The sequence below is a fragment of the Mugil cephalus genome, chromosome 9 (assembly GCF_022458985.1).
Source record: "Mugil cephalus isolate CIBA_MC_2020 chromosome 9, CIBA_Mcephalus_1.1, whole genome shotgun sequence".
Classification (NCBI taxonomy): Eukaryota; Metazoa; Chordata; class Actinopteri; order Mugiliformes; family Mugilidae; genus Mugil; species Mugil cephalus.
In genome coordinates, this window is record NC_061778.1 from 416739 (window position 1) to 658449 (window position 241711).

At 44.0% G+C, this 241711-nt stretch overlaps 15 protein-coding genes and 1 long non-coding RNA gene across 24 annotated transcripts; 4 read left to right on the forward strand and 12 right to left on the reverse strand.

Moving 5' to 3' along the window:
• Positions 1 to 122: 122 nt before the first annotated feature.
• Positions 123 to 17249, reverse strand: wdr62 (WD repeat domain 62). Its single transcript, XM_047594669.1, has 35 exons — positions 17017 to 17249; positions 16091 to 16182; positions 15963 to 16025; positions 15732 to 15789; positions 15437 to 15604; positions 15050 to 15187; positions 14196 to 14378; positions 13896 to 14056; positions 13566 to 13755; positions 13300 to 13431; positions 13059 to 13222; positions 12863 to 12954; positions 12639 to 12764; positions 11802 to 11872; positions 11573 to 11694; positions 11405 to 11480; positions 11219 to 11330; positions 10993 to 11056; positions 10485 to 10592; positions 10381 to 10383; positions 10144 to 10213; positions 9776 to 10057; positions 9488 to 9561; positions 9264 to 9412; positions 7833 to 7946; positions 7644 to 7755; positions 7458 to 7536; positions 7115 to 7177; positions 6580 to 6595; positions 5463 to 5591; positions 4804 to 5077; positions 3320 to 3465; positions 3153 to 3236; positions 2833 to 2942; positions 123 to 484 (listed from the first exon to the last, which is right to left on the reverse strand). Exons 1-35 carry the CDS (start codon positions 17119 to 17121, stop codon positions 275 to 277), a joined length of 4140 nt encoding a protein of 1379 aa, XP_047450625.1. The 5' UTR covers positions 17122 to 17249; the 3' UTR covers positions 123 to 274.
• A 571-nt stretch (positions 17250 to 17820) lies between these two features.
• rffl (ring finger and FYVE-like domain containing E3 ubiquitin protein ligase) lies at positions 17821 to 24443 on the reverse strand. 5 transcript variants are annotated; one of them, XM_047593626.1, is made up of 8 exons: positions 24396 to 24443; positions 23272 to 23441; positions 20469 to 20666; positions 20156 to 20395; positions 19851 to 20055; positions 19705 to 19728; positions 19372 to 19593; positions 17821 to 19283 (listed from the first exon to the last, which is right to left on the reverse strand). In XM_047593626.1, the coding sequence occupies exons 2-7, from the start codon at positions 23437 to 23439 to the stop codon at positions 19409 to 19411; spliced, it is 1020 nt and encodes a 339-aa protein (XP_047449582.1). In that variant the 5' UTR covers positions 23440 to 23441; positions 24396 to 24443; the 3' UTR covers positions 17821 to 19283; positions 19372 to 19408. The 5 variants fall into 5 exon arrangements, with proteins under 5 accessions (XP_047449582.1, XP_047449581.1, XP_047449583.1 ...); XM_047593625.1 differs by having other exon boundaries at positions 23272 to 23483; positions 24396 to 24420; XM_047593627.1 differs by lacking the exon at positions 24396 to 24443 and adding an exon at positions 24207 to 24376.
• A 1626-nt stretch (positions 24444 to 26069) lies between these two features.
• Positions 26070 to 34085, reverse strand: eif4h (eukaryotic translation initiation factor 4h). 3 transcript variants are annotated; one of them, XM_047593630.1, is made up of 8 exons: positions 33937 to 34085; positions 30874 to 31061; positions 30691 to 30755; positions 30095 to 30194; positions 29285 to 29368; positions 28826 to 28987; positions 28573 to 28688; positions 26070 to 26662 (listed from the first exon to the last, which is right to left on the reverse strand). In XM_047593630.1, the coding sequence occupies exons 1-8, from the start codon at positions 33999 to 34001 to the stop codon at positions 26657 to 26659; spliced, it is 786 nt and encodes a 261-aa protein (XP_047449586.1). In that variant the 5' UTR covers positions 34002 to 34085; the 3' UTR covers positions 26070 to 26656. The 3 variants fall into 3 exon arrangements, with proteins under 3 accessions (XP_047449586.1, XP_047449588.1, XP_047449585.1); XM_047593632.1 differs by lacking the exon at positions 29285 to 29368; XM_047593629.1 differs by lacking the exon at positions 26070 to 26662 and having other exon boundaries at positions 28549 to 28688.
• A 921-nt stretch (positions 34086 to 35006) lies between these two features.
• ano7 (anoctamin 7) lies at positions 35007 to 48382 on the reverse strand. The gene is made up of 24 exons (XM_047593623.1): positions 48351 to 48382; positions 47562 to 47659; positions 46538 to 46595; positions 46061 to 46182; positions 45867 to 45974; positions 45647 to 45783; positions 45509 to 45566; positions 43031 to 43141; positions 42773 to 42938; positions 42336 to 42426; positions 42157 to 42253; positions 41633 to 41776; positions 41374 to 41511; positions 41205 to 41300; positions 40989 to 41091; positions 39496 to 39607; positions 39229 to 39283; positions 38995 to 39092; positions 38674 to 38867; positions 38047 to 38252; positions 37822 to 37967; positions 37219 to 37309; positions 36629 to 36748; positions 35007 to 36547 (listed from the first exon to the last, which is right to left on the reverse strand). The coding sequence occupies exons 2-24, from the start codon at positions 47649 to 47651 to the stop codon at positions 36395 to 36397; spliced, it is 2694 nt and encodes an 897-aa protein (XP_047449579.1). The 5' UTR covers positions 47652 to 47659; positions 48351 to 48382; the 3' UTR covers positions 35007 to 36394.
• A 695-nt stretch (positions 48383 to 49077) lies between these two features.
• Positions 49078 to 68355, reverse strand: ece2b (endothelin converting enzyme 2b). The gene is made up of 19 exons (XM_047594340.1): positions 68110 to 68355; positions 62406 to 62498; positions 60859 to 60994; positions 60534 to 60749; positions 60324 to 60448; positions 59644 to 59790; positions 59022 to 59087; positions 58011 to 58199; positions 56469 to 56611; positions 54260 to 54374; positions 53782 to 53892; positions 53560 to 53658; positions 53400 to 53477; positions 53217 to 53320; positions 51463 to 51573; positions 50826 to 50893; positions 50500 to 50690; positions 50332 to 50427; positions 49078 to 49656 (listed from the first exon to the last, which is right to left on the reverse strand). Exons 1-19 carry the CDS (start codon positions 68140 to 68142, stop codon positions 49480 to 49482), a joined length of 2298 nt encoding a protein of 765 aa, XP_047450296.1. The 5' UTR covers positions 68143 to 68355; the 3' UTR covers positions 49078 to 49479.
• Positions 68356 to 85835: 17480 nt separating this feature from the next.
• Positions 85836 to 87533, reverse strand: sst1.1 (somatostatin 1, tandem duplicate 1). Its single transcript, XM_047594480.1, has 2 exons — positions 87353 to 87533; positions 85836 to 86294 (listed from the first exon to the last, which is right to left on the reverse strand). The coding sequence occupies exons 1-2, from the start codon at positions 87515 to 87517 to the stop codon at positions 86058 to 86060; spliced, it is 402 nt and encodes a 133-aa protein (XP_047450436.1). The 5' UTR covers positions 87518 to 87533; the 3' UTR covers positions 85836 to 86057.
• A 3044-nt stretch (positions 87534 to 90577) lies between these two features.
• Positions 90578 to 92754, reverse strand: sst1.2 (somatostatin 1, tandem duplicate 2). Its single transcript, XM_047594488.1, has 4 exons — positions 92603 to 92754; positions 92349 to 92521; positions 90999 to 91201; positions 90578 to 90704 (listed from the first exon to the last, which is right to left on the reverse strand). Exons 2-3 carry the CDS (start codon positions 92517 to 92519, stop codon positions 91001 to 91003), a joined length of 372 nt encoding a protein of 123 aa, XP_047450444.1. The 5' UTR covers positions 92520 to 92521; positions 92603 to 92754; the 3' UTR covers positions 90578 to 90704; positions 90999 to 91000.
• A 3815-nt stretch (positions 92755 to 96569) lies between these two features.
• col4a3 (collagen, type IV, alpha 3) lies at positions 96570 to 125130 on the reverse strand. Its single transcript, XM_047593210.1, has 52 exons — positions 124813 to 125130; positions 122685 to 122741; positions 122099 to 122188; positions 121973 to 122017; positions 121596 to 121640; positions 121434 to 121496; positions 121303 to 121356; positions 121195 to 121221; positions 121037 to 121111; positions 120545 to 120607; positions 120429 to 120464; positions 120305 to 120352; positions 119712 to 119786; positions 119543 to 119587; positions 119399 to 119461; positions 118843 to 118887; positions 118696 to 118749; positions 118562 to 118603; positions 117631 to 117712; positions 117473 to 117508; positions 116981 to 117145; positions 116686 to 116778; positions 115841 to 115936; positions 115695 to 115765; positions 115160 to 115348; positions 114556 to 114724; positions 113492 to 113584; positions 113258 to 113362; positions 113080 to 113174; positions 112474 to 112624; positions 111687 to 111800; positions 111445 to 111612; positions 111095 to 111184; positions 110886 to 111020; positions 110249 to 110347; positions 110059 to 110148; positions 108582 to 108721; positions 108032 to 108158; positions 107789 to 107869; positions 107607 to 107708; positions 107353 to 107400; positions 107077 to 107262; positions 106407 to 106537; positions 106263 to 106335; positions 104901 to 104972; positions 104684 to 104809; positions 102313 to 102411; positions 100551 to 100763; positions 99457 to 99634; positions 99254 to 99368; positions 98190 to 98362; positions 96570 to 97254 (listed from the first exon to the last, which is right to left on the reverse strand). The coding sequence occupies exons 1-52, from the start codon at positions 124894 to 124896 to the stop codon at positions 97173 to 97175; spliced, it is 4998 nt and encodes a 1665-aa protein (XP_047449166.1). The 5' UTR covers positions 124897 to 125130; the 3' UTR covers positions 96570 to 97172.
• Positions 125131 to 126391: 1261 nt separating this feature from the next.
• col4a4 (collagen, type IV, alpha 4) lies at positions 126392 to 152902 on the forward strand. Of its 2 annotated transcripts, XM_047595239.1 has the most exons (47): positions 126392 to 126475; positions 128046 to 128190; positions 130111 to 130153; positions 134716 to 134787; positions 136002 to 136136; positions 136319 to 136363; positions 136454 to 136570; positions 137554 to 137622; positions 137735 to 137770; positions 137848 to 137910; positions 138053 to 138088; positions 138847 to 138888; positions 139002 to 139082; positions 139516 to 139560; positions 139795 to 139857; positions 139963 to 140007; positions 140275 to 140328; positions 140404 to 140464; positions 140541 to 140645; positions 140914 to 141069; positions 141153 to 141242; positions 141394 to 141554; positions 141647 to 141719; positions 141943 to 142049; positions 142122 to 142305; positions 142712 to 142780; positions 142894 to 143001; positions 143087 to 143155; positions 144197 to 144346; positions 144520 to 144681; positions 144751 to 144918; positions 144991 to 145134; positions 145217 to 145324; positions 145760 to 145938; positions 146635 to 146698; positions 146782 to 146856; positions 146963 to 147070; positions 147176 to 147283; positions 147541 to 147612; positions 148065 to 148193; positions 148270 to 148377; positions 148468 to 148623; positions 148780 to 149028; positions 149112 to 149228; positions 149329 to 149517; positions 149999 to 150282; positions 150829 to 152902. In XM_047595239.1, the coding sequence occupies exons 2-47, from the start codon at positions 128144 to 128146 to the stop codon at positions 151081 to 151083; spliced, it is 5001 nt and encodes a 1666-aa protein (XP_047451195.1). In that variant the 5' UTR covers positions 126392 to 126475; positions 128046 to 128143; the 3' UTR covers positions 151084 to 152902. The 2 variants fall into 2 exon arrangements, with proteins under 2 accessions (XP_047451195.1, XP_047451193.1); XM_047595237.1 differs by lacking the exon at positions 126392 to 126475 and having other exon boundaries at positions 127328 to 128190.
• On the reverse strand, positions 143314 to 145920 carry LOC125014172. Its single transcript, XR_007113442.1, has 2 exons — positions 145785 to 145920; positions 143314 to 144022 (listed from the first exon to the last, which is right to left on the reverse strand). It is a non-coding gene; the product is annotated as an uncharacterized LOC125014172 (long non-coding RNA).
• Positions 152903 to 155777: 2875 nt separating the features above from the next.
• LOC125013812 (tumor necrosis factor alpha-induced protein 2-like) lies at positions 155778 to 185332 on the reverse strand. Of its 2 annotated transcripts, none has more exons than XM_047594712.1 (15): positions 185186 to 185332; positions 172792 to 173286; positions 172049 to 172287; positions 161961 to 162241; positions 161322 to 161588; positions 160954 to 161072; positions 160689 to 160803; positions 160468 to 160578; positions 160003 to 160103; positions 159206 to 159322; positions 158805 to 158940; positions 158367 to 158489; positions 158118 to 158273; positions 157921 to 158042; positions 155778 to 157192 (listed from the first exon to the last, which is right to left on the reverse strand). In XM_047594712.1, exons 2-15 carry the CDS (start codon positions 173247 to 173249, stop codon positions 156904 to 156906), a joined length of 2634 nt encoding a protein of 877 aa, XP_047450668.1. In that variant the 5' UTR covers positions 173250 to 173286; positions 185186 to 185332; the 3' UTR covers positions 155778 to 156903. The 2 variants fall into 2 exon arrangements, with proteins under 2 accessions (XP_047450668.1, XP_047450667.1); XM_047594711.1 differs by lacking the exon at positions 185186 to 185332 and adding an exon at positions 181929 to 182132.
• A 1315-nt stretch (positions 185333 to 186647) lies between these two features.
• Positions 186648 to 192509, reverse strand: cldn15lb (claudin 15-like b). The gene is made up of 7 exons (XM_047594440.1): positions 192300 to 192509; positions 191947 to 192211; positions 189989 to 190243; positions 188556 to 188720; positions 188400 to 188481; positions 186918 to 187040; positions 186648 to 186812 (listed from the first exon to the last, which is right to left on the reverse strand). The coding sequence occupies exons 3-7, from the start codon at positions 190203 to 190205 to the stop codon at positions 186719 to 186721; spliced, it is 681 nt and encodes a 226-aa protein (XP_047450396.1). The 5' UTR covers positions 190206 to 190243; positions 191947 to 192211; positions 192300 to 192509; the 3' UTR covers positions 186648 to 186718.
• A 332-nt stretch (positions 192510 to 192841) lies between these two features.
• Positions 192842 to 198680, reverse strand: LOC125012982 (presenilins-associated rhomboid-like protein, mitochondrial). The gene is made up of 10 exons (XM_047593226.1): positions 198538 to 198680; positions 197739 to 197955; positions 197532 to 197672; positions 197201 to 197249; positions 196748 to 196843; positions 194650 to 194799; positions 194467 to 194537; positions 194264 to 194365; positions 193251 to 193348; positions 192842 to 193173 (listed from the first exon to the last, which is right to left on the reverse strand). Exons 1-10 carry the CDS (start codon positions 198612 to 198614, stop codon positions 193050 to 193052), a joined length of 1125 nt encoding a protein of 374 aa, XP_047449182.1. The 5' UTR covers positions 198615 to 198680; the 3' UTR covers positions 192842 to 193049.
• A 6568-nt stretch (positions 198681 to 205248) lies between these two features.
• LOC125013788 lies at positions 205249 to 212077 on the forward strand. The gene is made up of 11 exons (XM_047594683.1): positions 205249 to 205292; positions 205560 to 205768; positions 207020 to 207206; positions 207282 to 207450; positions 208855 to 208948; positions 209250 to 209303; positions 209419 to 209454; positions 209578 to 209705; positions 210243 to 210378; positions 210880 to 210950; positions 211508 to 212077. Exons 2-11 carry the CDS (start codon positions 205567 to 205569, stop codon positions 211709 to 211711), a joined length of 1281 nt encoding a protein of 426 aa, XP_047450639.1. The 5' UTR covers positions 205249 to 205292; positions 205560 to 205566; the 3' UTR covers positions 211712 to 212077.
• A 267-nt stretch (positions 212078 to 212344) lies between these two features.
• Positions 212345 to 227571, forward strand: LOC125013060. Its single transcript, XM_047593351.1, has 12 exons — positions 212345 to 213402; positions 213646 to 213795; positions 222224 to 222422; positions 223068 to 223254; positions 223328 to 223496; positions 224536 to 224629; positions 224705 to 224773; positions 224897 to 224932; positions 225140 to 225267; positions 225718 to 225853; positions 226352 to 226422; positions 226932 to 227571. The coding sequence occupies exons 3-12, from the start codon at positions 222227 to 222229 to the stop codon at positions 227142 to 227144; spliced, it is 1299 nt and encodes a 432-aa protein (XP_047449307.1). The 5' UTR covers positions 212345 to 213402; positions 213646 to 213795; positions 222224 to 222226; the 3' UTR covers positions 227145 to 227571.
• Positions 227572 to 231476: 3905 nt separating this feature from the next.
• Positions 231477 to 236768, forward strand: LOC125013062. The gene is made up of 10 exons (XM_047593352.1): positions 231477 to 231779; positions 232417 to 232600; positions 232674 to 232842; positions 233801 to 233894; positions 233970 to 234038; positions 234162 to 234197; positions 234405 to 234532; positions 234910 to 235045; positions 235545 to 235615; positions 236128 to 236768. The coding sequence occupies exons 1-10, from the start codon at positions 231584 to 231586 to the stop codon at positions 236338 to 236340; spliced, it is 1296 nt and encodes a 431-aa protein (XP_047449308.1). The 5' UTR covers positions 231477 to 231583; the 3' UTR covers positions 236341 to 236768.
• Positions 236769 to 241711: the final 4943 nt, after the last annotated feature.

The window sequence follows — 241711 nt, forward strand, 5'->3', positions numbered from 1 at the left end:
GTTTATATTCAGTTTTATTTCTCAGTTATACGTTTATATCTATATATTTTTTTTACTACTGGCTGCAGGTGCAACAACATCTCATCTCATCTCATCAGAAATAAAAACCTTAAAGGCAAACGTTTAAATTCAACATTTATTAAGAAACATAAACTACAGTTTACGTGATTTAAAACTCAAATAAAAACACTTTTCTGTCGTTAAAACCAAACGTAAGGTGCGTGAATATTTAATACTGGTAATGGTCCTGTCTCAGACCCGGTTCAGACCCGGTTCAGACCCGGTTCAGCTTGTTCTGGGTCATCTGGACCAGCAGCTCTGAGTATTTCTCCAGCAGAGACCTGGTCGTGTCGTCCTCCAGCTGAACACAGGGGGCGCCGCTGCTCCGCCCGGTCGGACCCGGCAGCACCGCCCCGAGCTCCGAGCGAACGGCGTCAAACGCCTCCAGCAGCACGGACGACATCGGCGTCTCTGGATCCCCGAGCTACGACACAAGAACCGGTTTTAATCCAGGACCCTGAGTTTAACCCTCAGACCTAATGTTGGAATAAATCCATCGTTAACGTTAAGGGACTAAAGCGTCTCCTAAAAATAACACGTTAAGATTCATTTCTACTTTTATTTTTACATAAATCTTTTAATCCTCTTCAGTCTTGATCATAAATATTAACAGTCCGCTTCATATCTGACTTTTAGTCCTTTAGATGCTCAATCTGACACAATTATCATAGTGAGAAGAAGCAGAGTTTCAAATATTACTGATCTATTAAGAAGGACTTTGATGAAATACGTCTGAACTTCCTCCCACTCCTTCTCAGTCATTTTCACTTTGTTTTTATTTTGTTTTTCAGGGTCATTGTGTTTGATTCATTAGTTGGAGATAAACTTCAGGCTAGTTAAGTTCATTAACTCAGGTTGTGACATGTAAACGTGAAGCTCAGTCGATTCTTCTTTACTCGTTTCATTAATAGAAGAAAACAAGAACAAGCCCAGATTTCTTTCAGCTGTAGCCAGGCTGACAAAGAGTCACAGCTCTGTTGAGCATCTATTCCTTCAGACCTCAGCAGTAATGATTTCATGAGCTTCTTCTCCGATAAAATTGTTGCATTAGAGATAAAATTCATAGCACCCTTCCATCTGTCAAAGATGTAAGTACAGTGGCATTAGAAACCTCTGTAGGACTGAGTCAATATTTGGATTCTTTGTCTCTAATTGATCTTCCTGAGCTCACTTCAGTTATTACAGCATCTAAACCATCAACTTGTCTTCTAGACCCCATCCCGACTAAGCTGCTCCAGGAGGTTTATCCATTAATTAATACTTCCATATTAAATCAGATAAACTTATCTTTATTAACAGGATATGTTAAAACTGCTGTAATTAAACCATTACTTAAAAAACCCACTCTTGACCCAGATGTTTTAGCCAACTATAGGCTAATTTCCAACCTTCCTTTTATCTCTAAAGTTTTGGAAAGCGTTGTTGTCAATCAGTTGGTTGATCATTTAAACAGGAATGGTTTGTTTGAAGAGTTTCAGTCAGGTTTTAGAGCTCATCATAGCACAGAAACAGCTCTGGTTAAAGTTACCAATGATCTCCTCATGGCTTCAGACGATGGACTTGTCTCTATACTTGTCCTGCTAGATCTCAGTGCTGTATTTGACACTATTGATCACAATATTCTACTACAGAGACTTTAAAGTGTGATCAAGATTACAGGAACTTCACTAGACTGGTTTGAATCATATCTGTCAGACAGATTCCAGTTTGTCCATGTAAACAACAACTCTTCTATATATACCAAAGTGAGCTATGGAGTTCCTCAGGGTTCTGTGCTAGGACCAATATTATTCACATTATACATGCTTCCCTTAGGCAATATTATTAGAAAGCACGGCATAAACTTCCACTGCTATGCAGATGATACCCAGCTATATTTATCCATGAAACCAGATGAAACTAATCAGCTGGTTAAACTCCAAGCGCCTTAAAGACATAAAGGCCTGGATGACCTGTAATTTTCTACTTTTAAACTCAGACAAACATCTCTTATTATTTATTTTCTTTACTAACCACTGTGTCTCCCTCTCTCCCTCCATCTTCTTGTGAGGGTCTCTGGTCTGGAGGCTGAATATCTGACCTGTGCAGTTCTAAGCTACATCTGCTGCCAATTTGTGTTGTTATTGACGCTATATAAATAAAACTGAATTGAACTGAAATTACTTATGTCACTACATTTGTCTGTTTTATATGAACGTCAGCTTCATTTTACTTTTGCTCTTAGAGCCACAAAACAACGAATAAATAAATAAAGAAACGTGTGCTGGGTTTAGGTCGTAGCTCCGTCCTTCAGACTTGATATTACTGTGCATTATTTCCTCATTTACGGCCGGATTCACTTTAAACCCCAGCGCTGTGGAGGAGCCGTCCTGGTATTTCCTGGACTTTCTTTCTTATGGAAGAGGATCAGAGCCCCCATGAGAAAAACCCTGAGAGGAGGTGGAAGGTTTCACTGTTGAAAAATATAATGGTGAGGATAAAGTGGTCCTTTAGAGACAACAACAACAGGATCATGTGACTGTTCCTACTAAAAGCTGTGCAGGCAGGAACTAGAATTTATTCTCCACATCACATTTCAACCATTTTCTCAAAGTATGTGAGTGAACACAATCACCTCCTCTTGCTGCTCTGATCCTTTTCATTCCTGTCATAAACTCCTCCATCAGCTCTTCCTCTACTGGGTGGAACATGCAGCCTATTGATTAGTTTGAGCTCTGCTGCCACCTAGTGACTGACCCCCCCCCGGTCTAATGAATCGAGTGGATGTAGAACCTGTTGGTAAAGCTGCACGGCTCGTCTCGCCGTCTGTTTCAGTTCGTCAGCGATCAGCTGACACGTCTGTAGACACAACGACTCCTCATCTTCACCTTCATCAGCATCACCTGAAACAAACAAACATCCTCAGAGCTGAGCCCCAGGTAACAGACATGGTGCCATGTCTCCATCTAGTGGTCGAATGGTGCTACTACACACAATAAACAGGGCGCAGCCATCTAGTAGTGGCTGTTAGCTTAGCACTGATATGTAGCATGTAGCAGGTCACTGTTAGCTTAGCATTGCTAAGAGAACATTCTCAGTGGGCAGGAAGTCACCTGTCTGAGGGGGGTGGAGTCTCTCTGCCAGGGGGGAGGAGGTGGATGTGGGCGGGGCAGAGAGAGATGAAACCACGTCTGACACTAAAAACAGGAAAGAAAGAAAACCCTTCAGCATTCGTATGAAAATAAAAACCAAAAATCTGTTTCTGGTTTTTAACGCCCACCTGGATCGGTCCGGTCGGTCGAGGGGGCGGGACTCTGGGTTAGTGTTTGGTTCTGATTGGTCAATGTCTCCTCAATGCTACTCACGCTCCACTTGCTCTCCCCGCCCTGTGACATCAACAGAGTGGGCGTGGCCAACACCTGTGGACTGGGAGGAGACACGAAAGGATCAGAATCAGAAGAGTCTGAGGACGTGGTATGATGCAAGTCTCAGCTATGTAGCACAGTTTGAGGGACTGAGACAAAATATGATCCAAGGCTTTTCAAACATAGACCGATCAGGGTTTTGACTCTTACTCAGTCAAAAGATCCAGTATCAGGCTACAGGCCCACGGTTAAAACAGGGAGGGAGTGGAATCTGAGGCTGCCCTCAGGCATCATGGGATATCATGGGTTATGTGCAGTAAGGAGGTGGAAGCCTGGGACTGTGGAGCAAGGCATCAGTAACAGAAGAGGAAGATGGAAGTGGAGGAAATTCATAGGCCAGAGGAAGCAATGAGATGCACTGAGGCAGTGTCACAGGCTAAAGCAAAGACAGTGGGTGAAGTGGGAGAGTGTAGAGAAAAGGAAGCTGAAGTGGAGAGAGATGTGGAGCGTGGAGGCTGGTAGGATTAGATTTATGACAGGGGCAGTTTATGATGTGCTGCCATGAACCTAAACTAGTGGTTAGAGGAGGATGCTGCCTGAACACTTTGTTCCTGTGCATGTACACTCAGCCACATTATTTCAGGTCGTAGGGTTTCTCTCTCCCAAGGTAGATACACCTGGTGCCACAACCAGGTGCTGAAATGTTTAGCAGCTGCAACTGAGGAAAAACGGATTGAAGCAAATTCCTCATCTGCTAGAAAGAAGAATATTATGTTTGTTCATGAGGGAGATAAGGCCAGACCAGCGAGGCGCAGGCATAATGCAGGGCAGCTAAGTGTGGGCGGAGCCTGGGAGCTGAGGACCGACCTAGATGGCGCCCTGAGGGTTACACAGCAGATAGTCATGACCCTTAAAAGACCAGACGTGCTGTTGTGGTCTGAGAAAGAAAGGAAAGTGTATTTCGTGGAGTTAACTGTCCCGTGGGAAGACAGAGTTAAAGAGACGAATGAGAGATAGATATGAGGAGTTGGCATCGGAAGCGGAGCAGCGAAGCTGGACCACTGGTCTGCTGGTTGGTTTCCAGTTGGACTGAGCTTCTAAAGGAGTTTTGTCTTAGATCATGGAACAAGGGATCGTAGCATCTCGTCCTGTGTATTAATGAATAAGAGAATCACAGAATCATAGAGCTGTTCTAGTGGAAGAGTCCAGAGTTTATGACCTGGGTTAAAATGACGATGATTCCTCCTGTGAACTGATGACAGGTTGAATAATAAAGGGACATTTTCTGAATCATCTGAGCCTAAATGATGAGAGGGGAGTTTATTATTATCTGTAAACACACTGTTTGGTGCTGAGTGATTTGGTTTTTATTATGTGTGTTTTGGTTAAGTTAATTTACCTGGTCAGGTCCTGCTGGGAGTCTGGTGGAGGCTGGGGGTCTGAGAAGGTGGTGGTAGAGGAGGAGGAGGTGGTAGAGGAGGTGGTGGAGGAGGAGGAGGAGGTGGAGGAGGAGGAGCAGGAGCAGGTGGTAGAGGAGGTGGAGGTGGAGGAGGTGAAGGTGGTGGAGGAGGTGGAGGAGGTGGTGTCCTGGCTCAGCTTGGCCCTGGAACTGGCTGTGGTTCCCCGGTAACTGAGCTGAGACGCCCCCTGGTGGACGCTGCTGGTTGAGACGTCTGATTGAGACGAAGGAGAAGAATTAATTCTGTTCCTCAGAAACATAAAACTAAGAGAAACAGTTTGATCAGAGTCAGTCTGGTGACGTCTGCCTTTCATCAGGATCCAGAGGAAAAATAAATCAGAAAGTCCAGTTCCACCTGGGACCTGGTCCTGTGGTCCAGACCCCCCCCCCCCCCCCAGACCAGATCTGAACGTCTTGGAGGGGGGGGGGGGGTCTGAATGAAACCTGGATGTCACCAGACTCTGGTTCTGAGAAGAGCCTTAGAACTTCTGACGCCCCCGTTAGACAGAAACACCTCAGTGACCCAGAACCCGGTGAAGACATGATCCTGGTGCTGGTTTTATTTTCACCCCCCGGGTGTCCACAACAAACCGACACACCTCCCAGCCTCTTTCTGCACTGGACCACCAGCATCGTGTGTCGTCGGCGGCGCGGTGTTCGCCGCTGGGGCTGATGGGAAGTCAGGGGGGAGGAGCATCTTCTACGCTGGACTGACTGAGGGCACCTCGCTGTGGTCGCACACAAACATACACACTCCTGCTGTCGCTCATTCAGACAAAATAAAGTAGTTAAACGTTTGGGAGTCGTGGAGTTCCTCAGGGAAGTGTCCTGGAGCCTCTGATAAATAAGTACATGATTATATCACAGTTCGTACCAGAAAGACAGACCTCCGCTTTGTTTGTTGATGTGTGATCATGTGCCTTTGTTGTGTAGTTCAGGAGCCACTTACAGACTGAGACCAGACGCCTGAATCAGGAAGTAGCTCAACTTAACCAGGGTTCCTCCAACTTATCCAGCTAAACTTATCCAGAACAATGAGGATCTGGATCAGTGGCATCATGACGCTGGTTATCAACTCACTAACTAAACCCAGGTTTGTGTTGTTGTGGGTTCCAAGGCAGCAGAACCATCACAACCATGAGGCTGATCCACAAAGACTGATTCTCCTCAGATATGAAGGAGATAAATTCATCATTTCTGAGGAGAATCAGTCTTTGCTCCTTAAATCTCACTCAAAAAGTCAAATTACACATCAATGGCTCAGTTAGTTTAGATTTAATGAAGCCATGAAGCTGCAGAGATGAATCAGATGTGACCCCTCTGGAGTAAAAAGATAAAACATCCTTCTATCATGTTACCTGGGCGACAATAAAGCTGTGACATCACATCAACACATGAGGTTGTTGTCCTGAATGAAATGATCCTGATTCTGAGCTGAGTTTGAGCTAAAACATCCTCTTCTTTGTGTGATTATCTCCTGAAGATGCGTTCACGCCGTAACGCTCTTCTAGTGATTTGGGCTCCGATCTCAATCAGGTCTCAATGAAAGGACACGCGATTCTTTCCTGAACAGCTGATTGGCCGGTGGGCGGAGCCTCTTATGGGATTCAGATAGATCCTGGGTCAGAACCAGAGATCCCTGGTTTATCCAAAGAAACATTTAAGCTTTTTAGAGCAGACATTTCACCTTCTGAGCTGGTGGGAAGTTACAGAAACGAGTCAAACAGGAAACCTTCAGAGTTTCTATCTAAACCTCAAACTTCCTCCAGTCTCTTAGAACTGAAGAAGAGACTCAGATGAAACATCTTCTCTAACGGTTTTGGATAAACCAGGACCTGGATCCAGTCCCTGGTCCATCAGCAGCTGTTCAGGACGTTTATTATTTCAATGATCTGATGGTAAATATCTGGTGTTTAGAGACATAATGGAACAAGCTGTAAATCCTGGTCAATCTCACCTCACCTGTCCACCTCAATTAAAACCCGTCTCCAGGTCTAATCTCAGTCTGTGTGTAAATCAGCAGCAGCGCCACCATGTGGTCAGTAGAATATCGTATGAGCTGCTGTCTCTGATGGATCTCTACCTACCACTGGACCAGAACCAGGACCACATGGAGACATGATCCAGATTCAGGAACCAGATTAAAGAAGTTTCCTCTCAAGTAAAAACAAACAAACGTCCGAGTCTTGATCTTCTCAGTCTATTTCTAAAAGTTATAAAACAACAGAAGAAGAACTGATGACTCACCAACGCTGCTGCTTTCTCTCCGAGTTGAAACTTCTGAGGAGGCGTCGCTGCTCGACTCTGAGTTCACCTGAAGACGGACGTTTACTTTTTAATCTCTCAACATATAACTCTTCACCTTCAAAACATTAAAGACTCATGATTTCAGGTGTGTTTCATGTAATACAGGTGTGTTTCATGTAGTACAGGTGTGTTTCATGTAGTACAGGTGTGTTTCATGTAGTTCAGGTGTGTTTCAGGTGTGTTTCATGTAGTTCAGGTGTGTTTCATGTAATACAGGTGTGTTTCATGCAGTACAGGTGTGTTTCAGGTGTGTTTCATGTAGTTCAGGTGTGTTTCAGGTGTGTTACCGATGTGTTGCTGATGTGGCTTTCCTCAGAGATCCTGGTTGGTATGGAGACAGGAGGCGGAGCTCGGTTCGTCCAGGGCCTATAAACGCAGCAGTTACAAACTCTTATGTCATGACAGACGTCCACAGCCCACAGGTCAGAGGTCAGCGGTCACTCAGAGCCCCAGAGGATTGTGGGTAATCTGACCTGATTCTGTCCTGGAAGCGGGACAGGAAGCGTGTGGAGATGCTGAGTCGGGGGTTCAGGAAGTGTTTCTCCTCCGGAGGCTGCAGCGTCCTCAGGTCGGTGTCGAACTTCTCTGTGAGGTCAAAGGTCAGACACAGAGTCAGGAGACGTCTCGTTCACACGTCAACAAAGACCAACAGCTGCTCCTACCGTCGTTCAGGCTGGAGGCCAGAGTGTCAAAGTGGTTCTTCAGAGAGTTTCTGTCCTCGTCGTCCTCCAGAACCAAACTCCCCACAGAGCTGCCCTGACTCAGAGAGTCTGTGTCTGAGAGGAAACAGAGACGCCAGGTTAGTGCTTCATTCAGAAATAAAGCTGGTATCAGATCTATTTACATTATTCATGTTAGTTTAGTGTCACTGAGACGTGTCTAACATGTGGCTCAGGTGAGTTCCAGGTGTTTTTGGTGTAAACCAGGTGTGTTCCAGGTGAGTTTAGTGTGTTCCAGGTAAATGGTAAATGCTCTTGCTTTTATATAGAGCTCTTCTCCCTACTCAAAGGTACTCAAAGCGTTTTTACAGTCAGAGATACATCCACCCAGGTGAGTTTTAGGTGAGTTTAGTGTGTTCCAGGTGAATTTTAGGTGAGTTTAGTGTGTTCCAGGTGAGTTTAGTGTGTTCCAGGTGAGTTTTAGGCGAGTTTAGAGTGTTCCAGGTGAGTTTTGGGTGAGTTTAGTGTGTTCCAGGTGAATTTTAGGTGAGTTTAGTGTGTTCCAGGTGAGTTTTAGGTGAGTTTAGAGTGTTCCAGGTGAGTTTAGTGTGTTCCAGGTGAGTTTAGTGTGTTCCAGGTGAGTTTTAGGTGAGTTTAGAGTGTTCCAGGTGAGTTTTGGGTGAGTTTAGTGTGTTCCAGGTGAGTTTAGTGTGTTCCAGGTGAATTTTAGGTGAGTTTAGTGTATTCTAGGTGAGTTTAGAGTGTTCCAGGTGAGTTTTAGGTGAGTTTAGAGTGTTCCAGGTGAGTTTAGTGTGTTCCAGGTGAGTTTTAGGTGAGTTTAGAGTGTTCCAGGTGAGTTTTGGGTGAGTTTAGTGTGTTCCAGGTGAGTTTAGTGTGTTCCAGGTGAATTTTAGGTGAGTTTAGTGTATTCCAGGTGAGTTTAGAGTGTTCCAGGTGAGTTTTAGGTGAGTTTAGAGTGTTCCAGGTGAGTTTAGTGTGTTCCAGGTGAGTTTTAGGTGAGTTTAGAGTGTTCCAGGTGAGTTTTGGGTGAGTTTAGTGTGTTCCAGGTGAGTTTAGTGTGTTCCAGGTGAATTTTAGGTGAGTTTAGTGTATTCCAGGTGAGTTTAGAGTGTTCCAGGTGAGTTTTAGGTGAGTTTAGAGTGTTCCAGGTGAGTTTTAGGTGAGTTTGGTGTGTTCCAGGAGAGTTTAGTGTGTTCCAGGTGAGTTTTAGGTGAGTTTGGTGTGTTCCAGGTGAGTTTGGTGTGTTCCAGGTGAGTTTTAGGTGAGTTTGGTGTGTTCCAGGTGAGTTTGGTGTGTTCCAGGTGAGTTTAGTGTGTTCCAGGAGAGTTTTAGGTGAGTTTGGTGTGTTCCAGGTGAGTTTAGTGTGTTCCAGGTGAGTTTCTGCAGACGTGTTTTAAAAGCTTAGACTCTGACCGGCGTCGTGCGGCTGCTCCAGACTTCCTGCCGAACCCTCCGAGCAGGCGGAGTCTGGACTCAGCTGAGAGCGCCACACCACAGGCCCCGCCCCCTGACCTTTGACCTCCACCTGGGTGCGATCGGTCAGACCTTCCACGTCAAACTCCCTGCACACAGACAGAGCCGGTTAGAAACAAACCGAGAGCGTTCCTCCATGAACGCAGAGCCCAGGTGACCCTCACCTGTCTGTGGAGGTGGAGGTGTTGTTGGGGTAGAGGATGTAGCTGCTGCGGTCCTCCGCCTCCGTCTGGGGTACCTGGAGGAAGACAAGATGGCGGAGAGTCTCCATGAACAGTCACGACGGTGATGGAGGCAACACAAAATGAATAAATCTTTTTATTGATAATTAAGTTCTTCAGAGCTAATAACTATTATTTAATTTAAACTTCTAATGTAAGTAGATATAAAACGGGCATTTGTAACATTAAAGGCTAACGGCTAATGGCTAACAGCAGCTCAGATGAACTCACCTTCTCCTCTTCCTCCTCCTCCTCATCTCCCAGGAGACTCTCCAGACTCTGAGGGTGGAAGCCCTCCTCTTCCTCCTCCTCTTCCTCCTCCTCCTCTTCATCCTCTTCATCCTCCTCCTCCCTCTGCTCCTGCTCCTCCTCCTCCTCCTGACTCTTGGTGGGACTGGGGGAGAAGCTGGAGCAGATGGTCAGAGGGTTCAGTTGCTCCGCCCACCGGCTGCGTACCTGCCGTGGCTCTGTGTCTGATTGGACGGCCTGACTGGAGGCTCCGCCCTGACCATGCTGGACACAGGAAACAACGGGAGTCAGTGATTGGTCGATGAGCTGAGACGTGATGTGATTGGTCGATGAAGAGTTGAGACACTCACCAACTTCCTGAACCACAGAGGAAGTTTCCCGTTGGTCTGAAGCAGCCGAGCGTCTGAATCCTCGCCACACTACTTAAACCTCCTCCTCCTCACCTATCCTCCTCTGCTTCCCCTCGCTCTCCTCTCAACCTCCTCCTCCTCACCTGGGGCTTCTGGAGGAGGAAACCGTATGTAGCTCCTCCTCGACAACCCCATGAAGATTAGGGGGTTGGAGTGAGGGAACGTGATGAAGGATACCTGCTGAGAAGAGAAAGAGAACACGATGATGATAAAAGATGATGATGAAGATGATGATGAAGATGATGATGATGAAGATGATGAAGATGAAGATGATGTCTCACCTGATGTTGACCTGTCTGTTGTTCAGAGTCTGAGGAGTCGGTCTGAGGCCACGCCTCCTCCTCATGACGCCGGTCATCTGAGAGTCCAGCTTCCACACAAACACACAGCTACACAACCAGACACACAACAACAAAAACGACCAGAACACAAACAACACACACACAACAAAACAACACAACCCAACAAACAACACAACACCAAACAACACAACAGACACACACACAACAACAACCAACACACAACAACAACAACACACAACAACAACAACACAACCAGACACACAACAACAACAACACAACCAGACACACAACAACAACAACACGACCAGACACACAACAACAACAACACGACCAGACACACAACAACAACAACACAACCAGACACACAACAACAACACAACATGTAGATTAGTGATGTCTCCTAAAGTTGCCCAGTGTTTCATAAAGTTGCTCTGTGCCATGGAGTTGCTGTTGCCGTTGCCGTTGCCGTTGCCGTTGCCGTGCGTACCTGTCTCCGGACACGGTGATGAGGTGTCTGCAGTCCTGGCTGAACCTCATGCAGGTGACGATCTCTGAGGAAACAGTTTAAGGTAAAACAAGCTGAGCTCAGAGGGAGGAACCAGGAGGAACCAGGAGGAACCAGGAGGAACCAAGAGGAACCAGGAGGAACCAGGAGGAACCAAGAGGAACCAGGAGGAACCAAGAGGAACCAGGAGGACGCTGGATCCACTCACCTGAGTGTCCGAACAGGGTGGAGACACACTCCCCGGACTCGTAGTCAAAGATGGTGATGTTCTTATCAGAGCAGCTGGTGGCGAAGAACGACCCGGACGGATCCATCTGGACCTGGAACCAGAACCAGAACCAGGATCAGGTGAGTCTGGGGGTTTATTGCACTGATGTGGAGAGAAGTCACCAACCTTCAGCAAAGCTCCTTCATCACTGGACGAACCCTTCAGACACTTCCTCAGTTTCCCCGTCTCCACATTATAGACCCTGAAAACAAGCAGCGCTACACATTCAGCCTCTTCCTCCTTTACCGCCTCCTTCTCCTCCTCCTCCCTGCTCCTCCTCCTCCTCCTTCTCACCGGACGTTTCTGTCCTGGCAGGCGATGGCCACGTGGGTCCTGGTTGAGTCCAGGTCCATGTCGTACAGCGTCGTCTTCTCCACCACATGGTGACTCCTGGAGAACCACAAACCCTCGGACGCCTGAACCACGACAACAACGACAACAACAACAACATTCACATTAAACCAGAGACAAAAACTAAACAGATGAAGAAGAGAAACAAAATGGCCGCCCTGTGGCTCCTGACCTGCTCAGCGCTCTGGAAGTAGATGCTCTTGTCAGCTCCACAGCTCACCATCCGCACCCCGGGACTCTCACCTGGAACACAGGTAACACCACCAGGTAATAACACCACCAGGTAATAATAACACCAGGTAATAATAACACCAGGTAATAATAACACCAGGTAATAATAACACCACCACCACCAGGTAATAACACCAGGTAATAACACCACCAGGTAATAACACAACCGGGTTCTGGTTATTTAAAGAGAACCTCCATGGAATAAATGAGCACTGTACTTTTGTAATTTAAACGCTAGCAGGAGGAGAGAGCTAGCAGGAGGAGAGAGCTAGCAGGAGGAGAGAGCTTGCAGGAGGAGAGAGCTAGCAGGAGGAGAGAACTAGCAAGAGGAGAGAGCTAGCAGGAGGAGAGAGCTAGCAGGAGGAGAGAGCTAGCAGGAGGAGAGAGCTAGCAAGAGGAGAGAGCTAGCAGGAGGAGAGAGCTAGCAGGAGGAGAGAGCTAGCAGGAGGAGAGAGCTAGCAGGAGGAGAGAGCTAGCAGGATGAGAGAGCTAGCAGGAGGAGAGAGTTAGCCAGAGGAGAGAGCTAGCAGGAGGAAAGGGTTAGCCAGAGCAGAGAGCTAGCAAGAGGAGAGAGCTAGCAGGAGGAGAGAGCTAGCAGGAGGAGAGAGCTAGCAAGAGGAGAGAGCTAGCAGGAGCAGAGAGCTAGCCAGAGCAGAGAGCTAGCAGGAGGAGAGAGCTAGCAGGAGGAGAGAGCTAGCCGGAGCAGAGAGCTAGCAGGAGGAGGAGCTAGCCGGCTACACACTAACGTCCCTATTGGTTCCAGAGTCAGAGGACGAACCTGTGAACTTGACGGCGGTGATGGAGGCCGAGTGGTCGTTGAGGGTTTGCTCCAGGCTGTAGTTGTTCTCCAGGTTAAAGACGTGGATCAGTCGATCTCTGCTGGCCGACGCCAACAGCCTCACACCTGAAACAACACCCACAGTTCAACAGGTGTCACCTGACAAAGACACCGACCAGAGACTCACCTGGGTCAAAAACCACTGACCGAGTCAAGGGTCTCACCTGTGGATGTGGGGGAGAACTCCAAACACAACACCTCCAGGTCATGAGCCTCGATCTTCACCAGCTCATCCAGAAACATCAGCCCGAAGATCCTAAACACAGACACGGGTCACCTGACGGTCACCTGACAGGTCACCTGACGGGTCACCTGACCTCCCCACACACCTGCCAGTGTCTCAGTGGGTCCCTGTCTCACCTGACATTTCCACAGCGGTCTCCGGCCGCCAGGTGTTGTCCATCCGGACTGATGCCCAGGACCCTGATCCCCGCCTTCCCATCAGCCCCTGCTGCCTCCCCCTTCTCCCCCTCCGCCTGCAGGTGCTGCGTGTCCTCCCCCACGTACAGAATCCTCAGCAGGTCCTAGAAACCACAAACGAGACTTCATGACACCAGCTAACGTCAGAGAAAGAGGACGTGCTGCCCTCTGTGATGCATACGTTACTGTAGAGGTTCTTGTGTCCTGTGGGGGGGTCGGTGTTCCACAGTCTGATGGTGTTATCAGACGAACAGGTGAGGAAGGAGGACGGGGGGAGACAAGCCTGGGACGAGCCCGTCAGCTCTGGATACACCTGGAAAACAAACGGGTCCAAAGGTTTAACCATGAAGACGTGGTCCTGTGGCTCCGAGCTGAGCCTGGAGGAGGAGGGGGCGGAGCCTGTCAGGTACATGACATCATCATCATCATCATCATCATCACACTGACCTCCACACTCCACACACAGCTGCTGTGGTACAGAGCTGAGAACAGTTTCCCCACGTTCCTCACGTCCCGGACGTCCCACACATAAACACTGTGGTCGTTGTAAACACAGGTCAGGTGGCGGGCGGCGGGGTTAAAGGTCAGAGCCAGGGTGTCCGGATACTGAGCTGCTGGACTGGAGGGAAGAGGACAGCTGGACACACAAAGACAGTCTGAGATATTCATACAGAGTACCTGAGGTATTTACTCAGAGTATCTAAAGTATTCAGAGTGTCTGTGGTATTTACTCAGATACTCTGAGGTATTTATTCAGAGTACCTGAGGTACTTGTACCTGTGCTGGACGCTCTGCGTGAGGTCGACTCCCAGCCGGTGCGGTCGGTGCAGGGTGGTGATGTACTGCAGGTTGGACGGGTTGAAAACTCTGACGACTCCGTCTGCACAACCACAGAAGATGAAGTCCTCACTAACGGCCAGACAGCTGGCTGAGGACGTCTGGTAACCATGGCAACGGCCACGGCGACGACAAAAACAACAACAAAGTCAGCATCTCTGTTTACATCTCGTGTGTATCTTTGTGTTTATGTCCTGTTGTCGTATCTTTTGTTTTGTGTCGAATCGTGTCATCGCTGACCTTCAGGTTCACCCAGGCCTCCAGTTGTCGGCTGCTGTTGAATGAACACAACAAACCGGAGCTGGTGATGCAGTAGGTGGTGGGCGCCATGAGGCCCCGCCCACACGCTACACCACTGAACACACTGGTCTTATGGTCGCCTAGCAACCCCGACCGGCCAATCAGGGGCACCGTGCTGTTCACCTGTCAACGAGGGGAAGATGGAGAGTGTCAAGCACACGGCCCACGAACCGAAAGGAGGAGCTAATATTAGCTGGGAGGCTAGGAGGCTAGTTATAGCTACTGTTAGCTGGGAGGCTAATTATAGCTACTGTTAGCTGGGAGGCTAGGAGGCTAGTTATAGCTACTGTTAGCTGGGAGGCTAGTTATAGCTACTGTTAGCTGGGAGGCTAATTATAGCTACTGTTAGCTGGGAGGCTAGTTATAGCTACTGTTAGCTGGGAGGCTAGTTATAGCTACTGTTAGCTGGGAGGCTAGTTATAGCTAATATTAGCTGGGAGGCTAGTTATAGCTAATATTAGCTGGGAGGCTAGTTATAGCTACTGTTAGCTGGGAGGCTAGTTATAGCTAATATTAGCTGGGAGGCTAGTTATAGCTAATATTAGCTGGGAGGCTAGTTATAGTTACTGTTAGCTGGGAGGCTAGGAGGCTAGTTATAGCTACTGTTAGCTGGGAGGAAGGAGGGATGGATGGAAGGAAGGAAGGAAGGAAGGGACGGATGGATGGATGGAAGGACGGATGGAAGGAATGGAAGAAGGAAGGAAGGAAGGAAGGAAGGAAGGAAGGATGGAAGGAAGGAAGGAAGGAAGGAAGGAAGGTGCTGTAGGATCAGAGATGTCAGCCCTGGGTTTTACCCGCCGCTCTTTGGATGCGTCCAGGTACCAGAACTTGACGTGTCTGTTTCCTGCGGTGACGAAGTAACTGTTGTCCTGAGAGAAGGAGACGGCGAAGACTCTGCTGGACACTTTGTTGGAGGCGATGATTGAACCTTTCTGCTCCAGGACACAAACACAGGACGTGGTTTCAGGTCGGATGTTTGTAAAACCTGGTTATTAGGGCTGAACCTCTGATATAACACATTATCTATACTTCACTACACGTCTGGCTGATGATAAACTGGATTTAGCTGATCTGGGCCTGAACATGTGGAAAAAATAATCTGTGACCCATCAATAATCAAAATAATAATGTATGTGTCAGCCTTAAGTGTTGTTGAGGTAAATAAAGTGAACCGTCCTCACCCTCCAGTCCCACACGCTGACGGTCATGTCGTGCTGGTATCCCACGGAGACGATGTAGCAGCTGTTGGTGGAGAACGCCACGCAGGAAACGCCATATTTATGAGACTGGACCTCGGCCACCTGACCTCCACCCACCTCCCACACCCGGACGCAGGGCATGTGGCCGCTCTGAAACACAGCACAGGTGAGCACAGGTGAGCACAGGTGAGCACAGATGAGGACAGGTGAGGACAGGTGAGCACAGGTAAGGGGGTTCAGGGTCCAGCTCAGGTCCAGGGCCTGTGTTCAGTCTCACCTCTCCAGTGACCAGGTGTTTTCCATCATGAGAAAAGGCCAGAGCGGTGAAGGGTTTCCTGAAACACAACATTAGGTCTCAGTCTGTGTGTAAATCAGCAGCAGCGCCACCATGTGGCGACTTGGAGACATGATCCAGATTTAGGAACAAGCTGAACATTCCCTACGTTAAGTTAGCCGCTCATCAGTGCACTAACTGTTATAATCGGTGTTTGTTTTCCTGAAACGGTACCTGGACGTGTTGATGATGTGACTCTGTTTGTTCTTCTTTGGGTGAAGCAGCACGACGACACACCTGAAACACAGTATTATTATTATCATCACTATCATTACATGTTGCTCTGTTCTACGAGCTCTTACCCGGCAGGATACGCGATGAGCCCAGAGTTGGGGTCAGAGGTCAAACCGCTGCTGCTGACCGTGCTGATGCCCAGAACTTTCTCCAGACTCACCTGAAAACACACACACACACACACCAAACTCCATTTAAAAAAGTCACGATTTAACAGCTACTCGCTCTAGAAACAGGTTAATTAATTATTAGTGATTAATAACTGATCGGGGACACATAACAAAAAGTCATCATATCAGTATATTAATAAGTAAAATAATGGAACATGCTAGATAGATTAAAACCTTTAAGTGAAATCTGCTTGAATTTCTTCATCAGATAATATTTAAGCAAGTAAATTATTATTAGAATTCCATGAATCCATCCCAGAATAACAGTTAAATTCCTCCTGCATCGTGTTATTTTGTCTTTGGGAGGGTTTGACTAAATCATACTGTGACCACTTTCAAAGACCATCCTGTGCATCTGACAGTACTAACTTGCTTTAAAACAAATAAAAACAACTTGTAAAGAAAGAATTTTACGAATTAAATAACAATACTTTAATGAATTGATTGTTTTGATTAGTGTCAAACTGAATAAATTGTATTTTATACCAATAAAAATGAACATAACGTTTAATATGCATTCATTACTTTTATATTATGTATGTATTTACTCCTGAATCTGGGTCTTATTTGATTTAATTAAAGTGTTTTGGTTTTTTGTTTGTTTGTGGCCTGTTTGTTGTCTGATCATTAGCATTAGCTTGAGTTCGCTCAAACACTAAAACTTCGCTAAAACTTATTAAAAACTTAAAAAGTATTCAGACTAAACGTTAATAATTGGTTTCCTGTGATGCCGCTTCTGTTTCGGATTGTTTAAGGAAAACTTTAACTCTTCGGTCAAACTTTCAGTGACGCTAACAGCTAGCCCCGTTAGCTCCGGGCCGTACCCGGCCGCTGGGACTCTTCTTCGGTCGGCTCTGTCGGCTCTTTCTGCCCGCTGGCTGCTTCCTCTTCGCCGGGTTCACCGAGCCGCAGTCTGCTCCCTCTGCCATGACACCCGGCTTGACTTTATTGAACTTGTGCCGGCCTGTCTCTGGAAACGTTCTGCTGCTGCTGATGGAGGAGCTAGCTTCATGCTAACTATGGCTAAAGGAAACCTGACACTTAACTCTGCGGCGGGATTCCGGTTCAAACGAAGCCCCGCCCACTACTCGAACAACCAACCAATCATCGATGTGAGCCCAGCTCCATGAGTCCAAAACAGCGAATGAACAGCCAGGGAGAGAAATGCCCCGCCCCTAAAGTCCCAATCCACCAACCAACGTTGAATCAATATTAAAAACACTATTTACATAATTTATTGCTTTAAAAACATAGGTAATTTATATGAATACACAAATTAATTAACAAACATATTCAACTAATACATATCAATAAAATATTAAATATATTATTTTTTTTTTCCCCAATAAAACTAATTTTAACTTAAACAATGTCAACAAAGAATAATTCTGGCAAGGCAACTGTTGGCCGCCATTATGTCACATCCCTCAAATAAGGAGCTAAAACGTAAATTATCCAAAAAATGACACTTGAATCTCACCACCTAAACTACCTAAAATGAGTTTTAATCAGGTCCAAGTCCTGCCCACTAACATGGAGGTTAGTGAAAGTGTTTCAGCCTTTAACACGTCGCCATCTTGTATTTGTCTCAAATAACCATAAAATCAGAATAAAGACCAGGACACAACTGAAAGAAGTTCCATTTTATTACAAAATTATTCACACATTATTTATTTTCAACAGATTTTCTAAGAACAGAGAAACTGTTTCTCGTTTTCATCGAGACTGAAGATCATTTCACCTTTTTAATCCTACAAAAAAGACAGAGCGAGACATTTAAAAACCTTTTTAATTTTACTGAGTCAAAAAGTTTCAAGGCCACTGGATTATAAGGAGGAAACGTTAGCTTATAGCTAACAATGCTAACAGCTAGCTTTGGTGATATGAAACTCTCACAGTGCTGCGTTGACATGACTTTATCCACCGATAATGTGAATATACAGTACTATGGTTCAACATATGATCTCAAAGTCAGAAAGAAAGACTTAAAAGTACCAAACAAGATAAAATGTTCACGTCTAAAATCAAACTTAATGATCCCACGAGAAGAAAAAAAACTAATAATAATAATATTAATATTGCTCTTCTTAAAAAAAAAAAGATCAACCAAAGAACTTAAAATTAAAATGTTTCAGCTTTACCAGATTAGTGCAACAACAACACGCAAACTTAAACGAGAGAGTTTAACGAGACACAGTCTGCTGGTACAGGTGAACACATCCTGTTAATAAAGTGCGGAGTCCCTCAGGGAAGCATTCTGGGGCCTCGGCTGTTTCCACTAAACCTGGTTAAACAGATTTAAAGGAACAGCCCAACATTTAATCCTGTCGTTTCCGGACAGAGACGATAAAATCAGAATGGGGTGAGGACATCGACCAAAGCTGTTGAGATCATCATTTAGGATTTATTTTGTCTGGAGGCTACATTCCTGGGTTCATGGTTAAGTTAAGACACAAGTCGACTTGAATGTCTGTATTTACCTGGAGAAGACGGTCCGGTCCTCACTTTTTATAAGTCTGCAGCAGTTTAAGGTCACAGCTAGCGAATGAGTTCTGATCAGAGCCACGACCGAATGAGGTTCTGATTCTACCAAAGTTCCCCATCAGAACTCGAGTGAAATCCAGACTCTAACTCTGATAAGAATTCAGGGGCGCTACGTCAGGCTAGCTCAGACTCTGCCTGTGCTGCCCCCCACTGGTCAACTCAGGAACTTTTGGAGGAGCTTTCCCACAGAGACCAAAATCTACATGATTCTACTTCTAACCGGCAGAAAACCCCGGCTCGCTGTGAATGTTCTGTTGAGTTATTCTCTCCAGGTGAGCTCAGGTGTTTGATTCTGCTGCTCTGATGCCCTGAGGTTGTCCCTGTGCAGCGTTGCATTGTGGGAGAGAGAGTTCTTCTACACGTCCTGATGTATTTAGCAGCCTGTAAACAAACCTCCGCCTGCAGCATGTTTTAGTCTTTGGTCAACTGATCCCAAGGCAGTTCCTGCTCTTCTGAGGATGAACATTCAGCGTTTCTAAAGTCAGGTAAGGTCACTTCTCACTAGAAAAATAGAGTTAATTAAATAGTTCCCTTCAATGATCAGCTCCTGCAGAGACGGAGGAGAAGAAGAAGAAGAAGATAAACAGGAAGCTGGCACTGAGAGTGGGATCGGGGCGGATCAGGTCTGGTTTTACCTGTGTCCAGGTGAGGACGCCGTCTTCTGGTCCCGGTTCAGGACCGGAAGACGTGGACGGCTCGGACGACGTACTGCCGACAGATCGGACACTCGCTCATCCTCTTCCCACACTTGGTGCAGGTGATCATGTGACCACACTCCAGGAGGACGCAGTCGATGGGCGAGTCCATGCAGATCTTACAGAGGTTCTCCTCTACACCTGTAGGGCCACGGCCGGACTCTAGGGGGCGACAAACATTCACAGAAGAGAAGAGGAAGCTCATACATGAACAGAACTTATAACACAACCCTTGAATCCTTGAATCCCTAAAAACACAAACAGGAAGCTCACCTGAGGCATTGACGGCGTTGGCCGCTGGAAAACAGGAAACAAGGTTTGAGTTCAGTCTCTACAGCAGTGTCCAGTTATGTTATAGATTTATCACTTCAACCCCCAGGAGGAGGAGGAGGAGGAGGAGGAGGAGGTGGAGGACTCACCCAGGAGGTTCTGCTGGTCCTGGTACAGCCTCCTCACCCGCTCCATCAGCTCCCACTTCTCACAGCAGCCTTTGTAGTCCACAAAGTTCCTGGCCAGGATCTCCTTCAGCTGGCGGACGCTGAGATCCTCCACGTCATCCAGGCTCCTCAGGTCGGATAAGGAGGCGCGGCGGCCTGGGAGGGGGGGGCCCTCAGGGTCCCAGCCCTGAACCATGGAGGAGGAAGAGGAGGACAAGGTCAGATTCAGACCTGACAACAGGAGGAGGAGGAGGAGGAGGAGGAGGAGTGACTAAAGCTGGTGTCACCTGGTCTTCGTCTTGAATGTCGTCTGTCTCCATGGCGACCGTCTCCGTCTCTGTGTCCGAGGCTTCTGGCTGCTCGGTGACCGGGGTCGGGGCAGGTGTGGGGGTCTCGTGAACGGGGGTGAGGTCGGGGAGGTCAGGGGTGACAGTGATGGGAGGGGGGTCTGGGGTGGGGGGGTGGTCTGGGACGGGGGGCTGGTCTGGGGAGGACTGCTGACTGAGGACCAGCTCCACCAGCTCCTCCTACAACAGGAAGCACGGGTCAGAACTCCTCCCACTTAACGATAGCCCCGCCCAGCTCATAGCAGCATCTCACCTTCTCTCTGCACAGGTGGGTGGAGACCTCGTGCAGGTGCAGGTAGTCCCTGAGCTCCTTCACCTTAAGCTTCATAAGCTCCGCCCTCTCCAGCAGGTTGCCGTAGAAGCGCTGACAGGTGTGACACAGGCGGGGGCGGAGCTCCAGCTGGTCAGAGCAACCGCTGCAGAAGTTCTTCTTGCAGTCCACACACACATGCTGGGGACAGGTGAGACAGAGACAGGTGAGCTGCTCTCACTCACTGGAGATGGTCCACAGCCAGGACACTTCCTGTCACATGGTTTGCGACAGGAAGTGTCCACAGCCAGGACACTTCCTGGAGACGGTTCCATAGGTCTCCCTCATTTTTTTGTTGCACTGAATTATTTTTCCACATGCATGTGTTGAAATGCTGTTACAGTGTATGGGAACGAAAAGCTAACGCTAACAACGGCTAAAAACAACATCCTGGTAAAAGCAGAACAGAGACAAACACCACGGTGGTAAACTGGGATTAATGGTGGATATTTTTCTACAATCTCTTCAATATTTCTGTAAATTTCTGCTTCGTGTGGTCTCGTAGATTCATCACTGGTTCAAGTTATCTGCATCTTTTAATTTCACTGTACTCTCAGAAAATGTAAACACAGAAAACACCACGTTACATTCAGACCAGACAAGAGCTCTGGTGGAGGCGGCCATCTTGTTTTCTGACCCGATAACTCGGATGTGACATCGTTCCGAGCTCCGAGTTAAATGAACGCAGCATTAACTGAGGACTCAACCGTAAAAGTTTCAGTCTCCATTGTTGAAAATGAAGAAGAAGAAACAAAAAAGAGCCCGACTGGTAAAAAGATGCAGCGCCCCCTAGTGTTTGGGTGGAGACAGACTGAGCAGGTCGGTTACTGCGTCTAGAACCTGCAGGACGATAAAAGAACGTTCAGAGATTTTACAAAGATGAGTTCTGAGCGTGGACGTCAAACGTGTCAGAGAGTCTGTGTTTGAGAACAGCTTCTATTCAACACGGAGCTGGAGACACTTTTTAAGATGATGAACAGATACCTAACAAAGTGGCCGGTGAGTTGGACCTTCTGATGGGTAAAGAACTGTGCATTAATATTTTATTTCACTAGAGGCTACGTATCTTTTATTATTATTCATCTTCCCTTCCCACACAGTGAACACATGGGTGAACTGAAAAGAACAGAACATAAAAATATCAGAAATATATAAGAAAGCTACAACAAACAAGGCAGCGTCCATGTAAAGAAGAGGAGACGCTTCTAAATATAAATGTACGTACATGTTCACTCATCTCCTGTGACAGGGAGATGCAGACAGTGCAAAAATAAAAAAATAAAGAAATAAACCAAACACTGACCCTTGAGCTGAACTGGTGACGCTGTCAAATAAAACCAGGCTGTAACTCGTGCGCAATGACAATTAAAGTTCTGCTTCTTCTTTTATTGTGTCTTTGTTTTTCTTGTGGTTGGTAACACTGCTTCTTTTAATGAAACTAAGCTGCTGTGGCCGAGTAATTTCCCCTGAGGATGATTAAAGTCTGTCTAAGTCTGAGACTAAGTCTAAGCAGGAAGTTCCCTGAGCCACAGACGAATGTCCAGTCAGATCAAAACCGAAACCGAAGGATTTTAACTCTACGGGGAAACTCCTCAGTTTAAACTTTTCTTTATGAGACAAACAGTTTTACGGAGGTTGAAGGTCTATAGACTGAAACTGGAGCCACATCCACAGACTGAACCCTAGAATCTGATCTATGAGACTGAAGAGAAATAAATAGTAGATCTACTTTAAAACCAGTGTTGCTCTTCATCCATGTGGTATTAACCAGGTAAAATGATTCCTGCTCCAGGAGAACATCTCTCCTCCTCTTCTTTCCACCATGTTCTCCTCTCTAAGCCTCTTAAAGTTCTCCTCCCTGCTCTCAGCACATCTCACTGCAGAACCTTCTTCAGGAACCTTTCACCTTTACCTCCATCCAGGAACAACCTGGAGGGAAACTCTTCGTCCACTAGGACCAAGTCTTTGTTCTAAGACTCAGTACGTTTACATGCACGTGAAAATAAACTCTAAGTGGAGAACTTATATGGAACAAATATCAGAGTTCTCCTTATGTGACTAAGACACAGATCATGTGATTGGAAACTGATTTTCTCCGTCATGTTTGCGCCTCAATCAGACTTTAACTAGACGACATGTGTGTCCATGACAACAACATCCAAGAAAACCGACAGAAGAAGAAGGTAAACAGAGCCGGTAGAAGAACCACATGAGGGACAGCGCCACCTACCTGCACCAGAAGCAGCTCCACATTAGGTACAAGATTAAAAAGGGTTGTTGTTTAAATGTCGATCTGACACATGAACGACTCTAGTAGTTTATTATAAGACGTAATAGTTCAACCAGAAAGGAGCCGTATTAACCTGCTGCCAAGACGCATATCGCCCCCTAGTGTGGAGGAGGACGACATGTTCCTGTCAGTTTCTCCATTTTCTCCATTGCATGTAAAATGGGACCACATTCAGAAAGTTGAGTTTAGAGAATAGCTCCATTAAGCCGTGTATGTAAACGCACTGAATCCTCAGGATACAGGACCAGGAAGCGAGTTGTTCTGGAGTCTCAAACAAAGCTGAAGTTGGGGAAACTTTTCTGTTTTTATTTGTGAAAGTTTCAGAAAGTTCAGCCGAGCCGATAAAGATGACGACTGAGATACAGGACGAAGAGAAAAGAGAAAAGAGAAACAAGTCTTTCAGACCCGAGGGTTGCGTCTGATTGGTTGGAGGCGCAGGTATTTCTCTATCCTTACCTTCCTGGCAGGTGTGTCGAAGGAGCCTCCACAGGCCTTACAGGTGTGCTCAGGTGGAGGCGAAGGCTGACTGCTGAAGCCCGAGTTGGTGTAGGACTGATGGCGTCCATCCGGCGGCTCAACCTCAGCCGAGTCCATGCACAGCCAGTTACAGCAGGACGCGAACATGTCTGGAAAAACAGCATCAAGAACACCAACCATCCATCACAAGCCTGCAGACCAAAGCCCATGGAAAAAACCTGAAATTATACCAGCTGCACAATAATCATGACCTAAAACTGAAAAATACATTATTTACTTATTAATAACGTGGTTTGAAATAATTCTGCTTCATAAACTGTGAACTGTGAAAAAGTCCTGATATTTTCCAAATAGCTGGTATAAGTTATTCAGCTATACCAAAAGAATATGACTTCAGTCAAAGTGTTTTCTACTAGTACAGCAGTATAACAGTATTTCACACTAGACACAGTCTCTGACATTACAGTAAACAAACACCCGTAACATTACTTTCGTTTGTTCATACCAAACCCCATAGTAACAACTGACATTTGAGTTCCTTCGTAGCTGTCAGACACAGACGAAGTACATTTCACAGTAAAATAAACTTTAACACATTAGTAATCTGTGCTGATAAATTCGGTGTTATCTTTATGGAGCAGGACTATTATTTCATAAGTCATCAGGTAAATAAAAGTGTCGAGAAAGCAGAAGAGCAGGTTAGCCCGCAGAACTCAGCCTAGGCTTTAAGTTTACATGTCATCAAAACACAGTCTATTTAATCAAAACCACCAACCGAATGGATAAACTTCTATAGATAATAAGTAAAAAATCATAAAAGGGGTTAAATGCCGTCGGGTGTTCGCCGATGAGACGTGGAACTTTAAATCCGACAATATGTGAACGGAGTCCGGCGTAGGAACACAGGCACGTACCCCGGTAACGCTAGAAGCTAGGCTAAGTTTCGCCTAGTTAGTGAAGTTTAAAGAGATTAAAGGATGAAACACGCACAAAGCAGCAGGACACACAGTCACCGACAACACACAAACCGGATCAGACTGAGCGGGTAAACAGTTTCACGAACTAACAAGGAGCAAATTTAGCGACGCAACGAGTCGAGTTACCTGTTGTTGGCGGCTAGCAGGAGGCTAGCAATGCTAGTGGGCGGATCGATCCAAGAATCGATAGCATGGATACCACATTGCTAACGGTATCTGACCGATACTTAGCTGATGGAATTGATACTCCAGTTTCAGTTTTTCTTATTTGTGTTCAGCTCCTTTATTACACAACTTTAGACCCAGACACTGCATTTATTATTATTATTATTATTATTATTATTATTATTATGTTATTTTATATATTGTTGTATTTTTGACCTTCCTACATTTTTGATATTGTTATATTTATATAGTTGCATGACTGTTCTTGTTATATTTTTGGTATTATCATAAATATTAAGTATTTTTATTTGTCTACAAACTTCCTCGTGTGTTTTGTGATCGTAATCAAGAAAACTTATTAAAACAAAATCATTCAAACATCATGATTTAAAAACAAAATATTTTCATTTAAATTTGAATATTGATGATGCATTTACTTAATAAATGATACATCGCTCTACATGAAAGTAACTTCTTTATAGGTGAAAAGTATCTTTATCGGCAATACTGGCCCTGTATTCACTTGGTATCGGATCGATACCAACTTTTGCAGTATCGCCCTAGCTTGGCAGGAGGAGGAGGAGCAGGAGGAGGAGGAGGAGCAGGAGGAGGAGCAGGAGGAGGAGGAGGAGGAGAACCAGGAAGGAGATATGAGATTATCATGAAATAAACCGGATAAACACCATAAACACTGAAATTAATTTTATTTTTATATTTCCTAATATATTCATGAATTATTATTACATAATTTATAGTCACCTCAACCATCAATTTAAACTAGTTGTTTTTTAAACTTTTAATTAGCTGCTCAACACGTATTTTTGTATCATATTTAGTTTCATATAGTTTTCTTTTGACTAACTTGTGCTATTTTTTGTATCTTTTTATATTTTGCTCTTATCTCACGTGGACCAGAGACTTTTATTTTTGACACTTTGAAATCAGTTCATTTACAAAGGGTTTATTATATAATGTGTAGTTCACATTTTTTTTATTCCTGCTCTTATTTCATGTATCGCCCTTCGGGGATAAATGAAGCTTTTTTCAGATTCTGATTCCAGTCAGTTTAAGTAGAACAGACAATCATCTGCATAAAATCACAAATGGATTAAAGAGTTCAGTCTGAATATGTCTAATATCTGATATGCTATTAGCACTAGGCCTAGCTGTTGTTAGCCGGTTAGCATGGCCTCGAAAACAATTATTTAAAGCATATTTTAGTGTTTTAGTTTGTCCCTCCCACTAACATGGAGGGGGTGGGGCTTATGACCTGGGCTACAGCCTTCAGCCACCAGGGGGAGCTCTACTTGCTTTGGCTTCACTTTAGGTTTTCATATACAGTCTATGGGAACATACAGTAAAACACAGAGAGAGAGAGAGAGAAATAAAACATTAGTTTCAGATAAACCAAGTTTCTCTCTGTCCTACAGGCCTCAAAGGCCTCGTCCTGTAGGATGATGCTGCCGCCGCCGTGCTTCACTGTTCAGAGGCTCTGGTTTAAATTTTCAAACTCAAAACTGAATTTCAGATTTAAATTCGATGAGTTCCAGGTTTCCCTGAAGACGCTTGTGCCCGACCGTCTGAACTGGAGGCGAATTTAGAGTTAAATGATCATAAACTCAGAGAAAAACAAGAGGCGGAACAGATGGAGCTTTATTTTCTTCAGTTCTGGAGGAAGAAGAAAAAACCCCAAAGATGAATCCGAGCCCCTCCCTCCAATCAAACACATGGTTGGAGTACGATGAGAATACTTTTATTGCCATAAACAGTGTAGGAAAAAACAACAACAACAAAAAAAAAAAAAAGAGAAAAAAGTTAAAACTGCTGATTTATTCTAGAGTTCGTTAAGAAAAACGTCCAGGGCTGAGAGCAGCGACCGTGCGGGTGAGGTTGGTTCACCTGATCCACACGAGGCTGAAAACATTCACCTGGACCGGCCCCGCGTCACTTCTCAGATTTCTGTCTGCAGGAAAACTTAAAAGATTCAAAGAAAGCACACGTTACAGTTTCAGCTACAAACCAAAGGTCCAACTTTTATTGTACAGCGATGATTTGGACTTTGCAGGAGGGGGTGAGGGGTGGGGGGGTCATTTTACAACATTTTCTTGGCGTCAGATCCACAAAGAAAAAACCAAAACGGCACGAAAACCTTCAAATTTCTTCCTGTTGGCGCCGAGTGATTTTAGCGCCACCGTCTGGTCATGGTGAGGGGTTTAAATGAGTCAGTGCTGCAATCAAAGACAGGTGGAAGGAGAACAAACGGGAAGAGGTCCCACACAGAAAGAAAAGTGGGAGCAAAAAGCAAAGAAGGGGGGAAAAAAGAAAAGAACAGTTTTTAATCGTCATCTTTTCTGCTCCCTCCATCTGTTTTAATCCTCCTCCATCACAACGACACACAACACGTCCACCGAACATCCACAGAGAAGCATCAGCGCCACCTGCTGCACCGTGTGTTAAACGTCCTGTTCTCACAGGACCAGTTCTACCTTAGCCCCCCCCCCCCCGTGTCTATAGTTGTGTCTCTGCTGCAGAGTCACAGGACAATGTCCACTTTCTACTGGATCATAAACTCTATATTAGAGTCTGTTGGTTCCTCCCTAACATCTGTCCACACCGTGATTCTGTAGAGACAAGACGCAGATAAAAGACCCCCCCCCCCCCCCCCCCCCCCCCCCCCCCCCCCCAAAGCACAGATGTGCTGATTCCCACTGGATTAGTTTTATCTCAGAACCTCTGTGTTACCAGAAATCAAGTTCAGCTCATTGAAAAACAATAAAAACTACAGACATGGACGATTCCTACGGGACTAAGATCACAGACGACCTCCGACCTGGTTCAGATCATCGGAGACAAACATTAAACTGGTCCTGTGAGTTCAGGGACTGTGGGATAAATCAACCTCTGCATTTTTACGTTTTTATTTCTATTCATCAATTTAACGTAATAATTTTTTTCTCCCCCACACAGGAACCTGAATGTTTGAGGAAAATGATCCTTTCATGAACCGTGGGAGAAACAAACATTCATTCATTCATTGAACACATTTTCTTTCCCTCAAAACCTTGTTAATATTTTTACAACTAAAAACTGATCGAAACCGAGAAAAAAGAAAGAAGAATCGGATGAATAAATAAATAGTACGGTTTATTTTAAGTTTCCATCCGTTCGTCCTGTTTAAATTTAAATAGATAAATAAACAGGAAGCGAAGAACATCTAATGACGTGACGTCGGTAACCGTGGTAACGATTACAGACGACGAATAAAACGAGACAAAAGCTGAAAATAAAAAAAGGTAAAGTAGGCCACACCCCTTTACCACAGTCTCCTCCTTTTTTGTTCATTTTTTAAAAAATGGAAAAAAAACTAAAACACTATTTTCCCACCATGTGTTGCAGGTACCCCTGAGTGGGCGGAGCCTGTAGAGGACAGCGTTTAAACCCCGCCCACTCAGGTACACAGTCTGAAAATGAAAACAAACTGTGCTGACATGTCACCACGGCAACAAGGAACTCTGACCAATCATGGTGAGGGGGAGGACGGGGGGCGGGGCCTCAGCTAGGACGACAACAGTAAACAAAAACTAAAAAGACGACGGATTTGTTTGTTTAACCTCCTTTGACCCGGAGGAGGAAAAGGGGCGGGGCTACAGGACGAAGCAGGGGGCGGGGCTAGGACATGCATTTAGGAGCTGCGCGCTGTGTTTACAGGTTTATTTATTGATCGTGTTTCCTCTTTATTCGCACTAAGAATAAATACTGAACGCAAACAAGAAGAAGAGGAAGGAGGGGGCGTCGCCGTCGCTTGCTAGCTAGCTAGCTAACTAGCTCACTACCTGATAGCAATGCTAATTAGCTCACTACCGGGTAGGAACGCTAACTAGCTCTACCGAGTGGCAATGCTAACCAGCTCACTACCAGGTAGCAATGCTAACTAGCTCCCTACCGCCTTTCACTAACTGTTTTAATCACCGCCAGCGTTTCCTTTGTCTCGTTTTGTTTTTCCTCGTTAAAGTTCTCTCACCCCTCCCTCCCTCCCTCCCTCCCTCCCTCCCACCCTTAACTCCTCCTCCCTCCCTCCCTCCCTCCCTCCCTGGCCCCTCCCCCTTTCAGTCTCTTATGGTTTTTCTCTGGAGATCACCTCCTCTCGCGGCTTGGCGCCACCAAAGATGGCGGAGTTGGGGTTGGCGACCTGGTTGAGCGGCTCGGAGACGGTTCGAGGCTTCAGCTGCAGACGAGGACGTTGCGCTCGCTCCTCTGGAAACGACACAGAACAGAACAGACCAATCAGAGAGCAGCGCCACAAATAACTAATGCTAATTAGCATAACTGCTATAATCCAGCATATAAATGAAAGTAACTAAATGAATGAATGAATGAATGAAGCCAGGAACCTTCAGATGGTTCCCTGAAGTCTGTCGCGCCTCCTCGGGGGGGTCCCTCTCTGAAGCGACCCATTCCTCCTCCTGCGCCGCCGGCTCCTCCCCTTCTGTCACCGGGGCGACCACCGCCGCCGCCTCGACTCCGCCCCCCCATGTAGTCGTCATCTCTGAACCCTAAAGAGAGAGAGGGGGAGGAGACGGGTGAGTCAGGACGCCCCCTCAGGTAAAGTGGGACCTGGAGGGTGAAAATGAGGTGAATGGCATGATGGGAAAACGGGGGGGGGGGGGGAGTCCAGGCAGCTTCAGGCTAAAGAGGTCAAAGGTCACTTTGAAACCAGAAGAAGAAGAAGAAGAAGGTCCAGCGCCTCCTAGAGGAGACACTTCAGCTACTTTAATATTTAAATTAGAATCAATCTGCTTTAAATCCTGCCGTCTGATTGGCCGGCCCAGCTCTGCTCTGATTGGCCGCACCTCCTCCTCCTCCTGGTTGCTCGTAGTCGTCCCGGGAGTCGCGGCCTCCTCCTCCTCTTGGGCCTCCTCGAGAACCTCCTCGTCCTGCAGGGAACAACGGGGGAGTTTAACATGAGAGGAGGAGAGGGGGGAGGAGGGAAGGGAGAGAAAGAGGGAGGGGGAGGAGAAGAGGGGGAGAAAGGTAGGAAAGCAAGAGAGAGGAGGCGGAGGGGAGGGAGGAGGAGGTGAAAGAGAAGAACAAGAAAGGAAAGAAAGAGGAGGGGCAGCGCTAGAAGCAATAAGAAGGAGAGAGGAGGCGAGAGGGGGAGAAAGAGGGGGAGATAGGGAGGAGGTGAAAGAGACAGGAAGAGGAGGAAGAGGAGGCACCTCCTCCTGGAAGAAGCAGCACTGAAGAGGCGGGGCTTGTTAGTCGTCCGTTAGCCAATCGGAGCGAAGCTGTTAGAGGAAGAAGCTGTCACATGACTGTCTAGACCAATCACAGAGAACACAGAGGGAGGGGGCGGGGTTAGGGGATGAAAGGATGAAGGATGAAAGATGGAGAGTCCTCCTCCTCCTCCTCCCGATGGGAGACATGAATCCAGGTTTAGTCTGAACTTCAGCAGAGACCAGGAACTTTAATATGTTTAGTAAATATTAGAGGAGGAACTTTAGTTTTAATAGATGTTAGAGGAGGAACTTTAGTTTTAATAGATGTTAGAGGAGGAACTTTAGTTTTAATAGATGTTAGTGTAAAGGGGGCGAGTCCAGCCCAGAGTCTCTGAGGGAACCGTTCCATCTTCTCTGCTGAAGTTCCTGGTTCCTGGTTCCTACCTCTGCCGCCGTCGTCTTTCCTGAAACCGAAGCCGCCGCCTCCTCGCTCCTGCTTCCGTCCCTCTGCGATGTCCACCCTCAGTGACCTCTCACCTAGCAACTGCAGGGGTCAGAGGTCAGGTCAGACCACTCCCTCCTTCACACCTGACCGCGCACCGGCCACTTTATTAGGTACACCTGTATCCTAGCCCAGTAAAGCCTCACCAGCCAATCACAAGGCAGCAGAACGGTGCTTCTTCTTCTACTCTATCAATTCAGGACTGGACACAAACATGGAGGAAAGACTTTGTTTCTCGTTTTTTCTTCTTTCGGTAAAGAAATAGAGAAAAAATGAGTTTTTTTCCATCATGCGCTCTGAGAAAAAATCGAAATGTAATGATTTTCTTGAAGTGCATGATGAAAAAAATCGACGTCCTCTCATTTGTTTTTTATGTGGCTCTCACACTCATCTGTATCTCCTCCTCCTCCATTAAATGTTTTCAGACCAGTGTCCAGACGTTCAGTCCGTTCAGCCTCCCTGAGCTTTAACAGGCCGGAGTCACAGCTGTACCTAATAAAGAGGCCGCGCACTGTGTTCTGTGTTGAGATATACTCACAGCGCCGTCGTACGTCAAAGCTTCTTTTAGAGATTCCAAATCTTCAAATTCAACATAACAAAAACCTGGAAGAAAAACAGAGAAGATGTGAGGACATGGAGCCAGGAAGCTAATGCTACTATTAGCTAGGAGGCTAGTTTTTACTAACATGGAATCATGGTGGAATCTTTTCACGTCTCTGACCTTTGAACTTATCTGTCTCTTTGTCTCTGACCAGCCGGACGCTGCGGATGTTGAGCTCTTTGAAGATGATGTCGATGTCGCCCTGCACCGTATTGAACGGCAGGTTTCCAACGTACGCCGTGAACGGGGGCTCTGAAGGCAGCTCCTTCTGCTTCCTGGGGCCTCCGGGGCCCCCACCGCCACGGGGCCTGCAGAGAGGATCATGGGACAGTGAGTCTTTTCTTAAAGGACAGATATCTGATACTGATGCTGGACATCAGGCCGATACCAGGCTCATATCGGCCTGCATCGTCCTTCCAGACGACGGCAGCAGTGTGATGCTAAGGCGCTAACAAGGTAGCAAAGAGTGGGAGTGATGTCGGCCATGTTCCTCGCTGGAGTCTGACGAAGACGTCGTTGCTGAACGCGACTCGTCACGTTTCCTGCGCTGTCACAGAACCAGAGACGTCTCATACGAACGACCTCATCTCACAACCAGAACGGGAACTTTCACCAGATCATAGAGGGAAAGAAACAAACCCCTGGTTCCCTCAGACTGACTCCACACAACAACAACAAGTAATAAAAGTACATATGACTCATACTGATATCAGACCGATATCGGCTGAAATATCAGCATCGTATGGAAAGTGAGAAAGTTGCATCAGGACACAAACTGAGGAACGTATGGACCAAATATTCCACTAGTTTATTATCACCAGGCAGCTCACGCTCATTATTAATGTTCACTTTATCTGTATCTTAATTATCACCTGTTCATTTCCTCTGTGTAAATGTTCTGGTTCCTGCCCATCTGCATGATATGCTGATAGCAGTTCAGTCAGTCGTTGTGTAGATGTTGTGGTCTCACCTGAACATATGTTTCTACCTGTAAATATGTTCCCGTCCCTCTTATGTCCCTCTGTCTGAGCTCCAGCTCTAACTGCTGAATGAAACTCACTATAAACGTGATGAACTCGACGTCCTCGGAGCCGTCGCTCACGAGGCAAAACAAGGCTCCTAATAATTCCTTCATTTCATCTTCATAACATTTAATTCTTTTTTTATCTCCAGCTGTAAAATCATTCCAGAAACCTGGTCCCCTCATGGCAGCTCCATTAAAAACTAACTGGATAACTGGTTCAGCCCGTTCCATGTGAGGAGCAGAGCCGGGCCTGGACTGGTCCTGGACTGGTCCTGGACTGGTCCTGGACTGGTCCTGGTTCTGGTCGAGACATGTGGCTGTTTTCACATCTCTACAGTTTATTAGACTCTCACTGGTCAGTTTCATCTTAGACTGAATGTAGAGAAGATGTTAACCTGATTTTTGTCGTCAGAATGGAAAACGTTTTGTGGATCCATTTATCGTCCATCTCTACACTAAAGCTGAATCTAATCTGATCCGACTGGGTCAGACGTGTGTTCTGGGATCATTTTATAAACCATGACCAATGAGTTCCACATATTCAGATTCTTTAAGATCATTAATGTTCAGTAGCACGATGAGAATATTACATGATCAAGGACCTGGACACATAAAAAACTATGATGTCTGGAACAAAATAGCTGCACATGAACGCACCACGGAGACTAGAGCAAGGCTTCGAAGGGCTAGCATTAGCTGGGAGGAGCTATTGTTAGCTATGTGGCTAGGTAGCGCTAGCGTTAGCTATTATATGTAGGTTCATTACTAATCAACGTGATGGACAGAATAAACTCACAGCTCCAGTTCAACAAACTTAAAGATGAAGAACTGATCCTTTAAAGTCTATATGTGTGTGCTAACTGTTAGCTTAGCTTGATACACGCCTTCTTATTTATTTACAGCTACATCCACTGATAACAGAGAGTTTCTTCTCAGCATTTATTTATTAAGATTTATTGTTTCAGATGATGGATCATTTAAAGTGGTCGTTGGATGAGAGTCAAAAACTAAATTAAATTTCAGACCCTGAAGGTAAATAAATCAAAAACTAAGCAGCGCCACCATGTGGTCAGTATAATACTGTATCAGCTGCTGTCTCTGATGGATCTCTACCTACCACCAGAACCAGAACCAGGACCAGAACCAGGACCACATGGCTGGAGACCTGGAGACATGATGGGGAGGAAGGAAGGAAGGAAGGAAGGAAGGAAGGAAGGAAGGAAGGAGCTGATGTTTCTACACATAAATAATTATTTGTTCTGTTTATCAGTGAAAGGATTTTGATTCTAAACCCTTAAAACTAATCTTTGTTTACATCCCATCCTCAGACAAACCTCGTGTTCTCACTGAGACGCTCCTGATAAATATTAGAGCTTCTGTTTTGAGAGAAAAACAGTAAAACTTTAAGGTGTTTAAATATTCAGATAAATAACCTCTGAGTCCCTGGGTATTAATTAAAAAATAAGCCCAGACTCATTGAACAGAACCATCACCCGGCCTCCTGCTGAGCCCTTTGACCGTAGACTCATCGAGTCAGAGTCCGAGCAGCTTCACTCATCCTCCGCATTCCATTCATCTCTAACCACCCGGACCAGAACCAGCGGTGGAGCCGGGGGAGCATACGCACGCCGCGGTGATCCGGACCGGGCAGGACCGGGCGGGACCGGGCAGGACGGACCGACCTCCAGCCTCATGTTCGCTCCCTGCGTGGACGAATCTGCAGCTGCGGACACATGATGCAGCCATGCGGGCAGCCTGCAGCTGCAGCCCCGCTACCCCTCCACCCTCCACCCGCTGCGACATCCCCATCCCGCCTCCCACCGGGACCGGGTCATTATTATTTAAAGCAGATAAATAATCATCCCTGTCCAGCTGAGCGATCCGCGACACATGTTTCTTTCACAGTCTGTGCGCAGCTAGCATAGCGCTAACAGCTAGCCTGCTAGCTCCGCGACAACGGTGTTTCCCAACCCCTCTCCACCGCCTCCCTCTCACCCCAGCGCGGCCCGTTCACCAAGCGAGGGGCGTGTCTAGCTCCGGGGCCTGGTCATCCAGCTCCCCGGTCTCGGACCGGAGAGCAGCGGGGAACACAGCGACGACCCGGCGGGGGTTTCTGTGTGGAGAACACCGCGGAGCTGCCGTGAGGAGCGGAGACTCACCCTCTACCGCCGCCGAAGCTGCCGTAGGCCCGGTCCCGCTCATCGTAGGTGTCGTAGTCCGCCATTACTGCTGCTGTGTGTCGGAGGAGGAGGTCCTACACGTCACTGAGGGGGCAGGATGAGCTGCCCGCACAGCGCCTGACCGGAAACACGCTGACAAAAGGTTCATTTGAACATTTAAAAAATAAATATAACGTTTTACCCTTTATAGGGTACTTATTGAAATTCAAACTTGCAACCACAGCGACCCCATATACAGGCTTAACATTTAAAAATAAATATAAGTTTAAAGCAAATGTCCAGTCAAAAGTTTGGACACGACAACCTCAGATGTTTCTCTTTGTCTTAGTGCAAAGAGAAGTGTTTTGATTCCACTGCACTGTTATAAAACATGTAATGAACAACTGGACAGTTCCTAAGAAAAAGAAGTGGAACTTAGTGTAGTGTTATATCCACAACTCTCACTAAATCTGTTTAAAACCTCTGAATAGCAGTTATTTTTATTTATTATTAAATGTATTATTAAATTTTTTTTTATCTTTTTCAAGAAAAAGCTCAACACAAGGGATCAGTACAAGAAAATCAAAAGCAAAACAAATGAAACAAACATTTACATTTTGCAGTTGCCTTGAAAAAGAGAGAGATTAGCACATTATGACGGATGAGGCAGAAGGATACAGGATGCATAGCTGTAGGCTCCAATATGGAGCAGCAGCTACTTTTATTTGAATAATTGCCATTAATGTCTTAAATGTAATTTTTGCTTTCCTCATCCCACGGGCCAGAACCTCTACTGGGCCACTTCTGGCTCATGGCCCACATGTCTGACACCGGTGATTTAGATTCCTCAAAAGAGCCATTCTTTGCTCTGGTTGAGCTTCATGGGGGATACACCTGAAGTGGTTTTACACACTTCATGAATTTGTCATTTTACCTGCGGAGCTGTGACATTTTTTTTGTCTGGACAGAGTATAAGATCAGACCTCAGTCTACAGTCATGTGCTAAGTGAGTTTCTAAAGTCTGTCCAGGATGAGCTGTTACTGGACTAAAACATCACGTAGAAAGGAAGTAAAAACAAAAGTGTTTATTTATTTAAGATATACATTTATCTTTTTACAGAAAACACTGACGTTAATTCATCTCAAGAGACATTTTCTTTGCAGAGCCCTGGAGGACCCGTGCAGTCATCATCACCTCCAGGCCTCCAGTTAAGTATCTAACCCATGATGTGAAGATCTTTTGGTTTGTAGAACGTCATCTCAACCATTTTAAGTTCTTTTAGCCTACAAGATGTCTGCAGCTCCTTCACGTCTTCTGTATCTGTACACATCTAGGAGAGGGGACGGTCTCTTGTGAACACCTTGTTGAAATCTAGTTGGTCTTGAGGACTTCTTGTGAAGTCTTGTGGTTCTTATTTCTAGCAAAGAACTCTCAGACGTTGTAGAGGTGTGCAGACGTGTCCAAAGTCCAAAGTCCCAAGTCCAGACCCCTCTTTTTGTCCAAGATATGTTGTATTGGGCCAGAGCACAAATGGAGCATGCAGTTCCTTTTCTCAACTCATGGTGGCAGCATCTTTAGATGTCTGTCAACTACCATTAAAGCTCAAAGAAGAAGAGGAAGAAGAAGAAAAAGAAGAAGAGGAGGATGATGACGATGATGAAATTAAAATCTTAATATTAACTATTTTTAGTATAATTTGAAGCTAAGTTTAGGATATTTAGTTGTAAATAAACAGAACTGGAACCAACTCATGAGTTTTTACTAGAATTATTTCAGTTATGAATCTACGAGACCACACGAGGCAGAAATCTATAAAAATATTCAAAGGTTTTAATAGCAGATAAAATCCACCATTAGTCCCAGTTTGTCTCTGTTCTGGTTTTACCAGGATGTTGTTTTATATATATAACACATGAAACACTTAAATTACACTAGAACAGCATTTTAACACATGTATGTGGAAAAATAACTTAATGCAACAACAACTAATCAGAAGAGCTAATAAACAGAATATTAAAGGATCTTGGGGCGGCCATCTTGGAAACTACTCAGACGTAGTGAGGATTCTACGACTTTCTGAGCAGGAAATCCGACTTCGGGATGTTATAGTTGACAGTTCTAACTGGGAACTTGTAAATTCATACTTCCAAGTACAAATGGAACAAACCATTACAGGCCAGGATGTGTGATGCTGGTACTCTTGATGGGAGGAACCATCACGACAAACAGCTTTGAAAGTGGATGCAGCCGACACTTAAATGTCCGAATAAAATCTGCTTTGACCCTTCAACTGTCACGGCTACGTCAAGTAGAAAAAAGAAAGTTAGCATCAAAGGTCTGCTGCTTCCAGATAAGATGGTGAACCAACTGTTGGCAAACATCAAGGCCTTTGGGACGAAGCTGCAGCTTTTCTAGAGACATTCGTCACCAACAGAGCCCTGAATCAAAGGAATCCTCTTAGTAAGTGTCTGGTGGGACGGTGTCCTCTGGGATCTCCTTCAGGTTTGGTGGAGGAGAGTCACTCTGTGGTGGTGGGATCTTGGTTCCTCGCCTTCGGACGTCACCGGACACGACATCACTGTCAACAGGAATCATGGTTTTCCCCAAAGACTAGAAACACAGAACACAACAGTAGAACCACAACTCTCTAAACCAAAAAGAGACGAATGTGAACCTGTAGCTTTGTTCTACCTGGTTCTCAGCCAGAGCCTCTTTAGCCATGTAGTGCTCCCTCTTCATCTTCATCTGCACCTCCTCTGGGATGTCAGGAACCATCATGTCTATCAGACGGCCGATGAAGAAGACGACGTGCTGTGGAAGACAGATGGACGGATGGATGGAGGAATGGATGGATGGAGGGATGGACGCCTTCTTTAGGTCATTAAACCTTCCAGTGATGGACAGGTCGACTCTTTATTTAGTATCTCATTTGTAGCTTAATATTTTAGCCCAACACAGCAAATACAAAGTTCTTATGAGAAGCCCAATAATTCTCTCATTTTGTTCAGTTATTCAATTATAAAAGCAAATTAATAAAACACTGTAAGAAATCCACACAAGCAAAATCCAAACACAGTGAACAAACAGTAGAAATGTTCTCATGCGATTTATTCTCTCCATCAGTATCTGCCCTGTTCACCTCTTTAATATTTCCAGCTTCTTCTCTATCTCCGCAATTTTCTAATCTGACTCTATGGTTCACTACCAAGGATTGACTCTTAGACCCGGACACATCATTAAAACCTCAATTCAAATGAACCTGAAGCACGAGAGACACCAACCTCAAAGATGATGATGAAACTGAGTCGTATAGCCAGGAGGTGAAAGTACTCTGGCAGTAATTCGCCATTTTCATTGCGGAAACCTCGATACCTGCAACAACACAATCAATCAAACACCGGAAATCAAAGGAAAATCAAACCAAGAATACGCTGTTGTGGCCCAGGATGCCACATATCTGTTTAAGGTGCAGTAAACTCGGACATGAGCTCGGACCTAAGGTCAGTGCTGTTCATTTTTCCTCACATTCATTCCTCTGTGTCAATGAGAAATGTCACATAGGCTATGGTAGGGTGGGGTTAGGGTTAGGGTTAGGGTTAGGGTATGGTATGGTATGGTATGGTATGGTATGGTATGGTATGGTATGGTATGGTATGGTATGGTATGGTAGGGTATGGTATGGTATGGTGGGGTGTGGTGTGGTGTGGTGTGGTATGGTAGGGTGTGGTTAGGTTAGGGTATGGTATGGTATGGTATGGTGGGGTGGGGTATGGTATGGTATGGTAGGGTGGGGTTAGGTTAGGCTAGGAGAGTATTGTGGTGAAATGACTGAATATCAGCCTTCAGTATCATCCAGCATCACAAACTAACGATGCTGAAGTCACCTGCAGGAGGTGTTGTTGTGTTGCGGGCTGTAGCTGAGTGGGGACGTTGCCAGGGTGAAGTTGGTGTAGCCGCTCAGAGTGCTGTCTCTGGTGTAGCGGTAGTAGAGACGAGGCACGAAGGATGAGGTGAACGCTATGAGGAAGGCCTGGAACCACAGGGGACAGAGAGAGACCAGATCATAGAACATTCAACCAGGAGGCTTCATCAGATACGGAGACTCTTACGTTGCTGAGGACGGCCATGTGAGTGATGAACTGCAGGATGGAAAACCAGATGCCGATGTCCTGAGCTCGCTCCACTACAGGGCGGCGGTACTCGGTCACAAACTTCTGGGCATCCAGTCGGATCTCCACCCAGTTGTTGATGAGAGCAAAGAGAGGAGCGAGAGGACACGCTGCCACGAAGATGGTGATGAAGCCGAACTGGAGCACTGAGGACGGGAGGAAGCACCGTTACCCCGGAACTAGACCCATCTAGATGTATCACAGTCACCTGTTTCCTCCCTGAAACCCACTAGGCTAGTGGAGGCTAGAGTAGAGAAGGCTAAGCTAGGCTAAGCTAGCATAGTGGTGGCTAGAGTAGAGAAGGCTAAGCTAGGCTAGGCTAGTGTAGTGGAGGCTAGAGTAGAGAAGGCTAAGCTAGGCTAGGCTAGTGGAGGCTAGAGTAGAGAAGGCTAAGCTAGGCTAGGCATAGGGGAGGTTAGAGTAGAGAAGGCTAAGCTAGGCTAAGCTAGCATAGTGGAGGCTAGAGTAGAGAAGGCTAAGCTAGGCTAAGCTAAGCCTCCAGTTTAAGTCAAACCTGACATTGTTCTGTTGGGAACTGGTCCGGTAAAGATCTGGATCAGGACTCACCCATCTCCAGGTATTCACTGAAGAGTCCCTCACAGACCAGTAGCTGGTAGTCGGCCTCCCAGGGAAAAACCTCCTCCTGCCCCCCCGCTTTCCTTTGGACCTCTTCTCCTCCCTCCTCCTCCTCCTCCTCCTCCTCCTTCTTCTTCTTTACCTGAGGACTCAGTTTCCTCTTCTGCCACCACGTCTTCACCTTCCTGCCAAATAAAGAGACTCGTTTTAGCTCAGTGTATTAACCCTCTGATAAAAATCGTCTCATTAACCCACATTTAATAACTTGAACCAAGACCAACTGTCTGGGGTTGTGTTTGTGTTGTATCTTACGGGGAGATGAACTCCTGGATGTTGTTGATCAGCTGTTTTCCCACCATGATGACCAGCAGCTCCTGAGCCAGTTCAATGAGACACCCGCCAGCCCCACACTGACCCCCCACCCCCGGATTCATCACAGAGACAAACACACAAAGACATCAGTTCCCATGTTTACACATATATATATTTATATATATACAGTACACAACTTTAACATGAGAGCATCTTCATCTTCATCAGACTCACATCTTCATTACGGACTCCGAACAGAGTGTTGTATTTTCCAGGGTAACCAATAAACCTTAGCAACAAGCAAATTGTTGACATGAGAATAGAAGTAGAATAGCATAGCATAGCATAGCATAGCATAGAATAGCGTAGTGTAGAGTATAAGCACACGCATAGCACAACATAGCATATAATAGCATTGTATAGCGTAGAATCTAATTAAAATAGAACAGAACAGCATCGCATACCAGAGCCTAGCGTCGAAGGAAAGATAAAACAACCGACCTTCCTTTGAAGAAAGCGATGTAAATCGGAGACGAGTAGAAGTTGACAAACTGGAAGATGAAGACCTTGAGGATGAACATGTCCTCGTACTGAGTCTGAGTTCGATGCATCTCTGACAGAAACAAACAAAGTGAACACACTGCTCTGATATGCTAAGCTAACTAATGCTAACACCAAAGAAAGAATGCACTAATGAACACAACAATATTTTTCATTCTCCTTCTGGTTTTCTCTTTCTACTTCCTGTTAAAAACTGTTTCACCTGGTTCCTGGTTAAAACCATCAGAACCAGGAGGAACAAGTTAGAAAACCACAAACATGTTGAACCAACCATTTCTAGAACTTAGAATGTAAATCTAACCTGGACATTTCTAAAGCTGATCAACACATTTACTTATTTAAAACTATTTCCATTAAAACTATTTAGGACCATGTCCACAACTATCAGGTGTCCAACCAGTAATAATGTCTGAATGTCTCTAAACTGTCTCCTGTCTCCATAGACTGAATATAGCCTCACTGTTGCTTAGCAACCACTGACACATCATGTCCTGATTGGTTGATGGATGCATGTTTCCACCAATAGGAAAGAGGCTGTCATGTTGTTTCTTTCTATCATGTGTAGCTGGCTAGCTCTCCTATTGCTAGCTCTCTCCTCCTGCTAGCTCTCTCCTCCTGCTAGCTCTCTCCTCATGCTAGCTCTCTCCTGTTGCTAGCTCTCTCCTCCTGCTAGCTCTCTCCTCCTGCTAGCTCTCTCCTCAATGCTAGCTCTCTCCTGTTGCTAGCTCTCTCCTCCTGCTAGCTCTCTCCTCCTGCTAGCTCTCTCCTCCTGCTAGCTCTCTCCTGTTGCTAGCTCTCTCCTCCAGCTAGCTCTCTCCTCCTGCTAGCTCTCTCCTCCGGCTAGCTCTCTCCTCCTGCTAGCTCTCTCCTCATGCTAGCTCTCTCCTCCAGCTAGCTCTCTCCTCCTGCTAGCTCTCTCCTCCGGCTAGCTCTCTCCTCCTGCTAGCTCTCTCCTCCGGCTAGCTCTCTCCTCTGGCTAGCTCTCTCCTCCTGCTAGCTCTCTCCTCTGGCTAGCTCTCTCCTCCTGCTAGCTCTCTCCTCTGGCTAGCTCTCTCCTCTTGCTAGCTGTCTCCTCCTGCTAGCTCTCTCCTCTTGCTAGCTCTCTCCTCTGGCTAGCTCTCTCCTCCTGCTAGCTTTCTCCTTTGGCTAGCTCTCTCCTCCGGCTAGCTCTCTCCTCTTGCTAGCGTTTTCCTCCGTGAACCAAACATGACGACAATATTCAGGAGAAAGACTCAGTTATTTAGAACCGGTCTAGTTCTACTTGATCTAGAAACACTAGTTAAAAACTGATCTATAGGCTGAAGTTTCTACTAAAGTAGAAACAGAGACTCAGTGAGAAGAGTGTAGACTTTGTCGGGTTAATATCAGATCAGTCTTTAAAAACACCAAATCTGAATCATGACATATTGTCAGTGGGGGTGACGCTGACTCACCCCAGCGGGTGAGGATGTGGGCCAGTGCAATGTAAACTCTGGACAACATGAGAATGACCACCAGGTTCAACACTGATCCTGAGAGACTGGCGATCCTCCCGGCCTGGACACAGAGAAGACACTTTTTAAACAGAGATATGTGGCGTTCCTCAGGGAACTGTCCTGGAGCCATGCTACGTTCTACCAGAGGGAACAGGAAGGTCGCGTGGGACTCACATATAACAATTCGATGTTGGTAGACTTGTAGATGACGATGCTGAGGATTGTTCGATACAAAATGATGGCGATGAGAAACATCAGCACCACTGTTACCTGCACAGGAAGGACAACGTCAGCTCATTGATCAGGTGAAGAGAGGTCAGAGGTCAGAGGTCAGGTGACTCACCATGACGACGATGATCGTGCAGCCAGTCAGGGTCCGGTTGAACCGCTTTTTTTCAGGGAAGTAAGGTTCTTCAGCTCCGGTCACTGGGTTCCTCACCGTCATCGGAGCCATGGCGGTGAATTCTGGACGAGGTCGTTCCTGGAGGACGACAGTCAGAAAACGACTCACGATATTCAGTCAGAAACCGTTACCATGGCAACTACTGGCCAGTGTGTCGCTAGGTGTTTGGGGTTAATCTGGGAGTCTGGGGGGGTCCCACCTCTATTTCCTGGAACTCGGAGCAGTCCCAGCGGTGAGACAGAGCAGAACATGTCCTCTTCCAGTACTCCAGGAAGGTGACGGCCCACAGAGACATGAAGACACTGAGAAACACTGTCCCTCCGTTGTCAAACAGGAGACCAGCCTGAAGACAGATTAAATCACCTGGAGCTTTTACTATGGACTCAGAGAAGAGGAGGACAGGAGGACGGGAGGACAGGTAGAGAGGAGGACGGGAGGACAGGTAGAGAGGAGGAGGGGAGGACAGGTGGAGAGGAGGATGGGAGGACAGGTAGAGAGGAGGACGGGAGGACAGGAGGATGGGAGGACAGGTAGAGAGGAGGACGGGAGGACAGGTAGAGAGGAGGACGGGAGGACAGGTAGAGGGGAGGACGAGAGGACAGGTAGAGAGGAGGACAGGTAGAGAGGAGGACAGGTAGAGAGGAGGACGGGAGGACAGGTAGAGAGGAGGACGGGAGGACAGGTAGAGAGGACGGGTAGAGAGGAGGACGGGAGGACAGGTACCTTGTAGGTGACACAGATGCTGGAGTAGTTCCAGAGTTTGCACATGTTGCAGATGGGACACATGATGAATCTGTCTCCACTTTGACAAACTTCTTTCCTACAAACAAAGAAACAGTTAAAGTCAGATTTAAATCTGAGACTCGTCAGCGAATCAGCGACGTGACAACGTTTCTACTGACGCTGGAACATCAGTCGCCACAAGCCAAAAACCGACCAGGAAGATGACGGTCCCAACGAGAGACGCGGGGACCAGCCAGCCGGTGTAGAAACCTAGGGACACAGTTACCACGGAAACCAGAGTTAGACACAGTCACCGTAGAAACTACATTCAAAGGTGTTGCCACAGGAACAATAGTTAGAAATGGTAACGACAGAAACTGAAAACTCTCTATGAACAGAGACTGTTGCCATAGAACATACTGTCAGACAATGTAACCATAGAAACTGCAGCTGGAAACTGTTACCATAGGAACCATTTTGAGTAAAGACAACCACAGAAGCTACAATGAAACGATGGCTACAGATACCGTCACCATAGTAACTACAGTCATAAACGATAACCATAGTAACTATAGTCAGAAACTGTAGCAGATGTTGCTGCCGTTGCCATAGTTACCGAGCCAGGCAAAGTAAAGCGCTATCTTCTCTCCAAAATACTCCCTGATGTGGTCCAGGGGCTGGTAGCGTCTCCAGCAGGACCAGCGGGCCCAGTATGAATACAGGATCTGCCTCAGACCCAGACACTGGGGGGGCACCGGGGGGTTGGGCCGCTGGAAGTCTCCCTGTACACCAGCAACACAGAGTCAAGACTGGACCTCAGTCTGGAGTTCAGGGCTCAGGGTTTAGAGTTCAGGGTTCTGGGTTCTGGACTCACCTCGTGGAGGGGGTAGGCAGCAGTGAAGACCTGTTCACTGATGAGTCGGTCGATTCCCACCTCCCCTTTCTTCACTGATCCGTACTGAGTCCTGGCCAGAATCTCATAGAGCTGCAGGAACAGATCCAGACTTTAACCCTCCATGGACCAGGAACCAGGAACCAGGAACCATATGTGGTAACGTGGTTCCTGGTTCCTCTCAGTGAGGTTTATTGTCATGTGGTTTTCATTGAGCCAATCAGAGAAGATCCAGGAAACATCCTCAGGTCTAATCAGGGTCTAATGTGGTCTACAAGGTCCCCCCTCTGAACTGGTTTATCAGGAACCATGAAGAAGAACAAGTGTCCTAATGTTTCTAATGTGATGATGTTGATGATGTTCTAATGTGACAAATACATGTTTACATTAGATTAAGGACCAGGAACCAGATATGAGACCAGGAACCAGATGTGAGACCAGGAACCAGATATGAGACCAGGAACCAGATATGAGACCAGGAACCAGGAACCAGATATGAGACCAGAACCAGATATGAGACCAGGAACCAGATATGAGACCAGGAACCAGACATGAGACCAGGAACCAGATATGAGACATTCATTCATCTGGATTTAACTCAGGAAAGAAAATAAAGGAATATGAAAAATGTTACAATGTTTTTTTTTAAAGTCTTCTTGTGTCCTATGATAACACTCTAGGGTTAAAGTATTTCATTGAAAACCCTATGAAGGGTTAAATATGGGTTTGTCTGTGTGTGTCTGTGTGTGTGTGTTTAATGTGTGTGTGTTTGATGATGTGTGTTTGTGTGTGTGAGTGTTTGCTAATTGTGTTTGCTGATGAGGCGTCGCCGCCTGCAGCATCCGTCTGATGAATGAAACATCCTGGACATCAGAGGACTTGGTTCAGACCCGTCAGCTCAGAGTCAAACTCTGTCTTCAGGATGAGTTTACACACAAAATAAAGCTCCTCCCCTCTAGTCTGTGGGCGGAGCTCCTCCCCTCTAGTCTGTGGGCAGAGCTCCTCCCCTCTAGCCTGTGGAGCTCCTCCCCTCTAGTCTGTGGGCGGAGCTCCTCCAGCTTTGACTCCACTGATTCAATAAGAAGCTCGTCCAATGTCTCCAGATTTATTTCATCCCAAACATTCTCTATGGGGTTCAGGTCTGGTCTCCAGAGTCTTTGTGCTGCTCCCTGTCAGACTGGAGCCTTTTTTCCCGGTTGTCCTCCCTGATCAGTGGTTTTCTGTTCAGTCCCAGTCCCTTGAGTTCCCTTCACATTGTCCATGGTGTGAAATGCTCTTCCTTCCACTATTAAACACAGCCCTGAGTTCTACTGCTGCTTTTCTTCCAAACGTTTCTCCATCAATCAGGATTTATTTCTTCCTGGTAGATCATGGTCATTTGAGTTTGGGGGCCACATGCAGCACAATTTAATCTAACCCACAGTTTGCGCATCGTCGTTAACCTGCCCAGGAATCTAACCAGAGCCGTGATTGGTCCTCGTTAGTGTATAAATGTAACCAGAGCTGTGATTGGTCCTCGTTAGTGTTTAATGACAAGCTGAACCATTGGGAAATGCCGCTGTGATTGGTCCTCGTTAGTGTTTAAAGCCTATGGCCTTTAATGAACCAGAGCGTGATGTCCTTATTAATGACAGCTTGTGCCTCGTTTTGCCTTCCAGATGACGCTGTGATGGTCCTCGTTAGTGTTTAATGTAAATGTGTGTCTCGTAGTGTTTAAATGGAACCAGGGCTGTGATTGGTCCTCGTTAGTGTTTAATGTAACCAGGGCTGTGATTGGTCCTCGTTAGTGTTTAATGTAACCACAGCTGTGATTGGTCCTCTTGGTAACTTGGTATCTAACTGATAGTTGTGGGTCAGGTTAACTGAGGAGGTTTGGAGACACAGACATTTGGACGACTCGTCTTTGGTGGAATTTAGGCGAGAAACAAATGAACCCAGCTGGTAAGAAGACACAGCGTCGCCTAGTGGTACCAGTAGAAATGACTCACACTGTTGTAGCTGCGTATGGAGGATACTGCATCTGGGTCCAATAGAAGAATGATTCTCAACTAGTGGGTTTTCTAAGAAAAAAAGACACTCACCATTTCACACCATAGTTTTCACTGTTTTGACTATTTTGTTTTCTCATGTTGGAAATAAAGCCTTCCTTCCTTCCTTCCTTCCTTCCTTCCTTCCTTCCTTCCTTCCTTCATTCATTCATTTATTCATTCATCCATCATTAACCTAATAGCATAATAACCAAAGCCATATTTAAACATTTTTGGGAAACAAGAAAAAAAAAATTTAATTTTAGCAGCTACTACTACTACTACTGCTACTACTGCTACTACTGCTGCTACTGCTGCTACTACTACTACTACTACTGCTACTAACAATAATAATAATAATAATAACAATAATAATAATAATAGGGAGCTAAGTGAGGCTCCAGGATTCAGTCCTGGAGATGTCTGGACTCACCACCTGGTGTCTCTGGGACGTCTTGAAGAATGTGTCTTTGTCCTCGCTGCCCAGGAACCTGGAGACAGAGACAGAAAGATGGACTCAGACTGGAGGACAGACCATGAGGACATAAACTAAGACCGAGACGGTCTGGACCTCTGCAGCTTGTTGGTCCTGAACTGGCAGGTGTAGTAGTCTGGAGGGGGGTTGGGGACATCCTGGGACAGAGGGTTGGGGATGGACAGCTTGGACAGGACCTTCTCGGACCAGTTGACGATGGGAGCGTTGACCACCTGGAGACGGAGGACGGAGACGTGTTGGAGGAGAGTGTTGGTCAGAGTCCAGAGGACAAGGAAGACAGAAGACGGCGACGTACCTGCAGAGGAACACGGAGACTGATCTCCTCGGCGTAGTAACACAGGACGCTCCAGGGGGCGCTGAGGAGGACAAAGGACGTCCTCGTCTTTGACTGGAGGACAGATTTCTGGGGACAAGACGAGGAGGAGGAAGATGTTGAGGAGGAGGAAGAGGAGGAGGAGAAAGAGGAGAAGGAGGTGCTGTTTTGTTCACCTGCTCCTGCAGTAGTCCAGATTGTCTCAGTCTCTTCAGAAACTCCTCCCTCTTGTGGGCGGGGCCAACACCTGTGCTCTCTTCCTTTGAGTCCAGAGGCTCCTCCCACACCAGCACAAAATCTGTCCAATTGGAGCACAGCGTTCCTTCCTTTTTATAAAATCCTCTGCGCCCAAACAGTTCTTACGCTACGCTAAGCTAAGTTGAGATAAACTAAACTAAGCTAAGCTACACTATGCTAAGCTTAGCTTTTAAACTCCAATTTAATCCAGTAGTTTTTAAGAATGCACTTTGTATGTTTATCATAATAATGTGATTTTTCAAAGCACAGTTTTCCAAGTATTTATAGACTATTTTAGATTTTTAATCTTTCTAAAACTTCATAATTTCATCTAAAACAAAGTGCTTTAAATCATTTTATATCATCTTAGAACATTGGGTCTTTTGTTGTTTTATTATTTATTTAGTTTTACTCACCGATTCGAGTCGATCCATCACTGAAGACGTTTCTGTTTGGAGGCAGAACTGGTGCATTCTGGGAAATTTAAATACAATTTAATTTACATCAGTTTATTATCTGGCCTCCTTCCTTCCCCTCTTTTCATCTGGTTCCTAAATCTGGATCATGTCTCCATGTGGTCCTGGTTCTGGTCCAGTGGTAGGTAGAGATCCATCAGAGTCAGCAGCTGATACATTATTCTACTGACCACATGGTGGCGCTGCTGCTGATTTACACACAGACTGAGACCAGGTCTGGAGACAGAGTTTAATGTGTGTCTCTTTCATTTCTTGGTTTGTTTTTAGTTCTTGTTGGTTTAGTTTCATTCTCTGTTTGTTCTCTGTTTGTCCCCTGTTTGTTGAATGTTTCCTTATCAGGTTTCATCCGAAGCTTCCTGAAGTTTCTCGTCTCCATTGTTGTTAATGAAGACGATGAAAGACACAACGCTAAGACCAGGGCAAACATCATGTGTCCATCACTCAGTCAGAGACAAACTGAGAGGAGACACTCGGTCTGAGACCATTTTATTTTAGAGACTCTTTTCCTTCATGTATTTCAGTAGTTTTTAAATTTAAAATATTAAAACATTTATTTATTTATCTTTTTATATCCACTTCATAGGTTAGAAAACAAACATCTAATGAAGGATTTCATTCATTTTAACAATTTATTAATTAATATTAAGAAATGTTCAAACTGATTTTATTACTCAGTTGGAACCTTAAGAAAAAAAAAGCGAACATTTAAATAATCTTTGAGAATTTCTTGTTTTTTATTTTTCAGAGGAAACTTCGAGCTACAGGTAAAACATTGATGAAAAATCTATTTGTTGACATTTTTGTTGAGTTTTGAGGTTCTGACAGAGAACGAAAAGATTTAAAGTTAAAGGAAAGAACAGAGGCTCCGTGACGTCGCCCTGAGGAACTCCTCCGTTAACTTCACATCAGGGGCTTCTCAGTCGAAATCTCATTCAATCAACGTGTTATTGAAATCTGCCGTTACCGTGGTGATGCTGCCATAGTTGCTATCCGGTTCGGTTTCCATGGAGATGAGTGTGGCTCCGTCCTCCCTCTGCTCCGACCTCTTCCTCATCCTGCAAACTAAAACCAAGTCTCAGCTGGTTTAAACTTTACGTGACAAAAAAACAAACAGAAAGAACAGCTGTAATAAGAGGCCACTTCATAAGTTACACCTGCGTTTTCATTTAACTCCTGGATCCTCCATAATCATCATCCAGCTCAATTATTATCTTTATTTAGATCAGAAAGGCTTCACTAGTGTAACTAATGAAGTGGACAGACGGGATGTCAAAGATTATTCATTGAAACCCTTTCAAAGAAATGAGATATTTTTTTTCTGCCTGGGTTCATCTTTTATTCCAAACTAACTCAATAGAAAAGTCAAAAAGCTTGTTTAATGTGAAATAAAAATAAAAAATAAAATGCTGCGTGCATGTTTAATGGGTCAGGTTTTTATTAATAACCGTAGCCCTGATAGACTGTTTCAGTCATTAGGTCAGAATGCACTGACTGCAGAACCTAATGAAGTGGACAGGGAGTCAGTAGCTGAGAATGATTAATAATTTAGACAGAAACATTTAGTCTTTTTCTTACGGTTCACATTTTAAACTATTTATATAACCTTAAAGTAGAACTATGAAGCCAAAACAACAACTTAAATACTGAACCCGTCTCTAAATAATTAAACTGTTCCTTAAAGTTCATCACAGCTCAAATAATCCTTAAAACTCGAACCTTGAGTTATCGATGAATCAGAAGCGTCTCTCCTCACCTGAGCTGGAGTCTCTGGAGGTTCAGGTGAAGCTGAAGAGTCTGAAGCTTCTTGTTGGTTTCCAGCTTCAAGACTGAAACCCTGACAAGCCCCGCCCCTCCCCCGGTTTAAGCCCCGCCCACATGGCTCTAATAAAAACAAGCACTCCCTTCCTGTTGGCTCGAGCTCACTCTCCTTCACTGAAACTCAACAGGAACTACACTAAAAGACTAAATACGAGAATGAGAACAAGTTATGTTATAACTCAAATGAGACTGAATGTCCTGATAAATCCTGACAACTGTTGACAGTTCAATGGTTTATTAATTATTGACACTTGGGATGAGGTGTTCAAGTTCCAATAGGAACATGAGGCATTCAGGGACCTGTCTGAGGATGAGGCGTTCAGGGACCTCACTGAGAATGAGGCGTTCAGGCACCTCTCTGAGTATGAAGATGTTTCTACTTTTTAAGGCAACTTCCCAGGTTCAGTTAATCAGAGTCCAATTAATAAGGCAACTTAATATTTTTTTAAACTATTAATTATTAATTAACACGACTTCTTGGTCACATGTGAACTGGATGAAAAGGAGGCCTTTCAGCTTTGAGGTGCTAATTGACAGGTTTCTGGTGAAACTGAACCCGTTAATTGAACCTTGAATGAATTAAATGTTAAATGAGTTGACTTTGGATCAATTAAAGTTTATAATTAATTATCATCAACTAGAAGGAACCAGGTTAACGAGTGTTCACTGATGATCAATTAAATCTGTTTTAATGAATGAAACCTTTCAGCCAATCAGACGACAGCAACACACAAACACACACATGATGTCACGGTTCATCACAGTGATGTCAGCAGAGAGGGGGCGGAGTCAAAGAGCTCTTTCATACAACAGACACAAACCAAAGCCCATTAACAATTAATTAATTAATAATAATTATAATAGTAAATCAATGCTGTCATATGTGGCTTCTTCTTCATCGTCTTCATCGTCATCTTCATCAGTCCTTCATGTCTGGTGAAGTCCACTCAGTCTGTTTCTGCTCAGACACGAAGTGAGTCGTCTAATTAACAGATTAATTGGCGTTTACTCCTGCAGCCTCTAATTAAGACACTAACGATCCACCTAATTAACCTCCAGTCCGTCTACCAGACCTCGCAGCGCCTCCCAGTGTTCATGGGCGTCCCTGTCGGACACTTAAAGTGGCGGCTGAAGTCGGGGGAGTTGGCGAGGGTCCCGATGACTCTGTACCTGGGGGGGCTGTGAGGGTCGGTGACCAGGCCCTCATGAGCGCTCTCTGGTGTCCGGACAGAGCACCACACCTGACAGACAGAAGAGACAGGAAATAAAAGTTTAAACCAGCTAACGTTAGCCTCAAGCGCCTAGGAAGAAGCTAATGTTAGATAATGTTAGCCTAAAGCACCAATAAACCAGCTAATGCTAGCCTAAAGCGCCTATGAAGAAGATAACGTTAGCCTAAAGCTCCTATAAGGTCTAAAGTGCCTATAAACCAGCTAATGTTAGCCTAAAGCACCTGTAAACTAGCTTGCGCTGGTCTAAAGTGCCTATAAAGAAGCTAATGTTAGTCTAAGGCAATAAGCCAGCTAACATTAGCCTAAGGCACCTGTAAACCAGCTAACGTTAACCTAAAGTGCCCATAAACCAGCTAACGTTAGCCTAAAGCACCTGTAAACCAGCTTAAGTTGGCCCAAAGTGCGTATAAAGAAGCTAATGTTAGTCTAAGGCTATAAACCAGCTAACGTTAGTCCATCTGTAAACCAGCTAACGTTAGCCTAAATACCTGTAAACCAGCTAACATTAACCTAAAGCTCCGATTAACCAGCTAACGTTAGCCTAAAGGACCCACAAACAGCTAATGTTATTCTAAATTCTATTCTAAACCATCATGGTGGATCTGGTGGTAGGAACCAAAATGGTGGATGGTGTTTCCTCCCATTGGTCCAGATTGCAGAAGAAGAAGAGGACAGCAACGTCACCTGTGCAAATCCCACGAAGAAGAGCTGGTCGTTGGTCAGGTTGACGGCAGGAAGTCTCTTCTCGTCTCCGTTTCTCTGGATCCAGGAGCGATACGCCTGAAGAAGAAATCAGTCAGTACGTGGATGATGATGAGATGTGACGTTCTGATTCAACCGATGGTTACTGACGTGGTACGCCGCCTTCAGGCCGCCGTTATCTGCGATGTTTTCTCCGAGTGTTTGTTTCCCATTGACGTGTTCTCCGTTGACGGTGTAGTGGCTGTACTGGTCCACCATGCACTCGGTCCTCTGACGAAACGCCTCCACCGACGAGTTCTGCCACCACGGCCTCAGGTTTCCTTCTTTATCGTATTCACGACCTGAAGCGTTAACGAGAAGTCCAACAGAGAACGGAGCGTTCAGTCAGCAGGTCACACAACAACAACAACAACAACTTCAAACCTGTGTCTTTATATAAAACCAGAGAACATGTGACAGGAAGTAAACGGACTCACCCTGATCGTCGAAGGCATGCGTGAGCTCATGACCCATCACCACCCCGATCCCCCCGAAGTTCAACGCCCTGAAAAGTCAAAAGACACAAAGTTACACAAAACCAACAACAACAGACTTGACAAATGTAGATTTAGATGAACTACTAGAGGTCTAAAGTCCTCCCAGCATCTTCCATTAGCAGTGGAGGCTAATCTTTTACAATAAGAGCCTGTATTCCGAAAGCTCCTCAGAGCAGGGTTCTTCCTAGTGGACGAATTTTAAGAAACTTTAATTAGAATCCCTCAAAGTTCAGAGTAGATCCCGAATGACTTAAAGAGAATGAATTTAACGCTACAGACTGGATGGAGCAGGAATCTAATCCCTGAGCCATTTTACCTGGTTAAGACCACATGGATGAAGAGCAACAATGATTTTAAAGTAGACCTAAATGAAATCAATGAAACCACAGCTCCTCACTAACATCACAGCTCCTGTCCTGGAATCGCTCAGCTAGGAGCATCACCAGAGGACCTGGACCTGGAGGAGGACCTGGAGGACCTGGTGGAGGAGCTTTAGGAATACAGGCCCTGGTTCTTAGATCGAGGAGTAATGAATCCTAACTCTCAGACAGACAGGTAGATATGGAGGTGAACAGACTTGGGGTGGTCGTGGGCGTAGAAAGGAGCTTGTAGGATCCCGGCAGGGAAGACGATGCCGTTCTTAGTGGGCATGTAGTAGGCATTAACTGTAGGAGGAGTCATACTCCACCTGGAGGAGCAGAGGAAACAAGGAGAGGAGGAGGATGAGGAGGAGGATGAGGAGGAGGAGGAGGAGGAGTTAATCTGTTGTTTGAACACATCATCTAAACATCCAGGAGTCGTATTCACAAAACGTCTTGCTGTTGATCAAAGAGACTTTTGGTTCCAGGATCTAAAGGTTCCTTTGAATCATGGTTTTGATCAAGACAACAGGAAGTAGAGCCTCATTGGCTGGTTGGAGGGGACGAAGCATCGATACATGAATGTGAGACGGTTCCAATCAGCTGAGATGAAAAGTGACTCGTGATGCCCCTTTTAAACAGCAGTGGGCGCCATCTAGTTTAGAGTTCACTTGTTCACTGTCAGGTCTTCAGACTGGACCAGATCAGCTGAACTTCCTTAAAAAACATGGACATCCCAAACTAGGAACACCTTTTGGTTTATTTGTATTCATTTATTTGCATTTTTTTATTTATTTCTTGTCGTAAAGATATAATATAATTTCACTTTTAATTAGAGGACATATGCGTGTAGATAAAAAGTGATTCTCTTTCATTTCTTAAAAAACTAATTTGTAGTTTTTACAAATGTAAACATACAAGTTTTTTAAATATGCATTCATTACATAGTGTTTTTAAGTTACATCATACCTCAGAAATGTGTTTTTTGTCTGAGAAATAATTAAAGGAATCTTTCAGTCCTCAAAGTCGACAAAGATAATCCAACCAAACACATGAAACTAAAATGTTAGATTAAAATGTTGTTGAGTCCTTGTGTCCAGTGTGTGAGTCTGTGAGTCCGTCAGACTAAATGTTCCTGGTAACAGCTGATCAGGGTCTAATCTGATCCCATTCAGAACAGAATCAGCTGAGTTGTGAGATGTTGGTGGTTTCCTCTCATCTTTTTTTAAGTTTAAATATGTCTAATAATGAGATTTTTTTTTACCAGTTGCATATAGAATTTATAGACACGCACTTACACAGAACTTTTAACATTTATTGCCCCTCAGACCCCGACTGGTAGATATATGCTGCTTTCACATCGGCTAAAGTGCCTTCAGAGATCAGTCTTTATGGGAGAAGATCAAAACTTGTTTTTGAGCTGAAGCATCTACACTGATCCAGTCTGTCAGGAAGTAGAGTCGTAATGTAACAGGCAGATATGAGTCAGAGAGAAAAACCCGGGTCGACCCGGTTCAACCAGTGACGGCTGCAGCTTTTCCTCCACATCTCTCTGCTGGTGTGGGCTTGGTTTGTGTATAAACTGAACACGGCCTCTGATTGGCTTATCGTGAAAGTCACTGCACCTTAGCCAATCACCATCACCTATGCGGTTGTTTGGCTCCTCCCTCCTCTGTTCTCGGCTCCCTTGGCTGAGAAGTAACGCGCCCTTTAAAATAACACGCCGTTTATTTTAAAGCCGTTACTCCCATCACTGGTGAGGAGACGGTGCCGGAGTCTTCGTTTCTGTTAATCGTCATATTCTCAGTTTAAATGTTTAAATGGAGGTTTTAACTTTAACTCACTCTGACTACTTTCACGACTTGTGTGTCGTTTTTATGCAGGACACTAATGGTCGGTGGTGTTTAACTGTTAGCAGTTTATTTTTTTGTGAATACGAGTCCTGAACAAACTCTGTGTTTTATTTGGTTACTGGTCTTTGTTGGGGGTCTTCCTCAGCTGGTCGGCCATCACTCGCGCTGAGAAGTTATAGAAATTCAACATGTTCTGGAAGAAGCTGTCCTCAGACACCTCATACTGAAACACATGAAACACACCAGTGTTTTAACAGCAGGGGGCAGCAGAGAACCACAGGAACTCTTAGACCAACACTCACCCCGTCATAAACGTCGTCCAGCTCTTTGGGATCCAGGATGAATTCTGGGAAGCCGATCATGTCGTAGATTGCGTCTGCCTGAGGAGGGACAGACAGGAAGAGACTTTAACAGTTTCTTGTCCTGGATCAAGAGCGTCCACCTGGACACATGTCCGTCTACCTTGTCTATGGCAGCCTGTCTCGTCTGGTCGTCCATCCAGCTGAGTCGGTCCAGAGATTCTTTAAACGCCGTGCGGATTTCGTTGATCATTTCCTCGGCCTGTGACAGAGACAGAGAGACGGGACCGGATCAGAACCAGGACCAGAGACCAGAGACCAGAGGCCAGAGACCAGAGGCCAGAGACCAGAGGCCAGACAATGGGTTCTGAAGGTAGAGACTCACAATCTCTTTACTGTGTTTGTCGAATGTTGCCTTGACGAAGAGCGACCCTAGAGCGAAGCCCAACGTGTCGTCAGTGTTTCCGATACAGGTCTGCCAGCGGGGGGTACAGGACTGCACCAAGACAAAACCAGTCAGAACCAGTCAGATCCAGTCAGAACCAGTTGGAGAGAGCTGGTTAGCAGTTAGTTAGGGATTAACAGAGAGGAGTTACAACCGGTTATGACCAGTTAGAAAAGTAATCTAATTCTGGTCAGTAACACTAGGAAAAGAAAGAATCCAGTTAGAACCAGCACGAACCAGTTGGAACCAGTTAGAACCAGTTCGAACTAATCAGAACTAGATAGAGACAGTTAGAAACAGTTAGAACCGGTTAGAACCCCAGTTAGAACCAGCTGGAACCAGTTGGAACTAATTAGAACTAGATAAAAACAGTTAGAACTGGAACCAGTTGGAACCAGCGGTCTTTGGACAGAAGTACCTTTTTGGTCCCGTAGAGACTCTCCAGCAGTTTGTCCTGAGCGTTCTCGAAGCGCTGGTCCAGACTGGCGACACTCTTCTGAACCAGAGTCCACATCATGTAGTTGTTGAGCAGACTGGAGGCACAAAGAGACACAGAGTCAACCTCACCCCCCCACAACAACATTTAGAGCTAAACATGAGTTTGTCTTAATCACTGTAAACTGTTTCAAGTTATTTCCTGTTAATATATTTCTAAATCTAAACATCTTCCTTTAACAACGGCGGCCATTTTGCTTGACTACGTCACTGTCTGTCACCGCATGAAGCCCCGCCCACATGATCAGAATTGGCATGGCAGATCTGTGCTGGAGCATAATGTCAATGTTAATGGTGAGATGCTAATGGTAAGATGCTAATGGTGATGCTAATTCCGGGGCTAATCTTTGCTGGAGCCAGACTCTTGAACAACTTGTCGTTTTCTACATTTCCCCATCTCTGATGGATCTTTGAGTCTTTGTGTCGAATTTATTTTCTTTCTCTTGTTGTTTCTGCATCAGCGCTTCTTTTCTTTTTTTTTTAGCTTCAGACCACCAAACTCCAGACTTCATGATGTGTTATAACTCATCCAACATCTGGACTTTCTGCTACAAAAACAATCAGCATGAGGCTGAGGCCTGGGTTAGTGTTAGAGGGTTAGAGGGTTAGAGAGTTAGAGGGTTAGAGAGTTAGAGGGTCGGAGGGTTGGAAGGTTGGAGGGTTAGAGGGTTAGAGGGTTAGAGGTTAGAGGGTTAGAGGGTTAGAGGGTTAGAGGGTTTGAGGGTTAGAGGGTTAGAGGTTAGAGGGTTAGAGGGTTAGAGGGTTAGAGGGTTTGAGGGTTAGAGGGTTAGAGGGTTAGAGGGTTAGAGGGTCGGAGGGTCGGAGGGTTAGAGGGTTAGAGGGTTAGAGGGTTTGAGGGTTAGAGGGTTAGAGGTTAGAGGGTCGGAGGGTTAGAGGGTTAGAGGGTTAGAGGGTTAGAGGGTTAGAGGGTTAGAGGGTTAGAGGGTTAGAGGTTAGAGGGTTAGAGGGTTAGAGGGTTAGGGGGTTAGAGGGTTAGAGGGTTGGAAAAGGGAATGTGTGATAACCTACCGATAACAAATTTGCCATTTTGCGATAAACGTGATAAACACAAATTGTTGACGTACTCGACGTCCTCTGAGTCATAGCTCACCTGTAATAATTTCATAATGTACTAATCTAATGAGCAGAGTAGAATAACGGTCCAGAGGAAGGAGGAGGAGAAGTGAGATCTAAACAAGGCTCCTCATCAGTAACATCTATTCCATCATGTATACGACAAGAGCCAGTAAACGAGAGAGGAGGAAGCAGACACATCCTCCAGTAAATTAAAAACTAAAACAAAAAAATAAAGCTAAGCTGAACACTGCCGACGTATTCAGTCTGTTCAGTATGAGAAGCACAACTTCAACCTGTAGCTAACCCGTTATTGTAGGACACAAGAAGACTGTTTTACTTTTAATGTTCCTGAGTTAAATCCAGATGAATGAATGCCTCATATCTGGTTCCTGATCTCATATCTGGCTCCTGGTCCTTAAACTAATGTAAACATGTATTTGTCACATTAGAACATCATCGACATCATCACATTAGAAACATTAGGACACTAGTTCTTCTTCATGGTTCCTGATAAACCAGGTCAGAGGGGGACCTTGTAGACCACATTAGACCCTGATTAGACCTGACAATGTTTCCTTAATCTTCTCTGATTGGCTCAATGAAAACCACATGACAATAAACCTCACAGAAAGGAACCAGAACACTAAGTTACCACATATGGTTCCTGGTTCCTACAGAGTGTTAAACAGCTTTAATAACTGCACTAACTGGTCAGTATCATCTTAGAGCTCTCAAGAAACAGAACAGGGGTTTAGGGTCAGGGGGGTTGGAGGCGGGGTTTAGGATTAGGGGGGTTGGAGGCGGGGTTTAGGGTTAGGGGGTTGGAGGCGGCGTTAAGGGTTGGGGGGTTGGAGACGGGGTTTAGGGTTAGGGGGGTTGGAGGCGGGGTTTAGGGTTAGGGGGTCAGAGGCGGGGTTTAGGGTTAGGGGGATTGGAGGCGGGTTTAGGGTTAGGGGGTTGGAGGCGGGGTTTAGGGTTGGGGGGTTGGAGGCGGGGTTTAGGGTTAGGGGGGTCAGAGGCGGGGTGTAGGGTTAGGGGGGTTGGAGGCGGCTAACCTGCGGTCGGTCTTGTTGATGAGCTCGGACACCTGCTGCAGGTATTCTCTGCCGTAGAGGACGACGGGCTCGGTGTCGTTGAGCTCCAGAGGAGACAGAGAGGAGGACAGGTAGTCCAACCAGTCCACCGCTGGAGCCAGCAGCTGCAACGGAAACAGACGTCAACATACCAACGTCAGCTCTATGAAAACCTCCAGAGACACAGATTCTCAGGAATGCACTCGTTTTATTAAACTATACACAGACGTCTTGTCTCCATTAAACAGATCTTAACTTCCTGACCCCACCGCTGCCAGGAAGTCATTAATCCTCAGCGTGGGAGCAGACTGCACCACCCGAGGGGGAGATGCTGAGATAAAAACCAATCCCTGCTGTCGGCTTCAGAACTTCTTTAAGGCTGTTTTCCTCCAGCAGAGGGCGACAAACCTTCACATTTGTTCTACGAGCCGAGAGACATTTGGACTGATCTTCATTAATGTGAAATTAAAAATCTGATGATTTTATTTCAGACTGAATCTCAGTTCAGCCACATTAGGCCTCAGGCTGCATTAAACCAAGACATTTTTCACAACACAACACAACAGATTATCCCACTGGATCAGGAAACATTGAACAAAACAGAGACGGCTCAAACTCGTCGTCTACATCAGTGGTTCTTTTTGGTCCAGGACCTCCTGCATATTTCTGATCTACACTGAGAACGATGGTGGGAACACTTTAACAGACAGACTGTGTGAGGAATGTACGTTATCTGTCTATCGGGCTGAAGGCTACAGCTTCTGGAGGCGACTTTGGGAATCAGAAGAGGACCTAAATAAGGAGGCAAATCCCAGAGGATGGCCTCATAAAGGAAACTGTTCCAGTGTTCTACGGTGGTGCGGAGAAGGCCGACCAGAACTCTCACATGAGCTGCAGAGATGAGCACGGAAACCAGAAACCGTTATAAATCTAATGCTGCACGATCCACTGAAGCCACCATCTCCAGAGAGGAAAGATTCTGGTTCTAGTTTTAGTTCTGTTTCTTCAGGTTCTATCCAAAAAGTTTTTAAAAAAGCAACAGGACTCTTTGAGTTTCACCCGAGTAGCTTCTTCAGTTCTGCGGGACTGGTTCCAGTTCTGGTTCTAGTCCTGGTTCTAGTTCTGGTTCTAGTTCTGGTTCTAATCCTGATCCTGGTTCCAGGGTCAGCTGACCAGGGCAACCATAAATATAAACAAAGACAACATGGAGAGCGAGCACAGAACCGTTAAGCCTCATCTTCATCATTTATATAATAACCTGTTATCTAACCTCTCTCCCTCTCTAGATACAGGCACATAGCAACCGCTCTGGCAACAGTCGCCATGGCGACCCTGAGAGAGAGAGAGAGAGAGAGAGGGAAAGAGAGAGGGGAAGGAAGGAAGGAAGGAAAGAAGGAAGGAAGGAAGGAAGGCAGGCTTCTGGTTCTAGTTCTGGTTCTAATGCCTGTCTGTTGCTGTGTCGTCCAGCTGATGTTCGTTCCATCAGGAACTTCTGATTGTCTGGTTCTGGTTCCTGGTTCTCACCTGAAGATCAGCGATGGTGACCTTGTGGTACATCTTCTCCTCGTCTCGGCGCTGGTCCTGGGGGACGGTGAAGTTGGCGAGTGCCGTCTCAAACTCCAGAATCTGCTGCATCTGCTGCTGGGTTGAGCTCCTCTCGCCCCCCAGGAGCATTCCCAGCTCCACCATGTAGTCCAGGTACGCCACCAGCACCTAGAGGGGCACATGAAACGTATGTGTCAAGGGTTCTCAGCTATCCTTCCAGTCTGTAATAAAGTTCTTAAGCCAGTTTCAGTAGTTTCTAGATGTTTCCTCTGCTTGATGCAGCCAATGATTTGACCCTTCTCCCGCAGACTAACATCTCCTCCACCAGATTAACATCTCCTCCACCAGATTAAATCCCACCAACTACATCTCCTCCCAACATCTCTAGACACTAACATCTCCTCCTCCACACATCTCCACAACTAACATCTCCTCCACCAGACTAACATCTCCTCCACCAGACTAACATCTTCTAGACCAGACTAACATCTCCTCCACCAGACTAACATCTTCTAGACCAGACTAACATCTCCTCCTCCAGACTAACATCTCCTCCACCAGACTAACATCTCCTCCACTAACATCTTCTGTGTCTTTACACGTGGTTGGTGAAGAAATGAGAAGCTCCTCGTTGCATCAGTTGGTCTTAAAGAACTTGTTGAACTAATGATCCACCAGGAGGCTCCCTTAGCAGCAGCTAAGCTAAGCTAAGCTAAGCTAGCTGGAACTGCACGTTAAGGTGAGATAGAAAAGTCCAGATTACATCTTTCTTCCTCTATCTGTCCTTCTCCACCTCTAAGTAAATCACCAGCCCCATGACATCACAGTACCACAAGATGGCACCGCCCATGCTAATAAACACATGACATCACCAAGTAGCTCCTCCTCCTCTCATAACATATGTCAATAGTTTATATATTGTTGATAAGAGCAGAGCTCCACCTCCACCTCCACCTCCACCAACACACCTTCAGCTTTGTGGGTTCTCACCTTCTCATTGGCTGTCTTGTTGAGGTAATAGTCCCTGGACGGCAGGAAGAGCCCTGATTGGTCCACCTGCACGGATCAACAGGTTAAACCTCAGCTCATCTAGGCTTTTTGTTGTGGTTCTAGATCTGATTCAGTTTCTGGTCCAATTTCAGCTTCTAGTCCAGTTTCAGGTTCTAATTCAGGTTCTACTTCTATGTTTCTAGTTGTAATTCTGGTTCTAGTTCTGGTTTCTGGTTCTACTTCAGTGTTTCTTGTTCTGGTTCTAGTTCAGGTTCTACTTCTGTGTTTCTTGTATTGGTTCTGATTCTGGTTTCTGGTTCTACTTCAGTGTTTCTTGTTCTGGTTCTAGTTCTAGTTGAGGTTCTATTTCTGTGTTTCTTGTCGTGGTTAAAGTTCAGGTTCTACTTTTGTTTGTAGTTGTAGTTCTGGTTTCTGGTTCTACTTTTGTGTTTCTAGTCACAGTTCTGGTTCTGGTTTCTGGTTCTATTTCTGGGTTTCTTGTCATGGTTAAAGTTCAGGTTCTACTTTTGTGTTTCTAGTCACGGTTCTGGTTCTAGTTCAGGTTCTCCTTCTGTGTTTCTTGTTGTGGTTCTGGCTGTGGTTCCTGGGTGATCCGGTTTACCTGGATGACGTTGCTATTGGAGTTTTTGGAGTCGGTGCTGACTCCGACACTGAAGAACGGCTGAGCTCTGTACGGACCTGACACCACCTTCAGGACCTCCATGAAGTTGTCTTTGTCCCAGGGGCCCGTCATGTTCCACCCGCCGATCTGAGACCACGAAAACACCAAAAAAACACTTCCTGTCATAAATGATCATGTGACCAGCCTCAGAGATTTGGCACAAAATGGCCGACGATGACTCAGACAGTTTCCTGCTCTCCCTCAGAAATTAATTTTAACTACCTGTCTCCAGAAACTGTTCTAGCTCTGGTTCTACTTCTAGTTTAGTTATTGGCTCCAGTTCAGGTTCTAGTTCTAGTTCAATTTCAGGTTCTAGCCCTGGTTCCAGTTCAGGTTCTAGTTCTAGTTTCTAGTTCTAACTTTAGTTTAGTTATTGGTTCCAGTTCAAGTTCTAGTTCAGGTTCTAGTTCAATTTCTGGTTCTAGTTCTAGTTTAGTTATTTGTTCCAGTTCAGGTTCTAGTTCTAGTTCAATTTTAGGCTGTAATTCTGGTTCTAGCTCTGGTGCAGTTACTGGTTCTAGTTCCGGTTTAGCTATTCTTTCTAGTTCAGGTGCTAGTTCTGGTTCTGGTTCAGTTTCAGGCTCTAGTTCTGGCGTTGCCGTGGTGACAGGGTGGGTTACCTTGGCGATGAGGTCGATGAGAGGCTGAGCCCCGAGCTCCTCGATCCTCTGAGTGTTGAGACAGGACAGGTAGTAGGACTGAGTCTTCCTCTCCGCTTCACTGCTGCCGTTGAACGTCCCGTTTTCTGAGGGGACAAAGGACACGGCTTCAGGTTCAGGTTCTAGTTCAGGTTCTGGTTCTGGTTCCGGTTCTGGTGCTCCCCGTCCTACCTAACAGGTGTTTGAGCAGGGCCTGGTTCTGCTCCCAGATGCTGTTGAAGGTGGACCAGCGGGACCGTCCGTCCGGCAGCGGGTTCTTCCTCATCCAGCCTCCACAGGAGAACTGGTAGAAGTCGTAGCAGGGGTCTGCGGTGCGGTCCATGGCCTCCACCATCTGACTGGCCACCGTGATGCACGCCTCCGACAGGCACAGGCCACGCCCACTGTCTGCAAGGCATCATGGGAGGGAGCAGAGCCCAGAGAGAAGAGAAGGAAGGACGGGTGGATTCAGTTTCAGGTTCTAGTTCAGGTTCTGGTTCTGGTTCTGGTTCCTTACCTGAGCTGAGTCCCAGGCCCAGTAGCAGCAGACAGGCCATCAGAGCGAGGAGAGCAGCCAGGAGGAGAACCGACAGGAGAACCTCCAGCTGGGTTCTCCTCCCCAGGAGGTCCACCCCTCCCTTCCTGAAGCCCACCTGAGAGAGATGGAGTTACCACAGTTAAATACAGGAAGAAGGGCTACTGTTAGCCAGGATGCTAGGAAGGGCTACTGTTAGCTAGGATGCTAGGAAGGGCTACTGTTAGCCAGGATGCTAGGAAGGGCTACTGTTAGCTAGGATGCTAGGAAGGGCTACTGTTAGCCAGGATGCTAGGAAGGGCTACTGTTAGCTAGGTTGCTAGGAAGGGATACTGTTAGCCAGGATGCTAGGAAGGGCTACTGTTAGCTAGGTTGCTAGGAAGGGATACTGTTAGCCAGGATGCTAGGAAGGGCTACTGTTAGCTAGGTTGCTAGGAAGGGTTATTGTTAGCTAGGATGCTAGGAAGAGCTACTGTTAGCCAGGATGCTAGGAAGGGCTAATGTTAGCCAGGATGCTAGGAAGGGCTAATGTTAGCCAGGATGCTAGGAAGGGCTACTGTTAGCTAGGTTGCTAGGAAGGGATACTGTTAGCCAGGATGCTAGGAAGGGCTACTGTTAGCTAGGTTGCTAGGAAGGGATACTGTTAGCCAGGATGCTAGGAAGGGCTACTGTTAGCTAGGTTGCTAGGAAGGGATACTGTTAGCTAGGATGCTAGGAAGGGCTACTGTTAGCCAGGATGCTAGGAAGGGCTAATGTTAGCCAGGATGCTAGGAAGGGCTACTGTTAGCTAGGTTGCTAGGAAGGGATACTGTTAGCCAGGATGCTAGGAAGGGCTACTGTTAGCTAGGTTGCTAGGAAGGGATACTGTTAGCCAGGATGCTAGGAAGGGCTACTGTTAGCTAGGATGCTAGGAAGGGCTACTGTTAGCCAGGATGCTAGGAAGGGCTACTGTTAGCTAGGTTGCTAGGAAGGGATACTGTTAGCCAGGATGCTAGGAAGGGCTACTGTTAGCTAGGTTGCTAGGAAGGGATACTGTTAGCCAGGATGCTAGGAAGGGCTACTGTTAGCTAGGATGCTAGGAAGGGCTACTGTTAGCCAGGATGCTAGGAAGGGCTACTGTTAGCCAGGATGCTAGGAAGGGCTAATGTAAGCCAGGATGCTAGGAAGGGCTACTGTTAGCTAGGTTGCTAGGAAGGGATACTGTTAGCCAGGATGCTAGGAAGGGCTACTGTTAGCTAGGATGCTAGGAAGGGCTACTGTTAGCCAGGATGCTAGGAAGGGATACTGTTAGCTAGGATGCTAGGAAGGGCTACTGTTAGCTAGGATGCTAGGAAGGGCTACTGTTAGCCAGGATGCTAGGAAGGGATACTGTTAGCTAGGATGCTAGGAAGGGCTACTGTTAGCCAGGATGCTAGGATGCTACTATCAGCTGTTTGTATTTCTATCTGTAATTCAGTCTTTATTGTGAATTACTTTCTTTATTTCAGGCTCCAGTCACCACATTTAAAAACATTCCTGCCTCCACTGACCTCCACTCTGTCAGGAGACGAGGAGGCCTCAGCAGGAGCATCCGACACCTCCTCCTCCTCCTCCTCCAACGTAGCTCGCTTATAGCTGGACATCTGCAGGAGGAGACAGAGGAAGACAAACGACCATGAGAGAAAAGACTTTCACTGGGAGGAGGAGGAGGAGGAGGAGGAGAGGGAGGACAGGAGGAGAGCAGGAGGAGGAGGAGGAGGATGATGGTAGGGGGGTAGGGGGCTGGGGGTCTCAGCCTGAGGAGGCGTAGAGCTGTTCAGATCAGATAAACCTCCTCTTCCTGTGTTTACTCCTGGAGGAGTCATCTTGAGTCTGCAGCATAAACAGAGCAGAGCTCCACCCACTCCAGAGGAGGAGGACAACGCACACATCCAGCACCTCCTCCTCCTAACGCTGCGCTGGGTTACCATGGAAACCACTGCACCACACAGCACAGACATTGATGCTATTAGCATGTTAGCTCTGATAGAGGAGGAGTGGGAGAGGGCGGAGGAGGAGAATGAGCAGGAGGTGTCCTCATACTTCAGACTAGTTGATCTGGAACAAACTCCTCCTCCTCCTCCTCCTCCTCCTCCTCCCTCTTTAATTGATGACGCACACTGAGGGGGAGAGGGGGGGCTGGTTGCTAGGAGACAGGAGTGTGTGTGTTATATCATGTGTGTGTGTAATTAGATAATGTGTTTGAATCATCTCCATTCAGCTCTAATGGACCCATTATATAACCTGTCTCTGTCCCTCTGTCCCTCTGTCCCTCTGTCCCTCTGTCTCTGTCTCTGTCTGTTTGACTCCTGGCGGGGGTGTGCTGGTCTCCTACTGTCCCTGTAAACGTGATGCTAAAGCTCGATAACATCTAGTAGCATGGACCAGAGCCTGGGATGTCCACTGGAGACTAGAGAGAGTCCTCTACAAAGACCTGGACAGCAGAGACATGGACATGGACTATACGTGTTAGGCTAACATTAGCTCTTTAGCATAGCTCTTTGATATTAGCTGTGCTGATATCTAAACAGGGGCCAAAGCTAAGAACCTGGATGTGGTTACAGACCTGAAGCGTTTTTAAAACCAGCAGGTAGCATCACAAACAAAAGAGAGAATGACAGAGGCTGAAACACAGCAGCTGTCTCCTCTGGACTGTGGCGCAGACAGGACCAGCATCACCACCTGTGTCATAGATTTATCTTTTATTTATTACTTATACAAAAGGTTTTATCAGTAGATTTTTTAGATTAATTATTTATTTTTATTCCCTGGTGTTTAACCCGAGTCTGCCCTGGTCTGGTGCTGTTAGTGTTTTTATTGTTTTTAACTGTTTTGTGTCTTATGCTCTTATTTTACCCGCGTACAAACTTCATTTTCGCTGTAGCTGAATTTTCTGAAGTGGTATTTAAATAAAACTGAGGTGAATATTCCTGCTGAGCCATGGCACTGAAGTTTCATTTTGATGGAAATCTAAGTGATAAATAAAGTCTCACGTCTAAGTCGGGTTAGGGTTAACGTTAGCGTGATGACATTAACGTGATGACGTTAGCGTGATGACGTTAGCGTCATGATGCGGCTCTATTTGGCTCTTGGTCTGTGGAAAAGCAAACCAGTTCTTTGGAGGCATCAGGAACCAGTTAAGCACCGATCCAGGAACTCAAACTGTTTTGGAACCAGTTTGGAACCAGGTTGGAACAAGTTAAGCAACGATCTAGCACCAAGTTCTTTTTGGGGTAGTTGGTGCTTGCTTGGAACCAGTTTAGAACCAGTTTAGAACCAGTTTAGAACCTGTTTAGAACCAGTGCTTAGGTGGTGTAAATACACAGAACCGGTGCTAAGTCAGGCTCTGGCTCTGAACCAGCCTTGGTTGAAAAAAAAAGGGAGACGAACGAGAAGAAGCAAAACGAGTCTTCGTCCTTTAACTGCTTCACGACCTCAGCATCTACAGGTCATCACCATGGCAATCTCCTCCTCCTCCTCCATCCCCAAGGATGTGAACACATCACCAGTCAACGACTCCACCGTGAACTCTGCTTCTCTGTGAGAGTTTCTAAACTATGGAATAAAGAACCGTCTGACATAAGAAACCAGACCTCTGACAATACGTTTAGTCTCCGGCTAAAGAACCTGAAGAACCACACATGTGAACTACTCCTCTGTTTCTGTTCTCATCTGATGTTCTGATTTACTTTGATTTTCTCAGATATGATAATGGTTCTTAAAACATCTTACAAACTAGCCAGCTGGCTAACATTGGTACATAACTATTAAGATGATTCATGTACAATGTCATTGTTTTAAATAAATGAAATGAAGAAGATAGAGAGAAAGAAGAAAAATAAAGAGAAGAAGAAGAGGAGGAGGAAGATGGAGAGGGTGATGAAGGTCAGAGGGCTGACCCCGACTCTCTGTCTCTCTGGGGTCTCGGTTTGTTTTGTTGCTCAGATGGAAACTGGGCGTCTTAAGACAGGAAGTCACAGAGCTGCAGACAGGAAACGGTGGAGGCTGCCCGGCCCTCGCGCTCTCACGCTGCCAGCTGAACCGAAAGAGTTAAAGGAGCCCCCAGTCATTCTGGCTCTCTCTCATTTCAGTCCACTCTGAATCTGGTCCAGTTTAAAACGACACATTCAAAGATTTAAAGACTTTATTGTCATGTGCTCAGTGTAGAAACATGTTTCCCAGGACAATACATTCTTCTTTTTTGCCATCAACCCAGATGCCTAAAAATATAAAAAGACTTAGAAATTGAATATAAAAGTATTCGATTAATACAAAATATAGCTCAAATATCAATGTGCTACTAGGAATGAATGCCGTCAACTAGAGGTGAAAAGGTGAACAGTGATTTGATCTGAGTCCATGACTCTAGAATCCTGTCAGATACCAAACGATACGATGTGATATGATACGATACGATACGATACGATACAATACGATACAATACGATACAATACGATACGAAACGATACGAAACGATGTGATACGATGTGATACGATACGATGTGATACGATACGATGTGATACGATACGATGTGATACGATACAATGTGATACGATACGATACGATGTGATACGATACAATGTGATACGATATGATACAATACGATGTGATATGATACAATGTGATACGATACAATGTGATACCATACGATAAAATGTGATACGATACGTGATACGATACGATACGATGTGATACGATATGATACGATGTGATACGATACGATGTCATACGATATGATACAATGTGATACGATACGATACGATACAATGTGATACGATACGGTACGATGTGATACGATACGATGTCATACGATACGATACAATGTGATACGATAGGATGTGATACGATACGATATGATACGATACGATACGATATGATACGATACAATGTGATACGATACGATACGATGTGATATGATACGATACGATGTGATACGATACGATACAATGTGATACGATACGATACGATGTGATATGATACGATACGATACGATACGATACGATGTGATATGATACGATACGATACGATACGATACGATGTGATACGATACGATACGATACGATACGATGTGATGTGATACGATTCGATAGGATGTGATACGATACGATACAATGTCATACGAAACGATACAATGTGATATGATACGATACGATGTGAAACTATACGATGTGATACGATATGATAGAACACGATACGATACGATACGATGTGATACGAAACGATGTGATAAAATACGATACGATAGGATACAAAACAGCAAAATATAACAAATTTAACTCCATGATTCACTTTAATCACATAAATGTGTGTTTTATTAATCTTTTTTTGCGATTTTGAGTCTGAATGTAAACTCTCGAGGGCTTTTCTGTCCCTGACCTCGTCTTCTCAGGAGTGGGAGCTGATAATCTGTGAACTGGCCAAACCAGACGGTCCTCTGGAAGCTGGAACAGGTGACGCCTCATTTTAACCGTCTGTGACTTCCTCATATCTTTGTTGGACGTTTCCTGGAAACTGATTTCCTTCAAGGAGCGGCTCCATTTGAACTCCAACAAAGAGGAGTCACTCATCTGTTCATTAGCAGAGACTCTGGCCGCGGTCAATCATCATCTACAGTGTGTGTCATTAACCACTAAGTACTGCAACAAGGGATCAGGACTGGACAGAGCAAAGATTATTTTCTCTGTTCTGATTTCTAGCTTTGTCAAAGCAACAGAAACCAAAACCTTGAAATTAGTGTAAAAGACGCACCAGCAGCTAATTAGTGACATTAGTGGGAAATGATCTGATTTGATAGAAAACAAAACAATACAAAACGATTTAATTTAATTTGATATGAAACAGCAAGAAAAAATACAATGTGTTACAAAATAGTAAATGACACATTAGGAAATGATCAGATACAAAATAAATAAATAAACTATGTAATGTGACACACAAATAGAACTTCCTGGTACTTTTTAAACATATGATGATGATAAAGAATCTTAAGACAGAGACGGTGATGTTAAATGAAAAACTGAATAAATGGAACGAGCAGCTCAGCTCCCTCATCAAAGAATAAATAAACGTCTACATGAACTTAAATGTGATTTAAGACAAAGAAAAATGAATATAATGGTAAAATGTTCAGGTAACTGAATTTTATCTCAGAGCAAAAAGCTGCATTTATTATTTTCAGGTTCAGATGCTGAATTTTAGAAGATAAACTGTCTCAAAGAGAGATGGCTCTGTATGAGAACCTCCATGTTCACCTGATCTAAGGTAAATATCAGTTTATACGCTGATGATTCTCTAATTTATCAGAGTTGCACCTGAACACACTAGTTTTCTACGTTTCTGTCCATCACCAAATTATCTTTACTGGAGAAGAATCCGTTCCCAACATGAAGATAAACTTTACTATAATAAATCATTTCCCATGACTGACTTTCTTAAAAAAAGGGGGAGCTCACACTGAAAAAAACGCTTTTGGATAAAATGGTGTTTCTGTAAAGAGCAGTCAGATCTGGACCCGTCTTCCTCTCTCCGTGAGGGAGTGTCCCACATTAAACCCATTACACTGAAACCAAACCAGTCCTGTAACGACTGACTTTTGATTTCTTAGTGACGCCCTGTCTGTGATGGGGTCTTATTGGATCTACTGTTCTATGTCTCATCATGTGTTTGTGTTACCTGTTGCTTGAATCTGGTATATTTAGGGCTATTGCTGCCTGGATGCATGTTCATTAATGAACACACATAAATAAATACATGTTCTGGACTGAGGGCCTTGTTTTGGTTACAGTCTCAGATTTTTAGTAGAAAAAAAAAACAAACTACAGATAAACACTTGTTGATGAATCCAGTTTAACGCTCTAGACCGTCTCTAGTTTGAAGAACCAGAACCAGAACCAGAACCTTCATGTGCAAATAATCAGAAGTTAATTAAACACAGAACAAGAAGAAGATGGTTTTTATTATGTCTGGTAACAGGAAGTCTCTTCTTCTTCTTCTCTGGTGTTATTGATCTGCAACCTGTTTGATCGGTGACGTCAGCACAGAGGTGAACCCTGACGTCACGCACAGCTGCCAATCATAGCAGTGATTGGCAGGTGGTACTGCGACAGTGTGCACGCGCGTGCACGTGGGCGTGTGCGTGAATGTTGCGTTAGCGCGCGCGTGTGTGTGTGTGTGTGTGTGTGTGTGTGTGTGTGTGTGTGTGTGTGTGTACTCACGGTGTTCCGGAGGTCCTGCAGGGCTACGCTCATCCTGGAGGCTCCGTCCCCGAAAACACAGCGCTACCGACGGCCACTCCGCCGGCCCATCCTCCCGGGGTGTCCGTCCGACTGTGTCCCTCTGTCCTTGTCTCTGTCCCTGTCTCTGTGTCTGTCCTCCTCCTTTTGTCCGTGCAGTAGCAGCAGGAGGACGTTTCTCTGCTCCCTCTCTCTCCCTCTCTCTCTGTGTCTCTCGCTCTCTCCTCAGACCCCGCCCATCCAACCAGCCTCTTCCTCTCATAAACAAACACACCCCGAGACACAGAGAGACTGACGTCATCCAGACGTCACCTCCTCCACCCATCCATCCATCACCCCCGGTCTATCTATCTATCTATCTATCTATCTATCTATCTATCTATCTATCTATCTATCTATCTAACGACTCCTCTTCTCTTTGTCATAAATAAAGACTTTTTAATGTGTCTCTTTCTACATCCAGGACCAATCAGATTCAGTCTGAGACGAGATGAACCAGATCAACCTGAAGAACCAGGAACCAGGAACCAAGAACCAGGAATTTAAATGACAGCGGGACCCTGTTCACAATCAGAATCAGAATCAAGATCAGGATCAGGATCAGGATCAGGATCAGAATCAGAATCAGAATCAGAATCAAGATTAGGATCAGGATCAGAATCAAGATCAGGATCAGAATCTGAATCAGGATCAGGATCAGGATCAGGATTTATCATCACTCCACAGAAGCACAGTGAAATTAAAAGCTCAGCCTTTAAAGAGCAGATTAAAGTAGTAAAGTGTTGAAGTGGAGCTGAGGAGCAGAGCTCAGAGGTGCAGCCTGTTCAAGTCCCTTATAAGGAACAACAGATAGAACAACACAAAGACAACACAAAACACAACAACACTAAACGTAAACATGACTGACTATGAGGAATATTTATGTTACTGAGTAATAAATATATAAAAATAAAATAAATAAATAAAAATAAGATGTATGGACGAAAAAATGATGATGATGATGATGATGATGATGGTGATGGTGATGAAGATGAAGATGATGATGATGATGATGATGATGATGAAGATGATGATGAAGATGAAGATGAAGCCTGAAGATTCTCCGTTAAATTAAATCTTTCAGAAAAATACACACAGATTTTCTTTCTTCTAGTAAATAAAATAAATAAAAAGAAAAAATCTCGAATGAAACCTCCTGGCTTTAAAATGTTGGGGAACATCTCCCTCTAGTGGACAGAAAACCACAGTACACAGAAAACTTCATTATCTTCCATCTGTGTCTTGTTTTATTCCTTCTTCCTCTCAGTGAAGGAGGAGATGGAGAATAAACCATATCCACATCGTTCCTGCCTCAGTGTTCATTAGTTTATGATCATACAGTCAGTGGTCAGGGCTAGCTCACAGTTAGCATCCACGGCTACTTACAGCCACAGCTTTCAAACGTGATGAAGTAGATTAAAGAAGGGTTTTAATTTAAAACAGAAATAATGTAAACACTGACATAGAAAGTAGGGACGTTATTATTTCCATTCCAAAGATTCATCTGTTCTAAGGCAAATGTAATTAATTGACTGGGGGTGAAAGGTGATGCTCTTCTCCTTTCTTCTGTTGTGGCTTAATTAAGGTAAGACTGATGATTTATCAACACATTTATCTTTTATTTGTGCAGAATGTAGTTTTTCAGAAACTTGTTTGGAGGGAATAAACACACTTAGCCAGAATCCTCAGAGTCTTAAAAAGTCTAAAATCCAATAATTTGAATAAGGCCTTAAAATGTCTAAAATTCTCTTAAAATCCCATAAAATGTCTTAAATAGGACTTTGAAAGGTCTTGTAATGCATTGACGTTACTTTCACTTAAAACAAATGTATAAACTTCAGTCTGGCTTTTAAATGTTTTGGATACTTGAGGACGTTACAACGTAAGTACAAAACGGAACTAAAGTACCTGTGCACAACCAGCTAGCTAGTAGCTAGCATGCTGTGGGCGCGCCGTGGTGTGTTAGCATGTAGCATAGCAGCGGAGAAACGTTGACTTAACCCCACAGTATCACTTGAATTTTCTTTGGCCAAGTTGTGCTAATACAACACTTGGGAAAGAGTAAGCTACTAAGGGGCTAACAGGCTAACGGCTCAGTAAGTTACTAACGAGCTAACAGGCTAACGGCTCAGACTGTAAGCTGAATATTATCCTTAACTTTATAAGCTGTTGCCGCACAGTATCAGTAGTTATACATACTTTATAAGATGGGTAAATGCAAATTCAATAGTTTGTGGCTCCGGAATGAAGAATTTAACGCATGGTTGAAGCTGGTGGATGGAAATATCTATGAATCACTCTGCACCTTGTGCAAAGAAAGTTTGGACCATTGGACATCAAGGTGCTGGAATCCCACAGCAAATCAGAAATAAACATAGAGCGGTCATAAAATGCCAGCAAACGCTGCAGTGTGAAAGAACTGTCAATAAATTCATATATTTTGCAAGTAATTCTGGACCTTTAGGCCAGAATGGAAGCGAAATGAGTCTTAAACTGTATTTGTTATGATCCTAGAGTCTTAAATTTGTGTAGTTGATACCTGCAGAGACTCTGTCAGCACAGCTTCGCTAGCAAGCTACACATGCTCCAGTGCATTTAGCGCCTACTACATTATCTGTTCTTATTGCTAACAAACATACATTGCTATGGTTGTATTATGTGCCTTAAAATGGAGAATATAACATTGTCTGTCAGAACTAAGACACATAAGTAAGTGGATGAGGTGTGTATGAGAGATGGAGAGAGGTTGTATTTAGTGCTCAGTGAATTAGTTGGATGCTTTTCCCTCAAATCAGATGTTGTGGTTTAATCTGTAGGAGACAACTTAACTGTGCAGTGGGTTTGGTGACACTACACTGCATCACGTTGAAGGAACCCAATACTTTTCTTCATCAAGGTGTGAAATGGATCAAAAGGTTTAGATAATGTTTTAACCATGATTGGTTCTTTACATGTATAACATTCTAAAAACATGGTTAAAAATGTAAACGGTTTCTACGGCAGCAGATGAAATAGTGCATTTAGCTTAATTCATACTATTTTTATAAGTTTACTTTCTCTCACCAAGTTTTCTGCAACTTTTACCCACATGCTTGTTTCATTAAGTTAAATGAACGTGGTTTGTGGTATGAGACTTAAGTGACAGAGCTGTTCACCCCAGTGCACATGTCCGTTTCTGGTTAGTGCGCATAAACTGTTAGTGCCAAACACATTCAAACGCAAGAGGTCAAAGCCAAGCACCTGCCCCCAGTTCTCTCCAACGTTGATTTTGGTAAGTGTAAAGCTTTTGTTTGTAATCTTGTCAATGTAATTTAATGTTTGGAATGAGAGTTGTTTGAAGAAAGCCGACATCTCTGACTCTGCAGCTTTCTGTTAGCATGTTAGCTTGTGTCTGAGGACATATCTGTGGAGCTAAAACCCAGCCTCAACTCACTCCAGGACCATATGGGGCAGACAGGCCGGGGGCTTACATGAGTCTCATACAAGCCTCCCTCTTGGGTCCCATCTACAGCCCAGACAGACTGAGGTCACACAGGTGCAGCCTAAATGGGTCCCAGGTACGTAGCCTAGTTGGGCCCCATTTAAAGCCCGGTCTGATCCCTCTTCGTGCCCATATGGGCAAACACAGGTGGGGTCACCATGGAAACTACGGACGAATGCACTTGGGACCCTTATCAGCAGGACTGAACCCCCCAAAGTTAACCCCCATGGGCCCCACATGGGTGGAGATGCTGGCTGGGTAAGTATTCTTTAATGGAGGTTTGTCTTCTTCTCCAACACAAATCATTTGAAAACTGTTTGTTAGAAATAAGTATTTGTACACAACACGTTCTTTGTGACTTTCTGAAAACTCAACTACGTTAATCATGACGACCTTTTCTCATTATTATTTCTGTCAGTGGTGAAATTAAGTTCAATAGAAGCCGTTGCTTTAAATTGTGTGAATGTGAAATATATTTAGCCTTTAATAGAAATAACATTTGATGAAGGCAACAGCTGAAAGGAAACTCAGTCTGTTCGTTATTGACTGAAACATTTTTGATTGTGTTTTTTTTGTGGTCTCATGACTTGTGCTTGTGTTGTCATTCATGAAAACCTGCTGTTATATCAAATACAATGAACTGTGCTTTTGTTGATGTTGGTTTTCTTTAAATTAAAAAGAATTTACTATAAATGTCAATTCATCAAATTTGATGCATAAAATAAATCTAGATTTGTGTGACTATTATTTCACGTGTCCGTCTCCACAGGGTTCAGCCACGTCTCAACCGTGGACACAGGTTCCATCACATTGAGGCTGTTGATGTTGAAGCTTTTATTGAAGACACAGAATCTGATAAATGAGCCGTGTGACTGAAAGGCTGCAGTATTTATACGCTGTTGTAGAAAACACGATGAGAGATCATGTGACCGATGAACAACAACAACAACAACCTGCTGGAAGACGAGCAGAGACGCTGCAGTTACATGAGCAATGACTTCACGAACGTCTTCCTCCCTCAGGAACAAAGTTCAGGTCTCCTTCCACCACCATGAAGCCCTGTACACACACACACACACACACACACACACACACACACACACACACACACACACAGGCAAACACAGCAGTGTAACATAAAACTACATGCACCATGGACGCACTAATAGACACTGATAGAGGAACGTAAACAGACTCACATCGTGATATTTCACGTTTCCATTTACAATGTCCAGTCCTTCAGGAAGAGGTATCGGCATCCCTTCATCAAACCAGCCTACACACACACACACACACACACACACACACACACACACACACACACACACACACACACACACACACACACACACACACACACACACACACACACACACACACACACACACACAACACAGATTATGACCCAGTTTAATCTCTAACACATCCATCGTACCAGCTCCCTGTTTGTTGGTGCTCACCGTTTAACTGCTTTTTAATGTCTCTTTTAATTTTCCAGTTCAGGATCCCCTTCTACACACAACACAACACACACTGTTACTGTCATCTGCATCACTACTGAGAAATGACTTGGATTCATTATTGAACTGTTTCCCTACCACAGGCTTTGGTTTGTCGTGGGTTTCACACCTGTAGAGATTTAACTGGATGTTAATACAAGTGGTTGTGTTGTATAGTGACACATAATGTTCTGTAGAGCAGAGGGATGTGTGTTTGTTTTACTTGGCCTTATCAGAGTCGAGAACCAGGTGGTTTTCTTGGATATTGACCTTCAGACCAATGTGACAAGTCTGGAAAGAGAGTTAAATCAGAAGCAGAACAGTGACTGTTAACGCTGTTTTCTGAGTGACGTGTGATTACCGCGGATAGAGTCTTAGGTGGTTTTTCAGATTCTGCTGTAAACGACACAGTAGCAGAGAATCCTTCCTTGGTGGTGATGATGATGATCGGAGCCTCAGTCAGCTTCACCTGGAATGGAAGCTTCAGTAGGTACAGAAACACAGAGTCAGTAGTGGACTAAACATGATCAGAATCTAGAAACACGTGAACCTGCTTATGACTCAAACTAAGCAAATTACTGCATCAGTGTAACAGTACATGGATGCAACCAAACAGACTCATGGTCCAACATCAGCTTTAGATGTTAGTCTCCTCTTAACTTAATGTGTCTGTTTGATTGTCTCTGTCGTCTGATGTCGACTGTGCTGAAACAAACCAAAACACCCGAAGCTTGTTTGAAACTTACCTGTGGCAAACTAAGAACAGCTAGAACAGCCTTGCTTAACATATTAAGAATGGGATTGCCATATGCCTGTGTAGAAGAACAGAGGAGGTGATAAGAGGAGCAAAACTGTACATTTATTTATTCATATTTGACAAAAACACAAAAGTTGAATAACATCTCCACCCTAGACTCTCTGGAGACCCTTTTCCTTAATGTTGGTAGACAGATAACGTGCTTCACGTTATCTGTCACCAATAGTAGCTCCCTGCGTTTATAACCTGCTTCATAGGTTGATTTGGTTCAGTTAAGTTCCTCCTCCAAAGTAATCGCTAAAATTAGCACAAAGCAGAAATTACTAACCACAACAGAGTTCACGTTACAAAATCCATCAACAATGGAAAATATTCTTGACCCTGGTCTTGACCTGACCTGGACTAGACCTGGACCAGACCTGGACCAGACCTGGACTAGACCTGGACCAGACCTGGACCCAGAGTTTCTAGAAACACCACAGAGCTCACATGTTCTCCAAAGGTTCTAGTGAAACAGAACCAGGTCCAGTCTCCATCTGGACATTAGGATCAAACCAAAGAACCCAAAGTTCCTCCACGTTGGGTTTTTACCTCTTAAAGTGAATCTGGCTCCAAAATGCAACGTACACACAATTCAACCTTTGGACATTTTATTTCTCCTGGACGTCACCAGGGTTCAGTATTTTTATTGACTCTATAATGTGACAATACCTGTGTGTGTAACTACTGAACTTGATGCACTGAGGGAACTCTTCATTCAGGCAGTGCTTTTCTTTTCTTGTTGTTGTTCTCACCTCAATTTCATAAACCGCTTTTCCAGAATGGAAGAGTGCGATGGCAGCACTGTTGAAGAAAAACTCAGAGATGCCCACAGACACAGCCCGGTCAGTTCCTGTGAAAGATGGATCAGCACCAGCTCTAATAGAAGTGGCAGCAACAGTCTTATCTGGTACAAAAATCATGGCCTGAAACACACAAATACAAGTAATGCATCACAATGCGGTTCAGTTTCACTGTCTGAATTCAGCTTCCGTCCACTGGCTTCCAGATGGATCACACATGATCTGACCCATCTCTAAACTCTGCCTTCATTTTGCTTCATCTCTAAACTAGGGTTGGACACTGTCCAAGTTTTGATACCTTCATACCGTCTCCACATTTTACTGCGGTATACGCCATTACCATGGCTAATTAAAAATGACCAAGCATGCGTTTACACAGACCACCTGCAGTGGGCGGAGCCAGACACAGAAAGAACAAAGAGAGTCTGGTGGATTTTCAAAATAAAATACCCCGTGCAAACTGCCGGTCGTAAAAACAGACGAAAGCAAAACGTATTAACTACGTAGCATATTTACGCATGTAGAAGCAGGTTAAGAAGAACATACGCCGGGAAAATGGCCAAATCTGAGCCAGTAAACAAGGTCTGGCTAAACGCTCGCTTCTGAAACGCTCCTGGTCCAAGTTGTGTGCAGGACCAAATACACAACACTCGCGCCCGAAAGCATCACCAAACTGGTGGCTTGTGCCTACGTCCAGAAACTGAATACCAGACACTAATGATGAAACAATAAAAACATAATGTGCACAATAACAACTATTAACAACTTTTCTTCGCAACAGCTTAAGAAGTGCAAATACAACAGTCACACTATTAAATTAACCTGACCATCCAGAACAGATCTGCACAGAATGCGCCGCACACACACCAACAGTGACATGGAATCACTGTTAGGCATTAAATTAATTATATCTTATATTTAATCCTTATCTCCTATATAAGTGCGCTGAATTTTTTTTTTTTTAATGACTGTGATGACGGTATTGAAACTGATACTGTTGCTGTTGAAAGACACCGGCGGTACCTTATCACTGTATTACTGCCCAACCCTACTCTAAACATATGGTCAGGTGGTTTTAGAGTTCACCATAGAACAGGAACATTCACACTCTGCAGAGCAGAGTCTGGCTTTTCTAGCTCAGGGTCATGTTCAGTGTGAGTGTCAGGTGATTGTAGGTGTTAGTTTCTCACTTTGAAAGGAACGACAATGCTGCGTGATGTCACTTCAGGGTCCCCGCTCAGAGAGTAGTCCACGTGCATGTTGAGGTTCTGGTCTTTGATGTGGTCATCCAAACTTAATACCATATGCTCCAGCTTTGTGTTGATACGAGGGAGGACAAATGTACTAACAATTTTACAGAGCTGCAGACAAAAGGACAATGAGACAGTTAGTCCTGTTCTAGAGGAACAGACCACAGACACTGATGTTTTCTTCTTTTTAGTTTGACATCATCTATCCTGATTAATAATATTAATGATGACGTTTTAGTGAAGTCAATGGTTTTTCTTAATGCTCCTCCTTTAACAGTGGTGTGAATATCACTTTACATCCTGACAATTATTTTAGTCTAATTTAACTTTAAAGTAAGGTAAAGTAAATTCATATATGACTCGATAAACGTTCAGCAGTGAGCTGAGCTGTAGGGTCCAGTCTTGGTTATATACGAGTTAGTCTGTCATCATTACGGTTGATTATCTGCTTTTTGTTCCCTACTCTCTAAAACTAGGCCTTTTGTTGCCCTTTGATTCTGTGTGATTTCATGCAGATGAGTTGCACATTAACACACGCGTTCTTGTTGCTGTATTTAAAGGTTTGATTTTTCTATAACAGGAGGCACAAACATCCAAAATGAAAATTAAAGTGGAACAAACCATGAATTTCAAAGCTGTTGCTAACTTGGCCACGATTGTCCTGAAAAACAAGAGAAGAATGTCACCGTGTCATGTTCCAGCTCATGGTTCAGGCAGTTTAGAAACCAGTCAGTGGTTTTACTTTTTAAGGAGAAAACCCTCCATGAAGGAAACATCCAGCATCAGCAGCAGCGAAACCAACACAGAGAAGGAATCACATCAAACAACTCATGTGGTGCTCGTCCTTACCCCTTCACTCCTGTGCCTGTTACTTTGGAGTCTTTCATTTGGATTTCACATCCTTTCATCTCGATATTGAGGCGTCCTTGTTGGTTTCGGATCATCTTCACTATAATGTTCATCTTCACTTGTTTCACAGTGAAGTCCAGTTCTGAGCTGCAACACATCAAATTACTGAGAGTATCTGAAAATGAAACGATGAGTGTTTTCTGTTCTGTGTTATTGATCTATTTAACTGTTTAAACGCTGTGAATAGTGATCAGTTGATTTATCTTGTGGATCATTAAAGTTTGTCTAAGTCTAAACTTCTTGGGGATAGAAGTTAAAACTGAATTGTAAATTGATGGCAGATTAAATCTCATTCCACCTCCTCTGTTTAGAGAATTTTTCTCCACTTTAGCCAGATTTCCATACGTAGCCTAGCTCCACCCCCGGCACCGCCCCCTTTCAGTCGCCATTTCCATTGTTAGAAGGTGGGAAACTGTTCTGGGGACTTTTTATTCCCTCCACTCTGGTCGGTCCGATGTAGGTGAATTGGTCTGATTCACCTACTGATTGGTCAGAAAACGATGCATGTACAAGCAGGATGTTTTGACTAGAGAGATGAGTGTTAATAACGAGCAGGAAGCTGCTCACTTTCAACTTCCTGCTCTCGTGTCGGTACATTTTTTATTGGTGACTGGAAAAGTAACGCTGCTGTGGACCAACCCGGAGGTGAAGGCTTTTATGTCCCGGTTGGGAGAAGAGTAGACAGCCGGAGCTGGACTCGGCTGAGATGGTCAAACTTGGCTTTATCAGGACGGTAAAACGAAGGAGAAGCTGAAAAATTGAAGGCTGAAAAAACTGCACCTGAAAGAGTGGCTGCATGTCACCGGTCTCCGTGAAGAATAACCTTTTCAGGCTACTCTTAGCGCGTTAACAGATGCTTTTTGTCTGACTTGTTGTTTTTTCTGGGCCTTGAACCAATCAAATGGTTTATGGTCATTTTTGCCTTTTTGTGCTGTTTTTCTCTGGACACGTAGTTTTTCTGGCTGTGCCGTTGGCCGTTGGTTTTGGGGTTCGGTGGAGCGGTGGTGTGTTCCTGCTATTAGCTGCTAGCCCTGTCCATTTCCCCTGAGCTGCCCTGCAGGTGGAGGAGGAGGTGGTTTGGGTCGGTGGTGCCGTCTGTCCTCATGGGGACATGAGGTCTTTGGCAGCAGGACGGATGGACTGTGTGGACCACACTGACCCATTCTCTACAGGCCAACGTGCTCCGTTTGAATTTACATCCCTCCCTTACAAGTACAGCTACAAGGAGACGCCTGTTTCTGCCAACTTGTATATATATTAGCCTAATGCTAATTTTGTGGGGTGGTGTAGAGGTAATCCGTCTATGGAAATCCGGCTTCATTTACTCGTCTCTGGGAAGGCTTCACAGCTACGTTATTACAGAAACTACTCAAGCTTCTGATGCTTTTACCCACAGTTTCTATTTAAACCTCAACTTCCTCCAGTCTCTTAGAACTGAACAAGAGCCTCAGATGATCATTCAAATGTCTCCAAGAAACTCCACAAGTCCAGATGACTTTTTAACGCCTTAGACTGCAGCTGTTCATTGTACGAGTAACAGGACGACCTGAACGGGGGCAGTATCCTCACTTTCTGTTCTCGTCTCCTCATCATAACTCATATTTCTTCTCTCCATTTGGCTGCAAACGCTGCATCTGATTCATTTCAACCACCGACACAAACTGATGTAAAAGGAAAACTTTGTGAAGTGGATGGAATTAATACAGGCTGGTTTATTCAGTACAGGGACTGAAAGAACGGCTCCAAACTACAAGCAGTGGACGATCAACGTTAACCGTATGAACTACCAGCAGGAACGTCCTCATCCCAGACATGGGTTTGAACTGTTTTTTAGTTTCAGATTCAGTTTCTTGTTGGTAGTAGTTACTTTCACCTGCCACAGCTGTAACAACAGAGTGTGAAAGTGGATCTGCAGCTCCACGTTCACACATCTCATTAAATCTGATAAACAGTGTGGCTAAGTTTTATACGTGCCTTGAAGGTGGGGATATTTTTGCTTTCGCAGCAAAGTTCAGGTCATTGATTTCAAACTTGATGCCAGTTTTCTCCACGAAACTCAAAGCCACTTGATTTGGATTCACTTCTAGACTAGTTAACTTGATCCTGAGAGGAGGGAGAGACACACATATGAATATAAATATACATATTAGACAGTGAAATAATAACTGATGAATACATGTCACATTCTCATTGATGGTTTTAGAGCTCTGTCCTTAAGCCAGAGGTTCTTAAATTTATTGCTGTGCATGTTGTTCAGGTTAAATCAGTCGATAACCGTCCAGACGTCTGTTTCTCAGCAGAGACCTGGAAGCTTCCAGGCAGAACTAAATAACTTAGAACGTTGATGTGAGGTGTGAACAGGTCTAAGTGGTCCAGTTCTTTACAGCCGCCAGTAAAATGAGATCAGACCTCCACCTAAATAAACCAGAGTCTAAACCAGAGAATGAGACGCTCTTAGAACCTACTGTACCAACTCTAACGTATGTGGATGCATGTTGCCATCAATAAAAGATAGAATCAATCCCCTCAGTAAAACACAACTCTAACATCAGACAAAGCAACAAGAAGAATTACTTTACCATTCAAATGTGAGTACGTAAGCTATTGTTATGTCTCTGAATTCTCTGTTCACCAACAGATTCAAAGCTTCCAGCCCCAGATCCTTCACTGCAAAAACACAAGACAGATATGGTTAAATTTAAATTGTATAACTCATGCTGCTGGTTTCATGTTTCTGTTGTATAATAGGCCATGGTCATTTATTATTAACAGCTGGTGATTATTCTACTACCGTATACTGTACTACTGTATTTTAACATCATATATTTCCACTTAGAACAGCATACAAAGAAAAGTTGGCAGATGAAGTCAGATGTATAAACCAGATAAACTCAGGTAAAGAACTTTCTATGTTTAGATGAAACTCATGTACAGAGAATTATTGTCATATCTGACTGAACAACCAGAACATTGGTTCCTCTCGTCTCTGTTCTTTTCTGTCAAGTGTCTTTGTCACTTTCATCCAGTAAACTATATTCATTCCTACTCAGACAAAATCCGTCCCCGGTCCTCTGGTTTTAAATCCACTCTAAAGTTGAATCCTCCTCATGTTTTCAATATTAAATATTTATCCTGCTCTTACCAGATCTTTTCTTACTGGAATAATCATCCAAAATTTGACTTCATGTTTTTCAGTGGATTGATGAGAAATGAACTGAAGGTGCGTTACTGTCAGACCTTAGCACAGCTTCGACATCATAGATCATGAGTTGACATTTACTTTGAATGATTGAATGTAATTCCATCTTAATTATGTTAATATATTTATGTTTAATGACTTCATGTAATTCTTCAGAGAATTTCCTATAATCATGTTAATATATTTATGTTTTTTTGTTTGTTTTTTGGTGAGAATGCTGTAATGTTGTAATTGTCAGTGTTTGATCTAATGTGGACTCCAGGAAGATTAATCATCATTTATATGAAGACTGATGAACAGTGTGCAGCTCTTACAAACATCCTTCCCTTTGTCTGTGACTTGTATTTTGATTCCGGGGCGATCGGCGTCAGCTGTGCTGGAGGAAAACAGGGCGAGCAGGAAGACGAAGGTGAACACACAGGAAGTCATCCTAAGAACAAAACCTGAAACACACGAAGAAGAATGAAAAGACAGACAACAGGCTCATAGACACATTTAACCTTCACTCCAGAACATTTCTGCAGAAGACGCATGCATTGATCAGACAAGGCTCTACTGGGAATGTTACTGGTCTGAGCATCTAGTGAAACTATGGGTGAAATCCGTCTCCAGTCACACCTGTCCTGCCTTAAAGTAGCTGACATTAACATGAGATCAGCAGTGCAGCCTCCCTGGTCTGGTAAATTAATGAGTTAGAGATCAGTAAAATAATAAGTGAGCTTTGGAAGAATGAGTGACCCAGACCTGATGAGGAGACCTGGAGATGAGGAGCGTCTGGTCCGTCTGCAGCTCAGAAGTCAGTCTGAAGTCTGAAGGAGCTCAACAATCATCCGTTTTATAGCGGGTGTCTGGTCTGACCCTCCTCTAGTCAAATTGAGAGATCAGTCCTGAGACAGAGTCCTGTCCTTCCTTCTCATTTGTTTCTTTGTTATATGAATTTAAATGGACTGAAAGCGCTCATGTAACTAACGGCTCCATCTGAGTTTGTGGTTACAACTGTAAGATAATTGATCTCTTTGTCCCATGCAGAGCTCCAGCATTCTCCTTCTGCCCTCCCCGTCCAGGTCACTAGTTTCACCAGGGAATATTGCTGCGTCGAGGTGGTAACTTAAAGTCAGTGCTGCAGTTAAACTGGTTCATTTGTGGAGATGGACCTAGTTCTGATTCAAGCCTCTACAGTGACAGGGCCTATGATGACAACACGTCTGAACCCACAGCAAAGTAAACTCTGTCTGGAGATGGAGAGTTAAACCTTCAGGACTGTTCCAACTTTACATCATCTCAACAGAAGTATTCTAGTTCTCTGCTTGCAGCCAGTGGGGATCCAAGGTTCAGGAGGGTTGTTCATGCACCGTAGGGCCTTCACAGGTTTTAGGGGTCTGTGGTCACTACCTGTGCACCACCCTTCCTCATTTCAGCCAAACAGTGACGTGGCCTAACCTGGTCCTGACAGTGCAGCCTCCAGTCCTTTTCTGATGAAGTCGATGCGACGCGGCTCTGAGGCAATCAGCCTGTGGCGTTGCCTGGGAGTCATGGAAGCCCAGGTTTCCTTCATGCTTTGTTGTTGGGTCTGGTGCTCCTCATTTTCCTCTTGAGAACACCCCATAGATTCTCACTGGGGTTTAGGTCCGGCGAGTTGGCCGGCCAGTCAAGCTTTGTGATGGCATGGGCATCAAACCAGGTTTTGGTGCTTCTGGTGGTATGGGCCAGGGCTGGGTTCTGCTGGAAGATGAAATCTCCATACAGATCCTCAGCAGAAGGAATCATGAAGTCCTCTAAAACATTCTGGTAGACTGTTGCAGTGACCTTGGATTTAAGAAAGCAGAGTTTACCAACACCTGCACCGGGCGTTGCTCCAATTCATGACTGACTGGATAATTCACACTGGACCTCAAGCTGTTTGGGTTCTGTTCCTCGACCGTCTTCCTCCAAACCCTTGGACCTTGATTCCGTATGAAAGGCACGCTTTACTTGGACCTTGGACCACTGGCCAACAGTCCAGTCCTTCTTCTCCTTGGCCCAGTTGAGACGCTTCCTACGTTGGCTCAGGTTAAGAAGTGTCTTGATCCGAGGAACCCGACAGTTGTAGCCCGTCTCCTGGATGCGTCTGAATGTGGTGGTTTTTGAAGCTGTGAGTCCTGCCTCATTCCACTCTTTCTTTCTTGCTGGTGCATCTTCTCCTGCCACATTGTGCCCTTCCACTAAGCTTTCCATTGATATGCTTGGACACAGCACTCTGTGAACAGCCAGCCTCCTTAGCTATGAACCTTTGTGGCTTACCCATCCTATGGAGGGTATCATTGATGGTCTTCTGGCCAGTTGTCATGTCTGCAATCTTCCCCATATTGAACCGAACTAAGACAATTGAACCAAACTGAAGCAATTTAATGACACCTGTGGAAAGCTGTGCAGGTGCTTTGAGTTTAGTAGAAGATTAGTGTGTGACGCTCAGTGTAAAACATTCATGCCCTGCAGAACTTGGGCTGATTTCTTCACAGTATTCAAATTTTTTGATTTCCTGTTTCTGTGGGTTTTATGAGCTGGAAACAAAAATTATGTAAAAATAAACAAATAAATACTTGAAATCGTCTAATTTGTGGGCCCTGAATCTATAATCAATGAAAGTTTAACTTTTTGAATGGTATTATGGAAATGAAACAACTTTTCCATGATATTCTAATTTTTTTGGAAAGGGTCTGTAGTTATTTACTGCACGGCCGGTGGTTTGAATGTTGTGGCTGATCTGTAGTAAGAGTAAAAGTGAAGGTGAACAATTAAACCAATTTAATAGAATAGAATATATAGTTTTATTGCAGCAGTGGTAAAGTCTTTTAGAACAGACGATAGACATAATAGCAGCATCAGTGTAGTTTCAAGTCTTTTGCGTATTGCACATCGTATATTATGTGGTTTATTTAGGGGAGAGCTCAGGGTGGTGATGGCCCTCGGAAATAAACTGCTTTTCAGTCTGTCTGTGCTCTGATATATCTGTGGCGCCTCCTAGAGGGCAACAGCTCCAACAGCCAGAACCGGGGTGTGAACTGTCCAGAATGATGTTGTGAGCTCTGCTGAGGCGCCTTGTTGTGTAGATGTCCATCAGAGAGGGGAGAGGAGTTAATCTCAACCTGTCCAGGAGGGGGCTCAGCTCGCAGCCCGGTGTCCGGGCGGAGGAACCGGGGGGACCAGGTCTCAGTCTGGGGTCTGATGGATGGAAAGGAAAATGTGACGGATGTCCATCTGATTCTGTGGAGTTTAAACGATTTAACATTTAAATAAAAAATAAATAAAAAAAAGAGAAAGAGTCTCAGATGAAATGTCCCGGGTTTGAAATGTTGGAGAAACACCTCCCCCTGGTGGACAGAAAACCACACTACACAGAAAACTTCAGTTTCCCCTTTTCCATTGATTCATTGATCTTCCATGTTTTTTGTTTTATCCTTTCCTCCTCTCTTTTCAGTCCTCCCTCCATCTTTCTCTCCATCCTTCCCGTCTTCTTGCTCCTTTCATCTCCTCGTGAGCAGGAGTGACGTCGGCTGAAGACGCTGTGAAGGAGCGAAGGAGCGATGAGAGGAGGAGGGGAAGTCACCTTGTCATTCATCGGAAGAAAAGCAGCAGCTGCAGCTCTGAAAGAAATGAAAGAATCTTTTTACTGAGACGAGAAGACGGTGAATCATCCTGAAACTTTCTGAGGAAACATTTCCTCCTGAGGATGAAGAGACTGGTCTGAAGCTTTGGATTCTTTTCAACACATTTATAACAAATCTGACTCAACTTCAACAAAGTCATAAACATCTGTTAATAAAATACGGAGAAAATATCTGAAGCCCTGAACTGATGCAGAAAACTGATTCCTTTACATGAGTCCTGAAAGTAGACGAAGAGAAACACCAGACACAAATATGAGACTAAAAAGATCCAATATGACACATGAGAGAGTTCAGAACCTCATCCCTCCATGACACATGGGGGCGCTAATGTCCTGGTTTGGGCCTGTTCTGCTGCATCTGCTCATCATTGATGGACCAATGAACTGTGAATTCTACCAGTGAACTCTGAAAGAAAATGTCAGGACATGAGTCCATGAGCTGAATGTGGAGAGAAACCTCCTCCTCCTCCTCCTCCTCTTCTTCCTCCTCCTCTGTCTCCTCCTTCTTCCTCCTCCTCCTCCTCCTCCTCCTCCTCCTCCTCCTCCTCTGCAGGTGTCTCTGTGTTGACGTCTCCTCGTGTCTTTTAATGAACAGGAAGCAGCAGCTGCAGGCGAACAAAGAGCCGTAGCTGCCAATCATCCCCGTGGGCCAATCAGAGGGCGGCGTGTGAAGGGCTTCATCAATAAAAGCTAACGAGCTTTAATTAGCGCTGAAAGCTTCTCTGGAACGAGGCTGACGCTGACGTTTAGTGGGAGAACGTCTCCTCATTCACCAGACAAAGACCAACATCAGGAGGTCACAGGTCAACCTGAGGACAAAGATCATCACCACGGCAACGCTATCAACAGCCTGCAGGTCTAGAGCCCGGTGCATGATGGGAGGGGGGGATAACTCTCAGCTCTACGTTTCTCCCCCCTCTCCTCCTGGTCCTGGTCCTGGTCCTGGTCCTGGTGCCTCCGGGATCAGGAATCACTTCCTCCTTCTCCTCGTTGCCATGGAGACACCTCTAATTATTGTTTATGAACCCTCATTAACTCTAATAAGTCACAATGACATCATCATCATCACCATCATCATAACAAAGTTCCTAATTTTAATTAAAAATTTTATTTCGACATTTCTGTCTTCACCTTTATCATTTCCTTTACCTCACTTCTCTTTTCTCCTTCTCACCTTCTATCACTCCCTCATTTCACTCCTTATTTGCTGTCCCCTTCACTCCTCCTTTCCTCACCTTTGCATGGGGGGGGGCAGTGCTGATTTGATCACGTTTGATTTTCCCTCCTTTCTTCGAGTGCTGTGAACTGATGATTGAATCCTTATGATAAATAAACACATTTGAGCACGAGATTCTACGAGTCCTGTTTGCAGCATCTTCACCCATGAAACGTTTAATCCTGAGCCTCCTTCATCATCATCATCATCATCATCATCATCATCATCATCATCATCATCATCATCATCATCATCACCATCATCATCATCATCATCATCATCATCATCATCATCATCACCTTCATCTTCATCATCATCATCATCATCATCATCATCATCATCACCATCATCATCTTCATCATCATCATCACCTTCATCATCATCACCTTCATCATCATCATCATCATCACCTTCATCTTCATCATCACCTTCATCATCATCATCATCATCATCACCATCATCATCTTCATCATCATCATCACCTTCATCATCATCACCTTCATCATCATCATCATCATCACCTTCATCTTCATCATCACCTTCATCATCATCACCTTCATCATCATCATCACCATCATCATCATCATCATCATCATCATCTTCATCATCATCATCTTCATCATCATCATCATCATCATCATCACCATCATCTTCATCATCATCATCATCATCATCATCACCATCATCATCATCATCATCATCATCATCATCGTCACCTTCATCATCATCACCTTCATCATCATCATCATCATCACCTTCATCTTCATCATCACCTTCATCATCATCACCTTCATCATCATCATCATCATCATCACCTTCATCTTCATCATCACCTTCATCATCATCACCTTCATCATCATCAGACTCGGGGTCTTTGTCTCAAACTGATTTTATTCAACAATTAAAAATAGTTTCATCAAGTTTACATTCAGAAAGAATCAGAAAATCTAAACGTTTCATCTGGTGTCTGTACAGGAGGAGGAGGAGGAGGAGGAGGAGGAGCAGGAGGAGGAGGAGGAGGAGGAGGAGCAGGAGGAGGAGGAGGAGCAGGAGCAGGAGGAAGAGGAGGAGGAGGAGCAGGAGCAGGAGATCTTAGCAGGAGGTGAAGGTCTTCCAGAAGAAGTTCTTGCAGCCAGCTTTTCTCTCTCGGGGGGCGAGCAGTGGACCGGTCCAGGTCCCGGTCCCGGTCCCGGTGGCTCGCTCCAGGTCGATGTGGACGTCTTCAGGTTCTCCTTCAGCCAGAGGGAAGTTCTCCTCCTCCAGGGCCTCGTTCTCCATCTGCAGGAGGTCAGAGAGGAGCAGCTCTGCCAGAGAGGAGCGAGACATGTCCTGGAAGAGAGAAATAAAAAGATCTGAATGACACAGACACTCAGACTGGACCAGGACCAGGACCAGGACCCGTATCAGGACCAGAGTCAGGACCAGGACCAGGACCAGGACCCGGATCAGGACCTGGACCTGGACCTGGACCTGGACCAGGATCAGGACCAGGACCCGGACCAGGACCAGGACCAGGACCAGGATCAGGACCGATCAAATGATCACAGACAAAAACCAGGACTGAAAAATGAGACGAGATTTGATTGAACTGAATGAACGAGTGAGTTTGTGACGTTTCTTTCTGATCTATTTCTCTTTGAATTTAATTTGATTTATTTGTTTATTGTTTGTCTTTAAACCAGGAGTCTATGACATCATAGACAGAAACATAATGAATATTAATTAATTAACTAATTGACGTTTGAATAAATCTGATCCTGGTTCAGGTCTCGTCTTCATTTCATTATCTTTAATCATATTCAGTTTCAGATTTAGATCCTGGTTCTGGTTCTGGTTCTGGTCTAGTCGATGTTTAATGATTAAAGTTTAAAGGTCATGAATCAGCCTCAGGTTTAAATTAAATCATTTGTTCTTCATATTTATTGTCCTTTTTTTAAATTTTTAAATAAATTCTCTTTATCTCGAAATAAATGTTTAAAATATTTAACTATTAAATTTAAGCATTTATTTTAATTCTCTTCAGATTAACAAAAGAAAAAAAACTACAATATAATATATGACATATAGCTAATATATCATACTGGTCTAAGTCATATTTGAATGTATTTGAATATGATATAATATATTATAATATAATATAATATAATATAATATAATATAATATAATATAATATAATCGCTCAGACAATTCAAACATCTTTTACTAAATGATTTTAGTGAATGAATGTCGGGTTCATTCATTCACTTATAACAAAATTATTAGTTTAGTTTTAGTTTAAAGTAAAAACCATCTTCATTAAAGCTTCATTCATTCATTCATTAATGAACTAATCAGAGATTCATCCGTTCACTTTGTGTGAAATGAGATGAAGAATAAAGAGTTGAACCTGTTTGGAGCTGAGCTGCGGGGTCCGGTGGAGGAGCAGGCGGAGTTTGGAGTCTCTCTGAGCGGCGGAGGAGCAGCTGAAGGAGGCGCTGAGAGAGAGGAGGAGCAGGAGGAGGCAGCGGAGGCGTGAGGAGGAGGAGGAGGAGGAGGAGCACATCTTCATCATGACTGCGGTTCGGAGCGGATTCTGACTCCGTCCCGACTCTGCGCCTCTTATAAGGCTCCTCACGGGGGGGTGGGGGGGATGGGGGGGGGGGGGTGACTGATGATGATGATGATGATGATGATGATCGTGTCTCCGCCGCCTCTCGCGTTAGTTTAATGATCCGTTTTCCTTCCCGCTGCTCGTTGACAAAGTTTCTCAGGGGGAGGCCCGCGGACCCGCAGCGGGACGGTGGGGGTATGTGGTGGGGGGGGGGGGGGGGGGGGGGGGTTCTCTCTCCTCCTCCTCCTCCTCCTCCTCCTCCTCCTCCCCCCTGTATAAATGACACTGTGTATAATGTGTAGTAATGAACCTCCTCCAGTTTTATTTTATTTTGTGATGGAGCCTCCTCATAAAGAGGAGCCCCGGGGCCTCCTCCTAATATCTGCTCCACACATGAATTATTGATTCATCTGATCAGAGGAGGACGAGAGGAGGTAGAGTCAGACTGATATCAAGAAGAGGAGGAGGAGATGAGGAGGTGGGAGCTCTGTGATTGGCTGTGGTGTTAACACACAGGTCAGGGAGCTGCTGTGTCTCACAACAACAACAACAACAACAACAACAACAACATGAATGAACCAGTCCACTGGTCTCATGTGTGATGGTTAGAAACAGAAAGTAAAATAATTATAAAATAACTAATTAATTGATTGATTAATAAGTTAATTAAAGATCATTATTTTAACTTCTTTTTATTTCTCAGAGTGTTTGGGAGAATATTAAAATCAGTAAATATGACGTCATAATGACAGGAAGAGGATGTTGAGACTATCAAAATAAAAGCTCAAAGATGGCCGCCATGTCTGACATGTTTGGGCTTCGGGTCCAGAGGAGGAGCAGCGGCGGCCATCTTTACCAAAATGATCTAAAAATAATCTTTGATCTCATTTAACGTTTGTCTAACTGGGACCAACAGGCCGAACCAATCAGCTGTCAGAGACCGGGGGTCCCGTTACCGTGGCGACAGAGTTAGACAGAGTTAGACAGGCCTGAAACACAGGCTGTCATCAGCTGTTAGCAACCAGACAGCTGAGGAGGAGCAGGAAGTAAACATGTAAATATATGAGAAACACTTCTTTAATGGGTTCAAAGGTCACAGGGGGGGGGGCGGGGGGGATCACCACGGCAACTCCCCAGTGAGGAGCCAACCAATAAAACGTGTCGCTGGGGGCAGACCAATCAGACCAATCAGACGCTCGGCTGGAGGTGAATGTGTCCGTCGGTCCGGACTAATCAATGAGCACAGACCCAGCAGGAAGGAGACGCACAGAGGCATTCTGGGAAATACGCACTGCTCCTCCTCTTCACCATCATCATCATCCTCCTCCTGCTCCTCCTCATCCTCCACCAGGGATTTAAAGCTCTGACCTTCTCTTACTCCTCCTCCTCCTTCTCCTCCCTCCTCCTCCTGATAGAAACTTTAAACCGCAGCAGTGGGAACATGAATTTAGTGTCAAATAAATAACAATAAAAATAATAATAAAAACAACAACAATAATAATAATGAGAGCTACAGCTGAGCCATCATCAGCTGACACGAATTCATCGCCGTGGAAACCGTGGAGACTGGAAGCAGGCGTCCAGGTGACAGACGGAGATAAGACTGTGTCTCTGCTCCGTCCTGATAACACTCGCTTTTGTTTTTAGTTTTCAATTATTCTCAGTTTATTGTTGCAGTCGTTTTACATTCGCTCCAACTTTTATTTATTAAAACTCTCCATCATTTAGTTTCCAGTCTGACTCAGATTCTCTGTCTCACCCTCGTGTCTTTCTGTCCGTCCTCGTGTCCAGTGAAGAGACATTAAAGACAAACACCTGCTGCTGCATCACTTGACTTTTCTCTTTTTCTCTGTTGTGCAGAAAACAAGCGTCTCGTTCAGAGACAGTTATCAGAGAAACACAAAGAAGCAGCTGTTCGTCCTCTTCAGGCTTCATCACGACCACGATCAGGAGCTGCTCCTGGTTCCCCCGCGAAAATATTACAAAAGAAATGAAACAGCCAGAAACAGAATCTATGAAATAAACCTCAAATTGATTAATCTGATTTAATCTGATTTATATGTGAACGCAAAGATGAATCCAGTAAATTGGAGCTGAAGGTTCATTAATATGAAACTGACTCATGTTCTGTTTAATAATTAAAGCAGCAGATGATGTGGATCAGTATCAGACTCCAGACTAAACACGAGGTCTTCAGGTTACAGCCCAGAGTCTGATCCAGATCCAGATCAAGATCCAGATCAAGATCAAGATCCCGATCCCGATCCCGATCCCGATCCGGATCCTGATCCAGATCCCGATCCAGATCCTGATCCAGATCCCGATCCAGATCCTGATCCAGATCCGGATCCAGATCCTGATCCTGATCCTGATCAAGATCCTGATCCTGATCCTGATCCTGATCCAGATCCAGATCCAGATCCAGATCCAGATGTCTGATAACACATTATTAAACAGATGGAACTGTTTTTACATCTTTATATAAAATAATGTCACATATCACATATCACATATAATGTCATTTAATAAAATAACCGACTCATCTGAACGCTGGATTAAAGTGAATTAAAACTTTGTGGTGGAACATGATAATCAGGGAGCGGGTGTACCTAATAAAGTGGACATTTTATTTATGTTTTAACTGTACTCATCTATTTCTTGTCATTATAAACATGTGAACACATCATCTGTTGCAGAAACGTTAAAGTCTGCACCGACCAATCCCTGGGCTCGGATTGGAGGCAGGGGGCGGGGCTTGTCTCTGTTTATTCAGTGTGTTTGAGGAGTGAAGCTCTTAGATTCATTAAACATCCTCTCGTTAATGTGCTCGCCCAATATTTGCTCTCTCTCTCTCTGCTCTCCATTAAAGGTTAATTAGACTCGACCCCCCCACCCCCCACCCACCCTCTTTAAACACACTCCCATGATGCACCCTGTTCTCATCAGCAAAGAACGTGTTCACCAGGTTTAACTTGAACTATATGATGAATGGATGTGGAAAGAAGAGGCAGAACTACACACTTGACTGATTTCTCTCTTTAATGATTAATTAGATGAATTACTCAGGTACACCGCAGCCAGCCAGCTGCTCATTGGTCCGCCTGGTCCGCTTGAAGGCCAGGTGGTCAGGGATTGGTCCGAGCCTCCACTGGAAACAACAACAACAACAAATAAGGAGAGACATGAAATTCTGAAAACATCTGGAAACACAAAACCAAAACCAAGAAGGACCAGTGGAGACACATAAAGTATCATCACACTTTTCTTTCCAGCTTCAAACAGCTCATTATCCAAGACAAGCATATGTTAGTCGGGGATTCTGAACAGTGAAACACCATCAATAGAGATTAAAAATGAATGAGATTTAATCTGATTAAATCAAATTTAAACCACATCAACCCCGTCTGTGACTGGACGTGGCTTAAAGCAGGTGGTGGTGTACCTCTAACAGGAAGTTAAGCCTTTCCAGTAGAAGTTCTTGCAGCCGGCCTTGCGCTCGCGGGGGGGCAGGTTGGTGTCGACGGACCGCTCCAGGTTCATCCGTCCTCCTGTTCCCACGGAAACCACCTCAGCGTCCCGCTGGGCCTCGGCGTCTGGCAGAGACATCTGAGCGAGCAGATCTTCCACCGCGCGTTTACTCCACTCCTGAGAAATAGCAGAAGCTTAAATGAGCTGGACTCAAACATCCGTTAGTTACGCTGCTGTGGGTCCAGACTGCTGGAGGACGATGTCCTGAGGACATGTCCTCCACTCTATCATCTCATTTCTTCTCTATTACAAGTCATGTAGTTCTGTGCTACTACTGTATAGCATGTTAGCTGCATGTTAGCTGCATGCCAACCCTCTTGTTGTGAGTGTGAGCTCTATAAACTACTTCTGCAGGAGGCCCAGTCTCCGTGGCCTCCTGCATTTCTCCAATCCGACCTGCCGAGGTTCCTCTGAGACCCTGGATCTGATACTGGTCCATCAGCTGAACAGGATGTGAAGCGACGACGATGACGAGCTAAAACTAAGGTCTGATCATAAAACTATGAGGAAACATTAACAACGTTACATCTGACATTTGGAATGTGGGTCCCTGTCCTGTGATTGGATAAGGAGCGTTTCCCCCATCACCAGCACGAGTCAACACCCATCCCCTAGATTTGGTTCGGTTTATGGTTTTTACAGTTATTTTTCTGAATGAATAAATCTGCCCTTTTTTTGTACGAACTACTACCTATTATTCTCTAGAAAAGAGTAGTTCATGGATTAGCATTTAGCATTCAACTAAAACCATCCATCAAACCAAATCTATTGTTTAAGATGTCAGATGTAGATATTTTGCTTCAAAATGTGTTCACCCTTAATGATTTTAACAGTTTTTTTTGTTTTGTTTTAGACAATAAACTTCATTAAAATGGGCTTAAGTGAGAATATTCTTAGTTATTTGATTAAATCAAACATGGTTGTAAACTAGAGCCAAATTCAAAATGAGAATGTAAATGCTTCATATCTCACTTATATCTCCATGTAAATAATATGTGGAAGACATAGGGTTTACATGTAAAAATATACCTCGGAGTACCTCAGGGTTCGATCCTGGGTCCTCTATAGCTACACGTTGTGGGTTCTTGATATTTTCAAATATCTCACACACCAGAGTTTCTCCATTAAAGTAAAGTTTTGGTTTGAGAGTTAGATGTTCTTCAAACAAGTGGAGACAGAAATCTAAACCAAATCATCCCTGAAACATGCAGCTGTCTAGAGGTTTAGTTCTGATACAGAGTAGTGGCATCGAGGCCATTTTGACCTGTGACAGAAGCCCGGCGCTACGAGCTCGTTGAAGCAGCCGGTGGTGACGCAGCTCCAGATCCAGGTCCTGGTCCTGGTCCTGGTCTCTGTCGGGCTGAGAGGAGACTCCCGAAACGTACAGAACGAAAGCCATGAGAACCAAAATGGCGGGACAACGTATGCACTGCATGCCTGGAAAGATACGAGGAGGAGAAACATGAGGAATCCAAGAGAAGAAGAGAATATGAGAGAAGAAGAAGAAGAGGTTCCTACTGGGAGCTGGTTTGAGATCTTCTGTTGATCCTGGTTCTGGTCCTGGTCCTGGTCCTGGGGCGTCTCTGGTCCTGGTCCCGAGGATGCTGTGCTTTTTGAAGCCTGCTGCTCCTCCCACCGCGGGTCACATGACGCTGTGGCGTTTGATTGACAGCTGGCGGGCTGCGAGGTGATGAAGGAACTCCAATATCCGAGTTAAACAAAAGTCCATTAGCGCTTATTGACTTTAAATGGAAGTCGCAACAATAAAACAATAAAAAGATAAAACAACAATAGAACGAAGCTGCAGCAGGAACACGACGACGGGAGAATGTCGGGTGGAGAGGAATTAACGGAGCGTTCAGAGGATTAGAAGAATTCATTAGCCCTGGCTGATATCTCCATTAAACAAAGAGGCAGCAGCAGAGAGTCGCCCACTCAACGTTTAGTCAGAACAAACACGACGGACCACGAAACCACTAATGAGCATCCACAGCACAGACACAAGAACCCCACTGGGTTCAGGACCAGCTCACAAGAAACCCAGTCCAAACTCACATAGTTCAGGGCCACAGCCAAGTAAAGGTCCAGGTGCACAATGGTCCACGTCCAGGTCAAGCTCAAGGTCCAGAACCACATCTGTCTCCAGACGCCTTCAACGTCCTTCACACCCCAAGAGACAAGGACCAGAACCAGGTTCAGAACCAGGTCCAGAACCAGGTCCAGAACCACATCTGTCCCCAAAACCTTTCAACATCCTTCACATCCCAAGAGACAAGGACCAGAACCAGGTCCAGGTCCAGGTCCAGAATCCAGACCATGAAACCCGAGCAGGAAGTAGTCTCTATGGGGTCCAGGTTTCTCTGGTTCAGGTCGTGGATCATTGTTCTTTTCTCTTTTACTTAAAGAACCAAATGTAAATTTACTGGTTTAGACCTTTTAGTTTTAAACCAGTCAATATAAATAACCAATATAATCTATTCATATTTATTTCAGGGTTCAGGGTCTAAAACCAAATGTGAAACACCAGGAAGTAGACCGAACCAAGACTTGGACTGAGCTGTGATTGGTTGAGTTCATTCGTTTAGTTTCTTCTCTTGGTTTAAACTCAATAATGTGGATTTTTTTTGATCTGATGATTTGATCGGAGTCTCTGAGCTGTGGAAACATTTCCATCACCTCCGTCTCCGTCTTCGCCTTCGCCGTCTTCTCTGGATGCTAATAAACAGCACATTAGCAGCAGCCAGTTGCCGTGGCAACACATTAACGGCGAGCAGCCATCGCTAAGGAGCCGTTGGCATGAACGCACACACAGAAAACAGCGGCATGATGGGAAAACGGCGCTGACCTCACGTCCAGTTTTTTCTTTCCACGCTGACTCACAAACGTGGAAATTACTGGAAAACAGAGTTTAATCTGGAGACGGGAGCTCACGCCATGATCTGATCTGATCATACCGCACACAGTTTGACATCAGCAGAGACACAAGACACGAAAACAACCACAGGGACACAACAGAGACACTAAACTAATAAAACCCTGGTCACTACATGGAAATCACGGCTGTCAAACATGCGGCCCTGACATGAGTTCACCAGGATTAAGACTGAAAACTTTTAAAGAAAATGAACGTTGTTGGTGTGTGAATTGTAACCAAATATGAAGCAGAATAAACGGGGAACAGTGAGTGTGTGTACGAAATTAAATGGACAAATGGTGTGACACAAAGTTCTGTCTCTAATTTATCCACTGGTTTAGTCACAGAGGTGGACAGAACACTGAGACCAGGACTAGACAGACCAGAACTAGACCCAGGACCAGACCCAGGACTGGACCCAGAACTAGACCCAGGACCAGACCCAGGACTGGACCCAGGACTAGACCCAGGACTAGATCCAGGACTAGACAGACCAGGACTGGACCCAGGACTAGACCCAGGACTAGACCTAGGACTAGGCAGACCAGGACTAGACCCAGGACCAGACCCAGGACCAGACCCAGGACTGGACCCAGGACTAGACCCAGGACTAGACCCAGGACTAGATCCAGGACTAGATCCAGGACTAGACAGACCAGGACTAGACCCAGGACTAGACCCAGGACCAGACCCAGGACCAGACCCAGGACTGGACCCAGGACTAGACCCAGGACTAGACCCAGGACTAGATCCAGGACTAGATCCAGGACTAGACAGACCAGGACTGGACCCAGGACTAGACCCAGGACTAGGCAGACCAGGACTAGGCCCAGGACTAGACCCAGGACTAGACAGACCAGGACTGGACCCAGGACTAGACCCAGGACTAGACAGACCAGGACTGGACCCAGGACTAGACCCAGGACTAGGCCCAGGACTAGACCCAGGACTAGACAGACCAGGACTGGACCCAGGACTAGACCCAGGACTAGGCAGACCAGGACTAGACCCAGGACTAGACAGACCAGGACTAGGCCCAGGACTAGACCCAGGACTAGACGCAGGACTAGACCCAGGACTAGACCCAGGACTAGAAAGACCAGGACTAAACAGACCAGGACTAGACAGACCAGGACTAGACTCAGGACTAGACATCAGACAGACATGAGTACAGTTTACACTGATTTATATTTATGATATTATATTAAATGTAGACATTCTCTAATCTTGTTGTTCATCTTTCCACTAAAACTGATGTTAAAGTCTGTAGTTGTTGTTATTTATTGGTTATTATAACACCCCCCCCCCCCCCCCCCCCCCCAGCAACATAAACGGATCTGAAATCACTTCACACCACAGACACGACTTCTATGAAACAACTCATTTTATTGAAGTCAACAAGTCTGAACAAGAGGAAACAGAACCAGGTTTGACCCAGTACAGCAGGTCTAGTTCATAAAGTCATGGAGCAGGACTCAGTCTCCCAGAGTGCACTGCTGCAAGAGTCATCCAGCCTGAGAGGACGTTGTTGCTGAGCAGAACAGCTGACTTATTTTGCGTTTTATTTATTCACTTCAAGTTTTATTGTAAGTGTTTACGGGAGCTGCATCTTATTCCTCTCGACTCGGCTCCGCCACCCACTGGCAGAATGAGGTGCTGCAGCTAAGTAGCAGCTAGAACAGGAGTACTGCAGTAGCTATATTTTCATTAGTGTCAGTAGGAGCAATAGTGGTACTTAGTAGTATTATTAATAAAAACAGATTTAGTTTTACTCAGAAATGTGTGTCAGACATAAAACATAACAACAGGAGTAGCATTAGCATTCACTATGGTTCTATTAGCACAAGTTATATTCAAATGAGAATTAGTAGGAGGAGCAGTAACAGAACACTTCCACTATTTATCGTTTAAATGGAAAAAACTTTGTGTATGATTCATGATACACAACGTTAGCAGTTGTTACAGAGAGAACTGCTGCTCTGAGCTAATGGGCTAATTAGCCTCAGCTAACAAAGACAACACACACATATAGAATTGAAATTGTTTTTATGATCTTTTTTTTTTTTTTCAAATCTGTCTCTATGATTTGCTATAAGCTACACATGAAATGGTGACTTGGCTAAGCGAATCTGAGCCCGGTTTTTGTCTCCATCTAGTGGACATTTAGTGGTACTACAGATAATGAACTGAGCCAGTGTTGTATTGGCACAGAAACCTTTACAACGACATCTAACATGCCTTGATGGCTGTTAGCTTAGCATTGCTACGTAGCATGTAGCCATGGTGGCTGGTAGCTTAGCATTGCTGTGTAGCATGTAGCCTTGGTGGCTGGTACTTTAGCATTGCTATGTAGCATGTAGCCTTGGTGGCTGGGGTCCTGGGGAGTTCCATGTGTAAATCTCCATCTTCTTCTGGATCGTATAATGAGCTCAATGGTAGAATGTGATGACGTCCAGGAGAAATAAAACATACAAAGGTTGAATTGTGTGAACGTTGCCTCCTGTAGTGAATCAGTAGCATTTTGGAGCCAGATTCACTTTAAGAGGTAAAAACCCAACGTGGAGGAACCCTTTGGGTTCTTTGGTTTGATCCTAATGTCCAGATGGAGAGTGGACCTGGTTCTGTTTCACTAGAACCTTTGGAGAACATGTGAGCTCTGTGGTGTTTCTAGAACCTCTGGGTCCAGGTCTGGTCCAGGTCTGGCCCAGGGGTAGATGGATGAGTTCAGGATGATGTCATTAGTATCAGGGTGGTTTCTCTGATCTAGGAGATATTTCAGTTCATCACTAATTAATCAGACACTATGTTACTGACCTATACACAGAGACCAGGGTCAGGATCATGGTCCAGATGGTTATGGAGTCCTAGTTTAGACTCTGAATCTGGATCCAAATGGGCAGTCCTCCAACCAATCAGAGACTGGTCTGGGAAATTAAAGAACACACACAACTACACACTTTCTACAAAGTATTCATCCCTATGGCGACAGCCGGGGCTCATGGGAACTATAGTATTTAAAAACAGATCAGAGTGGTTGTTGTGTTTCCAGCATCAGTGTTTGTAGTGACACTGTTTACCTGCAGTATGAGTCAGCAGTAGTGTTAGCAGTAGTATTTACATCAGTAGTATTTACAGCAGTAGTATCAGTAGTATCAGTAGTATCAGCGTCGATGTTCACAGCTGCTTCATGCAGACTCGACAGCGACTGATCAGATAGTCTGGAAGGGGTCCTGTGTCAGTTTTAGGTTCTGGTTTCCTGAAGGACGACACACACATAAAAACAGATCAGCAACAGAAAAGACACACGGTGAATATCAAAGAGAAAAGAATTCAACATGGAGCTGTCTGGGAGTGAGTGGCAATCCACATATAAAACCCAAATTAACATCATTCCAGCCTTTTTGCAAAAAATCACATGTCTAGGACAAACTGAATGCTGTTCAACAACAATACTGTTGGAGACAATGTGGCCAACTGAATAGCAACCACTCTCGCATATTTTGGTCATGTACGAAAATATGGACATGAGGTTGACCATGAGGTTGATTATAAGGTTGACCATGAGGTTGACCATGGTTGACCATGAGGTTGACCGTGAGGTCGACCGTGAGGCCGACTGTGAGGTTGATTATAAGGTTGACCAGGAGGTTGACCATGAGGTTGATTATGAGGTTGACCATGTGGTTGACCATGAGGTTGACCACGAGGTAGACTATGAGGTTGACTATGAGGTTGATTGTAAGGTTGACCATGGTTGACCATGAGGTTGACCAGGAGGTTGACCATGAGGTTGATTATGAGGTTGACCATGAGGTTGACCATGAGGTTGATTATAAGGTTGACCATGAGGTTGACCACGAGGTTGATTATAAGGTTGACCATGAGGTTGACCACGAGGTAGACTATGAGGTAGACTATGAGGTTGACTATGAGGTTGACTATGAGGTTGATTATAAGGTTGACCATGGTTGACCATGAGGTTGACCATGAGGTTGACCATGAGGTTGACCATGTGGTTGACCATGTGGTTGACCATGTGGTTGACTATGAGGTCGACTATGAGGTTGATTATAAGGTCGACCATGAGGATGACCATGATTGACCGTGAGGTTGACCATGGTTGACCATGAGGATGACCATGTTGCGTACCTGACCCTTGAACTTGAACGTGTTTTTAAACGTGTGTCATACCTAAACATGTCGTTGGGGTTGAGAGCCGCCAGCCAGTAGCTGAAGGAGTCGCTGTAGAAGTCACAGGTTCCTTTTCCATGACACTCGATGAATGGGACCTTCCTGAACTTTTCCAGACAGGATCCAGGTGAAGCCAGCGGCTGCCCCGACCCCTCCGCCCCCACTCCCGTTTCCTGGACACCAACAGAAAGACAGCATGACTTCAACTGTGTAGACAGTGTCTACACAGACATAAAACATCCTGCTTTCTGATTGGCTGTTTTTCGTCATGTGAGACCTGAGATATGAAATAACTGTTCCCATCCCAGACAATCCAGACATGGTTTTATTTAGATTTCAGGTCAGATCTTACGACCTTCTGATTTTGCGTTTGTTGCCAAAACTGTTTGTGTTCTTGTTCAGACAAAGATGAACTGAAAAACTAATCTCTGTGTCTGAATTAGTACATAACTATCATCCAGGTCATGATAGTTATTTAATTGTGTTGGGACGACAAAAGACAATAACTAGCAAGTTAAACATTACACACAAATCTCTACAAATTCTCTTTTTTCTCTTAACTTATAGTAATGAACTGACTTTGAGTTCAAAGATAATTTTGTTATTTTTAACATGTTCAAAATTATTATTATTATTATTATTATTATTATTATTATTATTATTAACTAATGTGAAAAAACATTCATTCGTATTTACAGATGATATTTTAAACTTTTAAAAAATGTATTATATTATAATATAATAAATTTATATATAATTATTTATTGTAACACATATAATAAATAATTACTTAGAAATAATCATAATACAATTAAAAGAACTGTCACTGCGGTGGGAATAATATTACATTACAGGAAACAACCGTATAGAGCTGCTGCATCAAACCTAATTTTACTCAAAGCATGAAGTAATTATAGGTTCATTCCAAAATTAAACATTCAACATAAATAATATTCTTAACCTTTTCAGAAATGAGCAGAAAACAAACGGGTACGTATACAAAGCTAATGACCACACTGGTTGTGTTCCTGTGGTTAAAGGCCTTTCAAAGTTTTTTCGCTCACCATGACGAAGGAGTATCCCTTCCAGAGAGAGTCCCAACCCGACGGACAGTCTGGAGCGACGTTGGTCTGACTGTGGACGGCCATGACGTTGGCTCTGGCTTCACAGACTGAACATCTGCAACCGACATAAACACCGTGATGCGTGATGACTGGAACACAGCCTGAGGCACATTTATTTTGGTGTTATGGTCGTATTATGATACCGGCTGATGTGACTCTCCACAAAACTGTCGCTGATTGGCTCTTGGAGGTTTGACACCGTTTCGTTGACGGACAGCCAATAGGAGTAGTCGTTGCGGGAGGCGTAGCGACAGGTTTCATGAGTGTTGCAGAACATGAAGGGCATGGTGCTGAAGCGAGGTAGACAACTACCTAATGTACCTGGAGACAGAGACAAAGACAGATCATCCATCAAATGGACCAGACCTGGACCAGACCTGGACCAGACCTGGACCCAGAGTTGCTAGAAACACCACAGAGCTCACATGTTCTCCAAAGGTTCTAGTGAAACAGAACCAGGTCCACTCTCCATCTGGACATTAGGATCAAACCAAACAGCCACCAAGGTTACATGCTACATAGCAATGCTAAGCTAACAGCCACCAAGGCTACATGCTACATAGCAATGCTAAGCTAACAGTAACCAAGGCTACATGCTACATAGCAGTGCTTAGTTAACAGCCACCAAGGCTACATGCTACATAGCAATGCTAAGCTAACAGCCACCAAGGCTACATGCTACATAGCAATGCTGAGCTATAAGCCACCAAGGCTACATGCTACACAGCAATGCTAAGCTAACAGCCACCAAGGCTACATGCTACATAGCAATGCTAAGCTAACAGCCACCAAGTTTATATGCTACACATCAATGTTAAGCTAACTTTTGCTACAAGATGTGATGCGTTCTGTAGTACCACCCTTAATCATTAGATGAAGACGAAGGACCATATATAACCATATGTAAAACTAAGGCACAGGTTTCAGACTCTATGAGTCCAGGCTCCATGTGGTTCATAGCTGATGTAGAATCACGAGGACAAACTCTAAAGGACCCAGAAGATAATAAAAACTAGATCAGGTAAATTTATTATCAGTTGTTTTTGGATTCGATGAAATGTTGAGACAGAAGAAAAAATTCTGACATGATGACTGAGAAATGTAAAGTTTGTCTGTGTTAGCTGAGGCTAGATGTTTAGCTCCAGCTACTCTAGTTTCTAATGACACCCAGCATGGCCATGTGGAGCAGAGAGGATTGTGGGTAATGTAAAGAAGCGTATTGAATGAGCTCAGTTACCCAGGTCCTGCCCGTGAGCTCGGTTGTTTCCGTTGATGAACAGCAGCGAGTATCCGTCGTACAAGGAGGAGGATCCTGGGGGGCACTGGGGCACGGAGAGTTCCTGGCTGTGTTTGGTGAACAAGAAGCCGTTCCTCCAGGGCATGGGGGAACTCTCACCTTCTGGACCTGGTCTACCTTTAAATCCCTTGGCACCACGTAGACCAGCAGCACCTGAAAACACAGCGTCGGTTCTGGATGAGGTTTTAATTATCAGCGTTGATTTATAACATTAATTAAAACCTTAACCTGCAGGAGAACAACTCATAAGAGCACAGGGGTCAAACATAGGGCCTGTGGGCTAAATGCGACCTGCCAGAGGATCAAATCTGGGCCGCAGGACGTTTGTTTTATGGTTTATTTTGAGCATATAGCCTCCACAGCCCAGTTCAACATTCAGAAAGGTATAATATAATAATAATAACAACAGCAACGTACAGGAACATTTCTTCCTCTAAGATGATACAGATCTTAGAACGTTACAGGTGGAAGTGTTACCTGATTAAATCCCACCCACTTCACTGATATTTCACAGAACACAGTAAACACGACTTCATCTATATTATGACCTGTATAATACACATTATAACTATTATACCACGGTCCGGGTGAATCCTCGATTCTGATTGGCTGCGGGGTGACCATTAAAAAGTGATAATGGACACGCCCATAAAGACGTCCCGGTCAAATTAACTGATGGCAGTTCAAATGCTTTGGTAACCGTGGCAACGAAAACACAGAACATACATTATTTCACAGTTTATTTATCACAATGGCAACACAGTTGACAAAAAAATGAGTGATTTTATAGTTAACTTTAACCTATTTGGTGAATTTGATGTTGAAGACTTGGATGCAGCAGAAGAGAAAGAGCAAAGAGAACATGAAAAGAAGAAAGAGATGCAACACAAGGAGGTGACAGCGTAGGAACTGGACAGTTTAGAGGATGATGAGGACGAGATTAACACAAAGAAAACCACGAAATGGCCAGTTAAACACTTAGAGACTTTCTGGCTCAGAAGAACATGGACATCAGCTTTGAGAGCTACACTGCCGCTACACTCAGTGACATTTTCAGACTGTTTTATGGCAAATATGGCAAATAGTCGTTCAGCCGCTTCTTGTGAAAAAAGTGTGATTTAATCGGTGAAAAACAACATTAACGTATTAACAATTGACCTAATATTTATTTATTTCGTAAGTGACCGTGGTATGTGCAGGTTAATGCCCTTCCAGGCGCCGATTATCTGAAATTAAAGGACGACGCAGAAGCAACCAGGACTAGATAGAACCAGGACTAGACAGAACCAGGACTAGACAGAACCAGGACTAGACAGAACCAGGACTAGATAGGACTAGGACTAGATAGGACCAGGACTAGACAGACTGGGACTAGATAGAACCAGGACTAGACAGACTGGGACTAGATAGAACCAGGACTAGAACCAGGACTAGATAGAACCAGGTCTAGACAGCAGACATGAGCCCAGATCGCACTGATTTATACTAAGACAGTTTTTTTAAGTTTATTCCTAATTTACTTGTTTTTCTTTAGAAACAACTGAAGTTGTTATTTACAGGTTATTATTCTGTTTTGTTACTGGTTCCAGTCCCTTCAGATCAACTTGGGCTGAATGTGGCCCCCAAATTGAGTCTGACCCTCCTGAATCCTGGATGAAACCAAACAGAATAAAGATTTAAATCCATCCATCCATCCTGTTACCTTTAGGTCCGGGTTCTCCTCGGTTTCCATCCTCTCCTTTCAGTCCTAAACCCCCACGTGCTCCTTTCCGCCCGGGGGCCCCGGTGACGCCTTTTCTACCTGCAGCCAAAGAAACCAGGAAAAACCAGGAAAAACCAGGACTGTCAGAAGACCAGGCTCAATCATGTCAATGGTTTCTGACAGATCAGGGTCGATGGGGCTTAAAGGAGCAGGTCTCCATGGTGTTAAATCACATGTGGGGCCAGTTCCCCTTCATGGTTTGTAAACAGTGTGACTTTTTTAGGTGGGCGGGGTTTAACTGGAGGCAAAACGTCTCAAACCTAGAGCCTGTAAACGGCAGTTAGCATATTTCAGTGATTGACTATTTTGTCAAGAATGAACGAGGAAAACGTATATTTTAGAGAATCTACTAACGCACTCACTCCCTGAGAGCGAGAGCGTTATTTCAAAAAGTTGACTCTGACTGATGGGAATATGTTCACCGACCTCTACACTCAGTCACAAATGATTCTAACCCATAACGTCCTCATTACATATTAATCTGACCTGATGTGAAGTGTGTGTGTCGTTGTCTTACTCCGGTCCTTTCTTTTAATCACCAAAGCCAAACCAAAGTTGTCTACGCTTGTCAGTGGCTGGTGTGTGATAACACTTCAAGTTAGTGTTTTTGCTTTTAGCTTCAAAAATACAGCAAGACCATCTTCCCTCTGTTCTGCCTCCAGCTAACATCCTGACGTCACAGTGACGCGGCCATGAAGGGTCTATAGACTTTCACTGGGTCCTTCAGGATAAACTCATAACATTAACGAAGCAGGTCCACTTCCTGGACCAGTGTTCACCGTGGAGACTGCTCCAGAAATCACCTCAGGAACAACATGAAGACTGAGATCAACTTCAGACGACACAATAAAACAAAAGGTACATTTGTATGGCATTGAATGAGAACAGATTTAACTAAGAAACAAATCTACAAATAACAAAAAAGAAGAGTAACAGCCTGTTATTATCATTATATTGTTATTATTAGCCTGGTATTAAATATAAATATAATGCAAACAAAATCAAGTTTTCGATCTAAGCTCCAAAAAATGGAAAACCTAAAACAGGAGGTAGCAGCAGCCGTAACCTGTTGGATCTAGACATCAGCTCCAAGCTTCTCCTGATCTGATAAAAACACCAGGAACAAAGAGACCGACCAGAGAGGATGGAGAGGATTCTAAGGAGGTGTCCTGATGACGACCACTGCTTATTATGTATGATCTGTTTAATGCTCACTTCATCTTCTTTCACCTTGTTTATCATCTGCCCATTTCCTCTAGTGCAGAGGTCTTCAAGTCATTTTTCAGTAATTTTTCTATATATTTTCTTAAAATATATACTTTTTTAAATTTACCCACAAATTTTAATTTCTTTACATAAACATTTACATGAATCCAACATATTTTAGTAAAGGAATAAATGAGGCAGAAGATGTTATCTTTCAGTCACCACTTCACTCATTCTCTAAGGCCCCTGTACACAGCAGGCTCCGCCTCTATCGCTGCTGAGCCAATCACAAGGCCACAGACTCTGTCAGGTTCACCGCAATTGGTGGAGAAATCCCAGATGCACGCTGCAGTATTAGCAGAAGACAGCTAACAGTGCATGGTACATACATAGATATGTATATATATATACACACATATATGTGGTATTTATAGGTACGTTTATGTTTATGGCAGCTGAAAATGTTTCAAATAAAAAAGGTGGATCATTAAAGTCTCTAAGTCTAATTTCAATAGCTTAATATTGAATGTAAAAACGATAATAATGATGATAGTAATAATGTAAATTTATAAATAGGCCACTAGGCCAAGTTTAACATAGAAGACATAATAGGTCTGAAAAACGTTGTGCTTTTGTTGCTCACTCAGCTGTTCCACACTTCTCATATACCACACTATTTATTCACCATGCACTTCCTGCACCTCTGGTTCCATGATGATGCAATTAGTTGATCTGGACCTGAACATGTGAAATGACAAGGAAGCTGAATCTAATCTAATCTAATCTGAAGGGTGAAGTTTGGAGGTGGACCAGGGCAGGAACCAGGAAGTTGTCCAGAACCAGAACCACAAACACAATCAAAAATGCGAGACCTCTATTCACCCTGGTCCTGGACTTCTCTGATCTGAATTCCAAACTAAATGATTGTTGGTATCTGCAAATATACGTCTAAATACCCATGAGCCTCTGGGGCCCTGGACTCGTCCTTGTTTTTCTAATAAAGACTTGACGTCTCTCCTGAAAACACAAACTTGTATCTGTTTGCACATAATTGTTATTAATAGTTTAGACTGAACCAGGTACTTAGACTTCCGTCCAGACTCACCTTCGGCTCCAGGTCTCCCAGGCCACCCATGGGGTCCTCGTTCTCCTTTGAGCCCCGGGTTTCCTTCCCTACCTTGTTCTCCCATCTCCACCACCACTCCTTGCGTTGCATCATTGCCCCTCTTTCCTGCAGACGGAAAGAATCAGTACCACCATACTCTACGTCTGCCAGCCTTGAGTACTGGGACATAATCAGATGTCAGGTACAGGTGTGTCACCTTTAATCCCCATCGGCCCCTTTGGTCCTGGGGGTCCAGGGCCACCTGGTGGTCCGACCTCTCCCGCCATACCTGGAGCACAAGAAGAGCTTTAATTTCTGGGATGAGTCTTTACTCCGGGCTGAGCTACAGCTGCACATAGCTCTCTGTTCATTCAGAGATAAACTCCTGGGACCCAGCACATTTACACTCACAAACCAAAACTATCGTCCACAGGTTCCTCCTGATGAATCTAATCATTCTGACATAGATTATGTATTAAGGTTGCTAAGGTTGGGCATTGAGGTTTCCTGAATCAGTTTGATTCCAGGATGACTGACAGTTGCCGTGACAACTGCACTGTGAAAGCTACTGAATGAGTCGTTGTGCTGTAATTAACCAACCTAAGATTATCATTAGCTAATTACAAAGAGTGAATCCATGATGGCGCTGGATTTAAACGTTGTCAGTAACTGGTGGAGGTGGAGCAGAGAGCACAGGTTTCAGACATATGGTCCAGTCTGGCCCATGGCCGAGGTCAATAAGAGTAATTCTTCAAGAAAATTGGTACCAATGTGAAAAGTTTTCAGTCAGGGTCGCTCCGATCTCGTCACAGTCAAAGACATAACGTGACACTGAGACCCAGAACTAAACAGCTGATGGCAGCAATGTGCATTCAGGTTGTTGATAAAATGTTTGTTAAAGGGTAGGTCATTAAACATTTTCATAATGTACTTCTCTGAACTAAAACAAAGAGAAAAATCTGACCTTGTCGTTATTTATGGGTTATTATGATATAATGTTACTGAGATTAAACTGGGCTGAAAGTGGTCTTGAGGAAGGACGAACAGACCACAAGTTGGTGCCGCCCGTATCCCAGGAGTTCTAGTCTCACTTTGACCAATGGGAGGACGTGGAGACGCATCGGCCATTTTGTTTTCTACAGTCCATGATCTGGACAAAGATTTACTGACCAGAGTAATCAGGATATGGAAGAGATTTACAAATACATTGTGAAGGCTGCACAAAGGACTGTTGGAATCAGCCTCCACAACAACGACATTTACACCTTCAGAGGCAGGAAGAGGGCAACCTGCATCAGGAAGGACCCACCCTCGCCACCGACCCAGCACTCACACTCTTTGTCCCCCTCCCCTCAGGCAAGAGGCTGTGGAGTATAAAGAGCAGGACCACCAGACTGAGGAACAGCTTCATCCCAGAAGCTGTGTGATTGCACAACTCAGTTGTTCTGCACATTCATTCCATCTCATGCTTTTAAATGAAGATGGATCTGAATACATTCTGGCATACGGACGCCGTGCTGTGTTTCTGTGTGTTTGTTGGTGCTGTTCAGTTTCCTGCTTATGTGGTTGCACTTCTTACCAACACGGCCACTTTCACCAGTACGTCCCCTCAGTCCTTTGTGCCCCGGTGGTCCTGGCTGTTGGTCTTTACCCTGTCAACAAAAACTAATTTAGCAGCTCACCCACAGAGTCTAGATAATGTTGTGTAGTCGGATGGACTGACCGGCTCGCCAGCTGGGCCCGGGTCACCAGGCATCCCAGGTGGTCCTGGTTGACCTGGTCCCCCTTTACATCCCTTCTCCCCTTTATTACCAGGACCTGGAGGACCAGGAGGACCCTTACAGCCAGGTGGACCTACAGAAGAAGAGACAGAGTTAATTATTGTCAGCTCCTTTGCTGTAGTAACGTTTCAACAAGGTTTAACAGGAGTTCACATCACATTAAACAAAATAAATCAGGAATAGTTCACAAGTAGCATCAGCACTGCCATTAGCATTACTATTAGCTTCACCATCACCCTCAGCACCCACTCGTGAGAGTCTTTGTTGAGTCTCAGACTCTGACCACAAACCAATCAGACTTAACTCTGGACTCGTCCACAACCTCAGTGGAGAGAGTTTCAGTTCTAGGAAGAATTCAGCTTTTATTAGTTCTGATCTTCTGGTCGTCTTAGTGACTCTCAGTTGTCACGTCAACATATTCCAGACAAATCTATGTTTTTAGGTGGTTGATGAGCCATTGCAGCTCTACCTGAATGTACGTAGGTCAAAAAATGACGTTTCCTTTTTCACATGACGTCACTTTGCCGAACTGATATGAATCCGAGTTTAAAAAGAATTTGACCCCAGGAGAATTTCTGCAGCGGAAACGAGAAAGACTAAACTTCTCATCACCTTTGGGTCCAGGAGGTCCCGGAAATCCTTTTTCTCCTTTATCTCCTGGGATGCAGAATCCCTTCATGCCAGTATAACCAGGAGGACCAGGAGGTCCAGGAAAACCGGGAAACCCTCGATCTCCTTCAGGACCCAAAGGCCCAGGGGGTCCACAGGAACCAGGAGGACCCTTTTCTCCAGGACATCCTGAGGACATAAAAGAAAGAAATTGTTTTTATTTACCTGCTTTATTTACTTCAGTTCTGACGGAACTCTTAACTCAGAACCTGAACTCACCGGGTGGACCTTTCTCTCCGTCTGGGCCTTGAGGTCCAGTTCCAGGACCTGGGAAAAGAAATGCAAATTAAAATGGTTAATAAATCTAGTCACACCCTGACCACTTACATCAGTGGATCACACAAAGTGTAAATGTAGACAATTCTGAAGGAATTTCCCTGTATTTTGTCTTCTTCTGTGTTTAATCTGACTCAGACTTGATCTGAATTAAGTCAAAACTAATATTCTCCAGAAGGTTCAGTCCAGTCTCTTACATCCCATGGCTCCTTTCTCTCCAGGAGGTCCAGGTATCCCATCCTGTCCCTGGTTTCCTCTGCCACCAGGTAGACCAGGGTCTCCAGGAGCCCCCTTGTTGCCTAAATATATAGGATATTGTCAATCCCAAAGGGCAGAGCTGTTGGTTCAGTTAGTGATGCTGTAGAACTAGCTTACATACCTGGGAAACCGGGGTTTCCTGTGGGGCCTTTAGTTCCTGGTGGACCATCACAACCTTTTACTCCAGGAGGTCCAGGGGGACCTAAGAACCACAAGGCACGTTGTCATTTAGCTTGAGGAAGAAGAATAAACTACATCAAGTTCATATTTTGAATTAGTTTTCAAAAGTAACAAGCGCCAGGTCACCTTCATGTTTATGTTCATGGTTTATTATAAATAAATGACAAATAATAAAGAATGAGACCTCTACATCCAGGGGGTCCAGAGGGTCCTCTGGGGCCACAGGGCCCATAGGGTCCTGGAGGACCAAAATCTCCACGGTTTCCAGGGGGTCCCTTCGCACCGGGTGATCCTGGACATCCTGGATTCCCCTGAGAGGAGGACGGAGCAAACACATATGTAAATATTGTAACTCTGCAAAATCAAGCACAAAGAAAAAGAATAATTGCTTCACCAGAAGGCTTTAGTTGCCGCTTCTCGGGCATAATAAATAGAATCAAAGTCGTATCTAATGTAAATATAATTTAATTATTTGTTCTGAATACAGAAGGTAAATAATTGTGAGAAAGCAAAACATGAAACAGAACGTCATCTGCGTACAAGGATAACATATCTGTGGGACAAAGAAAATGGTAAACAAAAGTAGTGGGACAATAGCAATAATTTAATGCTTATTGACTTAGAACACACTAAGCCCTGATGTACAGTGGCACTTAAAGGTATTTGCAGGATGCCACTGGAATACAAAATACATAAGAACTGCCACATGTTATCAAAACAATGATATGTGATACCTTCTGTCCAGGACATCCTTTAGGTCCTGGTCCAGGTGGACTTGGTTCTCCTTTGCAACCTTTCGGTCCGTCGTTTCCTTTTGTTCCATCTTCACCAGGTGGGCCACATTGGCCTTTGTGACCTTTCTCGCCTTTACAACCTGGAATGAAAACAGCAGAGAGTCAGAGCTCATGTTGGTGGAATAGAGAAGATTTAGATTTATTCAGATTAAATGAGTTAAAACTCATCTAAAAAGACGAATAAACCACTTTCTACAGAACCATCAGGTCCGTGTTTCTGACCCTGGTGTCTACGGACCCTGGTCTCTACGGACAGGTCAGTAACATTGTGTCTGATTAATTGGTGATCAGTGAAATACAATGTCTTGTAGATTAGAAAGTAGAAATCACCCTGATAGTAATGACATCATCCTGAACTCATCCATCAGCCCCTGGACCAGACCTGGACTAGACCTGGACCCAGAGTTGCTAGAAACACCACAGAGCTCACATGTTCTCCAAAGGTTCTAGTGAAACAGAACCAGGTCCACTCTCCATCTGGACATTAGGATCAAACCAAAGAACCCAAAGTTCCTCCACGTTGGGTTTTTACCTCTTAAAGTGAATCTGGCTCCAAAATGCTACTGATTCACTACAGGAGGCAACGTTCACACAATTCAACCTTTGGACATTTTATTTCTCCTGGACGTCATCACATTCTACCATTGAGCTCATTATACGATCCAGAAGAAGATGGAGATTTACACATGGAACTCCCCAGGACCCCAGCCACCAAGGCTACATGCTACATAGCAATGCTAAGCTACCAGTCACCAAGACTACATGCTATATAGCAATGCTACCAGCCACCAAGGCTACATGCTACATAGCAATGCTAAGCTAACAGCCACCAAGGCTACATGCTACATAGCAATGCTAAGCTACCAGCCACCAAGGCTACATGCTACATAGCAATGCTAAGCTAAAGCACAAGCTAATGCTACATAGCAATGCTAAGCTAACAGCCACCAAGGCTACTCGCTACATAGCAATGCTAAGCTAACAGCCACCAGGGCTACATACTACGTAGCAATGCTAAGCTACCAGCCACCAAGGCTACATGCTAAACATCAAGCCAACTTTCAGCACAAGATGGCCACATTGTGGTAGTATTACCATTAGACCATTAGATGAGTGATGAGGACCACAGAAGATAATAAAAATCAGTTACACTTGAAGTCAGTTGTTTTTGGATTTGATGAAATATCGAGACAGAAGAAGAAATTCTGACATGATGACTGAGGAATTTGTAGTTTGTGTGTTTTCTCTGTTAGCCTGAGGCTAGCTAGTTAGATCTGGCTATGTGACGCTCTTTTATTTTTTTAAATGAGTAACAGTCCTGTTTACAGCCTAGTGCCAGTTACAGACTATTCTGCTGAACTCTGTTTGTTTGGTGGAAGGAGTGAAAGTGTGTCTTGTGTTGGAGACGAAGTCTTACCTGGCATCCCCATATCTCCCTGGTTGCCTGGGAGTCCAGTGGGTCCAGGAAGACCTTTCTCTCCATCTCTTCCTGGGTCTCCAGGAAGTCCTTACAAACAATCGTTGTAAATAGTCACACATCAAACAAACTTGCTCTGAGTTTACAACTACTAACAAAGAAAAAACTGACAAAAAAAAAAAGTCTTCACCTTCGGGGCCAACAGTTCCGGGTCCACCGTTGATGCCATCCGGTCCCTGTGGTCCTGGGGGACCTGGCTCTCCTTCAGGGCCAGGACGACCTGGAAACCCTGAGATTGTTTTTTCACAAATTAAATTAAATATTTCAGGTCAACCAGTCAGCATTCATATTCATTTATGCTAACTTAATTATTTCTAAGACACATGGACGTTCAGTCAGGGGAGACAGAAAAAGAATAATCATTAAACAAATTATGATATTTGCCTTTTGGTCTGTGCTGTTCATGTAATTTCTGTTTGATTCCAGTCATTTACTTTTTTTTTTATAACAAAAAATGCTGAATTTGTGTTTTCTCTTTTCAAATAGAGGTAAATGAGCTGAGCATCTGTCTGTTACCAATAAAATATTTGTCCTGACTTTCTGTAGTCTAGTGATTGTGTGCAACATATTTAGTAAATTAAAAACAGTTCGATGTCCATTTTTTAAAATGTTTTTCTCTGATTCAACGCAACGATTGTACATCTAAGTAGCGAATAATAGAAGACCTTTAGCTGAACAGTGTTGTTGTTTGTTGTGTGTCTGAAGCGCTATAGATTTAAATATGTTCCCTGAGGAGCACCAAGCATGTCTGAGTTAGAACAGAATACCAGGATCTCCGGGGCTTCCAGGATCTCCAGGAACTGCAACATCTGTCTGGAATCCTTTTGGTCCAGTTTCTCCTCTGTCCCCTGGTGGCCCCGCAGGCCCCTGCGAACCACTGACCCCATCTACACCAACATGACCTGAGAGACAGTTACAGACAACGGTCAGACGCACAAAGAGACTTTTACTGGCTCTAAGAAACGACTGATGAAACCTCTTGGTCCTGGTTGTCCGGATTCCCCTGGTCTCCCATCAAACCCTGGACTCCCAGTTGGTCCTGGAGGACCCATGTCCCCTCGGTTCCCTAAAAGAAACACATATGTTGATGCTGCTGCACTTATGAGGATGCTGAAGAAGATGCACTAGAGGAAACAGTTCCAGTGATCAGGAGTATGATCGTAGGTAGGATTCTGCAGGTGGTTTAATAAGAGGTCTTTGGTTTTCTGAAGTCTAGTCTAGTTTTAGTCTCCATCAAATATTATCTTTAAACTTTTTATTGACAAATGAAACCCTAAAGCAGATCATAGATTCACGAGAATGGAGATAGACCAGATACTTCCTCACCTGGGATTCCTGGTTCCCCATTCTTTCCTGTTTTGCCTTTCTCTCCCATAACTCCTTCTGGACCTGGATCTCCTGGAAACCCTGGAGACCCATACGGTCCCTGAGGTCCCTGGGCCCCCACACCCTGCGCCCCAGCAACTCCTTTCATCCCCTTTATGCCCTGGACTCCTATAAGACAAGACAGTGTCAGACTTAGAGACGATGGGTTCCCTACAATTCAGATCACTTCCCACACCTGGTACCTCTGAATCCAATGACCCCCCTTGGTCCCTGCTCTCCTTTAGGCCCTCGAGATCCAGGTACACAAAGTCCAACCAAACCCTCCGGGCCCTGAACTCCATCCAGACCAGCATGACCTGAGAAGAACCTCTGTTTAGTGTCGGTTAAAACAAAATGTGGTTGTTTTCCTGTCACACCTGGACCTGAACCGAACCTGGTCTAGGGCTGTTCAAGCAACAGAGGTCTGACTCTAGAGCTGGTTCTGGAGTAGTGGAACCAGGAGGATTCCTAGTGAACCAGCTTGTACTTTCCACCAATTACTCACAGAACATGTGATTGGTTTAAGTAAATGTAAAAGGTCACTGAAAACAAACCAAGATGTTGGACCTCATGATGCTGCAGAGACAGAAACAATGACTTGACTTTATCTTCATTGTTTTTCTCTTTTAAATGACACTGATGATGATGTTGGGTTGTTTTTCAAAGCATTTCTGATCCCGTCTCTAATCGGAGGTTCCCTGATGGTCCATTAATGTCCAGATTAGTTCTTGCTGGGACTCGTTCAAACCATCTATTGTTCTCAGCCCAAACTATAGTGAAGGACAACCACATTTTAGGCAGAGAAGACAGATGTTTGGATGATTCCTCAGAGAACTATCGATTGGAGACAGGATCAGAACAGGTTCCTCCAGGTTCAGGTCTAAGTGTCAGGTCATTAACAGACTATAGTCATGTGACCTTCAGGTGGACATTACTGATAAAAAAAAAACAAAAACTAAACCTTAGTATTTAATGACTTGAACCAACTACCTTTGGGTCCTGGTTCACCATCTAGTCCTGGCAGTCCTGGAACTCCCTGTATCCCTGTAGGTCCTGGGTGTCCTGGGGGTCCCACAGAGCCATCTTCTCCCTGAGGGCCCATCTGACCTTGCAGGCCCGGGAAACCGAAACCCTTGTCTCCCTAAGACCACAGAGAGCCAGACAGGGAGAGAGACCAGGTAAGTAAAATTAATCTGGAGATGAAAAAAACTGAAAAGTTTCCACCATGTTTTGTTTTCAGTGTCTGGTTCTTTAATCGCATCATCTTCTGAGCTTAGCCTAATTAACCCATGAACTGAACACCAGTGGATGGAAACAAGCTCCTTTGCAGATTTATTTCGCTGTCAATTAATATTTATGTGACACCTGGATGAAGGTGATGACATTGTTCTCACGTCTCAACATTCATCTCCGACGACATAGTTTGACTTGGAAGTACTGACTCTGGAGGTCTGGATGAGCGGCAGCATGGTTGAAATGTATTCTGCGATACCAGGTTGTACAGGTCCTCACAAGTTACCTCAACCTAGTTGGACTGTACTTGATCACATTGTTCTTTAAACTGGAACAGAACTGATGAGGATTATGAAAACGAACCTTTGGCCCCGGCATCCCTGGGGGCCCTGATGGCCCCGCTCGTCCCTTGATGCCAAAACTTTGTAGACCTGGAGCTCCTGGAACGCCCTTCTCTCCTGAAGTCAGAGAAGAATATATTCACCTTTTATTTGTTTAACCATAAAGATGATTTAAAATTCAGATACTGCTCATGACAGACCTTTGACCCCTGGGAAGCCCGGGTGCCCCCTGAGGGAATATCCTTTATCTCCTTTTTCTCCTTTTGGGCCATAATATCCTGTTTGACCACGGAGTCCCGGGACACCTGGAGGAACACAGAGACGAGACAGCATATTTTCTAGTATCCTGGATGTCTAATCTGATTCTCATCTCTTTCATCTTATAACGATAAAAGTGAAAAAAACAATGAAGTACATATTTGTTTCTGACACACCTGCACGTCCTGGATATCCTGATGCACCTTTCTCTCCTTTCTGGCCTGGATCTCCTGGATAAGTTACAGTTCCACCTGGAGAACCTTTTTCACCTGAAACAGACGGATTGTTAATTCAGGACTGAACCTGGGTTTGGAGAACGGTTCAATTCAATTTAAGAGTTGAATGTGTGATGACAGTAAGATGAGCAACACCAGCAGCATCATGCATCAAAGCATGATGCTGCGTCCACCATGTTTGACAGTAGCTACTGTCCATGCTGGAGATGATGCTTGGCCTGGCCTTCTGCGTAGCCTCACATTAGCAGGAGGAAGATAAAGCTGGAAACTGGACTCATCTGACCACAGAATCTTCTTCCAGGTCCTGACTGTCCAGTCCTTGTGTTCTTGGGTCTAAGCTCCGTCTCTCATTGATCAGGGGCTTCTTGATAGCCTTGTAGGACCTTAAGCCATGATCTAAACGTCCACCACGTACAGTGAGGCTGGAACACTGGACACCAGTTTGGTTTGACCACTGCTGCTGGAGCTCCTGTGATGTCATTGGCTGGTTTCCCTGCACATGTGGATCAGGATGAGGTCATTGGTTGCTGTAGAAACCCTTGGACGCCCAGATGTTGGTTTGTCTGTTTTTCTGGCTTTCTTCCAATGTTGCTGCAGCTGAGACCAGTCTCCCCCAGTGAACAGTGATTGCAGGAGTGAACACATATTTGAAGCCAGCATTGGCAGCTTGCCTTTGTCTTGGTTTGTCTCCAGCTGTTAGCTGCGTTAGCCCAAGTGCTAGCAGAATACCCGACTAACGTATGCTTGGCTTGGTTAATGTGCTATTTGAAGCTGCAGAGTGTGGTGTCACTACTGGATCAACTCGTGACACTAATTCTACTTGGACAAACTGAGAGACGTTCAGAGTCATTCTGCTGCAGATACTTCGTTGGGTTAAAATATTTAATCAGCTTAATCATGATGATAGATTAAGCCACGTTAACAACCCTAATAAATACATAAGTATAATATTTCTGTTTCATGATACTGATTATGTCCCCATCCTCCACCTCCAGTCCGCTCACCTGGCCTTCCAGGTTCTCCTGGAGGTCCCCAGGTTCCTACATTGCCTTTAGGTCCTGGAGGCCCTGGCTGCCCGCGACCAGCAGGTCCTGTAGGCCCCACTTGTCCTACCAGTCCTCTGGCACCAGTCCTCCCCTGGGGGCCCCTGTCACCTTTTTGCCCTGGAGGCCCCTAAAGACAAACCATCGTCTTAGAACAACATCTAATCCACAACAGAAAATGAAATTCTGGCTCCATCTTGGGGCCAAAGCAACAAACAGCCAGTTCAACTAGCGCACAGCAGCTTCAGAGGTCCAGAGAGTCATTACTGTAACACTCATGGCTTCAGGCTTGGTCAGCTTTATTTAGGACTGGCAGATTGAATTAATTCAATCATTAAGACCAGTGATGACCTGATAACATTAAAGGAACCTTAACCCACCATATAGCTGCTATAGATTTTATCGTTAAGATGCTATAATTTCTGTTTTTATTGCTCCCAAGCCAAAGAGCTGCCAAGTTGTACTGTTGTTTTTCACCGACAATGACAATAAAAAACTCTTATTGTTGTTTTATTTTTGGTTGACCCTCCTCCAGAAACGGACAGACCAAGTCTTTGATACTCACTGGGTTTCCTTTCTGTCCTAGTAAACCTTTTGGTCCTGGAAATCCTGGAGGTCCATCTGGCCCATCGAGGCCTTGACGTCCCCGCCGGCCAATGGATCCCTCCTCTCCTTTCTGGCCAACCTTTGTCATGATTCCCTGATCACCAGGAGGCCCTGGGGGCCCCTGGGGGCCGGGCAAACCATAGGTGCCCTGAGGATGTAGAGATATTAATTAAACTCGTGATTAAAGATAGGATGACATCTGTGGTGTCTTCAAATATGGTCATTTCAACTGAACCAGATACTAAGCCTCATCACGTTGATAGAAACGCTTTTGATCACATGGACTCTGGTATAATCCTTGAGGAGCTCCTCTCTGATCCGGAATATTGACTCGTTTTAGTCTCATATGTTCATATTCCTGATTCTGATGTTACCTGTTCATGTGTTTATCTGGGTTCTCTTGTCGACTTTCAGGACTTGTGTGAAAGCTTCTTTATATGTACTTCGGTATTTTATGGATTTGCATTTGAGAATATTAACTTTTTTTAACTCACCTGTGGACCAGGTGCTCCTCTGATACCTTCCACCCCTTTCTGACCTTCTGGTCCTGGAGCACCATCTGAACCTGGAAGCGGCAGACAGGTGAGTACCTGCTCGTCATCTCTCTATAAAGTGATTAAAACTGCTTTCTGGTTCTTACCTGCCCGCCCCTTTTCACCTGGAATTCCTGGATTACCTGGGGGACCAGGTTTCCCATAAATAACAGGACAGACCATGCACACCTGCCCCTTGTCACCTGGAAAACATCAACCGATATATATTATTATATCGGCTGTGAATAGCCCTCTGGCTCCACAATCTATTGATTCACTACAGGAGGCAACGCACACATTTTATTTCTCCTGGACATCATCACATTCTACCATTGAGGTCATTATACGATCCAGAAGAAGATGGAGATTTACACATGGAACTCCCCAGGACCCCAGCCACCAAGGCTACATGCTACATAGCAATGCTAAGCTACCAGCCACCAAGGCTACATGCTACATAGCAATGCTAAGCTAACAGCCACCAAGGCTACATGCTACATAGCAATGCTAAGCTAACAGCCACCAAGGCTACATGCTACATAGCAATGTTAAGCTAACTTTCACTACTGGCTGTTGTGTTTATTATCTGTAGTACCACCCTAAATCACCAGATGGAGACAAAGGACCATATATAACCATATAAAAAAACTGAGGCACAGGGTTCAGGTTCTAAAAGTCCAGTCTCCATGTGGTTCATAGTCCATGTAGAATCATGTGGATAGACTCTAAAGGACTCAGGGGATAATAAAAACTAGATCAGTTCCATTTGTCGTCAGTGGTTTTTGGATTTGATGAAATATAGAGACAGATGCTAGCTTGTTAGCTCCAGCTATGTGATGCTTGGTATCAATAGAAAAAGTAGCTTCCCTAGTTTCTAATGACATCCAGCATGGCAGAGTGGAGCAGGGAGGATTGTGGGTAATGTTACATTCTATTTTGTCCTCACACTCACCTGTCTGTCCCCCCATCCCTCTGTTTCCAGTAACTCCCATTAGGCCTTTAACACCTTTAGCTCCTGGACGACCAACGCCTCCTTCCAGGAGATCTGACAGACAAAAGACAAAGATCAAATGTTTGGAGCTAACTCCCTTTGATTTAGATACGTTTGCAGTTTCCTGACATTTCTCTCTTCTCTGGTCTCTTCAGGTTTTAAGGGAAGACTCAGAGGCTCCAATAGGATGCCCTGAGGCACACCACATCAACACAGTTTACGTTGAAGACGCTTCCTGACTTCAACAGAAGGGTACCTGGTATTCCTGGTTCTCCCGGTTCTCCTTCAGCCCCCGGACTGCCCGGAGGTCCACTTAATCCTGGTGAACCAATAATATTTTGGCCCGGATCTCCTCTATCTCCTTTAGGTCCGAATGAGCCTGGGGGTCCCTGATGGCCTGGTGGACCAGGAGAAGCCACACCTAGAGAGACAGAAAACAAACTTTACACAGATCGTTTTTGTCTGGGGTCTTTAAAGGGCTTTAAAGGACGTGAACATTACACAATTATTATTTTCCAACAACCTGCAGTCTTCAGGGCCCCTGAGGGTCTAGGGGCCCCAGGGCAGATGCCCACTTTGAGGAATAAAACTACAAGTTTTTTTTCTGTTTTTCATGATAAAAAGATTTGACAGTTATTTTAGTTCCTGTTTGTCTGTGGACACACTGTATTGGTTGTTGGAGATTAACCACCAGGGGGCGTAGTAGTTCTGGTTGGTTATAGATTGTTGTTTCAACACAGTGACACACCTGGATCACCGCTGAGCCCAGGAAAACCGATGAGTCCTGAAACACATCAGACAACAACATGACCACACATTCATAAACTGTAAAAACACAAAGTTTATCTTGAGCTGGAAATAGAATCTGAAATGTTTGAAGAATCCAAAGTGTTTGTTTTTTAATACCTTCCTGTCCGGGGTCTCCTGGGTCCCCAGGGATCCCAGGGACCCCATGCTGGCCCTTCAGGTATCGATGGTTCCAGACTGTCTGATAAAAACATGAGAAGACAGTTTGAATCAGACATCAGCAGTTTGCCCCACCCCGTTTTACTGACCACCCCCACTTCATGTAATAGCCCCACCCCCAGAACTTAACTCCACCCTCCAGTTGCTAACTCCATCTCCATATCCTAAACACAGCCACCTCTGCACCGGCTCCTCCCCCGCAACACATCTTAACCATGCCCAATCATTTCAGTTTTGTAATGACCCCACCCCACAACACTTAGCTCCACCCATTGCCATAACTCCACCCTCACAATTTAGTGACACCCTTCAGTTCACCCAGTTCTCATTTTATTGACCCCGCTTCCATTTAAGCTACACCCCTCCATAATGACTTCACCCCACAATTTATCCCCACCCCATTTTATTGACCACCCCCATTTAATGTATTGGCCAAATCCACACATCTTAGCTCCACCCTTCTTGCAGATACTCAACAACCTTACTTTTAATGACTCCACCCTCCAGTTACTGACTGTCATCTCCATATCCTAAACACAACCATCTTCGCACCGGCTCCTCCGCCACAACACATCTTAACCCCACCCAATAATTTAAATTTTGCAATGGCCCCACCCCCAACTCTTAGCTCCACCCCAGTGCATTGGCAATGCCCACCTGTTCTAATGGCCCCACCCATGACATCTTTAATACTTTCTTTTAACAAAGCCATTCTCACCACTTCCACCATCATCACACTAACACCACATCTTTACCCCTTCCTCATTTTATTGACCCCAAAATGTAGCCCCACCCCATTCTAGAAGCCCCACCCCCAAAACTCAGTGCCATATTTAGAAACGACTGCAACCCAGCAGAGGAACACACTCACCTCTCCTCGAAGACCTGGAAGACCGCGGTCCCCTTTCTCTCCCTGAGAACACAAACGTAAACAACGATAAATAAATTGAACCCAGTAGCTGCTGCAGTGTCACTTCCTGGACCTGGAACCTGTGAAGAACTCACCGGGGCGCCATCAATGCCAGCAGGACCGAAGTACCCAACGTCCCCGGGGTCCCCCTGGAGAGAAACAGACCGACAAGCAAGTTTGATGCTTCACAGATTAACACAGTTTATATAGAGAGCTAACAGTAGCTTAGCATAGTTGGTTACCGGTACTCCAAGAACTCCAGGGAGTCCGTACTTCCCTGGTCGACCCTGAAAAACAAACACCAGCATCAGTTCCAGGGTTCAGCTGAAGAAGAAGAAGAAGAAGAAGAAGAAGAAAAAATCTGGATTATTGATCATTTTGATACAACACGTCTAATTTACTGAAGGTGTTCACTTCAGCATCAGATCCTCCAAGACCTGATCCAGGATGAGAGCTGGAGCCTCCACAAATCAGACTAGTTCACCCAGGACTAGTCCCACAGAGTCTGAACCGGACTGAGATCTTTGACCTCATTCCTGAACCTGGGAGGATTATCTCGCTGGAAGAGACCATCAGGGAATCCTGTCTCCATTAGTAGAGACAGACCATCAGTTAGCCTTGGTCCAGGACCCTGACTCTGGTTCTGACCCAGTCCAGACCAGAACCACGTACACAGTCTGGTTCTACTGGATCAGTCCTCCTGCCTCTAACTTAACTGTGAGGATGAAATGTTCAACTTTCTGCCTCTGACTGATCCACTGGTCATAATGTTGTGGCTGATTAGTCTTTCTCTCTCACCACTGCTCCAGGACCTCCTCGATCGCCCTTCTCTCCTTTAATCGCCGGGTTCCCCGGGATGCCCTGGAGGAGAAAACAAACGCACTCAGACTCACAGGTAATAAATAAATAGATAAAGAAGAAGAAGACTGATGTTGGACTCACAGGAGGTCCACGACAACCTTTCTCTCCAGGGTCTCCTGGTTCTCCCTGAGACAGGACGACAGACAGTAATACACACTCATGCTGATACATGTGTGGGGACCCCGGACCCTAAAACCCAGAACCCTAGAACCTCAGAGCCTTAGAACCACTGGACCCCACACCAACACACCTTCAGGTCCTTGGGTCCTTCAACGTACAGTTTGATTCCTTTCTGTCCAGGAATTCCCCGAGGTCCTCGATCGCCCTGAAACCAGACACAGCTGATGGAGGTGGTGATGATGAAGATGAAGATGAAGGTGGTCAGATCAGACTCAAACCAGTCACCAAGCAGTGTGTATTAGTATCAGTATTAGTACTAGTATCAGTATCAGTATCAGTACTTTAAAGTATCATACCAGTATTAGTACTAATATTAATTATAGTACTAGTATCAGTTCTCATATCGGTATCAGTACTAGTATTAGTTCTAGTAGCAATATCAGTATTAGGATCAGTACTAGTATCAGATCTAGTATTATTATCAGTACTAGTATCAGTATTACTATAACTGTAGTATGAGTATCAGTTCCCATATCGGTATCAGTACTAGTATTAGTTCTAGTAGCAATATCAGTATTAGGATCAGTACTAGTATCAGATCTAGTATTATTATCAGTACTAGTATCAGTATTACTATAATTGTAGTATGAGTATCAGTTCCCATATCGGTATCAGTAGTAGTATTAGTTCTAGTAGTATCAGTACTAGTGTCAGTATCGGTACCTTCTCACCAGCAGGACCAGACGCCACCGGACGCTGACCTTCTTGACCCTGAACCAAGAACAGTCACAGTCACATGACCAGAACAGCCAATCACATCCATCCCATAATCAACATCTAGTTCTACCTTCTCTCCCGGTAACCCCGGCAACCCCGGGCGCCCCTGAAACACAAGCAGACGTCAGTTCATCCAATCATGGATTAGCGTTTAAATACAGTTAATTAGACTAAAATGGAACACACGGAATATCCGCTGGGTCCTGGAGGTCCTGGAGAACCTGGAAAACCTGGAGAACCTGGTGGCCCCTGCAACACAAATCAGCCAATAAGACGACATTGTATCATCTGAAGGAAACATTGTCTCTAAATGTTCTATTAGTGTTCTCTGAATGTTCCCTGTGTGTTCTTCTGGTGTTCTCCTAAATGTTCTATTAGTTCTATTAGTGTCCTCTAAATGTTCCCTGAATGCTCACTTAGTGCTCTCTAAATGTTCTCCTTGTGTTCTCTAAATACTCCCCAAATGTTCTGTAAATGTTCTCCTTAAGTTCCCTGAAGGTACCCTAAATGTTCTCTTTGTGTTCTCTAAATGTTGAATTAGTTCTTGTATTGTCCCCTGAATGTTCTCCTACTGCTTTCTAAGTGTTCTCATCATGTTCTCATCATGTTCTCCCTATTTTCCCTGAAGGTGCTCTGAGGTAATTTGGGGAGGACATTTAGTTTCTCTGGAGGTCTGACCTGTTCTCCGTTGGGTCCTGGTGGTCCTGTGACTCCTTTGATGTCCTGACTGATGGAGAACACGAACGACTCTCCCTGAAAGAAGCAGAGAGTTTATAAAGAGACACTGTCTCTTCTACTTCAGGATTTGGGTTCTGATCTGGGTTCTTCAGATGTACCTTCATCCCTCGCTCTCCATCACGGCCCTGAAACACAAACTCTGTTAGTTCCAGCTTCTCTCAGGGAACTAGCTTAGCATTAGCCTCATCAGACAGAGAGGGACTTACTCGAGGGCCGGGAGGTCCAGGGACCCCGGGGAAACCTCGGAACCCGAAATCCCCCTAGAACAGAGGAGTCAGGAGATCAGTGGGAACACAAACAATCAATATCTCATTGGCTTCAGATCATGTGATTCCACCTTTGTCCCATTGCATCCGTGAAGTCCAGGCCGGCCCATTGGTCCTTCATTTCCAGGGATTCCCTACAAAAAAAAAAAAAAAAACATCACCTGTAGAACTCATTTAGGGAATGTTCTCCTGGTACTCCAAATGGTTCTCAACAAATCAAATACGGTTCTCACAGGAAGTCCTGGATGTCCTAGAAGTCCTGGATCTCCTGGATGACCCTGGAGGTCAGAAACCAAACAAACATCATCATCATCATCATCATCATCATCATCACCATCATCACCATCATCATCGTCACCATCATCATCATCATCATCATCATCGTCACCATCATCACCATCATCATCATCACCATCATCATCACCATCATCATCATCATCATCACCATCATCACCATCATCACCATCATCATCGTCACCATCATCATCATCATCATCGTCACCATCATCATCATCATCATCACCATCATCATCGTCACCATCATCATTATCACCATCATCACCACCATCATCACCACCACCACCATCATCATCATCACCATCAGTCGTACCCTAGATCCTTTCAGTCCAGGACGTCCTGCTGCTCCAAGATCACCCTGAAAAGAATAGGATGAGGTTGAAGTTTCAGTCTTTAAACCAGTTAATCATAATAATAATAATAAATAGTCACTCATTACCTTTTCTCCAGATGGGCCGGGGTGACCTTCTTTTCCAGGGTAACCCGTGACTCCAGGAAGTCCTGGGTATCCAGGGTAACCAGACTCCCCCTGAGGAGACAGAACCAGGTGAGAGCAGGTGGAACCAGGTTGAGTCTGGACCAGACTTTCTGTTCTTTGCTTTCCTTTTTATTTATTTATTTACTTATTTTATTTCCTTTCTTTCTTTCTTTCTTTCTTTCTTTCTTTCTTTCTTTCTCATCATCTCAAGCGCCTTTGTCACCTGGAAGGTCTGAGCAGATCAACTCAGATGAAACTAAGGTGGAGCCGGCTAGAAGGCAGCCCACGGTAAACTGGGTCACAAGGTTCAGGTCTAAAGTAAAGAACACAGTCCGTCCTTCCTTCCTTCCTTCCTTTCCATCATGTCTCCAAGTCTCCAACCATGTGTCCCTGGTTCTGGTCCAGTGGTAGGTAGAGATCCATTAGAAACAGCAGCTGATACAATATTGTACTGACCACATGGTGGCACTGCTGCTGATTTACACACAGACTGAGACCAGGTCTGGAGACAGATTTTAATTAATGAAGACCAGGATCATTCGCTCACCTTTTGACCTTTGACCCCATCGCAGTGACAGGAGGACGTCCCACTGCAGTAACACACCTGGAGAGACACAAGGACACAGGGACATCAACAGAAGACACCTCATCCTTCTCCTGTCCTATCTCCTGCTCCTTCTCCTCCTCCTCATGTTTCTGACTCCTTATCTCCGAGACAAACCCAAACATGTGCAGGTGCAACAGTTCAAACATCAGTCTCCTCCTTCTCTTATCTCCGTCTCTGAGTTGGGACATGTAGGGACATGAAGGGACACGTCCTGGAGGAGACGTCCCGTCTCAGACCCCATCAGATTAGTTGAGGAGGACACATCTGACCCTCATCACCTCCCTGAGTTCACACCGTCGTCATCTATCCATCTATCCTGGTCTCCATGAAAGCCACCACATCGACCTATTAACCATCAGCTCAGTGAGTTTTAATAGAACACCTGTCCACGTTCCAGGTGTGAGCCAATCAGGACGCAGCACAGAGACGACACAGGGTTCATTTAAAGTCTTTAGGTCCAAGTGTTCACAGAAGAATATTGGAAAAGAAAGATCATATGTAGAGGGACCTAATAACAGAGGGACCATTAGTGACTGTTCTCATGGAGGGTTAAGGTAGAGCATTAAAGGTTTAAAGGTAGAGGGTTAAAGGTAGAGGGTTAAAGGGTTAAAGGTAGAGGGTTAAAGGTAGAGGGTTAAAGGTTTAAAGGTAGAGGGTTAAAGGTAGAGGGTTAAAGGTAGAGGGTTAAAGGTTTAAAGGTAGAGAGTTAAAGGGTTAAAGGTAGAGGGTTAAAGGTAGAGGGTTAAAGGTAGAGGGTTAAAGGTTTAAAGGTAGAGGTTAAAGGTAGGGTTAAAGGTAGAGGGTTAAAGGTTTATAAGATAGGTTAAAGGTAGAGGGTTAAAGGTTTAAAGGTAGAGGGTTAAAGGTTTAAAGGTAGAGGGTTAAAGGTAGAGAGTTAAAGGTTTAAAGATAGAGGGTTAAAGGTAGAGGTTTAAAGGTAGAGGGTTAAAGGTAGAGAGTTAAAGGTTTAAAGATAGAGGGTTAAAGGTAGAGGTTTAAAGGTAGAGGGTTAAAGGTAGAGGGTTAAAGGTAGAGGGTTAAAGGTTTAAAGGTAGAGGGTTAAAGGTAGAGGGTTAAAGGTTTAAAGGTAGAGGGTTAAAGGTAGAGGGTTAAAGGTTTAAAGATAGAGGGTTAAAGGTAGAGGGTTAAAGGTAGAGAGTTAAAGGTAGAGAGTTAATGGGTTAAAGGTAGAGGGTTAGAGGGTTAAAGGTAGATTGTTAAAGGTAGAGGGTTAATGGGTTAGAGGTAGAGGGTTAGAGGTAGAGGGTTAAATGTAGAATGGACGTCCTCACACATAGAACCAGGGACCGAGTGTTGGAGGCAAAAACAAAGAGAGTTTTGAAAAAGAGAGACTGTTTATTTCCTGTCTGACATTCTTTTCACATTCTTTTATTTCCTCGTTGGACTCAGAGGTCAGAGGTGAACGGAGCAGGATAGATTATTCTGAGCAGGTTTCTGATATTTCTTCTTGACATTAATTAAATTAAATTAAAACCAGGTGTGAGTTCCTCCTTTAATGGTGCAGGTGAGGAGGAGGAGGAGGAGGAGCTATAAAGGCTGTTGCCCTGTGATTGGCTGACCTGAAAGTCACATGTTACATTTCATCAACAAAAACATCAAGACAGAGAAATGACAAACAAGGATCAGAGACAGGAAAAAAGAAATTATTAAACAAACTATTAAAAAAACAAATACATAAATAAATAAAAGAAAGAGAAAGACATGGATTATTGAACAAACTATTAAAAAATAAATAAGTAAAAAAGAGAAAGACATGGATTAAACAAACTATTCAAATAAATAAATAAATAAAAAGAAAGAGAAAGAAAGAAATTATTAAAATAAATAAAAAGAAAGAAAAAGAAATGCAGAGAGAAATATATTAATAAAGAACGAAATAAATAAACCAATAAATTCTATTGAATGAAAAACGTTTGTGTGAATTCTTTAAGGTTATTTGCAGAGTCTGTCATCTGTCAGTCAATTAACCATTTCACCAAACAATTAAACAATCAATTAATCAACCAGTCAAACAATCAGGGTCCTGGTAGAACCGGGTCTGACTCACCCTCTCAGCGGAGCAGCACAGCGTCAGAACCAGAACTAGAAGCAGCGGGACGATCCTCCTCCTCGAGCCGCCCGGAGCCTCCATCCAGGCGGACACGCAGCTGCAGAGTCCCCGCTGTGCAGACCGACTCCCCGGAGGGACTCACAGCGGCTCGGCTCGGGATGGCTGCCAGGCCCCGGCTCGGTTCGCTTCGGGGTTGGTTCTGGTCCAGTCCAGAGAGGAGGGAGGGAGGTGGGGGCGGTCCGCGCTACTAAGTCAAGCCGCAGACAAGCAGCCTGGTCCGGGATGGAGGGAGAGAGTCAGTCCGCTCCATGGAGGAGTGATGTGTGGATCGATATCGAAGTATCGATACGTCGGATACCACATTTCTGTGCTCTAAAATCGATTCTCGAATCCAAATATCGATACTTTCGATACTTTAGTGATTGGAGGTGATGTAGAAACACAGTGGAAAGTAACTAAACTACTGAGTTGTGGCAACACAACAAACCTTGTGAAACTCCTCGGGTTGAATCTCAGAATAATGATGAGGAGACAGAAGAGGAGAAAACAGGGTCACAATTAACATCAACAGCTGACAGTGTTCATGTATAGTAGTTCTTAATAGTTAAACAATCATTTATTTAGTGGTGTTATTATTTTACCCATTTCTTTTTTTAGTGTCTGAAACAGCATTTCCACATATTTTTATGATTGTGTCGCTGTTTGGTTTTTCTGTTATTATATATTAGCTCGGTATATATATAGTAAATGAGGCCACTACCTAAACATACTTCAGAGATTACGGTAAATACATGAAATACTCTGATGTCTTGTATTCTTTATGAAGCTACGGTTTCAAATGCGCTACTTTTTAGTATCGGTATCGGATTGGTATCGCCGATACCAGCCTGAATTTTACTGAGTATCAGATTGGAAAGGAAATGGGTGGTATCGAGCAGCACCAGTGAGCAGCATTCAGAGCGACTTCCGGGAAAAGTTTGCAAAAATAAACGTCGCTCAGACTCAAAGAGAAAAGTTTGACTCTTTAACAGGACACAGCATGAATTAAAGAAATGCTGTGAGTCAAACACACTTTAAGTCTATAATTATATTCTTCTCATCTATATGCGGGCACTATTAGTTTTAATCAAATTAATAATAATAATAATAATTTATAATAATAAAATAGATAATAAAACATATGCATTTTTACACTGTTGCCCATAAAGTTGAAAAGTTGTCCCTTTTGTGTCGTGTCCTGTTTTGTGTAATGTGGTCGTGTTTTGGCCTTCAGGGCCACCGTATGAAGTGAAGTGAAGTGTTTAAAGTCATTGTTGGAACATGTTGATGTTTCATCAAGAATAAAGATAAGAAATAAAACAACATGAACTTCTACGGGTGTGTGTGTGTGTGTGTGTGTGTGTGTGTGTGTGTGTGTGTGTGTGTGTGCTTTTGTGTGCACGTGTGTTTTTATGTGTGTTTTCCCAGTGTGTGTGTGTGTGTGTTTTTATGTGTGTGTGTTTCCCAGTGTGTGTGTGTGTGTGTGTTTCCCAGTGTGTGTGTGTGTGTGTGTGTGTGTTTTTCCCAGTGTGTGTGTGTCAGACCGTCGTCAGTCTCGTTGGGTGAAGTTGGACTTTTTCTTCTCGGAGCTGCAGCTTCACATCGAGCGAGAGACACACAGGTAAGGTCACCTTGTGGACACGTGTCTGATCGGGTATCGATTAGAGGCTGGTGGGGGTGGGGGTCGTCTCTGGGGGGTCGTGGTGGTCTTGAAAAGAAGCAGAGTCTGGAGCAGACAGACAGAGAGAAAGAGAGAGTCTTCTTCTCATTCTAACTCTAACCCCGACTCTTTCTCTTCCTTTTATTTAAACATTTCAAATCATTTCCAGTCTTTACTGTGTGTATTTAAAGTGATCAGTTCTCACCTTATCCAGGTTTTAATTAATCTAATTAACTTATCAACTTTTAATTAAAACATTTGCACCATAGAAGAAGAAGAAGAAGTTCAAATGCTTTTTATTTTTATTTTGAGTTGTTTCAGTTTGTTGCTGTTTGTTCATCAACTGACCGGATTAACACCTGGATGACATCACAGCTAGAGTAGCCAATCAGAGCACTGGATGAAACAAAACAACAGAGAGCGGAAAGTCTGAAAAAAAGATGGAGGAACTTTTTTCTGTTTATTTTTTGTGAAAGTCGTGGAAAGTTGAGCTGAGCTGATGAAGCTGACGACAGAGAAGTGAAATCAACGTTGTCGCAGATGAGGAGAAAAGAGCAATGGAAAGCTGATCTGGAGTCTCTCTGTGGGGAACTGATTGTGCTCCAGTTCAGATCTGATTGACCAATCAGATCGTGTGGAGACGTGGAGTTGATTTTGTCTATAACAAAATGGCCGACCTGTGAAAAGTGAGACGTTGAGTTTGTTATCGTGTTTGGTGTAAATGATGTTGACAGCAAATAACTTTAAGGGATGAACAGTTAACGTCTTCATCGTTTAATGTCACATAATTTCTCTGATTCGTTGGTTTACATGAATGCTAGGTAGTTTTGACTAATATCTGGCTAATGTTAGCAAGTTTAGGCTAATAATGGCCAGTTTAGGCTAATGTTAGCTGATTTGAACTAATATTAGCTGGTTGGGCCTAATGTCAGCTAGTATAGACTAATGTTTCAGACTTATAGTAGCTGGTTTAGGCTCATGTTAACTGTTTTGGACCAATGTTAGCTGGTTTATGCCAATAATAGACTAGTGTCAGCTAGTTTAGGCTAATGTTAGTGGGTTATGTCTGAATATTTTTAGTAGTGGGAAACTGAAAACCAAGCTGAAAGAGTTGGAGGTTAAATAGGAAATGGGTGATCACTTAAAGGTTTGTTGAAATCAGATGAAAGAAAAGCAGCAGTAGAACTCAGGGCTGTGTTTAATAGTGGAAGAAAGAGCATTTCACACCATGGACAATGTGAAGGGAACTCAAGGGACTGAACAGAAAACCACTGATCAGGGAGGACAACCGGGAAAAAAGGCTCCAATCTGCTAGGGAGCAGCACAAAGACTCTGGAGACATGGGACGAGGTCATGAGGTCTGAGGGGTCCAGACTGGACCTGGTCCAGAGTGATGGGGGGCATCAGGGGAAGAAGAGAGAGATGAAGGGACCTCATCATTGCTAGACTTTTCTTATTCTTTGGCCAGGCTGTGTAGCTTAATAGAAGAGAGCTGGGAACAATGAGTATACCTGAACTTGTGACTCTGCAGGAAGTTCGGCTGCATCGGAGCGACCTCACTGGCTGAGAACTGGCTGGAGGCGGAGTCAGAGTGACGGCGGGTGGGACTTCCTCTGAGCAGAGGACAAGATGGCGCTGACATGCTGCCCCGCCCCCTGCAGCTACGCCTGGCTCTGGTAAGAAAGAGGAAACGTTCTGATCCGAAACCAGAGAACATGACAGTCATCACAGAGAAACCACGTCACTGCGAAACATGTGAAACATGTAGATTTCATTTCATGTTGTGAATGAATTAATGAATGAATGAATGATGTTTATTGGCGTTGTTGTGTAAACAGCAAAATTGCCAAACTAGATTCGTCAGTGCAAAATAAATACCTGTAAAAGTAGTTTAAAAAAAAAATTAAAAATAACTGTTAAAGTAAGTAAAACTGTAGCTATAAAAGTAAGTAAAAAGTAAAACGCAGCTGTGAAAGTAAGTAAAAAAATAAAAAAGTAGTAGTAGTGTAGAAGTACTGTAAGTAAAAGTGTACCTGTGAAAATAAGTATGAAAAAAGGAAAAAGTGACAATGAAAGTAAGTAAAAAAGTAGCTATAAAGACAAGGCATTTTTATTTATAGCGCGTTTCATACCAGTGCTTTACATAAAGACAAAGCATTTAAAAAGAGCCTCATAAAACAGAAAAAATTAACAAAGAAAAAGAAAAAAGTACAAGAAATAAAAAATGTATATATATATATATATACACACACACATATATACATTAAAACAATTAAGAGGACTTACAGTGCAGATCCAAGACTACGACTGAAAATGATTTAGAACAGCTCAGCGTTAAGCACATGAAAATAGAAATGTTTTTAACCTGGATTTAAAGGTGCTCATATCCAAAAAAAAGCGTTGAATAAGGTCAGCTGGACTTGTAGAATTTCTTGAAGACGTTTCGCCACTCATCCGAGTAGCTTCTTCAGTTCTGATAAACTAGTGGGAAATTGAGGTCTAAATAGGAAAAAACTCTGTGGGTAACACCCACCAGGAACTCGCTTGACCAGAAACTGGGGTCAAGCAAGTTCCTGGTGGGTGTTACCCACAGAGTTTTTTCCTATTTAAACCTCAATTTCCCACTAGTTTATCAGAACTGAAGAAGCTACTCGGATGAAACGTCTTCAAGAAATTCTACAAGTCCAGCTGACCTTATTCAACGCTTTTTTGGATTACCATGACCTGGATGACTGAGAACCGTCACAGACATAAAGGTGCTCATAGTTGGGGCTGATTTGAGTTCTGCTGCTAGTTTGTTCCAGTTGTGTGCAGCATAAAAGCTAAATGCTGCTTCACCACGTCTGGTTTGAGCTCTGTGCTCCACTATCTGACCTGAGTCAGTAGATCTCAGAGCTCTACTGGGTTTATACTCTCTTAACATGTCATTCATGTATTCTGGACCTAAACCACTCAGTGATTTGTAAACCAGTGGCAGAACTTTAAAATCTATTCTGTAAAGACTTGAGAACTGGGGTGATATGATCTGATCTCTTTGTTCTGGTTAAAAGTCGAGCTGCAGCTGTTTGATGCTTCTCTGGGGGAGTCCAGTCAGAATCACATCTGTTTGGGACATAAAGCCTTTAATTCTGGATATGTTCTTAAGTTGATAAAAGGCTGTTTTGGTGACTGGTTTGATGTGACTGAAGATCAGATCTGAGTCTATCAGCGCACCAAGGTTTCAGACTTGGTCTTTAGTTTCTACAGACAGTGACTCAAGGTGTTTACTGACAGTGACCCTCTTCTCTTTGTTGCCAAAAACAGTGACTTCAGTTTTATGTTGGTGTTACTGAAGGAAATTTTGGTTCATACAATTTTTGACTAAAAAAGTAGCTTTAACCTAAGTGAAAAAGTGGAAAGTAGCTATAAAGGTAGCTATAAAAGTAAGTGAAAAATAATAAAGTTTCCAAGCTAGACTCAGTATAACAGTGCTACATATAAACTCTATAAAACAGTGTAGGACGGTAAAAAGTAGCTGTAAAAGTAAGTGGAAAAAAAGTATGAAGTAGCTGTAGTTCTGCCCGCTGCCTGTCTCATCTGTCCACCTCATCCTCCAGGTGTCTCCTGATGATGCTCTCAGCTCCTCCAGCTGCTCTCGGGGTGAGTCTCTGAATACATCTCTAACATCTGACTCCAATGAAATCAAATGATGTGATCAGTTACAAACAGAGCTGCTTCAACAGCTTTGTGTCCCTCACACTTTTCTACGTTTGTTCATATAAAAATGACTCAGAAGACACAAAGAGAACTCAACCAAACACATGGAACAGAAATATTAGACAGGTGTGTTTGTTTATTAGGGAAAATGGTCCAATGTTCTACAGCTGATCAGTGTCTACGGCAGGTTGGAGGAATCTGAACCCATTAATCAGAACAGAACCAGCTGAGTTGTGAGATGTTGGTGGTTTCCTCTCATCAGCTGATGCTCCAACATTTCTACTGGATGAAGGTCAGGACTTTGACTTGTTCCTAAACATTCATCTGGTTCTTCTGGAGAACCACTGGTGTTCTTGGGCTCCTTGTCTTCCTCCATGACCCAGTTTCTCTTCACATTCAGCTCATGGACTCATGTCCTGACATTTTCTTTCAGAGTTCACTGGTAGAATTCACAGTTCATTGGTCCATCAATGATGAGCAGATGCAGCAGAACAGGCCCAAACCAGGACATTAGCGCCCCCATGTGTCATGGAGGGATGAGGTTCTGATGCTGGAATGCAGTGTTGGTTCATCTCCAAACATGACGATGCCCAAACATTTAAACCAAACTATTCTACTCTGGTCTCATCTGTCCACTAAACATTGTCCCACATATTCTTTGTGGACAGAGAGCAGTGTCTTTGGTTGTTGAGTGGATTCATCAACATGAACATCAGCCAATGTGAGAGAGGCCTTTAGCTGCTTAGAAGTTCCCCTGGGTTCCTCTGGTTCCTCTCCCACTATGATGGAGTGATGTTTGTTGGTGGACCACTCCTGTGGAGGGGAACAGTCGTCTTCAATCTGTCTGACTCTCTGTGGATTATTTGTGGCTTCCAGACTCTTTAGAGATGGTTGTGGAACCTTTTCCAGCCTGATGAGCAACAACAACTCTTTTTCTGAGCTCCTCACAAAGCTCCTTTCATCTGTTGTCATCACACACTTCAACACAAACAGACAAATCCCTGATTCATAGAAACTGAACCAGGACCTGAGTCTCAGGTCAGGACTGATGTTGGATGGAGGATGAACACATGAGGTGGAGGTGAAGAAAGTTTTTCTTTTGTCTCATATTGAGGTCGTCGGGTTCAGTTTGTCTGTCGGCCAATCAGCAGCATCCAGGAAGGAGGGATGACGGAGGGATGAGGGAGGGACGGATGGTGATCAGTAGAGGATGTGAGATGGATGGAGGACAGGTGTAGAAAAGAGTGAGAGGCAGAACATGGAGCAGTGGGGATGGAGTGATGAGGACAAACGGAGGTGGACGGACAGAGGACAGCGTTGGAGACTTTTAGGGAAAGTCGTGACAGCAGATGAAGCGATAGCGATCACGCCTCACTGATAACGTGGTTTACACAACGCTGCAGGAATGTGGACGCTACACAAACATATGATGGGAAACTCACCGTCTGGAGCCCACAGGGAAAAAACAACAGCCAGTACATCAACAGGGACAGGACGGGGGACACAGGACGGGACATATGAAGGGGGACAGTCTGGACCTGGTCCTATCCCCGTGCAGAAATAGTCACAATGAAGTTTTTAGGAATGAATTAATTAATGTTAAGGACGGGTTCAGTGACTCCCTGTCCACTTCATTAGGTTCACCAGTCAGTGCATTCTAACCTAATGACTCTGATCCATTACAGCTACAGTTATTAACCATTAAACATGCTCGCAGCATTTTATTTTTCATTGTTATTTCACATTAAATGAGCTTTTTGACTTTTACATAAAATCTGATATGGTGAGATTTTTAGTTTGGAATAAAAGATGAACCCAGGCAGAAGAAAACTTTAACTACGAAGAACTAAATATCAGTTAATTTCTTTTAAACTATTTCAATCAATAATCTTTGAAATACCCCCTGTCCACTTCATTAGGTACACTAGTGAAGTCATTCTGGTCTGAATAATGTTAATAACTGACCTGGATGACGACTGTGGAGGATCCAGGAGTTAAACTGGGTGGATTTGAGGAGTTGAGACATATTTTAGAACCAGCTATAGTTGAATCAACATCTCTCAGAAACGAAGGGTTCAGCTGGTTTCTGGGGAGGGAGGACAGGACACAAACTGAACAACTCGCAGCAAATTTAACGACAACTTACAAAAACAGGTATGTGAGGCGCTGAGGGAACCGAAAAGACGAGTAAAGACCTAAAAAACAGAGGAACAGGAGGACGGAAACAAGGAGCAGAAACGTTGGTGACGGGTGGCCCGGTGGTGCTGGGGTGAACCAGGACCAGGACCAGGAGCCCGGGTCCAAGAGACGGGATGGTGGACAACAAGGACCAGACGTGGCCACAGCTTTTTAAAACGAATGACACTGAAACAACGCAACGAGTCATCGGCTTTAAAGTTTTCCTGGAGTTTATGTTGTTTCCAGTTGTTTTATTAGATGAACAATGAGTGGAAAGAGCAGTGATGTGGTGGGGCATGGTAGTTGAAATAAATTATTCATAACTTAAAGTTAAGAGGACACAGGTTGAGTTGAAAACTGTGACAGGAAGATAGGAAGCTCTCGTAAGTGGCAACACAGTTTAAATGAACGTTTGTGCTCTGATTACATGTTTTATTTTATATAAATTCTAGACTCACATTTAGAACAAGAAAACGTGACACGTGAGTTTTGGCCTCAGCTCGGATCCTTGATGATTTAAATCTCAGACAGTTTGATCTGGATCAGTTCTGACGTTCATCTGTTCTCATTCAGGCTCCTCAAAGAAGAAAGTGAGAATAAAAGGAGAGAGATCCTGACGTGATCTGATCAGCTGTCTGCTTCCTGAGAATGTGAGATGTTTGTCAGTGTTTACATTCCTCACTGTCTGAAAACACCTGAAAACACTGAACTCCAGCTCAGTTCATTTTCAGGTGCTTATCAGTGTCCTCATAAGATAACACACTCAGTAGACAGCTGGTCCAGGGCAGAGCCCACATCCTGTTTGCACATGTTAGCATGGTTTCAGAAAGATCCGCCATCAACCTGGTTCCTACTGTGGAAGCTTCTGATCCGTTCTCTGTGCCTGTCGAGACACTGCTTCAGCCAAGTGAAACTCAGACAGACTCAGATGCAGAGAAAGATAATTTAATCTGACATCCCTCCAATCATTCATCCAATCATCCATCCAGTCATCCCTTCAATCATTCATCCAATCATCCATCCATGACTAAAGTTGGGTTGTGTTGCCAGTTGGCTTTGCCAACTATTCCAGATGTACCTTACCTCATGAGGGGTTCTGATTAGGTCAAATGAGTTCTGTATCCTAGCAGATTCAATGGGAGGTGCCAACCAGGTGCCTGAGCCACCTCAGCTAACCCCAGCCAGCGCTTCTATGTCCCTGAGGTCTTGGGAGCTGGTGTAATGTTAGGGTCTTCTCAGGTAAACTGGAGCACGTAGGACTGAAATAAGAAACCAGGGCCCCCATCTAGAGCCAGGCCTGTGAGGGTCCGGGGCCAGGACGTCATCCCCAGTCTCAGTGGAGGCAGGAACCAGGGCGTCCTGACTCATTATTATTTACGTGAGTTAAGATAAAAGAAAAGTCACATATGTCCGAACAGAATAAAATCTCATGTCTTGGGTTGACTACTTACTGCGTTTGTGTCTTTGATCAAGAACCCAGCATGACTCCAGCTCCCAGGGTCTTTGTAGAGCAGGGGGTCAAAATCATTTTAGTTCAGGAGGCACCTTCAGCCCAAGCTGGTCTCAAGTGGACTGGACCAGTAAGTTAAGAGAATAATAACCTGTAAGTAAGTTACAGTAGGAGAATGCTTACATGTAATAAAATGTCCTTTACTCTGGTCTCATCTGTCCACTAAACATTGTCCCAAATGTTCTTTGTGGACAGAGAGCAGTGTCTTTGGTTGATGAGTGGATTCATCAACATGAACATCAGCCAATGTGAGAGAGGCCTTTAGCTGCTTAGAAGTTCCCCTGGGTTCCTCTGGTTCCTCTCCCATTATGATGGAGAATAAACTGAGGTTCTGGTCTGTCTGGTCCTGGTCTGTCTGGTCCTGGTCTGTCTAGTCCTGCTCTGTCTGGTCCTGCTCTGTCTGGTCCTGGTCTGTCTGCAATTTTTGCACTTTGCAAATTCCTTCTGTGGTCCAGATTTGTCCCTGGGGTCGGGCCGCTTTTCACCCACGGGCCGCATGTTTGACTCCTGTGTGGTAGAGGACAGCTGGTCTCTGGTGGACGTTGCCTATGTAATTATCTGGCTAGCATATGGGTGGAGCTACCTGTCATCTTGGTGGATCTGGTGGTAACCAAAATGGTGGACGGTGTTTCCTTTAGGTCGACGTTTGACTCACTGAACTGAATCAGTGGCTTCCTATTGGTCCAGATCAGTTCCACATGGTACCGCCCACTTCGCTCCTCCACAGCTAGCTATTTTACCAGGTGACCCAGATCCTTCATGTCGGACGTCGTGAACCAATCAGTGATGTGTTGTTGTGTGTCCTCTTTGTTTCCAGGGCGACAAGACGGAGCCATGCGGTGGGCGGGACTGTTCCACCTGTCAGTGTTTCCCAGCCAAAGGAGCGAGGGTGAGACTCCGCCCACTCACTCACTCACTCACACAGCAGCCAATCATGACACAGCTGGAGACGGCGTCCTTCTATTAACAGAGCTGTGACACCTTTACTGTCGGCTCGTAAAAGTCCCGTTTAGACAGAGGACGCAGTGAGGAGGAGGAGGAGGAGGAAGATGTGTTGAATTAAAGCCTGTTTACCTTAAACTGAGTCGGCAGATTCCAGCGTCACTCTCCTCCCTGAACTCTGAGCTTCTGTTTCCACAAACACCCTCTGGTGACAGATTAAAACTAAACGACGCCTTCAGGCTGGTGGTGCACCATGGATTAGGTATCGATCCGATACCAAGTGAATACAGGGCCAGAATCGCCAATACTGATATCAGTTTGAATTATCATGACCTTTAAGTGTTTTTGTGATTTCCCTTTTGGATGATTGACCAGTTAAAACTTTAATAAAAGTTTTTGTTCAGAAAAATACACAAAATTAGAGATCAGCTGTTTGTGTTGGTTCTTGTTGGTCCTCTAAAATGATGTTCATGTGAGTCAGCTGATCAACAACAACAACATGTCACAAACACAGACTGACCTCCTGCTGGTTGTGTGTTAGTGTGTGTGCGAGGCAGTATGTGTTTGTACAGCTGGGGGCAGCAGACAGGCAGAGAGGATTGTGGGAAGGCGTCTGTCGCTGTGATTTCTCAGTTGAACGGTTTCAGAGAAAAGAGGACGGACTAAGAGAGATCACAGCTGTCACATCACATCACACACTCATAGACACACACTGGAGGTGTGTGTTAGTGGTCAGGGGTTCAATTCCCGTTGGAAGAACCTGACCGTTACATTTACACACATCTATAATAAGACATTAGCTAACAGCATCTCAGTGGCTAACGACAGGGTATTAATTAGTTAATTAATTATTAACTATTGACAAGGTCGTCTCCTCTGTTGTTGTTGCTAGAATTGTTTCTGTTGTCAGAATTGTTGCTGTTGTTGTTAGTAGTGCTGTTATTGTAGCTGCTGCATTCAGCCCCATCCATTTTTTTGTTGATTATTGGCACTGAGTTGCCTGTGCTAGTTGTTGTGTCACACTGTCCCCCTGTGGTCAGATAGCATCATTACACATGCCCCTTTAGTCTGGGTATGTTGGCTCCTGTTCTGCCACCACTGGTTCACTTCTGTTGGTCTTTATCCACAGCGTTAAACGATTGTGTGTTGGTTTTTCTGCAGGGTTTACCAGGTGCTCTGGGTCAGCAGGGCCCCCAGGGGGCCCCAGGACCACCGGGCGCTCAGGGGCCTCCAGGAGAGAAGGGTCAAAGAGGAGGTGAAGGGCCGACAGGAGCTGCAGGACTGAAAGGAGACATGGTGAATAATCAGAGCTCCATGTTAAGGCCTGAAGACAATATGGCCGACACTGGGTTCTGTTTCCTTTCTGTTAAACAATTCTGACCAGTCACAGCGTCCACAGTGGTCACCTGATGCCCAGACTGTTGCCTGTTGTGATAATGAGGAGGTGGTTGGTGGTCTGATTGTGTTTGTGGTTTCAGGGAAGTGTCGGCATTGCTGGTTTTCCGGGTTTAGATGGAGTTCCGGTAAGAAGCTCCGCTCCCATGGGTTCCTCTGATTGGTCCAGCTGTGACGTGGTGATGTCGCTCTGTCACACTTTGTGTTTGTGTATTCAGGGTCACCCTGGACCTGGTGGAGGTCCTGGTTTACCTGGTCTGGATGGATGTAACGGAACCAGAGGAAACAAAGGAGACGTGGGACTTCCTGGAGAACAAGGAATGGACGGAGAACCGGTCAGAACCTCAGATCAGTTTTCAAAATCGCTGCTAGACCAAGTAAAACTAGACTGATTCTATTTTGAGTCGTTTTCCAGAATGTTGTCGTCATATTTGGTTCACGGAGGAATACGCTAGCCAGAGGAGAGAGCTAGCAAGAGGAGAGAGCTAACAGGAGGAGAGAGCTAGCCAGAAGAGAGAGCTAACCAGAGGAGAGAGCTAGCAAGAGGAGAGAGCTAGCAAGAGGAGAGACCTAACAGGAGGAGAGAGCTAGCCAGAGGAGAGAGCTAGCCGGAGGAGAGAGCTAGCCCGAGGAGAGAGCTAGCAAGAGGAGAGAGCTAGCCAGAGGAGAGAGCTAGCCGGAGGAGAGAGCTAGCAAGAGGAGAGAGCTAGCAGGAGGAGAGAGTTAACCAGCTACACATGATAGAAAGAAATACAACATGACAGCCCCTTTCCTATTGGTGGAAACATGCATCCATCAACCAATCAGGACATGATGTGTCAGTGGTTGCTAAGCAACAGTGAGGCTATATTCAGTCTATGGAGACAGGAGACAATTTAGAGACATTTAGACATTATTACTGGTTGGACACCTGATAGTTTTGGACATGGTCCTAAATAGTTTTAATGGAAATAGTTGTAAATAACTAAATGTGTTGATCAGCTGTAGAAATGTCCAGGTTAGATTTACATTCTAAGTTCTAGAAATGGTTGGTTCAACATGTTTGTGGTTTTCTAACTTGTTCCTCCTGGATCTGATGGTTCTAGTCTGGTTTTAGCTACAACGTGTTCACAGAGTTTAATACAGTAAAGTCACACATGTGAGGTTGAGCTGAAAAGAATGAAACCAAACCATGAACCAGGTGAAACAGTTTTTAACGGGACGTAGAGTCAGACTCTAGGACACTAGACTCTGGACTGCAGAGGGTTAAACTATCCTAAAAAGCTTCTTTAAAAGACCTTTCTAGTGGTATCTGTGGTAACAGTGTTTAATTCTTCAGGGTTTTCCAGGACTGAAAGGATTTAAAGGAGAACCCTCAGCACGCTTCATAATGTTCAGAGGAATAACTGTAAGTACACATGTACTGTCTGTATAGTTGTAGTATTTTAGACCTCTACTGCAGCAAGTAAAGTACAGGACGTGAAGAAGTAACTCATAAAACGGATGGTTGTGTCTGACAGGGAGACGCTGGACCTGCTGGAATACCTGGTCGACAGGTAACCACTAACAAACAAGCACCACACAACAACAACAACATGTGACACATGAACCAGTAATTCTATTGGTCCTTCAGGGTGAACCAGGTCCCCAGGGGCCAATGGGACCAATGGGTCGTGTAGGACTGGACGGAACCAATGTGAGTCATAACCAACCAGAAACTCATCAGATGTTCACCTGTACCAATTATTAATTAATATTATTACCTGTACATGTTCCTCTAGGGCTGAGAAGATCTAGTTAAAAGTTTTTTTTCTTATTATTTGTGTGTCTCTCTGCAGGGAGTCAACGGTCTGCCGGGTTCTAGGGGTCCACCTGTAAGTAACAGAGGGTTCTTTATCAGATCATCTGCCTATTGGTTCAGTTCAATTAAATTCAATTCAATTTTATTTACATAGTGTCAATAACAATACAAATTGTCTCAAGACGCTTCACAAAAACCAGCCTGAAACCTCCAGAGCAGCCTGAGGGAAAAACTCCCTTTAACAGGAAGAAACCTGGAGCAGAACCAGCTCATATGGAGGAACCATCTGCTGAAGACCAGCCGGGTAGAACCAGAGAAGATAGAGAGAGAAGAACAGGAGAAACGAGATGAACTAACTTCTGTCATAGATACAAACATCAAGCTGAAGGAAACATGTAGGGTCTAGTAATATAACACATAGCTGATGATCTGTGACAGTTTGTGAGTATAACAGGAATCATGGGCAGGTTGGTGAATAGTTCATCTAGGTAGGAGTTGATGTGGTGGGGTGAGACTGAAGGCTCTGCCTCCCATTCTACTTTTAGAACCTCTAGGAACCACAAGCAGACCAGACTTAGAGATCGTAGTGATCTATTGGGACAGTATGGTTCTATGAGGTCTTTCAGATATGATGGAGCTCGGCCTTTCAGGGCCTTGTATTTAAGGAGGAGGATTTTAAATTCAATTCTAGATTTTAAAGAGAAACTAAAGCTGGGGTAATATGATCTCTCTTGCTGCAGCGTTTTGAATCAACTGGAGGCTTTTTAAAGAGCTGGTTCTTTATCCGATTCTCAGGTTATTGATTCTAACTAGTTGATCTTTGTGTTTCAGGGAGAAAGAGGTAGATCTGTGCCAGGATCTAAAGGAGACGAGGTACAAACACTCACCGTCCCTCCACCGTCCCCCCACCCTCACCCTCACCACCCAAATATGGTTCCACGTCCCATTAAGGGTTAATGTGATCCAGTACCATGTGTTGTCCATAGGGGGAACAGGGCCCACAGGGGCCACCAGGGCCATTTGAGTTTGTTGAGCGTCCAGAAGACCAGAACATCAAAGGAGAAAAGGTGGGTGGAGCTTCAGTCTGTTGCAGCCAATCAGAATCAAGTCTTAATGCAAGGTTGTGAGGATGGGTTCTGATGTTCTGTTTTAGTGTTGGTTCTTAATGATGGGTTCTAATGCTGAGCTTTAATCTTGGGTTCCAATGCTGGTTTGTAATGTCCAGTTCTAATGTTGGGACATAATTTTTTCTCCCTGTGATTAGTCCAAACATTGGGATCTACTGGTAGGTTCTAATGTTGAGTTTTAATAGTTTTAAAAGTTTTGGGCTTAAATGCTAGGCTATTAAACTGGGTTCTAAAGTTCAGTTCTTATGTTGGGTTGCAATGCTGGCATGTACTGGTTCTAATGTAGAGTTCTAATGGCAGGTTTGAATCTTGAGTTCAGATTCCGTTTGTTGATCTTGTATGGGTTCTAACATTGGGTTCTGTTGTTTTCTAGGGTCTTCCAGGGATTAAAGGAGCCTGCGGACCTCAAGGACCTCCAGTAAGTAAAATCAAACTTTGTGAACATCTGGGTTCTCTTGATGCTGATTCTCAAGGTTCTCCAGATTGATCATGAACCCATCTTGTCTGTTTTATGTTTTGTGTCCAATGTTTAAGGAACACTGAGCTGCTGCTGTGGAACATCTGGAACCTGTTTGGTTTCTAAATGCGGTTCTAATTTGAGTAATTCAATAGATGATGAAGTGATGATGTTCTGTTGGGTTTCTGATTCCAGGGTATAGATGGGGCCCTCGGGTGCAAAGGAGAGAAGGGGATTGTGGGATTTCCTGGACCACGGGTGAGTTATGGATCAATACTAATTGGTTCTGATGAAACTGCGGTGAACCAAGTTGAACTCGTGGTACCAGTGGAACCAATTAGCAGCTCTTGTGTTTTATTCCAGGGGGCACCTGGTGGTTCCGGTCTGCCGGGAAAGAAAGGATACAAGGTGAGTCCACGTTCTGGTGTTTCTGAGTTTGTTCTGAGTTCAGGAGGTTCTGGAGGGTGAGTGTGCGTGTGTTCTAGGTAGGTTCTCAGTGGGTTCTGTTCTGTTCTGTGCGTGTGTTTTCTAAGTGGGTGGTTCTGGATGAGTTCTCAGTGTATTTAAGCAGGTTGTGAGTGTGTCATTTGTTCTGGATAGGTTTCTGGGTGTGTCATGTGTTCTGAGTGGTTCTAAATTTGTTCTGGTTTCTGAGTGTGTTCTTTGTGTTTTTAGGGGATCCCAGGAAGCCCAGGTCTCCCAGGTCTGATTGGCCGAGAGGGTCTGAAGGTGAGTGAGGTTCTGTGGTTCTAAGTCCTGTTCTAGGAGAACCAGGCTGGTTCTGATGGGTCTGTCTGTTTCTAGGGCATGATGGGAGATCCTGGTCCTAAAGGCCTCCCTCAGAGTGCTGACGTCTTCCACACTGGTACCGACCGATACCTCACATTATTATTTTGTTGTATTTATTTTTATGACTTCATGACTCCATTAACTTCCTCCAGGTGAGGTCGGGGACCCCGGCGCCCCTGGACTCAGAGGTCCACCAGGAGAACGTGGGTTTATGGGATTTCATGGCCCAAAGGGGGCCCCTGGAAGATCAGTACTGGGTCAGTACCTGCTGTTGTTTCCTGTCAAACAGCTCCACCTCCTGGACTCAACCAGCCTCAGCACCCCAGCCAATGTTTATAAGAAATGATTTAAGGTGGACTGATGGTGTGAGATTTAAGGTGGTATGAGACTGATGGCCCCTCCTTAGATTTAAAGTGGTATGCAGTTGACATTTCCTGCTCATATTTAAGGTGGTATGGCGCTGATTTGTCTTTTCATAATTAAAGCTGTATACAGGAGGTAACAATTCTTTATTACCCTGTGCAGGACCTAAGGGCGTTCTGGGTCCAAGGGGAGCTCCAGGATGCAAAGGGGAGAAAGGAGACCGTGGTCAAACACCTTTCTACAAAGCCAGACCTGGAGAACCTGGTAAACCAGGACCTCCTGGATACCGGGGGCTTAAAGGAGAGCCGGGTGTTCCAGGTATCAACGAACACTTCCTGTCTGTCATATGTCATCCAGATCTACCTGCTGCTATCCCACTGACATCCTGTTTCACTTCTCAGGTAAATACTGTCTCATCGGGGCCACAGGGCAGCCCGGAGATCCTGGTGTACAGGGCCTCACGGGGCCCTCGGGCTTCCGGGGAATTAAAGGTCAGTGCCTGGACTGAAACTTTTATTTATTTATAAAGTCTTTTTATTTATTTATAAAGTCTCTTACTGATTTATTGATCTTAAAGAGAGGAGGCTCCAGGACGCTTCCCTGAGGAAACCCATGTTTTTTATTCTTCCCTGTGGGTTCCAGGTGATAAAGGCGACTGTTCTTGTGGCCCCCCTGTGATCCTGAAGGGCCCCCCTGGCCCAGTGGGTATGATGGGTTTACCAGGGAGCCCAGGAACCCCAGGGCCTCCAGGCTTCAGAGGAAAGCAAGGTATACCCGGAGACATGGGGTTAACAGGTGAACAGGTGAGTTAGCACTGCGAGGTCTAATCAGATTTAAGGTGGAATGGTTTTCATATTTATTCCCCAGATTGGTGGTGTGTTTGTTTTGTTTGCAGGGACGGGTAGGATTTCCAGGTAACAAAGGGTTTAAAGGTCGTAAAGGGAGTTCCACACTGGTGGACATTAAAGGTGAGTTTATTCTATTTATCACAATCATATTTCTTAATTATTTTTATTTGAGTTTAATTTACCTAAGAGCACAGGTGTTATTGTGTTTACAGTAAAATATTGATATGTCTGTTACACTCATGGCGGTGGCCATAACTAGATAAATATGGACATAACTTAAAGAGAGAGAAAGTGAGGTGTGTGATAAGAGACGTCAGGAAAATCCTTTAATCATGTTCTCTAGGTGAAAAGGGAAACCAGGGCCAGCCAGGTCTTGCAGGCGAACCAGGATTCCCAGGAATAACAGGATTCACTGGTCCCCCAGGGGTTCCTGGAAACCCTGGCCCCAAGGTCAGTCCCACACTTAAGTTGTAGGTGGAGGCAGATGAGCAACATGTCACCTAGAAACCTTTTCATTTTCAGGGTGAGAGTTTCCCCAGTTCTCCTGGAAATAGGGGCCCACCAGGACTTTCAGGACCTAAAGGATTACTGGGACCTCCGGGGCCCCCGGGACCAGGCATAGGGGGAGCAAGGGGAGAGCAGGGGCTCAATGGTGATGCAGGACCTGACGGAGAAACTGGCCCCCCAGGGCAGAAAGGTGCTAAAGGTAAGACTCAATGAATTCCAGGTGACGTTCAAGTCTTCCCAGGTGGACATTAAGCCTCGAGTCGACCAGTTTAAGACAACGTAGCATCAAGACGCTTCTCACCGAGTCTCTGTTTCTACTTGAGTAGAACCTTCAACCTATAGACCAGTTTTTAACTCGTACTGCTAGACCAAGTAAAACTAGCTGATTCTAAATAATTGAGTCTTTTTCATGAATATTGTCGTCATCTTTGGTGCACGGAGGAAAACGCTGGCAAGACTCACATTCGAGGTTGAGCTGAAAACAATGAAACCAAACAAGGAACAAGTTGAACAGTTCTTAACAGGAAATAGAGTCAGACTGTAGGACCACTAGACTCTGAACTCCAGAGAGTTAATAATATTCATTTCCTGTTTGACTCCTGTAGGTGAATTTCTTCCTTGTGTATTTCCAAAACCTGGTCCCCCTGGAGAGAAGGGAGACCCTGGCGATGCAGGTAAACTACATCTGTTACATCAGGTTGCCCATCCAGAAGCAATTTCCCTTGTGGATCATGAAAGTCTGTCTAAGTCTAAGTCTTGACACCCTCCCACTTGTTGGTCTCACCAGGGTTCACAGGCCCCCCGGGTTCACCGGGTTCTCCCGGCATCACCGGACCTGATGGAGTAAAAGGAGACCAAGGGCAGTATGGACCTCCTGGTCTACCAGGGCAACAAGGTACTGGAGCACCTTCTGCTTACCTTCGCATGAGTGGCAGTTTTATCTTTGCATGTTTCTCCTCCTCCTCTTCCTCTTCCTGCAGGACCTCCAGGTTTTGTTGGTGACCATGGAGAAGAAGGACCGGAAGGGGTCAGTACTGATGGAGATCCAGGTACGATTGGTGGCGGTATCAAAGATTGAGACCTGGTTTGGGTCAAAGAGGAAGTCTGTAGTTCACATATGGCTCTTAAAGGACGTTTCCACCAATACTTAATATATAACATATAAATAAAAAGGAGAATGAACATTCTTGATGTTCACTCTCTTTGCTTAAACATTGTAAAAAAAAAAAAAAAAAAAAAAAAAAGTGTGTATGTTTACGGTCTAGTGTACTTAGCTCTACTGTCTACTGTAAATTGACTGAAATGCTGCTGGCTATTCAAGGTTGTACCCTGGTTCTTCCGTCTAGAATGCAAGAGCTTCTAGAACAACAAATTTTTAGTTTCTGTTGTGTTGTCCAAAAAAGCTTAGACAAACTCACCTGGACTTGTTGTGTTTGTAGAAAATATTTCCTCCAAGTGTTCAACCCTAAATGTCTGGTGGAGTTTAGGTTTTTATCAGGAATATCTGCGGATGGAGTCCACCTCACATGACTGGAGTCTGTTAATGACCTGATACTCATCTGGACCTGGAGAAACTTGTTCTGGTCTTGTCTCCAATCAGTGGTTCTCTGATGATCCATTAATGTCTAGAGACCAATTCAGATCAATTTCGATTTTATTTATATAGCACCAATAACAATACATATTGTCCCAAGACGCTTTACAAAAACTTTACAGAAACCTCAGGGCAGCCTGAATTAAAAACTCAAGAAACCTTGAGCAGAACCAGTTCATATGGAGGGTCCTATGTGCCAAAGGCCAGCCGGGTAGAAACAAAAATTTAAAGTGTGACTGAACTCTGGAAAGTTGTGTTTTTGTCTGGAAGACCTTGGGGGAGGAAACTGTTGAATAGTCTGCAGGTGCACGTTTTTATGGATCTGGGAAAACACAGAAGAAGAAGAACAAGAAGAAGAGCTTATCAAAGACCTGTTTAAATTGCTGTTTTTCTCTGACAATTACCAACACATGAACCTGACAACACATACAGATTTAGGAGATTCTAATAACAGCTAATAGTAAATATTACGTTTCTTTGACTCCATGTATACCAGGTATTCAGGGGGTCCCAGGCTCTACTGGGCTACGGGGACCAACTGGGGACTTTGTTCGTGGGCCCTCAGGACCTATCGGGTTTCCAGGGCCACTGGGTGCTCTGGGACCTAAAGGTACCCCAGGCCCCCCCGGCATAGCTGGACCACCAGGTAAATTACTGAGCTATCAGAGTCTTCTTTGCTTAGTTCATGAATCAGAAAACTGATTAAATCAAAACTGAATATTCGGACTGTAAGGAGTCTCAACACGTTCCAGTTTCAAACAAATGAAACCAGAGAAAGAAGAAGAACAATGCCTTGAATTATTTGTTGTATTTGTCTAGGTATCCCGGGTCGGTCTGGAGCCTCTGGAGTAAAGGGCCAGAAAGGAGACGACGGGGCCGAAGGTTTAGTTGGTCCCCCAGGAAAATCACCTCAGGATTGTGATCCAGGACTATCGGGTTTACCTGGCCATTATGGCCCCCAGGGATCCATTGGACCCCCAGGTACACTCTTGTTGCTAAAGACTCTTCTTAACTTTGTTCACTTTCATTAAACTCTCTCCTCCATTTCAGGATGTGTGGGGGAGAAAGGAGAGGTCGGGGACCCTGGTCTACCAGGTTTTGGCCAACAAGGTCCTGTTGGTAGGCCTGGCTCTACAGGAGTCCCTGGCTTCCGGGGGCCTCCAGGCCCTTTTGGCCCCATTGGACATTCAGGGCCGCCAGGCTGCAATGGCCAAAAAGGTGAGTGGCTCCCTTTAAGTTAACATTGTGTTTATATATTTCCTGACAGCTAAACTGAAATACTTATTTCAGGTCTGATTGGGCCCCAGGGCTTGGAAGGATGGCCAGGGGCCCCAGGACAGCCTGGGGCCCCTGGAACTCCTGGTAATCCTGGGGAGAGAGGACTCAGTGGACGAGATGGAGGTCCAGGATGTCAAGGGGTCAAAGGAGAGAAAGGTAAACACCAGGACCCATCAACATCATCTACTACCAGTCCCTACTCAGTATTAAAAACAGTTTCACTCTCTCCCATATGCAGGCTGTCTAGGGGCCCCAGGGCCTCCAGGAGAGACAAACTATATCCCCATCAAAGGAGAGAGAGGACAACAAGGGCCCTCTGGCTTCCAAGGATTTATTGGACCACGAGGTCAGAGTCAGCTCAGGGTCAGGGGTTCAATGCTGCATCTGTGAAGGTTCTCAGTCATCCAGGTCATGGCTTAGCCCAAACAGTGTTTATAAAGGCAACTGGATTTCTAGAGTTTTGAGAAGGTGTTTTGCCAACAATCCAGATTATTAGTTTAGTAATATTAGTTGCACCAATTCCTGGTCGTTCACAGAAACAAGTCAAGCATGAAACCCACAGAGTTTCCCATTTAAACCTCAAACCTCCCAACAGTCCCTTAGAGCTGAAGAAGCTACTTGGATGAAACATCTTCTCAAAACTCTAAAAATCCAGTTGCCTTTTTAAACATTTCAGTGCTGCATTCAGCAGAAAAACAGGAAATCGCTGAACCTCTCATTAGTTTAAACTTTGGGGTCCAGTGTGCAAGCTGAGCAAATGTCAGACATGTTTTCTTTACAGGAAGGAAAGGTGCACAAGGACTTACAGGTCAGCCAGGGTTCCCAAGCATCAGTGGACCGCCAGGAATGGCAGGACCCAGAGGGCCCCAGGGACCCTGCGGCAAACCAGGACCCTCGGGACCACCCGGGTTTAAAGGGGTTGAAGGATTCATCGGCTTCCCTGGAGAGACTGGAGATCTAGTAAGATGAGTAGTAGTGTCATATGTTGTATGATGCATTAGTGTCGATCCAGAATTAAACTCCTCTTTAGTAGTGAGTAGTAAATCTGCTCATCAGATCAAAAAAATTAAAAAGTAAAATATGGTTCCTTGATTAAAAGTCAAATGTTCAAGTTCGCAGACATGAAGACATTGAGGTTTACATGAACCCCACAAGTGATATAAATGCACAGATAAAACACCTTATTAATAGAAAAGTTCTCATTCATACCCCAGGGAATAAACATTTAAAAGAGAAAATCCAAAATGATTCTTTTATTTTATTTATTTATTTATTTATTTATTTTAGAGACTCTTGATGTGGAGATGTGGTTTTACATAAGTTGATAAAGCGTTTGATCAAATGTGCATTTTAGCGTGTAGCTTAGGCGTAATCAAAATTACATTTGGGCACCAGAGAGGAAAGTTTTTTTTTCAAGTCATCAATTTAAAACTTATTCTTAATTAATGACGTTAGCCTGGTTAACTCAATACATTTGTGACAACAGGCATAAAACACCTGTGAAAATCACATTTAAAAAGTCACCTTGAGTCTAACTGGTTGGGGCTTTGGAATCTTGACATGCCTCAACAACCCTTTCTGTGGATACCCTGTGGATCAACAATATGACCTGACGCTTTTGCAGGAATCTTGAACTGTTCTGGTTTTTGGTTGCAGGGTGACCCTGGGTGTCCGGGACCACCTGGACGCCCTGGACACATAGGATGGCCAGGACCCAAAGGTCTGAAGTTACACAGTTATTAGAATTTTATTTTAAGGCCATCAGAGATGGCTGTTGTCTTAAACTGTGTGTTCATGTTTCAGGTGATCCAGGAGAATCCAGAGTTTGCCCTGGTCCACCCGGAGACAAGGGCCCTCCGGGAGATAACGGGTCCCCAGGTGATGTTCCGGTTCTGGTTGTGCTGCCGTAGAAAGAGAGGGCCTGTCAGTCTTGTAGCCTTTCACAAGGAATAAAATTCTAATTTCCAATGTTTTTTTCTCTCAGGAGCTTCTGGACATCCAGGACATCCTGGAGAACCGGGGTTCATTGGGGCTCCAGGACAGAAAGGCTGCAAAGGAGATCCAGGATCCCATGGAGTCCCGGGGCAACCAGGTACAGAAGTTCACCTGGACCACATCATGACATTACATCAGAAGATGGCGGACAAATCTTCCGTTGTCAGTTAGGGACTCCTCATTCAAAATCTGTCTCTGTCAGGTGTGATCGGTCCACCAGGTCCAGGAGGTCGACCAGGTATTCCAGGCCACCCTGGTGTACCTGGGGCTGATGGTCCACCAGGTCCACTGGGAAGCCCAGGACTCCCAGGTGAGAACTCACACAGTTGTCGTTGTACTTGAAGACAGTTGCAGACTGCATTCTGGGATATACAGCCTCAAAGACCACACAGATTACCTCCTGATAAACAGGCAGGAACATTTCTACTGTACTTGGTCAGAGTTTGAATTAGAACAGGACTTGCTCACATGAAACAGACGACTCTTTTATGAATGAATGTGCAGCATAAATGTTTTGTCCACCAGAACCTGCAGAACTTGTGGTTTTAAATGTCTTTGTTGTATCAGGTCCTCCTGGACCACTGGGACTTCATGGACTCAACGGACTGAAAGGAGTGAAGGGCGACAGAGGAACCAGAGGTATGGGACTCGCAATCATATTCACATTAAAGAAACTAAAGTTAACTAACAACATAATCACAAACTTCTCTGCTGGTGATGAATCGGTACCTGTTGTTTGGTGTCGAAAACAATCTCAACCATCAGATATTATGTGACCGAAGTAGAATTTGTTGCGCAATTTTGTGAGCAACGAAACAAAACCATGCAACAACATTTTGGGCAACTTGTTGAACAAACTGATAAAGAGAGTATGTCTTAAAAAAAAAAGAGCAGATGATGGTTCTGTTCTGTATGATTTGGGTCCAGACTGAGGTTTTTACTTCATTATGACAGAAAAATATCACAGACCTGAGCACAAGTCGGTGTTGACTGTTTTTAAAGAGGCTTTTATACTTCTATACTTCTTAGTGTCGGGACATTGTTGAACATGAGCTCACAAATTGTTCTCCAAATGTCTGACTGTCTTTTAGGTCTTAGTACACCCGGTCCTCCAGGATGCAAAGGTCCTCCAGGAGATAAGGGCCCAACAGGTACTCCAGGTCCGTGTGGTCCGTCTCAGCCTGGACCAAAGGGACCCAGGGGCCCCCAAGGACCCAAAGGTCTGTACCACCAGGGCTTCCTACACTTACATAAATCATAGAGGGTCAGTTTTACTGTGTCTGTGTGCTGTTGTAGGACCTCCAGGTAGTTGTGGACCTCCCGGTATACCTGGAGAAGACTGTAAAGGTCCAATCCCGGGGTACTCAGGAGATCCTGGATATCCTGGCCCAGATGGACACCCAGGTCTGGACTTTAATGGTTCAAGTTCGATTAAAATTTACCAAACTTCTCTCCTCTCACTGGATGATCTCTGACCTGACTTTGATGCCTCAGGGGGTCCTGGTGAGAAGGGGAATCCGGGAGTAAACCCTCCAATTTGTGGTGATGCTGGGGACAATGGCGATGGAGGCTGTCCAGGGGAGAAAGGACAAAAGGGACCTCCGGGGTGTGTTGGGCGGCCTGGGAACCCTGGAAACCCAGGGCAGAAAGGTTAGACTCAGTGTGTTGTTAGACCCATATTCAGACCTCAGAGTTCATTCAGGACAGACAGAGACTAAACAGGTTTCTGATCAGGTCTTGGTGTTCCAGCCTCCGTCTTTCATATATTTACATTCTATATGAATAATTGTGTGTTCCTGTGGTCAGGTATGAGAGGGGACACTGGCCTGTTGGGATTACCTGGTGCGCCTGGTTATAAAGGACCTCCTGGTCCAGGTGGACCACCTGGACCAAAGGGATGTCCTGGACCAGCAGGTCAAAAGGGGGACAAAGGAGAAGTCAAGGGCTCCTGTAATATTCCTCCAGCTCCACAGGGCCCTGTGGGACCACCTGGTCCACAAGGTCGACGTGGAGATCCAGGCCTGGAGGGAGAACTTGGCAGGAGAGGGTCTGAGGGTGAGAAGAACCAGCTCAGGTGAAAGTAGAAGCTTTAAATAGATGAAAACCACTAACATCAGAAGTTTTATGATGCGTTTCAGGTCAGAAGGGGGATCCAGGCCTTCAGGGAGAATTAGGTCTAGAGGGACCCCCAGGTCCTTATGGATCTGTGGGAGAGAAAGGTCTGCCAGGGGAGAGTGGAGTAGTGGGACAAAAAGGTGAGACATGTCTATCTTTTCTGGGTGTGTTTTGAATTCTTTTGGTCATTAGATCAATTAGATGTGATGTTAGATGAGTAACTTCCTGCTATTGTCTTAGGTGATCAAGGTTCACCCGGTGACCGTGGTCCTCCTGGAACATCCAAGCGCATGAACTCAGGCTTCCTGTTGGTGATCCACAGCCAGTCGCCGAGGGTTCCCACCTGTCCACCCAACATGAGGAAACTGTGGGACGGATTCAGTCTGCTGTACCTAGAGGGTCAGGAGAAGGCCCACACTCAGGACCTGGGTATGGACTTTTACTTAAATCCACATTCAACGGTTCAACGGTGCCGTAAAATCTGTCCAAGTTCCCTAAATGTCCTTGAGTTTGTCCCCTGTAGCCTCCTAAAGTCTGTCCTTGACTTCTCCTAGAGTCGACTGGATTCAGTCCAGTAAATCTTTCAGAGTTAATGTTGTTCCTTGTGTTCTCTGCTCCACAAATGTTCTGGTCCTCCAACGCTGCAATAAACTCCCTAACCCTCTCTGGAAGATTAGTGTCCAGGAAACTTTTCTCTTCTTTTAAACATTGCAGTTCAGTGTTTGTTGTTGTTGTTTAGCTGCAGCCTTTGACCTGTGTGACTCCATGGATTCTGTTTTGTATTGGAGCTGTTGAATAAGGTGACAACAGGAAGTCCAGAAATCTTGTGGTTCATTGTTATAGGACCAGGACTGACAGACCTCCTTCTATGCAATCAGTATTTGTGACGACATGTTTTCGTCATTTTCAGGTCAGGCAGGCTCGTGCTTGCGCGTGTTTTCCACCATGCCGTTTGCCTCCTGCAATATGGGAACCTGCTCATACTCCAGTCGCAACGATAAGTCCTACTGGCTCTCCACGGCGGTGCAGCCGCCCATGGAGCCCGTGGATGGTGCCTCCATCCAAAGCCACGTCAGCCGCTGTGTGGTGTGCGAATCGCCTTCCTCACCCGTCGCTCTGCACAGCCAGTCCTCCCAAGAGCCGGAGTGCCCCCCCCAGTGGAGGAGCCTGTGGATCGGTTTCTCCTTCCTCATGGTGAGTGCTACCAGGTTTACTTGTAGAGTTAATGGAGATGGTGCCATGCAAACAGATCGGACGGAACTACTCTGGCTGCGGCTGCTCATGGTCACTCAGCTCTTAATATTTCTCAGGCATCAGCCTCAGGGGTCTGTTTTCAAAATGGATTAAAACTAAAATAAACTTTCTGAGATTTATTGATGTAACCCACCCCTGGGTGAGTACACCTCCTTCTCAGTCCATAAGGAGTTCAATGAACAACACCAACAACAAAATTATTTCATTAACACAGTACACAATTACAATAAATGGATCATTTACACAAAACAAAAGAAAGAGACCAGGGTCCATCATAGAAAACAGAGTCCACTGAGACCAGGGTCCATAAAGACCAGGGTCCATCATAGAAACCAGAGTCCACTGAGATCAGGGTCCATAGAGACCAGGGTCCATAGAGACCAAGGTCAGGAACGTGGACCTGGAGTTAGTTCTGGTTTATTTTTGGGGGTCCTCCCAACACCAAAGGTCTTAAGAGGTGAACCCCTGTTGTCTTTTTGTTTGTAGCATACAGGTGCGGGGGACGAGGGCGGGGGCCAGTCTCTGACCTCATCAGGTAGTTGTCTTCAGGATTTCAGGGCCAAGCCCTTCGTGGAGTGTCAGGGGCCCCGAGGAACCTGCCACTACTTCTCCAACATTTACAGCTTCTGGTTGACCAAAGTGGAGGCGAGCACCTCCTTCAACAGCTCCCCCAACACCATGACCGAGGGCTCGACACAGATGGCGAGCATCGGGAGGTGCAACGTCTGCCTGAGAGAGTAAGGAGGAGCTCCACCTCCTCCTTGCATGAAGGAGAGAGGAGACGCTTTACCTCCACCTGCATGAGGTGGAGAAAGACTTCACCTCCTCCTCCTTCACTGGGGAGAAAGGAAGAGCACCATCTCCCCATGCATGAGGGAGGTGATAAGGATGCTTCACCTCCTCCTCCTCCTCCTCCTCCTCCTCCTCCTCCTCCTGCGGTTAAAAACAAGGGGACACCTCCTTTCCACCAGCCAGCACTATCAAGTGAGGATAAGTTTCACCTCCATCGAGGTGAGAGGAGGAGAGAGTCATGACAAACTTGTGCTGCCAGTCAACCAGTCGGAGGATCTTGGATCGGTCCTGGAATTTGAACCAGGTTTCATTCATCAAACAGTTACAGACAAAAAACTGAACCACTGTGGGAATTTTTGTTACAACTTCTAGACATTAATACTAATTTCAAATATTTTATTTCCATTTCTCTCCAATTGAAACTATTTATTCTAAAATCAGATGTAAAGATGGACCGATCTCCACAGAGCATGCTCAGTAGAGGCCTCTTCAGTGGAGGAGATGACACCTCTTCTCCTCTTTGCATCACATTCAAATAATAATATTTTTTACTGGGGTTTTATTATTGTTATTATTAAACACAAAACAACAGCAGCACTTAAATGTCTGAAACTGCATCTAGAACAAATGTTTAGAAACTGCTGGCGTAGGAGACGGACCTTTGACTAATGAGCAGTTTGTTTAATGGCTGCTCTTATTTAAACCTCAACTCCCCTCCAGTCCCTCACAACTGAGGAAGTCAGATGAACTCAGATGAAACGTCTTCAAGAAACTCCACAACTTGCCTTTAATAATGTTTTTGGATAAACCATTACTTGGATGACTGAGAACTTCCACAGACAAAATACAAAGGACTGAGACTAGAACCCTGAGGAACGCCGTTAACTGATTGCTCACTCTGTGACTGGGATTTTTTTTTCTTTTTTTTTTTTTGCATATAAGCAATTATCTTCTACAGTCACAAAAGTTTAAATAGAAATTCTGTTTCACAAAAACTAAAATACCTCTGCATCAGTTGGAAAGTCCTCCAACCAATCACAGCCATTTAGTGGAAAACTAATTCAACTCAACATTTGCTGGCAACGATCTGATTGGCCTGGCTTTTCCCAACAGAGAGACTCCAGATAAAAAATAAAAGATTTGTAGGTGCTGACTATTGGTTGGTTCCAAACTAAAAGAGTCATCAGTTACTTTGTTGATCCCACTCTCAGTCAACATCTTCATCAGCTTCTGGTTGACCAAAGTGGATGTGAGCACCTCCTTCAACAGCTCCCCCACCACCATGACAGGGGGCTTGACACAGATAGTGAGCATCGAGGTGCAAGGTCTGCATGAAAGACTAAGGAGCTTCACAAATTTATAGAAAGGCTCACTTTCTTGGCAGGGGAACAGAAACGTTGTGTCTGGTCCGCCCTCCGAGCTAATTTATTGGTCATGTGCTCAGACTTTAATAGTTTTACTTTATAGTTTCATTAGCCCAATTGGATATTTTTTGGAAAACAAGAAGAAACAATTTTAGCAGCACATTGGTATTTTTATTGATATTGGAACAGTCAAAAGTCAAAAACAGGACCTGATTCTGCTATTAGGCCATAATTAGATTCAGTTTATAAATCAACCCATAAAACCCAGTATTTAGGTTGTAACTTTAACCCTTTATGGGACACTCATTGAAATACTTCTACATTTCCACCCTAGAGTGTTTTTTTTACTTTTTTTCAAATGTTTTTCATTTTCCTGAGTTAAATCCAGATGAATGAATCTCATATCTGGTTCTGGTCTCATATCTGGTTCCTGGTCTCATATCTGGTTCCTGGTCCTTAAACTAATGTAAACATGTATTTGTCACATTAGAACATCAGAGCTGATTCAGACACTTGTCAACATCATCACATTAGAAACATTAGGACACTTGTTCTTCTTCATGGTCCCTAATAAACCAGTTCAGAGGGGGACCTTGTAGACCACATTAGACCCTGATTAGACCTGAGGATGTTTCCTGGATCTTCTCTGATTGGCTCAATGAAAACCACATGACAATAAACCTCACTGAGAGGAACCAGGGACCAAGTTACCACATATGGTTCTTTGAATATGCAGAGTTTTCAATTCATCTTTTAATTTTGCAAAAACTGTTTATTTGAACTCTTTTTTTCTAGTCGCCTCCAGTCAGCTGACTGAGAGGAAGCATGTGGCTCAGCAGGAACTCTGATTTCTGATTGGTTGAATTTTGTTGCTGGGAAGAAATAGTTTGAGAAGCTGTGAATATGTATGAGGTTAAATCTTGAAACTATTTTTTTTTTTTATCTGTCCTTGTTGTTGTACAGAGTTCCACCCTCAGATCAGCTGATCTCATGGTCTTTATTCATGTTTTTGAGTTTCAAACAACAACAACAACAACAAAAAAACATTAAAAACATAAAAACATAAAAAAGTCAGATTTTAACACACAAACGATGAGTAGTGGAAATCTGTCCTGAACCAGAACCGGAACCACATTAAACTAGAACCAGAACCAGACTCAACCAGAAGGAGGAGAAGGTCCAGACTTTAAGATGTGGCTCATACAGGCAGATAAAACCCCTGAGGTTCATTTCTGAAAAAGGTTCTGAATCATGAGTTCTTTGGTTCTTTCCTTTGTCGTAACGTTTTCTTAAAAATCCAGCTGTTGGTTTTAAGAAAAGTCTCATCTCACCTTATATTGATCAGTCTGAAGATCCAGGTCCTGATGAGTTAATGTTTTCCTGCTGTCGGCCATCTTCCCTCTATTCATATGTTAATGAGCACACGGACAGGTGTACCTAATGATGTGGCCAATGAAGAGCGACGCCTGGTTCTAACCCAGAACCAGAATCTGATGGTTTTATGTTCAACATTCGTTTCTTTGATAAAATGAATTTAATGTTTTCACATAAGAACCAAAATAAAAACCAATTCTGATCCTGGTCCTGGTCCTGGTTCTGGTCCTGGTCCTGGTTCTTATTTCTCTGTAATTTGTAAATATGTTGGAACTTGACAGTTTTATATTTTTAATGTAAATGAGAGTATTTATTTAGCCTGAAATTAATGTTGGTGCTATTTGCGTTTTTTTTTTTGTTTGTTTGTTTTTTTTTGTTTTTTTGTAAATGATTGACACAGTGAAGCCCCGCCCCCTCCTCAAACTCCCCCTCCCCCTGTAAAAATAAACATTACTGATAAATTCTCAGATTGATAGGAATCACGAACCATGAACGTCTTAATAATTAACAACTAAAACTAAGGTTACATTTGACTTCAGCTCCCATGATGCTTTGAGAGAAGAGGAGGAGGAGGAGGAGGAGGAGGAAGGTGAGGAGGAGGTGGGGGGCACTGTGTCCTCATTCTGTTTTTTATTGTATTTAATTGTCTGTGATATTTTAATCTCTGTAGGAGGAAACTTCTCACTAACACTTGTGAAACATTTTACTCTCTGTGGACGGACAACGGCTCCGTAATAAACGAATTGCATCAACCTTGGTCTTCGTTTAAGTTCTGACATCACAAACACTGAATACATAAATCAGAGAGAAGCAGGAATATTAAGACAAAGCAACACTCCAGAGCTGCACATACCAGCGAGAGTTTATTCATAATTCACACATTCAGAGAAACACAATGACCCTAAACAGCTTGGAACAACCCTGGGAGGTGAAGAAGTGGAACATCCTGCAGCATTTCACCTGAAAACTGAAACTGAAGGAACAAACTGCAACAAAAACCTGGCAACGCAACGCAGAGGAGGCAACAACATTCTCTAGAGTCTAGTGTCTGTCCATCAACAATGAACCACATGGAGACTGAACCCTGTTCCCCATCTACTGGTCTAATGATGCTACTACAGACAATAATCAGTGCAGCCATCTAGTAGTGACAATTAGCTTAGCAGTGATATGTAGCATGTAGCCTTGGTGGCTGTTAGCTTAGCATTGCTATGTAGCATGTAGCCTTGGTGGCTGGTAGCTTAGCATTGCTACGTAGCATGTAGCCTTGGTGGCTGGTAGCTTAGCATTGCTGTGGTTAGACATATGTAGCCTTGGTGGCTGGTAGCTTAGCATTGCTATGTAGCATGTAGCCTTGGTGGCTGTGGTCCTGGGGAGTTCCATGTGTAAATCTCCATCTTCTTCTGGATCGTATAATGAGCTCAGTGGTAGAATGTGATGACGTCCAGGAGAAATAAAATGTCCAAAGGTTGAGTTGTGTGTACGTTGCCTCCTGTAGTGAATCAGTAGCATTTTGGAGCCAGATTCACTTTAAGAGGTAAAAAACCCAACGTGGAGGAACTTTGGGTTCTTTGGTTTGATCCTAATGTCCAGATGGAGAGTGGACCTGGTTCTGTTTCACTAGAACCTTTGGAGAACATGTGAGCTCTGTGGTGTTTCTAGAAACTCTGGGTCCAGGTCTGGTCCAGGTCTGGTCCAGGGGTTGATGGATGAGTTCAGGATGATGTCATTACCATCAGGGTGGTTTCTAGTCTCTGATCTAGAAGATATTTCAGTTCATCACTAATTAATCAGACACAGGAGAGACCAGGGTCCATAGAGACCAGGATCAGGACCATGAACCTGATGGTTTCTTTTGGTCTTTACTCTTGTTAATAAAACGACTGAAGACACAAACAGAGGAGCTAAGGATGCTCTGATCTGGTTTTAATTTGGTTTAAAGCTGATCTCTGTACAAAGATTCATCTCATACATCCACAATTTAAAAGAAGAAAAGGAATAAGAACGTGATCTGTTTGAAAAGCGGGAAATAAAAGTTTTAATCGGTTAAATGCTGAAATGTGAAGATGCTTCGTCCCTTAAACGTCGACAGAGTGAGTTTATTCATTTAAATTCTTTAAATTTAATTAACACCAAACACAAAGAAATTCTCACACATGAACTAAACTACAAACTCCGTTCATCGTCTCGTACCTTTGATTCAAACAATAAAATCTCTCACACCAGACTCCACTCTTATTTTAACACATTTAAGAGCTCAAGCAAAGTCTTCTGAATTCTCCCAAAGCTGCTGCTTCCAGTTCTGGTCCAGTTCTGGTCCAGTTTTCCCAGTTCCCTCTGATTGATCCTCTACGGTCCAATGGTGCATTTTTTATTCATTTTAATTTATTTTTGGTATTTCAAGTTTGCTTTTAAAACCAAAACCTGTAGAAAGTCCAAAAAATCATCCTACTTTATTCTGAAATTTAAACTGAACAAGATATTCACAGGTCTTTATTTAACCTGGGAACTTTTTGGTGAAGTCTTCAGTGGAGCTTTCGTTTTCTATTATTCCGTATTACTTCTTTGTAATGTGTAATTATTTTTTTTAAATATATGAACATATGCTAATTAATGTTGATGCTGTCTGATGCTTTTATTGGTCTCTGATTGGTCTTCCTCAACTTCATTCATGTTCTTTTGTCTCCATCTATTGGACTAACGGTAGTACTACAGATAATAAACACAAGTTAGCTCAAATATCTCAAATATTAAAGCATTTCTAGCAGTTTTACTAAGTGCTGTGCAGCGAGTCAGAACGGGAAGAACTGCTTTACTGCTTTAAAGGACCAACTTTTTTTTTTTTTAAGGACCATTCTAAAACCAAACCTGAAATACCAGGAAGTTCATGGACCATCGTTGATAAAGTGCCGTTCAGCTCGTTGAGTCCTGCAGGAAGACGCTGCAGCTAGAGGTTAGCGCTTCGTGCGGCTCTGCTAGCGCTGGCGTGTTCATTGTTAAATGAATGAAACCACATGTCTGAGGCCTGAGCTCACAGGACGTCGTCTGGGTTTTCCTGGACGGGTGTCCTGGTCTTGCGTGGGCGTGGCCTCAGCGTGGCGAAGCAGGACGACGCTGTGAGGGCCACGCGGCTCAGACCCAGGTTCAGGCAGTGGACCTCGGAGGTGACCGGCACCTCAGCGAAGAGGGCCCGGTCCCGGGGGAGTGGTGCCGGACCTCCGTCGCTGCTCTCGATGTCTTTAACGATGTTGAGGATCTCCTGACGCTCCCCCTGCCGGGTCGTCCCCCGGATGTTCAAGATGGCCGACACATGCTTCTTCCTGAGCAAAGACATTAGAAAAAGAGACAAGTGTGTCTTTTTTCTTTACAGAACCTGAATGATGAGACAGAAAAATAAACTTTGGAGCCTCTCCAACAGAAGTAGCAACATTCAGCCCTAAAGTCTCCACCTGGATGTAACTGAGCTCATAGTCCAGCGCCTCCTGGTGGATCATTAGTTCATTGTGATTATCTTCAACTAGTTATTTAAGACCAACTGATGCAATGAGGAGCTTCTCATTTCTTCAACAACCATCTAGAAACTACTGAAACTGGTTTAAGACCTTTATTCCAGACTGGAAGGACAGTGGAGAACCATGTTCTACCAGGAAGAAATAAATCCTGATTGATGGAGAAACGTTTGGAAGAAAAGCAGCAGTAGAACTCAGGGCTGTGTTTAATAGTGGAAGGAAGAGCATTTCACACCATGGACAATGTGAAGGGAACTCAAGGGACTGGGACTGAACAGAAAACCACTGATCAGGGAGGACAACCGGGAAAAAAGGCTCCAGTCTGACAGGGAGCAGCACTAGGACTCTGGAGACCAGACCTGAACCCCATAGAGAATGTTTGGGATGAAATAAATCTGGAGGCACTGGAGAAGCATCTTATTGAATCAATGGAGTCAAAGCTGGAGGAGCTCCGCCCACAGACTAGAGGGGAGGAGCTTTTATTTTCCCAGATGAATCCACTAGGGGCAGAGGATCAAGTTTTTTTTAATTCTTTATACCTGACATCTGGAAACTCTCGGACCAGAACTGCAACCTCCATCTGGACGGAGGGGACGTCCTCCAGCTGAATGATCTCTGAGATGTGGGACAGGGCGCTGTCCAACCAGCTGGACGGAGACTCCTAACAGAGACACAAGCATTGGTTTAAACCAGGAGGGGGCACTGCAGGGTTTGACCTCTGACCTCAAGCACTGACCAGGTCTTTGAAGAGGGTTTTAATCTGTTTGCCTTCGTCCCTGAGCCGGCCGGCCAGCCTCTTCCTCATCTTCATGGAGGTGCAGATGATCCGTCCTCTCATGATGGAGCGGAGGTACTCCATCACCACCCGACGGTGGACCTCACCCACCAGCATCTGGGGGAGGGAGGGGGGGTTATTACCAAACTTCAGTCTGTACCTGGTATGGTGGGTTAATAGTGTACCTGGTAGGGGGGGTTAATAGTGTACCTGGTAGGGGGGGCTGTCCATCCGATGATATTTCTTGAAGTCTTCCTTGATGAGCGCTTCGATCTGTTCGTATGGCTCTGTGTTGCTCAACCACTTCCTCTTCACCAACCGCTCAAAGAATGGCTAACAGGCAAACAAACAGAATAAATCACGTTGCTACGGTGACATGAATGACACTCCCAGGATAAACTTTCCAAGGTTAAACATTAAACTGAGTTCTAAAGCTTTATTGACAAAGACTCAGCACCTTTGAAACCTCACAGAGTTGGATTAAAAGCTCTGATGGAAACATTGGAGTCCAGCTGTCCTGGATAAAACTGTTTTTATTTATTTATTTTCTGCTAGCTTGGCTAGGTCTCCCTGGTAGAACAGGTCCCTGATCTCAGTGGGACTAAGGTTAAATAAAGGCTGAATGAATAAATGAATGAATTAATGTACCCTGATGTGCAGGTAGAGGCGTTCAGACAGAACCCGGACTCCCTGATGAACGATGTGATCCAGACTCCTGTTGGCTCGACGCAGAGAGTCTTCACTAACGGATGGATCACACTGAGCACAGCGCTGCACGAAGCCACTGGACACATGAACACATGAATAAATCAGAAACAAAAGCCTTATTATCATACATTTAGATGTAAGACATCAGACAAGACCAGGAGGAGGAGGATGACGACATGTGGAACTTAATAGTAGATGAAGTTTTCTCTGTGTTGATGGATAATTTGTGGTTTAATTTTTACTACCCAGATAAAAGTAATTCCATGGGAACAAAGAGGGTTTAGGCTCCAGTCAGAGCCACAAAGCAGTGAGATTAAATAATAATGTTTCTCTATTCACACCTGAATGGAGGGCAGCAGTTGACAAGCGCGATGGTCCTGGACACGTATCCGTCTTCGTTGTCCCCGAACATACCGCTCTGCATCCCCTCGTGGAACATCTCAACTTTACGCTGGAAGCTAAAACAAATAACGTTCAGAATTAAGTTATTATTAAACTCTACAGCCTAAAAACAGCTCAGATAAAACCAATGACCTCATTCTGAACTCATCCATCAAATTTTCATTATTTACAGGAGGCAACGCACACATTTTATTTCTCCTGGAGAAATAAATTTCTCCTCTCCTCATCATCACATTCTACCATTGAGCTCATCATACGATCCAGAAGAAGATGGAGATTTACACATGGAACTCCCCAGGACCCCAGCCACCAAGGCTACATGCTACATAGCAATGCTAAGCTAACAGCCACCAAGGCTACATGCTACATAGCAATGCTAAGCTAACAGCCACCACCGCTGCATGTTACATAGCAATGCTAAGCTAACTTTCATTACAAGATGGCTACATTATGGTAGTAGCACCATTAGACCACCAGATGGAGACAGAGGAATGAAACTGAGGAACAGGGTTGTGAGTCCAGTCTCCATGTGGTTCTCAGCTGATGTGGAATCATGAGGACAGACTTCAGAGATGATAAAAACTAGATGAGCTACGTCATTAGGTATTAGTTGTTTTTGGATTTGATGAAATATTGAGACAGAAGAAGAAACTGGCTAGCTGTGGCTAGCTGTGGCTAGCTGCTTAGCTCCAGCTACGTGGTGCTTCAATGGACAGAGTGTCCAGAGGTAATGTACCTGTAGAGGAAGTCGGCCAGCCCGTTGAGGCTGCACTGAGCTACTCTGGAGCCCAGACTCCTGTTGATGGAGGCAGAACGTTCCAGATCGACCTGTAGCCTCTGAAAACAAACACAGACAAGTTGTTGAGTTGAAACTGTCGAAGGTGTTTAATGTGAACTCATTCAGTGCAGATATATTCTCTTCTGGAGCGTGTTTGTTCATCAACAATGAAACGCATCAATAGAGATTAAACATGAAGGAGATTTAATCTGATTAATCTGAATTAATCCCTGAGATTAATCTGATTAAACATTTTATTCATTTGGCCCTTGGATACTTTCACATTATCAAATCTGCTCCTTGTTAAAGGTTTGGACTCCCTGGGTTAGGGGCCGGAGTACATGATGGAGCACATGATGGAGTACATGATGTTGAAGGACGAGGCCAGAAAACTAAACCCTCCTCTGGTCCAGGGGTCTTTACCTGGATGACGGTCTTGGCCAGAGAGATCTGGTACTCCTCGATGTGCAGCGTCTCCATCCACCTCTTCTCCTCCTCGTCCAGGACTTGGGTCAGCTCCGTGGTCACTTTAGCCTAAACAGGGAGGAGACGTGCATCAAAACAAACGCACCTCACGTCCATGAGGTCATTAATCAGATTATTAAACAGATTATTAATGAGTTATTAATCAGACTGAATCTCACCCGGACAGAGTTGAGACAGTCCAGTTCCAGTCGGTCCACGGTGTCTGAGGACAGCAGAGGACTCAGCTGAGATCGGCTGAATGGAGCCGTGATACAAACCGTCCCCAGAACGTCCCTGAAACCAGAACCAGTTAGAAACAGAGGTCGTCTCATCTCATCTCATCTCATCTCATCTCATCTCATCTCATCTCATCTCATCTCATCTCACCTCACCTCACCTCACCTCATCTCACCTCATCTCATCTCATTAACCTGTTGTACAAACCTGTTGTACATGTTGTGCAGCCAGTCCAGCAGAGAGTAGATGTCAGTGATCTCCAGCTGGTTGTCAGTGATCGCCTTCAGCCGCCTCGCCACAGCCTGGTGGTAGCTCTCCACGTACACCTGAGAGGTCACAGGTCAGGGGTCAGAGGTGATGGGTTCTACTAGTGTCTCATGTCGTGTGTCAAAGGAAATAACCCTGTAGCTGGTAACACAGACCAGGTCTGAACTATTAACCCCTTCAGACCCTGTGTCCATTACAATGGACATGACATGTTTGGTGGGGGGGTCGGGTCCCAGGTAAAACTAGTCCCATGAGAACGGGGCTCTAGAAACTCGTTCATTAAGGATCTGGTGCAGGCGTGCTCTCACCTGGAAGGCCTGGTACTCTTCGGGGTAAATGGAGACCACGTTCCTGTTGGCGGCCCCCAGGTCCTCCACAACTCGGACCCGAAGCCGGTCCAGGTATTTGTCCAGCTCTCCGGCCGTGAACTCGGCCTTCTGAGGCAGGGAGCCATCGGCTGCCTCCTCCACCGCCTCCCTCCACCTCCGCTTCAGGCACCGAGGCCTCGGGCCCCCGGGGGCCACCCCCTCACTAAGGGCCCAGTCTTTATCAGCCTGCTCCTCCTGCTGCAGCACCTGCATGGTGGGACAGCTAGCAGTTAGCCAGTGGTCGGTAGCTGTTAGCTGTCAGCTTTGAGCTGTTTGCTGTTAGTTGTTAGCAGTAAGTGTTTAGCTGTTCATTCGTATCTGTTAGCAGTTAGCTGTTAGTTGTCGGTATTTAGCTGTTAGCTGAAAGCCGTTATCTGCTACCTGTCAGTTGTTATCTTTAAGCTGTTAGTTGTTAGCAATACGCTTTTAGCTGTTAGTTTTTAGCTATTAGCTTCTAGTTGTTAGATATTAGCTGTTAGCTAGTAGCTGACAGTTGTTGGATTTAAGCTGTTAGCTTTAAGATGTTAGCTACTAGCAGTTAGCTGTGTGTAGTGGTCCAAAGACAGGAAGTTAGAGCACCTGGACCACCAGGCCCAGGTTGGGCCCGGCCGTCGTGGACCTCAGGGACTCCCTGACCACGGCCCACAGCTCCTTCTGCAGCTCCTCGTACAGCAGCTCCACGTCCTTCGCCTTCCTCCGGCCGCTGTCCTTCATGCCGGGGCTGGCGGCGTCCTCCGGCTGTGTTGTGCCGCCTCCTCGGTCGAGTGGCGCCGACTCATTGCACTCCTGCTCCAGCTCCAGGATGTGGGAGTCGGCCAACAACAGGTCACGCTTCTTCACCAACTGCAGGATCTCCAGGACTGAAGGAGACGGAGAAGAAACAGATTAATTTAAGTTCCATCTACCTTTGTTCTAATGTCAGGAGAGCCAGAAGAAACAGGGCCTCAGCTGTGAATAAAACTACAGAGGACAGAGGTTGGTTATATGACAGTCACTGCAGAACTGAGGAAATAAAAACACCAGAAAGTTCAGAGGACGTTCAAGTTTTAAAAGTTCAAAGTGCTCCAGAAGACACGAGTCCATCACACGCCCACAGAGACAATATACTGGTTTTAAACATGGCTGATGTGACTTTGATAAGACCTCTAAATAATTTTACCAAAGAGAAGTGCTCCACTGTCATATGGGGTTTCCCAAGGTTCAGTTTTAGGGCCCTTGGTTCTTTCATTGTATTTCGTACCTCTGGGTTTCATCTTGAGAAAGCATGGTACCTCTTTCCACTGCTCTGCTGCTGATAGTTGGATATGTACCACTGAAGAAGAAGAATGCCCTCTCACTCAACCCCCTCCTGCTGCGTCTTGAAGACATTAAACCTGGACGGCCTTGAACTTTTTAAATTTTAATAAATAAAACAGAAGTGATGGTGTCTGGTCCAAGTGGCCCAAGTGGTTTGAGCCCCTTTAATGCAAAGCCGTCAGTCTCAAGCTTAAGTTTTAAGATGGACAGGCCTTTTCTTCCACATCAGCACTTTGAGACAGTGGTCCACTTCTTCATCACGTCTCGGCTGGATGACTGTAGCACAGTATGAGTTATTTTGGGGTCAGTCCTCCCTCTTAAGCTAATCAGATTCGCCTAAGCGAAGCTCAGAGGCGACAGAACTTCTTCCCAAATTATGGAACAATCTACCTCTGCATATCAGACAAGCCTCACACCCCAACATCCATTTTAAAACCCTGCTTTTAATGAGTGTTGTTTTTTTATTGTTTTATTGGTTTTAATTGTTCGTCTTATGTCATATTTTACCTATGTACAGCAGTTTCTTTGAGGTTGGAAAGTGATGAACATTACCAGCTACTGGAGGTGAGTTCATCCTGCTGCCTGTTCTATAATATAAATAATGAGTTGTGAAGTTCTGTTGTTTCTTTAAATTATGTCAAGTGATTCTGTGGTAAAATGTCTCTCTGGAGGAAAAGCTGGGAGGAAACATGAGCTGGGTTCATTCTGTCCCACGCTGTCACTCCTCATTATGGGATGGTCCACCCTCTCAGAACTAACCCGTCTTTCCTCTTTAGGTTTAATATTATTCCATCATTCTTTCTCTCAGACAAACTCCACCCCCACCAGAATATCTGTGTCTTTAAATCCATCCATCAATCTAAACATTCATCCTCGGAAGCTCTTTACTCATAAACAATCTTGTCTCAGTGAGAAAAAACACTGTTTTGACTTTGACATGTCTCCATCATGGACACAGACAAGACTTTATTTTGAAAGAAACTGGGGTCAATCATGGTGTCAGGTTTCTTCCTGTGGGGAGAATTTATCTTCCAAGTTGTACACTTAAACTGTTCTACACTTTGATTCAAAACATCAGAAAAGGTCCTGAAAGTAGAGAAAGAACCCAACGAAACAAATGGAACACATACACAAATCAGACTGAAATGACTGAATATCCCAGATCAGAGAGTAGGATTAAACCAGAGTCCCAGAGTCCATGAGTGTTTCCATCAATGTGATGAGACTCAGGTCCTGGTTTAGTTTCTATGAATCAGGGATTTGTCTCATGTTTGTGTTGAAGTGTGTGATGACAACAGATCGAAGGAGCTTTGTGAGGAGCTCAGGAAAAGAGTTGTTGTTGCTCATCAGGCTGGAAAAGGTTCCACAACCATCTCTAAAGAGTCTGGAAGCCACAAATAATCCACAGAGAGTCAGACAGATTGAAGACGACTGTTCCCCTCCACAGGAGTGGTCCACCAACAAACATCACTCCATCATAGTGGGAGAGGAACCAGAGGAACCCAGGGGAACTTCTAAGCAGCTAAAGGCCTCTCTCACATTGGCTGATGTTCATGTTGATGAATCCACTCAACAACCAAAGACACTGCTCTCTGTCCACAAAGAACATGTGGGACAATGTTTAGTGGACAGATGAGACCAGAGTAGAATAGTTTGGTTTAAATGTTTGGGCATCGTCATGTTTGGAGATGAACCAACACTGCATTCCAGCATCAGAACCTCATCCCTCCATGAAACATGGGGGCGCTAATGTCCTGGTTTGGGCCTGTTCTGCTGCATCTGCTCATCATTGATGGACCAATGAACTGTGAATTCTACAAGTGAACTCTAAAAGAAAATGTCAGGACATGAGTCCATGAGCTGAATGTGAAGAGAAACTGGGTCATGGAGGAAGACAAGGAGCCCAAGAACACCAGTGGTTCTCCAGAAGAACCAGATGAATGTTTAGGAACAAGTCAAAGTCCTGACCTTCATCCAGTAGAAATGTTGGAGCATCAGCTGATGAGAGGAAACAACCAACATCTCACAACTCAACTGGTTCTGATCTGAATGGGATCAGATCAGACCCTGATCAGCTGTTACACAAACATTTAGTCTAAAGGACTCACAGACTCACACACTGGACACAAGGACTCAACAACATGATCAACACTGGACCAGTTAAACATAATAAATTGCACGGCTTGTTTTTGTCGACTTTCAGAATGTTTTGAGTCCATTTTTCTCTTCCAGTCTGACAGAGTGAGGTCATCCAGGGATGGGACTGTGATATCAGCAGATGATGTCATCATGATTGACAGATTACTTGCTGTCGATGACCACGCCCCATGAGAGCTGCCACTTTCATTGCAACTCTGAAACAAAGATTTACGCCACAAAGTCTCTGAGGACGAGCTCGGTCCGAAGAAAGACAGCGTGACTCAGGAAATGATGTCGTCTCCTGCATCAGCTGCTGTCAGAGTGAGGATGTGAGGCGTCCAGATGTTGTCGTCCCGTCCTCAGTGCCAACAGAGGAAGAGAGGATCAAACAAACTCCTCTTTCTGTCTTTGTGAGGACTTCTCTTTGACATAATGCATTTTCTAACTTTAACCTCAACCCTAAACCCAAGACGGAATAAGTTTAGCACTGAAAAAGCTGCAGAATGCACAAAAAACTGGATCAATGTAGTATTCCATGGAAAACAGGCCAACAAAAAAGAGCAAACACACACAAAGCCCAGAGGAAGATCCTCTCTAGGAATAGAACAAGGAACTGGAACAAGGAACTTCAGACTCAGACACGACTAATTCAATTGTTTCTGTGATGAACGGTCCAACTTCGCCAGCAGCCAGAAACCTCAGGTAGTGACCAAACAGAACGGCAGCGTGGAAACAAGGAGGGCGTCTGGAGCTGGTTCTTCACGTCTAAACGGTGGCGACTGGTGGAGGCTTGACTGGGTATGATCAGCTGGGAGGAGAATCTTGACTAGACCCAGAACTGCCTCAGAGGATCACAGCCCCTGACTGAGGAGCTGGAATATGTTCTAATTCTTTACATTATTTTCTTTTACAATTTATTAAGTATCAGTAATAATACAGATGGTCTGAATACGCTTTACAGAACCCAGAGCAGCATGAAGGAGACGGTTACAGGTGAGGTCAGGTGAGATATAATGACTAAATACAAAGAGATTACAAACACAATAAGATGGGAAGGTGCATGATGGGAAGTCTCCCAGTATAACAGCATCACTGAGGGACGGTTCAGTCCAGATTAAACTGTTAGAGTCTCGTGTTGGGTTTAGATTTGCTGTGTCTCGGTCCCACAGCACTATCAAACGTTATCAGACCAGTACAATTCTTTTAGCTCCGACCTAAAACTGGACCTTCAAAGTAGAGAGGGGGTCTGCCTCCAGAACCCAGACTGGAGAGGATCCTGGTAGCTCGTGTCACAAGTATATTTCTTAGAAAATGTGATAAAGCAGAGGTAGACCTTTGTCTTACAGATAACCGGCCAGATTAACATGAATACTGGTCACATCAGAGACCTGATGAGTTCTGTGGTGGACTTTGAATGTGTTGCAAACAACAAGCGTCCAGACCAGCAGACGGAGCGAGGCCGGCTTTAATGAGGCTCTGGTATAATAAACTGAAGCCTGTGAGATTCATAACACTAACACTGAACAGTTTAAACCCCCAGGAAATAAAAATGTCCCCACGGCATCAGTTTTCTGTTCAAGTTTGGCCTCCATCACCCAATAAACCAGGCGGGTGTGACATGATATCTGAGCCCTGGACACGTTCAGACCAGACGACTGGACACCTCGTCCCCTCCCGCATACATCATGTCAGAGCGCCCCTCCCCTCAGAAACACAGCTCTCATTGTTCACTTTCTGCCTTCAGAGGAAATCTAGTCCAGCTGCATGGATGAGGCCACCTCCACCTCCACCTCCACCACAACACTGCCACAGGCAAAACCTTAACCAATCACGTCAGCCAATCACATCGCGTGGGCGGGGTTTAATGTGGCGATGGATCTGCAGGGGGGCGGCAGGTACAAGGTGTTTAAGGCTGAAATAATTCTGCATCTACAAAAAACAAAACTGGAATCCAACTTTTAGTTTAAATGACCAACGTTAGGATTCAAACTAAAGAGAAGGAAGTTCAAGACATGCATCGTTTAGAGAAGAAGAAGAAGAAGAAGAAGAAGAAGAATAAGAAGTGAACATGAGGGCACAAAGAAAGACATGGGAGGAAAAGTAAAAGCTGGAGGAGAGGAAACATGTTTGAGGCAGCTGTGCCTTCAGGGAATAAACAGGATGATCCTCCACTTATTAGATATTCAGTCCTCGGAGGAAATAAAGACACAAAGACGTTTTATTACCAGAGAGTCTCCTTCACTGAACCGACAGAAGAATGTGACCACGGAGCTCAGGTTACGTTCTGCTTCTGTTGGACGTCAGAGACTCGGAAATCAGACTCACTCCTTCGTTCCTCTGACTCAGCAGCTTCTCCACTTTCAGGCTCAGACGGAGTCACAGTTAAACCTGCAGCCGTGAGGCCTTCAGGGCCCGAGAGACGAGGCGTTCAGGGCCTAAGAGGTGTTCAGGGCCCAAGAGAGGAGACCTTTAGGGCTCAAGGGACGAAGCATTCAGGGCCCGAGAGATGGGGCGTTCAGGGCCCAAGAGACGAGGCATTCAGATCCACAAAGATGAGGCGTTCAGGGCCCGAGAGACGAGATGTTCAGGGCCCGAGAGATGAGACCTTCAGGTTCCCGGGCGTGTTCAGGTGTTCAGGGCCTAAGAGGCGTTCAGGGCCGAGAGATGAGGTGTTCTTTACACATGGTTGTTGAAGAAATGAGAAGCTCCTCATTGCATCAGTTGGTCCTAAAGAACTAGTTGAAGATAATCACCATAAACTAATGATCCACCAGGAGGTGCTGGACTATGAGCTCAGTTACATCCAGGTGGAGGAGACTGTGTGTGCATAATTCAAAATGTACTCTTAAACTCTTTGTGAAGGTTCTCAGTTTACCAGGTCATGATTTACCTACAAACAAACGTCTTGATGAATACCAACGAGTCCAGTTTCCTTGGTTCCAGCTTGTTCTTTTTGTGTTTTGGATCCAGATGAATCAACACCTGGTTTTAAAACATCTTGAGGCTGAAAAGCTTTGGATCAACATGAACCTGAGAGTCTGAGTGTTTTAGGCTTTCAGTCTTTAAAGCTTAAACCTTTAAATCTGCAGCAACATGTCGACGGCTCAGAGACGGTAACATGAGCTTGGATTAATTAATAAAGGAGACCCCAACGTGACCCTGGTTTAATGAGATCTGTGAGCCTTCGTTAATGTGAACTTGCCTGTGAAGGTTCTCAGTCCTCCAGGTCATGGTTTATATCCAAAATCTGTTTAAGAAAGGCAACTGGACTTTTTGAGAGGACATTTAATCTGGATGGGGGTCAGTGTGGACGGGTTGTTTAGTTTTAGCTTTGTCGTCAGTAGTGATTCATTTTTATTGAATATTATTGAATATTTGTTGTAAAATAAATAAAATAAAGGTTCATCTCATCTCCTGTTTTCTTTTGCTCTGTTGACCATCCACCCCGGGCTCCTCTCCACACTGATCACACTTCCTGTTCTGCTCCAACCACCAGGGAGCGCTGTCATTTTAATTATCCAACTCCTTGAAACCACTTCCTTCCTTCCTGGTAAATTAGCCACAGAGCTTCTAGATCAAAGGCACAGCTTAGACTAATCCCAGTCCAGGACGAGGACCAGGACAAGGACCAGGACCAGGATCAGTTTCTCAGATATTTAGTGAGACTGAATCAGAGCTGAGTTTATCTGACTCCAGAAACACTGAGGTCAGTTTGTTCTAAACAGGAGCTCAGACATTTATCTGGTTTCATAACAACTCTCCTCTTCTAAACCGTGACGCGCTGCAGCTGTTTCACACTAAATATCTAAAGGATTCAACTTTCTGCTGGTTACTCATGTAAATATCAAGGCATTCAGATTTAAATCAGCTTTATTGTCCACGTAGATATGAACAAAGACAAGGAAATTAGTTCTCAGCGTTGGCCTTTAACCCTCTAACTGAAATACGTGGAAATTCAAGTGTTATTGTAGGACACAGGAAGACTGTTTCACTTTTTTGAAAATGTTCAGGTTTTTTAGTTTTCATGGAGAAAATCCAGATGAATGAAGTTACCAGATATGGTTCCTGGACCCACAAAGGCTTAAAGCTGCAGACAGATTGTAGGTGGTTTCGGTTCCTCCAACACTAGCACCTCCCCAGAAATCTAACCAGAGCTGTGATTGGTCCACGTTAGTGTTTAAATCTAACCAGAGCTGTGATTGGTCCTTTTTCGTGTTCAAATGTAACCAGAGGAAGCAGGAAGTGGAAACAAAATTAACCCGTCTGGTAAAAACAACACAGCGCCACCTGGTGTTTGGATGGAGTTATTATAGAGTGAACCTCGTGATGCTTGATGGTGAGTTCAGGTGCACCGGGGAGAATGACCTCGGTCTGACTCGGCCTCTGACTGTTGTCTTCATGCATTCTGGATTCTTGTGGAAGCGTGCAGAACTGAGAGATGATCAGATGGACGCATTCAGCGGCTCTGCACAGCAGGCATGTAGGAGCAGAGCTTCAAACTCAGCGAGGAACTTATCGATAAGATAAAAGCTTTTATGCTCCACTGCATCAGTGGTGATGACACGTCCTGTGATATCGTTAAGTAAATATTCAGTAAGACAGGTATTGTGAAATCTCCCAGCATCTACCTCCCTATCTATCATCTGGAACAAGAACATCCAACTATATGCAGAGAATACTCCTTTTTTAACGTACCAAATGCTAACTGGAGCGTCATGAAGCTAGCATTAGCATCAACCCTTTATCGGTGACTAACTGAAATACTTAAAAAATAAATAGAAAATCTAAATAAATGAATTTACCATATGTGGTTCTTGGCGCCATAAATGGTTAAACGACATTACACTAAACTAGGAAGGTTAAGTGCAAACATTAAATATTTTATTTTATATATTGTTTATTTCTTATCACAGGAAACGTCTTTGAGTTTCAGATTGTTGGTCAGTTTGTTTTTTTATATATTTTTACTTATTTTGTCTGTAGGACATTATTTTCACATTTACAAGTTACTTGTTTTTTAAAAAAAAAATGAATGAGCAACTAAAACACATTTATCTGAACCTTCTGGAGGAGGCAGGGGTGGATGGGGGGTACATGAAGCATGCAACAAATCCAGATTAAAGGGAAATAAACGGGTTTAAAGTCATTGTTTCCTGATTCTGGACAGGATTTTGTTTTTGTTTCTGATTATGATCTTTGCGACTGACTGCAGAAGTTTGACTCTTGTTTAGTTTGGATGAATCTTTGACCTCTTTGACAGGTTTGCAGGTTTCAGGTGTCTCAGTTTAACCCTTCTATTATTTAACTTTGGGGTCAAGTCAACAAACAAACATAAAGAACCTGACATATAAACTTGGGAAAAATGTAACCTTGATAATTTTCTTGGAGGTTTAAGTTGCAGAGGTCCAATGGCACCAATGATAAAAAGGTAATAGGAGGGTTAACTGTTTTTTTTCTGCTTATTTTCATTAAATGCTTCCTCAACTGTGCAGGACGTACGGCCGTGATCCTGGAGCTCTTGGAAGTAAAGGTGGAACTCTCTGCTGTGTTGTTTGTTTCACTGCTAAACATGTTGGAGGCGTCGGGGCTGTTTGTACATGCATCAGATCACATGCTCAGCAGTAACCTGATCTGCTGATACGCTGGTTTAGCAGCATCTGACAACAAACCCTCATCTGAACGTCCAGAACTTTCCCTGCACTTCACACTCAGGTGAAATAAGACTTTAAGTGCTAATTTATCTCGGCTCCATCGTTGTACTACAAACAGCCAAGTGTGTTTGCTCTGGACCTGGCTCAGGTGACGCCTGGTGCACCTGGAGACAACTAGAGACGGCTGTCCTCTAAAGAGACATGAACCAACAGATATATGGTTTACATGTGGATGGGAGTTTATGCAACATTAGCTGGTTTAGGCTAATATTTACTAGTTTATGTTTAACCCTCCTATTATTTCCAAATTGGCCTCCAGCAATTTAAACCTCCAAAAAAATATCACAGTTAAAAAATTATTTATTTATTTATTTATTTATTTATTTATGTGTCATACATAAATAGCTCTTTAAATAAGGCTAACATTTGCTGCTGTTGGCTAAGGTTGACTAGTTTAGGTTAACGTTAGTCTATATAGATTTATGTTAACTGATTTAGCCTCAAGTCCTTTAGGCTAATGTTAGGCTAACATTTGCTGGTGCTGGCTAACAAACCAGCTAACATAGCTAACATTAGCTGGTTTAGATTTGCGTTCACATTATTTATTTGTTCTTATACAAAACAGGAACAACAACGTTCAGCTGGTTTGTTGTCGCTGAGTCACAGATGGCGCTGTTGTTTTATTTTTCAGTTCATTTTGATTGACCAGTGACCAGCGGTGAGGATGAGGATGATGACGGTTAATGAATCTGAACTGAGCTGGGAGTAATGCAGCAGAGAACACGTAAACAAGGGTGTGGAGGAACTGAGAACACACACACACTTAAATATTTCATTACAAAAGTGGCAGAGTAAACAGGCTGCAATAAACAATGGACGCCCTCAGAAAGTTTCCAGGACCAGCCCGAGACTAATCATATCACACAGACTCCTATTTATATCTCTGAGAGGTCCTTCCATTCACAGAACACATTCTCTAACCCTAACCCTAGAATTAATAAAAACAAGAGCACACGCTTCACAATCAGATTCCAGCGCAGTCGTGGAAAATCCTGGAGAATGAGAATAACCCAGTTGGCTGTGAGGTCGCCCTGGCGAAGCCGACTGTTCACAGTTCATTGTCAGATCTAAAATAGTCCTGAGACAGTCGGCCGGCCCTGATAAGATCAGCTGGGCTGGTATGAAAACAAACTGGACCACAGATTGAGTTGCTCAAACGTTTCCCTGAAGGAAACACATCCACCATTTTGGTTCCTCGCATCAGATTCACCATGACGATGAAAGTGGCTCAGAGCTACAGGTGAACCCAGAAGAAGAAGAAGAAGAAGAAGGAGATGCTAAGGAAAATGAAGGCCATCATAGGCTCATCCCTCCAGACAGAGAGGTACAGGAGCAGTTTTTATCCCAGGTTTTATGATAATAATACTGTGTTTATATGTTTATTTATTTGCTCATTCCCATGTAAAGTAAAGTCAAAGTCAAATCAGAAGCTCCAGCGTTGGAATTCAGAAGAGAGATAAGATCTGAATGAGTCAAACATCGTCCACATTATTACTTTACTTTTTAGGTTTCTTCTCTTACCTGACAGCGGCTCCCTGGGTTTGACCTCCTCCACCACCTCCTCCTGGACCGGACGGTCCTCGGGTCCCTGTGACGAGTGGTCGGCGCCGGACTCCTTCTTCAGCTTCCCCAGCCCAACCATCTTCATGAAGGACAGGCGTCGGCTGGTGGAGTCGCACTCGCTGTCGGTGCCGTTCATTTCACCGTTGGTGAGCGACTCCTTGCGGGAGCCGAGGGTGTCGCGGTATTTCCCTGCGAACCTGGAAGAAAGAGACCGGATATTCTCATCGTCCCATTTTATCTTTGGAAATTCTCACATCTCAAAGCGTTCACCCTCTCTTTTACACTTCACCTCTAAAGACAAAAGGTTTTAATAATTACAGAAATATCTCTAAATTGACCCCAATTTCTCAAACCTAAATTTCGACCACCACATATACCACGATGAAAGCGGCATGGAGCCCAGATGGAGGAAGAAGAAGAAGAAGAAGATTTCGCCACATTCATGCGCTAGACATATTTTCATGTACTAAGTAGTTTAATGAGTCTCCACAAGTAAAATTGCTTTGTTACAGTAGATCAGTTGCACATAAAAGAACAACTCTGAACCCTCCATCCTCTCAGTGAGGTTTATTGTCATGTGGTTTTCATTGAGCCAATCAGAGAAGATCAAGGAAACATTGTCAGGTCTAATCAGGGTCTAATGTGGTCTACAAGGTCCCCCTCTGCATGAACTCTGACACTCTTGAGCTCTGAGACTGTACCTGAGTAGACTTCCTTCAGAGCTCCTCCTCCCTCTCTTCTTCTTCTCTGAAGGTGAAGGTGAATGCATTGACCCCTGTGGGGAGGGTGTGCCACTTCCTTTGCTCCTCGCTGACATCCTCAGGTTCTTCCCCAGCTTGCCGAGGCTCTTCAGGGGCGACTTGAATTTGAACGAGCCCTTCGCCGAGCCGCCTCCTCCTCCTCCGCTTCCCTTTTTCCCCTCGTTGGCTTCGTTCTCATCCTCCTCGTCCTCGAACGGGTTGCGGTCCCTCGGTACGTCGCCGTCCAGGAGCGAGCTGCCCGGCGACCAGTGGTTCCCGTTGCCGTCATCATCGTCCTCATTGTTGAAGGGGCTGTGGTGGGGCGTGATGTTTAGGCTCATCCTGCGGAGGATCAGGGCGTTGTCTAGAGTTGGACCGCCGCCTTTCAGGCGCACTGGGAGGTTTTTGAGGATGGGCATGATGGAGCTGGGGGAGGGGGGGGAGGGATGGAGGAACCTGGGGAGGAACGGGACATCAATCAATCAGTTAGTCAATTCAAAGCATCAAAGCATTGGCTGTTTTAAGATAATGTTGGCTGTGAGCAGAAACTTCAGAGTCTTGTCTTTAAAAAGAGAAAAGACCATGAATGACCTCCAACATGTTCATCAACGGCATCACTCTGCCTATGTGCTAGATATTTTAGAATTACAGCAAATAAATCTTAAGAGAACCAGGAGAAAGGCATCATGAGTGGTTATCTGAGACAAGGCCAATGCTGTGAGGAAAACAAGAAGAACACTGGATGAAATTAAGAAAAGAGGGTGGAACAAATGGCTCATAATAAAACCTCAGCAAATAAATCAGGTGGCTCTAAATGGCTTCACTGGACAGGAGATATGTTCCAATCATCTTGTATGACACAAGATGCCTTAAAAATAAAGAGGCTCTGTTTTTGGACAAAGTTTGTATGTTTTCATCCTTTAAGCACCAGCAACGTTTGGCTCCAGTATCAGATAAAACCTGAACCAGACCCAGACCTAACTGCCCAGTATTATCTGAATATTCATGCAGCCAAACACAGTAAATGATCTGCGCCCGTTATGTTCTCCTCATTAGTAGATCAGCTTGCTCACTAGTTTGTGTGTGATGCCGTTTGCGTGCCTACAGCGAACAAGGCCCAAATATTTGTCCTAAACATGAAGACGGATGTATTTCACGTTCCATGTGACACACTCCTGAGGAACTCTGTGTGTCCGGCCTGAACAGGAAGTGGTTTTATAATCTTTGAGCTGCTGATAAACCTCCACCCTTGGTGCGACCGACGGTTTTATGACAGCGACTCAGATAAGACGGAGGCCGGAACTCAAGCTTACGCACCGTGGTGACGTCTGGATCAGTTGGACACATTTGACCTTTTGAATCTGTCCTCTGTTGTCTCTGAGTAGAGGATCAGTTTAATAAATCTATAATGTAATCATCTAAACCGCTGGCATTCTGGGATCCCTGGCTGTACTAGATGCTCTAGATGTGGACGGCAGCCACCACGATCCAAAACAAAATGACCTTGAAAAGATTCAATCACAAAAACAGAGATACAGGAAACTACTTAAGAGTTCCTGAGTCCTGGAGGACCTTGTTCTGACCTCCAGGTCCGCACGGAGCTCTCCGATTGGCTGGTAAAGTCGAAGCTTTAACCTTGAAGGTTGAACTAACCTGCAGGTAACCATAGCAGCAGTACGGACGCAGGACAAACGTGTCCCCCTCCCAGCCATAAACTGTTAAGACTCATAAAGTCTTCAAACATTAACAGACGCAGTGAGCAGAGATGAGCGTAATGATTCATGGGAAACTTTCAATCATTAAATATGTCTGAGGGAGAATTACTGCACTGATAAGACCTGAACGCTGCCTGGTCCCACCTGGACGTGGACACAGAACCATGTTAAACCCCAATTATCACATCATCATCGTCATTAGTTGGAATCATTCAGTCCTACCAACAATAAAATGACTAAACACAATCCATGGAGTCACTCAGGTCAAAGGCTGCAGACAAACAACAACAAACACTAAAGGCTGCAACGTTTAAAAGAAGGGAAAAGTTTCCTGAAGACTGATCAGAACATCTGTGGAGCAGAGAACACAAGGCACGAGCTCCTCTCTCCACATTAACTCCGACTGGAAGAAACATTTACTGGACTGGATCCAGTCGCCTCTAGAGGAGAGTTTAGGAAGCTACAGGGACCAACTCTAGGACATTTAACACCCGAGAGGGACTCAGCATTTAAAGATCTAATAGTACCCTTATTAAAAATTATTATTATTATTATTATTATTATTATTATTATTATTCATGAATCAGTGTTGTGTAATAAATGAAGCACAAAGTCCTATAGGTTTGTTTCAGGCGTCCAGACGACGTCTTGCAGCAAATTCTCAACATATACTGGAACGTGTCCCACACATGGAACTAAACCTTGATTGCATTGTTCTATGTACTTTAACAATAGGTGGTGCTAGCATAGCATCTTGAATGCTGGTGCTACTCCTCAAAACAAGATTCGTTTTGCCACAGGTGGAACCAGAAATGTGAGAACCAAAGAAGCACAAGATAGTAGTGGAAGACTTCATATTTATTCCCAAAAAACAGGGGGAAATGTTTCTGACACCATGAAACCAAAGCTCAAACCAACACTGGAGCCAACAACAGCATCGATTTCACCTACAAGCTAATAGCAGCTAGCCTGGAGCTCTACACAACCTATCTCACATAAGGAATTCCTCACTAACGTCTCAGGATTAATGTTCCAGTGTTCAACAGTGCTAGCATGTTAGCATGTCTGCAAACACAGATGCTAACTTTTAGAACCAGAGAAGGAGCAGTTAAAGGTTTGTCCGGCCCTGGTTTAATTCTCTGAATGAAAGTGAACGTCCTCAGAAGTGATGGAAACATGAGAGCTGGAGGTGAACTGGGAGCGGATGTTGTTCATGTTGTTGGTTTCCAGTCTCACCAGCTCAGAACAAACCGCTGCTGCCAGAAATAGCCTCAACACACACACACGTATATATATAAGAACACTGAGGAAAACACACACTGGCGTCCAGCGTGCAGGGTAAAGTGGGAAGTGATTCAGCGGCGTTGGTTCCATAAATACCCAGCAGCCCCGGCGGCGCTCGCACACACAGCCTGTTTTCTTCAAGAGGGTCGCAGGGCATCGCGGAAGCTCCTGGACACAAACAATGGGAGCGGAAAGGACAGCGATAGTGTGACGGACAGAGGCGAGGGCTCCTGGGTCCCCGCTGCTCGACGCCGGGCGTGGCCCAGTCCACCTCCAGACCTCCAGAGCTGCAGGACCAGGACCAGGACCAGGACCTGACCCCGAGCAGACCCCCAAAACACCCCCAGACCCTCAGAGAGAGTTATGTTTATCTGGAGTCTGTTTGTTCACTTTGAACTTGTAAGGGGCCCTCGGGGCCTCAAGGCCTGTTAGTGTTAGTCTGAGTTTGTCTGAACAGGAAGTTAAAACATCTGAATAAAGATGAGATTTAAACACAGGCAGAGTCGGGGGCAGCCTGGTGAGTGGAGGCAAAACGAGGCTTAAGCTGCAGGAGCTTCAACTTTGTTCTAGAAACAAACTTCAAATGTGAGCTGAACCCTAAATAGAAGCAATGATGAAAACGTCTGTAGATAAACTACGAGCTCATAAACTCACGGTCCTGTAAACAGCCACATGTTTCACCATGGGCTTCACATGTGGAACCAGTAAAGTCAAATAAAGACCGTCAGCTACATGAACTAAAGAACAGCAGCTACAGAACGTTACTTAAAGCCGTTACCGTAGAGACGGAATCAAACCATGTGGTCAGACACATATAATCTACTGGAAATAAAAGAGTAGAAGAAGAAGCTAATTGGTCACATGCTTTGTTAGCAGTTAACGTTATTATTGACAGTATGCAGGTAAACATCAGCCAATCAGAGGCCTCCAGCTAAACCACAGCAGCAGCAAAGAGCTGAGTTCTACTGGCTCCAGTCTGGACGTCCAGGAGGTTCTCAGCCATCCAGGCTTCATCTCCAAACATTCTTTAAGAGGAAACTGGACTTGTAGAGTTTTAAGAACAACAGAAAAGGCAAAAACTGGTCCACCCCAGAGACTAGAACCCCAAAACTGGTCCAGCCCAGAGACTAGACCCCAGTCAGAACCATAGTGATGTAACTGATGCTGTTCAGTGCAGTGATGAATGAAATGAAACCAAACAACACGTCCACAAACTCATGGACCACCACAGGAGAGACACAACTCAGAGGACCACCTCCACCTGGAGGACAGAGGACGTCTTCCTCTGAAGACAACAACGTCCAAATCTGAGCCAGAGGAGACAGATGGTCTGATAAAGGAGTAGAGGAGTTCATCTATGTGAGACTGGACAGAGGAGGAGGACTGAGATCTAATCTGATTTCTATTTATAATCCAGACTGAACTTCTGTCCCCATTCACACCTGGAGACCGGAGCCTGGGACTGATGATGTGTTTCACTGATAAAAGTCATTACAGGATTCAACCAACACAACAACAGGTTATTTTTCAACTCTGTTCCAAATGTGATTCCTCCAGAACAAAAAACACTTAGAGAGATTCTAGAAACATCAAAGTCATCACTTTAAAAAGAGACCAAGACCATGAATGAGCTCCAACATGTTCATTAACAGTGTTCAGTTACTTTGGATACGTCCATTTTTTGCAAAAAGGCTGGAATGGTTAATTGCAGTTTCTGGTCAAGCAAGTTTCTGACGGTTTTATCCTCAGAGTTTCTATTTAACGTCAAACATCCCTCCAGTCCCTTAGAACTGAAGAATATACTCCATACTATGAAACATCTTCTCAAAACTCAACCAGTTGCCTTTTTAAATGCATTCTAATGTCTCAGTGTGTTTATTGTTGTAAACATAACATATCCTATGTTTTGCCGCCGTCTGTGTTTTGTCTTCACACATGTGGACGTGTTCAACATGACATTTAAACGTCACATGACGTCGAGACCTTTAAACGCCCCAAAACACAAACAGGGAGTCAGGAAGAGAAGCAGATATCCAATCAGAGGCCTCGGCCCTGACCTCCACAGTGACTAATGGCTGCTGAGATAAAGGAGGAAGAACGTTCAGAAATATCAACAGGAATCATTCTGACAGCTCATCGCCCACTTCCTGCTCAAACTTTATCATCGTTTCCTTTCTACATTAAATTAATGATGCATGACTGAAAACCCACGGGGCAGAGAACATGAAGACGACGTCATGGGAAAACTGAAGCCGAAGTTAGCCACAGTTAGCCTGAAGCTAAGCTAATGAAGCTAACGTTAACATATCTACAATGTTAAACACATAAAGCATGGAGTCAGTTCAGGTTCCAATGGAAATAAAGGATATTTTACAGGTTAAGACAAGAACAGCGGCTAAAAATAGTCACGTCTGTGTTCCCTGAGTTTAGTCTTTAAGGCGAAGAAAGAAGAACCTTACAAAAAAATTCAGGGAATGAAACAGCTGAACAATCAGTTCAGGATTCTGGTTGCACTAATCAGAGTTCTAGTGGAAATAAAGAGTATTGAACACAACAAGACGAGAACAGGGGCTACATTAAAGACGGGTCTGTGTTCCCTGACGTTGGTAATTTGAGTACAACTCAAGAAACAAAAGATACGTCCAATCAGAACACACCTGGTCACCAGGGATCAGAACGTAGCAACATAACAGAACATCCCAGTTCCTATCTGATGGGTTTGAACTGTTCCCCGAGGAACAAAAGATGAAAACAAACACAGATGATCCGTGTTGTGTTTACGTTCAGTCAGAGGAATTTTACTGAGACTCTGGTCAGTGACTGGAATGATAAGTGGCTGAAATCTGGGAGAGTTTCCACAGAGCTGCAGGCGGCAGCTACAGAACGCCAGACAGAGAACATCAGATGAAGAATGTCGGATAAAGAACGTCAGCCACAGAACATCACACGAGGAACATGACGTGAAGAACGTCATTTCATGCTGAATCTTTACATCCAGTGGGGGGCAGTAATGCACCTGCAAGTAGTTTGCCAAACGCCATAAAACGAAAGAAGAAGAAGAAGAAGAAGAAGAAGAAGAAGAAGAAGCGCATCATTCACATCAGTGACGATGAGGAAGAAATGGTGGCTTCACTTCACCAGGAGGAACTGGAACAGAGGAACACGATGAAGCGTTAGACACCCAGAGAGAAATCAGGTCTACAGACCCTCCAGGTCCAGGTCCAGGTCCAGATCCAGATCCAGATCGCCTCCTTTATCTGAACCAACTATAAATTCACAGGAGGAACCGATAAAGAACCAGATCCATGAGCAGAATCAACAATGACACCAGAATCTGGTCGATGTCCATCCCGCCCCTAAAGAACGGCAGCTATAGCCGTTACCATAGAGACGGAATGTAATCTACTGGAAATAGAAGAGTAGAAGAAGAAGAGACAGTAGATGTTCCGTATGTCGTCCTTCAGTCCTGAATGTCTGGAGCACAGGTGTTTAACATACGGCCCATGGGCCAAATGTGGTCCACAGGATCTAATGTGGTCCACGGGGTCTAATGTGGTCCACAGGGTCTGATCTGGTCCACCACAGGATCTAATCTGGTCCACCACAGGGTCTAATGTGTCCACCACAGGGTCTAATGTGGCCCACAGGGTTCAATGTGGTCCACGGGGTCTGATCTGGTCCACCACAGGGTCCAATGTGGTCCACAGGGTCTAATGTGGTCCACCACAGGGTCTAATGTGGTCCACCACAGGGTCCAATGTGTCCACCACAGGGTCTAATGTGGTCCACCACAGGGTCTAATGTGTCCACCACAGGGTCTGATCTGGTCCATAGCAGGAATTTACTGCATTAAGGTAAGACTGGAATTATGTAATAAAAATAACGTCTGTCTCTAATTTATTCACTGGTTTATTCAGAGAACACAACATTGAGACCAGGACTAGACAAACCCAGGACCAGATAGACCAGGACTTAACAGACCAGGACTAGACAGACCAGGACCAGATAGACCAGGACTAGACAGACCAGGACTAGACAGACCCAAGACTAGACAGACCCAGGACTAAACAGACCAGGACTAGAAGACCAAGACTGAAGACCAGGACTAGACAAACCCAGGACCAGATAGACCAGGACTTAACAGACCAGGACCAGATAGACCAGGACTAGACAGACCAGGACTAGACAGATCCAAGACTAGACAGACCCAGGACTAGACAGACCCAGGACTAACCAGACGTGGTTAGACCAGGACTAAACAGACCAGGACTAACCATCAGTCAGACCTAAGTCCAGATCACTCTGATTATTATTAAATGATATTTTATTAAATCTAAACGTTCTCTAATCTCCTTGTTCTTCTTGAACAAAAACTAATGTTAACACGTGGAGTTGTCGTTCCTTATTATTCTGTTGTGTTACTGGTCCTGAGCTGAACTAGAATGAGTTGGACCCCCCTGGATTAGAGTCTTAGGAGACGACCAAGATGTCTCCACGTCTCATTGATTCCAGCTTTGGTTCATCTTTTGTTCTTCTACCTCCATGTTTCTGTCCCTCACCTGGTGTTGATTGTAACGGTTACCATGACTTTTGTCGTCTGACTGGACTCATTCATACGTGTCTCTGTTCACACTGGGAGTTGTTGGTGAAGACACATTCAGGTTTGGGGTGTTGTTTACAGGTGTGTAGGGTTTTCTTTTGAGATTTTTAACAGGGACTTGGTCTAAATGTTTAGTTCTGTCTTGTTCTCATGATTTCTCCTTGTCCAGCCTCAGTGCTGCATGTTCTGTTGCATTAATCATGACACAATGAACCTGAACTACAAAGACGATTCCGTTTGGTTGTAATGTTTCTTCCCTGCCAAAGCTGGGTCGTAACACTAGTGGGGGCTTGTCTGGGACTTGAACCCAGGACCTCTCGCACCCCAAGCAAGAATCATGACTGAAGCCGAATTCTCCGTCGGTTCCTCCTGTTCACACTGAGACCAGGAATGAACCAATATCCATCCACAGTCTCCACCACGTAGAGGAAAACCTTAAATCCAACAGACTGTCAGGCAGGTTCTGAACTGGTCAGAGGTCAGACGCTGTAAACTTTCCTCTCAGTGAAGGTGCGTCTGATAAATATTTAACAGATCTAACCAGCGTATAAGGGCCCTCCCTCGGGCCCTCAGGGGCCACGCCTGGTCCCAGTGAGCGACAATTAAATCGGTTGTGATCAGTTTGACTCTCCACCACAGTCCACAGGTCAAAGGTCATGGGGGTTCAGTCAGAAACAGGAAGTTAAAGAGTCTCAGTCAGCAGAGGGAGGTTCTGCTTCCATCATTCACTCATTCATTCATTATTCTCCTCACTCATCACGTCCAGCAGAAAGAACAGGAGGGGGAGGAGGAGGAGGAGGAGGACTAAAGACAGAGATTGGACTTTGATCCGTCTTCATTCTTCTGTTTGTTTGTTTACAGCTTTAATGGAAAAAGCCACAACCTGACGAGTCAGAATGAAGCGATTCATGTTGATCCCCTTCCACAGGTCCAGCCCCAAAGACCGACCCTTCACATTCAGCCAGCGTCCCTTCAGAGGGCCCTCAACCCTAGCTTTAGAACCAGGCACAAAGCTTCTATGACTCAGGATCTGAGTCAATAAAATAAATATAAATCCTTTTATCTGTGGGTTTGGTCTCTGCCAGCAAATCAAACAGTCACTAATCAACAATAATTTAATCCTTGTTTAAATCATTTTTCTGCTGATCAGCTCCACGAAAAACACTAAACACGCACAATATTATTACAGCTCCAGGTTTAACACGTAATATTCACGGGTTATAACTTTGCTGCATGTGTGCAGTCCATCGCACGTTTCAGTACATATGCAGGAACTATTTTATCATTTATCTTTTAAACTTTCTGGTCTTGGTATTTTTGCTGATCTCTTGTATGTTGCAGGAGAAATAAAGGTTTTATTCGTGTTATCTTTTATTTCTCTTAAAATCCGGTACAAATAGAAAAAATCCAGTTTCAGCTTCTTGCGTCACTTTGTAGTTTTATCCGGGACATTCACATTGATTTTTTTTTTTTTTTTTAAAGTTGGTTTCTATACTCACAGCTCGGAGCCATGGCAGCGGGTCGGTCTGTCTCCTGAAGCCGGGCTCACGCGTCTCTGAGGCGGACTCAGAGTCAGAGGTGCACGGAGGGAATCTGGAGCTTCCAACCGGTTCAACGAGAACTGATCTCAACAACAGGTTCCTCAGACCAAGACCAGCCTCTCAGACCAGGACCAGCCTCCGGATTAAGAGGCGTTCAGTAACACTCTGAAGCGTCAGAATCTTTCTTGCAAATTTGCCGAAATAAACTCATGAAATATAATTTATTGATGAAACATCCTTCATGCTGACTGAAGAGATCAGAATATGTTTTAGTTGACTATTAATCATTTAAATCAGTTTGATCTAATGTTTATTCCATGTTTAGCTCATTCTGTGAAGTTATTTTCATTCTCACATGTCTGAGAATAATTTGAATCAATGATTTTTGTTGAAATAAAAACTATTTATTTATGGAAGAAGTATCTTTTGCCTTTTTTCTGCAAGAAAATCGATGCATCACATATTTAAATAGTTGCTGTTGTGAGAAATAAAACTGATTAATTGAACTGTTGTTTAATGAGATGATCTGGTGAATTTAAAGCTTTTTCATCCTTGTGTCGGTCCGAGCACGGACTGAGCTGTCGCGTTTCCTACTGCCCATGAAGTGGTCTCCTCTTAAAGTGACAGACACAGAAAAATGTGAGAGAAACATGAGCTGTGGTGAGTTTAATAAAGATGAACTGGGGCCAATATCTGATCAGCTGTGAACTCGAGCAGCAGCAACATGCTGAGAGTTTAATCTGAGTCTGAGTCTGAGTCTTCAGCGTCTAAACTCCGACTTTCCTTCAATGTCAAACGTCTTCCTGTTTCCTCCCAGACACAAAAAATCATTCAACAACAAACTAATTAGGATCCACGTCCTCCACAGTGTTAGTGTGTGTTAGTGTGCTAGTGTGTGTTGCATTCCTGCAGCTTGCAGTCATCAGTCAGCTGCTAAACACACACTCACCTTCACAAAGACAGAGCTGACACATTAACTCAATAGAGGTCAATGCACACGTCTTTCTGTCTCTGTGGGGACACGTTGCGTTCTCTAAAACATTAACCTTTGACCTCCAGTGTCACATGCTGGGTTTAACATGTTTAAAGTAAGAGCTGCACTCACACAATATATATAACTTTATTATATAAATGTCAATAAATTCACAAAGACAAAAGCTGTGAAGTCAGAGCTAAACGCTAACAGCAGCAAGCTAACATGCTAATAGTTCGTTTTATTTGTAGGATGACAGGACATTTATTATGTTCATTGTGCAATGTAGCTGATCTGTACAAATGAGTGAGGTGGCCACTTCATTAGGAACACCAGGAAACACGTTCTAATGTTCTAGATCTAGTCTCTGTGGAGGTTCTGGTGTTCTGGTTCAGTTTCTACTAACTCACAGATTCAAATATGAATCATCTCCTCACATCAGTCCAGTTTAACAGAACCACAAACTTTAAACCATCAGCTCAACATCATTTACATTGGAATGACTTCACTATGGTCCCTAATGTTTTGGTAACCGAGCTGCAGATGGATAGTTTAGATTAGATTAGCTTAGCTTAGCTTATTTTAGCTTAGCTGAGTTTGACCTCTGCAAAAACAAAGTCAAATATTCTTCACTAGATGAAAACAGTGAAGTTATTTTATGGTCTCGTTAAAAGTTCATTATGTTTTTTCTCTCTGTCTCTAACTGAATCTTTCATTTAAATAAACTGGTTTAGTCTGATTAGATTAGTTTAGATACGGTTAAATATGTGTTTCAGGTTCATTTCAAATAGAAACTATCAACTTCTCTTTACAGCTGAAGCTTCATGGAGCGAGTCAGCAGGTTTAATAAAAGGTCACTGGGCCACAAACACAGAAGTCAGCTTTTATTCTGCTGTGCTCCGTATTTTAAGTACTGTAAGTAAGGGCCTCTCTGTCCCAGGGCCCCGCCTCATTAAAACTACAGACTACATACAAACACATATCAACTACTAACTATTAACCAGAGCAGAGGCAGTGAACTGAAACAAAGTTCTCTCCATCCTCTTTACATTTGATTTCATGAACTCATCACAAAGATGTTTCCTAAAGTCTCTGCGGTTAAAAGGAAAATAAGAAACGTTTCATCGGCTCTGAAGCTCAGATCCTGAAATAAAATCTTTTCCTGAGGAGCTCTCCAGAGAGGAGCAGGAGGAGGGGAAGCAGGAGGAGGAGGAGGAGGAGGAAGAGCAGGAGGAGGAGGAAGAGGAGGAAGAGGAGGAAGAGCAGGAGGAGGAGGAAGAGGAGGAGGAGGAGAAGGAGAGGAGAGGAGGAGGAGAGGAGAGGGAGAGGGGAAGGAGAGGAGGAGGAGGAGGAGGAGAGGAGAGAGGAGGAGAGGGGAGAGGAGGAGAGAGAGAGGAGGAGGAGGAGAAGAAGAGGAGGAGGAAGAGGAGAGGAGGAGGAGGAGGAGGAGGAGGAGGAGAGGAGGAGGAGGAAGAGGAGGAGGAGCAGGAGGAGGAGCAGGAGGAGGAGGAGAAGGAGGAGGAGGAAGAGGAGGAAGAGGAGCAGGAGGAGGAGGAAGGAGTCCCAGTCGCTCCTCAGGACAAACATCTGGCCCCGGTCAGAGAGCCTCAGAGGAACCATTGGAATATAAAAGATGAATGAATTTAAATGCGACCACGTCTGGAGCCAACACCAGCAGCTCAGCCACCAGGACGCCAGCGTCCGTCAGCAGCTTCGTCTCACACTCTGCTCTGTGAAGTTTAACTTGGCTTCTCTCTAAACACCAGCCCCCAAACATCCAACTATCAGGTTCACATGGAGCTTTAAGGGAGTCAGCAGGAGGACCAGACTCGTCCCAGCTCCATTCACATCATCAGGGTGGAGCAGGGTGGAGCAGGGTGGAGGCAGCATCATGACGTTCACTTTAAAATGTTCCATTCACAACAACCTGACGGAGCTGGAGCTGATTTTAAAGGAGGAAGAAGTAAAACTGTCTAAATGTTGGAGTTCTGTCCAACAGACTGAAGACGACGTGGAGGAACATTTAATTCATATGAAATACTTCGATTTATCTGTGTTACTGAGAAGAAATCTGACGAATGAAGTCTATCGACAGTAAAACTAGAGCAGTGGCAACGAGCTCAGTCACACACATGAACACATTCACTCATTCGTTCATTGAAGCTTCCAGTGAATTCATTCTCTTTGCCTTCAGATCAACCCCGTCCCACCAGAAGCCGGATCAGGACCTCAGAGGTCTCACCTTTGTCTTCTCGCTGGTCCTCAGGGACGGCTCCCGGTCCGGCTCCTGGTCCGGCTCCTGGTCCTGGTTCTGGATGTGGTTCAGGTTCAGCCGTGTCCTCTGCTGTCTTCTGTCCGGCTCCTCGTCGAGCTCTGCTGCTTGTTTCCTGTTTGTTTTATTTTCTAGCTGCAGCAGGAAATGGTCATTGCTTCCTCCCCCCGACCCCCCCGTCGACCCCCGGCAGCAAACTCATGGGGATGAACCACAACCTCAGGAAGGTCTCCACAGTCTGTCGGGTTAAAACGCTGTCCCCCTGGACCTGGTCGGAGACAACAGAGCTGGACACACTGCTAGCTAAGACAGCTAATGACAGCTAATGCAAACATCAAAGACACAACACAGGAAATAACCAGCACATGTGAAGGGGGCGGGGCCTCAGCTCATTATCTCTGCTGTAGTTTAACGTTACAGGTCGAACAACAACTCCTTTAAATGTATTTAATCAGGACAAAGCTTCTTCTCCATATTAATAGGTGCTGCTGATGTGGGCGGGGCCAATATCTGGGCGGAGTCTCACTGTGGGCGGAGTCTCTGTGATTTTTCCCTCCATTGAGAAGTGACGAGAGATTCACACGTGTTGTTTTTTTATGAATCATTCAAAGAAAAAGGAAATAATGTTTCAAGAAATGATTTAACACTTGATAAAATAAATAAATGTTCGTTATTTCTATATAATTTCAAAGTATAAAAACATGTATGTTTGTGTTTCCATTTATTTTTCTTTTAAATGAATGAATTGTTTTAACATTATTGATTTTCTCTTTGTTATTCATTAAATTTATTTATTGCCCCACATTTATTTTATTTTAATTCTGCTGAATATGTTTATTATTACCATTTTTTCTTTGTGCACAAACCTCCACATGTTATTTTTTTTGGCTTATTAATTTATTTTCTCTTTTTATTCATATTTAACCTACTCTCTCACACACACATATGCATCAGAATTTTATCAAATGTTTGATTTTTATTTCCTTTTTATTAGCTTTATAAGTTTTTAATGTTTTCCTGCCTGTATTTATTTATTTATTTAATTAACTGTACACTGTGATTTTATTTATATATCTCTACACATTTACTTTATGATTAGGTTTATCTGGTTTATTATTTATATTCATTTCCTTATATATTAGATTCTCTTCACGTTTATTTCAATATTCTTTATTTTTTGCCTTTATTTTTCCATTTTTACTTATTTACCTTCTGATTATATATATACATATATATATATAAATTGTCTGTAATGTTTCTTTATTATTTTTTTTAATTATGTTAATATTCTTCATTGATCAAGTTTGTCAAATATTATTGTGATTGGCTGATTGTTGGCGCAATGCATCCTGGGAGTTGTAGTTGAGCCCATGTTATGAAGATCTTACATGAATATCTGTCGCCCCCTGCTGGACACAGTCAGAACTACACATCCAGAGAGATCAGCGTTTATTTACAAGATCAGGGAAAGTAAAACCAGTAGAAAACGATGGGAGGCTTCTCTCAGACATAAGCTTTGGAGCTGCTGCCGCCGGAGGCTGAGGAGGCTCGATAGATGGTCTGACCTCCGCTCGCCGACGAGTAGTAGGAGAAGAGACTGGAAGAGACAGAGAGAGAAACATATGAAGGAGCAGGAGAAGGAGGAGAAGAGAGGAGGCTAAACGGACAATGAATAAATAAATGAATAAGTAAATAATGTCACCGTGCAGGACGGGGGGAGGAGGAGGAGGCCGTCCTCCTGCAGGAGGTGCACAGCATAGCTCCTCCCACCACAGCCAGACTGGCAGCAGTCCAGCCCAGATAAAGACCAGTACCCAGCTCAAACCTGCAGCACCAGCACACACCAGGGTTTATACAGTGGCCAATAGATTACATTAGACCCACAGACCAGCCCTAGATTAACTCTAGACAGACCCAGACCGACCAGGCTACTCTAGACCAGACCCAGACCACTTAGGCTCTAGACCCAGACCCAGACCCTAGACTTAGACTCTAGACCAGCTCTAGACCAGACCCAGACCCACTCTAGACTCTAGTCCCAGACCCAGACCCTAGACTCTAGACTCTAGACCCTAGACTCTAGACCCAGACCCAGACCCAGACCCAGACCCAGGCCCTAGACTCTAGACCCAGACCCAGACCCACTCTAGGCTCTAGACCCAGACCCAGACCCTAGACTCTAGACTCTAGACCCTAGTCTCTAGACCCAGACCCAGACCCACTCTAGACTCTAGTCCCAGACCCAGACCCTAGACTCTAGACTCTAGACCCTAGACTCTAGACCCAGACCCAGACCCAGACCCAGGCCCTAGACTCTAGACCCAGACCCAGACCCACTCTAGGCTCTAGGCTCTAGACTCTAGACCCTAGACTCTAGACCCAGACCCAGACCCAGACCCAGGCCCTAGACTCTAGACCCAGACCCAGACCCTAGACCCTAGACTCTGGACTCTAGACCCTAGACCGTAGACTCTAGACCCAGACCCAGACCCAGACCCTAGACTCTAGACTCTAGACCCTAGACTCTAGACCCAGACCCAGACCCTAGACCCTAGACCCAGACCCAGACCCAGACCCAGACCCAGACCCAGACCCTAGACTCTAGACCCAGACCCAGACCCAGACCCTAGACTACTGTAGACCCAGACCCAGACCCAGACCCAGACCCAGACCCAGACCCTAGACTCTAGACCCTAGACCCAGACCCAGACCCAGACCCAGACCCTAGACTCTAGACTCTAGACCCTAGTCTCTAGACCCAGACCCAGACCCAGACCCAGACCCAGGCCCTAGACTCTAGACCCAGACCCAGACCCACTCTAGGCTCTAGACCCAGACCCAGACCCTAGACTCTAGACTCTAGACCCTAGTCTCTAGACCCAGACCCAGACCCACTCTAGACTCTAGTCCCAGACCCAGACCCTAGACTCTAGACTCTAGACCCTAGACTCTAGACCCAGACCCAGGCCCTAGACTCTAGACCCAGACCCAGACCCACTCTAGGCTCTAGACCCAGACCCAGACCCTAGACTCTAGACTCTAGACCCTAGACCCAGACCCAGACCCAGACCCAGACCCAGACCCTAGACTCTAGACCCTTGACCCAGACCTAGACCCAAACCCAGACCCTAGACCCTAGATCCTAACCTGTACCCTGAAACCAGGTCATGAGAGTCTGACTGACCGCATTCCTCCATAGAACGGGTTGTAGAAGTCCTGGATGACTCTGGCAGCGTACCAGGACACAGCAGAGAGAGTGAGGACACCTGAGGGGACAGAGTTTAGTTTGGTCCATTGGATTCATTCGTGGAGGAAGCGTCCAGGTCTGTGGTCTAGTTACCAGACAGGATGAACATGACTCCTCCGCTCAGGGCGATCTGGTCTTTGACCTGCTCCGAGGTTCTGCCGATCTTGGTGCACTTGAGTCCCAGAACGGAGGCGATGATGGCGGCGAAGCCGACGATCAGAGACAGGATCATCAGAGCCCGGCAGGCCTGGAGGTGAGCTGAGGACCAGAAGACACCAGCGCTCTGAGGAAACCACTGAGACCGAGATCGAGATGAACTCTTTATAGGCAACTCCTAGAAATACTGGGACACTGGGAGACCTACTGTAGGACTGTGAACATATGGTTCCTTATTGTTAACCCTCCATGGTTCCTCTGGTGGTTTATGGGACAGAGCAGCTTCATGAACCAATCAGAGCTCTGGACTCCAGTAAATGCTGCATGATGCAATATGTCATTTTCTTCTGGTTTCACTGATAAACATTAAATTCTGCTGAAGTCAACTAGAAACTTTAGAGTCTTCACTTTAAAAAGAGACCAAGACCTAAATGAACTCCAACATGTTCATCAACAGGAGTCAGTTTATTTTGGCTACGTCCTAAATAAACTGGAATGATGAGAGGTTAAATGGTGAACTAATGTGAACGTGTATTTGTCACATTAGAACATCAGAGGAAACAGACACATCCTCCAGTAAATTAAAAACTAAAAAAACTAAATAAATAAAGCTAAGCTGAACTAAGCCTGTAGCTAACCCTTTATTGTAGGACACAAGAAGACTGTTTTACTTTTAATGTTCCTGAGTTAAATCCAGATGAATGAGTGTCTCATATCTGGTTCTGTTCTATGTGCTGTGTCCTCATATCTGGGTTCATGTCTGGTCTGTTTACTTGAGTCTGGTCCATCTGGTCCCTGGTCCTTAAACTAATGTAAACATGTATTTGTCACATTAGAACATCATCAACATCATCACATTAGAAACATTAGGACACTTGTTCTTCTTCATGGTTCCTAATAAACCAGTTCAGAGGGGGACCTTGTAGACCACATTAAACCCTGATTAGACCTGACAATGTTTCCTGGATCTTCTCTTATTGGCTCAATGAAAACCACATGACCATAAACCTCACTGAGAGGAACCAGGAACCACGTTACCACATATGGTTCCTGGTTCCTGGAGGGTTAATAAATATCAAACTAAATTAAGGGCTCATTTAAACCTTTTAGCATGCTAGCTTAGTTAGCTGTTTCTTCTTGGTTGTAGTCGATGTTAAATACGTAACGTCTCTGGATTCTCAGAAAATATGAATCTTAAAAATATTCCCGGGGCACTTTAGGCCTGTGCTGTAAATGTTGTGTTGTTTTGAGTTTTGTTGTGCTCAGTTTTACGGCGTCTTTGGAGGGCGTTCCTGATCCTGCTGTTCCTCTCTAACTCAGCTCACTTCTTCACTTATAAAGTTTACAGGGATGAATGAGGACTCTCTCACCCGACAGGCCGAGCACCGTCTTGAAGCGACTGCATTGGACCGAACCCAGAGACGTTGCGGCGCAGCTCATCCACAAACCCTCAAACTGCCACTGGCTGTTGCTCACCGACTCCCCCTGACTCCTCACCTTCCACACCTGGGAGGAGGTGCAGCTGGACTGGAAGCACCAGGACACCAGGCCCAGAACCAGACCCATCACCTGCAGACACACCGCCATGCTGCACAGCACCTGGAGAACCTGGAGAACCTGGAGAACTTGGAGAACATGGAGAACAACAGAACAAATGCTAATGTTTTATCATCATGGTTTATGTTTTATGAACCTTCCACAGATCCGAGTTTAACTTTTTATTGGGACAAATGTACAGATACATGTAAATCTGTTCACTTTCACTTTAGCTTTCTGTTTAAAGGTTTGTTCTTTTTTGTTTTTTCTCTCTTTATTCTTAAAAAGTTTCATACTGACACTGGAGTATCCCTAGAATAACTCCTTCTTCCCCAACACATCTTTTTGTTCTCAGTGTGTCTGTATGAATTAGTTATTTATGTACAAACTAATAAAATATAATAAGAAAAAATAGGCGGTGAGTAATTAAGTATAAATATTTCATTACTGTAGCTATGGCAGCATTTCTTTTTACTTTTGCTCTGGACTTTCTACTCTTTCCTTAGGAAAAACATCTTGTTACTTTGGAGTAGAGAGTAGGAGGAAGATATGTAAAACCTCGACCTTCCCGTCCATTCATTGAGTCTGAACATAAAGTCCAACAGTTTCTGGCTTCAAGAAAAGAGAAGCTGTTGAAACCAAAGCTGTTAAATGATCCAGATGCTCATGACTCAGCTCAGTTCAGTCCAGATTATTCTGACACAACTTTTAAAGAATTATCAACAGATGTTTTGTTTCATTAATGGAAGAAAAAAAATCTTATTTTTACTTTAGTAAAGGAGTTGGATCAGTACTTTTCTTTTTACACAAGAATTCAGCTAAAGACTTTTTCATCCGAGCTGTCTCTTCTGGTGTACCACAGGGTTCTGTCCTCGGTTTTTTCTATACCCAGCTCTACTTTTACTCCCACTCTTTCATTCTCTCCACATTTATTAAATTTTTTAACCAAATCCTTTATCTTTTCATCTTATCTTTTAAGTATCTTGTATTTTTTTAATGCTTTTGATGTCTGTTATTTATTTTCAATCATGTCTTACTTTGTACGGTTATTATTAAAAACCTTTTAGGTTTGTGGCAGATTATTATCCTTCATTTAGACCAGTTGTCCTCATAAGTGGACACGTTAGTCTGCCATCTAGTGGTAGTAAAGGGTCAATACAGAAGTCGGAGTATGAAGGTGATCATGCGAATTTCATCAGATTCGTTTTACGGCCGATTTTACGTGTGAAACATGTTTATTTATGTTTATTAGCTCGTCTAATTTAAAACTATCTCCTGTTTATTCCTCTTAGGTCCAACTGATCCCAAATACTAATAATAATCCTACAGTCGTGTTCAGGTTTTAAAATGAATAGCTTCATACTTTGTTAAACATTAGTGAATTTATTGTGATATACATATGAGGATGTTTTCTTTTTCCAGTAACTACGACCTGGTCAGAGATGATGCTTACTACTGATCCTAAGCATCCTGGAGAAATTAAAAATGCACAGCAAACAAACAAACTACAAAAGTAGTAGCTGAAAGTCAAACTAAAACGTGTGTTCACCGCTGATCCAGACAAATGTCTTAGTCTGAAGGTTTAACTCCAACTAGAAGAAGCTGCATCACAAAATACTTGACAATGTTTTTACTTTTATTTCTTGTTTGATTCACGACACAAACGTTTTATTATTCTCTCCAGAACTAACTCGTCCTTTAACCAGTTCTTCTTCACCACGTCCTTCTGGTTTAAACTATCTGAACCAACACCTGAAATCTTCACAGCATGAGGAGAAAGATGTTCTGATACCTGCTTCAGTCGGAGGATCGGGTCTACGGGATCAGGTCTGGAGGATCAGGTCTGGAGTATCAGGTCTGGAGGATCAGGTCTAGAGTATCGGGTCTGGAGTATCAGGTCTGGAGGATCAGGTCTAGAGTATCGGGACTTGAGGATCAGGTCTTACCGTCTGCCAGGTCTCTGTGGATCTGTGCAGCTCTGTGTCTGGTGGTTTCTGGGAGTCCGGTCCTCTGAGGTCGATGAACTCTGGACACCAGTATCGACGTTTCACCTGCAGCTGTTTATCAGACGAAGCAGAAACTGGTTTAACTTTTATTTTATCGTCCTCTGTCTTTAATTAATGTGTGAAGAAGGAAGAGTTTTACCTGGACCTGATTCAGGTCAGGGGTCAGGGACCATGTGATGATTCAGCTTTTATTTCTGGGGCTGAACCTCAGGGTCTGGGGCCGGGACAGCAAAGTTCTCCATGAATGAAATGTTTTATCAGGAAAACATTGATGATCCAGACCTGGTCCAGACCCGATCCAGACCTAGTCCAGACCTGGTCCAGACCCGATCCAGACCCGATCCAGATCTGATCCAGACCCGATCCTCCCTGTTGTGTTGTATCTCTGTGGACTTCAGACTCTGTTCAGCAAACAACTCGTCATGTTTGTGCGATTAGTCATCTGGTTACTGTTAGCATAGAGGCTAGGAAGGGCTACTGTTAGCATAGAGGCTAGGAAGGGCTACTGTTAGCATGGAGGGTAGAGAGAGCTACTGTTAGCATAGAGGGTAGAGAGAGCTACTGTTAGCATAGAGGCTAGAGAGGGCTACTGTTAGCATAGAGGCTAGAGAGAGCTACTGTTAGCATAGAGGCTAGTTCTCAGAGTTTAATTAACATCATTTAGAGACGGGAGTCGTATCATTGAACATTTCAAAGTTTTATTTCAAAGAACCCAACAAACATAAATAAACAGAGTTTAACAAACCATTTAAAAAGTGTTTGTCTCATTTATTTAAATCTTTTTTCCACCAGCATCAAACTGCTGACGTGAACCTGATTAATTATTTATCGCTGCAGGTCTCTGTACATTTTATACATCTTTACATTTAGACACTTATTATCATTGGCTCTAGACAACTCCTCCTCCTCCTCCTCCTCCTCGTCCTCCTCCTCGAGTCCTCAGCTCGTGCCATATTTTAACGAACGGTTCTCGGTTCTTCCAGATCAACTCGTGGCCGAACAGGATGTACCATCTGAGGAACAGGAAGCGGGACAACGTTAGAAACTCTTTTGTTTTTAATTATTTTATCCTGATGTTAAACAGACTCACATCCCAAACAAAGCTCCTCCCAGATGAGCAGCGTGGTCCAAAAACCTCCAGCCCAAAACCAGACCGGCCGTATCCACGGCAACGATGGCCTTCAGAGCCTGAGGACACAGAGGGAGACAGGTAAAGAGGAGGGAGGAGGGAGGAGGAGGAGGAGGAGGAGGGAGAGGGAGGAGGAGGAGGAGGAGGAGGAGGAGAGAGAGGATGAGGAGGATGAGGAGGAGGAGGGAGGAGAGGAGGAGGAGGAGGAGGGAGAAGAGGGAGGAGGAGGAGGAGGAGGGAGAAGGGAGGAGGGAGAGGAAGGAGGAGGAGGAGGAGGAGGAGAAGGAGGAGGAGGAGAGAGAGGAGGGAGAGGAAGGAGGAGGAGGAGGAGGAGAGGGAGGAGGAGAGGAGGAGGAGGAGGAGAGAGGGAGAGGAGGAGGAGAGGGAGGAGGAGGAGGAGGAGAGGGAGGAGGAGAAGGAGGAGAAGGAGGAGGAGGAGAGAGAGGAGGGAGAGGATGAGGATGAGGAGGAGGGAGGAGGAGGAGGAGGGAGGAGGAGGGAGAAGGGAGGAGGGAGGAGGAGGGAGAGGATGAGAAGGGAGGAGGGAGAGAAGGGAGGAGGAGGAGGAGGAGGAGGAGGAGGAGAGAGAGGGAGGAGGAGGAGGAGGGAGGAGGAGGGGAGGGAGAGGAGAAGGGAGGAGGAGGGAGAGAGGAGGAGGAGGGAGGAGGGGAGGATGAGGAGGGAGAGGAGGGAGGAGGAGAGAGAGGATGAGGAGGGGGAGGGAGGAGGAGGGAGGGAGGAGAAGGAGGAGGAGGAGGGAGAGGAGGAGGAGGGAGGAGGGAGGAGGGAGGGAGGAGGGAGGAAGGAGGAGGAGGAGGAGGAGGGAGGGAGGAAGAGGAGAGGAGGAGGAGGGAGGGGGAGAGGAGGAGGAGGAGGGAGGAGGAGGGAGGGAGGAGAAGGGAGAGGAGGAGAAGGAGGAGGAGGAGGAGGAGGGAGGAGGGAGAGGAGGAGGAGGAGGAGGAGGAGGTGCTTACGTTGCCAGCGGTGAAGGTGAACATGGGGAGGAAGATGATGGCCAGTTTAGCTTCAGGCATTTTGGTGCAAACGGCTGCTAGGACGGTCATGATGGCTCCAGACTGGAAACAGAAACAGGAAGAACAATAAGAAGAGAGAAAGAAGAAGAAAGAGGAGGAAGAATAAATCAAGAAGGAAGATCCAGTTTTAAGTTGTGTCTCACCGCCCCAAGAGACGGACCGAACCTCCCCGTGGCCGTCTTACAAACGTAGCTGAAGAACGTGGAGATGACGCCTGAGGAAGGAGGAAAACTACTCGTTAACAACGAAGAGAAGAAGAAGTAGAAGAGGAACAGAGGAGGAGGAGGAGGAGGAGGAGGAGGAGGAGGAGGAGGAGGAGGGCCCACCTGCAGACAGGTAGACGGCCATGAACTGCTCTCGTCCCATCATGGACACGACGCTGCTGGAGAAGCTCCACAGGACGTACATGTTGGCGGCCATGTGGAAGAAAGAGAAGTGGCTGAAGGTGGAGAGGAGCATCGGGGAGCACAGCGTCTCTGGAGGACCACAGGACACAAGACAAGACACCAGTTAACTGGACGAGGAGGAGACACGTCCTCCTGTAGAGACAGGAGGGAAGACGCCTCAAAGACCCACTCTACCAGTGACATCTAGTGGCCGTCTGCAGCTATAGCAGCCACCAATATAATATAATGATAAACGATAAAGTCTGAAGCAGCCGTGACTTAAATGTCAGTTCACTGTGAAACTACATTTATTAACGTCAACATCTATCACTGCCTCTTACTGGATTAACCCCTTCATCTGAATGAGGCGGGTGTGAAGAAACACAAAAGAAACACACAAAACCTAAATATCACAATAATAAACTGGTAATGAAACACGTACATCTCTAAAAACCTCTTAAATATCTAAAGCTAAAACATTTCTGCTCTCATGACGCATCCATATAAATGTTTATCTCTGAAGTTTAATGAAACACTTTTTTGTCGTTTCCCTGGAGATGATGCAATGGGTCACGTGACCAGTTCATCTGAATCCATCTTCCTCAATGTGACCAGAGTTTAAGAGAATTATGGGACATGACCAGACGAGCGGTGAATTACTGTCGTGCTTTTGCAACAACCGGAAAAACCATTTGGACTTTTATAGACAGATAAAAGTTATCAGAGGAAATGAGGAGCCAGAGGTTAGAGAAGATCAACCAGGATCTAGAGGCTGAAGTCTGGATTAGTTCGGTCCATCTCCTGTCAGGTGAACTATTTTTCTAATGTAATGATAATAATATAATTCATGGACTGAACTACCTCAGACTGTAGCTTCTCTAGTTTATAACAGTGATTCCAACCTGTGGGTCTGAGACTTTATAGCTTCACCAACACTGTGACGTCTTAATATGATCAACTTAGCTTCTAAGATGTTATTGCTTTTGCTTACATTTAAGTTTCCTCTGACTGAACCTGAGCAGAATTTACATCTTTATATCAGGGTTTTGAGTTTATTTGTCAGCCTATAGATTTAATCAGCTTCTTTTGATATTTGGATTTTATCTGGATCTGATATTAGATGTTTGTTATATATGAGAATGTATTTCTCTGTTGAAGGATCCTGTTATTTATGAATCATCTGGTAATTAGCCTGTTACAGACAGTCAGCACCTCGCTCAGCACGGCTACATCTGGGTGGTGCTGATGGACAGCTCCTCCAATGATTGACACCTGGGTGGTGCTGATGGACAGCTCCTTCAGTGATTGACACCTGGGTGGTGCTGATGGACAGCTCCTTCAATGATTGACACCTGGGTGGTGCTGATGGACAGCTCCTGAACGTATTATATGGCCTCCGTGTTTATGGGGTCGGAGGTTTGAGACTTTAAAGTGAGCCCCAGGTTGGAAAAGGTTGGAAACAACTGATCTATAAAATACCAAATGATTTTCACAGTCTGACCTGTCGGTGCAGCCACAAGTATCATTATAATTCACCATTTTCCACCATCTACTACTTTCCAGAGTTGATGGATGAGTTCAGGATGATGTCATTACTATCAGGTGGTTTCTAGTCTCTGATCTAGAAGATATTTTAGTTCATCACTAATTAATCAGACACAGTGTTACTGAAGTCTGACCCACAGAGACCAGTGTCCACAGAGACCAGGGTCCACAGAGACCAGGGTCCACAGAGACCAGTGTCCACAGAGACCAGGATCCACAGAGACCAGGGTCAGGAACATGGACCTGATGGTTCTGGGGGACGTTTTTTCAGAGAGGTCAAACCACAACAAAGATTTAAATCTTCTGATGAATCTATAAATGAATCTACTTCAGTCTGTGTGATTTATTTACCGAGTTCCTCCATCATGGACGCGCTGTGAAAACCTTCTATAGGAGTGAAACAGTGTCAAAGGTCTGGTCTCTACTTGTGTTTCTGTTTGTTTGTGGTCATATTTTCCAGGGAGCTGCTGGTACAGAGAGCAGAGGGACTCACTGGAGGCCGGGTTGGCCGTGAAGTATCTGACCATGAGGTGTTGCAGGGGAGGAAGTCTCCAGCAGCAGAAGACGATGACGTTGGCAGCAATGATCCCTGGGAAAAGCAACAAACATCACTTCATGGATTATTTCATTTAAAAATGTGAAATAAAATTTAAAAAAACCTGCACACACACACGACAGGATGTTCTTTGGATTATCCTAAAAGATCAGAGAGCAGTGAACGTCCAGTAGGAGGAGCTAATACACCTGGAAACTACCAGCTTATCAACTATATAAAAATAAGAGGAGGAGGAGAAGAAGAAGTGATGTGTTGTGTTCGATAATAATAATATGTAATAATGCATTCTTTAACATTAAATATGAATCCTGTAGCTCTTCATCATTAACCACAAACTCTCCTTCTTCTTCTTCTTCTTCTCTGGTTTAATGTGCGTCTGTGTCGACTCACCTGTGACCGTCCTCTGTCCTTCACTCAGGCCGTTCCACCACAGGTTGATCTGAAACACAATCACACAATCAAACTCCTCCTCGCGTCTTTAGTTCTACCTGGTCCTGGTCCTGGTCTCACATCTGTCCACACTTTGATTCATTAAACATCTTCAGGATGAGACAAGAGACAAGAGACAAGAGACAGAGCAAAGACCCAGAGAGTCTGGTTCTCCCTGGACCAGGTCTATGTCAGGACCTCTGTGGTACCAGGACCAGGGTTCAGCTCACTTCTGGTTATTTACTCTGGCATTAATCCAGATTAACCAGAGCTTTAATGTGTTCGTCCTCACCTCCTTGCGGATGTCCCCTCGTTTCTGGGGACGGACCTTCTCCAGCCAGTCGGCCCGGATCTCGTCAAAGTAGCTCTGGACCCGGGACTTGACGGCCTCGTACTGCCAGATGGCGGCCGAGCCGAAGGAGCAGCCTGTAAACTGACATGGAGTTAACACCTGTCCACTCCTGCACCCTCTACTACCCCCACGGGGAACTCCACCTACCCCCACGGTGAAGACGAACGGTCGGAAGAGTCGGCCGAAGGCTCGGGGGGAGCTGGACGGAGTCTTCTGGGTCATGTGGGGGGTCGGGGTCCGGCGTTGGGCCACAGCCTCAGAGGACTCAGTGTAGGGGGCCAGAACATCCTCCTCCACCTTCTTGGTTTCTGGTTTTTTGGCGGCTTTCCTGAAGCCACATCTCTGCTGGATGCCGTGAGGACACCTGGTGGACAGACAGCAGGGCAGCCATGGAGCTGTTAGCAGCTGTTAGCTTAGCATTGCGGTCTGCAGCTTTGTGATGTTTCTAGAAACTCTGGGTCCAGGTCTGGTTCAGGTCTGTTCCAGGGTTTGATGGATGATCAGAATGATGTCATTACCATCAGGGTGGTTTCTAGTCTCTGATCTAGAAGATATTTTAGTTCATCACTAATTAATCAGACACAGTGTTACTGAAGTCTGACCCACAGAGACCAGGGTCCACAGAGACCAGGGTCAGGAACATGGACCTGATGGTTCTGGTTTATTGGGGGTCTTTCTCAATGAGGTCAAACCACATTAAAGATTAAAAACCGGTGTTCTGATGAATCTATAAATGAATAAAAACAGTGAAAAGTGTAATAAACAAGAAACTAAGCGACACATTCACACAAACTCAACCAGGTTAAACTTTATAGCCACTTTCCAGCTAACTAGCCGAGCTAACAGAGCAGCTAACAGGGAAGCTAACAGAGCTAGCTCCGAGCAGCGGAGCTCCGTCTCTAAGTCAGCCGGAGAAGGCTGCTCCTTTGCGGCTGTGAGAACTGACCTTCCTCCCTTCACGGAGCTCCGTGAAACTTCTTCTCCGGTGAGTCTGAGTAGGACGGAGAAGCTCCTCCACGCCATCTTGGAGCCCGGTGACTCCGCCCCCTTGACCCCGGCGAGGCCTTCACTTCCGGGTCAACACGGAAGTTTTTTTGGAACACGGAACGCACGGTGTGTGTTTGTGTGTGTGTGTCTGTGTGTGTGTGTGTCTGTGTGTGTGTGTGTTCTTGTACAGGTATCTTTCTGAGAACCAGTTTAAGCTTTCATACCATCAAATTGAGGACATCTGTGTAAAGTTAGGACATTTTGGCCGGTCCTCACTTTTTGGCTGTGTTGAAGATTAAAACTCAGTTTTAGGGTAAAGGTTACAATTAGGTTATGGCTAGTGTTAGTGTTAAGGTTAGTGTTTGTGTTAGTGGTGGTTAGAGTAAAGGGTTAGTAGCTAGGAAATGCATTATGCCAATGAGTGCCCTCACAAAGACGGCCATACAAACATGTGTGTATTTCAATGAACCATATTCAGAATACAACCCAGAGTAACGATAACCGCCAGTGAACTACAGACATTTCAGAGAAAAGATTTCAGAATATTTTATGAATCCATTGAAAAGGGCTCATAAATCCAAAGTCTTAGTTTCTTTCATATTAGTGGAATGTCTCAGAGTTTTAGTGTGTTGCTTCAAAGATGGAGAGGAGTGTTTTTTTTTATTAGCGTGCCTACATTCGTGGATATGTGGCTGAATGACAAATAAAATAAAATAAAATGCAATAAAATAAATATAGTTTAGTTTAAGGGTGGCACAGTGACTCGGTGGCTCGCTGCGGCGCAAGAAAATCTAATAACTGTTCTCCTCCTCCGCACTAGGTGGCGATACGTGTCTTTTCAGCGGGTTAATATCACATTAATACGGCCTGATTTCCAGTTGACCTATCACATGATATAATAAACAAGAATCGTTCATGCAGCAGACCGAAGTTTACATCTACATCTGTTTAGAAAAAAAAAGAAAAAACATATAAAACCTTTAATTGGTAAATTCTCTGAGTTATTTTCAAAGGTTTTTTGACCTTATTATAGTTGTTTCTTTAATTAATGACTAATATATTGATGTGATTTAAAGTGTTCTTTCTATAATTGTCTTTCTAACCTGATGTTCTGGTTCAATTTGTTGATGATGACGATTTCTAAACTTTATTTAAACAACAATATAAGACAAGACAGTGTTTATTTTATTTATCTTTTTATTGTATTGATTCTATTACAATACTGAAACTTCACTAGAAACAGCAGCAGGAGAATCAGAGCTCAGTTCATCTGAGACAATTAAACCTCCTCAAGTTCAGTCTGTTCAGGAACAGGAACAGGAGCCTGACACTGTCTACGTCTGTAGATCACAAATCTAACAACAACAACAACAACAACAACAACAGCAGCAGCAGCAGCAGCAGCAACAGCAGCAACAACAACACAACAACAGCAGCAGCGGTAACAGATGAGTTGTCTGTCCCAGAGATCCATCATTGTCCTTTTTATTGTTGTCTCCTCCATCCTCTTTCTTTCCTACAGACAGAAACAAGGTCAGATCAGAATCCATTTGTTCCCTCAGCTGTTTACTTCAAAATCTCATCAGCGACATCTTTCTGAAACTCAAACATCTGATCATCATCATCATCATCATCATCTTCATCATCATCATCTTCACCATCATCATCATCATCATCATCATCATCTTCATCATCATCATCATCATCACCACCATCATCATCATCATCACCATCATCATCATCACCATCATCATCATCATCATCATCTTCATCATCATCATCATCATCATCACCATCATCATCATCATCTTCATCACCATCATCATCATCATCATCATCATCTTCATCATCATCATCATCATCATCATCATCATCACCACCATCATCATCATCATCATCACCATCATCATCTTCATCAACCAGAAGCAGCTTCAGTTCTGATCAGAGACTCGTCTCTATTCACTCACCTGGTGGAACAACGTTGAGGTTGATGGTGCATAAGTGTTTATTGCTGTTGTTCTTTAGCTGCACATGAACCATGTACGTTCCACTGTCATTAGTCGTCACATTGTTCAAAATCAGAGACACGTTTCCGTTCTCCTTCCATCCTTCCTGCAGAAACACTCGGTCCCTAAAGGATGGATCCTGATTGTCTGGATCACACTGCTCATTCCGACACAATAAGACATGTTCATCTGTCTTCGGGTGAGTTCTGGTCCAGTCCACAACTTTGACAGGTCCATTGTCTGGAGCGTGACATTGTAGAGAGACAGTCTGTCCAGGTTCAGCTGTGATGGTTGTTGGTTCTGAAGGAGAGAATGAAGGACACAGATCAGAGAAGTTAAAGACAGAGCAGCTCTATGTCCAGTGAACCATCTCATCACCATCCTCAACACAGAGATAGACTGGATATAAATACATCACATGAACATTCATTGACATTGTGTTAATGTCCTAAAATGACTGGTTCCATCCTGAAAATAAATTATTTGACGTGTACTTTAGTGTTTTAGTTTAGAGCAGCTATCATGGCGTCCGCACTTTTTCTGTCTATGACTTATCAACAAAACAGGAAGAGTCTGCGAGGTCGAATGTGTCGACGTACAAAACTCCAACCTGAGCTTCAAGCTAAGGACAAAAACCAGCCCTGACCTTAAATATATGTTGGAACCATCAAGTGATTTATGATTTATATTATATGATTTATATTCCAAATCAAAATCAATCCTAAAATGTTCTGAGAACGAGGCCTATAGCTAATGGCTAACAGCTAATGGCTAACGGCTAATGACTAACGGCTGACAGAACATTAGCTTTAGCATTACAGGCTAAGACAGACAGAAACTGTATTTATCTTAAGGTAAGTAAATAAAAACACAAATAAACATGACAAAGTCTGTAGAGAAACATTTGTTCTAGTTTTACATCATCTAGTATTTGACCTGTGTGTTAGATACGAGCAGAGACCACGGTCGAACATGTGCGTTCTCAGAGCCGGAGACACCATGTGTCAGCAACAATGGCGACATTACGGAACAACAGCGCGGCTTCGTCTCAACATATTCAAAAACCCAGCAGCAGTTTGAACACAACTCTTTTCTGACTTTATAAATCAGTTTTTTATCTGTTTATCAGAGATAAATACTATTTGGTTTAAATTCATAAAACTCACCAACGGAGACACCGTGAGAAACCGAGCTGAACAACATCAATCTGAACAAAATCAAGCAACAGGCCATGTTCTGCCAAGTGAAGGTCATTTTGATTTTTTTAATCTAATAGTTTGTTATAAAAGTTTCTGGGATGTTAGATAGAGTCCAGTTTAAAGGAAGACAAAAAAAAAAAAAACGTGCATGCGTAGAAGACCAAGTTGGTCTTAGTCATACCGGAGGTGGCGTCTATGTCAGGACGCACTCAGGTAGAAAGATCTCGAACAATCGTACCACACCAAGACGACTAAATGTAGAAATCCATCTTTTAAATCCTCAGTGTGTCAGACTGATACACAAACAAACAAACACTCATCGCATTAAAGAAGTCGTCAGTATTTCAGCTTATTATTTTATCTTATTATTATTTTATCTTAGAGTTATTAGATCCTGAGTTGAGTCTTGAAGGTTTCAGCTCATTTGAACATTTCTTTTTTTTACCGTGGATTAATACCAGAGAAGTACTTACTGGAGGAGGAGTGTTGCTCCAAACATCCTGAAAAATATGAAGCTGATGAGAAGAAGAGGTCAGAAAAATAAGAAAGACAAAAACCATCAGGAACAAAAGAAAAATACGTGATAAGAACAAATAAAATACTGAACAGAGACTGGAACCAACACAGGAGACACAAGGAACCACTTCATGCAGCAACTGAAAGTAAAATGAATGTAAACAGGTTTAAGATTATAAAGAGATGAGAGAGGAGGAGGCAGACAGAGATAAAGAGATCAGAGCAGAGCAGCCGGTCATAAGGGCAGAATGATGCAGGTGAGATCCTGTTGTAGAGGGTTTGACCAGCTCAAAGGACAGAAAACATACAACACCAAGGCAGGATAAAGGTTTGCAATCACACCATCTTTCCTCATAGCATAGTGAAATGTAAAGCTGTCTGATCAGCTGTGCATAGTTAACATAATGGTACGTAGACAAGTTAATACAGTCTTATACATATTGAGTGTGTGTTGTGTTGATCCCCCAGAGGATGAATAAAGTACTTATTCTTTTCTTATTCTATTTTGTATTGTTTATTCTATATATCTTGTTTTAATCTTGTGTAGAGAGAAATAACTAATGGAGACAAATTCCTTGTATGTGTCACTTGGAAAATGAAACTGATTCTGATTCCAAGACTGAATTAAAATACTGTCACTGTATTTGATCACTTCAACTTAATTTAAACTTTAGATAAATTCACTGTTTTAATAAGATGAGAGATAAACAATAAGTGCTACATAGAGTCTATACAAAGTGTCAAGGTGCGTAAAGTCTACCTGGATGATTCCTGAGACAGAATTCTGCAGCTGGTTATACATCATGTCCACATGTGGCATTACTTTCAAATTCTCCTCTGTCTGTTTCCAGATAGAAGCACTTCACCAGATCGGCTTTGTGTTCTTACGCTGTGTTGAAGTTCCAACGCGTCGCTGATGCACTTGGAAGTCGATGCGTCATCAAACACTGTGGTTCTCTTAAACGCCTCCAGAGGCACTGATGCTCCATCATAGGCCTGGACCATCGGCTTCTTTTCCTGTCCCCTGTGAGAGCTTAACAAACTACAAAAAACTTTCCTGGATGTCCTGGGGTCCATGATGTACCTCGGTACCAGGACTACCTGGCCCTGGGTTCAAATGTTGGTAGATTCATCGGCTTGAATGGCTAAAAAGTCTGCTGTCTTTACTTCTGCCAGCATACAGTCAAGTAGCTTGTTTCTTTGAGGTGCCTCTAAAGGCGGTTGCATTTTTAAGGTGATCATTCAAATCCTAGTCAATAGAAGCATTAGGTCGACTGAACCTCTGAATAAAAATAATACAGTCAATAAGCTCTGATAAGATGTGACGACTCTTGTGGACCTCTGATGGGGGGTGGCCTCCAGGACGCAGGAAGCCACAGTGAGTTCATGTTTGACTGAGTTAATGTTGGAACTAACAAACACGAGATAAACCTTCAGGAGAGAAATTGCAGATATCCTGTAGCTTATCATCGCACCAACCACCACAGGTCACTGACTAGTATGATTCTCCGGCCCAGGGACCAAAGGGGTCAGGGGCCCTGGAAGGATCCCACTACTCCTTCAGAGTCCAAATCCACATCCCAGATCTACATGAGACATGGGATGAGGTTCCTAGTGACTGGTGATCAGTTTCCAGCAGTGACACAGAGACCACGCTGACTTCATCATGTTCATTCTCAGGCTTGACAGCAGTCACCACAGATTACAGAGGGGACCGGGGGGGTCACACTACTCAACCTGCACAGAAAGATTATTCCAGGGTTCAGAAATGGAGAATCTGAGCATTTGTTGAACGTAGATCAGTTCTTTAAGCTCACGGTGAAGCTCAGGGGATCAGAGTTTAATAATCCAGTCTACATGTGGTTAATAGACTTGGAGAAAGATCAGGAACTTGTTCCCTGAGGAACTGGACTGAGGGTTGAACAAACTAGTGGACTCGTCCTTGATCAGTCCTTGGAAATACTTCACTAAAGACTAAAGACACTTTTCATCCTGTTTGTTAAATCCAATGAAGCAGATGATTTTTAAATGAACCTTTTATTCAGGACTCTTCTATTTAACATTAACAGGCACATGATTCAGACACAAACCTGTTCCTCCTCCTGATTACATCTTCATTTTTATAATTCCAGTCATTGAGGAAACATTCCTCCCTCAGACCAAAGTTACTGTCACTGTGTGACTGGTTCATGAAAACAGGACGAGTTTGTGATTCAAAGATCAAAGAGTCTGGATGGCGTCTCTCTCCTTTGACTTATCTTGTGATCAGAGAAATAAAATGCTCTGTTTGATTCCCTCCCCTTAAATAAATTTATATCAGGTTACTGAATTATTTGTTGACAACCGTCTGTATAGGACTCACTGAAACAGTTGGACATTCAAATAACTCAACTCTAGATCGTTACTGTAGGATGTAAGAAGACCTTTTAACTTTTGACTTTTTAAATTTCTCTTAAACTAATGTAAACATGTATTTGTCACATTAGAACATCATCAACATCATCACATTAGAAACATTAGGACACTTGTTCTTCTTCATGGTTCCTAATAAACCAGTTCAGAGGGGGACCTTGTAGACCACATTAGACCCTGATCAAAACCTGAGGATGTTTCCTGGATCTTCTCTGATTGGCTCAATGAAAACAGTTCAGTATTTACCACCGTGGTTTGTGTCTTAACACCTCATGTGTCCTAATTTAAACACTGAGTGTGTTTCTGTTCATCTCAACATAACGAAAGAGAATCCTGCATGACTTCAGAAACAATGACAGAAAATGGGGCAAGAACCGGTTTAACGCCCAGATTCTTGATAACTCCAGATTAAAGATTAGATTAAAATCTTTATTATGTGCTGCCGACTATTATTTTTCAGATGATGTGTATCTCGACAGAATTACGTCAGCATCGTATATAAAAGGCTGCAGAGACACAAACACAAACTGATCTGAGCTGAGAGCTGATACTAGTTACTGAGCTTTAACTGGAGCAGGAAGGTAAGAAATCACTGACGGTCAAGATGGATTTAATGTTAGAAAAGCTGATCTTGATTTAAATGTTAATACGTAGTATAACTGGATATTGGACAATTAGTGCGTGGGTGATTATCTTCCAGGAAGAAATAAATCCTGATTGATGGTGAAACGTTTGGAAGAAAAGCAGCAGTAGAACTCAGGACTGTGTTTAATACCGAATCCAGACTCCGAGCTGGAGAATTCTTATCAAATAAATCAGTTCGGTTTAAACTGTTCTTCTTGTTCGAGGACGAAGATGTTGGAGGTTGAAGCCAGAAACATTGTGGAGGCTCTGGGTGCTGAGAAAACTCTGATCCCCAACAACAACCTCCTGCAGGACCTGGAGCTGATGACTCTGGTCAAAGTCGGTGTGAAAGGATTCTTTGAAGTTCCAGAGTATGAACCTCTGAACATCAAACTACCACAACTGTTGGACAAAAACCAAGAGCCGACCCTACGTGAGTACTCTGACACGCAAAGACAGAAAGAAACTGTGTTTTTATTAGTGCTGTCAAACAAGTAGACTTTTAATCAGAATAATCTCAGGGTTGCTATGGATTCATGTTGTTAATCACAATCGACTCCAGAAAGACCAGAGCATTTGTTTGCTGTGCATTTTTAATTTCTTCAAGGTGTTTGGGATTAGTAGGACCTAAGAAGTATAAAAACTAAGCATCAAACCAGGAAGTAGTTCCTGCAAAAAAAAAGCAACAAAAAAAAAATGAGTACTTGCTGATGAATGATGTTGTAGCTCCTTACTATTCATAGAATTCGTCAAATCTGTGCATCATGTCAAACTATAAAAGTTAATAATCATAAATAAACAATTTTCATTCATAGAATTTGATGAGGTTTTGTTCCTCTCCCACTTTGTTCCATGTTTGGCCCCAGAATGAATCCACTAAATCTCCCGCTCTCATGTTTCCACACTAACTACTGGACTGACCACTTGCTGCCACTAGGTGGCAGATTAAAGCGTCCACTTATGTGGACAACAGGTCTAAATGAAGCAGAATTATCTGCCACAAACCTAAACCTTAATGTCCTCATATGTGAAATAACTTGAAAAAACTCAACAACTTTTAGTGTCTTTTTGTGTCCACCATGTGTCCACATGAATGTGTCAATGTTGCTACAGAGACAAACTAACTTGTGGACATTGTCCAACCAGAGGAGAGCTGACGCTTCTTATTGAGAACAGTGTCTCCCAGTGAACAGTGGCTGCAGGACTGGACACATATTAGCAGCAGCATTGGCAGCTTGTCTTGGTCTTGGTTTGTCTCGGTTTGTCTCCAGCTGTTAGCCGCGTTAGCCCAAGTGCTAGCAGAATCCCCGACTAACGTATGCTTGGCTTGGTTCATGTGCTGTTTGAAGCTGGAAAGAAAACTCCTTCCTGCAGAGTGTGATGATACTTTATGTGTCTCCACTGGTCCCTCTTGGTGTCTTTGTCCTCAAATGTCCCATGGAGAGGACCAACGTGCTGTTTAGCGTCTTCCATCTTTATGGGTTGGTTCTGCTGCCTGTCACTACCGGATCAGCTGGTGCTAACGCTAAAGCTACTTGGACAAACTGAGACATGTTCACAGTCGTTCTGCTGCAGATGCTTCACTGGGTTCAGATTATTAATCAGATTAATGATGATGATGGATTAATTAACTTTAACAAGTTCATTCTGAAAGCACTCATTTTTATTTTCAACCTTCTCCCAGGTTATCATGAGAGTGTGCTGGTGAAGGACTTCAGGTCTGTGTCAAAGGTTGGTGGGACGGCCAGTGTTGGTGGAGGATACGGGGATGTTGGAGCAGAAATCTCTGGTGGTGCAGAACAAGTGAACAGACTGACTGAACCTGTCAGCTTGATGAAGAAGACAGTTCATGTTCTTGGGATGAGTTTCAGGTGCAGAACAACGCCTCCGTCTTTCTGTTTCAATGTTTGTCAATAAATTAAATCTGACACTGATTTATTATCCAGCAAATTAAACCAGAGCATAATGAAAGAGCTGAAACTGGGCACGACAGAAAAACTTGCATGTGTCAGCCAGATCGTCTACAACACCAGCGACGTCCAGATCATCAGGGCGTCCAAGAACGAAGGATACGTGTCGGCATTCTTTGAGAAACTGTTCGGTCTGTTTGTGCAGGTCAGTGTTTCCTCAGATCACTGAGGATGAAGTCATCCAGGCTCTAGTTTAAAACCTTCATCACTCAGACACAAACATTCTTGTATGGCTATCTTTGTGAGGATACATTGGCCTAACCCATTCCCTACCCCCTTACTAAATGCCTAACCCTAACCCTAACTGTAACTGTAACCGTATGGTAACTTTCACCCTAAAATGAGTTTTAACCTTCAAAACAGCCAAAAAGTGAGGACCGGTCAAAATGTCCTCACTTTACACAAATGTCCTCAATCTGATGGTATAAAACTTAAACAGATAGCTGTACAACTACACACACACACAAACAACAATAATATTATCAATATAACAATATAAAATAGTGCGAGTCAGCACTATTCATTGGGTCATTATGGTACCAAGTATCGGTTCCCATCCCTGTTAACAGGTGCACTTAAGAGACACCTTGTGCTCCAACATGGTGTTTGTTATAGACAATCCATGACCAGAACAGAAGTCCAACAACAAAACGCCACTTGGGTTAAGAGCTGGAAGGCTGTTGATCCCAATCACTCCTTCCGAGTTACTCCATCGTCGCCCACACGGGGCTGAAGTCTCCCAGAACAGCTATGGAGGCACTTCCAGGACTCCCCCCTCTGGATACTCTGAACTGCAGTTTGCTCCTTATGCACAGTCAGAACCTCCCACTCAGTGATCTGTAATCTCATGGAGGCGACCTCCAGGGCCTACTCTATGAGTGGATCTGAGCCCACCACCATAGTGTTCCATGTGCCTTGAACCAGTCTGTGTCTCCCAGGTTCTCGCCTTTGTCTGCCGCCCAGTGCACATCTTTGGGTTTGAGCCAGGCCAGACCCCATGAAGACAGACCTGGGCACCAGATCCTTGCCAAAGAGCTCCCCTCCCAGGTGTGGCTCCAGGAGGAGGTTCTGGTTTCCCTAATCAGGGCGAGGTGCTACAACCCGTTTTGTGCCTTCACAGTGACGTCTATGAATCGCGCTTTGTCTGGCCCCTCCCCTGAGAACCTACCAGGGGCCCAGTACAACATAGCTCCCAGAATCACAGGGACACATGAACCCCTCCACTACGTTAGGGTGGCGATTCCTTGGATGAGATCAGATAAACAAACCTGGAGAATCAACCCCTTCAAGAAATCATGGCTCATCACAGGGAACCATCCAGCTGTCCACCTACACCTGAAGGACAAACCCCACCAGCCATTTAGAGCTGAAACGTCTTCTTGTCTTTGTCTCATCTCTGGTTGTTGGATTCAGTTTTAATGCTGCTTCAGTTCTTCTGTGGATTCAGTTTTTGTTTTCGTGTGATCAGATCAGGACTCAAGTCTTTGCTCATGTCTCTGTCTTCAAAGTCTTACGAAGGTTAAATAAATTAATCTCAATCTTTCCTCAGGGCAGCAAGGAGAAGGAGACGTCCTTCACTGTTCCAGAAAAGTCCACCTTCGCCTACGGTCTCGCAGAGATCATGATAGAGGAAGATAAACTGAGTAAGAATGCTGTCACTAGCTGCATTTACGTTACAGTTTTTCTCAAAATAAGAGAGATATATCTGAAAGGTCTGTAAAGTCTAGCTGCTCTTTGTATGTGTTTCCATTGAAAGGTGTTTTGTGAATGAGCTGTAACTAAGTCTCATCTCATGATATCTCATAATTCTCTCTGGTAATTTACCTGATTTTTATTGCGATATTTAGGTTTTGCACATTTCAAGGGGGAATGGAAACGCAGCAAGTGTGTTCACGTGTTTCTGGGTGGAACTCATCTTAACCTTTCTTCTCTCATCTCATTCAGAAATCCCTTTCGCTGGTAGGAAGCTGAACAGAAGGTTAAACACAGGAACTCCCCGTAAGTCATTTTAATTTTTGCTCAAACTAAAGTCAAATATCTTATTTTGATCTTCATTGTCTTCATGTGTAAAATCTTGACTGGATCATTTATGGATCTTCATGTCTGTTCTCAGCCCCTCAGTCTGATCCTGAAGTCTTGGCAATGAAAGGTGAGTGAGACTTTCTTTCTGTTTATCATCACAATCTTAGTTTGAATCTTAAAATTGAGGTTTTAACTTTAAATCACCTGTAGGAGTTTGATATGAAGTGAAACCTGAAGCTGTTTCTTGCAGAGTTGGAGATGAATCTATCTAAAATGGAGCCGCTGGCAGATCTTCCTGAGTCGACCCGTCGTGAGCTGCTGAAGAAACTCTGTGACGTCCTGAAGAACCAGGACGACCTCTCTGAGCTGGAGGAGACGGTGAGATGATCAGTCTGCATCAGTGAGAAGTCAGGACTTTAATAGACTACAGGTCTGGAGGTTCCCAGGAGAACGCTACTGGTCTGACTGCACTGGGCCAAGGGTGGAGTTTGGTGGTGGTGGTGGTGGTGGGGGTGGTGGTGGGGGTACGGTAATTCAAAATCAGCTTTAATAAGAGAGGTGAGAGAATACTTTTGGAAATATAATGTAAATTTAAGAACTTAAAGCTGAAATCCACTCGACTCTGAAACTTAAACACAGTTGTAAATGTTGACGATGAAGATGATGAACATGATGATTATGGTGATGAAGATGATGATGGTGATGATGATGATGATGATGATGATGATGATGATGATGATGATGGTGATGATGATGGTGATGATGATGATGATGGTGATGATGGTGATGATGATGAAGATGATCATGGTGATGATGATGATGATGATGGTGAAGATGATGATGAAGATGATGAAGAAGATGAAGATGATGAGGATGGTGATGATGAAGATGATGATGATGTCCTCCTCCCCTCAGCTGGATCAGTCCATTAAAGGGACGTATGAACGTCCTCAGAGTCAGACCATCTCCTCCTTCCTGGACGTCCTGGACGTCTCTAACGTCTCCTCAGATGTGAAGACGATTGTTTACATGCTGGTCAGCGCCTTGAACGGTAAGAACTGAGACATGAAGACAGAACCTCATGTCATCATTCATGTTCCTCAGATCAGAACCAGCTGAGTTGTGAGATGTTGGTGGTTTCCTCTCATCAGCTGATGCTCCAACATTTCTACTGGATGAAGGTCAGGACTTTGACTTGTTCCTAAACATTCATCTGGTTCTTCTGGAGAACCACTGGTGTTCTTGGCTCCTTGTCTTCCTCCATGACCCAGTTTCTCTTCACATTCAGCTCATGGACTCATGTCCTGACATTTTCTTTTAGAGTTCACTGGTAGAATTCACAGTTCATTGGTCCATCAATGATGAGCAGATGCAGCAGAACAGGCCCAAACCAGGACATTAGCGCCCCCATGTTTCATGGACTCTGACTTGTTCTGAACTCACTGTTGTGTTTTATTGGCTCATTTTAGTCTCATGTTTCTGTTTCAACACTGCAGCAGTGTTTACAGTTTTTATAACTTCATATCATTTCTTCTTCTCTGTTTTTCTGCAGCTCTACCTGATGAAGTTCCAACTCTTCTGGTCACCTGTGATGTAGAAGTTCTGGATTTCTTCATCTATAAAGTCAGTAATGTTATTAAAAACCTGTTTATTACAAACTGTTAATAAACTCAAGTTTAAACTATTTTAGTTTATTCTGCTGTTACTTTTTGTCAGTTTTTGAGTGATTAATTTAAAATTAGACATAATTTATTTAAACGTGTTCATTATTTGACTGTATTTAAGATCAGGGGAGTTTATGTTCATGGATTATAGCTGATATATAACAACGTTTATTGAAATCATTCTATATTATTAAATGGTTTCATTCAATTCTGTATTTTAGCCAACTTCTTTTAAATCGATTAACATTTATTTTGAACTCATCTTCAGAATTGATACCCACCATACACTAGTACATTACAGACTGACCCATGAAGGGCAGATGTTTAACATCCTGAGCATTTGAATACACGACGTAATATTCAATATTCTGTAACATAGTGAGGAACCATCCATGTACATTTCACACAGTAAATAATTAAAGGAAAGAAGATGAGCTCCTCTCCAAAGTAACAGAACATCGTCATGAACCAGAGGGAGAACAGGGAGGTTAAAGTTAATCTGTTTCTCATCCTCAGGCCACCAACTGGAGGAACATTCACCGAGAGGCTCCGGCCGTTGTGAAGAACGAGTTCTCCTGGATGCTCGACTTCATGGAGACGACCAAGAAGACCGTGGGCTATGAGGACTTCAGTGGGCCTGTGATTTTTAGGTTTCCTCTGGAGAAGCTGAGGGAGATGGTGTGTGTCGTCATGAAGGGAATCAAGATCCTGAGGTCCTGAACTCAGCACGTCTGAGACGTATGAAAAGATGAACAGCTCAGATAAGAAGCTGATAACGGGTTCATTTTAAAGACGTGTTAACATCATCTCACAAACACGTCAACAACATGATTTTAAAAAGCTAAAGATCTTTTTATTTCACTCTTTCTTTACAATCTGCAGTTATGACTTAAAGGAATCAAAACCATCGTTATTAATATTAAACTGTCTGTTTTTGCTCCTTTCACATTATAAACACTGAGTTCATCCATGAAGCTTCATGATTCTACTTTTATAATTATTAACCAGGGGTGGTGGAGGTTTTATTTCTGGCTGATCAGCTGATGAATGAACAGCTTGTTTCAGATAAATAGTTTTCAATAAATTGTCCGCTCAAAATTTGTCCAGTTCTTATTTTTGCATTTATCTATTATATATATTAAACATGTTAAGATTTCCCTTTGTCTTTTAAAGAAATGTGACCGTTTTCTGAGCGCTACATTTGATTGTGGCGACATGTACAACACAATACTGCAACACAAAATACCTTCCTCAAAGGCTACGATGCAGCAGCTAAACAAGAAATGTGCAAACGTTGAGAATATATAAAAATATAAAAGAGAAAAGGAGGAGGACAGACTTTGTGCAGAGTCGAGGAGACCGATTTGGAATACAATTGTGAAGGATTTAAGGGATTTACCAAAGGACAGAATCATCGTTCATCGGGACTTCCCTATTTTACCAACTCGCTCCGCGGCAGTAAGAGGAACTTGGTTTGAGTGGTAAATCAACATTAAAGACAAACATACTGGCTGATTACGATTTGTCAAGTGAGTTGAGATCTCAGTCGACCAACAGCTTAAAAGCACGGTACTAAGTGTATGATCGGGACTTAATTTAACAGAATATGAGAATATAATACTATGGTTGAAGAATGATTCTGATTAAACAAGTTGATATTCAGTGAGTGATTATTATACATAGAATGTAAGACGAATAATAGTTGAAACAGTGTAACCAGTGTTTGTGAAATCAAGAGCAGAAGGAGAAAAACAGGATACAGATGTCAGGCAGTGGGGGTAAAAAGGGAATCTGTAACCTTATGACCTTAAGAGCAGGTCAGGACATGTCCAAACACATAGTTAGTGGAAAAGTACAGAGAGTGAACTAATGTCTAATTATTAATTAATAAGTCATGAATGTAACACCCTTGTTGGATAAAAGTAGTGGGGGGATGGTCAGTCATGATGATGTGTGGGAAATAGAATGTGTTTCGATTTAAGAGTATAAAAGATGAAATGCAGAAGTATATTATGGGATTTTCACCTCGGACACAGACTGTACTGCATGCAACTCCCTCGCAGTATTATTTTGGCTTTTAAGAGTTTGGTCTGGATTCCCCCTGCCAAGCATTCAGAGATCAGTTTATCTTTCACACTTTGGATTTCTACTTCCTGGACTTTGTACAGAGTCGAGGAGACCGATTTGGAATACAATTGTGAAGGATTTAAGGGTTTCACCAAAGGACAGAATCATCGTTCATCGGGACTTCCCTATTTTACCAACTTGCTCCGCGGCAGTAAGAGGAACTTGGTTTGGGTGTTGGGGCATCGGCCGTGCGGCTCACTTGACGCCTGTTCTTCCCTAAAAAGGTTTTTTGGACAGTTTTGGACATTTTCACATGACCCCTACTTCACCTGCCTGGCTCATAAGTAATTCTTTTTGATTTTCAGATCAGAATCTGATAGGGATATTTCTGATTAGGTATTACGAGATTGAGATTTTAATTGATTTTTAAATATTCATATCTTATGTTAACCAATGTCTGATTTTGGATTTGATTGATTAATTGAGCTGTTGCAAATTGCTTAGGCTGAACCTGCAAATAAAATTTGGCTCTAAAAGGTCAGCAGTCTTTGCTGACGATTCTTTCTCCCTTTGTGCTGGTACTCAAGATAGTAAAACTATAGGCAACCTGAATGGTAGCTCCGACACCTGACGGGACTTAACTTCGGACCCAGCTGCTGGAAGCCTCCCTGACTAGCGGTTCCGGGGGACGTGAGGAAGTGGGGCAGACGTCAGAGTTAAGGGTGGTTAGAAGCCAGGTGAGTTACCCCGCCCACAGCTTGAGTAGTGCTATCACTGAGTTCAGTTGGAGTAATACTCCGCTGACGTGAAGCTGTAACCCTTTATAAACGGAGAAGCTGTCTTACCTGTTACCTGTTTGGGGATCTAACAGATTCAAGCGTATGCTTCAATATTTTCTACTGGTTGAGAGAGGACTTACTGATCTACTTCCGTAGATTGACTAAGGATAGAATATTTTACTATGATGATGATGAATAAATATTGTAGAATAATCCCACACTAGTAGTAAAACAGATTAAAATGGCCCCGTGTTAGCACTGCCTGCTAATCTGAGGACATTTTACAGCTTGGATATAAAATAAATGTTACCAAGATGAAATGAAGAAACAGAATTATGGTTTAAATACAAATATTAACCCTCCCAGTATAAACCATACAGAATTCTAAATTGTCTTTTTACTTTATTTAAATTGTTTTGTATTAAAGCTTTTCACATTTCCCACCAATAACACAGTTTACAAGGCTACAATGGAACACATCATGACAAAGTAATGGAAAATTTTAAATTAAAACACTGTGTGTGGCTATTAATGAATTATTATGAATATATAATAGTTAAGTTTATGAATAATAACTTAGTCAATTGAGTCTGAATCAGTGTCTCGTGGTGCAGCGCTCCGAACGCTGTGTCATCAAATACACCAGTTTGCTGGTATATTAAAAATTCATATGACAACAAAAAAATAAAATACCGGTATTTGGTTTAATCCTGTATAACAGCCAACCCCAATGAGCATTCTGACGTCGGTATCGATCCGATCCCAAGCTGATATCGATACTTTTCACTAATAAAAGCAGTTACTTCCATGTAGAGCATCATCATTTATTAAGTGGATGAATCATCAACATCCAAAACTGAATGAAAATTCAAAAAGTAAATCATGTTTTTCTTTTAAATTAGTTTTCATGATAATAATCACGAAACACAGGTCAAAAATATGACAAATATAACAAGACCAACAATACTACAATATCAATACAAAAAATGTAACGAGACCAAAAGCACAACAATATCAAAAACATACCATAATAATAATAAATGCAGTATGAAAAACTGAAACTTGAGTATCGGTTCCATCACGTAAGTATCAATGTGAAACCGATACCAACGTGGTATCAATGCTGTTGATAAGCTGTGGGACTCCAGAGAACCACAGACAGAACCATTATTCACACATGGAGGAAACATGGACCAGTGGAGAACCTTCCCAGGAGAAGCTGGCCCACCACCAAGAGCTCAGAGACCCCTCATCCAAGAGGCCACAAAAGACCCACAACAACATCCAGAGACCTGCAGCCTCACTGGGCTCAGTAAAGGTCTGAGTTCAGAAAGAGACCGGACTAACATGGACCTCAAGACCAGAACCACTGCTGAGAAAGACCAGAAAACATCAGGATGGGGGCCAATACATTTCCACACCACTGTATCATTCTCTAAAGTCAACTTTATGGACTACAAACCATGGAAAATGATGGATCCTGTCAACGTAACGCTGAGTAAATGTGCAATCCCCACACTGACCATTGTGCCAGTAGATGGCGGTGTTGCACCTTTTCTGCCATAATTTAACACTCTACTGTAAATGTTTCAATCAGTCAGTTCTGTTTCAGCTTATATGATGTCCATGTCTACACAGGTAGTCACAATCACAACTTTTTACAATCATACTCATCACATAGGAAGTCCAGTTGTTTCCTCGACTGTGAGATGAAGTTGTTCACCAGCTCCTTGTCCTCCTGCTCCTGTCCATCCTTGATACGCACCACAACTGACCCCTCTTGTCTGGATATAGTCCTGCTGGTTGGTCTATTCCCTGAGGAACAGCAGCAGGACATTCAGATAAATTCACTGTTTTATTAAGATGAGAAATAAACATTAAGTGCTACATAGAGTCTATACAAAGTGTCCAGGTGCGTAAAGTCTACCTGGATGATTCCTGAGACAGAATTCTGCAGCTGGTTATACATCATGTCCACATGTGGCATTACTTTCAAATTCTCCTCTGTTCCAGATGGTCTCAGATCTCAAAGCACTTCACCAGATCGGCTTTGTGTTCTTATGCTGTGTTGAAGTTCCAACGCGTCACTGATGCACTTGGAAGTCGAAACTTTCCTGGATGTTATGGGGTCCATGATGTACCTCGGTACCAGGACTACATTCATCGGCTTGAATGGCTTAAAAGTCTGCTGTCTTTACTTCTGCCAGCATACAGTCAAGTAGCTCGTTCTTTGAGGTGCCTCTAAAGGCGGTTGCATTTTTAAGGTGATCATTCAAATCCTAGTCAATAGAACCATTATGTCGACTGAACCTCTGAATACTCTGGGGTTTTCAGAAGTGTCCCTTTCCCTTTACTGTTTATTTTTACTGATTATTTTTGTATTTTAAAAATACAGAAACAATCTGGACAATCAACAAAAAAGACTGCGATTTTACATGTCAAATGTAAAATAACATGAAATCAATGTAACCGTGAAAATATGTGTGAAAACATGATATTTCTGTTCTTTTACAAAAAACATTAGTAATGCATATATGTATTGTTAAAATATGTTCACAAATGTATCGTAATTTTACAAATATTTGTCTGTTATTTAATGGAATAAACTGCAAAATTCAACAAAACTTAAAACTTAAACAAATAATTTAAAATTAGTAGAGAAATTAATAGTAAAATAACTATTTAACACTGTAGGCTATTGTGTGTATGTATATAACAAAACACATGTAATCAGGAGACATTTTACTGCTGCAACGTCTCCCTGCACAAACACAAAAGACAAAAACGTGAAGACATCATGTCATTGGAGTGCGTGCTTTTGCGCGGGTCCCGTTTGGATTGGTCGACAGAAACGGTTGGAGAAGAAGAAGAAGAAGAAGAAGAAGACATGCCATTGGCTGTTGGGACACTGTACATCCGTTTTTGACGTTACGCTTAACAAGGTCAACAACCACCACTCGGCTGTTCCCGTTTGGTCACAGAAACTTGGAGCAAACAGCAGCTAATGTCGAGGCTGGAGGAAGGACGAAGGCAGAAGGCAAGTATCAAACTGAAGCTTAGTAGTATTAGCTTTATTTACAACCATGCCATGTCGACAAAACCAATCCGCTAGCATGTCGTCAATTGAAATGTTAGCTAACTACGATGACAAAAGTATGGCCGGCAGTCCAGTAACACAGTCTGACCAGATGCCCCTCTCTGGTGAGTACATGCATCTGCTGCACACAATTACTCTTTTGGGTTAGATGGGCTGAAAAATAACATAATCTACCTGTAACTTAGTGTAATATAGTACAATCAGCAGCAGTAAATTGACATTGTGCTTATAAATCAGTATCATCAGTTGGGTCTATCTTCTCTAGATTCTGATTCAGTAGCAAATGACACACAACTAATGATGGGATGGGATTATGGGATGAACACAGGATATTTTACGACAATGTTCAGAAAAAAATGACTTTTGTATCCAGCAGTAGCAATAGTTCCCCCAACAACAATATGTTGTTCATTTAGTTCCCATGTATAGTCAGCCTGGTGTGTATTTTCTTTGTAGTGTGTTATGTTGAGATCCAAAGGCTGGTTGTAACATCAACCAAAAAACACTGAACTCTAAATGAACTCTAAATTTGAATTGATGGTGATCTTTTAACATTAAAATAAAATGTATTTAATTTTTTGTTGCACAAAATATACGCCACAACTGCCGACGTGCGACCCGCCAGCCCGCTATTTATTGTACTTTTCGACCCCAGGTAAGCCAACCATGGATAAATCCCTGTTATGTATGCATTATGCAATTTCGTTTTCTCTGTAGCAGTTATTTCATTTCATAAATGCAACACACTATGGGCCTAGCATAGAGGTGAAAACGATATATGCAGTGTTATCTTCATTTTAGATGTCAAAGGGCTTTTGTGGCTCCCAGTGTTTTCTTTCCAAATGGCTCTTTGAGTGTTGAGGGTTGCCGACCCCTGTTAGAGAGTATGGATTCATTTCCAGTGACGTTTCACCAAGTTTCTAATCAGTGCTGTGGATGTATGGTGACTTGTATGTAATTGGTAACTCAACTATTTTTTTTTAACTTTTTTCTTTCATTACCAGTTCAGTTGAATTTAGTTTTTTGTTTTTTTTTTGTTTCAGATCCAGTCATTTTAATTGAATTGATTTTTGAATATTGCTGTAATAATGCTACCTGTTACAGTTGAATAAAAATAAGGAGAATTGGAAATTGTAGCTGTTCTTGTTCAGCTTGGTCTAATTTTTTCTCATGTTCTCATGTTTTGAAAAGATCAAATTATTGTTGTATAGTGTTATATTGCATCTAATCTAATATAGCCTACAGCCTTTTTAAATAAAATAATGCCATTAAAACAACTAATAAGAGCACATTTCTGTAACTTTAAGCATTATTATTCATATTACAATGTTAATTTGCCGTCTTTATGGGTAATTTCATTATTTTAAAATGTAACATGATTGTAATTAAACGTTAAAAACAACGTAAAAAAATTAAATATGCATTTGATGTTTCCTAAAATTAACAGTAAATTCTTGCAATCTAACCAAATATCTAGTTTAGCAACAGTTTTTTGACGTGTTTTGAAAGATTAAACACATTATTTTGTGTCGTATACTGTTGTATTACATCAAATATAAATTATTATACAATCTCTTCCCATAAAATGTAATTAAAACCAATAAATAACAGCACATTTCTGTAAATTTAAGCATTATTGTTCATAATACAACATTTATTTACCATATTTCTAGGTGATTTGTTTTAAAATGTGAAAATGTTTCTAATTAAACGTTAAAACAACCTGAAAATACGACAAAATCTTTACAAAAAATGACAAGTACAAACTTTATTTTAATTACGGAAAAATAACTGTATTTTTCGAGAAAGTAGTTTTCCGTTATTTTACAGTATTTTCATGGCTTCCAGAAATTTATCGTTTTTTTTACGATTTTTATTTTTTTTTTTACAGTGCAGTCAATAAGAGTTGACAAAAAGTGACAATTCTTTACGACCTCTTCATTATGTCGTCTTACTGAAACACAGTGTCTGTCATCCAGCTGTGTTATTATTCTAATCTTTTCATAAGAACTCTTGATGGTTCATGTTTCTTGATGTATTCACAGAACTTTAAGATGGTTTGTCCTGACTGTGTCCATGTCAAGTCAACAAAAAAGTGTATTGGCTATTCCACGGCCCTCGAACCAACTCTGGTAAAACCTCCGGCTGTTGGCCGGGGTCGGGCTTTTTGAGTCCCAGCTCCTTAACACAGATTTTCTCCTTCATCGTCCTTCTTGCAAAAGGGTAGATGAATAAGGATTTCACTGAATTTGGTGGAAGCTGATGATCACTGTTAATCCTTTAAGACCTGAACATCCACCTGTGCATAAAAAAAGGCTTGTGGTATTTGAATCACTGTAACTCCCTGATGGAAAAAATTAAATTGTTAAACTGTGGCTGAACACTGGGAAGTCCCACTTTTTTGGGACAAAGAGTTGCCATTACGGTAACGAGACCCGGAGGAGACCCAGGAAGAGAGAGCTGTGTGGAGGAATTTGTTGGTAAAAACAAAGTAAGTTAAACCCTCGAGATGTGGTATTCAAATACCCCACGCTTTAACGTATCACCAGCGATACCTTCAGGCTTTAAAGGGATGAGTCCATCACTCCTCTGACTGACGGCGCCGCACAAGCTTTTCTTAACCAAGACATTCGCTGCATTTTCTGTTGCTAGCGCGATATTTTCATCACAGAGTCCAGATCCTCTGGACCTCAGTCAGTATCAACTTCACTGGGAGAGAGGAGGAGGCTGAACATCATCTATTTGATTAAGTCATTAGAGTTTTAGCTTCAGAGAAAAACCTGCTGCACCACACGCTTCAAACATACGGCCTCTAAGTTATCCTCTGGTTTATTCAGAGGAGTGGACAGAACACAACACTGAGACCAGGACTAGAACCAGGACTAGACAGACCAGGACTAGAACCAGGACTAGACCCAGGACTAGAACCAGGACTAGAACCAGGACCAGACAGACCAGGACTAGACCCAGGACTAGACCCAGGACTAGACCCAGGACTAGACCCAGGACTAGACCCAGGACTAGACAGACCAGGACCAGACCCAGGACCAGACAGACCAGGACTAGACCCAGGACTAGACCCAGGACCAGACAGACCAGGACTAGAACCAGGACTAGACCCAGGACCAGACAGCAGACAGACATGACTCCAGATTACACTGATCAATATTAAGAATTGTCATTTTATTTGACGGATACTTTATTAAATGTAAACATTCTCATAATTTACCTGTTGTTTGGTGGAGAGGTGCAGATGCATTGTGGGTAATGTTAGTTTCCCTGTTTCTGAAACGTCTCATCCTGTTTGTTAAATCCAATGAAACAGTTGATTTTGAAATGAACCTTTTATTCAGGACTCTTCTATTTAACATTAACAGGCACATGATTCAGACACAAACCTGTTCCTCCTCCTGATTACATCTTCATTTTTATAATTCCAGTCATTGAGGAAACATTCCTCCCTCAGACCAAAGTTACTGTCACTGTGTGACTGGTTCATGAAAACAGGACGAGTTTGCTCCCTTCAATCTGTCTCATCTCGGTCTGGTGGAGAAAACACAACCACATCATCTGCAAGTAGGGACCAGATTTTCAGGCTCTCATACCAGACCCTCTCCTCATCCTCATCCCGGATGTTTGAGACCCTGCACAGACTGGATTTCAGTGGTGAACTAATGTAAACATGTATTTGTTACATTAGAACATCATCACATTAGAAACATTAGGACACTTGTTCTTCTTCATGGTTCCTAATAAACCAGTTCAGAGGGGGACCTTGTAGACCACATTAGACCTTGATTAGACCTGATAATGTTTCCTGGATCTTCTCTGAGTGGCTTAATGAAAACAGTTCAGTATTAACCACCTCTTCAAGTTGTAATAATTTAAACACTGAGTGTGTTTCTGTTTGTCTCAACATAATGAAAGAGAATCCTGCATGAGAAAATGGAGCAAAAACAGGTTAAACATCCAGATTCTTGATAACTCCCTGTAGATTAAGATCTTGTCTTTATTTTTCAGATGATGTGTATCTTGACAGTAGTGTTTTTCAGGGCTGATACCGATACCGATACCGATTAGTAGTTGTCAAGGAGGCCGATAACCAATATTTGGAGCCGATATTCATTTACAGAAAAAGGGAAAATAATGGCGTCAAAATTTTGAATAATACAAACTCCAACACTTAACTTCATTTAAATGCCTTTAAGCATATGTTTAATAAAAAGATTCTCAGAACATATCCATATCGATATTATCAGCATCCAGAGGGACTGCGAGCGAGCAGAGCTGCCGCTTATGTGTTTATAACGTTAGTGGGCTCACAGTAATGTTACTAGTAGTTATGAGTTGTAGAGGACTCGGATGTTTATTACAATTGCGGGAGACAATTGCTGCCTCAACTTACCTCGAAATCAAGCCCGCAGGAACAGCGCCGACTTTCAATGGTGGCAAAACTTTTTCTCCTCTCCGCCGTGTGTCCGTGTGCAAAGTGCATGTACAGCTTTCGCTGCTGGTGGAGGAGATGTTAGTCTGGTGGAGAAGGGTCAAATCATTGGCTGCATAAAGCAGAGGAAATATCTAGAAACTACTGAAACTGGCTTAAGACCTTTATTCCAGACTGGAAGGACAGTGGAGAACCATGGTCTACCAGGAAGAAATAAATCCTGATTGATGGAGAAACGTTTGGAAGAAAAGCAGCAGTAGAACTCAGGGCTGTGTTTAATAGTGGAAGGAAGAGCATTTCACACCATGGACAATGTGAAGGGAACTCAAGGGACTGGGACTGAACAGAAAACCACTAATCAGGGAGGACAACTGGGAAAAAAGGCTCCAATCTGCTAGGGAGATCTCTGGAGACCAGACCTGAACCCCATAGAGAATGTTTGGGATGAAATAAATCTGGAGACATTGGAGAAGCATCTTATTGAATCAATGGAGTGACAGTTGGAGGATCTCCGCCCACAGACTAGAGGGGAGGAGCTCCACCCACAGACTAGAGGGGAGGAGCTCCACCCACAGACTAGAGGGGAGGATCTCCGCCCACATACTAGAGGGGAGGAGCTCCACCCACAGACTAAAGGTCAGGAGCTCCGCCCACAGACTAGAGGGGAGGTGCTTTTATTTTGGTAGCAACTTAGAGTGTCCCGTTATTGATGAAGGTGATGGAGCTGTGGCTGAGCAGGTTATGAGTTTAGTTTCTGAAATCAGTCACAAACTAAAGGTAACAAATAAAACCTCTGAAAAAGAAGATCTGTCCAGTAAATTGTTCTTCTCATTCTTTGTCCTCAGAAGATGTTCGGCGTTGAAGCCAGAAACATTGTGGAGGCTCTGGGTGCTGAGAAAACTCTGATCCCCAACAAGGACCTACTGCTGAACGTGGAGCTAATGACTCTGGTCAAAGTCAGAAAGAAGGGATTCTTTGAAGTTCCAGAGTATGAACCTCTGAACATCAAACTACCACAACTGTTGATAGAAGAGCCGGCCCTATGTAAGTAGAAAGAAAGAAAGAAAGAAAGAAAGAAAGAAAGAAAGAAAGAAATTGTGTTTTTCAATGTGATTAATCTCAGGGTAATTTCAATTAATCACAATTAGATATTGTTATTTTTTACTCTATGTTGTTAATCATGATTCATTTTGCATGAGCAAACAGACTCCAGAAAGGGAAGGGAATATAACCTCCTAAGACCCGAGCTTTTCTTTGCTTTGCATTTTTTGTTTCTTCAAGGTATTTGCGATTAGTAGGACCTAAAAAGTATACATACTAAGCATCATCTTTGAACAGGTGGTAGTTTGCTAAATCTGACAGAGTCAAATTCCATGTTTGTTCACACATACCTGGCCAGTAAAGTTGATTCTGATTCTGATCCTCATTTGCTACCATTAGTTAACAGACTAAAGTGTCCACTTATGTGGACAACAGGTCTAAATGAAGCAGAATTATTCTTCTTATTTCCAATGTTGCTGCAGCTGAGAACAGTCTCTCCCAGTGAACAGTGGCTGCAGGAGTGGAAACATATTAGCAGCAGCATTGGCAGCTTGTCTTTGTCTTGGTTTGTCTCCAGCTGTTAGCCACATTAGCCCAAGTGCTTAATGCCTTAATTTTGACTAGCTTTTATTTTCAACCTCTTCCCAGATTGTGATGATAAAGTGCTGGTGAAGGACTTCAGGTCTGTGTCAAAGGTTAGTGGGACGGCCAGTGTTGGTGGAGGACACGGGGATGTTGGAGCAGAAATCTCTGGTGGTGGAGACAGACTGGACGGACTGACTGAACCTGTCAGCTTGATGAAGAAGGAAGTTCATGTTCTTGGGAAGAGTTTCAGGTGCAGAACAACGCCTCCATCTTTCTGTTTCAATGTTTGTCAAAAATAAATCTGACACTGATTTATTCTCCAGCAAATTTAACAAGAACAAAGTGAAAGAGCTGAAACCGAAGAAGACAGAAAAACTTGCTCTCGTCAACCAGATCGTCTACAACACCGGTGACGTCCAGATCATCAGGGCGTCCAAGAAAGAAGGATCTGTGTCGGCATTCTGTGAGAAACTATTCAGTCTGTCATTGAAGGTCAGTGTTTCCTCAGATCATTGGGGCGAAGTCATCCAGGCTCTAGTTTAAAACCTTCATGTCTGTGAAGGTTCTCAGTCGTCCCAGTCATGGTAATCCAAAAGGCATTTAAAGGAAGGCAACTGGACCCTAACCCTAAACGTTTCGCCACTGATCCGAGTAGTTTCTTCAGTTCTGATGATCTGAGGAAGCTGCTCAGCTGAGCAACAAAACGTCTTCAAGAAATTCTACAAGTCCAGTTGTCTTTCTTCAAACACCTTTTGAAGTCTGATAAAAAATAAAGAACAAGATGTACAAGAAGTCTGGACTAGAAGATGTTTCCAGCTCTAAATGTCTGGTGGAGAATTTAGGTTTTTATCACCTGAAGGTCACATCACTAGAGTCTGGTAATGACCTGGACCTGGATCTGGATCTGGAGGAATCTGTTGTGATCTTGTCTCCAATCGATAGTTCTCTGATGATCCATTCATGTCCAGTGACTCCAGACTGAATGCGATAATGAATGTGGCCTAGATGACTTTACAAATATAAGATAAACATCCATTAATTCATTTCCGCCCACTTATCCGAGCCATGCCATGGTGACAGGCAGAGGAAGGAGAGCGACCACGTGTCTTGCCGTCTCAGAAGCTGGAGCCCGTCAGTTCTCCAAATACCAACAGGGCCCTAGAGGCCTCTGCCTGACAGCTTCAGTCACCATAGGTTTCCACCAGCAGGTTTGAAGGTTTCCACCATGGCTGACAGCTCTGCACCTCTCTTCACTTGATCTAATGACACAACCACAAAGTCTGGGCCTAAGGTGCTCTGGTACCAAGTACACTTAAGATGCACCTTATGTTCCAACATGGTGTTTGTTATGGACCATCTATGGCCAGCATGACCACCATGACCTGGAGGGCTGGAAGTTACTCCCAGAAGTCTCCCAGACGAGCTATGGTGCAATATGCAGAGACAACAGTCAGAGCCTGTGACCAGTTGGCCTTGGGAGAACCTACCAGGACAACACTGGTTTAATAAATTAATCTCAATCCTTCCTCAGGGCAGCAAGGAGAAGGCGACGTCCTTCACTGTTCCAGAAAAGTCCACCTTCGCCTACGGCCTCGCAGAGATCATGATAGAGGAAGATAAACTGGGTAAGAACGCTGTCAGTTTGTTCATGTGTTCCTGAGTAGAACTCATTTTAACTTTTCTTCTCTCGTCTCGTTCAGAGATACCAAACGTTGGTTATAAGATCAGACTATCATCAATATTTCAAACATTATACGTAGGAACTCCCCGTAAGTAGTTTCAACTTTTCTTCAAACTGAAGTCAAATATCTTATTTTGATCTTCGTTGTCTTCATGTGTAAAGTTGGTAAAATCTTGACTGGGTCATTTATGATCTTCACGTCTGTTCTCAGCCCCTCAGTCTGATCCTGAAGTCTTGGCAATGAAAGGTGAGTGAGACATTCTTTTTGTTTATCATCACAATCTTAGTTTAAATGTTAAAATGGAGATTTTCACATTAACTCAAAGCTTAAATTCTCTCTATGTTTAGATGGAAAGTGATAAAAATCTGAGAGTCACTTTTTCCCAGATAAACTTGTTTTTAAATCACCTGTAGGAGTTTGATATGAAGTGAAACTTGAAGCTGTTTCTTGCAGAGTTGGAGATGAATCTATCTAAAATGCAGCCGCTGGCAGATCTTCCTGAGTCGACCCGTCGTGAGCTGCTGAAGAAACTCTGTGACGTCCTGAAGAACCAGGACGACCTCTCTGAGCTGGAGGAGACGGTGAGATGATCAGTCTGCATCAGTGAGAAGTCAGGACTTTAATAGACTACAGGTCTGGAGGTTCCCAGGAGAACGCTACTGGTCTGACTGCACTGGGCCAAGGGTGGAGTTTGGTGGTGGTGGTGGTGGTGGTGGGGGGGGGTTAAATCAGCTTTAATAAGAGAGGTGAGAGAATACTTTTGGAAATATAATGTAAATTTAAGAACTAAAAGCTGAAATCCACTCATCTCTGAAACTTAAACACAGTTGTAAATGTTGATGATGATGATGATGAAGATGATGATGGTGATGATGAAGGTGATGATGATGATGATGGTGATGATGATAATGATGAACATGATGATGATGATGAAGATGATAATGATGATGGTGATGATGATGATGATGGTGATGATGATGATGATGATGGTGATGATGATAATGAAGATGATGTCCTCCTCCTCCTCTCAGCTGGATCAGTCCATTAAAGGGACGTATGAACGTCCTCAGAGTCAGACCATCTCCTCCTTCCTGGACGTCCTGGACGTCTCTAACGTCTCCTCAGATGTGAAGACGATTGTTTACATGCTGGTCAGCGCCTTGAACGGTAAGAACTGAGACATGAAGACAGAACCTCATGTCATCATTCATGTTCCTCAGATCAGAACCAGCTGAGTTGTGAGATGTTGGTGGTTTCCTCTCATCAGCTGATGCTCCAACATTTCTACTGGATGAAGGTCAGGACTTTGACTTGTTCCTAAACATTCATCTGGTTCTTCTGGAGAACCACTGGTGTTCTTGGGTTCCTTGTCTTCCTCCATGACCCAGTTTCTCTTCACATTCAGCTCATGGACTCATGTCCTGACATTTTCTTTCAGAGTTCACTGGTAGAATTCACAGTTCATTGGTCCATCAATGATGAGCAGATGCAGCAGAACAGGCCCAAACCAGGACATTAGCGCCCCCATGTATCATGGACTCTGACTTGTTCTAAACTCACTGTTGTGTTTTATTGGCTTTAGTCTCATTTTTCTGTTTCAACGCTGCAGCAGTGTTTACAGTTTTTATAACTTCATATCATTTCTTCTTCTCTGTTTTTCTGCAGCTCTACCTGATGAAGTTCCAACTCTTCTGGTCACCTGTGATGTAGAAGTTCTGGATTTCTTCATCTATAAAGTCAGTAAAGTTACTTTTTGTCAGTTTTTGAGTGATTAACTTAAAATTAGACATAATTTATTTAAACGTGTTCATTATTTGACTGTATTTAAGATCAGAGGAGTTTATTTTCATGGATTATAGCTGATATATGACAACGTCTATTGAAATCATTCTATATTTTAATTAAATGGTTTCATTCAATTCTGTATTTTAGCCAACTTATTTTAATTCGATTAACATTTACTTTGAACTCATCTTCAGAATTGATACCCACCAAGTACATTACAGACTGACACATGAAGGGCAGACGTTTAACATCCTGAGCATTTGAATACAAGACGTTATATTCAGTGAAAGCAGTTAACGCTCATTTATGTGTAAAGAACATAGTGAGGAACCATCCATGTACATTTCACACAGTAAATAATTAAAGGAATGAAGATGAGCTCCTCTCCAAAGTAACAGAACATCACCATGAACCAGAGGAAGAACAGGGAGGTTAAAGTTCATCTGTTTCTCATCCTCAGGCCACCAACTGGAGGAACATTCACCGAGAGGCTCCGGCCGTTGTGAAGAACGAGTTCTCCTGGATGCTCGACTTCATGGAGACGACCAAGAAGACAGAAGACGACGAGGACGAGGAGGACTACGATGGGCCTGTGATTTTTAGGTTTCCTCTGGAGAAGCTGAGGGAGATGGTGTGTGTCGCCATGAAGGGAATCAAGATCCTGAGGTCCTGAACTCAGCACGTCTGAGACGTATGAAAAGATGAACAGCTCAGATAAGAAGCCGTTAACGGGTTCATTTTAAAGACGTGTTAACATCATCTCACAAACACGTCAACAACATGATTTTAAAAAGCTAAAGAACTTTTTATTTCACTCTTTCTTTACAATCTGCAGTTATGACTTAAAGGAATCAAAACTATCGTTATTAATATTAAATTGTCTGTTTTTGCTCCTTTCACATTATAAACACTGAGTTCATCCATGAAGCTTCATGATTCTACTTTTATATTATTAACCAGGGGCGGTGGAGGTTTTATTTCTGGTTTTATTTTGTAATTCTTTATATTTCATATCTATAGTGCATTAGATCAGCTGGTGAATGAACAGCCTGTTTCAGATAAATTGTTTTCAATAAATTCAATAAAAGGTTTTTCTCGTCCGTTTTCTGAGCGCTACAGTGGAGTGTGGCGACACCTGCCGGCCAGAGGCACTCACTGCAGATCAAGTTTTAAACTCAATAAATAAAACACTCCAATGAAAATCAATATTCAAGACAAACATACTGACATTGACTCACTGACTGGGACTGATTACACCTCAACTGTATGTTTTTAATTTAGCAATTTTAAGACATTCAAGCTTTATTTTGGTTTGCATGTTCTCCCTGTACAGGACCTTGGAAACTTTCACCAACTTATATGACAAGATCAATATGAACCACAAAAAAACAAAAACAAACCCGTTGTCATTTTACATGACTAAGGCCCACTCCCCTCTAACCCTTGGTCGGTTATGACTTGGATGTTTTCCATGGTGGCTGCTCGCTCCCTGTCCGCCCTGTTCCTCACTATCACCACTTTATTAGCATTTCAGATATCTGTGACGGATCTGTGTGTGTAGCTCTGTTAACCTAGCAGGTTAGCATATAGCACACAGCAGAAAACAAAAGAATAAAAGAAAAGAGTAAAATATCTTCTTACCAAATCGTAATCCCGCGGTACCGACAAAAATTGCTGCAGTTCTCTGGTTGACCGTTAACGGCTGCGCGCCGACAAGTTCCCGGATGTAAAAGCGCAGCAAGTGAATGAGGCAGATCTGCGCATGTCTGAAAGAAATCCCAGGGGATAAATGATTTATTTATTTATTTATTTATTTATTTTTTTTTCAAATTAACTTAACTAGGGTTCATCAAGTTAATGATGTTCCGTAAAAATAGTGTTAACAGCAAGTTGATGCAAACTGAGTGTGACTCACTAAACATTTATAATTAATTTGTATGTTAGCGTAACAGTAGAGACAGTCATAATGTGTCATTATAAACTTTAACCAGAGGGTGGCAGTATGCAGCCATCAATCACCACAATATACTGCTATACTAGTAGTGTGTGTGATAAAATGCCGTAAACTCAGAATGCTCCACTTGGACACAGTTCTTGAAGGAACTCGTATGGTAGGTGGTTCTTGAAGAACTGACCCCAGATCTTCCTCAGATCCTTGTGTCTCTTCATGTAATCCAGACTCAGTCCATGATGCTGAGACCAGGACTCTGGGGGGGTCATGCTGTTCTTGTTTCCTCTGAAGATAGTTCCTAATGACCTTGTCTGGATGATTGGGCTCTTTGTCCTGCTGCAGAATAAATGTGGGGCCCGTCCTCCTCCTCCCTGATGGTCTTGATGAAGGATCAGTATCTGCCTGAGGACCAGACTCTCCAGGAGCCTCCACCGTGTTTCACTCATTACTGGAGCTCAACAAACATCATCAGTCCAGATGTTTCTGAGCCCAGTTACTAGGTTCTGGTTCTGGTTCTGGTTCATGTTTGGCTGCAGCTCTTCCATGAAGACCACTTGTGTCCAGACTGGTCCAGACAGTAGCTGGTGGACCTGGGTCCCGCTGGTTTCTGACTGGTTTCTCACCTTGGTAGCAGAGTTTGTCTGTTCCTCGCCCAGTTTGAAGCCTTCTACACATCTGTTTCTGTTTCAGTTAATGACTGTGTTGCAACCTACATGTGACAGTGATGAGCGTTAGCACCTGTTTGGTTGATCACCTTACTACAGTCCCACAAAATCAATCAGTGTACCAATAAGAATTGATTGGTTTGAAGGGAAAGGCCAGTAACGCCTGATATTAATGTGATTTCGATTTTAGACTTGTTCACTCTTGGCACTTTTGACCAAGTATCTTGTGTCTTTTACTTGGACCATTCATATTTTGATATTTCTTCAGTGGTTCTTGCTGTAAATATTGTCAGTTGTTGCGTGATCCTTGTGTTTTATTTTAATGTCTCCTGTTTGTTGCACACCAAGTGTAGTTTAGTTGTTGCTCTGCTACAATGAGCTCACTGCTTTACCGTTACCTTATGAAGACTGTTCTGTTTTACATTCACATACATGTCTTTGCTGTGCAGGTACAGACACGTCCTGCTGCCTCCAGGATTACAGCTTCATTCTAATTCCAGTCGACAGTGAAGCGTTCCCTCTTCCAGGTGAGAGTTACTGTCACTGTGTGACTGGTTCATGAAAACAGGACGAGTTTGCTCCCTTCAATCCGTCTCGTCTCGGTCTGGTGGAGGAAACACAACCACATCATCTTCAAGTAGGCTCCAGATTTTCATCATCTCATACCAGACCCCCTCCTCATCCTCATCCCGGATGTTTGAGACCCTGCACAGACTGGATTTCAGTGGTGAACTAATGTAAACATGTGTTTGTCACATTAGAACATCAGAGCTGATTCAGACACTTGTCAACATCATCACATTAGAAACATCAGGACACTTGTTCTTCTTCATGGTTCCTAATAAACCAGTTCAGAGGGGGACCTTGTAGACCACATTGGACCCTGATTAGACCTGATAATGTTTCCTGGATCTTCTCTGATGCTCTGCTTAATGAAAACAGTTCAGTATTAACCACCTGTTCAAGTTGCAATCATTTAAACACTGAGTGTGTTTCTGACAGTACTGCGTCAATGTTTTGTATAAAAGGCTGCAGAGAAACAACAGTAACACACAAACTGATCTGAGCAGATTGCTGATACTTGTTACTGAGCTTTAACTGCAGCGGGAAGGTAAGAAATCACTGATGGTGAAGATGGATTTAATGTTAGAAAAGCTGATCTTGATTTTAATGTTCTTTTTCTGGGAATGATGGATTGTACACTACCTGACCAAAACAAAAGTCTCCACCTGGATGTAACTGAGCTCATAGTCCAGCGCCTCCTGGTGGATCATTAGTTCTACAAGTTATTTAAGACTAACTGATGCAATGAGGAGCTTCTCATTTCCTCCACATCCCGTGGTGGTGGAGGAGATGTTAGTCTGGAGGAGAAGATGTAAGTCTGGTGGAGGAGATGTTAGTCTGGTGGAGGAGATGTTAGTCTGATGGAGGAGATGTTAGTCTGGTGGAGGAGATGTTAGTCTGGTGGAGAAGGGTCAAATAATTGACTGCATCAAGCAGAGGAAATATCTAGAAACTACTAAACCTGGCTTAAGACCTTTATTACAGACTGGAAGGACAGTGGAGAACCATGGTCTACCAGGAAGAAATAAATCCTGATTGATGGAGAAACGTTCGGAAGAAAAGCAGCAGTAGAACTCAGGGCTGTGTTTAATAGTGGAAGGAAGAACATTTCACACCATGGACAATGTGAAGGGAACTCAAGGGACTGAACAGAAAACCACTGATCAGGGAGGACAACCGGGAAAAAAGGCTCCAGTCTGCTAGGGAGCAGCACAAAGACTGGACTCTGGAGACCTCTGGAGACCAGACCTGAACCCCATAGAGAATGTGATCTGAACTAAAAACACTGGATGAAATAAATCTGGAGACGTTGGACAAGCTTCTTATTGAATCAATGGAGTCACAGCTGGAGGAGGTTCATACTCTGGAACTTCAAAGAATCACTTCTTTCTGACTTTGACCAGAGTCATTAGCTCCACGTTCAGCAGTAGGTTGTTGTTGGGAATCAGAGTTTTCTCAGCACCCAGAGCCTCCACAATGTTTCTGGCTTCAATGCCGAACATCCTCTGAGGACAAAGAATGAGAAGAACAATTTACTGGACAGATCTTCTTTTTCAGAGGTTTTATTTGTTACCTTTAGTTTGTGACTGATTTCAGAAACTAAACTCATAACCAGCTCAGCCACCGCTCCATTACCTTCATCAAAAATGGGACACTCTGTTAATAAATACACTGCTCCGCCCACAGACTAGAGGGGCGGAGCTCCGCCCACGGACTAGAGGGCAGGAGCTTTTATTTTGGTACCACCTTTCTTAGTCATGCAGTGTATTTATTAACAGAGTGTCCCATTTTTGATGAAGGTAATGGAGCTGTGGCTGAGCTGGTTATGAGTTTAGTTTCTGAAATCAGTCACAAACTAAACTTATCAAATAAAACCTCTGAAGCAGAAGATCTGTCCAGTAAATCGTTCTTCTCATTCTTTGTCCTCAGAAGATGTTCGGCGTTGAAGCAAGAAACATTGTGGAGGCTCTGGGTGCCAAGAAAACTCTGATTCCCAATAAGGACCTACTGCTGAACGTGGAGCTAATGACTCTGGTCAAAGTCAGAAAGAAGGGATTCTTTGAAGTTCCAGAGTATGAACCTCTGAACATCAAACTACCACAACTGTTGATGGAAGAACCGGACCTAGGTAAGTAGAAAGAAAGAAAGAAAGAAAGAAATTGTGTTTTTTAATCTGATTAATCTCAGGGTTGCTGCGGATTAATTTCAATTAATCACAATTAGATATTGTTATTTTTTACTCTATTTTGTTAATCATGATTCATTTTGCATGAGCAAACAGACTCCAGAAAGGGAAGGGAATATAACCTCCTAAGACCCGAGCTTTTGTTTGCTTTGCATTTTTTATTTCTTCAAGGTATTTGGGATTAGTAGGACCTAAGAAGTATAAATACTAAGCATCATCTTTGAACAGGTGGTAGTTTGTTAAATCTGACAGAGTCAAATTCCATGTTTGTTCACACATACCTGGCCAGTAAAGTTGATTCTGATTCTGATCCTCGTTTGCTACCATTAGTTAACAGACTAAAGAGTCCACTTATGTGGACAACAGGTCTAAATGAAGCAGAATTATTCTTCTTATTTCCAATGTTGCTGCAGCTGAGAACAGTCTCTCCCAGTGAACAGTGGCTGCAGGAGTGGACATATATTAGCAGCCAGCATTGGCAGCTTGTCTTTGTCTTGGTTTGTCTCCAGCTGTTAGCCACATTAGCCCAAGTGCTTAACGCCTTAATTTTGACTAGCTTTTATTTTCAACCTCCTCCCAGATTGTGGTGAGAATGTGCTGGTGAAGGACTTCAGGTCTGTGTCAAAGGTTAGTGGGACGGCCAGTGTTGGTGGAGGATACGGGGATGTTGGAGCAGAAATCTCTGGTGGTGGAGACACACTGGACGGACTGACTAAACCTGTCGACTTGATGAAGAAGAACGTTAATGTTTTTGGGAGTTTCAGGTGCAGAACAACGCCTCCATCTTTCTGTTTCAATGTTTGTCAAAAATAAATCTGACACTGATTTATTCTCCAGTAAATTAAACAAGAACAAAGTGAAAGAGCTGAAACCGAAGAAGACAGAAAAACTTGCTCTCGTCAACCAGATTGTCTACAACACCGGTGACGTCCAGATCATCAGGGCGTCCAAGAAAGGAGGATCTGTGTCGGCATTCTTTGAGAAACTGTTCAGTCTGTCGGTGAAGGTCAGTGTTTCCTCAGATCATTGAGGACGAAGTCATCCAGGCTCTAATTTAAAACCTTCATGTCTGTGAAGGTTCTCAGTCGTCCCAGTCATGGTAATCCAAAAGGCATTTAAAGGAAGGCAACTGGACCCTAACCCTAAACGTTTCGCCACTGATCCGAGTAGTTTCTTGAGTTCTGATGATCTGAGGAAGCTGCTCAGCTGAGCGACAAAACGTCTTCAAGAAATTCTACAAGTCCAGTTGTCTTTCTTCAAACACCTTTTCAACTCAGATATAAATTAAAGAAGGTCACATCACTAGAGTCTGGTAATGACCTGGACCTGGATCTGGATCTGGAGGAATCTGTTGTGTTCTTGTCTCCAATCGATAGTTCTCTGATGATCCATTCATGTCCAGTGACTCCAGACTGAACGTGATAATGAATGTGACCTAGGTGACTTTACAAATATAAGATAAACATCCATTAATTCATTTCCGCCCACTTATCCGAGCCATGCCATGGTGACAGGCCGAGGAAGGAGAGCGACCACGTGTCGTGCCGTCTCAGAAGCTGGAGCCCGTCAGTTCTCCAAATACCAACAGGGCCCTAGAGGCCTCTGCCTGATAGCTTCAGTCACCATAGGTTTCCACCAGCAGGTTTGAAGGTTTCCACCATGGCTGACAGCTCTGCACCTCTCTTCACTTGATCTAATGACACAACCACAAAGTCTGGGCCTAAGGTGCTCTGGTACCAAGTACACTTAAGATGCACCTTATGTTCCAACATGGTGTTTGTTATGGACCATCTATGGCCAGCATGACCACCATGACCTGGAGGGCTGGAAGTTACTCCCAGAAGTCTCCCAGACGAGCTATGGTGCAATATGCAGAGACAACAGTCAGAGCCTGTGACCAGTTGGCCTTGGGAGAACCTACCAGGACAACACTGGTTTAATAAATAATCTCAATCTTTCCTCAGGGCAGCAAGGAGAAGGTGACGTCCTTCACTGTTCCAGAAAAATCCACCTTCGCCTACGGCCTCGCAGAGATCATGATAGAGGAAGATAAACTGGGTAAGAACGCTGTCAGTATGTTCATGTGTTCCTGAGTAGAACTCATTTTAACTTTTCTTCTCTCGTCTCGTTCAGAGATACCAAACGTTGTTTATAAGATCAGAGAAACGTCAAGATCTCTGGTAATATCCGACGGAACTCCCCGTAAGTAGTTTCAACTTTTCTTCAAACTGAAGTCACATATCTTATTTTGATCTTCGTTGTCTTCATGTGTCAAGTTGGTAAAACCTTGACTGGATCATTTATGATCTTCACGTCTGTTCTCAGCCCCTCAGTCTGATCCTGAAGTCTTGGCAATGAAAAGTGAGTGAGACTTTCTTTCTGTTTATCATCACAATCTTAGTTTAAATGTTAAAATGGAGATTTTCACATTAACTCAAAGCTTAAATTCTCTCTATGTTTAGATGGAAAGTGATAAAAATCTGAGAGTCAATTTTTCCCAGATAAACTTGTTTTTAAATCACCTGTAGGAGATTGATATGAAGTGAAACTTGAAGCTGTTTCTTGCAGAGTTGGAGATGAATCTATCTAAAATGGAGCCGCTGGAAGATCTTCCTGAGTCGACCCGTCGTGAGCTGCTGAAGAAACTCTGTGACGTCCTGAAGAACCAGGACGACCTCTCTGAGCTGGAGGAGACGGTGAGATGATCAGTCTGCATCAGTGAGAAGTCAGGACTTTAATAGACTACAGGTCTGGAGGTTCCCAGGAGAACGCTACTGGTCTGACTGCACTAGGCCAAGGGTGGAGTTTGGTGGTGGTGGTGGTGGTGGGGGGGGGGTGGGGGGTGGGGGGGAGGGGGGTTGGGGGGGGGTACGGTAATTCAAAATCAGCTTTAATAAGAGAGGTGAGAGAATACTTTTGGAAATATAATGTAAATTTAAGAACTAAAAGCTGAAATCCACTCATCTCTGAAACTTAAATACAGTTATAAATGTTGATGGTGATGATGATGAAGATGATGATGATGGTGATGATGATGATGGTGATGATGAAGATGTCCTCCTCCTCCTCTCAGCTGGATCAGTCCATTAAAGGGACGTATGAACGTCCTCAGAGTCAGACCATCTCCTCCTTCCTGGACTTCCTGGACGTCTCTAACGTCTCCTCAGATGTGAAGACGATTGTTTACATGCTGGTCAGCGCCTTGAACGGTAAGAACTGACACATGAAGACAGAACCTCATGTCATCATTCATGTTCCTCAGATCAGAACCAGTTGAGTTGTGAGATGTTGGTGGTTTCCTCTCATCAACTGATGCTCCAACATTTCTACTGGATGAAGGTCAGGACTTTGACTTGTTCCTAAACATTCATCTGGTTCTTCTGGAGAACCACTGGTGTTCTTGGGCTCCTTGTCTTCCTCCATGACCCAGTTTCTCTTCACATTCAGCTCATGGACTCATGTCCTGACATTTTCTTGCTGAGTTCACTGGTAGAATTCACAGTTCATTGGTCCATCAATGATGAGCAGATGCAGCAGAACAGGCCCAAACCAGGACATTAGCGCCCCCATGTGTCATGGACTCTGACTTGTTCTAAACTCACTGTTGTGTTTTATTGGCTTTAGTCTCATTTTTCTGTTTCAACGCTGCAGCAGTGTTTACAGTTTTGATAACTTTATATAATTTCTTCTTCTCTGTTTTTTCTGCAGCTCTTCCTGATGAAGTTCCAACTCTTCTGGTCACCTGTGATGTAGAAGTTCTGGATTTCTTCATCTATAAAGTCAGTAAAGTTACTTTTTGTCAGTTTTTGAGTGATTAACTTAAAATTAGACATAATTTATTTAAACGTGTTCATTATTTGACTGTATTTAAGATCAGAGGAGTTTATTTTCATGGATTATAGCTGATATATGACAACGTCTATTGAAATCATTCTATATTATTAAATGGTTTCATTCAATTCTGTATTTTAGCCAACTTCTTTTAAATCGATTAACATTTACTTTGAACTCATCTTCAGAATTGATACCCACCATACAGTAGTACATTACAGACTGACACATGAAGGGCAGATGTTTAACATCCTGAGCATTTGAATACAAGACGTTATATTCAGTGAAAGCAGTAAACGCTCATTTATGTGTAAAGAACATAGTGAGGAACCATCCATGTACATTTCACACAGTAAATAATTAAAGGAAAGAAGATGAGCTCCTCTCCAAAGTAACAGAACATCACCATGAACCAGAGGAAGAACAGGGAGGTTAAAGTTCATCTGTTTCTCATCCTCAGGCCACCAACTGGAGGAACATTCACCGAGAGGCTCCGGCCGTTGTGAAGAACAGGTTCTCCTGGATGCTGGACTTCATGGAGACGACCAAGAAGACAGAAGACGACGAGGACGAGGAGGACTACGATGGGCCTGTGATTTTTAGGTTTCCTCTGGAGAAGCTGAGGGAGATGGTGTGTGTCGCCATGAAGGGAATCAAGATCCTGAGGTCCTGAACTCAGCACGTCTGAGACGTATGAAAAGATGAACAGCTCAGATAAGAAGCTGTTAACGGGTTCATTTTAAAGACGTGTTAACATCATCTCACAAACACGTCAACAACATGATTTTAAAAAGCTAAAGATCTTTTTATTTCACTCTTTCTTTACAATCTGCAGTTATGACTTAAAGGAATCAAAACCATCGTTATTAATATTAAATTGTCTGTTTTTGCTCCTTTCACATTATAAACACTGAGTTCATCCATGAAGCTTCATGATTCTACTTTTATATTATTAACCAGGGGCGGTGGAGTTTTTATTTCTGGTTTTATTTTGTAATTCTTTATATTTCATATCTATAGTGCATTAGATCAGCTGATGAATGAACAGCCTGTTTCAGATAAAGTGTTTTCAAAAAAATTCAATAAAAGGTTTTTCTCGTCCGTTTTCTGAGCGCTACAGTGGAGTGTGGCGACACCTGCCGGCCAGAGGCACTCACTACAGATCAAGTTTCAAACTCAATAAATAAAACACTCCAATGAAAATCAATATTCAAGACAAACATACTGACATTGACTCACTGACTGGGACTGATTACACCTCAACTGTATGTTTTTAATTTAGCAATTTTAAGACATTCAAGCTTTATTGTAGTTTGCATGTTCTCCCTGTACAGGACCTTGGAAACTTTCACCAATTTATATGACAAGATCAATATGAACCACCAGAGACCACGTTGTGCTTTTTCTGGGCAGTTCATTAAACTTGGACTCGGGAGCAGCCTCTACACTGTAAAATATAACTAGTTGAATTTAATTTTAAAAACAAACCCGTTGTCATTTTACATGACTAAGGCCCACTCCCCTCTAACCCTTGGTCGGTTATGACTTGGATGTTTTCCATGGTGGCTGCTCGCTCCCTGTCCGCCCTGTTCCTCATTATCACCACTTTATTAGCATTTCAGATATCTGTGACGGATCTGTGTGTGTAGCTCTGTTAACCTAGCAGGTTAGCATATAGCACACAGCAGAAAACAAAAGAGTAAAACAAAAGAGTAAAATATCTTCTTACCAAATCGTAATCCCGCGGTACCGACAAAAATTGCTGCAGTTCTCTGGTTGACCGTTAACGGCTGCGCGCCGACAAGTTCCCGGATGTAAAAGCGCAGCAAGTGAATGAGGCAGATCTGCGCATGTCTGAAAGAAATCCAGGGGATAAATTATTTATTTATTTATTTATTTATTTTTTTTTTTTTCAAATTAACTTAACTAGGGTTCATCAAGTTAATGATGTTCCGTAAAAATAGTGTTAACAGCCAGTTGATGCAAACTGAGTGTGACTCACTAAACATTTATAATTAATTTGTATGTTAGCGTAACAGTAGAGACAGTCATAATGTGTCATTATAAACTTTAACCAGAGGGTGGCAGTATGCAGCCATCAATCACCACAATATACTGCTATACTCGTAGTGTGTGTGATAAAATGCCGTAAACTCAGAATGCTCCACTTGGACACAGTTCTTGAAGGAACTCGTCTGGTAGGTGGTTCTTGAAGAACTGACCCCAGATCTTCCTCAGATCCTTGTGTCTCTTCATGTAATCCAGACTCAGTCCATGATGCTGAGACCAGGACTCTGGGGGGGTCATGCTGTTCTTGTTTCCTCTGAAGATAGTTCTTAATGACCATGTCTGGATGTTTGGCTCTTTGTCCTGCTGCAGAATAAATGTGGGGCCCGTCCTCCTCCTCCGTGATGGTCTGGATGATGGATCAGTTTCTGCCTGAGGACCAGACTCTCCAGGAGCCTCCACTGTGCTTCACTCATTATCTGAGCTCAACATCATCTGTCCAGATGTTTCTGGGCCCAGTTCCTAGGTTCTGGTTCTGGTTCTGGTTCATGTTTGGCTGCAGCTCTTCCATGAAGACCACTTGTGTCCAGACTGGTCCAGACAGTAGCTGGTGGACCTGGGTCCCACTGGTTTCAGACTGGTTTCTCACCTTGGTAGCAGAGTTTGTCTGTTCCTCGCCCAGTTTGAAGCCTTCTACACATCTGTTTCTGTTTCAGTTAATGACTGTGTTGCAACCTACATGTGACAGTGATGAGAGTTAGCACCTGTTTGGTTGATCACCTTACTACAGTCCCACAAAATCAATCAGTGAACCAATAAGAATTGATGCTGGTTTGAAGGGAAAGGCCAGTAACGCCTGATATTAATGTGATTTAGATTTTAGTCTTGTTCGCTCTTGGCACTTTTGACCAAGTATCTTGTGTCTTTTACTTGGACCATTCATGTTTTGATATTTCTTCAGTGGTTCTTGCTGTAAATATTGTCAGTTGTTGTGTGATTCTTGTGTTTTATTTTAATGTCTCCTGTTTGTTGCACACCAAGTGTAGTTTAGTTGTTGCTCTGCTACAATGAGCTCATTGCTTTACCGTTACCTTATGAAGACTGTTCTGTTTTACATTCACATACATGTCTTTGCTGTGCAGGTACAGACACGTCCTGCTGCCTCCAGGATTACAGCTTCATTCTAATTCCAGTCGACAGTGAAGCGTTCCCTCTTCCAGGTGAGAGTTACTGTCACTGTGTGAAAGGTTCACGGCAGCAGGAGGATCAGGTTACTTCACTGAGACATGTCTTCCTTCCAGAATCTTTGTCTCATTTGATTCTGTTTGTTTCTGTCCCCTTCAGTAAATTTCTATCAGGTTGCTAAAATATTTCTTGTCAACCTCGTAACCCTGTTCGTATGAAAACACTCATCTCTGAGGTTCTGACATGTCGCAGCATCTTTGGTTCATGTCTGTATAAAGTTCATAGACCAAGTGATGAATCAATGACTCAGTGATGGTGAATTCATGAATCAGCCAAATGTTGACTGTGTTGCTGTTTGTGTCATGACATAATGAACACAAAAACTAAAAATCCTGCGTGACTTTAGAAACATCCAACGTGAGAAAATGGAGCAAAACCGGTTTAAGGTCCAGATTCCTGCCAACTCCCTATAGAGTCAAACCTTTATTATTATTATCAAACCTTTATTTATACAGGTGAATCTCAATGAGGCACGAGGACTCATTTTAAAACGAGACCTGTTCTAAAACAACACAACAATACAACATTCTTTATATAATGACGGACACACTGAGAGATATTCTCTGGATAAACATTACGAATCTTACTCAGAGTTCCAGACAGACATATTCACGTTGAGTTACAGACAGACATAAACATCGAACTTAAGTGACAATAAAAACAAGTACCAATAGAAGATCTTTCCAGACCCTTAAGAAAGAGTTTGAAGCTTATAACTCTGCTGCAGTGAGTTCCAAGCTGACAGAGTAAGAGATGAGTAAGAGGTGCTAATCTCCCTCGCTCTGAGGCAGCAGTGAGTAATGAAGTCTTGAGAACATAGGATATCGCGGGGCTGTTTACGTGTTACGTAGGAGCGTAGGTACATGGGCAGCAGACCAAGGATGGTTTTGGAGTGTGCGCGTGGACAGGGAAGGAACAAGGAATACAGAGAGCAATGATCTGTACGGGGTTTACAGCCTGTGATAAACGTCAGTGCTCCATGATAGACAGCATCCAGCAGATGAAGAGAATGAGTCGAGGCTTTCACATAAATAACATCTCTGTACTCAAGGAGAGACGAGAAGGTAGCAGCAACATGCTGCTTCCTAACGTTCAAAGAAAAACAACATTTGTGCCTGAAAAAAGAAGCCCAGAGGTTTTCAACGTGGAGTTTTATTTTATTGGACAATACAGTACAGACAATACAGATATAAACAATGTGTATTTGTGTTTGTTTGTGTGTGTGTGTGTGTGTGTGTGTGTGTGTGCGGATGTGCATGAGAGACCTATCATGGTGTTACACTTAATAATTCCATGTTTACCAGCAAATTGTGAATACAATAATAAAGGATTAATAAGAATTATTACATTGTTAATAATATTATAGTAAGAATATATAAAGAATATATAAAGTAAAATAATGCTTCCGAACTTCTGGACATGAAGTTAAACACTCAAATACCAGGACAACAGCAGCAGCACTACAGTAAATGTAGGTGTCTTTAGCAAAAAGATGAGATGAGCATTTACATTTTGACCGATACTGTTAACAAAACAGTGAAGAGAGTGGGTCCTAGGACAGGACCTTGTGTTACACCTTTAGTCAAGGAAGCTGGCGGGGAGACCACTGAGTTCACCCACTGCTTACGGTCGGAGAGATAATTTGAGAAACATCCAACAGCTTGGTCTTACAGGCCTACACATGACAGCGTGTGATGTAAGATCGCGTGGTCAACAGGATCAGAAGCCTTGCACAAATCAATGTCTCAGGTGTCCAAGGTTTCCACAACATCATCTAAGACTCTCATGGAAGCAGCAGGTGTACCACGAAGGCTTCTGAAAACCAGACTGACGAGGAAACAAAATATGATGTGATCATTCACCAGCCTTTCAAGTGCCTTAGCTAAACAAATTATGCAATTCTAAAATACATAGTTGCTGAATAGGGTGCAGTATTTTGCACAGAAAGGTTTAAAACATATGTCCCTGGTTCAGCTATAATATAAAGTAAGGGGGAGGTTATCAGGACCTGCAGATCTTTTAGTGTCAAGGTCCTTTAAGGGTTCACAGACCTCCCTGACCTGAAAGCCTGACCATCACATACTGTCTCTGACATGTTACTGTAACCAACACAGTGTTTGTTAAAACAACTGAACATCTCAGATTTATCTGACACAGAAGCCGAATAAAAAATTAAGTGGGGAGTTAATTCCGATGAACAGGAGATGGAAGAGAGAGATTTTAGAATTTGCCAGAGTCTCCAAAGATCATTCACACCTTTTGTGGTCTGAGATAAATATTAATCACGTTTTGCTTTGTTAATGAAAGCAGCTCAGCGATTATGCAATTACCCGGTTTAAGGTCCAGATTCCTGACAACTCCCTATAGATTCAAGCCTTTATTATTATTATTATTAACTCTATTAAACCTATTATTAAACATGGTGCTGAGAAACAGGGAGTAGTCATTTTCAGATGATGTGTATCTTGACAGTATTGCGTTGGCGTGGTGTATAAAAGGCTGCAGAGAAACAACAACAACACACAAACTGATCTGAGCTGAGAGCTGCTACTAGTTACTGGACTTTACCTGGAGCAGGAAGGTAAGAAATCACTTCAAACTGAGGAGAAATTCATGATCGAGATGGATTTAATGGTGACAATAGTTGATCTTGATTTAAAAGTTTTTTCTGCGAATGCTGGATTATAATTATCAACAGAGTTTCCCTTTAACGACAGATGTGATGGAGCTGTGGCTGAACAGGCTACGAGTTTAGTTTCTGAGATCAATCACAAACTAAACTTATAAAACAA

What these genes read in the sequence shown, in the direction of transcription:
- wdr62 (XM_047594669.1), bottom strand. Translation starts at nt 17,121, where the DNA reads ATGGCAGAGGGAGCAGACTGCGGCTCGGTGAACCCGGCGAAGAGGAAG. An exon ending in GCTGTGTGTGGAGTGTGGAG is followed by an intron (nt 13,432 to 13,565) that starts GTCAGTGTGATG and finishes TTTGTTTTCCAG; the next exon opens with GTGTATCCAGAGCTGACGGG. An exon ending in ACTCCACCCCCCTCAGACAG is followed by an intron (nt 2,943 to 3,152) that starts GTGACTTCCTGC and finishes TGTTTGTTTCAG; the next exon opens with GTGATGCTGATGAAGGTGAA.
- LOC125013788 (XM_047594683.1), top strand. Translation starts at nt 205,567, where the DNA reads ATGTTGGAGGTTGAAGCCAGAAACATTGTGGAGGCTCTGGGTGCTGAG. An exon ending in TGAAGTCTTGGCAATGAAAG is followed by an intron (nt 209,455 to 209,577) that starts GTGAGTGAGACT and finishes TGTTTCTTGCAG; the next exon opens with AGTTGGAGATGAATCTATCT. An exon ending in TCTCTGAGCTGGAGGAGACG is followed by an intron (nt 209,706 to 210,242) that starts GTGAGATGATCA and finishes TCCTCCCCTCAG; the next exon opens with CTGGATCAGTCCATTAAAGG.
- col4a3 (XM_047593210.1), bottom strand. Translation starts at nt 124,896, where the DNA reads ATGGAGGCTCCGGGCGGCTCGAGGAGGAGGATCGTCCCGCTGCTTCTA. An exon ending in CTGGACTGAAAGGATCTAGG is followed by an intron (nt 121,641 to 121,972) that starts GTACGACTGATG and finishes TCTGACCTCCAG; the next exon opens with GGTCATCCAGGAGATCCAGG. An exon ending in AACCCCAACGACATGTTTAG is followed by an intron (nt 97,255 to 98,189) that starts GTATGACACACG and finishes GTCGTCCTTCAG; the next exon opens with GAAACCAGAACCTAAAACTG.
- col4a4 (XM_047595239.1), top strand. Translation starts at nt 128,144, where the DNA reads ATGGCGCTGACATGCTGCCCCGCCCCCTGCAGCTACGCCTGGCTCTG. An exon ending in CGGGTTTAGATGGAGTTCCG is followed by an intron (nt 136,364 to 136,453) that starts GTAAGAAGCTCC and finishes TTGTGTATTCAG; the next exon opens with GGTCACCCTGGACCTGGTGG. An exon ending in AGGGCAGAAAGGTGCTAAAG is followed by an intron (nt 142,306 to 142,711) that starts GTAAGACTCAAT and finishes TGACTCCTGTAG; the next exon opens with GTGAATTTCTTCCTTGTGTA.
- sst1.1 (XM_047594480.1), bottom strand. Translation starts at nt 87,517, where the DNA reads ATGATGAAGATGTGCTCCTCCTCCTCCTCCTCCTCCTCACGCCTCCGC. An exon ending in CGCAGCTCAGCTCCAAACAG is followed by an intron (nt 86,295 to 87,352) that starts GTTCAACTCTTT and finishes TCTCTCTTCCAG; the next exon opens with GACATGTCTCGCTCCTCTCT.
- LOC125013062 (XM_047593352.1), top strand. Translation starts at nt 231,584, where the DNA reads ATGTTCGGCGTTGAAGCAAGAAACATTGTGGAGGCTCTGGGTGCCAAG. An exon ending in AATATCCGACGGAACTCCCC is followed by an intron (nt 234,039 to 234,161) that starts GTAAGTAGTTTC and finishes GTCTGTTCTCAG; the next exon opens with CCCCTCAGTCTGATCCTGAA. An exon ending in GCTGGTCAGCGCCTTGAACG is followed by an intron (nt 235,046 to 235,544) that starts GTAAGAACTGAC and finishes TTTTTTCTGCAG; the next exon opens with CTCTTCCTGATGAAGTTCCA.
- LOC125013812 (XM_047594712.1), bottom strand. Translation starts at nt 173,249, where the DNA reads ATGCCCATCCTCAAAAACCTCCCAGTGCGCCTGAAAGGCGGCGGTCCA. An exon ending in ACTGTCTCAACTCTGTCCGG is followed by an intron (nt 160,579 to 160,688) that starts GTGAGATTCAGT and finishes CTCCCTGTTTAG; the next exon opens with GCTAAAGTGACCACGGAGCT. An exon ending in TGGCCAAGACCGTCATCCAG is followed by an intron (nt 160,104 to 160,467) that starts GTAAAGACCCCT and finishes GTTTGTTTTCAG; the next exon opens with AGGCTACAGGTCGATCTGGA.
- eif4h (XM_047593629.1), bottom strand. Translation starts at nt 34,001, where the DNA reads ATGGCGGACTACGACACCTACGATGAGCGGGACCGGGCCTACGGCAGC. An exon ending in GAAAGACGACGGCGGCAGAG is followed by an intron (nt 29,369 to 30,094) that starts GTAGGAACCAGG and finishes TGTTCCCTGCAG; the next exon opens with GACGAGGAGGTTCTCGAGGA. An exon ending in GCAACCAGGAGGAGGAGGAG is followed by an intron (nt 28,988 to 29,284) that starts GTGCGGCCAATC and finishes CTCTCTCTTTAG; the next exon opens with GGTTCAGAGATGACGACTAC.
- cldn15lb (XM_047594440.1), bottom strand. Translation starts at nt 190,205, where the DNA reads ATGGCGGTGTGTCTGCAGGTGATGGGTCTGGTTCTGGGCCTGGTGTCC. An exon ending in GACGGTGCTCGGCCTGTCGG is followed by an intron (nt 188,721 to 189,988) that starts GTGAGAGAGTCC and finishes TCTGGTCCTCAG; the next exon opens with CTCACCTCCAGGCCTGCCGG. An exon ending in CCGTTCTATGGAGGAATGCG is followed by an intron (nt 187,041 to 188,399) that starts GTCAGTCAGACT and finishes CTGGTGCTGCAG; the next exon opens with GTTTGAGCTGGGTACTGGTC.
- ece2b (XM_047594340.1), bottom strand. Translation starts at nt 68,142, where the DNA reads ATGAGCGTAGCCCTGCAGGACCTCCGGAACACC. An exon ending in CGTCTCCTGACAGAGTGGAG is followed by an intron (nt 60,995 to 62,405) that starts GTCAGTGGAGGC and finishes CATCTCTCTCAG; the next exon opens with GTGGGCTTCAGGAAGGGAGG. An exon ending in ACAAGACAGCCAATGAGAAG is followed by an intron (nt 58,200 to 59,021) that starts GTGAGAACCCAC and finishes GTGCCCCTCTAG; the next exon opens with GTGCTGGTGGCGTACCTGGA.
- LOC125013060 (XM_047593351.1), top strand. Translation starts at nt 222,227, where the DNA reads ATGTTCGGCGTTGAAGCCAGAAACATTGTGGAGGCTCTGGGTGCTGAG. An exon ending in GATAGAGGAAGATAAACTGG is followed by an intron (nt 224,630 to 224,704) that starts GTAAGAACGCTG and finishes CGTCTCGTTCAG; the next exon opens with AGATACCAAACGTTGGTTAT. An exon ending in ATTATACGTAGGAACTCCCC is followed by an intron (nt 224,774 to 224,896) that starts GTAAGTAGTTTC and finishes GTCTGTTCTCAG; the next exon opens with CCCCTCAGTCTGATCCTGAA.
- LOC125012982 (XM_047593226.1), bottom strand. Translation starts at nt 198,614, where the DNA reads ATGGCGTGGAGGAGCTTCTCCGTCCTACTCAGACTCACCGGAGAAGAA. An exon ending in CGTTCGTCTTCACCGTGGGG is followed by an intron (nt 197,673 to 197,738) that starts GTAGGTGGAGTT and finishes ACTCCATGTCAG; the next exon opens with TTTACAGGCTGCTCCTTCGG. An exon ending in GAGGGGACATCCGCAAGGAG is followed by an intron (nt 197,250 to 197,531) that starts GTGAGGACGAAC and finishes ATTGTGTTTCAG; the next exon opens with ATCAACCTGTGGTGGAACGG.
- sst1.2 (XM_047594488.1), bottom strand. Translation starts at nt 92,519, where the DNA reads ATGCAGTGCATACGTTGTCCCGCCATTTTGGTTCTCATGGCTTTCGTT. An exon ending in GCGCCGGGCTTCTGTCACAG is followed by an intron (nt 91,202 to 92,348) that starts GTCAAAATGGCC and finishes GCTATTTCTCAG; the next exon opens with GAGTGGAGTAAACGCGCGGT.
- ano7 (XM_047593623.1), bottom strand. Translation starts at nt 47,651, where the DNA reads ATGAGGAAGAGGTCGGAGCAGAGGGAGGACGGAGCCACACTCATCTCC. An exon ending in GCTTTACTTTGCCTGGCTCG is followed by an intron (nt 42,427 to 42,772) that starts GTAACTATGGCA and finishes CTGTGTCCCTAG; the next exon opens with GTTTCTACACCGGCTGGCTG. An exon ending in GCATCTGTGTCACCTACAAG is followed by an intron (nt 41,777 to 42,156) that starts GTACCTGTCCTC and finishes ATCTGTCTTCAG; the next exon opens with GCTGGTCTCCTGTTTGACAA.
- rffl (XM_047593625.1), bottom strand. Translation starts at nt 23,472, where the DNA reads ATGGTTGGTGTTCTTGATGCTGTTTTTCCAGACATGTTCGCGTCCTGC. An exon ending in CCCACCTGTGCAGAGAGAAG is followed by an intron (nt 20,396 to 20,468) that starts GTGAGATGCTGC and finishes TTCCTGTTGTAG; the next exon opens with GAGGAGCTGGTGGAGCTGGT. An exon ending in ACATTCAAGACGAAGACCAG is followed by an intron (nt 20,056 to 20,155) that starts GTGACACCAGCT and finishes TCCATGGTTCAG; the next exon opens with GGCTGGGACCCTGAGGGCCC.